This window comes from Zosterops lateralis (genome assembly GCF_965231275.1).
Source record: "Zosterops lateralis genome assembly, chromosome: 5".
Lineage (NCBI taxonomy): Eukaryota > Metazoa > Chordata > Aves > Passeriformes > Zosteropidae > Zosterops > Zosterops lateralis.
The window spans coordinates 58,290,494-58,572,745 of NC_139766.1; the positions used below are offsets into that span (position 1 = coordinate 58,290,494).

General features: G+C 43.9%; 15 protein-coding genes and 1 long non-coding RNA gene across 18 annotated transcripts; 9 read left to right on the top strand and 7 right to left on the bottom strand.

The window, feature by feature from the left end:
* Positions 1-14,313: 14,313 nt before the first annotated feature.
* DMP1 (dentin matrix acidic phosphoprotein 1) lies at positions 14,314-17,471 on the top strand (the record flags this gene model as incomplete). The annotated part of the gene is made up of 5 exons (XM_083862509.1): positions 14,314-14,381; positions 15,179-15,252; positions 15,350-15,391; positions 15,866-16,105; positions 16,218-17,471. The coding sequence occupies exons 2-5, from the start codon at positions 15,199-15,201 to the stop codon at positions 17,469-17,471; spliced, it is 1,590 nt and encodes a 529-aa protein (XP_083718635.1). The 5' UTR covers positions 14,314-14,381; positions 15,179-15,198.
* Positions 17,472-26,034: 8,563 nt separating this feature from the next.
* On the top strand, positions 26,035-30,934 carry IBSP (integrin binding sialoprotein). The gene is made up of 7 exons (XM_083860804.1): positions 26,035-26,105; positions 27,239-27,303; positions 27,383-27,433; positions 27,559-27,630; positions 27,818-27,871; positions 29,786-29,887; positions 30,183-30,934. The coding sequence occupies exons 2-7, from the start codon at positions 27,250-27,252 to the stop codon at positions 30,786-30,788; spliced, it is 939 nt and encodes a 312-aa protein (XP_083716930.1). The 5' UTR covers positions 26,035-26,105; positions 27,239-27,249; the 3' UTR covers positions 30,789-30,934.
* A 2,220-nt stretch (positions 30,935-33,154) lies between these two features.
* On the top strand, positions 33,155-37,896 carry MEPE (matrix extracellular phosphoglycoprotein; the record flags this gene model as incomplete). Its single annotated transcript, XM_083862339.1, has 5 exons — positions 33,155-33,191; positions 33,908-33,979; positions 35,530-35,583; positions 35,721-35,813; positions 35,914-37,896. The coding sequence occupies exons 2-5, from the start codon at positions 33,920-33,922 to the stop codon at positions 37,894-37,896; spliced, it is 2,190 nt and encodes a 729-aa protein (XP_083718465.1). The 5' UTR covers positions 33,155-33,191; positions 33,908-33,919.
* A 32,994-nt stretch (positions 37,897-70,890) lies between these two features.
* SPP1 (secreted phosphoprotein 1) lies at positions 70,891-75,451 on the top strand. The gene is made up of 7 exons (XM_083862204.1): positions 70,891-71,119; positions 72,365-72,431; positions 72,531-72,581; positions 73,507-73,611; positions 73,759-73,803; positions 74,066-74,344; positions 74,769-75,451. Exons 2-7 carry the CDS (start codon positions 72,378-72,380, stop codon positions 75,234-75,236), a joined length of 1,002 nt encoding a protein of 333 aa, XP_083718330.1. The 5' UTR covers positions 70,891-71,119; positions 72,365-72,377; the 3' UTR covers positions 75,237-75,451.
* Positions 75,452-75,780: 329 nt separating this feature from the next.
* On the top strand, positions 75,781-96,409 carry PKD2 (polycystin 2, transient receptor potential cation channel; the record flags this gene model as incomplete). Its single annotated transcript, XM_083861049.1, has 15 exons — positions 75,781-76,171; positions 80,982-81,095; positions 83,313-83,446; positions 83,805-84,055; positions 84,331-84,555; positions 85,100-85,328; positions 86,814-86,984; positions 87,390-87,571; positions 88,512-88,632; positions 90,374-90,472; positions 90,786-90,907; positions 91,443-91,560; positions 91,818-91,981; positions 92,786-92,933; positions 93,678-96,409. The coding sequence occupies 15 exons, from the start codon at positions 75,781-75,783 to the stop codon at positions 93,897-93,899; spliced, it is 2,691 nt and encodes an 896-aa protein (XP_083717175.1). The 3' UTR covers positions 93,900-96,409.
* A 6,881-nt stretch (positions 96,410-103,290) lies between these two features.
* ABCG2 (ATP binding cassette subfamily G member 2 (JR blood group)) lies at positions 103,291-120,515 on the bottom strand. Its single transcript, XM_083862090.1, has 16 exons — positions 120,401-120,515; positions 116,897-117,109; positions 115,554-115,613; positions 114,952-115,066; positions 114,077-114,229; positions 113,490-113,647; positions 112,965-113,116; positions 112,391-112,495; positions 111,130-111,407; positions 109,386-109,468; positions 108,447-108,536; positions 107,702-107,826; positions 106,654-106,808; positions 105,692-105,781; positions 104,894-104,982; positions 103,291-104,403 (listed from the first exon to the last, which is right to left on the bottom strand). Exons 2-16 carry the CDS (start codon positions 117,100-117,102, stop codon positions 104,253-104,255), a joined length of 2,010 nt encoding a protein of 669 aa, XP_083718216.1. The 5' UTR covers positions 117,103-117,109; positions 120,401-120,515; the 3' UTR covers positions 103,291-104,252.
* Positions 120,516-120,624: 109 nt separating this feature from the next.
* On the top strand, positions 120,625-135,574 carry LOC310909843. Its single transcript, XR_014590194.1, has 4 exons — positions 120,625-120,996; positions 121,697-121,800; positions 134,335-134,434; positions 135,062-135,574. It is a non-coding gene; the product is annotated as an uncharacterized lncRNA (long non-coding RNA).
* LOC310909842 (placenta-specific gene 8 protein-like) lies at positions 129,788-133,233 on the bottom strand. The gene is made up of 5 exons (XM_083862103.1): positions 133,220-133,233; positions 130,811-130,955; positions 130,466-130,590; positions 130,052-130,155; positions 129,788-129,886 (listed from the first exon to the last, which is right to left on the bottom strand). Coding segments are annotated over exons 2-5 (336 nt in total). The 5' UTR covers positions 130,917-130,955; positions 133,220-133,233; the 3' UTR covers positions 129,788-129,885.
* Positions 134,436-137,934, bottom strand: LOC310909840 (placenta-specific gene 8 protein-like; the record flags this gene model as incomplete). 2 transcript variants are annotated; one of them, XM_083862092.1, is made up of 5 exons in its annotated part: positions 137,802-137,934; positions 135,853-135,979; positions 135,582-135,706; positions 134,855-134,958; positions 134,436-134,586 (listed from the first exon to the last, which is right to left on the bottom strand). In XM_083862092.1, coding segments are annotated over exons 2-5 (345 nt in total). In that variant the 5' UTR covers positions 135,968-135,979; positions 137,802-137,934. The 2 variants fall into 2 exon arrangements, with proteins under 2 accessions (XP_083718218.1, XP_083718217.1); XM_083862091.1 differs by lacking the exon at positions 134,436-134,586 and having other exon boundaries at positions 134,851-134,958.
* Positions 137,935-145,101: 7,167 nt separating this feature from the next.
* Positions 145,102-153,104, bottom strand: COQ2 (coenzyme Q2, polyprenyltransferase; the record flags this gene model as incomplete). Its single annotated transcript, XM_083861090.1, has 7 exons — positions 145,102-145,628; positions 148,127-148,315; positions 148,769-148,902; positions 149,819-149,904; positions 150,136-150,257; positions 152,620-152,786; positions 152,870-153,104. The coding sequence occupies 7 exons, from the start codon at positions 153,102-153,104 to the stop codon at positions 145,473-145,475; spliced, it is 1,089 nt and encodes a 362-aa protein (XP_083717216.1). The 3' UTR covers positions 145,102-145,472.
* A 1,725-nt stretch (positions 153,105-154,829) lies between these two features.
* Positions 154,830-168,506, bottom strand: HPSE (heparanase; the record flags this gene model as incomplete). Its single annotated transcript, XM_083861091.1, has 12 exons — positions 154,830-158,279; positions 158,995-159,141; positions 159,275-159,393; positions 161,026-161,140; positions 161,660-161,766; positions 162,383-162,476; positions 163,868-163,915; positions 164,408-164,579; positions 165,022-165,195; positions 165,555-165,680; positions 166,710-166,855; positions 168,319-168,506. The coding sequence occupies 12 exons, from the start codon at positions 168,504-168,506 to the stop codon at positions 158,120-158,122; spliced, it is 1,596 nt and encodes a 531-aa protein (XP_083717217.1). The 3' UTR covers positions 154,830-158,119.
* Positions 168,507-175,260: 6,754 nt separating this feature from the next.
* On the bottom strand, positions 175,261-189,096 carry HELQ (helicase, POLQ like; the record flags this gene model as incomplete). Its single annotated transcript, XM_083861179.1, has 18 exons — positions 175,261-175,560; positions 176,973-177,107; positions 178,066-178,179; positions 178,689-178,862; positions 179,137-179,235; positions 179,611-179,768; positions 180,497-180,716; positions 181,228-181,332; positions 181,627-181,768; positions 182,449-182,688; positions 183,366-183,511; positions 184,196-184,294; positions 184,867-184,964; positions 185,456-185,528; positions 186,583-186,783; positions 187,338-187,516; positions 187,825-188,563; positions 188,944-189,096. 18 exons carry the CDS (start codon positions 189,094-189,096, stop codon positions 175,474-175,476), a joined length of 3,162 nt encoding a protein of 1,053 aa, XP_083717305.1. The 3' UTR covers positions 175,261-175,473.
* Positions 189,097-189,350: 254 nt separating this feature from the next.
* On the top strand, positions 189,351-191,731 carry MRPS18C (mitochondrial ribosomal protein S18C). Its single transcript, XM_083861671.1, has 6 exons — positions 189,351-189,411; positions 189,510-189,583; positions 190,593-190,676; positions 191,094-191,151; positions 191,464-191,523; positions 191,610-191,731. Exons 1-6 carry the CDS (start codon positions 189,360-189,362, stop codon positions 191,684-191,686), a joined length of 405 nt encoding a protein of 134 aa, XP_083717797.1. The 5' UTR covers positions 189,351-189,359; the 3' UTR covers positions 191,687-191,731.
* A 122-nt stretch (positions 191,732-191,853) lies between these two features.
* ABRAXAS1 (abraxas 1, BRCA1 A complex subunit) lies at positions 191,854-198,001 on the bottom strand. Of its 2 annotated transcripts, none has more exons than XM_083861669.1 (9): positions 197,897-198,001; positions 196,689-196,779; positions 195,775-195,811; positions 195,289-195,355; positions 194,447-194,640; positions 193,935-194,054; positions 193,534-193,618; positions 192,954-193,062; positions 191,854-192,807 (listed from the first exon to the last, which is right to left on the bottom strand). In XM_083861669.1, the coding sequence occupies exons 1-9, from the start codon at positions 197,981-197,983 to the stop codon at positions 192,380-192,382; spliced, it is 1,218 nt and encodes a 405-aa protein (XP_083717795.1). In that variant the 5' UTR covers positions 197,984-198,001; the 3' UTR covers positions 191,854-192,379. The 2 variants fall into 2 exon arrangements, with proteins under 2 accessions (XP_083717795.1, XP_083717796.1); XM_083861670.1 differs by having other exon boundaries at positions 196,689-196,775; positions 197,897-197,995.
* A 7,612-nt stretch (positions 198,002-205,613) lies between these two features.
* On the top strand, positions 205,614-219,309 carry LOC310909601 (glycerol-3-phosphate acyltransferase 3-like; the record flags this gene model as incomplete). The annotated part of the gene is made up of 12 exons (XM_083861604.1): positions 205,614-205,769; positions 212,779-212,851; positions 214,356-214,626; positions 215,009-215,083; positions 215,382-215,471; positions 215,793-215,886; positions 216,174-216,289; positions 216,970-217,025; positions 217,373-217,458; positions 218,131-218,259; positions 218,684-218,763; positions 219,195-219,309. 12 exons carry the CDS (start codon positions 205,614-205,616, stop codon positions 219,307-219,309), a joined length of 1,341 nt encoding a protein of 446 aa, XP_083717730.1.
* Positions 219,310-228,613: 9,304 nt separating this feature from the next.
* On the top strand, positions 228,614-251,834 carry LOC310909408 (glycerol-3-phosphate acyltransferase 3). Its single transcript, XM_083861180.1, has 12 exons — positions 228,614-228,772; positions 238,900-238,972; positions 244,834-245,104; positions 245,557-245,631; positions 246,121-246,210; positions 246,401-246,494; positions 246,889-247,004; positions 248,105-248,160; positions 248,621-248,706; positions 249,116-249,244; positions 249,722-249,801; positions 250,687-251,834. Exons 1-12 carry the CDS (start codon positions 228,632-228,634, stop codon positions 250,811-250,813), a joined length of 1,338 nt encoding a protein of 445 aa, XP_083717306.1. The 5' UTR covers positions 228,614-228,631; the 3' UTR covers positions 250,814-251,834.
* Positions 251,835-282,252: the final 30,418 nt, after the last annotated feature.

The window sequence follows — 282,252 nt, forward strand, 5'->3', positions numbered from 1 at the left end:
TGGTGTGGGTGAGCCTGCAAAAAGGTAGAAACTCTAAATTAGGGATGTAAAACCCAGTAAATTAGGGATGTAAAACCCAGTATTGGCTGGAGGCTCTTGCATAACTCTGAGGAGTTTGCTGTTTGGAGGCTGTTGCCATGGCTGTGCTGCCTGTCTGCCATAGCGACAGCACAGAGTGAGATGGTGAGGAATGTGGAAACTTCCATGAACCTCTGCAGCAGAGGCTTTGTGGCTTCTGGCTCTGCAAGCATCCATCAGTTTGGTGTTGGTTTTTTTTTTTTTTTTTTTTTTTTTTATATCTCGTTATTCCATAAAATGCTCCACCTGAACTGGAATACTTACTGGGAGGTTATCCAGAAATAGTGGAGGGGATGCACTGATGTAAGAGCAGAGGCACTTCCAGTGATCAAAGCAGCAGACCCAGCCTCAGATTCCCCATTCAGTCAATATCCTCTCTTCCTAAGGAGGACACTTTGCATATTGTGTTGACATGACTGGAAGAGAGGTTGAAGGATAATGAAGTGTGTGAATGGTGAAAACTGTAATGCAAGTGCTGAAAGTTCAAACACTTTAGACAATATTTTGATATGGTTCTTTTTAAAGTTACAGTTTTACTGGCTTCTGTTCACCCAAAAAGGTATTAGACATTGGGTGTTGATTAGGCAAGATACAGTGAGAAATGTACAAAAATTGACCATGTTTTATGTGGCCAACTATGAAGTTTATAGTTAATTAAAAAAATAATTTAAAAAGAGCCTGAAACCAGAGCTGAGCTGTTGCTCTGTAGACCAAGCAGAAAAAAACCCCCTTTGACAAAAGCCCATGAGAAATTCTTTAAATCCTTTCCCTTTTATCTCTGCTTCTCTGTCTGGAAACTAATTCATGCCTATTGGAGTTGAAATTCTGCTTGTCTGTCAGCCAGTCAGTGTCTGAAAGGAATGGACATATTTCAGAACTTACCATTTGTTTTTTCTTTTGTTGTGCATGCTGAAAAGATGATTTGTTTTATCTATTCAAAACTTTGTTTTGTGCTGTGCTGTACCATCAGATTAGCTTTACTGAGTTATCAAAGATAAGTGGCTTTGCCATGATTTTTCAGTGTTCCAGATAGGGATGGACTCTCAGCTGGTAGAATAAAACTGTTCAGGTGGCTACCTAGAAATTAGGACCAGTACAGCAATGTTAATTTTATGGTCACTAAATATTAACTCTTTTTGTCATAAGATTTTCTGATAATGGCTATTAACCTTGCCTTGAAGTCTTTAATTCATAAAAAAGAGTGCCAGACTGTGAAGAACAGTGCAGAAGCTTGGAGCGGAAATTTGTAGGAGTTGGAGGGTTATTATTGGAAAACTGCAAATGATTTGTAGGCTTTGCCTGTTTCTGTGTTTAAACAGCTTTCTTGGGACTTACAGCACAGTGGGGAGGAAACGTTTTGGTTTTGAGGATATTGAGGGATTATACATTGTTTATCAGAGCTGTTCCCTATTTAAAAAATACTTCATTAAACAAAATTTTCTAGCTTCGCTTCTGGTGACGAAATGCTTTGGTTGAGAAGATCTCTGGTTGCTTTCTGATGTCACCAGGAGGCCTGAGCTTGTCTTGGAGCCATCAGTCCTCAGCCAGTCCCACTGTGGCAGGCAGTGTGCTTTTTGGAAACCTTTTCAGAGGTGGATTAGGGATTCTCTCACCAAAAAGAGGTGCTGTGCCACAGAGGTGAAGTGTGGGGGGAAGAGGAGAGGCAGGTAGTTGCTGAGCTAAGTGAAAGGGAGGATATGCAGCAAACATTAGGGAAAGATAAAATGTAGAAGAAAGAAGACAGATGAGTACAGGGAGGTGAAAAAATTTGTTTTATCTGTCTCACTGTGAAAGCTGCTAAACAGACACTAAACAAAGGAAGAAGAGCAAAACCTCAGAGGACTTTGATTTAGATTTATTAATATGCCTGTCTTGCACTGTGTTCTCTGGCAGCAAAGATCTGGGTCTGACTAATGGGGGGGAGATGGAGTTAGGCTCAAAAGACATCCGTTTTTATTGGAGCTGTCTGCACCTCTACATGCTCAGTCCAGCCAGAGGGTTCTTATCTCTGCCCACAAGAGAGTGGTGTTGAGCCATTGGCTTCCAGACCACGTACCAGGGTTCAACTTCCAGCTTTTTAAAATGTACAGTAAATTTCAACATCAGTGCTCATTCTGATTTACAAATAAAGTTTGGCTGTTCCATCAAATATGCTTTACCCCAAAATGCAAAGGTGTAAGCAAGTTGGAACTCAAGTGTTTCAGTGCAGATAAAGAAACTGTGCACGTCCACTGGCTATTGTATCAACTATATAATACCTGGCTATGTGTCTATGTGTTTTCTCTTTCTGCTAGAGAGGGGAAAAAAACAAGCAAAACTAACCACAAAACAACAGATAGACATGAAATAGTTTGAGTCTGATTGCAGTCAGTGCTGATGTGTGTGTGCTGTGGAGTTCCAGGTGGTGAAGGTCACAGTCTGCCAGGTGGTGTTGAGACAGCTCCAAGCACATCCCTGGTTGCCTCTTAGCCATTAATTAAGTGATCAGGAAATTTAGGAAAGTCTCGGTGTAACTTCCTTAACAAAAGGTGCATCTGGAGCCTTTCATGAGCCTGTGAAATGTTCTTCATTTAGATAACTGTATAAATTATTTAGATTCTCAAAAGATCACAGCCTGTAGCAACTCCCATTGGAAATGTTGGAAAGTGCTGCTTGTCCTTTCCTACTGGAAATAATGGACAGGGTTCATGTGGACATCCCCTACAGGCATTTCATGAGGAGTTTAGTTTTCTTGAGAAAGGTAGAAAAGCTGGTTGGAGACAGTGCTGGGGATAGGAAGGAGCTGGTGCTCTGAGCAGCTCTGTTCAGTTGTGCCACACCAAAGGAATACTGGAGGTGGGAGGCCTTCTGTGCCTTATTTTTGGGGAGGCAGGAGAAGACTGGTTTTGGCTCTTTAGGTATCCTATGACAGAGATTCTGGTCAGGAAGTTTGCCCTAGTATTTTTGCACGCATTTCTTTCTAAATTAACTTATCTACTGAAAATAAATCACTGATAATTATAGTAAATATAATATATAGATGTGAACATAGACAAATATAAGTTATAACCTCTGGACTAAGTAATATTAGTTACTTACTTGTATTACTCCTTTCTTCTTTCCTCAAAAGACAGAAAGCTTGACTTCCTTCTGGAGGCTCCTTGTGCTGAATTTGGATTGAAGTTTTTATACTCTGAAAAATGAGGTTTTGGCACAGCTTTTTTGACTCTAAATGCCGCCTTTCTCTAGGGTCTCTTTTGACTCCAAAGGCAATGCCCAGAGTCTTTTTGAGATTAGCAAGCATCTCTGGAGCACAATAATAAATACATATGAGCTGCTGATGAGTACATTGAGACTGAACCATCTCCCAAGAGTTTTTTTAGTGAAAAATCTCACAAAGTGTGGCTTAGCATTAAAAACTTTTTAAAAATCACAGAGACACTAAGTTAAAAGTCTTCCTATGTGTTCTTTTTTGGCCTGTTACTTGGTCAGTTCTGCATCTAAAAGCAGGTTCTCTTGAATACAGACTGTGTGGTTGCAGTTCATCTTTTGCTCTAATCCAGGAGCCCTCCATCATCAGTGTTTTATTCCATACAGTAGTAGTTCTGCCTACTTCCACATTATGTTTCCTTTATTTTATTACACCGAGTTTTCCAACCCTTCAGCAATCTCAGTTTGTCAAAACTCTATTGTGGCTTATTTATTTCTTGTTCTCTCTGCATCAAATGCTGTTCTGGATGCAATTCTGTCTGTGATTTTCATGATGCCTGGGAAGACAAGAGGTGCCAGGCAGAACTTCTATTGCCTGGATGTATGGAATGAGCCACGCTTCCCAGTGTGCAGGAAACGACTCCCAGTGGAGCCAAAGCTCCAGCACGGCTGCCCCTGTGCTGCTGCTGCTTCTATATCAGGCTTTGTCTGTGATGTAGTCAGGGTGTTAGAGACTCTCATCCTGTCTCCTGAGAGCTGCTGCTCTGGGCTGTGTCATGCTTGACCACACTGCCTGCATAGGTTGAAATTAAATGTTTAAAAAGGAGGGAGAGAAATAAACATCTTGCCCAGCCGGGAAACATTTCAGTCCCGTTGGGGAGGAGCTATTTTAAAGCTCAGACTGAGGGAGGGCTATTTTTGCCTTTTAGCCAGACAGACTCAGCTAATGGTCTATATTGTTCAAACCAATTTCTTGACCAAATTCTTAAAAAGAGGAATGAAAATGAGCAGGAAGAGTTCTTAAGAAAGCAAGAGGTAGACACGGCTCAAACCTGAAAAGATCTTATCTGTACCCTTCTGTTCTTTGGCACTGCAGGCATGTCCTTTATTTTTATTGTCAAAGTGTACATTTGCTTCAATAACGAGGCAAAGAGATGAAGTTCAGCGTGAGGATTTTAAGAACAATTCTGCTGGGAACATGTTGTACAAGTTGTGCAATCTCCATGTGTGTCTCAAGAGCAGGTTGTTATTTCACTTGTTCATTTCAGACACACAGCATGGCTGGAGGCTTTTGGGGAAGTATAATGCAGCAGGGACTGCTCATTGTGGCTCATCTTCCTCATTTCTGATGTTCTGCTGAGCTCTTGCCTTAAAACTGCCTGTGTAGATGGATTTAATTCTAGTGTAGGGGGAAACCAAGTTTTATATCACTCATGGGTGCCATGTGCTTGGATTTCCAACCTGACTGCCCCATGAAGTGGCTCTGCAGCTCTTTAGGAGCACCATGAAGAAAATACAAGTGGGGAAAAAAGCCAAGCCCACTTGTTATGGAGAATCTGTCAAGATTCCTGTCAAGACACACAAAGGAATTTGTCAAGTCTGTTTATTTAGTGAGTGCTGTGATCTCTGGTGATGACAGAAGGGCAATGAAGCTGGTGAAGGATCTGGAGCACAAGTATGTCGAGGAATGGCTGAGGGAGCTGGGGGTGTTTAACCTGGAAAAAAGGAGGCTCAAGGGGAAACTTCTCAGTTTCTACATCTGTCTGAAAGGAGGGTGTAGCCAGGGGGGGTCAGTCTCTTCTCCCCAGCAACCAGCACCAGGACAAGAAGATACGCCTCCAGCTGTGCCAGGGGAGGTTTAGATTGGAAATTAGGAAGAAATTTCTTCAGAAGAAAGAGTGATTGGACATTGGAATGGGCTGCCCAGGGAGGTGATGGAGTCACCATCACTGGAGCTGTTTATGGAAAGAATGGATGTGGCACTCAGTGCCATGGTCTGGTTGACATGGTGATGTTTGGTCATGGGTTGGACTTGATGATTGCTGAGGTCTTTTCCAGCCTAAGTGATTCTGTGACAAGCAGCAAAGCCTTGGTCCATAAGGAGACAAGGATTGTGAAACATTAATTAATCTGTTCCTTGTTATTTCAGGAGCAGCATGGTCAGCATGGGGTGTCACCCTCTCCTGTCATAGTTCTGGTTCTGCTGATATTCCTTATCGTGTGTGACTTGTTTCAGCTCTAATGCTGGCTCTGTCTTTCTCAGGAATCAGGAAAACCCAAGTGTGATTTTGTACACCTAAACCAGCCCATCCTGGGCCTCTCTTACCCTGCTCCCAAGTCAGCATTTCAGGGAGCTTCCCTTGCCCCTGGGAGCTTGAGGACAGCAGCTCTCAGGGTATTTTGGCTTGTCTGAGGGCAACTAGACATTTCCCTGAATCAGGCAGCTGCTTTTACGATTTTCAGGGCACAGGAGAGTTTTGGTACCCTTCTTGTGGCACTATGTCCCTACTCCCCTCTTCCCTCAGGTTTTTCCCCTTGCTGCCTGCATCCTCAACTCAGTGCAACTGCCTGTTCTTCAAATAGAAATAAATACCGAGGAGGGTGTGTTATTCGTGCCAGCAGGGAGGTCAGGCTCCTATCAAACCTGCCATCTGCCTGTGTGATGTCCCGCAGCCTCTCGCAAGACAAAGACAGGGCTGTGGGTGGGTGGGTGTAGTGTCTGTAAGGTCTGTTGTTCAGCCAGCCAGGGGTTTAAAAATACCACGTGTGAATGACCTGATGAGAGTAGTTTTAGAAGGCAATCCACACCCAGCACGTTTCAGTTTTCTGATGGGAAAGGTATTTGAAGAGGTGTTTATTTCAAAACAAAATTTACTGAGCAAGAAGGGAACAGGACACTGAGGAGAGATAAATATCCGTGGTGGGGTGGCTGGTGGCTTTCACTGCAGTCCCAATGCCTGCTTGGGGTCACTCAGGGCACTGGATTTGTACTGGGGAGAGGGGAACAAAGGGGCAATTGGATGGGTGAGCTGGGAGGGCAATAAGCAGGGTGTTCTCCTGCTTTCCAGGGGGTGACAGGAAAGGAGGAGTGAAGAGAGAGAAACGCTCTTGCCATAAGGTACCCCTCATCCCTTGCTCCCCAGCACCAGGAACTCAGAAGGCATTTACGTGGGCTCATTTCCTCTTTAGGCAAAAGTCTGGGTTTAGAGAAGGCTCAATGTAGCTGAGCTGGTTTAAAGTTTGTGTCTTATCCTCAGTGAACTCCTTGGATTTTTATAGAGATCCATCTCACCTCTTTTGTAGGGGTGCCAAATTACTTTTTGAATGAAGATTTCCTGGATGATTCCAGATGGTCATGTCTGGTTATACTCTGGTATTCAATATGCGCCTCATGTAGTAAAACTTCAATTTCTATTTATTGAATTTTCTCATTCTTTACTTTTATTTAAAGAACTTAGTGTATTTCTTTGCCATTGCAGAAACTCCTGGTAAATTACACAGTGCAGTTATAGAAGTGTTCCTATTGTCTTTTGCCTAAATCAAGTGATAGTAAAGGAGTGATAGAAAGCAGTAGATAGTAAAGTGATAGAAAGGAGCATTCTTTTGATAGGCCTTTTTTAAATATATTTTTTTTTCATTAAAAGGGCTTTTGACATCATTTGTTTAATCAAAGCCCAGTTTTCGTTTCCGAGCACCCTTCTTTAGTGCTGTAGCAACAACTTCCTGTCTGTATGAGTTATGCTAATTCCAGTGCTGAAAAATCCAAAAATAGCTGAGGAGAGAGGAATCAAATTATAGTTTTGCCATGGGATGAGGTAGTGGGAAGGAGGAGGATGCTGTACCTTCTCCCTGTGTGGGCATGGGTGCCTGTCTCCCTGTGCTCAGAAGGAAGCAGGACCCAAACTGGGAGCGAGCAAAGCACTTGTGTGGAAGTACCACCTTGCAGAGATCCCTGGCTGTTGCCTGCTTTTCCCCAGAAATTCATCTCCTGAGGTCCACAGCCATTAAAGAACAGCCTGTCAGAAGCACCCCACATGGTGTAACAGCAAGATCTCCTTGGCCACCACTTCAGGATCTAGTCATTACAGGCAAGGAAAGAAAGGATAATAGCTTGGAATATTTCTACATGTAAAATTCTCGATAATACTACATATATTTTCTAGTTTCTTTCTTATCCTCTAAAGGTAGAAGTTTCAGCCCAAGTGCTGATGAACTATGCATCACTCAGGGGTCTGCAGTGCCCAGCCCATGCCCAACTCCTGCTCCCATGTGTTGGCTCCTCTGTGCAGCATTTCCCTGTGCTGCACGACCGTGATGGAATCATGTCCATTAGCCCCTTGTTGGCTGCAGGGCTGTCCTGGTACACTACAGCAAGGGCTGGGTTTTGGATGGGAAATGGCTTCTCTGGAAAAGATCACAACCTAGGTGGGGTTTGATGATGCCTCTTTGAGTGCACTGCTTGTGTTAATGCTCAGTCAGCTCACACTGGCTTTATTTTGGGTTTTGGTATCATAGAAAGGGAAAAAAACCGGAGAAGTGCATCAAACTGAACCTTCCCTTTATTCCATTTATTTTTCAGTTGGAGGGAATGGAAAGATTTGAGCTTACCTGCTGGAGCACATTAGTCATATGAAGAGATGATGACTGTGGGCATGGGCGAGATGTGAGTGTAGGCTGGGTAGTTATGTGCTTAAGCCCACAGTGCTGAGAGGATTATGGGTGAGATGGATCAGCTTTTGTGATTCTGGCCTGATTTCTTCAGGAAGGAGTGCCAAGACCCTGCTGAAGGTAAAGGATGCCCTGGCATGACAGGGGTGATGCTTTCAGGGATCCTCCTGCTCCCGCGTGGTTGGGCAGACAAAGGAAGTCCTTTCATGGCTTTGCATTCCTGTTTGGGCTGCTCCTGGAGAGGAGCCTGGCGGAAGACAGAGGTGGTGATGCCACTTCCTCGTAGAAAGCCACAGAGTGTACCATGTAATTACATCTGGGCAGAGCAGGGCTGCTCCTGCAGCACAGTTACATACGTGACTGGAGCAGGCAGTGCCGGAACTTGCAGACATGTCAGGAGTCACAAGTACTAGAAACCTTCAATAAAGCTTTTGTCAATAACTGATGCCCTGAAGTTACTAAAAAAGAGTTGGAGGGGAGCTGTGTGCTCCTGCTCCTGCTCCTGCTGTGGGACCGTGCAGGTTTGGAACAGGCAGCATATGTTCTCGACCCTGCTTCCCCAGACAGCACCTTGCTCTCATTTATTTTCATCAGTCTTCCCTGTTTGCATATAGGTCATATTTTCACATCTTTTTCTTTGTGACTGGTTATGCAAAATCAAATTCTGTACAAGGGTCAATGCTTATTCAGTATTCATTTCTTACAAGCCTTGTTTTTAAAGATTACTGCTTCCTATCTCCTGTGCAATATTCCTTTGTGCAATCAGCATTCAGAAACAAAAAAAACCCACCAAGTAACAAGAGGGTATTCCAGCAGGAATACTGAAGAGGAACTGGACTGGGTCAAAAGGTACTGATTGGCACGTGCAATCTCATATATGCAACTGCTTTGAGGTGTACCAGTGAATTCTACTGGAAGTTTAACAGGGTGTGAATACACTTGTCCAGCAGAATAAGGCTGTTGTGTAAGAATCATCTGTAATTTATGGCTGCTCATTTAAGATGATTGGTATGAAACTACAAAGAACACCTGGGGAAGATATGGTTTTTATTTACCAGTAGATCAAACAACGTCATCACGGTGTTAAGAGTGAAGGCTGGATCCAGCCTTTCTGACTGGTATCTGAATTTGGTGAATTGATTACTGAGAGAATAAGTTGAAGATCTCACAAATGTAAGTCTTAAAAGCAGTCAGCCTCAATTCCCACTGCAGTCCCTGTGAAAGTGGAGGAGAAATGCAGATCTCTGCCTCAGGATCAGGGGTGGCTGCTGTCGGGTGCTGGGGTGATGTCCCTGAGCTGTATTTTCGGGTGCTGGCAGTCAGCTGTGCACAGCTTCCTTGGGAAGTGCACACCAGCGTTTTGGCTGCTGCCTGAGTGCTTATGGGGCTTTGTCACCAACAATACCACGTATTGTTTTCAGGAAAACAACTTCCAGTAAGCAATTCCAGTCTTTTCTTTGTTGCTCTGATATTCAGAACAAGCTTACTGCCTAAGCTTGGCCTACCCCTCCTCCCAGCATTTAACCACCCTTTTAGGAACAACGGAAAACCAAAAACATTTTCTTGATTTAATACTTGTTTCTTGCTGAAAAGCAGTTTATCATACATAAGCATGTAGATTCCAGTATAAAGTAGAGTAGCTTCTATGGGATTTTTGTTGTATAGACCTTTGTGCAATATGGAATATTGTGGAAGGTGTGGGTACAGCACTCACATAATAATAGTTAATAAAAAGTTGGATTGTGAACCAAATGAAAATCATCAGGTGTGTAATGTGGTGTGCTTTTATTTTCTGTGGTTGTATTGGTTGAGACTTCTCTGGTTTTGTGAGTTGTTTGGCATTGCTCGGGTTTTGGCAATGTTGTGGAGTTTTGTTGTTATTTTTTGCTGGGTTTTTTTTTTTGGGGGGGGGGAGGGGGTAGTTTGGGGTTTTTTGTTCCTTATTTTTTAAAAAAGTTATTAGGATTTTGAGGATTCGAATGTCCTTTGGAGGTATGAGCCAAATTGCTGATGATCTCTTGCTCAGAGCTGCACTGATGGTGTCTGTCCAATTTTTCCAGGCTCCCAGGGGGCTGTGGTAATGCTTCCTGCCCAGCTACACTGAGCAGCAATAAATTTAGCTTGAGTGAGCCATAATGACAGTACAGGAATCAGAGGAGGGCTGACCACTCTCCAGGAGGGTCTGGCACTCCATACAGCTGCCAGCCCTGGCCTCACCTCTCTGCCCACTCTGGGCAGCCTGTGCCTCTGCATTATCCGTTTGCACTCCTGCAGTGCCTGTTTCGTATAATCATTTCCATCAGTCATTTCCTTCTGACGTTTTTTCCCCTCCAACAAGAAATCAGGGTGCTGTGACTCAGGAGACAGACACACACCTGACCTGCACAAACAGCACAGCTGCCCCTATGTCACCCTGAACAGTTCACTGATGTGATCAGGGGCAAGCTATATTTCTGCTATATTTTCCTTCCTGAGAGCTCTGACACCATGCTGCTTTCCAGATCTCTGCAATTCCAGTTGGATGGGTGCAAGCACAGGGTGAAAGCTGCAGAGAGCTTTTCATATTAAGGCTGCATTATTGTTCTACTTCCAGCTTGTGATTGCCAAATACTTACTGCTCCCACCTCCCAAGGGGTTGAATTGTGAGCAGGAAGTGATTGTAAAAGATATTGTACTCTGAATGAGATGTTAGGAGCTGTAATTACCCACTAGTGCCTCTATGATTACTGCTGCCAGTGCTGAGCTATTGACAGCCCAGTGGCACTGGAGCTACCTGGTAGCTGTGGCAGCATTGTCACAACTGGTCCCTGCTGTGAGGCAGAGCTGAGCATCTGCCCCTGCCCTCATTTTGACCAAGGGCAGTAAGATGCAGTAGTGCCTGTGTGCAGGAAGATGTGTTGGATCTGACAGTGGCCAGGCAGAAATGAGGCATCCTTATCCACATCTGATGAAGTCACAGCCTTAAATAAGTGAATTCAGCCAAGCTGATGGATGAATATGGATTTATAGGACCTGATAATCCAGTCACACACATCTGGCAGGGATGGCACAAAGCACCTGTCCAGCCATGAGCTCCAGCTGCAGAGGGCATGATGTGGACAGCAGTTATTGCTTGATCCATGTGTTTTGCTTTGGCAAAAGGGGAACAGAGCAGGTACAACACCTGTGAGACTTCATCCCAACAGACCATCAGGGCGATGTGCTGGTTTTGCTGGAGGTCATTGCTCTGAGTATGATGGTAGAAAAATGCTGGAAATAGACATATGTAGGGTATGAGGCTGGCACAGGAGGTGAAATGTGAGGGATTTTGGGAGCTTGCCTTGCATAGGTTTTGGGAAATGGCATGGTGCATCTTGTGAGTAGGATAAGGTCAGCACCTCCCTTCAACAGCATCACAGAGACTTCAAACAGTCTGTGATGTCTGAAACAGGCCTGAAATAGGGAAAATGACTGGTGCCTTAAAAGTGCCTGTTTTCTCTGACTTTAGAGGAAACTCCATGGTGGACATGGAATAGTGGGTTAATGATCCTACCCTGTGCTGACAGGAGGCCAGGGGAGAGAGCTGTTGATCTTGTGCAGAGGTCTAGCATTAGCAGGTGCCCTGTGTGTGTCTGTATTTCAGGGCCCCTGGATTCAGGCTCCTGTGAGATGTTTTTTCCAGCAAGGGGAAGTAGCAAATATTAGAGGCTTAGCAGAAACCAAACCTGTACACACCTCTGTGCTGTGACAAACACACTGGTAGTTCTACATTACAGCATTTGTAGCTTTGAGGCTTGCTCCCAGAAGGAGCTGGAATATCAGTGCTGCTCTTCAAACACCTAAAATGTCACCATTGGCTACTGGGCTACATGTCATGTTAATGCAGTGAAACACAGAAAATATTTACTCAGGCAACAAAATGAAACTGTTATAACACCTGTCACCAGAAAGTGTGGGGGAAAGGAATTTGGATTTGGATCTGACCAAAAGGTCGGAGCTTGCGCTGAGTGCTTGGTTGAGTGCTGAGGACATGTGCCTTGGATCCTGCTCTCATCCCAGTCTACCCTGCTCCTGTTCATTCATCAGTCCTTTTCCTTTTGATGCTGTTGTCATCTGCTTAGGTCTACTCAGGAGAGAAGTGCACCAGCCACATTAAAATACCCTGGACTGGAAAAAAAAGAGAAAACAGTGGTTTTTTTGAACAATATTTATTTCTTGAGTTTTTGATGCTGAGCTGTCTCGATCAGTGGAGGAGAGCAGCTGTTATGTTCCTCCTCCACCATCTGGCTGTCTATAGTGCCAGCTTTTCATTTGGCTTTGGTGTCTCTTTTTCCTCCTGCTGTCTGCACTATTTCTCTCCTCTGTTCTCATGAACACCATACAGTCCAGACTGTCAAACAGAGAAGTGATATTCCTGCAACTTCTTACCAGCCCTGCCAGTCTTCTCATTTCTGACTTGGCCACATCCTCCCTGGTAGTCTGAGGGTGCTAGCTTTAGCCTGGCCAGGTTTCCCCCATCTTCCTTCCAGGGACTGAGCATGTTGGTAGGGTAGGACTTGGGGAAATGCCCAGTGGCATTTAAAACACCCAACAGACAGCTGCTGCTCCCACCCTCAATCCATTTCTCACCTCTGAGGTAACAACAATAATCCCAAATATTATTTTTTCTCTATAAGGTTTAAGGTTGCATTATGTGGGTTGGGGTTTCCTTTCCTTGCAAAACACAGGCAGATCTGCTTGGGCAATCTGGCTAGTGCTGTAGGATGATCTCTGGAAGGCATTGGGGGACAGATGTCATTGATGGACCCAGGGCTATTGGCAGTTACAGGGACGTGGGTCAGGTTGGGGTGCTGTCAGGGAGCCCTGCTGGGTGTGCTGGTGCTCTGGGTGTTTCAGGGCCACTGGAAAGGAGGGAAGTGATCTTGGGGTGGTGGCTGGTGGGACAATGGGTAACCTGTGTCATTAAAGAGCTGGGCATGCAGAGCTTGGTGTTTATCTCATTCTTGCACCACGGCACCTGGACACGAGGCAGCACCAGACCCTTGGGGGCTGAGTTAAATGCAGGTTTGACATTACAAAAAAAAAAAATATATATAAGTACAACAAAACATGGTAATTGTTGGAGGTGCCTAAAAAAGATTGGCAACATGAACTCATATCTGGCTGGAGACAGGGGTATAATTTTGACACAGGTCAAAAGGAAAATACATCCCACGGTATCTGTGACAGGGGTCAGGTGGGGAAGAAGAGGGAAAACATCTGCTGAAGGTATGGACAAGAGAGTGAGTGGCTTGATGGTGACCATCTCGAGGCCAAGGGGCTGTGGGAAAAGCAGTGGGGGCCATGGTGGCACTGGGGCCTCCCTGCATGGGGGACAGGAGGAAGTAGAAATATGATGCTCATCACATTCAGCACCTTGCAGTCCTCACGGGACAGACACACGTGGACTGTGGGCTGGTAATGAGTGGGGAGGGGAAACATTGGAAGAGTCTGAGGATGAAATTACACCCAGCAGCAGACTGACATGTCTGGTTTCACAAGAGGCTCTGTCCAGCACAAGGCATGCTATCTGGAGGCTGTTTTCTACAGCCTGAGCATATTCAGATAACCTGCAGTTTACAGAGCCCTGGCTCAGTCCTGACTCTGCCCAAGTTTCCTTCAGTCACAGTCTATTTCACAGTGCCAGCATCTCCTGTGAATGTCAGCAAAGCTGCAGCCCTGTCAGTGTCCCCATGGCACATATTGTGGCCTGAGTTTTCCAGAGCAGAGGTTTCATCCTCTCCCTGTCCAGCAGCTGGAAGGAGCACTGGAATGCTACACTTGGTGCAGAGTGTGGGATGCTCCCTGTACACCTCCATTTAGTATTTCCCTTCTTCCTGGCATGAGTGTCTGTGTGGGCATGAAAATAAGACAAGTACTCTCTTTCTAGGGTGGATTTGTGCTCCTGCCCCAAGGTACAGGACAAGGCTGAGACCTGGCAGGGAAATGGTCCCTGTGGGTTTCAGCACCCGTGGCAAACTCTGCTCCCAAGTGCACGGGTTAGGAGGATGCCATCCCCGGGATGGGGTCCAGCGCTCGGCGTGGGTGACGCCGTAGTTGTTTGCGTGTGTCACGGCGGGAAGTGTGTGAACGGGACAAATTTAGCAGTCAAAACACAGGGCCAGCACAGTCCGTCATTAACCACCGGCCCGTCTCGTCATTCTGCAACCACAAGGAGCTTTTTTAGGGCCCTCGTCCTGGCGGAGGCCAGAGGAAGCGTGGGAGGCCGGTTCCCGGTGACACCTCCAGGCACAGCAGTGCTGCCCGGCAGTGCCATTGGCTGCCCCCAGCCCGGGGCTGGCGCTGGCCAGAGGTTAAATGCCTGCCCGGCCACCCTGGGACACACAGCCTGGAGCATTCCGACACAGGCAGACACCTCATCCCATCCCTAGCACCATAGGAGACTCGAGCTTGCATCACACCTTGAGGTAAGGGTCTCGGGTTTTTTTGGTTGATCTGGAGGAAAAATGGCAACGTTTGGGAACGGGGGTTGAAGATTTCATGACAAGTTTTGGTTGAAAGCAGGAGGCTCATCAGCTGGGGTGTAGGTGCTGCTTTGTCAGGGAAGAAATCAGAAGTGTGCTCATTGCAGCGTGTTTTTGGGTGCAGGGTGATGTTCAGTGTGGTTAGTGTATCCCATAGGGATGAGGTGCTGGGCTGCTTAAAGAAAATGTTTGGAAAATGAGAGCAGAGCTGGAAGAAAGCCCCCACTGCTTTACCTGCCTGCCAGGTACCAGTGCTGCTGGGGTGCCCACCCAGAGGGCTCTGGAGATGCAGCTCTCATTGGGATGCTCCACTTTGGAATGGTGGGAGATTTTACGTGGCTGTGGGGACCACTCCAGGGGGGATGTGCAGCCCTGCAGCCCATGGTCTCTCAGTGCTGTCCATCTGAGGTGCAGGCTCCTGACACAACCACTGAGCTCAGCTGGGTGGTGACATTACTATGGGAACAGGAAACTCAGGAGAGCTTTCCTGCTCTTTAATGATGCTTGGATTAAAAAATCTGCCAGTACATGGCTGGGTATTTCAAATTCCAAACTAAAAGGAGGTTTCTGCACAGGAGGTGCCAAGAGGTGGCACAAGGACAAATCCCTGGCTTGTTTGATGACATGCCAGGCTGAGCACTGTGATTTGGGAGGGATTTGTGGGGCCAAGTTCCAGCCAGAGGCACATGCAAAGGCTTTGCTCTAGCCTGCAAATACAAATATTTCATTCCTTGTTGCAGCCACAGGGACTACGACTGACATGAGGGCTGCGTTCCTGGTGCTGCTCCTCTGGGCCGTGGCCTGTGCTCACCCTGTAAGTACTCCCTGGACTGACACTCCCACCCCAAACCCCTTGGTTTTGCCCAGCCAGGGCACACTGATCACTGATCAAATGTTTCCTGGATGTTTAGGTGCCTGGCCATGAACCTACCCACCCCAGCACCCTGCAGGAGGTAAGCTACACATGCCCCTGTCCCACAGGTAGCAGCCCCTCCAGGAGCAAGTCTGGGATGGGGAGCCAGCCCTGGGCAGGCATCCTTGGACCAGGAACCTGGGAGGAATTTGCTGTTTCTCTGGGTCTTTGAGCTTTGTCTATCTGCTCAGTCTTTTCAAGCTGGGTTGGTTTCACCCTGTTTTGACTTGCCTCCCTGAGCAAGTTCCCAGTTCACCTGACACCTTTTGCTGTGCTGGCCCTGAAAAAGGAATTTCTATGCTCTGAACTAGCCCAGCTTGGGCTTTTCTGGGCTGCCCTTTTATTGGTAGCTGCCATTTTATTTTGTATCAGCAGAAATAACTAAAGGACTGAGGTGCAAGAAATAAAAAATGTTTGAGCTCTTTGCAGGGGTGGGGTCCTGCAGCAGCAGCAGTAAATGTGCTATGGTTGGTGCTTAATAAACCAAAAGCACCATGTCATGTTTTGCCTCCAGGATACTGCAAATGAAGATTACATTGGCAAGCTGGGCAACCACCTGGATGGTGGAGATGGCAGACATCCTCCTGACAGTCCAGAGACAGGGGACAATGCCCTTGCCAGGGACCTGACGGGTGGGAATGCCCTGGATGAGGAGCTGGGTGAGCTCAGTGGCCGAGTTGGGCAGGCTCAGCACCTGAACCAGGTGGACCACGAGGACACGGGCACCCACAATGGGAATGACCTTGGTTTCCTGGTGAGTGAGCAGAGAGAAATGTTTTGTTCTGCCAGGAAAGCTCCCTTGGCCCCAAACCTGGCATTGGTCAAGGCTATGCTTGGCTTTGCATTCACATTTGTCACCTCCATAGGAGGGGGATGCACGTGACACTGATGACGGTGACAATGCAGACCACTACAGCGCTGGAGCCAACGCGTTTCCCTCCCATGGCGGCGGGTTCTTGGATGAGGAGGATGACAGTGGGGATGACACCTTCGATGCCAACGGGGAAGAGGAAAGGGGCGAAGGCCCTACCTACATAGCTGGTGCTGATAGGGCAGGGGAACATGAGCACGACGCCGGCCGTGGGGATGCTGGGGCTGGCAGGGGGCACGGCGACAGCAGCAGCAGCAGCAGCAGCGAGAGCGCCGGGGCAGACTACCGGCACTACAGGAACCATGGCTTTGGGCGTGCCTACAGGCATAGAGGGGCCAGCAGCAGCAGCCAGGAGGAGGACAGCTATGACTTCCAGGACGAAGCCATGCAGGGGGATGATCCTTCTGTCTTCGACGGCCCGGGCAGCAGCTACAGGATGCGGCACGCTGGCCCCCGTGCTCTGGGGAACAGCTGGGAGAGTGCCCAGGGGCCTGGCTCCCACTGGGAGGAGGGTGACAGCAGGTCCCCTGAGGTGGAGGATGGTGACTCTGGAGAAGACAGCCCATCTGTGGAGGACAACAGTCAGTCAGAAGAGCCTGTTGACAGCCAGTCAGAGGAAAAAAGCTCCAGCCACTCCCAGGAGGATGAGGATGGGGAGGACAGCCCCTCCAGGGAGGATGAAGACAGTGGGTCCAAGGACAGCACTGATGAGCAGTCAGATGAAGAGCCAGGGGAGATCCCAGAGGTGGTGAGAACCTTGAATGAGCACAGCAACAGCCAGACCTGGGAAGGGCAGGAGGACTGGGATTCTGCTGAGGACAAGAGTGTGCTGTCCACACCTGACAGTGAGTCCAGGGAAGAAGAGGGTGAACTGAGCAAGTCCAGGGAAGATGATGATGACCAGAGCCAGTCCACAGAGGACACCGTGGAGGAGTCAGAGGAGGATGGGAATGACTCTGTGCCAAGCACATCAGCTGAGAGCCCAGAGTCCCCAGAGGGTGACAGCAGCCCAGAGGACAACACAGGTGAGGACAGCAGGTCCACGGAGAGCGACAACAGCGAATCCCAGGAAGATGATGACGACGTGGAGAGCCACTCCCAGGAGGATGCCACCCGTGAGTCCAGCAGCCACGGGGACGACAGCTCCCTGCAGAGCCTGGAGAGCGGGGCCCGCAAGCGGCGGCCGGGCGCCCTCCGCCACAGGCCTGCTGCTGACTACGATGACAATGACTGCCAGGACGGCTACTGAGCTGTGCCTCACGGCCTCAGCGGCCTGGGGGGCCTGGGGGGAGGAGGGGTTAATTTATTTGCCATATAGCCTGGTTGACTTCTTCTCAAGAAGATGCTGTGGTTAAAATGGAGTGGGGTTCGCCGGGGCTAGGCTGGGGCACACTATACAGGGAGTGAGGGGGTTGCCAGGCACAGGGAAAACGCCGAAACGCAGCAAGAAAAGTTATTTTCTGTAGCAAACTGGAGAGCAACTGACAGCTGTGAGTGCCAGCAGAGTGGTGCTGCCTGCTTGTCCCCAGGGCACAGTGGTGGCTTGGCACTCCTGGGCATGCTGAGCAGAAAGGTCCCTGTGTTCACCCCTTGTGTTTACCTGCCACTGCCCAAAACACGTGCAGAGACTCCAACTGGAGCTTTCCATTAATTCCATGTCCAGCACATAAAAAGGAAAAGCTACAGCTGGTGTACACATGTGGTGCATGGGCACAGCAGGGTGTGAAGTACCACTTCAGAATGGGATGTATGTAATATTTTTATTCTTTTGTAAGAAATGTACAGAAAACATTATACTGTATCCTTTTTGCACTTGTATTTCAAACCTGAAATGTACCCTGTTGATTTCTTTAATCACCATTAAAACCAAACTCCAAACACCAAACTCCACTGTAGTGTGGTTTGAGGTGTTGTTTTTTTCTCCTGGCTGTGTCAAGATCTGCAATTTGGGGCTGGACCAGAAGGAGTGGGAAGCAAAGGGTAAGATATTTGTGTGGGGAGCCACAGCATGCTGGGAGGAGGGGGAAAGCAAAAGCTGAGGGTGTTCCCAGCCCCTCTATTTCCAGGTGCCCTAAAGGCCACCCCTGCCCCTTGGTAAACCTGCAGTAGAATGGAAAATCTGATTGTTGATCCCAGTGAGCTGGGCCTGGGACTTTGCTGTACTGGGGCCATCACCTCCTGCAGTGTGAGCAGGGGCTGTGCTGCTCTTCCTGAGGTGCTGGAAAGATGCCCCAGGGCATGAGGATGCATCTGGGCCACTGGCTCTGTGTGCCCATGGTGGCCCCTGGTACCAGGTTCTCTGCAGCAAAGATGCAGGTGAGCAGGGGAAAGGTGTTATCATGAGTAAAGCCTGTTTTAGTCTGTGTGACATTTGGTTGGTTTTTTCCTCCTATCAGCAAGTAAGCAACACATTCTTTAAAATCACATTATTTTAAATCCCACCCAGGCCCTTCTTCCTTGTTCACGTGTGCAGGACAAGCAGTACAATGTGGGTTTCAGTGCTGACAGGTTTCAGTGAAGCCTTGGGCTGCTGTGTCACTGTGCAGTTTTACAGCATGGAGTTGTGGCAGTGGACAGTCCCCAAGGAGTCAGAGTGAGTGAATACATCCCCTTCAGCTGTCCAGTCTCAGGGGTGTCACTGCTGAGCATTGCAGTACCAAATTCAAGAAGCAGTAAAAAATTTAAATATTTTTCTGCTACTTATAGCTACTTACTTAATTTGTAGCCTGTTTCCACCACTGTGAAGGCTGGGAGCTAAACAGCTCCTGTTTTTTATGGAAATTATGTTTTAATTTTCATCCTGTGTAACCTTTTTCTGCTTCTGTATGAGATCAGCTCTGAAACTTGTGGCTTCCCCATGCTGCTGCCTTGGGAATGAGCTCCTTTCCTGACGCTTCAGCATACTAGTCCCCACTTCACTGTGAATATCTGACCCGTGCATCAGTTGTGTGAATAGCTGGGGATGCTGTGACGGCAGTGATGCCTCTCAGGGTCACAGGCACCAAAATTCTAGAGTGCAGCCCCACCACTGGGGTGAAAGACAGCAAGCGTGGGTTTGGCTGGGCCAAAAGGGCTGGGTCACACGGCTGTCGCTGTGGTTTAAAGCTGATGCGGTGCCGTGTTTGGCGCAGCGGGGCAGGCAGGCTGTGAGCTCTGCCGTGACCAGCAAGCGGTGCTGCCGCTCCGGCAGCGGCCACATCCTGCTGCCGCCTCTGGCCCGGGGCTGGTCACATCCCTGGGGACATCGGGGGTGGTGTTTGCGAGCGACAGCTGGCGGGGTGGGGAAGGAGCAGTTTATTTCGGATCCCTCCAGGAAGAGGAGTGCGGCTCTGCAGCGAGCCCAGCCTGCGAGAAGGACGGCCGAGACCTTTCAGGGGCGGGGTGAAACCGCTTCTCGCAAATTTGTGCAGAACCCTGTGTCCATCCTCATCCTCGTGGGTGTGGTGCCGCGGTGCACAGCAGCCTGGCGTGTCCCCATCCTCCTCACTTCATGCACGGAGAGAAAAACTGGATTGCTTTGGGTTTAGTGTGAGCGGGAGGCAGGAGTGCCCTGCCGGCAGGGCCGGGGGTGTCCGGCTGGGCTGCCCCACACGTGGGTCCCCTCCACGTGCCTTCCCGGGGACGTGCTGCCACCGCACTGGTGTCCTGGCCAGCACCGCCCAGCATTGCCTCCCCCGGCTGGCTGCTCCCCAAAAGCCAGAGAGCCGGTGCCAGAGCTGACTGCTGCCTGCCGGTCCTGCCAGGACAGCTTCCCACGGGACCATCCCTCCTGGGCATTGCCCTTCTCTGGGAAAACCTCCTGCCTGGCCGCAGGGAGGGAGCTGCTCCCGTTGGGCCCATGCAGGAGTGTGCCCAGAACATCCATCTGCCAAGTTTTGGGGGACACTGGTGGCATTGGGATATCCCTATCAAATGCTGTTCATCCGTGTGTGAGCGGGGCCACCCTGCTTGACATCTGGAAGGGCTTGATGATGGGCAGGACTTCACAGGGTGAGGTTTTGGATGGACAGAGGGAGTGTGACCAAAAGATGCTCTCTGGGAGGATTTCAAGGCATTTTTAGGAGTTTATGTATTTGGGTTTTTTGCCATGTGCCTGTGCACTGTGAGCATTAGAGGGGAAAACTCCTGCTCTCTGCTGTTGGGCTGGCAGGAAAAGCAGATGGGAAGGTCAGCCACAGGCTCTTCCATCACTGGAGATGTTCCTGCCTCCAGTTTCAGGATGATTATGTGACGAAGTTGTCAGGATCAGTTTTCCCAATGGGTTAGGCAGGGATAAAAAATGCCCACATCAACGTATGCTTTTATTATCCACCCACATGACATTCTTTGTGCATTGGGGGTGGCCTCCAGAGCTGAATGCAGCGATTTACCCAGAAATCAGCATTGGGGTTTAAAGCAGGTATTTTTGGATCCATTTGGGTTTTTGAAAACATGAGTTTACATCATCTTAAAAGAAAGGTTTCTTGTGCTGGTTTTTTTTGTCCTTTCCAAGAAGAAAAAATTCTATTTTTAATAAGTAGCTGGTGTGGCTGAAGTGGTGGGAGGCAGCAGTGCTGAGCCTGGCTGTGGCAGCTGAACTTGGGGCAGCCACGGCACACATGCTGTACTTACTCAACCCCATTATTTTCCTGGATTTGGAGGGAGAAACAGAGAGACCCTTGCACTTGCAGACCACCTCTCTACCCATCAGTGGCTTTTTTGGCAGTGCAGACAAACTTCCTAAGCTTCTCATGCTGATCTGAGTTCCACAGCTGGCTGCAGGGCTTTTCCTTGGCCAGTGTTTGTCTTTAGCAAAATGGGAATATCTGTGGAAGAAACAATGATAGAATCACAGAATGGTTTTGGTTGGAAGAGATCTTAAACGCCAACTCAATCCAACCCCCCTGCCATGGGCAGGGACACTAGACCAGGTTGCTCAGAGCCCCATCCAACCTGGTCTTAAACACTTCCAGGGATGGCACCTACTACTTCTCTGGGCAACCTGTGCCAATGCCTCACCACCCTCACAGCAGATATTTTCTCCCTAGTATTGAAGCTAAACCTTTTCTCTCTCAGTTTGAAGTCATTGCCCCCTTGTCTTGTCACTACATGCCTTTGTAAGAAATTTCTCTTCCTCTTTTCTTGTAAACTCCCTTCAGGTCTGATGGGATTGTCTCTTCTGTTGCCCCTGTGATGGAATTCTGCGGTGGGAACCACTCCTCTCCAAGCACACAGTGGGGCCAGGAGAGTTTGATTGCGTTTCTCTGCCCTTTTCAATGGGGAGGAAAAACCTCTGACGGAATCACTGAGGCCATCAATCTGAACAAAAGAAATATCCCAGACGTGGGAAAACAGCGTTTGACCTCAGTGAAACCCCAAAACGTTACAAACCTTTTGAATGCTTGAAGGAAATTTTTCTTCCAGGTCCCTTTACTGCCATGCACTTTAATGGCAAATAACTTTCCCATCCCTGGCTCAGTCCTGGGAGTTTTGTGGTCCCCCCAGCACTGCCACAAGGAGCTGGGCACCACAGGATGGTACAAGTAAAGTGCAAGTGTTAGCATCCACCAGTGCGGCATCTCCCCAACTCATGAACCTTAAATCCTCTTGTACTGCACTCCCCAAACTCATGGTGGAAACCTTAAAGCTGCAGAGTGAGCAAGTGGTCTGCAGCTCGTTTTTTTCTTGTTTTCACATCCTGAAATGCAAAGCTGTTGTATTTTAGCAGAAGGCATCATGTTACTGAACACGGGCTGAACCTGCACCTGGGGGGCAGATGCAACACCTGCCCTTTCTGTCCTAGACCTGATGATGTTTCACCTGCAGAGCAAAAAATAGTTTCATGACAGTGGGAAAACTTCCAAAGCCACCTTTAAAAAAACTGAAATGAGTGCCTGAGTGTTAAGGTAGTTTTTGCAGAAGACATGTACTTCTCTATGTTTTTAGGCCAGTTGAGATTGGGCTTTAAGCAACCTGGTCTAGTGGGAGGTGTCCCTGCCCATGGCAGGGGATTGGGACTAGATGAGATTTAAGATCCCTTCCAACCCAAAGCACTCTGTGATTCTATGATATGTGGACACATATATCACTCTTCTGGAACTCATGTGTGTACACAATAACAAATAACCAGTGCAAGAGCAGCAGTTCCTGCTGACACACGCAGAACACTATGCTGCAAGTGGGACTTTTTAATGCCAGACTCAGGGGTTTTACCAAGTTAGAGCAGTGTGTGCAGTGACAAGGAGGTAGGCAGCCATCAACAGTGAAGCACAGAAACAGTGTACCTCCATGCCATCCAGATGCCTGAAAGTCCAGGGGCACTGATTTAACTTTGTTAGAGAGCTCAGTTCCTGAGCTGGGTGTGCAGGTTGTTGGTTGTTACTTCTGCAATGAACACAGGCTATCTTCCTGCTTGCCTCCTGAAAATAAAGCCTTTTACTCCTGAGGATGTGTTTGAGAGCTCTCACATGTGGATGGAGGCAGAGACAGGTGGGGGGACCAGAGCTGGTAACTTAGTCTGGCTGATGTGTTTCTTGTTCCTGAAAAAAAGAAAAACAAAGAAACTGAGGAGATCCAATATACAGATATTGCTGAAACATGTGAGGGCCTGGGTGGTGTCGAGTCTGTGATAACGCTGACCTAGCCTCAGTGATTTGCTGGTTTTTGTTCCCAGAGCTCAGGGTGCTTCAAGGTGCTCACATTACAGAGCTACTCCTGGCCCGCATTTTGCCAGGCATGTAGAGTTAATTTCCTTTTGCTGGTTTCTGCTCAGAGAAACGGAAAATCATACTATACAGTTGTAGAGTGCCAATATATAAATGTTGTGTACTGATAATGGAGGCTGATACAAGGTGCATTTTAGATATTCTCCCCTCACACTTTTATTCTAAAATTGAATGTTGGCAGAAGAATAACAAGCTGTGTGTGCAGCTCATGCTGTGTTTGTTCTCTGAGAGGCAAAGAGAGGCATTCCTTACTCATATGCTGTTGCCCCTTCTTCTTGCTCATCACTTCTCTCCCCAGCTGGTGAGCGTGGCACACACACTCCTGTCCCTGACAGCATGTGGGGAGAGGTGGAAGCCAAGGCAAGCTCTACCCCAGGTGACTCCTATACAGGTTTTGGGGGTGCCCTGGCTGCTGAACTGCATGGCGGGGGTGCCCTTTTCCCTGGCTGCAGCAGCACCTTGGTCTCTTCATCATGCTCAAAGTGTCCTTCTGATTTTGTTTTCTTTACTTATTTTTGGCCCTGAGGTTTCCTTTCAGAATAGCTCCAGGGCGTGGAAATAGGACGGTGTGGCCTCAGCCCCGCAGTGCGCCGGGCAGGACAGGAGCACTCTGCTCTGCTCATTTACCGCCCAGCAAAAATAATAACTAAATTTGGACTAGGAGCCATGTCAGCCTGAGGCAGACAGGGACACTCTGACCCTGAAGTCCCCAGGGGCTCAGGCAAGTACACCCAAACTGTACAGGGTGCCCTTGCAGGGTGCAAGCAGCAGCACAGAGCTGCGGCCAGTGCAAACCCCACCTTCCACGAGACCACATTGGTTAAAACCCCGTCCTTTGGAGGCAGATAAGCTGTTCTATGTTTTGCTTCCAGCAAGGTGAGATCATTTCATAAAGCTTTCAAAGCCTGCAACTTATTTATTTATTTATATTTAATAACAGATTCCTTTCAGACAAAGAGGTAATCCCTCCAAGCCCTGCCACCTTGGAGAGACGGAGTGCTTGCAAAAGCATTAAGAGACCAAGACCAATGCTCCAAGCCTGCCACGTGATGCTTTTTAAAGTAATAATAAAAAATAAATTTCAAATGGAAATATTTTGGATGTGCTGGCCAGTGAGGTTTCTGCTGCTGGTGGCTTGCCCGGGCAGCACCCGCTCCAGGAGCTAAACATAGGTGCTGGCTGCACAAGGCACTTGGGCACACGTTAATTATGCTGGTGCTTTTTAGGGATCTTGGGTGAAATATGTGTTTTTATAGTCAGTTTTCCATTTTTTTTTAAGCAGTTTGCAGCAGAAGCCCTTTAATTACATTAAAAATTGCCTCCCACCAGGACTCTCTGTTCCCAAGCCCTGATGAAATTTTAAGCTCAAAGCCAGGCACATGCTCACTGCCTTCCTAGGGCAGCAGGGGACAATAGGAAGCAGGGCTGTCTCTGCTCTGAATGCCCTGCATTTCCCCCAGCAGGGCAGCCCCTCCAGCTGCTCCAGCCCCATGGAGATGGGGGCACATGGGAATCCTCACAATGCTGATCTCTCTTTATCAGAGCCTGCTGTGCTGGCACCAAAAAACTGCATGGCTGGGTTTTGTTTCTTCTTCTTTTTTTTTTTTTTTTTTTTTTTTTTTTTTTTTTTTTTTTTCTTTCCCGTGTGTGGGTTTTCCTGGCACAAGGCGTCAGCTGAAAGCCACGGCCAGCTCCAGGCCTCCCTTATAATTAGGAGTCTTCACAGTGACACAAAGGACACAAAGGGCTTTGAAGCCCATGGGGCAGCTGGGCCCTGCAGCCCCAGGGGTTGCATGGTGGCCATGTGGCATGGCCTGCTGCCAGGGGTGCTGGACCCTCGGGGGATCTATGGGGAACCTCTCCCTCCCCAGAAACAAGTTATGTGCATAGTTTTCCATCAGCAGTTATCAACTTCCCATCATGTACCTGTCAATGCTGGGCTCCCTGCATGTAGGTGAGGCTGTTTATGCCCCTAGTTTTGAGAAAAAACATTCAGGTCTTTCATGGCAAGGTGGATTTTTCTGTCCTAAAAACCATAGTTTTACCATTGGCTAAGCTGACCATTACAGACCTGCCTGAAGGCACTTATTTTTCAGCATCCCTGTTCCCTCTCCTAGGGCTGTGGGGCTGAAAGCATCAAGAGGGATTTGCAGCTCTCCTTGCCACTGTGGGAAATGAGGTTGCATTTGGTGAAAGGTCATTCCCTAAACTGCTGCAGCCCAGATGTGCAAGAGCTTAGGGATCTTTGCTGAGGAGTGCAAGAAAAACCTGGGAAAGAAGGAGCAGAGGTGCACACGAGAGCTGGGTGGCTGAAATCCAAGCAGGAAATGATAAATATAGGTAAAGGAGGAAAATGTCCCTGCAGAGGTGGGCGCTGGGGGCAGCATCCGCTTGCTGTATCCTGCCACCAAGGTCCCCAGTGTGATTTGAGGGCACATGTGGTATTTTCATTTCCCCCCCACCCCCAGGCAGCTACTCTGCTTTGCTAGGGACATACACAGATTTCAGCTGAGCAATGCCTGACTTTTGAGAGCAGGGGACTGGGCTGGCCGCTGTGTGGGTCTGCATGGTTTGTGGAGCATTAGAAACAAAGCAGACATGGCAGAAACGGCTCTCAAAGGGGGACTGGTGACACCTGTATCTAAGTCCCCTTTTCTTTCCCTGCCCTTACCAAGGCCTCTGCAGGCATCCTGGAGAGGGATTTGTTTGGATTTAGCTTTTTTCTTTTGGTCTAACAGCCCTGACCAAGTGGCTGTGGAGCCAGGCCTTTGAGGTTGGTCTCTTTGTCTACTTGAAAAAACAGTGACAGAATTTCCCAAAAAGGGAGGTGGATACCCCCTAGGAACAGATTTCCAAATATTTATTTTAATTAAAACCCAGAGTGTTATTATACCCTCAGCCTCCCAGCCGCTCATCTGAGGCCAGACCCTCAATTAAGCGGCGCAATGCCAACCTCGCTGGGTTTGGCAGCGGCACGGGGCACTATGTTTGTGCACCAAATCTGCCAGCGTTGAAGTTTTGGAGGGTTTTTGGTGCATGCTGCAGGGCTGGCGTCACTCGGGGCAGGGCGGTGACTGGCCTGGGAGGGGGCAAAGCCAGACTTTAAATCCCAGCAGGGCAGCAGCGGGAGGAAATCTGTGCCGGCTGACTCCGTGGGCAGCTCTCGGTGCTGGGACAGGGTAAGCTTGCTGATGCTTTTCCCACTTGGGTTGTGCATTGATGTCTGCTTTTTGCAGGGAGATGGGGGGACTCGCTGGCAGGATGGAGTGCTGCTTTTAGTCCTTTCCTAGGTCTGTGGCTTCATGGAGCACTTGGGTGGAGGGGATGAGCATCCAGAGCCTTGCTGCAAGGTCAGAGAAGCTCGTGGCCACTTGTTTTCTAACTTGAGTTAAGCAAAAACAGGGAAACATCAAGCACAAATGAATGTAATAACAATTCCCTACAGGCACAGTTGATACTGGATTTAGGCAGAGGAAGGGTAGGAAAAAGATTAGTGTGCCTGACTGAGCTCAGGGGATTGCTGGGAGCATTGCTCCCTGGGGGAAGGCTGGGGTGCTGCTGTGAGGATTGTGTGCACTCCTTGCTCCTTGATGGAGGAGGGCAGGCTGTGTTTTGGTGTTTTGGGTGTGCAGCTCAGACCTGCTGCCGAGCCAAGCCTCCTCCAGCTATGCCTCTAGGGGGCTCTTCGCATTGGTGCCTTGCCACTGCTCTTTTTGCCAATGGCAGGCTGTAGAAGCCAATTATTTCCATTAGTTTTTTGCTTGTTTGTTTTTCCTCAGTGAGGTTAAATTCTCTGTGGTGTAATTCACAGGAGCACTGCTCCCTGGGCAGAGCCCAAGCAGGTCGTGGAGCTATGGGAGGGTGACCACAGTGGGCAGTGCTCCCAGCTGCTCCTGTTGCATGTCCAGTGGGCTTGGCCTTCTCCTCTCCCTCAAAGGCAATGGGGAAGCAGGAATCCTGCTCCATTAAAGCTTTGAGTCCACTACATGGTTAAACTCGCTTTTCTGGTATTTTGTGGCTTCTAGAAAAAAACAAAATGTATTTGTGGAAGTTGAGGCAGATCTTGTAAAAACAAAACAAAACAAACAAACAAACAAACAAACCCCAAACAAAACAAAACAAAAAACAAAAAGGAAAAAAAGAAAGAATTGGGTCTACGGAGGTGTTAGGTGACCCCACCAAGAAGTGGCTGGAGGTCAGCCTTTCCTCTCCCCACTCACCCACATGGATGGATGCAGACATGTGGCTGGTTTGGAGTGGTGTTGGTGCTTTCTAGCCGGAAAAGCGAGCCCTCGTGTTTTGGTGTTCCTAGAGACAGCAGCCATGAGGAGCGTCCTGGTGTTTGTCTGCCTGGTGGGGATAGCGTGTGCCTTCTCGGTGAGTGCCAGGCGAGGGGGGACACCCCGGCCTCCCTGGGGCTGGTCTGGGGCTGGCACCAACCCACCCTTTCCCCCAGGTCAAGAGCTGGCTGCGGAGACCCAAGGTGGATGACTCAGAGGAGAATGCGGTAGGGTCTCTCCCACCCGCATGCCCAGTCCCACGTGGGGCTGATCTTGAGGAAGAGCACATTTTGGTGGCTCCTGTACCCAAGGCCCCAGACTAATGGGATTTCCCCCCCTCCCTCTCCCATAGGTTTTCAAGAGCCGGCACCGGCATTACCTGTACAGATACATCTACGTGTATCCTCCGCAGCGACGGTACAAGGTGGGTGCCTCCGAGGGGTTGCTGCTGCTTTGCCTCCCTCCAAATGCAGAGATTTTGGCCCAAATGAGATGGGAGCACGGTCTGTGCCTTGTTGGCATGGCCTGTGGGCCTGGGCACAGAACGTTGTACTTGTGACACTGCTGGGAACCCACCCACCCGCCTCCAACTTGGTTTTCCCTCTTCTTAGGGCAGTGACTCATCCGAGGAAGAGGGGGATGGCTCGGAGGAGGAGGAAGGGGGGGTGAGTATGGCAAACCAGCAGCCTGCAAAACAAATACGGGAATTTGGGAACTTTCTTTGGTTTTGTAGTCTCTGCTCATCAGCATTTGTGGTCACTGACCGCCCCCAGACTTGCACTCTGGATACAACTGGATTTTCTACTCTGGGACTTATTATTTTTTTGTTGATTATTTCCTTTTGCTTTCCTTTTTCTTCCTGGACGGGTATTGCACTGAACAACCCTGAGACAAATTCTCTGAGTTTCCATTATCAGTGGCTCAGAAAGGAGCAGGACAGGCCAAAGAACAGAAGCAGGGAGGTTCACACCAGAAAGAAGGTGCTGTTAGGAACTCCTGTTACCTTCCTCTTTTGGGGTCTGTTGCCCCTATAGCAAATCCCTATGGAAAATCCAGTTACACTCTGCATGTGTGTCTGTGGAGTGATACAAACTGATGTTATATTAGGAAAGTCAAATTTGTACCAGTCAGGTGGTAAAGCTGCTCCAGCCTGCTGGATCTGTACAAGCTTGGGCACCTCTGTAGTTGTGAGAGCCACCCAGGTCCAAAATTAAATGTAAGGGGTTACAAAGATTTTTTCGTGTCTCATTGGGCTGGAAATGCTCATTAATTATCCAGTGGTCTCAGGCACACACGTGCTTTGAAATAAGGATCTGGTATGCTTAGAAACCTGTGTGGCAGGCCTAATCAAGTCTTCATTTTTCTTCTTTTTAAAAAAGGTATTTAATGAGAACCAGGAAATCTGGTTCTAAAACCCACTTTGGAGGCCTGCAGGGTTTGGGATATAGCATGAGCATGGAGTGACCTCTGTGCCAGCCCTGACACCTCCCAGCAATTTCCCCCTTTTACCTTTTTATCTCCCCTACCACTGCAATCTCTAGGGATAAATTTGAGTAGTGGGATGGGCAGCAAAAGGTGGCATTTCATTTCTCAGGAAGAAATTAAGCGGTATGCAGGAATATAGCTGCTCTTTAGGTCTTCCCTTTTCATGTTGAGGGCACCAGAGCAGTGGCTGTTCCCATGCAGGGATCTGCCTTCACTGACAGGGTGGTCAGCAAGAGGAATTGTGCTGAAAGGCCCCAAGGTCAGTCATAGGCATGTAAAAAGCACTGTTATATTGGCTGCTGGCTGCACTGTGCAATATGATGGCTCTCCTATTGGAGAGGAGAGCAGCCTAGATTTTCTCTGCCATCAGGTGCACCCATATTTCAAGGTCTGAGGTGGCCCAAAATGCTAGGGTGGATGTCCTTGCTCTTGGCATGCCAGCAGCAGGGATTGCCCAGGGCAGTGATGACACTGACCTCAGGTCTCCCTGCCATGGCTGGGCTCGTTTGCTGGTGGCAAGAGGCTCCTCCTCCCAGGCTGGGCACTGGGTGAACTGCCCCACCAGTTCCTCAGTTTCTGCTCCAGGCTCTGCTTGCATTTGAGCTATTCCTTACCTTTTTTAACCCCACTGAGAGCCCCTCTCTGCTGCTGATCTCTGGGGCCAAGCATTGCTGATGGTTGATCACTGGTGGGGTCTGGGCTCACGCTTGGCTTTGAGCCATCACACTCTCCCTGGCCATCCACACATGACGTGCAGTGTGTCCACATGTAGTGTGCCTGTGGCTTTCTTTGTTTACTGGAAACTGGGGGAGGTAACTTCAGAAGAAAACCTTTAGATGCTTTGCAAAGCAAAACGTGGAGCCAGAATGGGAACACCCGACTCCAGCCACCACCACTTAATTGCACAGCTCCAGCTGCCCTGCTGCAGCTTCTCCATTTCAGCCTGGAACAGGACCCGTGGGAAAGCAGGGAACTCAGAGCAATGCCCAAATGCTGTGTGTGGATGCTCTGTACCCTTGTCACTCCTGGGAGGCCTGTGCTCCACTCCAGCTGCTGACCCCCTGCCCTGTCCTGTCCTGTCCCTATCCCTGCAGGGGCCATTTTATGCTGGCACCAAGGAAGCTGGACACCCTGCTGGAGCAGCCCCTGGGGACTGCCAGAGTGCATTGGGAGAAGACATCACATCCCCCCAGCAGGTGTGGTTTGGGGAGCTGGAGGGAGCACCCATGGGGAGGGGGCTGTTCACTGCATGTTTGCTTGTGCCCTTGGGATGCCCTGCACCCTGTTTCTGTTTGGGGGGCTGCTGGGGTAATACCCATAGCTGGACCAAGCTCTGGGCATTAACTTGGGGTTGGAAGGGGTACCCCAAAATGACAGTCCTGCCATGCAAGGTGTGGGGGGATGCTCAGCTGTGCCCATACTTGCCCCTTTCCACATGGAACTGCAGCCTCCTGACATCTGAGTAATGCTATGCTGTCTTCCCTCTGCCAGGGCAAGGGCTGCCAAGGGATCCTGAAAGGGATCAGGCAGAGGACTGCTGGCAAGGGGGAAGACTCTGAAAATGAAGACAGCGATGAGAATGAGGAGGAAGAGGAAGAAGAGGAGGAAGAAGAAGTAGATGAGAACGAGAATGGTGTCAATGGCACAAGTACCAATACCACAGAGAGTATTGGACCTCATGGCAATGGCACTGTGGTGGCTGAGGAGGGCACTGGTGAAGCTGAGGAAGAGGAGGAAGAGGAGGAGGAAGAAGAAGAAGAGGAAGAGGAAGAGGAGGAGGAGGAAGAGGAGGCAGAAACTGAAGCCACCACCATCGCAAACACCACCAATGAAGACGGTCTGACCCAGGCGACCCCTGTGGATGATGGGGGACCCACAGATGCCACCACAGATGCCACCACAGCTGGGGAGCTGTGGGAGTACGATGTGACAGCCATGGACCACAGCCGGGGGGACGAAGGCACCACTGAGGGTGGGTACGAGGAACAGGACGAGTACGCACGTGGGGACACCTACCGGGCCTACGAGGATGAGTATGGCTACTACAAAGGGCACGGCTACGATGTGTACGGCCAGGATTACTACTACAACCAGTGAGCAGGGAGGACAGCCCTGGTGCTGCCCTGCCTGCCCCAGCCACTCAGGAAGGTGCATCCAAAGGCTCCCTGGAGCCACCGCACACCAGAGGCGATGCCAGGCAGCTTGCGATGTGCACTGGTTCCATCCCAGGCTTTTTGTTTTGTTTTGGGTTTTTTTTCTATCTTCCAAAGTGAAATGAAATTAAATAAAGCAACTGAACTGAGCTCGTTGGTGACAAAAAGTTTGCTGACAGATTTTCTGGGGTCAGTGGGGCAGCACAGCACTTGGTGAGGGGCTGAGGGGTTACAGGTGCCCATGATGCTTAGGGCTAAATCTTGTTATTCCAGCTCAGATGCACATGAAAGAAGGGAGGAACATCAAGGCTAACTTGGAAAGCCTCTGTAAAGTCCCCTCTGACAAACGAAATGGTGCTCTTAAGGACACTGCTATGGGACTACAGCCACATTTTATGTAAAGTTGATGTGAATTTCCATTCACATGGAAATGAATGAGCAGTGATAACTTTACCACGTCTTCCATTCCTTGGTAATGTGCCTTCCATGGCCTGACCACATACCAGGCAATGTTAATAAAGGTAAAACCACTAATTTCTCTCTCTGTGCATTACTAGCTGTAGATGCACACCCCTGTAATGCGGGCTTTGCTTCTTCATCCCTGCACCAGGCATGTCAGTATAAGGCTGGACAACTTGATTGTGTGTCTTGAACACTAGTACTGCAGCCCAAAATGTCCCTGTCACACAGCCCCATTCCAGAGCAAGAAGGTAGGGCTATCTCAGTGACAGTGGTGCATCCACTCCCCTCCTCCATCAGCAATGGGGATGCCTGGCTGGGAGTCCTCAGGATCCCTGCTCAGGGTCACTTCCTAACAGGAATGTCCCTGGCCAACTGCTGATGTGCATTAAGACAGGGATAGAACAAATTGCACTCGTTTTTAGGCAGATGCCACCATTTGAGAAAGAGCAATGGCCCTCATGCACAGTTTATGGCAGGTACCCTGCTGCTCTTGCACTCATAGGAAGGAAACCTGAGTTCAGCTCCTGATGCAGGTCCAACCGCAGAACTAGTCTATTCCTGCAGCAGCAAGTCACTGGCCATTGTGTAAAAACTTCTTCTGCATGCCAAAGCCAGGCTGCAGCTCCTGGGGCGGCAGGAGGTGCTGCCTGCAGCGTGGGCACCCTCGGGGACAAATCCCTATGGAGGCACTGGGGAGCCCTGCATGCACTCGTTGCTGGTGTGAGGACACGAGAGTTCCATCACCCACATGCCCAGGGGGTGCCCAGAGACGTCAGGGAACTGGCACGGACAAAGGGCCCTGGCACTGCCAGGGGACAGGTCCCGCTCCCACAGGGCGCGTAGCCCAGTTCTGTGTGCGTCAGCCCCCCAGGCACCTGGCAAAGGCTCTCCTCCAGGAGCCAGCACACGTGGGCTGGCTGCCCTGTGGGGTGGCATCCGATTGCCGCTCCCTGGCCAGCAGGCAAGGGTCACTTTCCTGCCAGCCCCAGGATTTGCTCCTGCTTGAGGCTGGATGCTGATGGTTTAAGAGTTTCTGTTGATAATGCAGCAGCTGTGCCAGCCCCTAGAGTTTGGGTTAGGGCAGAGTGGGGAGTGGGGTGGGAGCTGCTGTCACCTCCACCACAGTGAGTACCTGAGCCAAGGCTGGCCATGGCAGTGGGAACACTTCTTGGCTAGTGTGTAGGTGACCAGTGCCACCAAAAGTAGAGATAGGGAGAAGGAGAGCTTGGACATCATGCACACTCTTGTAGCACCTCTTTGTAACTAAGTTGGGGTCAAAGGGACCTGTGCAAGCAGTGCATGGAAAAATGTACATATTTTTTTTCTTTTTGCCACTCTTCTATTTTGCACTTGTACAGGTTTAGCTCAGAGGGGTTGAGGTTGAAACCCAAAAAGCAAGTGTCAGAAGACACAGCATGGTGGTGGCTCTCAGCTTGGCCAATGCTGCTCTTCAGTGCCAAAGGGCCAGGACCAGGCCTGGCTCTGGATATTGCCCTTCTGTTTCTGCAACCCTGCCAGCTTTCCCATGTTGGTCACAGTCAGCAAGCCAAGACCCACTGCACACCCTCTTATCAATAATCAAGCTGGACATGTGCCACACAAGATCTACGCTAATCATTGAACAATTTTGCCTTCAGAACAGATATTTATAAACTGTGCTTTCTGTTTATCCAGCCAGGTGGAACATTTGATAGCTGTCTTTTACCACAAACACATTTTTAGCTGGAAATTACTCCCCCTGGTTATCTGCGGGTGCTGCCAGAGCTGACAAATGTCCCTAGGCAGGAGCTGATTGGCTCTGCGCACCCGGGGCCAACTTTAAATTTCAGCAAAGTGGGCACAGACTCCATGGTCTGCCACTGGGACCTGCCTCTGACGGGAAAAGGTAAGCTTCTTACCTAGCTTCCTGCCCTGTCTCTCCCTAGCCCTTCAGCTCTGCTCTCCCTAAGCAGGGATTCTCCTGCTTTCACTGTGGGCAAGCCACAGTAGGGATGGGGACATCCTGATCCTTGGCTGTGCACATCTCTTGACCTTACATTGCTTTGTACTGCTGATCCTGGTGCATGAATTTCCTTCTGGGGTTTCCTGTAGCAATGCTGGTATGGCTGAAAATAGTCTCTGGGGTGGACCTGCAAGCCCAAGCAAGGGTGGTTGGGTGAAATGAGAATTATTGGCCAATAGAGCTATTGCCTCCTGCCATTTATCAGTGCTGTGAAAGCCTGCTGCTTTCCTAATTCAGATCTATGAACATCTTTGCTTGCAGCAACTTTGGGGGATCATCTATTGCAAATATCCACCCAAATTGCTTTGACGGAGGGAGTTAGGAAGTTTTAGTAGGTGCTGTCAGAGCACCCACTCAGAGCTGCTGGCTGTGCCCTAAGCACATGGTGAGAGCATTGCCCCTGTTGCAAGGAATGCAGAGAGGCGGGACAATGCCAAGGGCCACTGCAAAATCTGGGAAAAGCCAGGGTTGCTGGAAAATCCTGCTGCCATGGAAGCTTTGGGATAGTGGGAGCATTTAGGTTGCTGCTAACCAGGGTAATTGAGGACCACAAGTCCCAGGAAGAGAAACTGCAGCGATGCTTCAATTTGTGCCTTCAGGAGCAGCCCAAGATGCAAACATCCCTCATCTGCCTGTGCCTGTGCCTGCTCAGCACAGCCCTCGCCACACCTGTGAGTATGGCTTTTCCTGGGTTCCCAGCATATTGCTGGAAGCATGAGATGTACTATACCGTGCATCCTGGCATGCTTTCAGCAGTGGGAAAACGTGGGTTGTAGTTGTGTACACCACCTCTGGTGCTTGGGGAGGGGATTAAGGTGAACAGCAGAGGTGAGCCCAGAAGGAAAAATATATATTAGCACTGAGGTGGCTGAGCATGTCCCTTCAGTTTAGGAATCAGGGCATTGCACAAGCGTCTGTCTGGGTGGCTGTAACTCTTCCCCTGGATTTCTGTAGATCTGAGATCTGCCCAGTGCTTTTGGCCTGCAAACAACCTGAGCCAAGACACATGAAGGGATGTGCGGGAAGGATGCTCATCTTACCCATGTGGGGAACAGCAGACAAAGGGGCACCTGCAATTATTTTCCAGCTCTCCTAATTTGAAATTTTGAGAGGTTTAACTAAAAACAGGGCAAACTAAGATGAATTTAATAGCAGCCATTTTTGTCCTGCATGAACTGTTTTTTAGCATAATAAATAGACAGCTAGAGTGAAAGTCTGCTCGTAGAAAAGGCTTGCTTTTTTGCCAGGGTAGGGAGGAGGGAAATCCCATCTACCCTGAGGCCCCTCCCATTGTCTTTTACCTCACCCTGAGCAAGCTCTCATAACCCAGTCTGTAGCACAGCAGCCCAGGGGAAGGCAATAAATCAACACAGATTTGCTTTTCAGATAGGGACACAGAAGGGAGTTAATACTATGTGTGTAACCAGAGCTGTAATCTTTGGTACTGCTCACAAACAGTGAAACAACCTGGGAATATTCAATACTTTGGGGTGTGTTTCTGCCCCTTCAGCTGGGCTTGGGATGTTTTAGTGACTAATTTTGCTGAAATCAAAGAGGACTCCCTTCCATGGGGCTGTCTCTCACTCTGGCGCGTAGGAAATGCCTGAAATGGTTTTGTGGGGCTCACAAGAAGCCAGTAAGTCTCCCAACCCTGAGGGATGCACTAGCCAATACCCACCAAAAGATGCCAGGATAATCAGGGAGAGCTGGAAGCCTGTAAGCATGTACAGAAACCCAGCCATGAGGACACAGAGGTTGCTGCTAGGTAGCTCAGTAAATACTGGGAAGCTCCACCAGTTAACCAGCTCTGGATTCCCATCACAGGCAGATCCAAGCAGTAAGCTGGAGCATTCTTTTGTGAGCAGTGGTGCGGTGTATTAAAAATGCTCTGCAATAGAATTTTCTGCAGCAGTCTCCAGGAAAAGGTTATTTGCCGACCAACAATATCCTATGACAGGTAGCATGTAATACAATCATGCTGTAGCAAAATTGACAATACTTTTTGGAGCCTGGAAATGGGGTTTTGACCTTTCCTACTACTGCTGTCTTTAAGTCAGCACCCCAGATAGTGCCTGGGAATTTATTGGCTTATCAATGCAGTTTTCCCACCCTTCCCTGAACACTGGGCAGGGTGGGTGGCCAGCAGTGGGCATTGGCAGCTGCCTGGATGCTGGGGCAGTGTTTGATGCATCAGCTCTTGCCTGTGCTTTGCTGCCCACAGGTGCCACCGCCACTGCCTGGAAGAGCTGCTGGGAACTGTGTGGGACAGCACCGGGTCAGTATCCCTCTGCCACCTCCTGGGGCCTCAGTGGGTACTGGTGGGACCCTACTACAGTGCCAGACACAGAAAGGGAAACTCCTGATGATGCAATTAATAAGAAATTTGGTTTATGTTATTTTCTTCCCCACCAGATAATTCTGAAAGGCTGCAACGCCAAGCATGGCTTCTACATTTTCAGATATATCTACTCACTCTCATCACGGAGGAACCAGACACAGATAAAGGTGAGGAGGTGGCCAGGGGACACTGTGGGACCCTGGCCTGGCTGCAGTGCTCCCAGCAGCCATCCATCATTCTGACCTTCCCCTTGTGTGTACTGCACAGAAAGAAGAGGCTGACCACCAGAGCATCATCCCCGGCCACCGGCTGGATGAGGACAAAGCCAAGCGGGGGTCACCGGTGGCTGGGACAGCCCCAGAGCACAGTGACAACAGCAGCACTGAAGTAATCGAGTATGGGATCGTCATCAAGCCTCAAAACCGTAGCACCCCAAGCATCAGCAGGGATGGTCCCAGTCCTCGCCCTGGCACTGGCACACGAGCCCGTGGCAGTGGGGGTGGCACTGGTCCCACCCTCTCCAGCTCAGAGGGCAGTGGCGATCCGGATTTGGTAGTGGAAGTTGATGGCGATGGTCCTGTTCCTCCTCAGGGTGAACGCCCCAGTGAGGTTGTGGTGGGGAACAGGTCCAGTGTCAGGAGTGAGGACAAGGATGACGGTGCTCCCAGGGTGGTTCCAGTGGAGGGAGCCATGACTGCTGGGAGGGAGAGGGCCACTACTACCAGAGGGGCAGGGGATGTAGGCAGCAGGGAGGCCACTGTCTCTGGCCGAGGGCAGGAGGGTGTCAAGCAGGGTACAGGGACAGGAGGGATTGCTTCATCCTCTGTCACTGAGAAGACAGAGGATGTCCAGGTGGATGCTGCAGGTATGGATGAATACGCTTACGTCCCTGATTCAGGCAGTGTCACTATCACCCGTGGGAGCCTGGGCAGCACAGACAGGGCCACCAGCTTCACCCAGGTCTCCCCAGACAAGGATGACGAGGTCAACATCTTCATTGGGAGGGCCAACATCCATGTGGGGGAGCAGGAAACCACCCAGGCTGGTGCCATAGCGGGTAGCGAGGATGATGGCATCCTCTCTGTGAGAACCAGCAGCCCCCTGCCCAGGCTGGACATCACTGCAGCAGCACCCAGGGGTGGTGAGGATGACAGCATCCCTGCCCGCAGGCAGCCTGAAAGACTGGCCACCACAGCCACCCCAACCCGTGGGGACAGCGTCACCAGCAGCCTCAGGGACGGCCGTGTCACTGGAGAGGATGAGGAAGGTGCCACTGCCATTGGGGTTGATAGAGGACTGGTAACCCCTGCCCCCTGGAGAGTCACTAGTGGTGGCATTACCATCCCCACAGTGGTGGGGGGAAGCATCCATGGGAAGGATGATGATGAGGTGAGAGGAGAGGGGCAGAGGGCCAAGGGGAAGCCAGGCCGTGTGGCTACTACGACCCCCCGCCAGTGGGATGACGTGGAGGCCGCTGTCACTGTCCCAGCCGAGGGGGGCAGGATCCGCCCGGCCACTCCCGAGCGGGACCGCACCCCGCAGCCGGTGACAGCCGGCAGCCACAAGACAGGCACAGGCACCGTGCTGGGCAGGGTAGGCAGTGGGGAAGTGGGGACAGCCCCCTCCCGGCCCCCTCGTGTGGAGGCACAGCCCGGGACAGGGACGAGGGTCCGTCCAGGGGGAGCAGGGCTGGACAAGGCACCCAGGACAGATAAAGCACCATCCCCAAGCGGGAAACCCAGCAGCGGGGCCTCGAGCGGGGCCCAGACAAGTGCTGGCGGCTATGATGGCGATGCCGGGGGCAGGTCGCAGGCCACCAAAGCGGCCAGCCCCGCTCCAGGGGCAGGGCAGGACACGGGCAGCAGGGCAGCGGGCAGGGGCCGGGAGCGGGACCGAGGCGGAGAGGGCGGCACAGCAGTGCCGGGGGCCGGGGGCCGCCTGCCCGGGCAGCACGGCCGGAGGCTCGGGGCCGGGCCGCCGGGCACCGTGGCCACGCTGGGCCGCAGCCGGCAGCTGGACCAGGTGAAACGCGCCGACGAGCTCCACGTCCGAGAGCGGGCCTTCTACAGCCTCGGCGGGGCGGGCGGCGGCCCCCACGGGCCCTACCCCGGCCTCGGCAGCGCCGACAGCAGCCAGTCCTCCGAGGGGGACCGGGGCAGCCACAGCGAGAGCGGACAGACCGGACTGCAGCCCTCGGGCTGGGGAGCCGCAGGGTACCCCCAGGGCCGCTGGGTCCAGGGGCCCCTGTGAGGCTCCAGCCGTGGGGCTGCGGGCCCCACACGCCGCCATTTCCCCTCGTCATCCCCGCTGCGGGCTCTGCTCTCGCCTGGGTGAGGGGCGGGCTGCTGGGGGGCACAGGGTGCTTCACAGCCCAGGAGCCAGAAATCACTGGTTCATGCAATCTGCTGTTAACCTGGGGGAGGCCGCGCATGGCACAGCGGCAGGAATGCACGGGCCTGCTGTGCTCCGCAGCCAGGGAACAGCAGCCATGCCACATAGGGTAGCGGTGTTTGTGCACTGACGCGAAGCAAGTAAAGAAGCAGTGAGAAAAAGCCTCTGTCCTCGCGGTTTCACTTCCAGCCTACTGGAGAAATAAAGGCATCTCTGTACCTGAGGATTTGCTGTCTCTGGTGTTTGCAACGGGACTCGAGGCAGTCACTCTGGCACAAGCAGCGTGCTGGGGGTGGGCTGGTCCCTGGGCATAAAGGGGATTTCTGGCCCCACCACATCCCTGGCCCTGGCATCTCCTATGGGGCTGCAATTTGGCCAGCAAGCCCCACACATCCCTCCCTTGGGGTATCAAACCTGCCCAGGGCTCCCTGGGCTTTATAGGGAGGCCCACAGAGCATCCTCCCCCTTGGTTCATCCACCTCCCCCAGCAATAAGTGCCCTCCTGATGGTACATTTCCTAGGCCACTGTCCTTCCAGGAACACTCTAGCTGTGCCACTGCCATTCCTGCTGCTGGCCCCCACACACAGGCCAGGCTGGGCTTCGACATGCTGGAGCCGTGCTGTCAGTGGTGCCCAAAGTTAATCACTGTTTATGCAATTGCAGGTTGCTTTTTCTGTCTGAGAAGCTGCTAAAACAGGCGTGTTCAGCAGAGCACCAGAGCGAATGGCACAGTGGGAGAGGTGTTAAGCCTCAAGGGGAGAGGTGTTGCCTCAGCACATGCTGAGGGGACTCACCACCAGTGCTGTGCCAATGCAGGGAGCAGGTGGGAGCAGCCAGGAGTAGCCAAGAGCAGCCACAATGTCAGTGAAGTACTCACAGAGTGCCTGTTTCCCTGCCCTCTGCACACCTGCACGCAGGGAAGTTGCAGATCCTGCTGTAGGACACAGAATCATGGGATGGTTTGGGTTGGAAGGGACCGTAAAGATTATCTAGTTCCAGGTTGCTCAAAGCCTCATCCTTGGCCTTGAACACTTCCAGGGATGGAACATCCATGGCTTCTTGCAGCAACTTGGTAGTTAGGGTTCATACATGGTTGATTCATGCTGGAACACCAGGACAACCAGGACACTCTGTGTCTTACAGGTGCTACCAGTTACCACCAGCTCTCAGGACTTTGCTTTGCTACTGCTCATGGTCTTCAGCAGAAAAAGTCAAAAATTGCATTGTTCCCAACATGCCCCCACCACGACATCAGGCCCTGGTGTCTCTAGGGAAGCTGCTCTGTGTAGCTTGGTCCCAATGCTTCAGGGACATGGGGATTTAGGCAGCCTGTGGCAGGGATTTGCCTGCAGCTTCCCAGGCTCGGGGCAGCATGCAGAAGACCGCCAAGGGCTCACGGACCTCCTGTGCTGGCCCATCCGGCTCAGACTAAAAGTGCTGCAGGGCTGTCGCCAGTCTGGGCTGGATGACTGACCCCTAGAATTGCCACAGCACATCACACCCCCAGATTTATGGACTATGGCAATTCTCGGGGGATCTAGGGCTCAGCATGATTGCCTGGCGAATGAAGAGGATGGGTTTGGGGTCTCGCCAGTGGCAGGGTTGGAACTAAGGAGTTTGCAGCCCCAGCATAGCTCCCTCTGTGCTCGGTCCTGACCTCACCCTTGTCCAAAGGATTAAGCAACATCCTTAAACAAGGGCTGGGCACCATCTAGTGGAATAAAAAGCCTGTTGCTGGGAATGTTTTGTGCCTGTCGAGTGATACTCAGCTCTGCCTGATGCTGTTGTGGGCGCTGCTGCCGTCTTGTCCCAGTGCTTCCCTGAGATCCCGGGGAGCTCTGCCTGAATGGTGAGGTCAGGTATAAAGCTGGTTAGTTCAGGTATAAATGGCATACATTTATAAACCAGCATTATCTCCTTGCACAGTTGCTGCTAAAGCACCTGGAATTTTTGTGCTGTGACTCTGGCTCTACATCTAGGAGAACACAGTATTTTGGTATGCTCACCCTGACCCCCCTGCTCAGCACCACGATGTTGCCTGGCCCTGCTGTTTCAAAACTCACCTGCCAAATAGCACAAGTGGCCACTGAACATAAAAGTTTCAAGTTTCCCTAGGAAAGGTTTTCCCCAGAGTATTGGAGCAAAGCAGGGAGCTGGTTTTTCCTTGCTGAAGAGATTTAGGGTCTTTCATTCCATCCTATAAGTGTGTGAGCCCAAGTGAAGAGGGATATGTACTGTCAGAGGGTACAGAACAAAAAATAAATTGTCCCTAAAAATCCCAGATACTCTTATGAATCTTAATCATGGTCATGTGGCCAGACAAACATGGTTACACACTGCTGCTTCAGGCCAGCAAGGTTGCAAAGAACTGCTAAAATGCTTTTTAAAAGAAGTATAAAAACCAATGATACGCTTTGAGGAACCATCCAAACGGAGTTTTGAACTTTATGTTTTCAGCTACAGAGCTCAGTGCTGGCTGTATGGAGGGGGCAGATGGTGCTCATCACAAATAGCTCTTCTCAGATATTTTCTTGGCCGTGGGGTGGCAGAAGGCACTGCCCAGAGAGACAAGGTTTCCTTCCCCGTTGTAACACCATGGTTTTTCAGAAGAGGGCAAAAGCAGACAGCCAGAGGGAGCAGCTGAAAGCAGCGCCTTTCAAAAGAGAAAGAGAATAGCTACAGGACAATAACGATTTTCCTCCTCACCTGCTGTTACTCAGTGAGATCCATCTTCATCTCATGCCAAACACCAGGGACTGAGAGAGACGGAAATACTGTGCACACTCCCAGCAAACCCTTCCTCCCACTGCTCAGCCTTCCTGCTCCTAACCTGGCAGCCAAGGCTGGGCAACTGCAGGGGACCTGAGCACATCCAGGTTTTTGGAGGATGGAAGACACCCCAAACCCTCCATCCTCTGCCAAGAGAAGCACTTACTGCCATTGAGGAGGGTGCAAAACAGCCCCAGCAATAAGAAACTTGAGTTTTATTTCTGCAGAACAAGTCACACTGCACTGCCTATCATCAGGGGGGTTCAAAATGTTTTTACTTACACTGAACAGTCTCTAATAGACCATCCACCTGCACTTCCCTGTAAACACTTTGGGAAACGTACTCTAAAGTTACAACCATTGCTATAGTCAAGTAAAGGCACATTTTGACACATGGAGTAAAATGCAAATCTCAGTGACATTAGTAAAAAATATTATTAGCCAGTATTATAATCTGGGGCCTCTTTTGATAATCCTTGCCTATTTCCCTGCATCCTTGTGGTAGCTTTAGAGGGACTGGTCTGCAAGGTTTCTTTGGGGAGCAATTGCCTTGCAGCGAGATACTTTATCAAACAACATCATATACTACATTCACCCTTCTTAAATTACTTTGTGGGCCTTGCTCTGCTCATCAGGGTACCCACGATTTGGGAGAGTACAGAGCTGACAATCCCTGACCAGTGAATTGTGGGTTTCTTGCTTCCTGAAGTTCTCTGGAAAAAAACTTCTCCTGCCAAAAAATCCTGGCAAACTGTAACCATTGTGTGAAAATCCCCATGCTGTTCCTCCAGGTGATTAATATACCAAGCCAGTCAGTCTGCGTTCAGCTTGTGCTGTTGGCTATAATTAATCTTGTAAGTTTGGGAAGCTGGTAGATACAAACTTCTGTCATGAAATGGAATGGCAGGGGGTGTTTCAGAGATCTTACACCTTGCTTCAAAGCTGGCCTGCATGGGAGGAGATAAAATAGGTATGTGGCCTTTTCAGCTTCCCTGCAATGTGCAGAGAAGGGGTGGGAGCTTTATTTCCCTCCCAAACCAAGTGATGAATATTTTCAATAGTGGCTTTAATTAAAAAGTGTTGGTCCTTACAGTAAAGTCTCCCAGCCCCCTGCTGCCATCATTCAGCAGCAATGAGGAAAATCAAGCCTGACAGATTTCAAATGTTTGACTTACTAAAAGCTGACCCTCCTTTTCCTCAGTGCTCCCTCCTCCCTTATCCCTGTTGGCACATTCCTGCAAAAAGCCATCCAACTCCAACTCAAAATACACGTGGAGCTGAGCCCACTCAGCCAACATCAGCTGTACCTGTAGAGTGAGTGAACAGGTTCCCTGCCTTAACACATGGGATGTTTCATATGCCAGTAAATCCACTTGTGCTTCATCTTAGTTTAAACACTCCTGCTTTCCAAAAATGTTTGGTCCAAAGGGCAGAGTTTTAGATAATAAAAATCCTAAAGGAGATTTAATGCTTGAAATAAAAATGCTAAGGTGCTAGAGCAATTCCAAATACTTATTTAACATATGAATAAGTAAGTACCTCATGCCAGGCACCAAATATGAGAAATGAAGGATGTGAGTATGATGACCAAAACCAGCCTTTGCTTTAATTTTCAGACGCACGACTGAGAAAAAGGGGAAAGTCATCCCCATCCATCTTTAAACACTCAATGCTTGGCCAGTTACCTAATAGCAACAGTTGTATCAACAGAGAAATTATTTTAGGAAATTATCCTCCTCATGTAGACTGAGAGCTGAAAATATCCGTATGCTGTCCACAGCACTGGATGAATTTCCACCATCCTCCCCACACCCAAGAGCACCCATGGCACCAGGGCTGAGGAGCATCCCTCTATCCAGCAGGGCTGGGATGGGTTTGCTGCTGCTTCCAGGAGTGCCAGCCAAACCCTTTGAATGCAGGTCCAGTGGCAGACTAGCTAGAAGAAAAATTGAATTTTAATTTCACTTTTCTTGCTGTGTTGCCTTTCATAGCAGAGCAGGGCTTCAATAAGAAAGTGCAGAGCAAATCTCCAAGTCTTCTTGTGAAATGCTCAGCAGAGGAATAGTTGAACACCTGAAAAATTCAAGACTTCAGAGATTTTAAATAAGAAACCAAATTGTTAAACTTCCACCAGTTTTGGAAAAAATCTAACAAAATACCAAAAATCTCTTAATTTAATTTTAATTTCTGTTTACTAGGGATTAAAGTTAAAACTGTCTCATGAAAATTTTCAGCCACAGACTAAAGAACATGAAGGAGAAGAGAAGCTGTGGAAGGTCAGGCTCGTCAGGGTCCTGCACACCCTGATGCAGTGGATGTTGTCCCTGCCCATGGCAGGAGGTTGGAACCAGCTGATGTTCCAATGTCCCTTCCACGCCAGGGTATTCTGGGACACCAGGAGGGTGCAAAGAGGGCTTCTGCTACCGTTAATGGAATGTTGCCACGGCCAAACTGTTGCCATAAGGATTCCATCCCAGGTGACCTGAGGTCTGAGTCAGTTGATGGATCCTCTGCTGGGAAGCAGAGGCAAAGTGTCTGTCCCGTCTGTGCAGTGTCCATCTTGTCCGTCCCCGCTGGGAACAGAAGGTGATTTGCTGGCATTTATGAGGAAAACTCTTGACTGATTACACATGTAAGTTTAGATTATTTTTTAGAAATTTCTGATGCTGAGGGGCTGTTCTGGGCTTCTGGCCCAAATGCAGGTGTCTGAGGCTCCAGTACTGAACATGTACAGAAATTGCAGACTCGGGGATGGGAATCCTGGAGTCGGTGTGGTATTTAAGAGAACAGCTATTCCAGATAGGTAATTTCCTCTCTTCTTTTCTGGTAGGTTTGGAAGAACATCGTTCTCTGAGCCCTAGAAGTCAGGGTTTTGTAGCAGTGTGCTACCTAAAGGAATCTAAGAGATCAATCACTGTAGCTTCTCTGTCATTCGTTCTCTGGTGCCTGTCCTGCTTACTCTTCCAGTGATTTTAGGTCATGAAACACCATGAGCACAGTGAGTACTTTACTACTCAATGCAAATCTGATTCCTAAAACACATTCTCTGGGGTATATCCAGAAAGGATTTAAAGAGTTTGTAGCAAATGCACAGGAAAAAAAGCCTATTAAGACTTCATGTAACTTCATGTTTTAGGAGACAGAAGAGTTTTAATCTCTCTGGGTGCTAGCAATAGTTCAGAAATGCTTACAATGACCTGAAAAAATTGTGAAGTAGTCTCCTCATTTTCAAGCCTTTGGAATAGGCTTATTGGTGAGACAGCTGGTAAGAAATCAGGGGGGACTCCTTTTCTTTGATGCCATGCACTCAGGGAGGAATGATCCATAGCACCATATGATGCATATTCCAGCCTTTGCATGAGTGTTTTCTGTACCCTTGTGCTTTCATTGGTGTTGCAAAGTGGGGGCCACATTACCCTAACTCCCACAGAAAATGCTAAGGCTTTGCTCCCTTCTAGAATCAGCAAATGTGCCATGGAGAAGCAGATGATTCTGGTCAAGCTCAGAAACAGAGCAGGCTGCTGGCTCCTAGCGCAGGTGGAGCTTCAGAGGCAGAGCCATTAGACCTCGGAGAAAGTGGTGCACTTTCTTTTGAGCTTGGTAAGGACAGAAACTGCTTCTGGAGGGCTGGGGTGCAGCCAAATGTGTGCATTTGGCAGTCTCTAGGCCCTTTAGTGGGGAGGAAGGGAAACCTGGGATTTTAGGAAGCACCTCATATGGCATCTGTAAACAGCAAGGCTCCTGACAAGCCTTTGTTACTGAGCTGATATACATCTGCACTAGTGGGAGATGAACTGTGTAGCAAAGGTCCAAGTGATGCTCAAACACCTGAATATCTACTCTGAGCAGCTGGCAGTTGCCCCACACAGAGTGGCAAACTAAGTTTGGGATCTCCCAGCTGGGAAGCAGATAAGGAAAATTTGTCATTAGCTGTGCCTCGTCCCTCAAGGGAACACGTACAATATGGTACTGTAAAATCAGGATACCTGCTATGATTCCAGCTTTGGTTTGCTTTGTTGTTTTTTTGTGGGTTTTTTTTCCTATGTGATAAACATTCCCTTATATTAGATGACTCTTATGTTGGTGTGTACCTCCTGCAAGCTGCTGTCATCCAACAGAACTGTGAGGAGCTCAGCCACTCTTTCTTGCAGAGGACAGGACTGCCAGTGCTCTCCTGTGGACTGTTTAGAGCAAAGCTGGAGTGAAATGTTGGACAACATTCCTGGAAAGAAGAGACCCAGGACACAGATCAGTCCTACCTCAGCCTGTTCCTCTGGGGCTGCCCATTTCATTCCTCTGCAATTTCTGATATTGATTCTAATATTCTGGTTTTCAGCTTGTGAGGAATTCATAGACGTCACAGGTGACTCTCCTGACTCTGAAGACATCAGTCTAACTGCCAATGATTCTGGCAGTGTTGTGGTAAGTAGTGAATGACAACACTTCTCTCCATCTCACAGCCAGATCAGTTTTTTTCTTGTGCTGCCAGGCCCGTCTTCTGGTATCCAAATGTTCAGTCTGACATTCAGGGCTGAAACACATCTCTGACTTACCTGCTTTAGATAGAGCTCTCAGTCAACCCCAAATGCACCTGTGAATGCATCAGCATCTCTGAGTATCACTTGCAGAGAGTGGAATAGTAACTTAAAAAACTTTGTTGCTCCAAAACTTGGGGAGAATGTTTAGCAGTCATGGGTAATGGAATAGAAGGAGCCAATTTAAAGCTGAAGCTGCTCTAGAGATACCCAAGATGTAGGCCAGTGATTTAAAGAAAAAGGGAAGAAGAGGACAGGAGGCCTTTACATCCCAAATACGAAGTGTTTAGCTGCAACATTGGTTTGAGGTACTCCTGTCAATGAGGTACCAAGCACAGCTGTAGCTGGCTGGGGTACAAACTGTTTATTACTCCAAGAAGTATTTAAAGCTTATTAATCCAGTTCTATTTATTACTTCAAGAAGTATTTTACAAAGATCCAGCCCAGAGGATAGTTTATCCCCTCAGTTTTGGGATGCTGCTGCTGCTATGCAAAGCACAAAATGCAGTAGTGATGCTGGAAAAAACCTTGTATGGAAGAAACTGCATGACCCAGCTCAATTTCTGCAAAAATAAGAGTGAGTTTCGGGTTGGATTTTTTCTTCAGCAGCTGTTCATCTCATACAAAGACTTTATGGCTATCACAGCTGAATTTGAACATTTGTGGGAGAAAGAAGGAAAGAAATCCTTCCAGCCTAAATCCAATCAGGGAACTGAAACAGAGGAGTAGGGTGGAATGTGATTCCTAAGTTACCTCTGTTTCTAACCTGTTCTAGCAGTGGGAGCAAAACCAGCAGCATCCACTTGTTTCCAGAGCAGCAGATAACTCAGCCATGCTACTGGCAAGTGATGGTGATGTGGAACCAAGAGATAGTGATGGGTACGTGAGAGATAATGTATATCTCCAAAGTCTAATTTCTGACACAGGGTAGAAAGAGGTTTTTTCAAGTTTCTGGGTTCTGTTTAATTCTGTGTGAAAACTTCAGACATAGAATATAATATTCCCTCTGGAAGAGAACTAAGTAAAAAAAATCGTACCAAAACCCAGCAGAAACATCTCTGTTCATGAAGCCATTAATGAATGTGTCTTACATCATTACATGAGATGCAGATAAATACTTTCAGTACGTAAGAGTCTTTGGAATTTTTGTGTTGCTGGGCTAGGGTGTTGCTAAATCAGAGAAGAGGATGTTTTAATTTCTGATATTTTATGTATCAGTAACCCTTTATGCATGGTGGAATTAATGGCTGCATGTTCTTTCTGGTTGTGTTCTCTCTAGTGCATGGTCACCAGGTATTCTTAGTTCTCCAGCCTGGATGGATGAGTTCTCAGAAGTAAGGATCCATGTCTTGTCATCATTTCTGTTTTGTGGGAGGGGAATGGGGCAGAGAGCTCAGCTGGCCAGGTGGGATGCTGTGGGCAGCTGGCTTGAAGCACAGCCCTTGCTTTGAAGCTCCAAGTAGCTCATCCTTCCATGTCACTTCTTGCTGGTGTACCCTGAGGGAGGAAGTGCTGCCAAGGTGGCACTGGCAGATCTGTGGGTTCCTCATTCTTCTAGCAGCTGCTGACAGATTGCAGATATTCAAATTCTATGTCTCTGATACCCATAGAGCAGCAAACTGGAATTCTTTCCTCTTAATCCCTCTTCTGGCTTCCTTTATTCATCAGCTCTTCACCGGATACGAAATTTCTACGGCTAACACAACTTAATTTTCTTGTTTGGGAGACAAAGAGGGAAAGATTTGTCTGCAGCCTAAATCCAGATAGGGAACTGAAACGGGAGCAAGGAGGAGGGTTTAACATGTTTCTTAAGCTTTCTACCTTTCTGCCTGCAGTGGGAGCAGAACCAGGAGTACCCACTTCTCTCCACACCAGTGGATAATTCAGTTGCGCTACTGGCCAGTGATGATGATGAAGAACGGAGAGATTATGATGGGTATGTGGCTGATAAAGTGTCTCTCCAAAGTCTGATTTTTGACAGAATAGCAACAGAGATTTTGCCAAGATTTTAGGCTCTGTTTAATTCTGGGGAAAAAGTTCATACCGGGAATATAGTGGCCTGTATAGAAGAGAACTGAATAAAAAACCAAACCCCTAAAATCCATCAGAAACTTTTCTGTTCATGAAGCCATTATTGATTGTATCTTACAGTATGGTTTGGGGTATGTTAAAACGTGTGCAGTACATAAAAGTACTTAGAATCCTTGTATTGATGGACTGAGCTGCTGCTGGGCTGGGATGTTGCTAGATCAGAATAGGATATACTTAATTTCTGACATTTTATGTATCAATAACCCTTCTTGTGTGGTGAAAATAATGACTGCATATTTTTCTTGTTCTGTTCACTCTGCCACTTGGTCCCCTGAGAAGTGTGCTTTACAAGGATTGCTTCTTATGGGTAAGAATCCCCATGTCATCCTTCTTTTGTTCTCTGTGGGAGGGGAATGGGACAGAGGGAAAGCTATGGGACTCACCTGGCTAATGGGCAGCTGGCTTGAAACACAGCCCTTGCTTTGAAGCTCCAATCTGCACATTCTTCCAAGTAATTTTTTTGGTGGCGTGCATCAAGGGAGAAACCCTTATCAAGATGGCACTGCCAGATCTTTGGGTTTTTTCATTATTTAGCAGCAATTGACAGATGGAGGATACTTCAAATCTTCTTTGCCTGGTGCCCAGAGAGAGAAAAACTCGAATTCTTTATTCCCAGTCCCTGTTGTGCTTTCCTTTGTTCAGCAGCTGTTCATCTACCACCAAGTGTTTGTGGCTATCACAGCTGATTTCGCCCATTTGGGGGAGAAAGAGGGGAAGAAACCTGCATAGACCAAATCCAGTCATGGAACTGGGGGAGCAGGGTGGAGGGTATGTAGGTGGTTCCTAAACTGCCTCTGGTTTTACCCTGTTGCAGCAGCTGGAGCAAAACCAGCAGCACCCACTTTTTTCCAGAGCAGCAGATAATTCAATCCTGCTACTGGCAAGTGATGAAGAGGAAGGAAGAAACAACAGTAGGTGTGTGAGAGATAAAGTGTCTCTCTAAAGTCTAATTTCTGAATAGGGTAGAAACAGTCTTTTGACGAAGTTTGGGTTCTTCTTGATATTATGCAGAAATTTCAGACATAGAATATAGTGGCCTGTGTGGAAGAGAACTACTTTAAAAAAAAATCTTAGCAAAAACCAACAGAAATTTTTCTTTTCATGAAGCCATTAATGAATGTGTCTTACATAATGATGTAAGACATGAGATGCAGAGAAATACTTTCAGTACGTAAGAATCTTGGGAATTTTTGTGTTGCTAGGCTGGGGTTGCTAAATCAGAGGAAGGGGTGTTTTATTTTATGATATTTTATGTATCAGTAGCCCTTTATGCATGGTGAAATTAATGGCCGCATGTTCTTTCTGGTTATATTCTCTCTAGTGCATGGTCACCAGGTACTCTTAGTTCTCCAGCCTGGATGGATGAGTTCTCAGAATTAAGGATCCATGTCTTGTCATCATTTCTGTTTTGTGGGAGGGAATGGGGCAGAGAGGGAACTGCACAGCTCAGCTGTCCAGGGTGGGATGCTGTGGGCAGCTGGCTTGAAGCACAGCCCTTGCTTTGAAACTCCAAGTAGCTCATCCTTCCACGTCACTTCTCGCTGGGGTACCCTGAGGGAGGAAGTGCTGCCAAGGTGGCACTGGCAGATCTGTGGGTTCCTCATTCTTCTAGCAGCTGCTGACAGATTGCAGATGTTTGAGTCCTCTTTGCCTAGGTTGCCAATGGAGCAGCAAACTGGAATTCTTTCCTTTCAATCCCTGTTCCATTTTTTTTCTTCTTCTTTTCTTCAGTTTGTTCAATACAAAATTTCCTGTTTGTGGAAAATTGAGGGAAACACCTCAAGCAAAAATCCAGTTTGGAAACTGAAATGGGAGGAGGGAGGAAGGTTCTGAAGCTGCCTCTGTTTCTATTCTGTTCCAGCAGTGGGAAGAGAACCAGCAGCAACTTCTATTTGTTTTCAAGCCAGCAGCAATCTGGCTACTACTTTTAATGTTCTTAACCAAAATTAGAGAGCAATAGCCTAGCATTCTTCATCTGATCTGTTGTAATTGCTTGGCTGAGCTGGTGTTGGTACATAACACCAGGGCTGCACAGCAAATTCTAATTGCATTTTCTTTTTTCTCTCTTCCCATATGCACTGATGCAAGCTTCTTGAAGGTGAGTTTACATTTTAAAGTTGATAATGGAATTGTTATACATATAATCATTAGTTTTTCTGTGTCCTTTCCAACCATCTTGAGCAGCATGGATTGAAACTGCCTTTTGCAAAAGGCAATGAATAGTGCTAAAGCTTCTGGCCAGTGTCCTAAAAAATGGATCCCATCTGTGTCTCATAGCTGCTATCAAACACAGTAGAAAATCCCCACAACAGAAGTTATTGCTCAATACTTACGTAGGTGTTAATTGGTGACATTTTTCTCTTATTTCAATTGATTAGTGCTGGATTACTGTTACATGGACACAGGAGTTACAGAGATCATTGTTGCATGTGTATTCTGAGAATTAAAAAGCAAACAGCAGTTCTCACCCTTTGGGTGTTACCAGGCCATTAAAAGTTTATCTCCTTTGAACTCTATGTGTTATAATTTTCAAGTTACCTTAGCACCATAGGTGCAGAGCAGATTAGTAAGAATTGTGTGAGGGACCTTCCCTTTATAAGGCAGATTTGTTCACAAGCAGTATCACTGTGTGGAGCATATGACACTGAGACTCTCTCAGGTAACATATTTAGCTGTTTGTAGGGTTAATAGAGCAAATGTTTTGTGCTGGTCTGTAGCAGAATAGTCACAATGTGTGGAAGGGCTCAGCCTCAATATTTAAGGTAACTAATTTGTTTAAGATTGCTTTTAACCCAGCTGAATAGGGGCCATTTCAAATAGGAACCATTACAGACCATTTATAGCAACTCATTTAAAGGGTATTTCTAAGGAGAGAAGAGAGTAAATAATAGATCTAACTTACTGAAACTAAATTGCAGGATGTGAACAACAAGGAAGCCAGCTGCTGTTGGACAGCTCTGTACTGAGTGATGAAGATGAAGCAACAGATAATGATGTGTCTGTGACTGATCCAGCCTCTGAAGAAGGGGACTCATCAGAAGATGAAACTGAAAGTTCGGAGTACGTGTGCCTCATGACCTACCAGACACTGAATTTTGCCTTTTGTTTTTCACACAGACAGGACTATGTTTTACTGCTATGGCCTGGCTTAACTCTGAAACCGTCACTTACTCTGCTTATTTCCCTCTTCCAATGATGACCACACCCCATGCTGCATGATGATCAAATGATACCATTTTTACTTCAGAAGAGGAAGGCAGCCCAAGGCAGATGGAAAACTTTGCACACAACTTTAAAGATGACTTTGGGGATATACCAAGAGAGGGTGATTAGGCACAAGCCACAGCTCACCGTGCATTACATTTCTTTTTCATGCCAGACTCTAGTAGTGCCATTAGATAAGGAAATACTTTCATTGGTATTGATGGCTTGGCAGCAGCCAGACAAATCCTGTGCAGGTTTTAATAAAGCTGGTGTACTTTGGATTACGATAGGCAATGTAGGAGAAATATAGAAATACAGAAAAGGCGTAATTTTTCCCTTTGATCTCAGGCTTCTCTGTTACAGCATGTGCCTTCCTGCTCTGTTTAGGTGAGGTTGAAGAGCAGCACTTAACACTGAGTAAAGGATCCTTCTTGCCAGAGCTGTCTGCAGTGTCACTCTGTAATGTTGGGCCTTGTTCCATTCTAGAACTAATACTTTCCAGAGGACAGCTTGATGCTTTGGTTACAAAGCTGTTATTGATGACCTGTTGGACACAAATGCTGCCATACACTGACCACCCACTGCTGGAGGCTGCTGATACTTCAGATCCCAGAGCAGGGTGCCTGACTGCATCCTTCTCCCAGTGAAAACCAAGATGCTGTTTCCTTTGGAAGACCCACACTATTGTTACATACAGTGAACTGAGAGAGTTAAGGATATGCAGGGTTCTCCTACGGAAATGTGTCATGGCTGCTCAGTGCAGCTGGAGATTATATGATATTTTATGTGCCAGTGACCCTTGATGTGTGGTGACATAGACAGCCTCATGTTCTTTCTGGTTCTGTTCTCTCTAGTGCTTGGCCAGCAGGTACCGTTAGGTGCCCGATCTGCATGGATTTTTACCCACAGGTAAGGACCCACCTTATTGTCATCTTTCCAGCTTTGTGGGAGGGGAATGGGACGGAAGGGGAGCTGCACAACCCAGCTGGCTGATGTGGGATGCTGTGGGCAGCTGGTTTGAAGCACTTGCTTTGGAGCTCCAGAAGTTAATTCTTGTTGGTGTATGTAGAGGGAGAAACCCTTGCCAAGGAGGCACTGCCAGACCTACTTGTTCCTCATTATTCAGCAGTAACTGGCAGATTGCAGATACTCCAAGTCCTATTTGCCTGCTTCCAGTAAAGCAACAAACTCAAATTCCATCCTGTTGTGATTTCCTTTCTTTCAGATTGTGCAAAGTGGACGTCTGATTTTGTCAACACTGTGTGGCCATGTCTTCTGTAGTCAGTGCCTCCCTTTTGCCCTTCAGTCTGCCAGCTTTTGCCCAACCTGCAGAACAGATCTCACTCCAGGACAATACCATCCCATTTATATATAAGTACTTCTGTTTTTCAAGACAATCTCAGATGAATTTTGGGGTATAAGGAGGTATAAAGAGGGGTTTTTTTTCCTTTCTATATATAATTTTTGTTATATAAGGTTCTATTTTTTCTGAACTTAATTCTAAATAAATGTTTAATTGATTTAAATATAACCAAGTGTGTGAATCTGTTAGATTCTGCTGGTAGACAGAGATTTCTTTTAACAGGTGGAAATAAAACCCTTGCTTTGATAGTCAGAAGTGCTTGTTCTTTGCAGCACACTGTAGTCAGTGATTTTTGGGGGGAAATGCTGAAGGCATAAGCTTTGTAGGTCTTGTGATGGCGTGTGTTTTATAGGGAAAAAGAAAGAGACCCTGAGCAGGTCATCACCCTGAGGTGTGAGGACTTCTGTTTCTTAGGACAGACCCATCTGGATGTTTTGCTGAAAATGTCATTATTTCAGTGCTTTGAAGGTTGAAAGAGCAGCAGGTGGTGCACACATCCAAACACAACTATATTCTTTGAGAATAATTTGTATGTATCTGGGCAGCTTGGTTATGGCCCAAGCTGCTCCTTGTTTTGTCCCTGGTTACAATGTTCCATAGATGACTGTCAGCTGATGACAGGAGCACTGCCGGCTTCTACAAAGCTCTTCTCCTTCTAAAAAGCCTGTAAGCTTAAGGACTTTAACGTAATTGCTGCAATATAATTGGTTTATTATAACTGCTTCAATATTGCTTCAAAATTAGTGCACTATATTAGTAGTTATAGCTACCTACTGTGCTGTAAATAATTCTGATTAAGCCCTTTTTTAAAAAACATTATCATTATTGCAACCAATTTAAAGGAACCATAATTTTATTTTTATAAATATATTTGGGTTGCCATCCTCAATGGTGCTGGACAAAGCTGTATAAAGGCTCAATTACACCTGTGTAATCCTTTGGACATAAATGGTTGACAAAGTCTGGGGCCCAAGATTGGATCCCAGGACTAGGACTAGGAGTAGGCTCCTCTTTGAGGATTCAAAAAGCAAGCAGGTTCTTTCCACACCTTGTGACTTCACAGGAGGGCTTCTCTAATAAACTTTGTCTGAAGCTCCCACTCTGCTTGCGACACAGATGTCAAACCCCCACTGTTGCCTCAGGTATATCAGAGCCCACAGCAGCTGTGGACAAGCCCTTCACACCTGTGTTTCACCTCTGGGAGGATGTGCTGGAGAAGCCTGCTGGCCACAGATCCTGCAGGCATGGCTGCTTTACACACTCCTCCCACCAGAAACTTGATCCAAGGACAATTTCTGGGCATGAAAAGTACACGTTTAATGAGGGATGGCAGCCCGACTTGGCTTGCTTTGTAAATAAACACCAGGGGTGTGTAATGCAATAGCACGTATACTTGGCCCCAGCTGGACTGTTTCTCTATACTGTGTTGTTTTGGTGTTCTGGATCAGAAATCTGTAGGTTTGTTGTTGTACCAGCCACTCAACCACTAAACTGCGAAACCTTCTCCGCAGTCAGCGTCTCGGAAAAGCCAAACACAAGCAGCTCGGGCTGCATGAAAACATGAGCAGCAGACTGGCCTGAAAGCCAAAGGAAAGCTGTAATTTACTGGAAGGGAAGGTCCTCTTTAAATTTACAGAAAAGAGCATATATAGAAACCTAACAAAAGCATATAATGATTGTCTGGCGGGGACCAGGGGATGCTTCTGCGAGGAGTGGTGATGTGGATCAGCTATCAGATGTTAAACACATTTTGTCTTGGTCAGGTCGTAATCCCACATCCTTGATGAGGAGCATCTCTTCCTACTACTTAAACTGCAGAGATGCTGTTAGAAAAGCAAAAGCTCAGCTTGAATTGAAGTTGGCCAGAGATGTCAAAACTGCCAGAAAGGGTTTTTTAGATACATAAACAACAGGCAGAAACCTAAGGGTAATATTGGCCCACTGTTAAGAAGGAGAGGTGAGTTAATCACCAGCAACACTGAAAAGGCAGAGGTTCTGAACATTTCTTTACCTCTGTCTTTGCCAGCACTGCTGCTCTCCACCTTGGGAGAAATTGGATAAAATAGTTGCAGTTGACATATATGTAAGTGGAGTCTGATGGCAGTGTAGGCTGCACATGCCAGCAATAATAGGGACACCCTTAGGGAAGCTATGGAAATTCAGAGTACTGCATGAGCACCAGGATTTGTGCCACAAACAGCAGTTAACACTCTAACTTTTTTTGTGCAGATCATACCAAGCTTTAAGGCAGGGCTTGCAAAGTTGATTTCTTGGGGACAATAGATTAATTAAGGAATCAAACTCATGGAAGCAGAGTGGATGTAGGAGTATAGATGCTGCCAGACTTGTCCCAGCAGGGACCACTGCCACAGACTTGTGCAGAGGGCTGTGTGGTGCTGGGGGCACAGGGAGACCTGGGGCCATGCTCCTTCCCTCTGCTTGAGCTCTGCCTCTGACAGCTCAGCCTTACGGAGCGGACTCCACTTCATTATTTTGCTTTTTCTCCCCCTTTTCCAGCCCAGTTTCCTCAGCTATCTGTTCTCCAACCCTTCTCCCCTCCCAGCCTTCTGGCTTTTCTGCCCTATTGGCATTTTCCCCTTCAATCTTTTTTTCCCACTGCTGTTTCTCCAGCCTTGCTTTTTCTGCTATGTTTCCACCCTGGTTTTTCATTTTTTCCTGCTCTGCGCTCTGTCAGTGCTCACCTCCTCTGCTCCAACCTGAGTAAACTGGTGCTAGCTCCTTGCTCTGACTGTCCAAAATGTTCAGCCAAATGAGGTCGAGGGACTCCTTAATGAAATTCCTTGGACATCAGTTTTGTGCAACAGTCTTCTATTCATTGTATCGGGTTCTTTTGTGCTTCCAAGCTTCATTTTACACTTTTTGAAATAAGCCAGAACAGACTTGAAAGGAAGATGCTGTAAGGAAGGCTGTGGGGGAACATCAAGAGACCCGGTGCTGCCATGGCCTGGCATATCTTGGAGTCTCATTTGCTGCCTGGAAAATTTTTTTGCCTTTATTCCTGTTTATCATTAATGCATCTGAATTGAGATCATTAATGCAAAGGAATGGTTCTTGCTGTGAAATAGTCCCCTGTAGCAAACTAAATAACTGCTACACTGGTGATGATAAAGTTGATGTTGAAGACTTGTAGGCTACTTGACACAGGTCCTAACTCCACTTAGCAGGGGAAGGTTCATGGTGCAGCTAAGGAGGGACCCTTCAGGATGAGTTTGCCTGGAAAAATTCCCCGAGTTTTGCAGACAGCTCCTGTGCCCAAAGGTTAAGGTATTCTGGATGCGAATCACTAACAGACAGGGATGTTACATGTAAATCACTAACAGGCAGGGAGGGATGTTGGTCTCCAAGCTAATTGCCTGAAACTAAGTTGCTTGAGGTGAGTCACAATCAGATGATGATGATTTTGTCATCTCATCTGGACCCAGTGTCTGCTGTGGCCTCCCAGCTCTCATGGGTCACTGGAAACAGGCTCTGACACATGCCTGGGGGCAAGATGGGATTTTCTGTGCAAGAACTGGGGAACAGTTGCTGCTCTCAGCACTTCCCAGCAATGAGTAAGTGCTCTGGTAAATGAACGGGTGTCAGGAAACTCTGCCTTTCTCTGACCTCCCTGTGTGCCTTCTCCCTTAGTCACCGGCTGGGGCTGTGGGGGGTGCTAAGTGTGTTTAAGGTGAGATGCTGTGATGCACAGGGTCTAACCTGTTCTCTACCCTCTCCCAGCAGAGGAGGATGTCTCCACTCTCTGTTTCCATCCTGCACACCTCTGTAAGCCCTGTGTGCTTTCCCCTGCCTCCATCCTGTCCTGCCTGCCCTAACCAGTGTGTCCTCCTAAAGGAGCTGTGTGGAGGTGTGCTTGAGGAAGGCAGGGAAGTTTTAGCTTCCTGTTTGCAGAGCCAGGAGTAGGTTTTTAACAGGAATTATGCTATACCTTTGCTATTGCTTACTTAGTGCTGCCTGGCTCTGGGCCACTTAAAACGGAAAGCCAGACCCCAGAAAAGAGCAAAGCATCGCTATGGTCACTGGAAAAATGAATCTGTGTCCTTTCTCCATGCAGCTCAAACACTGACCAGGCCTGGGTTTTCAGAGCTACAGAAACCTCCCCCGAGTTGGGAGGTGGAGGTGTTTGTTGGGGTGTGGGCTTGTGTTTCTCCACAGGGGGATGTGGAGGGAAACTGCAGGATGTCTGTGTCATCCAGAAGGATTTTGTGGTGGGGAGAAAATTTAATTCTCTCTGCACTGACTGCTGCATCGGCTTCCGGAGGGGGAAAATCAAAAGGCTGATGCCCCAGGGACTGAGGTCTGTGGCCAGGCACTGTCCTGGGTCATGTTGTCTGGGCAGCTTGCTCTGGCACACCTGACAGGAGAGGAAGGTGCTAGTGGGTTTGGCACAGCAAGCTCTGCACCACACTTGATCCCTGAAAGCACTGCTTGTTTAAAGCCATGAATGCAGTCTGATAGTTCATGGCTAACTAGAAAATGAGATTTAGTTAACAAGGTATGCATTAGGACACCAGTTAGATTAAATCACTTGATTTTTAATGACAGCAATAAAATACTTCGGTCTCATGGTCCAAAAGCCTCAGCAGCAGCTGGTGTTAGCCTTGGTTTCTCCCCATGGTTTTAAGACCATGCTGTCAGGGACAAAGTGACCAGTACACAACTTCATGTCAGAGTCTTATCCAGGGCACTGCGGAGGGGAAGGGAAGGGGTCCCATCCCTAGGGATGCTGGGCTCAGGAGGCAGAGCTGTGCAGGGCTCTAGCACGGACTTGCTGCATCAGACTGTTTTCAAAACAGCTATTCTGTTTCTCAGGGTTGGCAGAGGAATTCCAATAACCATGAGGACCATAGGAAAGGTTTTTTAAGGGATCAGAGATATAAGAAGTGTAAGGGCACAGGTCAAAAGCTAACATTTTCAAGGGCAGATAAAGCCTTAAGGCTGTAAACAACTCAGTGTGAGACAGCTGACTGTGAACAAGTGACAGTCTAGAACTGCTACTGTGATGTGCTCTCCAGGAGGTGAAAATCAGCTGGCAAAAAAGAGGTATTTAGCTTGTTTTCTTTCTCTTTGATTCTCCACTTCTGCTAACCAATCCCTTGGTGTGACCTGTATCAGAAGGGCAGTGGGGATGTTGTTTCTGCACTTAGGATTTGTATTTCTAGAGCTTGCTGCAAGGGCCACTGACCTGTCAGCAAGCCAGGCACAAAGGGGAGGTTTTGTCAAGATGTGTGGCATGGTTCTCTCTGTTTGCCTCCCCTTCTTGCAGAAACCATACAGGAATTAATTTCCAATATACTTTCTAGAAAAGTGCTGATATAATTCAACTCAGTTCATATAAAAGCATATGGTTACCTGTGTTCTTCTGATGCTGTTGGATGTTTCATGCTTGTGTGCCTGAGAAATACTTTTACTTGGGGTTGTTCTATCTTGCAATGGCAAGCAGCCACTAGGACCCCCAGGAAGGCAAGGCTTCTACTGGAGAGATGTTCTCCAGTTCCTGGTGGGAGTTTCACCCCACTTTTTTTTTTTTTTTTTACAAGTAGAGCACTGCTCAGGCTGGAACCTGCTCTCATTTCAGTGAGCAACAGAGAGCTTTAATACTCTTTGCTGCAGGGACTGACACACCTTGCTGATGTGACAGACAGAACATGATTCATAAATCATCAGTCTGGCACTGGAAGGCTGCTGGAAAATTCCAGTTTAAAAGTTTTACATGGTACTGAAACAAAGCAGTCTGTCACACCTCTCAAGTTGCTCAGAATTCATGTGCATTTCCTTGCAGAAATTTGGAGAAAGAAGCAGAAATTTGGACCTCAGCTCCTTCTGAGAGTCAGGCTGATTGTCCAAAGCCTGCAGGTGTTTGGTCTGAGAGATGAGCACCTGCAAGAAGTTACAAGCTAACAGAGCCTGTGGATGGGGCTACATGGGGCAGAACCCTTGCACACAATGAATGTTAAATCCAAGTTGTGCCTGGCGCCCTCACCCTCCTTTGCACCTGCTTGCCTGTGTTAGCCACTTGCCCAGACAAGCAAAGGTCACCCAGACCACTGTGTGTCTAAATGAGAATTCATTTAACAAATTAATTCTCTCACAGGTTTCACAGGCAGAGTCAGAGGAGTAATCTGGTTCTAAAAGCTTGCTGCAAGGGTCAGGAGTCTGGGAAATCCTTGCAGAGCTGTAGGTGTGAATGTTATGTTGGGACAGAGTAAGTCACCAGACTGAATGGGCTGAAACATCATGAAACACCTGTGAGGGGACATTTCTTGGATTCCTGGTTTTTAGCCGGAATTTGATTCAAGATCTTCAGGTTTTGTGAAGTGGCCTTTGTACAATTACCTGGTAATCAAAATATTTAGTCATCTTTGCAACTCCCCTTCCTAACACCTTCCTGGCAGGATGGTGGTACCTTTTGATTAGATAACCAGCTATCTTCTGATATCTAGAAAATTAATTTTAAAGTATATCCTGGTTGTATATACCATTTGGGCTTAGTCATGTGTGCTCCTAAAGCCTTCTAACTCGGAATCACAGAATGGTTTGTGTGGAAAGGGACCTTAAAGTCCATCTTGTTTTAACCCCCTGCCATGGGCAGGGGCACATTTTACTAGACCAGGTTGCTCAGAGCCCCATATAGCCTGGCTTTGAACAATGACAGGAATGGGGATTCCAAAGTTTCTCTGATGAACCTGCTCCTGTGTCTCACTACCCTTACTGTAAAGATTTTTTCCCTAATATCTAATCTAAACCTGCCCTCTGTCTGTTTAAAGCCATTTCCCTTCTGTCTTTATGTATTCTTGTAAAACGTCCCTCTTCAGCTCTCTTGAAGCCCCCTTTAGGTACTGGAAGGTGCTGTAAGGTTTCCCTGGAGTCAAGTCTTCTCCAGGCTGAACAACCCCATCTCTCTCAGCCTGTCTTTATAGAGAGGTGCTCCAGTGCTCTGATCATCTTTGTGACCTCCTCTGAACTCCCTCCAACCATTCCATGTCCATCTCATGTTGGGGATCCCAGGGCTGGATGGAACACTCCAGGTGGGGTCTCAGGAGAGTGGAGTGAAGGGGTAGAATCCTTTTCTTGGCCTCCTGGCCACACTGTTTTGGATGCAGACTTTGCTCCTGGCCTTGTAGAGCTTCATAGGGTTCCACTTTTCAAGTCTGTCCAGGTCCCTCTGTATGGCATCCCTTCCCTCCAGTGTGCCTGTTGCACCACACACTTGGTGGTGTGAGCAATCTTGCTGGCTCTGCACTCAATCCTGTTGTCCATGTGTACCACAAAGGTGTTAAACAGTGCCTGTCCAAACTGAGGACACCACTCATCACTCGTGGACAATGTCCAGGTGGACAATGAGCTGTTGATTGTAACTTGGCATGCTGCCATCCAGTCATTTCTTTATCCACTGAGTGGTCTATCCATCAAAACCATACCTCTCCAGTTTAGAGATGAGGATGTTGTGCAGGACAATGTAAATACTTTGAACAAGTCCAGGTAGATTATGTCAGTCACTCTTCCTTTATCCATCAACACTGTAATCCTGTTGTGGAATTCCACCAAATCTGTCAGGCATGATTTGCCCTGAGTGAAGCCACATTTGCTGTCAGCAATCACCCTCCTTATTTTCCATGTGCTTTAGCATAGTTTCCAGGAAGTTGTGCTCCAGGATCTTTCCAGGCACCAAGGAGGGGCTGACTGGTTTGCAGTTCCTCAGAGTGCAAAGTTGTTGCCTGCTTTTCCCCAGTGATTTATTCAGCCAGGGCACCTGTGCTGCAGTGTCTTGTCTTATGGATGGAGGACAGAGTATTCACTTGTATATTCCTGCAGTGAATAAAGAAGATAACAGAGAAAGCAGCTGATTTTTTTAAGGTACACTGGCACAAAAAGATTTATAGTAATGACTGTAGGGCCCAGATCCAAACAAGTTCAGTAAGCAAATGCCTACTTCTACTAGTGAGGGTTTGTGCTGATGGAATGTAATTTTTCATTTATGTTTAATGATTGACCTGGTGTGGAGAGCAGAGGAAAGTAAACCATTTGTTATTTCAGTCCCCTGTTTCTGTCTTGGATTATACGTTTTGCATGTGGGGACACGTTGCAGGGAATTGCCCATCTGGGTGAAGTGACCTCCAGCCAGGAGGTGACTCACCCCTGCTTCCCTAGGCTGCAGACATCCAGTCCCACTGTGCCACACTCCACTGCTCTCAGCAGCTCCTGGGGCTCAGCCCTGTACAGGTTTAAGTGCTTTGCCACCTGAATAGCAAGTGCAAATGCATAGTGAATTGTGAAGATGATCCCGTGTTTGGTCAGATTCTTGTTTCAGGTAGGAAATGCTTTCACAGAGGAAAGTCTGGCTCATTTCTTCAACTTTGAAAGGATATTCCACACCTTCGTGTGAGCTGTGTGTGAGAAAGTATATAGTATCATAGAATAGTTGGGTTTGGGTTGGAAGGCACTTTGAAGGCTATCTAATTTCAATCCTCCTGCCGTTAGCAGGGACACCTTACACTAGACCAGGTTGCTCAGAGCCCCATCCAACCTGGCCTTAAACACTTGCAGGGATGGGGTTTCCACAGTTTCTCTGGTCTACCTGTGCCAGTGCTGCACCACCTTCACAGTAAAAAAAAATCCTAATAGCCAATTTAAATCTGCCCTCTGTGAGTTTAAAGCCATTCCCTCTTGCGCTATACCCTTGTCCAGTTAGTCTCCAGATTTCTTGTAGGCTTCCCTCAGGTATTGAAAGGCAGCAGGCTTGTCAGAACTGAGGCATTTTTATGTAAGTTTTAACACAACTTGAAATCAGACTGGGGGTTGCCATGTCACACAGGATCACAAAGCATGTGCATGTTCTGGCACATTTTCAGCCTTCAGAAAACTGCATTTATAGATTGGGGGAAACAAGTTTCTTTGGGTGAGCTGACCGTCATTATAGGTTACGGCAGCCCTTCCCAGACCACTGGCTTAAACAGGAAGAGAGAGAGACGTCTGCCCTGTCTTCAGTTTGACAAACCAAACTCATCACAGTATTTTTCTGCACAAAACCATCACCCAAAATAACCCTGCCCTCGTGTGTTGGTTTATATTTGCAATTATACTTTGCAACAGGAAGAAAACTATGTTAATTGCCTTTTGCAGAAGAAACATTCCTCTTGTGCTTTCCTAGAGCTCCTGTAGGGAGATGACTATGTTGAAATAAAAACCCAAACAAATAAACCAATAGCTGTTTTCATTGGAGAGCCCAATTTCCGCCTTGCTGCTTATTAGAGCAGGGCCTGTGATGCCAACAAGATTTTCTGGAGAGTAAGAACTGGAAAACCTGCACAAGAATCGCTCCTGCTGGGCACAGCCCCTGCATGATGACAAGGTGTTCTTAGGAGGTTAGGAAAAGGTTTTGCAGAGGAAAGAGCAATGAGAGTGCATTGTATTGCATTGAGAAAGGAGTGGAGAAATATCACCACTTTTAAAAGTTTTTTAGTACCCATGTGTTTCTAATCCACTTTGGATCAGTGGTTCAGCTACTTTGACATCTTGCTGTTCTTCAGAGTTGATATCGCGAGAAGAAATATTATTTCCAGAAAGCCAGGAGGTGTTCATGCAGCCAAATGGAGCTGGGGAAGCTCCTGTTTTCTGGAAGTCACAGATAGGTTTGCCATAGAGTGAAGCAGGCTTGGGCAGTAAAATCTGAAACTGGAGCAGGGTGAGAAGCCAATGCTCTGGGGGAGCAGCTGAGCATAAGGGTGCTGCTGGCAAAACCTCACCAGCACTGCCATCAGGCTTATCTCTGTTAAAATCAAAATATAATTTGTGAATACCAGGGGCTGGAATACAACTGATAATTGTGAGCCAGGCTGCTGTGTTTGTACATGGCCAAACTGTGTAAATGGCCAGAATGATCTCTTCTCTGGCTGCAAATCCAGTGGGAAATCCAAAGGCCTGTGCATAATTTAATTCTTAGTTACAAGTGGGTGGTGCTCATCAACGTGGTTGTATGGAACGTAGCTTTAACACAGAACAACCCCAGTGCAGGAGGAATAACTGCATTTGGCCAAATGCAAGCTGATAAGCTCAGTAGTATGTGAAGTTTGTCCTTCAATCTGATGTGTGCAAGGGGATAAAAGATGTAAAAGAGTAAAAGATGGCCTATTTAAGCTTTAAAATCCACAGATCTTCATCCTCGGGTTTGTATCATCTGTGCACTGTGGTAATTGATTCTTCTAGTCTGTCTGTATTACCAGTTAAGGCCTGGGGGAGTTGTTGCCTTTCCAGGAAAGATCTTTTGAGCACTGACCTGGACCCTTGGATAGTTCCTGCAGCTGTTCCTACATGGAAAAAGGGAGACCACAGGCTTGCCTTTGACCCCTTTAATTGCTAAGCAGGGAAGAAGCAGACAGGCTAATTTGTCAGCAGGCCTTCTCATGGTGAGAGGGGAGCAGTCCTGCTGTCTCAAGCTTCAATTTGCAGCATTTGTGTAGCCCATGTAATTGAAAGAGCCTGTCCCTTTCCCTGCCTCCAGTGTGCAGTCTGTGTGTGCAAACAGAGCTGCTCATCACTGAAGTCTACAGGGAAGACTTCCTGCTGGAGAAAGATGTTTAAAACCTACAGCAATGAACACAGTTACTTGGCTGGATATACCTTTTTGTTTGTTTTCTATTTTGCCTCTGTATTTTTCCTTGATATCCATGGTGATAAAGATGGGAAATCAATGTGTTAAGTGAAATGCTAGTAAAACTGGAGTTCAAAGTGAGCTTTTAGTATCTCTTAGGAATCTATGCCTCATCTCATTTGTTAACAGTATCAAGTCAGGAGATGATAAAAAAAAAAAGAGCAAATTATTTTTACATCAAGATTTAGAGTGGACTGCCTTTTAAAAATATATATTTAATAGTCTACCCAAAACCAGGACCTGATAACTGTTTGATCTCTAAGAGAAAGCTTGTGCCCACAGAGCAGCTTTGCAAGACCAGAGCCATAATTAATGTTATTTTTGCTGAAAATTATCAAAGTCACATGCTATAACATCAGTATGGGAAGGGCAAGTATGGTGGACATGAAACTAAATGAAAGACTACTTGCCATGGTAGTTTGCATTTCTTATTATTTTGATGCTACTGTTTTTTAATTATTATTGGAAAATCTACATTATTCCTATCATCTTAAAACCCCAGACAAGACACTGAGGGTGCCTTGTAACCTACCTGTGAAGCAGCAGTGTTACACACCAGCTGGCACTGCCCAAAAGAGAGTCATAGATAATATTCCCTGTACAGCCCATCTTCTATCACCTTTGCTCTGATGCTTCTATCACCCTTGGTCCTGCCTTTCCTCTTGTAAATATCTATGTCCAGTGAGACTGCAGCTGTGTCACACTGCTCTCTCTCTCAGGAGAGCAGTGACCTAGAAAATAGGTAGGATGAATGAATCAGCTGACCTGAAAGATTGGAAGGAATATATACAAATTCCCAGTGTCTCAGCCTGGCTTCTTTGCCTGGAGGAGAGGAAAAGAGACCCCCATGACCATGAATATTTGTTGAAATTAAATTAAGTCTTCCTCTTTCTGTCTTTACTTAAGCCTGAATCAAAAGACTAGGAATAATCTCACTGGGACTTGCTGTGATCCAGCACTCTCCTTTGATGTTGATTTTTTAAGAGGGGTGGAGGGGTTTGGGAGCCTGGATAATGAATATGCACTTGCCTGCACTTTTAGGGTAAGGCAGAGATAGGATGTGTCAGGGATATGGCAAACTCCTGTGGGATGTGACTGTGTCAGTGCCAATGAAGGTGCAGGTGCCAGAGTTCCTATAGTGCTCCCTTCACAGACTGGGTGCATAAAATTTGCTTTTCAGCCCTGCAGAGGGCACAGAGTTATCTGCTGACAACCTGCCCCCTGAGATCTATGTTCTCCAGCCTGGCTCAGCCCACCTGTCACTGCCCTGCTGCCTGAGGTGAGACCAACTCAGCTCCAACCAGCAGTCGAGCTTCCTCCTTTTGCCTAATCAATTGCTGAGATGAGATCTAGTCTGTGTTTCAACAGCAGCTATTTTGGGTACAGCAGATCAAGTTTCTCCATACAGAACGGATGTTGTTTCCCAAAATTGCCTGTCATCCTCTGTGTTCAGATTTTCCATGGGTGAGGAGAAGTCATTTGACTTCTTTGTGATAAACAAGACTCAGTGAGCAAAATAGCAGCGTTGGCTTGTTATTTATTGACTGGTAATATTCTTCCTAATGCATGGAGCTCTGATGCTGCATATGCACCTCAAGAGTTAGTTGCCCTGTCAGCTGCCCCTTCTTATTGTGTGCTTCAGATCCTACTGCTTAACTCTGTTTCATGGGCTTTCCTTTCCGCTAGTTAATGTATAGCTGCAGTTTGCATCCTGCCTTGCGTCCATACACCAACCACAGTTTGCCATTTATTCTGCCAAATTTATAGCTACCCACTCAACCAATAATCTGTCTAGGTAACCAGTATGAATTATGTGCAAAATGTTATTTCCTAAATCTGGATGTGATTATCTCTCAACTGTGTATTTCCAAAAGAGCAGCTCCCTTCCAAAGAGAGCTGGTAAGCAAGGAGGGAGAGCAGGGATTTGGCAAATGTGCTTGTGCTTCTGTGCTTCTGTGCTTAATGAAAAGAAACTTTTTTACTTTTTTCCAGATACTTGTATCTGAACTTTTCAGTCTATCAGTTTATCCTATTTTCTTGAAAAATTATACATTTAAGAAAACATCTCCTTTGATTTGCTAATGGTAATATCTGTCAGGTATGAGTTATTACTTCACATTTCATTAAAAAAACCCTTTCAAGTTTAAAAAAATTTAGCATGCAGAACATGAGGAGAAATTGCTGGGTCTGAGTGATGTTCTCTATTGGCACATTTATTATTTGCTGTACAAGAGGTGGCGACCCCAGTACTAATAGAAGAAGTGTACTGACATGCCAGAGGTGTTCTGGCTTTCCAGGCCAGAGCCAAAATGATTCATTGCTGCAGTGGAGAAGATGGTTCCTGCAAAGCTCCTGCCTGGATAGGCTTTGTGGGAAAACAGCCTTCTCACCTCCAGGCTTGAGCAAGCTGCGGGAAATCTCTCCATGATTCAGTCGAGACAGGAGAGGCCTTGACCTTGGCTTGCTGATTTTTGGTTCCCCCACAAAATCAAATCAGCTTCTTGGCCAAACAACTTCCTCCCCAAGCCCGGTCCCCAGCTCTTTAATTTCCCTTCACCAGGCCCACGGATAGGTTTTTCCTCCCACTGCACCAGCAGGGCCCCCCCAGCCCGGGGCTCAGTGCCTGGGACATGTTTGCTTTCACACTGACTCAGTCCTGTGCCCAGCCCACCTCAGACCACAGCAGCCCCAGGCTGGGAGTTTAGGAAAACTGCTCACAGCAGAAGCTGAAGCCACGTGAAACCTGACGGGTTTCTGATATGCGGCCAAGCCCGTGTCTGAGGTCAGGTTTATTGACAGGGTCACTACATGCAAACAGCACAAGCTTCCTCTGCTCCAGACCTTCTGCAGAAAAGATGCCTTGTGCAGATAACCACAGACATGCAGGGCGGGATCCTGGGTTGCGCAAGGCCCGGCATCTCTCCAAATTGTCTGTTTTGCACTGGCCTCTTCCAGGAGGCACTCGGAAAGTGTGGCTTGTGAAAGGTTTGTCCCTGGGATCGGTAGCAAACTTTCTTGGACTCTCTGCTCCTCGTGCTGTGATCCTTGTGTGGCTGTGTGTGGAAACATAACATGAGCTCAATATGGTAAATGTGGAATGCAAAATCAAGGCTGCTGTGTGATAAGGATTCCCGGGATGCAGTTAGGACTCTGTCATACTCATCTCAGCTATGCACAGAGGCAGCAGTTGGCCCATCATCTCCCTGTCTACCTCTTCTCTGTCCTGCTGTGCTGTGCTCTGCTCTGTTTCTCACAGCAAGGAGTGGTTCTCTGTGTTTTGCCAGCAGAGATCCATGAAGATGCAACTGGAGGGATGCAGCGTGCAGAATCCTTCCTGTTGTGCCCTGCCAAAACTCCCTGCACTTGGGAGAACAGGCATCTTGTGACTTTCCAAGTTTCACAATGCAGAATGAGAGGATGCTGTTCTTTCCATACTCATTCTGAATATTCAGATTTTTCCATTAGAGTTCTTCCTCAGCAGGAGGAGAAAATTTTGCAGTAGGATCGGAAACTGGGAACTGAGCAGGGGGGAAACAGGGAAACAACTTGTCACAAAGTTTTTGCAATGCTTGTCTGAGAAGCAATCTTCTGTATAGCTGTTTCCTACTATCAAATTCCCCTCAGCACTCAGACTGTGAGCCCTGAACTGGCAATCTGATGGCGCCTGAGCATATGAGCATATATGGGATTTAACCACACATGTTGCATGCTTTCCTTCATCCTGGAGCATTATCTCTGCAGCAGTGTTCAGGCTTTAGATTGAGCTCAGCTCCCACTGAGATGAGAAAGTCTCATCCTCCTGTTCTCAAAAAATTGCTTTTTTGAGGGTTACATAGACTAAGAAACAGCACAGTTATGAAAACATGGTGTACACCTTATATTCTTTCACTGGTCGTTCTTGTTTCTATGAGTACTTCAGACTATTATTGTGTTTGTTATTTTCCAGTTGAAACAAATGCAATTCTTCTCCTGTCAATTCAAAGCTGAAGCACAGCCACAAACCCAGCACTGAAAAGCTGGTGTTTTGCTCTTCACACTGCTAACTCTGATGACCTGAAAATAACCTAATGTTTCTGTGCTGGTTTAATTCCTGCTGCTACACAGACTTCAGTATTAAAATACATGAATTTCAACTGGAAAAAAAAAATCTGGAATTATTTTTTCTAATTGGCTGTAAAAGTCAAGGGAGGGAACATTAAGTGGGTCTCCATTTTAGGAAGTTATAGACAGCTGGACTGTATTTATGCTGTTGCAGGAGCATCCACTTGCCTCTCTGAAAGCTGGGATCAGATTGAGGCTGTCCAGCCTCCAGGATTTGTGAGACACAGTTGCATGGCAGTTTCTCAAATATTAATTTTTTTCTTCACTTTCCAAAGCTGTTCCTATAAAAAGCCATTTGAAAATGGGAACAGATAGTGACTAGTCCCAGAAGCCAGAGACAAATGAGTGGGCTCTCTTTGAGTAGAGGGAGATAAGGACAGAACAAAAGACTGTGCAATGTGTCAGACACTGGCACTTTTTAATATGCTGTCAGCCTATGGGGAGGATATTTCCCAGAAAGTCACTGTTCTGTTCCAATTTGTCACCTATTCCAGCTCTAGGTCAGTGTCATGCCCAGTTCTGCAATTCCTCAAGGAACTGATAGGGCTGACTCTGGGAAAGAGCAATTCTTTAATTGCTTCAAGTGGTACAAAGGAAAAGATACACAGCCATGCTGCAAAGCGTGTGTTATCAGGGTGCCCTGCTCACACATGTAAGGAGCAAGTCTCTGTTGCAATTTCTTTACCAAACAGATCTGACACCCATATCTCTTCTGCACACCAAATATTCTCCTGGCCCCAGACACAAACACTGTGGTGGTTTGTGGAGTCTATTTAAGAGGCAGAAGGCTTTGGTTTAAGTCTACCCACTGCTGTATGAAGCTTTTCCTCACTTTTGAAGGTTTAGTTAGGAAAATGTAATGGCTTTGGGAGGTATATTGTTGATACACTGAGTTTCCAAAGAGCATTTTATGGTAGCAATATAAGAAAGTGTTGCTTTTCATCTGTCTTTCACAGAAACCTGTCTGCTTTTTTGGGGGATATTCTAGTTGCAAAACAGTATTTGATAGCATTCTTAATGCTACCAAAGAAAATAGCCTCTCTCTTCTAGTCTTAGTCTTTGCCATCTAGTCTTTGCTCATGTTCACCTCCAGACTTGGTTTTGGGTGGACAAAACTAAACAAAAGCCAGTTGCCCTGGAAGCTGATTGATCCCTACAGGTCTTTGCAGGCAGGCTGGGATTTCCCAAGCCAGCCAGAGGTTTCCCTGGACATCACACTGATGTCCTAGCCCAGGATCTTAGGTAGGTTGCACAGGGAGGCACTGATATATCTTCTTGACAACACAAAATGACAGCCTAACCACATGTTCCCTACACAGCCCAGGGTGGAAGGAATTGTGGTCAAAAGCTTTGTTTGACAGGACAGACAAGTACAAAATGTCAGCTACATGCAACAAATTACAGTCAGAGTCATGCTCTGCACAGACCCTGACAGCTCTTGAAAGCCAGAACCATGTACCCTCCCACCTGTACAAATCCAAGCAAGCTGCTTCTGCTGTGCCACCAACAGACAAGTGTTCTCTCCAGAACTAAGGATTTTAACGTGACAAGTGAAAATGGTGAAAGTTCCCCAATTTCTGCCCTGCTTGTTCCTTATCTTTGAGACAACAAGAAGCAAAAATCCTACCAAGGCAATGGATTTCTCAGCTAGACAAAATGATTTACAGAAGGAATAACCACATAATGATAGGCATGAGACAAGTGCTAAATTTACTGCAGCTCTGTACAGGCTAATCTTGAATAAAATGAAGACATTTAGTAATAGCTATCCCTTCTCATCCTGCTTCTGGACCACTGCAAAACATCCCTGTTTTTCCTTAGTTCTAACAAAATCCACCATATAGCTTTGGCAACATACTCAAAACCACTGTCATCTCCCAGCACACTGGAAATATCAGTTGTTTGCCAGAAAGAGCTCCTGAGGGGGTCACACAGAGGCTCTGCTGGGAGACAAGAGCTCCAGGTTCTTGCAAAACATTTGCCTCGAGGTGCCACAGCAATAATTGACCTGTACAGGAATGTCTGCAACAAACTGCAGGAAGGCTCTGTTTCTAATGGCTCCAACAGCAGGACTGGTAACTGCTGCTGAACTTGGTGAAACAGGTTGTTTACATGATACATATTTTCCTGATGGTCTGATACACAGTAATACACCATCATGCAGATTGCAAGTGTTGGTTTTGGCCAGACAGCAGCTCTAGAGAATCTTTGAGCATAATGTTGTTTTTCAGTTCTGTGTCTCTTGATGAATGGTTTGTAGGGAAAGTAGGTTTTTCAGGCTTAAAATTTAATCCAGGGTGTGGACAGGGGAGCAGCACACAGCACACCCAGTCCCACATCCAGGGGTGTGAACCACTGGCTTCACTCTGTCTCCATTTTTGCTCTGTCAGATGGAAGTAGTTTTTTACTGATGGTCAGGACTGATGTTTGGGATCAAATGTGCTTGGCTACCTAAGGGCCTGGCTTGGGGTTCCCTGGAGTCAACAGCAGTGGCCTTTTGAAGCAGCCCTGGCAGCTAAGTAAGTATCAGCTACCGTGTGATGCTCAAACCAACACTTCAAAAGAGCAGCCACTTCCACCTGGAGTCCCGTATCTGCATCCAAAGCCTTCAGCAAACTGGTTTCCAGCAGCACTGAGCTGTAGATGCAATAGGAGATGGTAAATCTGTCTAAACCTGTGTAAGATCTTGATGCTGAAATCCTGGCTGCTGAAGGCTTTTTTGGTTGAAAAGTCTTTCCTGAGTTACTATATAAGAGTGGTCACATAGCTTCAAAAATAAAAGCTAGGGTAGTCATCACTGAGGTGGATTCTTACAGTCAAAACTACTAATGATATACTATCTGCCATGTTTTTATCCAGTTCTCCTGTTGGGATATTAGAACTCTCTCTTAAGTACACTAAGTCGAACTTCCAGCTGTTGCTGATCTCAGCTCAAAAATATAATCAGCCAAGTCTGTGTGATGATGTGATGGGCAGGTGCTGAGCTAACATGGGTATGTTACTCCTGATGTCTCTAAAGATGTCCCAGAAGTGTCAGTAAACACAGGATGACTGGTAACAGCAGCTGGTACAAACAGGTTGCTGTTGTCTGCTTGACTGAGGACACAGCAAACATCAGCTTGGGTGTCACAAATGAGAAGCAAGATAACCACCTTGAAACAGTTATAAATATTCTGCCTCCTGAGAGGGCTGTTTGGAATGTTTTCCTGTGTTTGAATGACATCTCACTGCTCTTTTAAAGACACAATATATGGAAGGGTGTCTGAGAATGCTCCAGCACATCCCAGCTGATGCAGAATCAGTCCAAAGCTATGGACATCCAAGAGAGACCATGATAGATCTGCCACCCATCAGCAGGCCAATGCTCCATAGCAGGCATGGAATTTCATCCAATGATGTCCTTTGCTTCCCAATGCCAGTCATGGCACCCCTCATGCTGGAGCTATATCTGCTTTTTTCTTTTACTTTTTTTTTCAACTTGAAAAATATCTGACATCTGGTCCCTGCAAAGTGTTCTGAAATGGATTTTGTACATGAGACAGCTGTAGCAGATGACTTGACCAAACCACCTGAGAAAGGAACCAGAAGGAATACAAACAAATATAAAAGGAGCAAAAATTCCTTATAATTCCTCATAAGGATGCACCAATCTTCTTTAATTCAACCACTGGCTCTTGTACATCTTTACAAAAAAGTTTCTGGATGACCACTAATTAATTATTTTTTTTTTTTACCCAGTTCACACCAAAAAATGCAAAAGGTCATATTCTGCAACATCTTTGCAATTCATGCTGCACCATGCATGCCCTGGAGAGCAAGTCTACAACTTTGTGGAAACATTAACACCTCTTTGGTGAATTTTATGTTCAGATTTATTTCTTCCAGCACTAATTAGATATTCCTACCCCCTGCAGAACAGGGCACAAAAGATTTCTGGGAAGCTGGGCTCTGGCTTTTCTCAAAAGTAGAACAGACATGCCCTGAAGCCCTCCTACACTATACCAAACACTGTGCATTCAACAAACCTGCTGGTTAATGATCTCGCCCATAAGTAATGTTTTAACCTTAGAATGGTTTATGTTTGCTTCAAAAGCCACAAAGCCAAAGAGGAAGTGTAGGAGAACAGTGGGCAGGACAGTGGCCAAGAGCCTCATGACCTCATCTTTTTCCGCCTCACGGGGATTGGTGGCTGTGCTTGGGACAGGGTTTAAATTCCCGGAGCTCAGAGATGTCAGGCAGCTGGGGACGAGGGGAGAAAGCCGGAGCTGCTGGGAGCCAACTGGCTGGAGCTGCTGCTGGGATCACTAACAGTGCTCTGCTCGTGGCTGACTTCTTCAGTGCCAGAAAAGGTAATTTTTATTTGCTGTTTACCTGACATGTACCAATCCATCTGCAGCTTTAGCCTAGGAAACACTGAGCAGATCTTTGAAAACTTCTTCACTGGGCAGGGATGCTTGATATTTCTCTGTGGAAAAAGGTGTGCTTTTATAGGAGCAAGGTTGCTTTAGCAATGCCAGGTATTACACATAAACACAATTTGAAATTTGTGTGCTGATAGGTTTTGGGAGAAGGTCACTGGAAACCCTGCCACTGAATCATGCACTAGAAACTCAGAGCTGGTGCTTGAACACAGAAAGCTTTCTTCCTCATGTAACCACTGCCTGGCAGTGTCTTTGTTTCTCCTGGCAGGCTCACAGTTTAGGCTGCACAATCCTGAGTGGATGGGACACTTCACACTTCTCTGTGAAACTGGAAATTGCAATACCTCTATTAGAGTATCCTGTCTCAGGGCCAGCCTTACTAATGCATTTTAAATGTCCCAAGCAGCTTTCTTCCCTGCTTACCAAAGTCACATACCAAAGTTTTGAATGACTCTTGTTCATCACTAAATTGGTTTAAAGTCTCAGGGATGTTCCTTATTCTGGTTAGTAAGCACTGAAATTTACTGTAGCTTTCCTAATTTCAGCAGGAATCAGTTATTTATTAAATTAGCAAAGCTGCAATGTGAGCAGCTATGGGAGCAGCTATTTCACTTAATCTCTTATTTGGAAACACAGGTTATTTTGTTCAAATTTCTGGAGGGGGAAATGCAGGTCTATCAATAAGAGCAGTTTACTTTCATATAAACTGACTTTACTCAGCAGCTCAAGTTAATAACCCTAAAAACTAGTTTTAAAATAGCTGACAAGAGAATATAAATTGTTTGCCTTTACCTCCTTCTTTTTAAAACCTATTGTGTTAAATGAATGAAGATAAACCAAAGCTGATATTTATAACAGAGCTTTTCCTTTGCCTATGCAAGTCAGTAGACACCAGGAGTGAGTTCACCTTTTCAATGTGGTATTTCTCATCACTGCTCAGCTCTTCTCAGCATTCAGTTGCAAAATTCTTGTAGCTTTTTGAGCTGCTAAGACATTACAAGGTGGATGGCAGGTGGTGATGGAGGATAGAAGAAATAAAATTAGCATGGGCAAGGTAAATCCATAGCAGGAACCTGGTCTTGGCACAGTGAAGCACACCAGGATAAAGGAAAAACTTATAGCATTTTTGTGGTATTTTACTTTATTGACTTACTGTTCCAAAATATTTTCTAGGTAAAATATCACAATGAAGGTGGCAGTTTTGTGTTTATGCCTTATCAGCATCACCTCTGCATGGCCTGTGAGTAAACCACAAACACCATCCCCAGCACTTGCATTATTTCCTTTCCACAACAGTGAGAAATACTGATAAATGTTTTTTCTCTTTTCTCCCTTCAAGGTGATTCAATCCAAGCAGCATGCAACTTCTGCCAGCTCCGAAGAAAAATATGTAAGCTCATTTTGTCTTTCTGTTATTTTTCTTTTATAATTACATTTTAAAGTTTGTTTGTTTGTTTGTTTGTTTGTTTATTTGTTTGTTTGTTTTCCTCCAAAACACATTTTCTGGTCCTTGTTCTATGATTGTAGATGCTTGCAGAACATGTCCTCACCTGGCTGTTATGAGCTAGTTTCAAAGCAGAGAGCCACTGATTTCCACAGACTTTTTCCAGTGTCATGCATCCTGGTTGTGGACTTCCATTAGTTCTATCTCTAGACCAGCACTGAAAATCTTTTTTTTTTTTTTTTAATAAAAAAATGTGTTATCTGTTAATTAAAAAGAGAAAGGGACTGCAGTATGGCAAAATTACTATAACCCATATTCATTAGTGTGGATCAGATGACAATATTTGGTGGTGGAGGAGCACCTTAATACAACATCCTATTTCTTTTTTTTTTTTTTTTTGAGTGATGTAAGCAAACTGCATTCAGTCTTGCATATAGCTCTTTAATTTATTCCCCATTGCCAGCTGTTACCCTTGTAAAATAAATTCTTGGTTCTGAGAACCAGCTACTGCATTTAGTTTAGAGTCTTCATGATGTGGGAGATAAATCACCCTCCAGAAAGGGCCTAAGAATTAGCAGAAGCAATGACTGTTAGACATAACTCCAAATTCCACTCAATAAAAACAAGCTGGACAAACTGATCTGAATTTGTGAGAGAGGCACATCTGTCTATCTTTTGAGTATCTTTTGTTCACCTGAGATCATGGCTTGTTCTGAGCCCTCTTCCTACTGCAGTGAATAGCTGAGGACACATCCCATACAGAAGGACTATGTGCTGCAGATGCCACATCTGCCTGAAAACACAGGCTGGGATGCAGCAGCTTTGCCTGCTTCTTCGAGGATTAACCCCTTCCTTTTATTTTCTCTTGAAGGACTCCAGGACCCATCACTTGCACAGATATCACAATGACCATGTGAATTCTCAGTCTCAGGAGAGTGAGCAGCACCCACAGAGTGACCTGGCATCATCTCAGCAGGTACAGACACCTAACTAGAAGAGAAAGCAGAGCATCTTTCCATGCCAAGATTTGCAAGTTATGAGTGCTTAAAGGATAGTCAACATGCTGATCAGCTCCACTGTGTTTGCCTTTGTGTACTAACATTGAGTTTTGTGTTGCTTTCAGACTCTTTACTCTTCAGAAGAAAGTGTGGATGTCCCAGACCAACTGGTAAGTGTTTTGAAGGACAACGTGTCAGTTGAGTGCTGCAGGGCAGCAGTGTGTAGCAGCTCTCATTTTTCCTCACTCAGGTGTGGTTCTTGCAGTAAGATCTCTCCCAAAATAAAACAAAGCTCCAGGCAGGGTGAGGTGAACTCAGTGCAATGCCTGCAGCTCCTCAACAGTGCCTAAGCCCTGGGTGAATGGGACAGACACCAGTCTGCACCTCTCACACTCATGTTCATTTGCCTGATGCGTAATAAATGTTTTCCAGCCCTTTCCTGATGTGTCAAGCAAGAGCCATGAAGATGTGGATGATGATGATGACGACGATGACAATGACTCCAATGACACGGATGAATCTGAGGAGGTTGTCACGAGTTTTCCCACAGAGATTCCAGTAACAGAACCATTCCCCACTTTCCCTTTCACCCGGGGAGACAATGCTGGCAGAGGTGACAGTGTGGCCTACAGGATGAGGGCAAAAGCCTCACTGTTGAGGGCCAAAGCTGCGCTGTTGAAGTCTGTCAAACTGCACAAAGCTAACAAAAAGGTAAATAGCACTGAGCAGTGGTGCCCACGCTCTTGGAAATGGGGAGTGAACTTGAAAATGGGCATGGCATTTTATGGGAGCTAGTTTTGAAAACTGGTATGGGGAAAGTAGGCCTAAGTGAAGGAATGCATTTCCTTTCCGTGGGTACCACAGATCAGGGGGCCTCGATGGCTGCCCATGGGGCAGGAGGGTGGCCTGCTGCTGCAGGCTGTGCAAAACTGCAGCTTGCACTGTCATGATATACTTGCACACGTGGAATCTGAGGCCAGGAGCAAACGAGAGTTTCTCATAACGTGAAGGGTGCATGTAACCCCATAAAACACCAGAGTATCTCCAGGCAGAGGTTCACCATGCAGCCTGAGCAGCCTGTGTTAGTGCAGTTCCTCAGGAGTGACAATGGCTCTTGTCCTGCTCTCTAACACAGCTCATCTATGATGCCACTGAGGAAGATGAGAGCTACACGGATGCAGACAGCCAGCGCTCTCTCTCCCGGGAGGATTCTGCTCCCCGCAGCTCCCTGAGGAAACCCGCCAGCAGGGCGGTGTGGTCTGAGCAGAGCCACGGCCGGGACAGCAGCGAGCACGACCTGCCTGACCGGAGCCTGGAAAACGACAGCTGGCACAAATCCGACAGCCGCGAGGCGGAGGGCGACAGCAGCAAGTCTGGTGTCAGAGGGGACAGCCAGCCGAGTGTGGAGAGCAGGGAGAGCCGGGACAGCCAGCCGAGTGTGGAGAGCAGGGAGAGCCGGGACAGCCAGCCGAGTGTGGAGAGCAGGGAGAGCCGGGACCGCCTGTCAGCTGAGCTCTCTGACGAGATCAGCAACCAAACCCTGGAAAGTGCCGAGGATTCTCAGGATCGCCACAGCATCGAGAATAACGAAGTCACCATTTAAAGGGAGACACAAAGAGTATTTCCCTTCTTTTTCAATCCCCACCTAAGGGAAGCGGGGTGTAGCTCCATTCCGGGGGACTGTTTGTTGATGTAGTTGGCGTGGTGACTTTCGGGGTTCGGGGCGGTCCATGGCCCCCGGGGTTGTGCCGGCGGAGGCTGCGGGACACGGCCGCTCCCTGTTTTGCGTAACGGGAATGAAATAAAAACCTCAACCCCCTGTACCCGCGTTATTGTTCACTGGGGCTTGGAGCGGGCGGGGGGAGCTTTATACTTCATCTTCAAATGGTGTGAAATCGCTGTTCCCCACAAATTTAACCAGAGGCGGCCGCGCACTCTGGCCGGGGATGAGCGGGCTCCGCACTCCCAGCGCCGGCCCCTCACCGCTGCGGCCGGGGCGGTCCGGGGTTGCCGTGGAGAGCGGAGGGAGGCGCGGGAGGAGGAGAAGGAGGGCGGGAAGGAGGTCCAGGGCGACTACATCTCCCTCCGTACCCCGGGCTTTCCGCCGGAGGGCGGGCGGGCGGGCGGGAAGGGGCGGCGGCGGGGCGATGGCGGGCGGCGGGCGGCGCGGGCGGGAGCAGCTGGAGCTGGAGCGGCTGGGCCCGGCGGCACGGCCCGGCTCCTGCCCGCCCTCGCCGCCGCTCTCCGCCTGCTCGCGGCAGGCCTGGAGCCGGGACAACCCGGGCTTCGAGCCGGAGGAGGACGCGGCGGCGGCGGCGGCGGCGGCGGGGCCGGCGCTGGAGATGGACGTGGAGTGGGGCAGCCGGGCCGCCTCCTCGCCGGGCAGCGCGCCGGGGGCGGCGGGCGGCGGGCGGAGGGCGCGGCGGGGCCCCGCGGGGCGCGGAGGGGCCGAGGGCACGGGCCGCCTCCCGGGGCCGCCCGACGGAGCCGCGCCCCGCAGAGCGGCCTGGGCCAAGCGCCTGGCGCGGAGACTGCGAGGTGAGAGAGCCCCGAGCCCCGGCCGCGCTCCCCGCACGGCGCACGGAGCCGCTCCCCGGCGGGGCCGCCTCCTGTCTGCAGTCCTCCTTCTCCTCCGCCCCTGTCCTATCCCATCCATCCTTGCCTGTGGCTTTGTCTCCATCCTTGCCTGTGTCCCCATCTCTTCGTGCGCATCCCTCTTCCCATCCCCGTTATATCCCCCAGCACACCCACCCGCGCTTCTCTCCTTTTCCCGCCTCTGCCTCCCGGGTCTTACTCCTGGCTGCTTTCCGTGTAAACACTCCTGTGCAGGGGAGGTTTAGGTTGGACTTTAGGAGGAATTTCTTCACAGAAGAGACGACACTGCAATGGGCTGCCCAGGGAGGTGATGGAGTCACTGTCTCCGGAGGTGTTTAAGGAGATACTGGGTGTGGTACTCGGTGCCGTGGTGGTGTTGGGTCATAGGTTGGGTGTGATGCTCTCCAGAGGTCTTTTCCAACCTTGGCTTTCTGCCCCAGCACCAGGGCTTTGGAGAGTTGGGGCAGAACGCTTGTGCTTCTCTCGTTCTCAGCATCCCCCGTTCTATAGAAGAGCTGATTAGGATGGCATGGGATACATGGAGTGGGCTGCTGGGAGGGTGTTGGAATCACTTTTTCTTTTCTGCCGTATTGTGCAGTGCCTTGGTGCTGCCCTTGACAGTCAGGAGCTGCCTGTTGTCACACAGCTGGTGACCAGGGACAGAGCTGGGAGCAAAACTGGGCACACATCAAGTGAACATTTGGGGTGTCATTAAAAGTTTACTGCATTTAACTCCCTGCTGAGCTGGCCTTGAGCAGGGTTGATTTGACAACAGCAGAGAGAATGCTGGATGGGGTGTCCTTTGGAGTTAAGGTTGTGGAAGCACATTGAAAAAACCCTCCTTTTCAGAGAAGCTCAAAATGTCAGCTTCGAACTGTTGGGATTTTAAACAAAGCATTGGTTTACGTGTCAGGCAAAGTCTTTATATTTGTAAAGCTGCAGAAAAGGCAAACCATATTTAGAAAATAAAGGTTCTTCTTCTGAAATGTGGATTTTCTGAAGTGATAGATGGTACTGTTACTGGTTGCCGTGGCATCAGTGGAACTATCAAACCAAACTTGATTTTAAGCAAGGATTTGTACCTTCTCTGATTTTCATGTGCATTCAAAGGTTGTTTGCTGTAATGATTTCTGTGGCTTCGGCTGTAATGCACCAAAAGAAATCCCTCTTGAACATTGCAATATCTTAGTGGTATGCAAGTCAGATTTGCAGAGATTATGGAATAGAGCATGTTTTCTTTTTAGCAGATTTTATTGGGACCATGTTCAATGACCCAAGTCACTTTATAACAAGAAACCAGAATGGCCAGGAAGAACTACCAGCAATAATTGCATTGTGCATGAATTGGCACTGCTATGTTTGGAGTCTCCAGTGGTGTGTTTGCTTTAGCCTGTTGCTGAGATATGTAATTGCCTGGGAAAAGAGCTGCTTCACATGGAGAAAGTTAAGTCCTTTTATAAAAGCTTTTATCTAAGTTCAGATGCCCTCTTCATCTTAGTTGTTGCCAAGAAGGAACCTCCTGTGTATGTTTTTAGCTGTGGTGAAAAGCAGCAGTGTTTGTACATGAGGCGAGAGTGAGAGTGACTTAGTGGTGACCTGGCACGTGTGGCTCCTGTTCCAGCTCTGTCATGATTTGTGATCCCTGTGCAGCACAGTGTAAAGGGCTGATTGCAAGCCTGATGTGATCATAGGGCACTTGAAGGAAAACTGAGGGTTTACCACTGGAAAGAATACTCCACAGTTTTTTTGACATACGGTAGATATCCATGAGGATCTTTGAAGACTGGAAAATGGTACATTCAGTTTTATTTCAAGGACTACAGGAAAGTTGGCATAGATTTATTTAATGAAATTCCATCTCACTAGACAGAATTCAACAGGAAGGAGTAATCCTTTGGATATCACAAATCACAGTGTCACCATGCCAAAAAAGTTGCCACTCAGTATTGAAGGACATTCAGTGATAGCTTGCACTTTACTTGCTGTGAGTTATGAAAGAAAAATGCAGAGGGGATTTAAAGTATTGGGATTTTGGTAATTGCAACTGTTGGGGAAACTAACAGGAATTACTAAGTGGATAGAAAGTCAGCTCCTTCAGACTATCAGTATTTTAGGTTCTTCTTTATGTGGATTCAGTTCAGATTCTAACATGAGTGTCTGTGAAGTGCCTTCAGTTCCTCTACTTTTACAGACCTCTTCAGCAAATATCCCAGATGCTGGGAGGAAGAAGAGGGGCTGACTATTCTATTGTGTTAAGGAGGAAGTTACCAGAAGTTTTGATGGGTAAAAACAAGGTGTGTTTCCAGAACCAGCCTGGAAAGGTAATCCTGCCCTGTAGGATTGTACTTGGTCACACAGTGCTGTCATATCCTCATGTGTGTCATCACTGGTGTGTGTTGGGCATTTCTTGAAAGGTTTTCTTAGTTATTGTTAAATAAAGGTACAAAATGCCCTTCCCAGTCACTCATTAATTGTTACTTTTGTGAAGACTGCTGCATACAGAATGGGTATGAGCAACTGTTAGTTGCAGATTTATTTGATAAAAGTACACAGATTCTGTCAAAAAGTTGGTGAATAGCAAATGTATACAAGGAAACAAAACAGTTTTGTTGCTTGCAGCAGATGTCAAATGCAGCACTGCTTACCTCTGCTATGTTTGATGCATCTAAATCAATATTTTAATAAGGGAAGCAGGGGAATAATATATGTATATGGCAAAAATGTAACAGCTAATGAAAGCTCTGAGTGAGTTGATGGACAAATTCATTGTTCATTTAGTGCAAAGATCATTGTATGATTCCTGGTGCCGTTTGGTTGGGTTTTTTCTTTGCTGTTACTTTCTGTTCTTTGCTGACTTGACTCTAACAAGAGTCTAATATGACAGAGCTTGAGTTTGGAAGCTTTCTGCTTCTGCTCACCACATTTCTTATTGGTGAGTAATGTGCTGACAGCCGGGACTTGGCTTTCTCGCCAGCTTAGCTCACTGGCTTTTCCAGCCTTTTCTTCCTCTCTTCCGTAATGTTTTCCTGCCTTTATTATGAGGGTTGCTAGTGCAACGTAGTGCTTTGCTAGAGGCTGAATTTGTTGAGTTATTATTATTATTAGTGACTCTGTAAATGTTCTTGGATTTGTGTTTTTGTCTTCAAGAATGACCTAATGGGAAGGATTTGGCTTTCAGCATAGTAAAGTTGCAGTCTTTATCTGCACATTTTCAAACTTGGCCTTAAAGAACAGCTTTGAAAAAGCTCTCTTATTTGGGGGTTGACACTAGGGAAGGCTCTAAGTTACTAATTAAGCCATGTGAACAGCGATTAATGTTAGTGCTTGCTCTGCCTATGAAAGAGTAGTTTCCAGGTTTATGTCATGACTTAAAAATGTGGTAGCTGAAAGGCTTCAAGAAACATCTAACACATTATTTTTTTCTCATTTGTGCAGGTAGAGGGAAGAACTTGCTTATTCCCATCTCTGTTAGCAAACAAAGGTCTGCAGCAGGCAGCTTAGCCCTTTGTCTTAGTCTTACAGCAGTGGTTGCAAATTGACTGAACTCATGCTTCACTGTCAGCTTTATAATGTATTTTGGCTATCCCTTGGTACTGTTCCATTTCAAATTACTGTGGTATGTTTGATGGATCCAAGATTTTTCCTAGGGAGTTTGAGGTTACTGCATTTCCATCTACTGAGAATGTAAAGGATGTTTTGAAAGGTTGGCTGTTTAAAACACCTGAAAAGGATGGAAGTTTACTGCAGTTCTGTAGGAGTGGGTTTTTAGTTTTAAATGTTTTTTCTCTCATCAGAAACTAAGGTTCAAGTGCCATGCTTTAGGTTTAAATGAAGAGAAGCTCCATGAAGGTAACAGTCTGAGCATCAGCAGCTGTTCCCAGGTTTTTTTCTGCTCTGTACTAGGCACAGGAAATAAGGATGGTGGTTGCTAGCTGCATTTTGTTTCGAGGTGATTGTTTCTTTTAGAGACTCCATTTAAAAGATCCTTTTCTGTTACCCATTTGGAAGAGATCACCAAAGTTCAATAGCTTCTCTCCCTGTCTTTTTGGGAATGTCAAGCATTGTATGAAGTGAGGAACAGGCAGAAACATTCAGCTGATGCAGTCACTCAAGTTGACACCTAGACTGGACAGCAGTTGCTCATTTAGGCTGCTACGGATGTTTAATTGACAGCTCTTTGTTGTACAGGGAAAGAACTGTGCAGAAATGCTCACCAACATCCCTGCTGTGTCCCTTGCCTATCTGGGAGGGGAAGGTTATGATTTAGTGTTTTAAAAATATGTTTGACTCAAGTATCCTCCTTTCAGTAAAAAATTAAGACTGCTCCTAAAGGCTTAATAATGAATGTGCATTTTCATTCATTGAACAAAGATTTTCATGTTTGAAGAAAAAAAACCCAAAGCACTGCACTTCCATTTCTTGAAGGATGGCTGTTTGTGCATGTCTCTGTGTCCTTGTATCTGTTTTTATGCCATGTGGTCCTAAGCAACAGCTCTTCTGCAAATCTTCCACAGATTCTGTTAGAGTTCTGCTGAGCTGTTCCTAAATTATTGTATTTCATTGGTAGCTGATGCTGCCTCAGGCCCCACTCTGTCTACCAACAAAGCTCCTCTTAAACTTAGATCAGTTTAAAATCCATGGAAGAACGTGCAGCAATGACAAAGGTTAAGCCTTCAACACCACTCAGCACTTGTGTATTTGTACCAGACATCTGTGCACATCATTATATATATTTTTTCTTTTTCCCTTTAAGGTCTGTGGGGGACAAGACTCATGGAAGAGAGCAACACCAGCAGAGAGAGGTACTTGAGAAGTGTTTTACGGGAGCTGGTCACGTACATGGTTTTCCTCGTGGTCCTGTGTGTCTGTAAGTACTGCTCAGCACCTGTGCATCAGCACCTACCTGCTTGTTCTGATTCCAGAAGGAAGGCTCTTTGATGTGGGAGAAGAATTAATGGGCAGGTGTCTAGGAAAATAGTTGGAATCAAATATTTCTCTTTTTTTTGCACATGAACTGTTGCTTGACACTGAAAATACTACAACTTTCTGCACCTTAACAAATTTAGAATCTTTAGGCAGGATGATAATATAATTTGTTTTTAGAGAGCATTTTTTTAGAGAGCATCTTTTTACTGTAGTACCACATGGCAGTGTAATACTTGTGCTACACTATTTGAAATCACGAACAGAAATGGTAAACAGGAGGAGGAGTTAGTCCTCTAGGGCAAATAATCAAACTAAATCACCACCTTCGAAGTTCATCAGCAAGGTTATGTACAGATCACAGCTGGAGACTTCTGTGGTTTGTGCCATTTGTTGTCTTGATACCATATGAAGTATCATAATACTAAAGAACACAGAACAGAGTAACATTCTGTTTACAATGCAAGAAAGAACTTCTTGTGGAGTTACAAAATATCTGCTTTATTTGTTTGCTAGGGAGAAAACCAACAAAATGTGTACATAAAGTTAGCGTATCTTTGGAAAGCCAGTATGTTTCAAGTCTCCAGTTTTTAGTGTGAGCAGTTCTGCCCAAAAGGGCTGAAATGTTAGTGACACTTGAGTTAGTATCAGCTGTAATAGAACAAGGTGATGTTTTAAATTTTTGTGAGAGGGAATCTTGGAGTGAAATAGCAGAGGTGAAACCAAAATCTGGTAGACTGCCTCTGAGAGCAAATCTGCTCTGCTTGAATGGAGCAGAATTACTAAAAAACCCAAATTTTGTACCATTGACACAACTGTTTTGATGTTGTACTGCAGGCATGTTTATCCATTAAATATCATGGGTTTTTCCTTCCTGAGTCATTTAAGAAAGCTTGGAGCAGGTTTATGGACAAAGCAGTGCAAGGCTGCTTGTGGCTGGCACACTGTACCACCAGGAGAAGTGTAGAAGTGAGGGGCCTGCCTTAAAGTGAAATTTGTTTCAGCAGGAGAAGTTTGACTATGAACAGGCTGTTAACTATTTGTTTTGCTAGCAGAATAAAGGAAAAATGTAGTGTGTTAAATATCTAGAGACATTGCTAGCTCATTAGTATTTTTTATGTAACCTTTTTATTTTCCACATAAGCAATAACTGTAGGCCAGTCTGGTCTGTGGCTTGGCATGCCCTAGGAGAGTTCTTCCCTGTGCAGGCTAAATGCTATGGGCATTTCTTGTCCTCTTGTGGTTTGGAGAGCACACATCTAGAGAGAATCCAGGTATTGCACAGTCATGTGATACATTCCATGTGCTCAGCAGCAGTCTATTAAAAATAGTTCTTGCCCTCTGGTTGTTGAGGGAAACAAAAAAATTATAAATGTTATAAAATTGCCAAAACTGACGGTGATTGTTTAGGGTAGGCCTAATCTTTCGGAATCCTCTGAGTTTTAGCCATAGAGTGGTTCAAGTATTTGCAGGTGGTAACAATACCCAAGCCAGAGACTATTTCCTCAACCCATCTTAGTTTTGTACATAGTTTTATAATTTATGCCTGTGGCCCTCAGCCATATCTTTGGCCCTGTGTGAGGAAAAGGAATAACACAGTCATTTATTTTTTGTGGGGAGTTTATCTTAAAGGCACTGCACATCTGTGCTGGAGGTTCATTGCCTAATCCATGTCATTCCCAGTGCCCTGCTGTATTCTGGTTGACTGTCATTATCTGCTCAAGCACAGCATAGTTGTCCTGAGGTCTTAGTGGCATCTGTGCCAGATCTCCATGCATGCCTTAGATAGCACAAACCGCCTAAAAAGGAACTACCTGCCTCTCTTCAGGCTGCTGGATTGTGCCTTTGTTTTCTTTGAGTTTAACTTTGGTAGAAGCGTTAATAATAGAACCAGGTGTGAGAAGGAGAAGAGAGCATTTTAAATTGATTGGTCAGTCTGCCTTCACTGCTTTTTGTATTTTAATCACAGTTGATAGATAAATGGATAAATGCTGCTTGGTATGGACTTTGTTTTGGAGCTTAATAGTTCCACTACAAAATCTGTACAAATACAACCTGATGTATTCAAAACAAATAAAGTACTTTTTTTTTTTTTTTTCTTCTTTTTTTTTTCTCTTTCCCTCATTCCTTTATCTCTCACTCCTTATCAAATCTTCTGCAGTGACTTATGGGACAGTGAGTTCCAGTATGTATTATTACACCAGGGTTATGTCACAGCTCTTCCTGGAAACACCTGTGTCAAAAACGGAGAGAACTGATTTCAAAACTTTGTCTACAATGGATGACTTCTGGAAGGTAGTCTAAACCCAAGTTTTTATATCTCTGTTGCTCTGGTTCACTAGTTCTGTCATGAATCACAAATTTAACCTGCAGGATCTTATTTCCTAACGTGGTCAGGCTTGTGCATGAAGATCTGTGTGCACAATGTCAAAGCAATGGAACAAAGTAGGCCTTTAATATGTGAAAATTAAGGACTTAAATAATGTTGGTGGGGCAGGGTAGGGCAACTTTGTGGGATGTCTTTGGAGGACAAGTAATAGTAAAGTCTTACGTCAGAAAAATTATTAACTGCAGTCCTAACACTTCTGTGGAGTGAAGATCTACAAAAACAGTGCTGGCAACATGCAAACTAAAATTCTGTCATCCTCCCCAGTTCACAGAAGGCCCTTTGCTGGATGGTCTTTACTGGGAGATGTGGTACAACAACAAAACCATGGCAGAAAACAAAAGCTTCATTTATTATGAGAACCTGCTCCTAGGGGTGCCTCGCATTCGGCAGCTGAAGGTCAGAAATGGTTCGTGCTCCATACCTGAAGATTTAAAGGATGAAATCAAAGACTGCTATGATGTCTATTCTGTAGCTAATGAAGATACTGCTCCTTTTGGACTCCGGAATGGAACTGCGTACGTAGCATTCCTGTAGATATATCCTCTTTTTTAATATACTTGTGACCCATCTTTCTATCTTCATTTTACAGTGTTAGTCAAAGGAACTTTGTAACTTCTTTCTCAGGGGTTACATCAAAGCTTTGTAGCATAAAACTTTGTTTTATGCCTTGAATTAAAGGATATTTAAGTAACTAATACATGTTTTTTGGTCAGGTTTTATTGGTGGCTGTTTTGTTAATTATCAGTTGAAGTTGGAAAGACCAATGTGCTCTCTCTCATTTCTGAACTAGCTGGACATACACCAGTGAGAAGGATTTGAATGGGAGCAGCCACTGGGGTTTGATTGCCACATACAGTGGGGCTGGCTATTACCAAGACCTCTCGAGGACCAGAGAAGTGACAGCTCTGCAGATTGCGAGCCTGAAGAAGAACCTGTGGCTGGACAGGGGGACCAGAGCAGCCTTCATTGATTTCTCTGTGTACAATGCCAACATCAACCTGTTCTGCGTGGTCAGGTATGAACAGAACCACGGCAGCATTCAGATGTGCAGTGTGAGTTGTAGACTTGGGGTTTGCTTGTGATGGCTTTGTTTTAGGAACATAGGTAAGTGTATGTTTTGTGTGAAGGGGACAAACAATGAAGTGCCATGCCTCCCTGTCAAAGAAGTGAGGCTTCTCATGGAGTCTGTCCTGGCTTTCCTGGTGCCACAATGCCTTGGGTGCAGTTTGCAGGAGACCTCTTTAGAGAGTTGGTTTATTCAAGTAAATACGTGGGTATAGAGCATCAGCCTTTGGTTTAGACAGCATGAAACAGGCACAGATGAAAACAAATCTTTCTATCTCTGTTGCCTCACTGTTCCTGAAAGGCTTTGAGTTTTAGTCAAAATTGAGTGTGGTCACTTTTACAACTTTTGTGTAGTGTCTTCTCTGAATTATATGTGGGTTTGTGTCTATTATTTAGATAATTATACAAATAAACCCAAGTGGTTTTTAGTGGTGCTTTTCATCAGTTCTGGTTAATTTTTTTTTTTCCTTCGCCTTTTTTTTTTTTTAATGCAGGTTGCTAGTGGAGTTTCCAGCCACTGGAGGCCTGGTTACATCTTGGCAGTTTCAGCCTGTGAGGCTGATTCATTACATCTCCACTTTTGATTTTTTCCTGGCAGCCTGTGAAATGTCCTTCTGTCTTTTTGTTCTGTATTATATGGTGGAAGAAGTCTTAGAAATTCGCATTCATAGGCTGCGCTACTTCAGAAGTCTTTGGAATTGCCTTGATATCCTTATCATTGTGGTAAGTAACCTTTGTAATCTGCATAAATTGCTTTCTAAGGTGCACTTTGTGGTAGACACAAATTACTTGGTGTTCCTGTTGTGGTTGTAAGGCATAGGACCGTCATTAGGAGGGATACTTACAGACTATAAGCCTATTCAGTCTGGTTAAGACAATTTTAGTCTATGTTGCAGTGTTGGTATGTTTTGCAAAGTTGGTTTTCTGTCTTCAGTGGTTTCAGCCTGATGCAAAGTTAGAGCATTTCTCCATCATGCTTTTTCAGTTTTTGTTTATACAGACTTAGCTTTTACTGGAGGTGACAAACTTGCCCTCTTTTCTACATATCTGGTACAGACTATTGCACTGGCTTTCAAGTAAGAAAATCATCTGCTTTTTAGAAGCAATTTGCATCTCAAGGAATGGAACTAGGATTTGCATATGTTTGCAAAGAACCACAAGGAGATTTATCATGGTATTAAATACTCACCAGCTAATACCAAGTTTGAAGAAGTGCCTCAGAATTATAGAGTGATAGCAGCTGTCTAGGTTAAGTGGACAGTTTTGCACACCAGTAATCTTAGTGCATCAGCAAATATGAGCTTTGGATATAAGGCTACATAATATAATTCTCTCTGGACTCAGATCAAGCTGTGCTTACCAAAAGTATACAAAGCCAGAAATGCTGAAACAGTTCCAGTCCCACACTCATTTCGTATTTTCAGGCTTGGATGAATCAAAGGTTTCAAGTCTTGAAGCCAGTGTTTGTAATCCAGGGAAATCATATTTGCATCACAGTGCTTTGTAAATGAAGGGCTGCTTAGGAGGATGTTTACATGGACTGTCTGCTGTTTTTCACACTTAATGGTTTGGCAGGGATAAGATGCTTTGCTATTACAGTCAGTGAAGAGTATTCAAATGTGGGTGTAAAATTCAGTTCACACAAGAGGTCAGAATTCTATGTTTATGCCTTGCCTGAGGGGCGTTGTTTAAATGTAGGATTATGTACTTATGACTCTCTATATGTGGTGAAGTGTTCACTTACTGTAATGAACAATACATTTGCAGAAGTCAAAGCAAGAAGCCTCTGTGGTAAAACTGCAGCTTCTCTGTTGTTGCTTGTTCTGGGCAATACTGCTCAGTCTGTGCTCTGGAGAAACTGCAGTAGGTTTTTGGCTACTGCTGTCTTTCTGCTCTGTGTTCTTTTTCACTTTTGTCTGTGTGAGTTGTCATATTCCCTTCCTTATATTCTATTCTCTGTGACAGCATCATTTCTCTAATCCTGCTAGGTGTCACTGTCATCTTGTTCTTCACCTGTGGCAAGAAAATGACTTCTAAATCTTACTCCCAGACTATTTGTCTGTAGTCCAGGATTATAATGGATTTACTGCGAAATGCATGAAGTTCCTCATATCTTAACTTTATCTTATTATGACATAAATGTCTCAAACAAGTTGTTATAAAACCCTAATCACATTTTGTGAATTTGTGTGCTTCTTTTGCCCTCAGCTGTCTGTGGTAGCTATAGGAATTAGCATCTATAGGACATCAACTGTTGATATGCTCCTGAAGAAGCTGCTGGAAGATCAGAACTCATTCCCCAATTTTGAACCCTTGGCATATTGGCAAATGCAGTTCAACAACATTGCTGCAGTCACTGTGTTTTTTGTCTGGATTAAGGTAATTCCAAGAGACATCCTTATTGTAACATTAGAATGTAAGCAGTATTCTGAGTTTCACAAGACACATTATTTGAGGTTTGCTCATGTTTCTCTTGAAGTCAGTTGTGAGAAAGTCAGAACCGTGATAACTTCTTGACGATGAAAAGTGAAGTTGTAATTTGCCACAGGTTTAGTCAGCTCTTGTTTAGGTCTAGAAGATGTAATCAGTGCTTGTGTTTTGTTAGCAGACATGTTAAGAAACATTTTTATTATTCCTCAGTTGATAAGTCAGTAATTCTTACTGGGCACTGCTTTGTCTCCAGTCATGTTCAGTAAGACATCTCATGTAAAAGAGTGGAGAGCAGTTATGTTAGGAAATTGTCTTTCTTGTCTTTTCAGCTTTTTTCTTTTTTTCTTTTAACAGCTTTTCAAGTTTGTCAACTTCAACAGAACGATGAGCCAGTTATCCACCACGATGTCTCGCTGCGTCAAAGACGTCATTGGCTTTGCCATTATGTTTTTTATTATTTTCTTAGCATATGCTCAGTTGGCCTATCTTGTCTTTGGCACTCAAATTGATGACTTCAGCACTTTCCAGGACTGCATGTAAGTACAGGTATAAAAAATGCAAAGAGGACTTTGGAGCACTGGTGAATCAGTTGCTTTATCAGAAGCAAATCCTGTGACATCCGTCTAAGCAGATAAGCTGCAGGCATACTGCTGTTGATATAACCTGGCAGCACATTTTTATAACATTTTTATCTCAGTGTTATTGCTGTGAGATTAAATAGAGCAGTGAGCTAAAAATGACTGGGTTGATGTGATATGATTTTTACAGCAGTTGGTTTCATTCCTAGACAAAGCAATGACTCCATGTTCAGTGGTTAAATGTTTACTGAAATGTTGGATGCATAATAGGCTGTGTTCCTGATAGTGATCATAGTTGCTTGACTCTGAGTCCATCTTAGCCAACCACAAAATGTATAAGTATGTGAAATCCAGGAGAGAGAGAGGACTTAATATAAGATTGCCAATCAATTTTTCCTTGGTTGATTTGGTGCAACATAACCTGGTTGTAACTGAGGCAATTAACAGGTTGTTCAGTCACTGATTTCCCCTGCTTCCTTACACTGGGGCAGTGTTACAAAGAGTTTCTTGCAGAGAAGTGAAAGAACTGGAATTATGCTGATGGTGCTGTAAATTGCCAAGCTTCTTCCAGCTTAGTGGGAGAGGGCTGGGGTTGTCTCTGTGTGAGAGAGATGGGAGTGGGTCTCAGAGGTTCACAGTAGTAATTGTTAGTTTGCTCTGCTTCCTGTTGTGACCAAATGGGAGCAGTAGCCACCATGGTTTTGTTCTGTGTCTGGCACCTGACTGAGTTTGGTTATGCCTAGAGATGTGCTTGATGAATTGGTTCTGCAGTCCCTGATAAAACAGTGCAGACCTCTCTGCAGCCCATCAGCCACACTGCTAGAATAAAATAGTTTGAGAATCCTTGCATAGCTCAGTAATATTTTCTTCAACTCCTGGATGTGTTTTGTTTTTTAAGATTTACTCAATTCCGCATCATTTTGGGAGACTTCAACTTCACAGAGGTTGAAGAAGCTAATCGAATTTTGGGACCCATTTATTTCACTACATTTGTATTCTTTATGTTCTTCATTCTTTTGGTATGTACCCTTTGTTTATGTAGGGTGGGTCAGTGGCTGGTTTTTCATCACTTGTCCTTTGATTCCTCCTGCTACTTTTGGGGCTTTTTCTTATAATGGTGAGTGTGTGGCTCATGAAGGGGCCTGACTGCTACATGGCTGGTCACTACACTCTTTCCTTTTTTCCCTCATTTAAAATTGATTTACCTTGTGTGTTTGTTGTCATTCTCATGTAGTGCTCCACATTGTGTTGATTTATTTATTTATTTATTTATTTATTATTAATTTTGTTTCCAAAATTTGAATAGTAGCTGATTGGCATACACAGCAAGGCTGTCTCTTTTGGTACTGTTCCATGCAGTTTCTTGGTTCATAAAGTGCTCTAGTGTGTGGCTGGCTGTGTTTACAAGAGCCTTGTTCTTGCACACCACACCCAGCTTTGCCTGCTGCAAGAGCGTGGCTCTAAAGCAGTCCTGTATCATCATAATATTTAATGTTATTTAGTGACCCTTATACTTAGTGCAGCATTTTATTACTGTTTGAGATGAGGAGGCATGGCATTCAGATTTTATTTGTGGGAGAAGACTTTGTCTTGGATGTTCACTAGTAAGGAAGCAGAGAATTTTAAGTGTTTTGTGAGAAATTTAAGTGTTTGGTGAGATGGGCCAGGATTCAATGGGAAAATAACCTATGTGTTGCTGTGTGCCAAAGATTCACATAAAGCAGGTTTCCTATTTGCTTCGTAGCACATCACACATTCCAGAGGAACAGTGTCCAGCAAGGGAAAGAAATACATTTTTTTAAGGGGCAACAGAAAAGCACTGGAAACTGAAGTCAGAACAGGTTATCCAAAATACTCACTGTAATTTGTATGTTTTTTACTATCTGTACAGCCTCTCATATAGCCTGAATGAAATATTGGTATAAGTCCCTTGAGACCAGTCTGAGACCTGGAAATTAAGCTAGGGAAGATGGGCAGAAAGCACCAACTCTTAAAGTTGTGCAAAATAGCAACAAAAAATAGCACAATAGTGAGTTGTCAAGTTACCTCTTACTTCTCTGGTGTTGGGCATGAATGCATAAAGATACAGCACTGAAAGATTGTTCCAAAGCACATTTTTTAAGTCCATGAGGAAACAGAGGATAACACTGCCTTTCTACAGTGAACATGCCAGTAAATTTAGTAACTCTTTTTGAATGTGAACATGCAATTTGCAATTCAGTCGTGTTTACTCCATGTCCAGCAGGAACATTTCAGTAATGACAGCATGGTTTGATTAAGTTACATGCTTGGCACGAGGTTAGTGAGACCAATATTTTCTCCTTTCTCTAAATTACACATATAATATAATAATTACAGATATAACCTGCTGCTTTTTACAGGACGAATAGTTAACTTGATTCCTCAGGGATTTTTGTTGCCAGCTGTGTTGCCTGGATTAATTCACAGTTGTTACCTGTGTAGTTTTAACCTTGCAGGGTTTACTGCCACTGCTGTGTGTAGCTGTGAACCCTCTCTGGAAAGTAATTCTCCAGTTCTGTTAATAACCAGAGATGTTGATTAAAATTTGTTATACTACAGCACATCATATTTCAATATCAAGCTCTGGATGTTGGTTTCTTTTTAAACAGACCAACATTTTCTTCTGGTCTTTTAAAAGAAAATTAATGTAAAGGTCTGCACAAGAAGGTCATAGGAGTAGTAGGGCTCAGTCTTGTCAAAATTTGAAATTTCAACATTTTTGTTTTCTCTTATGAACAGAACATGTTTTTGGCCATTATCAATGATACCTACTCTGAAGTCAAATCAGATATGGCACAACAGAAGGCAGAAATGGAATTGTCTGACCTTATCAGGAAGGTAAATGTAATGTTTTGTTTGTTTGACATCTTATTCCTCACATCTGAACTTATTTCATTAAATACTATATAAACAGTACAAAGTAAAGCTGGCAGCAGCTGGTGACAGTACACATCTCAGCTGAAATAAATTAATCTGAGCTGAGTGTAAATTAAATGAGTGAAAATTTCCCATTGCAATGTATTTCAGTCATCTGAGTCTTTGCCTTGAGTGACCACACTGAACACACTGAATGAGATTGTAGAGTATATGATTTCTGTAATCAATAGAAATCTCATTTCATGAGAAACAACAAAATCACTTTCTCTTTTAGGGCTACAACAAAGCCATGATCAAACTTAAATTGAAGAAAACTACTGTTGATGACATTTCAGAAAGTCTGAGACAAGGTGGAGGAAAACTCAATTTTGATGAACTCCGGCAGGATCTCAAAGGGTGAAGGACTTGTTACTTCTTACCTTGAATAGTATCCCCAGAGACATGTGATGTTAACTTTTTGATGTGATTTTCCTCTAGCAAGAGTATACTGATGTGGGTAAAGACACACACCAGAATATTTTTCTCTGCACTGTGGTTAGTGTTGGCATCCCACACCAGAGAAAGGTTTTGGAGCTCTGGGGCCCAGCCTCCTTGAATTTCTGTGTTTTGGGGTGAAAAAAGCAGAAATCTCTGAGGAAGCAGAGACCTAAGGCCTTTGAGTGGCTGTCAGACCACTGGAGGAGTTTGTGGACAGTCAGGAGTCCAAGGCAAGGGTACAAATCAAGGACATATGGGAGGTAGATGTGGAGGCGTTATGAATGGTGGGGAAGGACTGAGGGGTTTTTATCAGTGTTATGAATTTACAGGCAGTGCTGGGATGTCTTTGTCTTGAGGGTAAAGTCTGTCTGAAGTGAAATGTTTTCTAGTACACAGAGTTCTTTCAGCATCTGAAAAGTGGAAAGTAAGGGAACTGCTTTTACTGTCTTTTCAGGAAGGGGCACACAGATGCAGAGATTGAAGCAATATTTACCAAATATGATCAGGATGGGGACCAGGAATTGACAGAGCACGAACACCAGCAGATGAGAGATGACCTGGAGAAAGAGAGGGTGAGCTCAGCATTAGGAGTGGGATGCCACCAGTACTGTCTTTCAGTCTGCTCCCTGTGCTGGTTTCCTGCCTCAGAAGAATCCTCTTGTCTCCCTTCAGTTTTGCCATCATTCCTTCCTGTCTGAGCAGAACTGTAAAGAGGCACAGGGGATCTGATAGAAGACAGGAGCTCTTTGACTTTGACACCACCACCCCCATGTACAGGTGAGAGTTTTTACATCATCTCTCTCTCTCTCTGGCTTGTGTTTTCACAAAGGAGGACCTGGACCTGGATAGGAGCTCTCTGCCACGTCCTCTGAGCAGCCGCAGCTTCCCCCGGAGCTTGGATGACTCCGAGGAGGATGAGGATGAAGACAGTGGACACAGCTCCAGGAGGAGGGGCAGCAGCTCTAGTGGGGTTTCCTATGAAGAGTTCCAAGTGTAAGTTTATCCTTCTGAGGGGGACAAATCTGCATGTTGGGTTTTGGTTGGGTTTTATTGTTTTTTTTGGTTTTTGTTGTTATTGGTTTTCTTCTTTGGGTTATATAGCATTCTCTCCTTGATATTAGTCAAATTATTAATAAAAGCAAGTGTTACAATTTTGTTGTGCTTAAATCAATCCTTTTACTAGCTTTCAAATAGTATCTGAACTGGAAGTGCCTTAGATAGCCTCGTGGGAGTTGGTTAGAATGTAGAAAATCAGAACAAATGAAAAAAAAAAAACAGCAACAAAACCCCTGTCCTTAAAACTTTGTCACTGAAAAGTCAGAGAAAAGGGTCATGTTACAATAATGTCAGAAAAAACTTTTCTGTTTTTTTAAGTAATAAACCCTTGAGTTTATTTTAGGTTCAGTGAGAATTTCAGTGACTGTTTTTAATAAGATCAAGTTATGTGTGAGTGTCTATTTTGTCTGAAGTGGTAGATCTCCATATTAATTAATTACAGCAACACTAGATGAATAAAGAATTGTGTAACTGGAACCAGCAAATTTTCGTGATGATGCCCTATGAGAAGTGAAAGCAGAGTGCAAGATTTTTTTTTTCCCATGTGTTTTGTCCCTGTTTTACTTTTTTGCTCTGATGTACCTTGTCCCCTCCTGGACGGTAGGACTGGTTTGTGGGAAGTCAGAGGTGTGCTTGGATAGCCATGGTGTCTCATCCTCATCTGCTGTGTGTGTTGACATGCTAGAATGGTGCTGACTGGGCAATGTCCAGGTCATTGAAGCTCCCACTTGTTGCCCTCAGACTCATGCGGCGGGTGGATCGCATGGAGCATTCCATCGGCAGCATCGTCTCCAAGATCGACGCCGTCATCGTGAAGCTGGAGGCCATGGAGAGGGCCAAGCTAAAGAGGAGAGATGTGTTGGGAAGGCTGTTGGATGGAGTGACAGAAGTAAGAAACTCACTCTCTGTGGTCTGGTCACAACCTGCATGTCTTCCTTTCTGTTGGCACTTGGTCCTATGGCCTGGCTTGGCAGGATTGAAGGGGTGGTGGTAAAGAGGAGGTGGGTGCTTTGGCAGTGGGCCAGTGATTTCAGTTAGGTGTTAGGAAAACATGAAATTTAAAACATGACATTTTGAGAATGTGATTCAAAATTCAGATATGACAACATGTCTTACAGCAGATCTGTGTCACCATTTAAACCTGTGATTCTAGACAGCAGTGATGTTCAGTAGTTGCTGACACAGCTCTTCCATCCCTTGGTGTCCGTTGGGATTAATACAGTATTTTTTGTGGACTAGTCTGTTAGAGTTTGTGGGATCCAGCCCAGTCTGCTCTTATTCTCCTTTGTTGCTTCTGGGGCTGTGTGTGAGAGGTGGGAGTAGGTCACCAGGGTTACCTGACTTCTACTGCTTCCCCTTTCACTCTCTCTTTCCTGAGAGGAGTGGCCAGTGGGAGAAATGTGTTATTTCTGTAGATGCTAAAACCTATCAGGTGGAGTACAAGTTGTGCTTTCTTAGGTGGCCCCCTGGGCCTTTTATCCCTGGAAATAAAACAATTTGCTGTGGGAGCTGTTTCCCCATTGTCCTATGGAAGTACCCAAGCGGTATAAGCATTTCCTGTGCTTGTGTAGGGTTTTGCCTAGACTGCAGTCTGGAAGCTGCACTTCCAGCTTGTGTCTTTTCACATGTTTAGGATGAAAGGCTGGGCCGGGACAGCGAGATCCACCGGGAGCAGATGGAGCGGCTGGTGCGAGAGGAGCTGGAGCGCTGGGAGTCGGATGACACGGCCTCCCAAATGAGCCATCGGCTGGGAACACCGCTGGGGCCTCGCTCCAGGAGCTCCCGGCCGTCCTCCTCCCAGTCAGATGGTGTCGATGCAGGAGCAGGAAACGGGGGGAACAACATCCATGTGTAGCTTGAGCTGTGTAGGTGATCCCGAATGTTTCAGGTCAGTATTCAGCCAGCAAATACAAATATCCCAGCACCGTTCCCCAGCAAGAGGGGATTGTTCTGATCACTCAGACCTCGCTGATGTCTCATCCTCAGACCACTGAGGACATCTTTCACTGGGGGAGAAAAGTAAATATTTGGTCCATAAATCATTTTCAGGCCTGTGTAAGCCACTTGCAATGCCAGCAGTTACCCTTGGAATCAAAAATGCAGGAAGCTGAATGGATATCAGGTGGGACAAAAATCTATCAGGACAGAAATCTGATTCCATAAAAATATTGTTGGGAGCACTTGCATGAGGGCAGCAAGCTTCAGACAAAATAATGTGAGGTGGCTGGTACACTAAAATGCTGTTAATTTTCTTCTTCCTCTTCGAAAGTACAATTTTAAAAACAAGTTTTAAAATAATATGGCATCAGTTTGTTTATTATAACAGCTGACAGATAAAGCAGCACTTTTTTTAAAATACGAGTTTCTACTTGTCTTTCTGAGTTATTCTTGGTATACTAATATTCTGCTTAATTTAAAATATTCTTTTTTTCCTATTTTGAGAGGTACATTTCTTTAAGGAGAAGAAAGTGCACTTAGTTTGTACAACTGTAAATTACATAATTCTGTGGTAGAAACTGAATGCATTATAGTTAGCATTTCGGAAGAAATATTTGAGAACTGCCTCTTCACACCCAACTAACAATAATTTTCAGCTATGTTGCAAAGTGCCCGTTTTTTTAATGCTACATTTTAATGATTTAAGTGTTCCTGGGATAAACATTCCAGAGGTTCTTAGATAAATACAGCTACTTTGCATAAAATACATTATTTAAAAGCATGCAAAATTTAAAAACACTAAGTTTTCCTTGGGTGTGACAGAAAAGTTTCTGAAAGTTAGAAAAATCTGATCTTGTGCCATGTGAAGTTCTAATCACATCTTAACTATGTGGTCTGTCTTTACATTTAACTGAACTGCTTGTAAAATAATTAGATACATTTCTACATAGACTTTTCTGCTGAGGTGCAACACAGGATTCCTTTGGGAAGGTGTTTGTAGTGTAATCACTGATTTTTTAGTACTTAATTCCCTCTGCTTAGTGTCACAGAAGCTTTATTTTTGAAAGGACATGCAACATGGAAATTCTGTCAGTCTCCTACAGAGAGCACTGGGGCAGTGTCTGGAGTTTTGCCTAGCAATATGTTTCCATATGTGGAATGCTGGTTTAGGAGCAATTGTGCTTTTTTCCTGAAGATGGCAGCTGTCTGGTGTTTAAAGACTTGAGAGCTGGTGAAAAAGGAAATGGAAAGCTACATAATCAACCACATCTCAGCTATTAGTAGGGTATATAGAGGAAAAAAGGCCAGTTTAAGAAAGTTTAAGTAGTATAATATGTTGATGCCTTCTGTTTCAACAAGCAGTTGTCACCTCTTCATTCTTGTGGAAGTGCTGCTTAGGCAAAGCTTCCATGTTCCATATATTCTTGCAATGGCATTGCCCGGAATGATCAGTGGCTCAGAATGTCTTTCCTCTAACCGAGGAATTTGCTAAAACTAAATAGAATTCACACCTTTCCATGTTTAATTTTATGAGAGACCATACGCACAGAAACCTGATTAATGTAAGGTGGAGAGGGGGAAATTCAGTATTGGAATTTCAAAGTAGCTGTGTCTCGGGAACAGAATTATGTAGGAGAACAGGTTGTGGTTCTTGTGTGGGTTATTTTGTCCTGTACTGGGGAGAAATTCATACCCTTTCACAAGAGTCCTCATGAACTTGCCAAAACAATGCACAGCACAGTGGGTAGGGCATTTGTGTAGGATGAGGGCATTCAGGTTAAGCTCTCTCTTGCCTTGATTGAAGGGTTTTACACCTCAGAAACCTTTCTGAGGAAAGCTTTTCAGTGTTGAACTGCATTTCTGACTGTAAACAAACAGACCAAAAAGAAACACCAGCTGTACACATGGCCAGCTGGTGTCCAAGGAAAATAGAAAATATGATACCAAAGCAGTTTAAATATACAGAGCCTTGTCTTTATATTCATATACAAAATGTGTCTTTCAAAATGTAGATTCAGTCACTCGGTTCACCTTTCATTTGTACATATATGTTTATTATGGAAATGTTTGCATTAATAGCTGTATTTGTTGGGGTCTATTTCTGTAACGTGTCGTTACTTGATAACAAACTTCATCTTGAAGTGCAATAAGTTTCCATGGGGTACCCCTGTGTGTTGGCAGTGGGCCTTGCAGTAAGTGCATTTGCCACTTGACAAATGTTACAAACATTTTATTGAAGCATTTTTCAGTTTTAGGTTATAGTATCATTTATTGGTTATTGCAAAGGTACAGTGTTTTGCATAGTAATGTACAGTGTTTGGTCTTATTAGGAAGCTGTTAATTATGCAGGCCTTCTACAATGATCAAGAATGTATTGATCTGTAAAACTGAGCACTTTACTTCCTAATAAATCTTTTATGTAATCTACAAAGCAAACATTATGCCTACACTTGGTTTATCTATAATAGAACATGAAGAATCCTACATTTCATTTGTGTTACTTTTATCTCATACCTTATTCTCAGATTACCTAATAGAGTGGAGGGTGTGAATGAACAGAGTGCTGGGCTGATCCTACTGCTTCATTGCCCAAACAGTTCTTTTTTTAACACTTTATTTCAGATCTGTGTTTCTGCAAATGCACAGGTCTGCTTTCTGCTATTACAGGTAGCAGCTCCCACTGCTAATGGACAGCTCCCACTGTCTCTTCATCACTTGCTGTGTAATTTAAGTATTTCTTTTTCCTCAATTCCCCTTTATGTTTTTTCCTTGTTTCAGGAGGGAATACTACAGTATCTGGAAGGTTTGAATAAAGCTTGGAAAGCCCAGGCTTCCATGTAAGACCCATAGTTCCCTCTGGACAGCTGTATTAATGAAACTGTATCAATGAAAATGGAATAATTAATGTAAATACTTCTCAATCTTTAATTAAATACTACATACTGAATTTATTAAGTATATTAAGCATTTTGACAGTGCACTATACAAGTCACTGTGGGTGGAAGTAGGAACTTTATTTATTTATTTGTTTATTTAATACTGTGTGTATGCTGTAACATTGCTGATTTTGGAAGGTTTCTTCAGGAAGTGCAGTTTGAGATGCATATTTAGAGTAAGAGCTTTTTGGAGTAATTCTTCCATGTCCACAGGCATTACTTAGATGCCTTGTATATTCCAGGATTCTTCTCCAGTAAATCTAAACAAGAAGAAAAACTTGGTCAAAAAACTGAGAAAAAGGTTATGACAAAAGGTCTGCAAGCAATTCTCACTTGTATAACAAGGACTTCCAGGTTTTAAGCACCAATCATGCAAAATAGGTACAGAAAGGTGGAGTGACAGCTCAGTGGTTCAGGTGACAGACTGACATTCCAAAGAGTTGTGTTTCATTTGTGTCACCTCACACTGATGTCTTAACACACACTGAGCTGCTTCCAACTTGGACCAAAGGGCTGCTACAAACATGCTGCTTAAGCACCAGTAATGCTAAAACAGCAGTGGCATCACAAGTTTTCCTTGCACTGGGGATTCTGGCAGCTCTTCTGCTTTGCTTCTACTCCAAGGAATACTCAGGGAGGCTGAAACTGCACCCCAGAAGGCAAAGAGCAGCAAACTTGTGCCTTCTGTAACAGGCCTGGATTTGGATGAAGTGTGAGAGCAGGTTTCCTACAGCCAGCCAGGGGTTCAGGTGTTATGGAGCAGGACTACCTGCAGTGGGGTGCCAGGAAGGGAACAAGAAGGGGTTTGGGATGTGGGGAGGAGTGTACTGGGTTTGTGTGGCTCTCAAAAGGTCATTAGTAATAAATGCAATAGGATTGCCAAAGGAGCAATCATGACAGTTTGCATCAGCCACAGTGCTGCTGGTGACATTTTGACTAAAGTTGAGACCAGTAATTTCATTCATTTGCAAAGTTGTGGAAAGAGTTAAAGATTAGCAGAGACTCACAGGGGATAAAATGTTCATTAAGGAATTATTAATAAAAAACAAATCAACAATATTCAACTCTTACAGAGATAGAATTTGTCTTACCTCTTGATCAGTTTTTAAGACCTCTAGTTTTGAAAAAAAAAATTCCAGTGAGAAGAGTTAGACACTGTTTTCTGGGAAGTCACATTTGAGGTATTTTCGAAATAAAAACACTGCCAAAAATCCTGTATGTGTTGCTGAGGCTGCTGCTTTTCATTGTTGCATGGAGAGTGTTGTCATGTAAACTCTGTGAAACACTCAAAGGAGAAGAATGCTCCTTTCAGGCTAAACCTGAAATTACAATATCATTCCAAAGTCTGAGGTTAGCACACTTCTGTACTGCCATCAGCTTTTCCTGGAGCTGAGGTGGATGCTGTCAGACTGAGTTCCCCAACTCCCCAGTTTCAGATGTCTGTGTGCAGAAAGATGCAGCCACCAGAAACCTTGTGCTGCAGAAAGGCAGAGCTGGCGAGCACTGGAAAGAAATTTCCATTTCTCTCAGTGTTCCTGTGATGCCACAGCTGTGTAATAAGGGCCAGCTGTGTTTCCTGGCTTAGTTATTTGAAACACTTAAGTGAAGAAACAGGTTTGATAAGGGCTTTAACTGTCTTCAGTGGTTGTAATTTCAGGCCCAGCAAGAAGTGGAGGGAGATGTGGACTAGGAGAGGAAAAGCATTTACTCCCTTTTCTTATGGCGCAGGAAGATGAAAATAAGGTATGTCTGACAGGAGAACTAATTTTTAAAAAGGCAAAAAGTATTTAGGTTAAAAGAAGTTGTTCATGTCTGTAAGAACCATAATCACAGATTATTTAGCAAATAGACGTGTGTCACATGGAAGACCCAGGGGAGCAACTCCAGGAGTCTTTGTTGGCATTGCTGTTATTTACATTATCAGATTATACTCTCTCCTCCTGCTATGTACCTTTTGTGTAAAAAGGCACAGCTGAATGCAAAGTTAGTGCTTGCACTTCCCTGAATGCTCAAGAGGCAGCAAGCTGATGCTTATAAAAATGGCATTTGCTAGTTAATATGAGAAAACTATTAACTTTTTTTTTTTTTAATTTTCCAAATTATTATGTTCTCTTTTAGAAGACCATTTGTATAAAGTGTGCAGAAAACCTGGCAATGTAGCAAGGAATACTGAAATTTTTATATCCAGGAAATAAAACTTTGAATGCTTGTAGTGTTTATCAGCATCTCAGAGAAAATTTGCAAACTGAAATTATGTAACCACAAATCCATAACAGGGATCATTTGAGGACGTTTGACTCACCTTGGGCTGATGCTGGTGTGCATCCAGAAACAATCTCCATCAGGTTACCTGCAGTGCCTGTCTGCAGCCATACACAGCAGGGTATTGCATCCTCAGCACTTGACTCTGTGCCCACTGGGTCAGTGGAAAAACCACCAGCAGGCAGGTGGCTATTTCGGAGTGCTGGGGAGTGAGGGAGGAGTTACAGTGTAGTGTTGTGTTGTGTTCCTGAAGAAGCCAGGTGACTAAGATTTTGGCAAGGCAGCTTTCTTGAGAATGAACCAGACATGACTCAAAACCATATGGAGGCAAAGATTATTTCTCTTGAGATACAAAGGAAATCCATGAAACTGGAAAAGCAGAGTTCACTTGTTTTACCAGGCTAGGTTAGGCTGCCCTTGAGTCTATCCATCTGTTTTCACATGTAAAGAAACTGTTGTTTTGAGCTCTTAGCCTACAACTCTTTAGTCTCTGAAAACAAGAGATAGACATACATAATTTTAAAATTTTTGTGATGTTGCTATCTTAATTGTTTTCTTTCTTCTTTTTCTAATGGATATATCCATTATCATTATTGTTTATCAGCATCCAGTGTCCCCCTGACATAAATTCTTTCCGTCTTTTATGGTATTTTTTTTCACTCCTTCCTCTGTACTGGAACATCACAGAACTGCAAACCTTTTTATTGATTTATTCTCTGCTTTAGTGGGATGCTGCTCTATGAGCACATTTCTCAATGCCTCCTGTAAAACCCAAATTAAACAAATGTCTTTCCTCACAGGTGGTTAGTATACAGCCTAGGAGGCTCTTATTTTATCTACCAGCACAGAAGTCAAGAAAGATGATGACATTTTTTATGCAGCCCAAAGCATCCAGCCAGTGGTAGTGGCTTCATCAGTAAAACATGAAGGCCCGTGGTCAGCAAGCACTCAGGCACTTGTTAAATCTTTGCTTGAACAAATACAATTTATAAACCCTTGGTACACTGTGAAAAATAAGTCACAAGCTCCAAGTCAGTGTCATGGGCCTTTTACATGTGTCATTTGACAAGCCAGCAGCCTACATCGTGCAGTTGTCCAAGTATGTGTAAATATGTTACAGAATTAATTATACAACTCACTATCAGTTTTGAAAATAAGGCAGTAGTTCTGAAGATGAAATTTGTTTTCCATACTGTCCACCTTTCTGCCTTCTCATCAAAAGCCGTTCATACTACTCTGCCAGCAGGCTTACTAACCTGCTTCACATTCCACTGAAGTAATTCTTTATTCCAGAAGAATTGCTCCAACAATTGATATTATTGATTATTAAATATTTTTAGCAAGAAGAAGAAGCGAAAAGAGTAAAATTGAATAACAGTGATTTCAGTTTTGCCAATTCCCTTCTGCATATTAAAAGCTCTCAATTAATACAGGTTTACTCCTTAGGCTGTTCTTAGAATTAGGTTGCCTTTTACTTGTTTTCTTCTTAATAATAAATAAATAAATATAGAGATTTTTCAGGCTCCTCTGAATTATGGCATTTCACACCTGTATAAGTTTAAAATATTCTTCCTAGGACACTCCCAGTGGGAGGACCATTCCTACTGGGTGATGATGAAATGGTATTCAATTTTATCACATTTATAACTTGTTGAAATTATAAGGACCACCTGCAATTAGATGGGCTGTAGATTTCTATATCTTTAAATCTGGAATGATTTTCTTTTTTCCAAAGGCAAAAATTCTACTTTCATTCATAGCTATTGGCTAGCTGAATCTAGACAGTTTGCTGTCTGTTCTTGTCTTCATGAACTTTCACTACAAGAAAAAAGCATACATTCAGTTACTGGCACAGAAAATATCAAAACTTTAGTTTCTGTACTGAAAGCAATAAAATTTTAAAGTGGTATCTTATAAGATTATTATCATAAGGTTTCATTCAAACTAATATGAGTTTAATAACTCTTTAGAAAGTAACAACCCTCTGTTTGTGACTTATTTTAATTGAAGTCATTCAGATGTAAAGAAAAATCTTTAAATAGATTCAATACTCTAAAACCTAACTAAAAGTAAGTCTTTCCAAGAGTCCAAATTAAATCCCTTGCTGTCAAAGTGTAAGCAAACTAAAGAGGAATTTTCATACATGAAAACACGCTTTCAGTCGAGTTAGTGATATAATCAGAATCATTAAGTCCTGTACATCACACTTTTTAAATGCTAAATGCAAATGACAAAAAAGCTCAGGAAAACAATGGTATCAGGCAGTTCTGTCATTTTTAAGCCCGAATAATTCATGAGTCTTAACACCATAAACTACTTGATCCTGGTACTCTCTCACTAAGATCCTGCCGAAAGGAGCAAATGTCAGGGATAATTCAGCTCCTAAGCCCATTGCAGTGGAAAGCAGGGATCATTTCATGACCAATTTGGAGCAGATTAATGAAAAAAAAGGCTTAGTGAGCCATGTACCTCTAAAAGAATACTAGACAAATCCACCCGTAATGAGGGTGGGGAGATAAAAAAGATTGTGAGAAATAAGTCAGGACCATTAACCTTGGGCTATGAAGGAGGTTGTTGAGAGCCTAATTCTTGTCACAAGGTCAAGCTTTTACAAAGCAATTATTAAGGATCTCCATAGTATCAACATACAGGCACACACACGTACTCAAAGCCTTTTAACCTCGGGGATTCTGGACTCATTTCCCTTCTAATAATCTTTTCCCTCCCCTTCTTATGCTGCTTGTAAAAGTACATGTTAGAGTTATTGTGGGGGTGATGTGTCTCCTGGCTTGTGCAAGCAATGTAATTGTATTAACCTGCCCCAAACTAAAGGGGAGAACCAGATATGTCATAGAATAATAGAATTTGGGGGTTAGAAGGAACTTTAAAGATCACCTAGTTCCTAGCCCCCTGCCATATGCAGGGGCACCTTTCACTAGAATATGTATAATGCAGTGCTGGACAAAAAGAGAAAAATAAAATCTTAATTTAAAGCCTATAGTGTGACAGAGAAGTCTGATGTGACTACTACTGTAATTTCTGCCCGTGCAACTGAGGTATGGAGTTTTACAAGTTTACAGAGTTAAGTGTTGGACAGTACTGGAAGAAACATTGCTTTTATGTAAATACATTGTTATAGATGACCAGCTGCTAAAATAAGTAGTAGAAAGTAAGAAAAGTAAGGAGTTTTTTAGTAAATATTATGTGTGCAATACTGTGTCAAAACCTGTTCAAAAGGTGAGTAATTCAACTTAGTTTGATTATTTCCTTTCTCAGAAACCACTGCTATATATTGAAATTATTTTCTTTTACAACTGGAACACAGTCTGTGTGATTGCATTTATAACTTGTTGAAATTATAAGGACCAGCTGCAATTAGATGGGCTGTAGATTTCTGTATCTTAAAATCTTGGATGATTTTTCCAAAAGCAAAAATTCCACTTTTGTTTCCTTGTAGTACCAGGACCTGGAGTTCCTGTCAATTTTTTTGTAATAACCACATAACTGTTATCTCCTCAACGTTTCCTTCTGCTTGAACATGGCTAAGCTAAAGCTACAGAACACTCTCTGACAATTTTTTGTGCTCTGAAGCTTTTGTTTTCCTCAGCAGCATGACATGTTACCAACAAAGCAGTACAATAATCAGTGATCAGATCAACATGGATCCTACTGTCATAGGTACAAAGATGTTAGATTTACAACATATGTGAGCTGCCCAATAGACAGAACTACAACCATTCTCAAGGAGGTGGTGTAAGTGAAGGCAGAGAGGCCTTGAGCAAGAGGGGCAGGCAATGAGCTCGTCTCTGTGAAGACTGTGACAGGACCCATAAGGAATGGCCTGAAGCTGGGATGTTTTAGACTGGATAGCAGGAAAAGGTTCTTCACCCACAGTGTGTTTGGGCACTGGAACAGGCTTCCCAGGGAAGTGGTCAGAGCACCAAGCCAGACCAGAGTTCAAGAAGTGTTTGGGCAATGCTCTCAGGCACAGGGTGTGATTCTTGGGGATGTCCTGTGCAGGGCCAGGAGTGGGACACGATCTTTGTGGGTCCCTTCCAGTTTGGGGTGTTCTATGTTTCTAAATCTCTTACAGAAATAAGGTCTTGTAAGTTTGTTTTTTTTTATGACCTACACAAAGCGGGGAAATCATTGCAGGAGCAAGAGATCAACAGTAGCAACCCAAGAAAGAGCTATAAAGTTGTCTTCTATGCATTTTTATGCGTTTACTATGCATGGCTCTGCAGATAAAGAAGGAGATGAGCTAGCATTGCTGCACATGACCAGGGTAAAAACTGGCCTCCCAGGAAGGGAATGCTGCAATCTATGGACTCATAAAAAGGTGCTACCACCCTGTTAAGTCATGAACTTGAAACTGGTCACCATAAAAATGACTAAGAACTACTCATGATAGCAGCATGAATGGGACAGTGAAGATGACTTGCAGTTATGCAGAGGAAATACAAATTCCAGGACAAGGATTATGAGAACTGGCAGTGTAAGTAAGAATACCTTTATTTTTTTAAAAAAAGTGCTTCTATCACTTGCATGAGGTGAGAAAGACTTGATGGCATCAATAGATACATTCTAGAGCAGTAATGATTCCCAAATAGAAAAAGGCACTGAGATGGAAGGGATTTTGTCCCTGTCACATGTATTCTGTGACCATGTAAGCAGCCGAGACTGTGTTGGTCTCCTCATAAGCATCACTTTGGACTGAATTAGTTCCTGGTGAAGGTAGGTGCTAATTAAAGTATGGAACCACTATTTTTTTCAGGTTAAACCACTAAATATTAGACATAGTGTTTGACAAGTTCATAGCTAAAACATGCAGAAAGACTGAATAGTATCTTGAAGAAATGAACAACTGTACACTTTTTTTTGTGGCAAAGAGGAGTGAGCTGTGCTAGACATTTTGGCAGAATAAATTAATAGCAAGCATTTCATATGCAAGGATGGTGTTCATGTTGTTGGCTTGGGTAATAATAAAAGAAAGGTCTCTTTAAAAATAAGTGAGTTGCACAATCAGTTCAGCAAACTGCTGAACAGTGGGAATTGCATCTTTCTCTCTGGTTTTAAGAGAACTTCTTCATGAAGTGCAGCTTGAGGTAGGCGATGGTAATGAAGATGAGTATCATGCAAGCCAAAGCCAGGTGGTTCTGCCACAAGCCCCAGGGGCTCCAATCGATGCCTTGACTCTTCAGATGATCCTCTCCAGTACATATCCTGCAGACAAAACACACACATTGATAAGCTTAGTCACTTCATAAACCAGTCAGCAGGATCTAGGAAGATCTCTAGAAGTTGTAGTGTGGTTTGCATGTGTGTAGTAGGCCAGGTAAACACCAACTACGTGTCAGTGGTTAATTTTCCTTTTGTAAATTTCCTTTTCTTGTAGTTCCAGTTTCACATAAGAAGCTGAAATGGATTTTGTGAGGCTGTACAGTTGTGTGTGTCTGAATAGCTCTCACTAAATGCAGTTTGAAGAAAAGTAAGAGGCAGAATGCCAGATATTTCTAGTGTTATAAATACTAAATATGGCAACAAGCAGAATGTTCCATGCAGTCAGAATGTAAAAACCCAGTCAAAGGTTCATTTTCCATGTAAAAACCCACAGATTCTCTGGTCATCAGTGAGTATCTCTGATACTCAGACTGATGTTCTAGGACTTTTGAAGTTACTGATGGTGACATTCGTTTCATACCAAAATACTTACAACTGGCCTGTCTCTCGATATGTACTGTCACTGCTTGAATTTGTGTTGTTACAGAAGTTCAGACCAGTGAACTCATTGATCTGTAAAGCCTTTTAAAATAAAAGAAACAATGACAGCAGAAATTAGTAGGTAAAGGAGTGATACATTAACAAGATGAGATATAATGCAATTAAAATTAATTCTAAAAATGTGCTGGGATCACTATTATATTTGCCAAATCTCCATTTTTAGCAGAGTAGCAGAGCTCTTTTTTCTTTTAAGAGAGGAATGTATACAGCCTGTACAGACCTGGTAAAGCATTCACCATAACAGGCTTTACAACCTCCCCTTGGCCAGACTATTTCTGCACAGGCATAGTAAACCCCAAATTTCTCTGCAAAACATCACTCTGGCCTAAATTTTCACAAATTAGGAGAAAAGATTTAGCCTGACAAGTTTTTTTGTTTGATTTATGGAAAAGTCAAATAAAAGATTTTTACTTTTTTGGGTGGGCATAACATTGTTCTTTACTTTGAAACATTTCTGTCCACCTGAAGTCCAGTGGATGTAATAGTTATGTCTCTCATATGAGGTGTTTTCAATTTACAGAAATGAGCTCTTCTAAACAGCAGTGCGTGCTGGTTGATGAGAAGCCCTTCTTGTTTCAAGACACTGCACAACACTCTGAGGTTGTTGTACTTCATTACTTTCCTTTTGCTCATTAGGCCATCAAGTTTGAAGATTTCTTGACCATAATTAAAAACATTCCTTTCTAGCAAACCATTTCCAGGTTGGTACACAGGAAATCAGAGCACTTACTGTCATTCCATATCGAGGGATGCTGAAGTATTTGAGCCAGGAGAGCCAGGACATGACGGTTGTGAGATTGACCAGCAACCCAGAGAAAATCTAGAGGCAATAATTACAAAAAAAGCCACAACAAACAAAAAACAGATTACAAATTACATGCTTTTATCATGTGTTCTTCTCCAGCTCTCGACTTTGCTTCTTCAGATAAAAAGGAATGGGAAAGCATTCCTAGAGGAAGAAACTCTTCCAGCAGAACAAAAGGGAAGGATTTATATGTTACCAAGCTTTGGGCCATAAGCTCAAGTCCTTCCCCCAAACCAAGGAATGCTTTCCCCTGTGCAGTAAACCCACATGTTTCCTGTCTGGGGATCCCACATGGGTTCACATGAACTCTGCTGCTCCTCAGTGTGGGACTGCTCTAGGTTCTGCCTGTGTGCCCTGAGTCTGAGGCAACGTGGATTTTGGCTGTGGGTTCAGCTCTGCCTCATCTAAGGTGCCTGTCTCCTGACTGTGGCTGTGTATTGTCCAGTTTAACATGTCCAAGGTGGGCTCTGCAGCTGAGGAGGACAGCTGGGTTGGTGGTCTCAGAAAGCAGGGGGCTGCAGGTCATATTCTCAGCCAGAGACATTTGCCTTTCCCAAAGTTAAGGGAGAGAGAATGAAATGTATCCCTAAGTGGCTTGTCTACTTTCCAGGCAGTTTTTTGTCTGCCAGAGCCACAGAGAAGAAGTCAGAGGAGCCACTCTCCTCCTCACACCCAACCCTCCAGCCCCTCGCTACTACTTGTTCCTTCAAAGGACAAATCAGAATATTCCACAACATCAGGATACTCAAATCAGACAAATCAGGGTATCTTGACCCCAAACAGATTTTTTGCAGAAGTCAGCTGAAGTCTGTGCTAGTAGGATTTCTGGATTTCAGCATTTCTGGGATTTTGTGATCCAGTCTAGAGAACTGAACAGTGCTACTCACAATCATGAAAACAAATGCGACAGTCGAGAGTAGGTTTGCTACAGAGACCACGCTCTGTCCTGTTGCAATGGCAAGTGCCATGGATGTGGCTGCGTAGGACACCATCATAAGGGTGAGCATCATTATAAAGAAGGCTTCTACTGTTGGCTTCAAACCTTAAAGATCAGAAGAAGGGTTTCAGGATGATCCTGCTGAAAGCTCTGCCATAACCTGAACACTATACTGAATTTCCTAGTGCATCCTGCTTACAAATAACACCTTGTCTGCCAGCACAGGCTGTGTCACTGAGACCCAAGACTGCTGTGGTGCTTGTAACAACCCTTATGCGTCTGTCCTGACAGTGGAAGACAGGATGAATAAGTAGTCTGCCCAAAACTGCAGTAAGACTGAAGATAGTTGAATGTGTAGAAGTACTGCACTTTACACATCCAAAGTGACTGCAAGTTGTCTATCCAAGGAGAAACTTCTAGTGCATTTCCATGAGCAGCAGCTGTACAGCATTTCACTAGTTTCCAGCAGAGAGCTCTCCTAAAGAACCTAGCAGCCTTGAGGTGACTATGGATTCAGTAGCAAGGTCTGTTTCATTCCAGTTTCACAGTTTGAGAGCCTCTTGCTGATGTGGCCTTGTTTCCTATTCCTTAGGGAAAAAAACTCAGACCAAACCCAACAAACTGGTATTAATTCATACAGTATTAAGATCTTAAAACCTTTTCTTTAGGTGTTCCTGCAAGGATCATAAAAGTATCTTATAAAAGTCATCAGAAGCCAAGAAGGCCACAGATGAAAAGGAATAATTCAAAACTATGAAGTAATGGTGACAGCATCCTTCTAGGCACAGTGGAGAGGAGACATGTCACAGATTCCCTGATGAACGCTTAAATCTTTGTGTTTTTCTGCAGAAAAAACATGGAATGCTAAAAGTAAGCTCAGAAGCCACTGAGCTATATAGGCTCAGTGTGGGGCTTTAGCCATATCCCTATATGCATACATATCTATATGCCCCTGCCCATGAGGGGGTTGGGATGAGACTGTAGGAGACCATACTTGCCTAGCATGAAGTAAGTAATGCAGGTGAAGATGATGCTGGGCAGAGTCCTTACAGGTATTAAATCAGCCATTAGCTTTGCTATGAAGTATGCAGATGTTCTGTAGTACCCACTGATATATTCATGTCTGGAACACAGAGATAGGTACAGCACATTGCAAATGTAACCACTAAAACCAAGTTTGATTTTTCACCTCTTGACAAATGAATTCTAGCTCAAACTGGAAGAAAATCTTTCATGCTTAGGCTATAATGCAACTTTCCAATAAGTCTACACACTACAGAACTGGTGACATTTTCATATGCAAATGAACATGGGTATTTGTGCACATAATTTTTAGTAAATTTATGTGTCATGTCATTCAGACAGAGAGCGTAAAGTTTGAGAAATTTTCATATTTTATACAGCATAATATGTATGGCTTTAAAGAATCCAGTTAGATGATAGATGTTGCCCTCACTAGCAAGTCACAAACTTATTAATCAATGCCAAAACTGAGTATTCAAGGGGTTTTTTTTCCTACTGTTTCAATAACCTTAAACTCTGAGCCATTTGTAATCACAGGTACCTTTTGGGGAGTTTGCAGACAACTCACTAGCAGACTAACAGAGTACATTTGCAATGAGCACTATCAGTGAAATATTTGAAAACTCTGCACTAGCCATACTTAAATGACATTTTCAGCATGTCAGACAAACTCACAGTCTAACAGCAGAGCCTGGAAACCATTTTGTATGTTTTACTTACATAAATATCTTCTTTTCTACAACGAAGAGTTCAACAGCTGACACACTGCTGAAACACTGGTTGGTGGTCAGAAAGAACATTGCACCCACTCTGGAAAAACAGTGGAAAACAGCAAAACAGTGAGCTGTTATTTAAAATGGGATGCAAATGTAGTGTTTCCACAACAGAGTACATAAATCCACCTGCAGTGCCTGAAGTTTGGCAGTGTTTGACCTCCCATCCCAAAATCCATGGGAAAAGTCTTGGATACGAGTCTGAGTCTGTAACAAGCCTGACATAGATGTAGTACAGTCATTATTTGGTTTTGGCATGCAATGATAGCACATTCTCTGATACAATCAAAAGATAGAAAATCAGCTGAGGTTTTGAGGGGCTGTGGTTTGGTTTTTTTCTTAATGTAATTTCCTGACATGTTAAAGATTCTCAGACTGTGAGGCATTTGTCTGCTGCAAACTGTGAGGAACCAAACAAACAGTGTGAGAAGTAGTTTTCACCTTTCCCACAAAAATTTAAGGCACTTCCTACTCAATTTAAAACTGGGTTGTTTTTAAGCATACACTGTGAAGTGTTTCAGGATTAAGAACCCAGAGGTTTCATAGCAGCAAACTCATGCATTAGGTCAGGTACATACAGTAGTCAAAATGATACATAGCACAGCAAAATTTGAAAATCTCTTACTGCTGGTAAATTCAAGTGTGCAAATAGAAACAGTTTCAAGATTACAACTTTAGTAGCCTACCTTTATGTGGACACAAGTCTGTATATTTTAACCCTCTCTGCAGGGACCTTGCTAGAGGAAAAAAATCACATCCTCACTTCCAAGTCACATAGGCTTAGCCTTACTGATATGAGGGGAAGCATTTGCTTTTAAGAGGTATTAAGCTCCTTTAAAGAGAGCTTTATCAAATTTTGGAATATCCATTACCTAGACTGACTGACCTGTTCTGTATTCCAGCAGCGTTGTCTTCAAGTCCAAAGTAAATGGCACCTACAATCACTCCCAGAAGAGCTGTAATTAAAAGCTGAATGGGAAAAAGAGGAAACAAGAGGGAAAATATCATTCTCATTGCTTCAAAGGTTTTCCTGACTGTCAGGATAAGGATGACAGTTTCTTCTCAGGCTCCACAGTGTGCAGTTACTGGGCTCTATCATACATCTTACTCATGGGATTGTTTTTAATGAGATGCAACAACAGAGGCACAGATATATTCACAGTCCGTAACTATTTAAATAGCAGAGATAACACCTGCCTCAAGGGTGTCACTTAAAAGACTGAAGTGTGCTCATCACACTTCTTAAATGCTAAATGCAAATGACAAAAAGCTCAGGAAAACTGATGGTATCAGACAGTTCTGTCATTTTTAAGCCCGAAAAATTCATGAGTCTTAACACCATAAACTACTTGATCCTGGTACTCTCTCACTAAGATCCTGCCGAAAGGAGCAAATGTCAGGGATAATTCAGCTCCTAAGCCCATTGCAGTGGAAAGCAGGGATCATTTCATGACCAATTTGGAGCAGATTAATGAAAAAAAGGCTTAATGACCCATGTACCCTTAAAAGAATTCAGGACAAATCCACCCGTAATGAGGGTGGGGAGATAAAAAAGATTGTGAGAAATAAGTCAGGACCATTAACCTTGGGCTATGAAGGAGGTTGTTGAGAGCCTAATTCTTGTCACAAGGTCAAGCTTTTACAAAGCAATTATTAAGGATCTCCATAGTATCAACATACAGGCACACACACGTACTCAAAGCCTTTTAACCTCAGGGATTCTGGACTTGTTTTAGCTCCACACCAGCCATTTATTCCCTCATTATATAAAACATAATGAAGATAATTTATACCCCTGGCTACAGGCCAGTTTTTCTATTGGCCTCTCCAGAACTGCTGAGAATTGCAGTGGGAGTTTTGGTGGTGCTGTGGCTGCAGAGTTTGGCCCATGAATTAGGGGACTCCCAAGGATTAGCCACTCTGCAGAGGCCAGACAGACATTCTTCATTTTTGAAAGCAATGTGCACTCTGAAGGAGTCTACACTTTTGGTGTTGATCCTTCAGAAAAAGCAGGACTAACAGAGCCAGTGATTAACTTTCATGTTGGGTGTTAGATCCCCTTTTCGGACTTCATGTCACCTTATCCAGAAGACATCATCACCCATATAAACAGTCAAAGGACCGAACAGCACACACATTACGAGACTGAAAAAATATTTTTTTTGAGCCAACTGCCAGCACTTCATTTTGTGCTGAAGTTGAATTAAGTATGCAAATGCAGTCTGTTAACTTTTCCTGGGGCGGGGGGGGGGAAGAGGATTTGAGGTCAAATTCCACAGTGCCAAGCCTGGACAATTAGAACCAAATCTAAAGAATGCTCTTGAGCAAATGTGTGAAACTGCTTGGGACATAATATGCTCTTGGCTGGGAGCAGCAGAATGCCCTGCTGGGACAGGTCTTGCTTCCCAAAGTCTTTCAGTAGTCCAAAATTAATTACTGAACAGTCACACATTTGGGAGCATTCAGGACACCTTCTATCCCTAGATTCCTAGACCTTAAGCACTCTTTCTTCAGATGCTTACTGCAGTCAAAATATCAAGAGGGAAAACCATCCCAGTGACCCAACTAATAATCCAGGAGCCAAATAAATTCAATGTATACCACAAAATTATAGACACAAATAGTCTTACCTGAGCTATGGAAGCCTGAGGGTTTCTTATCAAGTTTTTAAATGTGCGCCTGGACACCCATTTCAGCTGGTGGAGGAAGGAATTGGCGTATGTGATTTGCCTGAAAAGTGCTTTGGTTTTCTTTTTATTTCCTGAAGAAATGTTCTCTAAATATGCTCTTGTTTCTCGGCAGTAGGCAGAGTCGATGTATTTTTCTGCTAATTGCTCAGCCAAGGTTTTATCATTGGCTTTATCATCTATCATCTCATAGCATTCTTCAGTGCTCTCTGGTGGAAAGACTGAAAAAACAAAAAAATTAAGATGCCCACGTAGTTCCAGTGATTCACTGCACTCGGTCCCATAGCAAACAGTTCAAAAGAGTCAGCATAAATTAGACCCAACCTCTGTGTTTGCCTGTGCAACCTGTCCCACAGGCATCAGCCTCTCAGCTCTCTGACCAGGCAAACCCTTGTCTGCCCAGGGAGTTTCAACCTGGCAGCAACATGGCTTTTAATCAAAAAGTGATTTTTACACTCCCTTTGCCCCCAAAGGTTTCTGTAAGTGATCTGTTTCACAGATCTGATGACATAATCCTGGACTTTCCAGACTTTTAGATCCAGGTAATCCTGCATGTGTCTACTTTGATCATAAATTTCAGCTGGACCCCCTTTTTTTTCTTAACTATAGTACAGTGTAATTTTCAATGACAGATAAGATGTGTGTTGCCAGTTATAATATTTGCCAGATCCTGATCAGAGCATGTTTGTAAAATGATGGCTGCTCCTTAGCTAAAGATACAGTGAAACTGTGTTTGGGCACTCAGCGTATTCATTACTTCATTTGCCTTTTCACTCCTGTGAAAAGAGACTGAGCTACTAATGAGTGGCAACAGAAAAGTATGAGAAAGCATGGCCCAAAAAATAGGTGAGAGCTGATCCGTTAGTTTGGGGATAATTTCTGCCTTACCACAACCTGGAAACACCAGGTGAGCAGTGGTCCCTATCTGTACCCCTTCCCACCCTGCTCAGAGGAAGGAAAACAGTAATTCATGAACAGAAAAACTGTTCCATTAGGTAAAATAGTCAAGTCATAACTGCATCAAATTATGTCCTCAACAGGAACAATCGTCCTGGTTTATGATCTCTGCTTCTGCAGGATTTCAGCTGGTTTGCCTTGAAGTTGAAAAAAGCTCTTTCTGTGCTCTGAGAGTTACCAAAACAGTTTCTTGAATTCCCATTCCCACTTATGCTAGGATAACTTGACTCAGCTCTGGGTTTCATACCTGTATTACTTTCATCAGCCTTGCTGATTGCCACGGCAGTGGAGTCTCCATTGATGACGTCCAGGAAAAAGTCAGCGGGGTTGTTGTAGGGCTCGCACTGGTAGCCTGTGGTGACAGGGACACTGTGGTGACACTGTTATGAGCCCTGGGTGGGGCTGTGTGACTGGCCAAGGGCTGTGCTTGGCTGTCAGGAGCACAGCCACACATTCTGCCCACAGAGCAGCCTCCACCAAAGCGGCAGCCTTTGGAAAGTCCATGCTTTCCCGAGGGATGAGTGGCACTGCTGGGCAGCACTGTCAGTGAAAGTGAGGTGACAGCTGGCTGTGTGCTCTTCCCAGCCCTAGCCTGGGTGTTTTAATTAATTAAGAAAATTTAATTAATTAATTAATTAAATTTAATTAAGATGCACCCAGGAACAGCTCACCCAAATCCACATGTGAGTCAAGAGGAGAAACGCCCTGTTAAAATGCTGGCCTTGTTTGGACATGCCGTGTCCAGTTCTGGCCCAGAGCTATTGGCATTTCACTCAAGTTGGTGCAAACCAAGGGTTGGCCCTGCTAGAAGTTGTGCTCACCAAGGGACTGGAAGTACTCAATGGCCTGCTGGGCTGGGCCATGGTACAGCATTCTCCCTGCAGCCAGCAGTGTCAGGGAGTCAAACAGTCGGAATATGGAGTACCGAGGCTGGTGGATGGAGAAGATGATTGTCTTTCCTTGTTTTGACATCCTGAATGTGAAAAATGAAAGAGATGTCAGCTTTGCAAGTTGATTGAGTGTTTAGATAAGAGCATTTGAAAGTTCAGTTAAGTCTTGATGAAGCCTGATTAGCTTGGTATACCAGAGAAGGGAGAAGAAAGGAAAAAAGAAAAAGAAAATATTTCAGTCATATTTACAGTGTCTGTGTGAGAAAAGAATTCTCACTTTGGAGAGAGAGAAATTGTACAGTTTTTTCCTACTCCATTCTCATCCTTGGCTCACTGGTAAATAATTACATGTCTGAATTCCCTTTTTGCTCTTTGGAACTGTAATTCAAGTCTAATACAACTGAAGTGTAGCAGGGTGGAGTGCTGAGAATGGGAAGCTGTTTCCAAGGCCATCACCTTTTCAGTAGCAGCAGGACAGCATTAGCAGTGCTGGCATCAAGTCCCGTGGTTGGCTCATCCAAAAACAAGATGGCAGGATCTGTGATGAGCTCCATCCCAATATTGGTCCTTTTCCGCTCTCCTCCAGACACCCCACGAGTGAACTGGGTACCAACCTGATAAAAAGCAAGAAACTTTTCTTGTTTAGCCCAAAGAGAAATCCTTGAACAAACAGCATCCTACCCACATGGCAGTATTTGGGGAGAGTTCTAAGGAATTCCAGCCCTACTCTCAGAAACAGATTCAAATATTATCTCACACAGAGCTTTGTTCTTAATGTTAATATTACTTGAGGTCTTGTCTTTTTCTCCAACCTCTAGCTTTCCCTTTCACCTTTCCCTTTTCCTTTCCTTTTCCCTGCAATGTCACATCATACAGCAGCATCAGCCCAATGTGTACAGGTTTCCATACAGAAACATCACTAATTATTGTATTAGTGAAACAGCCTGTAGAAGTTTACTTTTTTTTTAATCTGCCATGATGAGCCATTTGGTTAATCAATAAACCACTTACTACCGTTTAAGTACCATGTTTACAGGCCTTACCTTGGAATCTGCCACTTTGCTCAAACCCAGTTCCTTGATGATCTGATTCACTCGTTCATTTTTTTCCCGTTCCTTCACTGACTTTGGCAAGCGGAGTGCTGCTGAGAAGTTCAGATTTTCCCTTACAGTCAGGGTTCCCATCACCACATCATCCTTTATTAAAAAAAAAAAAGGTAGATACTTGGTGGTTGCTCAGCAGTTTCTATTTATTCCCCTGAGAACCGTATCTACCTATGTTTTATGCTGTCCTTGCATGCAGAGGGACAGTAGCAGCAGCCAGAACATGCAGTAAGGTGCACCTTCAATGCCTGTGTCATAGCAGAGTGTGGATTTCATGCACATAATTATATTTGCATTAATTCATAAAGCAGTGCTGTATAGGAACAGCCTCCATCATGCATGATATCAAAATTGTATGAACAGCAAGTATTAAAAAGTGTTCCTTATATATTCTTACCTTATTCAGGTTTTTTTGGAGGTGTTGAGCGAGAGACTGAAGGGACCTGAGGAGCAGCTACAGCTCAGGTCATTATCACAGTGTATTTGCCAGTGCAGCCTCAGCCCACCACATGAGAGAGCAGGGAGAAAAGAAGGAAGGTGAAGAGAGGTTGGGTCCATGTGGGTTAGAGTGGAGGTGTTCCCAACTTGTTTTGCCAAAGGAGGAAAGAAGGGAGGTTTTTAGATACCATATGCTTGTCTTTTGCAAAGAGAATCTGTCAGATGTGGGAAGTTGAGATTTACATGTGCTTTGAGAGACCACCTTTCTGTAATATATAATTTTAAGGAGCTTTCCTAGGTTCTTGGATCAAGGCAAGGCATTTGCAACACAGCAGCAACTCCTTACAATAGAATCCAGAGTGATAAAAATTACTTACCTGCACTACGTACCCGGAGGTACATTTAAAGTTGGCAGGCTGAGGAGCTCCATTGATCAAAATGTCACCAGAGAGCCCATGGGGATCCTTCCTTGCAGCCAGAATGTCTAGTAGCCTAAAGGAAAACTGGTTACTTTGTGAGATGAACATGCAGGAGGCAAAGCTCTCTGAACCACAGCCCAGCTCATGGAACAAACAGCTACATAAAAGCAGATCACATAAAAAAATTTCAATCTAGAAAAAACCCCAGCAACTTTCATGGACTGAGTCTCTTTTGTCCTGGTTTCCTAAGGAAATGAGATCTGTGCAGGTCCATTTGGATTTTTTCAATATTTTGAGTTTAACCTCAAGTTAGTTACACATTACCAGAATGGTGTGTAAGGAGCAACCGTCAGCAAAGTGTGTATTAAAAATTCATTTCACCCCTCTCATATAAACTGATTGTCTTTTGAATTCAAGTATTTCTCAGAAAACAGTGAGACTTGCACAAACCCAAGTAAAAACTCAATCTTTCTCTGAAGGAGAAGTCCATTACTGATTAATGTGTACAGTTTCATTTTCCCCATGGTGTAATTTCTGTGGAGGGCGAAGGGGGCACTTACGAAGATTTACCACTACCAGTGGGTCCCAAAATTGCATTCAGTCCTGGCTTCATGATGCCACTGTAAGACAAAACAGATAAGTTTTACAAAATAGTTAGGGTGGGGTTATTTCTTTGCCTGTTTCAACTGGTAGGCCAGTGTAACTTATCTGTGCAACTACTTTCTGCATCCCATTAATTTTGGAATTAATGAAGCTGCCTAATCACAAGCAATATTTATGATCAGACTTCACCTTAACTTTTATTTCTAATTCAAGAAAAAGTAACAGAACATAAACATGATGAAAATGTAGAAAAACCTGTACATGTATTTTTACCACATGGATGTCTACAAGAGAAGCACACATTTGCTTTAACCATACTCAGTTCTAAAGGTATTAATCTCCCAACAGAAAAAATAATAGTCCCTGTAGGCAGAATAAACTAGGGATTTGTCTGCACTTAAAATGCAGTTGATAAAATGCAGTTCTCTGTATCTGACATTAAAGCCCCATGAAACTCAAAAGCCACATGGTAAATGTCACAAATGACCCATGTGAGTCAACAGAGGTACCACAACAAATGGCTTTTGAGGAAAGCAACAAAGCCTTTAAGAGTTCATGTTTAGCAGGTGTGGAAATTTCCTGGGCAAAGGGCATGATAGACAGAGCTACACAAAAGGGTGAATATTTATGATAGAAATTGGAGTTAGGGAGCTGTAAGTCATGGATGACTTGGAATGGCGTATTTTATGATCCCTTGCTACTGAGTTTAACTACTGAACTGTGAATGGGCAAGTTTTATTCTCTGATTATTGAACAAAGGCCATAATGACATGACTGTTTTACTGCAGTAGTGCTCACTGCTGGGGAAAAAAACCCCACAAAACAACTCAACAAAAAACTGCCAAAACTCCAGAAACCTTTACATCTCTTAAAAGTTAACCTAACCCTCACTTATATTAATGTGTTAAACATTTTAAATTAAAGTCCCCCATAAAACTAACCTTTCCCAAGGCTGCCTGAGAGAAGGATAGGGAGGACAAGCCGTTGGTATCTCAGCTAAACACCCCGGCTCAGTGGGAGGATTGCCAGGGAGTGTAGAGCGAGCAGAGCTGGCTGGTGTGCCCTGTGCTGATAGCAGCCAGGAAGGCTGCACCCCCAGGGCCAAGGGAGGTGAGCTCTCTGGCATACAGGCTCAGCCCAGGGACTGAGGACAGCAAACACGAACCAACCACACATACAAATGATTTTTCTAAATCTTGATCTGCATCTTGTACTGAGTGGCCCAGTGACACGAGTGAAGTCAGTTCTCCAGACAGAAATGAAGCTTACACATACTCTAAAGAGCTGTTTAAATACGTACTTGACATCTCTCAGAACTTCTTTCTTGGTGGTTTTTTTGAAACACAGGAACCCAGTCTTTATCTTCACACGGTAGCAGATGTTGTGGAAGGTGAGCACGCTTCCTGCCTTGCCAGCCAAGTCTGGCGAGGACTGCATTCCGCTGGGAATGCCATTTGTACCAGATTCTGACATCTGAATGCACAGGTGTGGCTGGTCCTCTGCCATCTCTCCTCTGGAAATGAAACATAGGAAAGGGAAGATTTGATTAGGTGTGAAGAGGAAAGGTGTGTCTTTTGTACACAGAGCTTGGCACAGGGCCGTCGGTGGGCCTGGAAGAGGAGTCTGTCCCATCTAGGAGTCTGTCTTTTGGACAGGAAGGTTGGGTCCTGTGGGCTCAGACCTGGACATGACACAAAACTGATGAGGAAATGGGTCTGCCACAGGTAGGGAGATAAAAGATTTTCCCTCCACCCTGATGGTCTGCTGGGGTGGGCTGACCTTGGGGGGCCACAGCTGCCCACCCAGCCACCCTCTGAGGTGACTATCTACTCTGGCACCTGGACTTCCTTCTCTGAGGTCTGTTTCTCCCACATTTTCTCACTCCTCTCTCACACCTGCTGAACAACATCTGCCATTTCTTACACGTCTCCAGAAGGCTCTACCAGCATCCCTGACACACTCAGCTTTGCCTCAGCAGCTGCAAGTGGCTGTGTCTGCCACAGCACAACTCCTACAGAATCCTCCCTCTCCAGCTGCCCCTCAGTAGCAGCACCTGGCCACAGGCAGCAACTGTTCTATTAATCTGAACGATTTTGCCAAGGATATAACAACAAGAAAACTGACACTGCTGCCAATAATTCTCTTCCTTTGGTTTGATTTCCACGTGAAAATTAGAAGGTAGTTGTGGAATAATTAAAGTTATCTCACCTCCCTCATCAGCCAGGCTTCTGCCTGTGAGCCATCCACCTGCACAGTGGAGCATCCCTGGCTGTCCCCATGCACTCAGACCTTTGTCCCCTTTGTGCTTCTTAAGGGTCATCTGAGTGAAAGGCAGGGTCTGGGCTCTCTAAATAATGCGTTGACTCATCAGAGTCGAATTACTTTAATTGTCACTAGAGGAAATGTTAACAATGCAATAATTCTTGGGAATCAAGAGGTTAGATGAGCAGCTGGGAGCTCTGGAGTGACCAGTCCCCTACCTCAGCATTGTTACACTGCTTACAGCAAGAAAGGAGGCAAATTATGACACAGTTTCAGACACGCTGAATGAATTTGAGAGCCATTAGTAAAAAAAACCCAAAAACTCATGTTCTTTGCTATTGTCCCTTAGGAAAGCATTAACCACCGGCAGCTGTGAGCAGAGGTTGAATTCAGGTCTCACTGGACTTCTGGTTTAACAGAGAGAAGATGAAGTGCTAACAGTAGAAATGATGCACATGTGCTAAAATCAGGCATTTTATTTGCTTTGCTTTTTTGGATGTCTCTTTTTCGGAAAGTTGTAGTGAGATAATCAGTTTGGTATTTTACAAGTCAACCTTCCCATTCTGATCCAGCAATAAACTCCACCAGAGGAACAGAGGGTCCTGCTCCTTCACAGCTAATGTAATTGTCAGCTGTTTGCAATTGCTCCTCAGAAATGGAATTTTTAAAATATTGCAGATTTTATCTGTTTAAAAATAATTCATTAAGTTTAATGTAACATACAGCCATGAAACTTTTAAAATCAGAGCTTGTGGAGGACAAAGAAACAACCAAGATGAATGTTAACAGAATAAATTTCTATTCAAATTTTAAATGAAGTTTCTCAGATTTCATTGCCAATGACTTACAAATATTTACTTTAGATCCGAAATGAGCAGGAGGTTCTACGACAACATGCCTGCTGTATTCAGAAGTATCTGTTAATCTCAATAAAGTGTTTCATATCCTTTTCATATCAGCCCTGGGGATACTACACTTTGCATCAGCAGTATAAAAAAACTATAAACACTCTGGAAATTCTGTAAATTTTGTTTGTTTTGCCAAATAGTTCAGAAATACTTTTATTGCCACTGATTTCAGCATAATTTCAGCTCAAGTCTAACAGAAAATCCTTTTTTTCAGAGATATTTAGTCTCAGAAAATTTTGTCAGGAGACAAAGTACTGGATCTAGAGATTTAACCTTTTATTAATGGCAAAATTAAGCCACTTTCTTTAAAACAACTGAGAAATCTCTTTGCCCAGTGTTTCAATGCACATAAAATGAAGATCTCAGTACAGTCACTTTCCCAAGTATTCTTCTGAGGCTTGTAAAACACAGTCTCATTTTTCCTATACACACAAGGGAAATAAACAAAACCATCAAACAACAACAAAATGTGCTACAAAGTTCAGTTGACTAAACATACTTGAACCACAACTATACCCTACCTGGAGTCTTCCAAACAATTTCAGTAAATGTATTTGTGTGCTTCAAGATACATTTACTATATAAAAAGCTAAAGAACATTTATTCCTGCAGCCCTCCTGCAAAGCTTTTGGCATCCAGAGGGATTTGCAGTTCAAATAGAAAAAAAACCACAAATACTAAAGAACAATACAATAGGAGGGGTAGTAAAATTAGAAAGAGCAAAATTCAAACCTGCATTTTTGAAAATCCAGGCAGTTACTCAATAGATTTTATCTCTATAGAGAGTAAGCATTGAAGTTACTCGAGGAGAAAGAGTTTTAGAGACAGAAGCAGCTTTCAGCATAATTTTCTAAAGGAAAATACTCTTTTAAAAAACAGTCATTTTGTTTCTTCTGGGTACTTGAACATGCCAGAGAAACCACAATTAAGTGTGCTATTAATTCTCTTCTTTTTAGTGGGTACAAAGTTAAGTCTTGCAGCCTGCACGCTGATACAGTACCGCACGTGCATTTTGGACTTTGGGTATATATAAATTCAGAAGTGCTAAGTACACCTTTTCTCCCCACTTCTTTAGCCATTTCCAGGGATGTGGACTGGCCAGAGAATGGGGATGCAAAGGGGCCAAGAGCACACATTCCTGTGTCTCAGGGACACGTGCGGGAAAGTAAAACCGTTTGAGTAAATAAGGATAAGGCGATTCAGGCAATTTGTAAGTCAATTGCCAGCTGATTTGCCGGGGGATTTGTAACCTGCCTTCCATGAAAAGAGCCCTGTGTGTTAACCGGGGGCCGAGGCATGTTAACAGGGAACACCGACAAGGGCAGCTCCCACAAAATTTACTCATTTTTCACCTTTTTACTGGCTTTAATTTATGCCTTAAAGTTTCCCACCCGCCTTTTACAAAGCACATTTTCACTGATTTCTTGCCCTCCCAACAAAATCCCCTCGAAAAGCTGGGAGAAGGCAGGCGAGCGTTTTGCTGCGGTTTCCTCGGCTGCTGGAGAAAACCAAGTGCTGAATATCCCCGCACGGCAATGGCAGGGCGAGACATTGAGGGAGGAGGAAGCAAGCCGCTACACCGAGCTAAATCTGTCTCAATAAAGGGTAGAATTGCTGCTACCGACTTCACTCACCAGCAGCAGGCCCGGGTCAGCGCTGCGGGGCTGCCGAGAGGGCGGCAGAGGCGCTGGGAGGGAGGGATGCGGGATCCAGGGAAGGGAGGAGCGCGGCGTGCAGGAGCGCAGCTCTGGCGGCTCGCTCAGCTCGCAGCGCCGGGCGGTGCCACCCGGATCATCACATCTGCCGCGGGACGGGCTGGCAGCTGGGCGCCTTATGCTTCGTCACCGCGGGCAGTCTCCACCCTCCCTCTCCCTTTGTGGGGAGGGCAGGGCCGGGACGAGCCGCTGCTTTCACGTTTTTCCCCTTTTGGCTGAGCAAGTCGTGAGCTGCCACAATCCAACCACTGGCCGTGGTGACACCGTGAGCGCAGCAGAGCTCCTCCATCCGCCCGGGGCTGGCAGGCATGGACAGGCCTGGCAAAGCTGGCAGGGTGGGGTGAGTCCCAGCATGGCGTGTCAGACAAGGCTCGCTTGGCTGTGATGAAGATGGGTACGTTTTCCTTCACTTCCAAATACCTGCAAAGGGGCAAAGGCTTTTCTGAGCCCATCAGAGCGGGGTTTTCCCAGGACAGTGTGTGGGTGTGACAGCGGTGCTGTGGAAGGAGCCAAAGGTGAGGCATCCCTTGTTATACAAAGCAGGAGCACTGGTCCCCAGCTGGGGTTACTGGGCAGCATCAGCCACAGCTTCCCAGGAGCTGTGCTGACTGGGACCAGGATCAATGTCAGGCATGCCACTGCTCCTATGTGCTCCCTGATTGTCGCGATAGGACACGAAATAAAGATGCTTACCTCCAGTCAGAAGGCACGAGAAATCAGAAGAGTTTATTTACAATTCATTCAGACTTTTTACAATGTGCCGCACTCAAAAGGCATGTTATCAGTCCACAGGGGTGACACTTCTTTTATTGGCTAAGTAACAGAAATAGCAAACAACACCTGTTGCTATGGGAAAGGAATATTGTTTACACAAGGTTGTTTTGGAAAAAAGAAAACTGTTGAAAAATTTCCCTTGGGAAGAGTTCAGCAGTTCTCAGGCTCAGAAAATATTGAGCCCACACCTGATGCAGTTTTGCTTTCCAGGACAGATGTAGCTTCCAACAACCTCAAAGATGAGGTGGGGCAAACTCTGGGGGATGCTGAAATCCTTCCATTTTCTTGGCACCATCTCATGTGAGGGCTCTGCCAGAGCTTTGACAAATACATGAGCCCATGGAGTCACAATCTTTCTCCTTGGTAAATGACACAGAAGAGCACATGTTATGGATAGTTCCCATTTAAAATCACGATATTTTTGTCATCTCTTTTTTCTAGAAAGACTCGTCACTAATTATTAAACATCAAGGCTGCCTGTAAGAGCTCTCCTGTCCAGGAGGACCACAGGGCCAGATTTTTTAGGAGGCTGTAACTTGGGATAGGTAAGTACATAATTGTTCATAAACCATGCTCCTGAGACCTTGTTCTTTCCTTTATCAATAATTTTATAATAATTAACTCTCTATTGTATTTATATGAGACCTAAAAGCATGTCAGCATCCAGTGAAAATCATGGCATAGTCACAGTGGCATTTGAGAAGGTGCACATGTGACCAAATAGGTGCAGAAATCTCTTGCTGTTATCTCGTCCGGGGAGCATATCTGCAGCCTGGGCCGGAAACCTCAGCAGGCAGATTGTAGTGTCAGATCTAGGCTATCTCCAGGTGGCTGGGATGCAGGACTCAAAGGGGTACTGAGTAATTACTACATTGGGAAGAGTTGTTAACTCCCTTGAAGGCAGAGACCCTGAAGAGAGACCTTGACAAGCTGGAGGGCTGGGAAATCACCAACCACCTGAACTTTAAACAAAGACAAGTGCTATATTTTTCACCTGGAATGGGGCAGCCCTGGCTGTGTGGACAGACTGGGAATGAGAGGCTGGAGAGCAGCGCTGGGCAAAGGGCCCTGGGGGTCCATGGAAAGCTGAATGTGAGCCAGCAGTGCCCTGGCAGCCAGGAGGGCCAACCCTGTCTTGGGGGCATCAGGGACAGCCGGGCAAGGGAGGGGATTGTCCCCTCTGCTCTGCACTGGGGTGGCCTCACCTCCAGTGCTGGGGCAGGTTTGTGCCACAATGTAAAAAAGACATGAAACCATTAGAGAGGGTCCAAAGGAGGGTCATGAGGATGGCAAAGGGCCCTGAGGGGAAGCCATACCAGGAGTGGCTGAGGGCATGTGGTCTGTTCAGCCTGGAGAAGAGGAAATTGTGGGGAGACCTCATTGCAGTTACAGCTTTGTCGTGAGGGGAAGAGGAGGGGCAGGCACTGAGCTCTTCTTCTCTGTGGTGACAGTGACAGGACCCCAAGGAATGGCCTGAAGTTGTGTCATGGGAGGTTTAGCTTGGATATTAGAAGAGAGTTTCTTCCCCCAGGGGGTGGTTGGGCATTGGAACAGGCTCCCCAGGGAAGTGGTCACAGTTCCAAGCCTGACAGAAGTCAAGAAGATTTTGGACAATACTCTTGGGTACATGGTGTGATTCCTGTAACTGTCTTATGCCGGGCCAGGAGTTGTACTTTATCATCAGTCTCCGGTCCCTTCCAACTCAGAATATTCTTCTATGAGTTAGGAAAACCCAGAGCACTTGCACAGGATGCAGAGAGAGGTGGCTGTTGCTCTCAGCATGACTGGTGCTCAGGCCTAAACCAACCAAACAACAACAACAACAAAAGGAGAAGAAAAACTGTGGTTATTTTGTTTGCACAGATATTTGCTCTATTTTTAAGAGCCAATATCAATTGGGTTTTTTTTTTAATTTTGGGCACAGGTATCCTTGAGATTATTTCCAAATGCACCAATTCACAGTTGTTCCTGTCTTCAGGCATGGAGTGGACTGTCTGAAGGAAAGCCCCAGATGATGTTTGCATTAGAGTCTGAAATGCTGAGTAAATGGAATTCAGCCTGTCTTTCTTCAGTTTTGGGAACTGGCCAGGAGCAATTTAATTTCACTGGGAAGTTTTTTCTCTTAGACACATGTATAGGACACACGTATAGACACAGTCTGAAGGGACTGTGTTATCAACTCTGATAGCTGCTGAGATATTTAGTGGTCCTGTATAAAGATAGTATAGATAGTAAAGATAGAAGAGCCATTCACATCCAAACTAGTAATAAAAGAAAGGCATTGTAAGGGCATGATTCCTCAGAGATAAGATTACAGCATTCATTGGGGAGAGACAGTGCACACTTTGGTATCTCACGGGCTTTGCTGCTGCAGGGCTCCCAAGGGGATCAAGGTTCATGTACTGCTGCAGGGCTCAAAACCCATGCCCTCAGGAGTGCAAAACTCAGTATAATTCATTCTACCCTAATAGGTTTTTTTTCTATCTTACTGTCCCCAAGGCCATGCCTGTCCCAGGTGCTTATTTGTCAGGGAAGAATGCATGACAAGTGTTCGTAAATTTTTCTTCATCTGTCTTTGGGCACCACCCATATCTTTGGTGTATCACAGGATTACTGAATGTTAGTAACTGATTAAGTGTGGAGTTCAACCTCTCACGCTTCTGTTTTGTGTTTGGTCAGATATGAGGCACACCCATAACATGCAGCTGACCTTTGGTCAGTTCACAACACATAAACCCCGAGATGTTAAACACACCGTAGGTGAGGTATCACCTTATCAGACAATCCTTCCAAGTAGCTTACATGTGCTGTTTAAATATTAAATCTGGCAGAGGGTCAGCTGCCCACTGACGAAAACAAAAGGTGAAATGTGCACAGCAGCCACACCAAGCAAGGTGACATCCTGGGATTGCCTCTTCTTTGTTTGGAGTTGAATGAATCTCTGCACTTTCACCTCAGCACAGGGAGGCAATGCCTAAAATTAAAATAAAAAAATATTACAAGGAGGAGAAGAAAACACATATTGTATGAGTAATTGCTATTGAAAGACTCGAGGTGATGAAGGAAGGGATGTAGCCATTGAATCTATTGTTGCTCAACATGTTGCTCACCAGGAATCCTCCTGAGCTGCAGATCAGGCTGGCATGGTACTGTGCAGGACTTCCAGCTTGGTGTCAAACCTCCCTGGAAATAACATGATGAAATCTCCCATGTAAGGCTTAACATTCCCACAACAAATGACTTCAATTGTGCCTCAGAAAAGTACCACTGTGTTAACAGTTAATGTTAACATCACACATTTCACTTGAATGGGAGGTTTCCTAGCAGGTTCCCTGCTGCTCAGAGTGAGCTGCCTTTCACTGATGTGTTCCAGCCTCCTGAATTTAGGCTTAGAGCTATAATCCTTCACAACCCTGATTTGTCTAACAGGTGTTCTGACTCTACCTTGCTTTGCAGGCCAAAACCTGGCTTACTTGAGAATTAACATACCTAGGGAATACCTAAGAGCTCTGTTTCCTCTCAGTGAACACAACAGTCCCTTAAGCTGCTAACACCAGATTCTTCTAACACCATTCCATGTCTGCAATCATGTTTTCCTTCCCAGCTTTCTGATTTCTTTGGGACAGCAAGTCCCAGGGAGGGAGTGGAAGCACCTCAATGGCAAGCACTGCACCCTCTGCGAAATGTCCTGAACACAAACAAAGGGCAAGGACAACCTGATAGATACCCTTAGGGGTTTTTACATCCATCCATGGCTGTTCAAATATGTCACCAGCTACTGAGGAGTTTCCTTCTCCCTGCTAAACTGCTGTCATCTTGTGCCAGAGCAGAAATGGGGGAATTGCCTGTGGACAAACAACAGCAAGAGCATTAGGGCAGTGCAGAAGAGCTGTTCCCCCTTCATGTGCTGAACTGTGCAGCAGAGAAGCAAGCGGAGCTCTCAGCATCTTTCTTCCCTTGTGCCCTCTAGTGACTGACACTGTGCTCTCCCGGCTCACGCTGCACAGGCGCCCGAGACACAAAGCTGCTGAGGGGCCAGGCCCCGGGCAAAAAGAGAAATATCATCGAGTTTGTCCATTAGTAACAGGGTGGGAAGTGAAACTTGGTGGTCTGGTTTGCTTCCCTGTATTCAAGCAGGCAGCACCAGCACTGCTCTGCACCAAAAAGCAAAAAAGCTTCTTGGAAATGTAGAGAACCCTCTGGAAAAGGAGGAAGGCTGTTTTAGGAAAGGCTTGCATTGGTTGGGCTTTTACCATCATCCACTACATCAACACTCACACTGCATTAGCCTTGAAGAGAGAAGAGCTTAAGAGAGAGTCTCATCTGATGCTCATGATCATGCCTCACTGCATCATCTCATGTCCCTATGGGATCAGTGCAGAGCTGGGGATGTTTAGGCTGGAAAAAAAAGGGGTCTCAGGAGAGACCTTATTGCTCTCTACAATTGCCTGAAAGGAGTTTATAGAGAGGTGGGGATCAATCTCTTCTCCCAGGTAAACAAGTGACAGAATGAGAGGAAATTGAAGGAAATGTCATCAAGTTGTTCCAGGGGATCTTTAGATTGGATATTAGGAGAAATTTCTTCATGGAAAGTGTGGTCAGGCATTGGAACTGGCTGCCCACAAAAGTGGTGGAATCACCAACCCTGGAAATGTTAACAAAATGTGTAGATGTGGCAGCTGGGGATGTGGTTTAGTGAAGAACACTGCAGTGTTAGGTTGATACTCAGTCTTGGAGGCCTTTCTGACCTCAACAGTGTGCTTTGTGAGACAGGCTGTCTCCCATTTCTGAGACCCCTTCAAACTGTTTGCAAACACCCCCCAGACTTAATTTCTGCCTCTGGAAACAGTAGGAGCATTTCTTCTGTGGTGAGTGCTGGAGCTGAAATAGCTCAGGGCTTCAAATAACCTGAGGTGGAACATCCATTGCCTGTAATTAGCATACCATGTCCAGGGGCTGGAATGGCCTGGAACTCAAGAGAAACTCAAGTGTCCCTAACCCAGGGTGAAATGAGGGGAGGAGGTCTGCTGGCAAGAGCATCTTGTACCTCAACAGCAGAGCAGCCAGAACCATGATCTGGAGCTGGAAGATGCAGGAGTTGAAATCACTCAGAGCATCAAATTCCTTGAGCTGTAAGCAGCTGGAGCATGCATCAGTTAGAGCTGTGAGAACCAGGAACATCTCTAATCCAAAAAGTCTGGGATGTTTATCAGCTGGAGCCAGGGTGTCTGTCACCCAGGAGCCACATGGGTTGTCCCCTGCAGGGAGCTCTATCCAGCAAGGAGCCTGGCCTCTTCCCTTGAGGATTAAATACATGGGACATGCTCTTCACTGTGTGGAGGGTCTCTCTCCTGACAGCAGAAGTGAGATGAGGGTGAGCCTGGCTCTTCTGGGCAGCCCTGCTCTGAGGGCCCACAGGCTGTGGCTGCAGCTGAGGCAGCAGCACAGGGCAGTGGAGTCTCCTCTGTACCTAAAAAAGGAGAGACACCAGTCAGTCAGAGCTCTGGGAGCACACCCCAGAGACTTTTAGGAGATGCCTGTCCCCCTCCCTATCCAGAAGAGTCACATCTCTCCCAGAAGGGCAGCCCAGGAAGGGCATTTGCTCAAAGTCTCTGTGAAGCAGGATGCACTTCACCCCCACTGTGTGCACAGGAGCTGTACCCACAAACACTGGGCTGTCCCCAGCACTACACAGAACTGCTGGCAATGGGATGCAGCTGGTCCAGACCCCAACAACTTGGTTCACCTTTCCCGAACTTCCTTCCAAGCTCTCAGTCCCCCAAACACGAGGCACAAATCTCCTGGGAGGGGCTTTGGTCTGGGGGGCTGTGACAGCTCCCCACATGGCACTGACCCCCCTCTGCCATTGTTTGTCCCCCCAGCCATATTCACACAGCACCAAGAGAGGCAGCAGGAACAGAACCAACCCAGCCAGCCCTCAGAGGGGATTGAGTGCTTATCCATCAGCCTCAGTGAGGGTTTCCTGGCTATGCTGGGCTTTTCCCATCCTGGCCAGCAGCGAGACCCCCTCGAAAGTATGGCTGGGAGTGGGGCTGTTTGGCCATCACTTCGGGCACCCACCAGGCATTCCCTGCAGCTCCTGTGTCCTCCTGTGTCCCCTCATCCATTCCTTGGATGAGGTAGGCATTTGTGCCTCTCCCCCAGGCTTGGGGCTGGCTGCTCCTGGCTCCTCGCTGCCCCTCCACAGCACAGCCTGTGCAAACAAAGCCCCGTGAGGACACAAGGGCACAGCTGTGTCAAGAAGGACCTGTCTTATCACCAGCAAGGAAAAGGATCACCACAACCATCCCGGCCTCGAGGGAGGCATCACAGGGAAACCACAACGATCCCGGCCCCAGCAAGCTGGCAGCGGCCGGATGGGAGGGGCAGAAGCACAAGGCAGGACCCCTCGAGCAGCAAAGGAAGGAAGGTTTAACATTACTGACAGAAACGCCTCGGGACCAGGAAAATATCCCTGTTCCGTAAGCGGCCGCGGGGCACGGGGACTGCCGCCAGCCCAGGGCTGACTCCGAGCGGGAATTGCTGGTGCCGAGGTGCCTCACCTGGCGGTGCTGTGGCCAGGGCCGTGTGCCTTGATATCCCTGACACACGGGTGCCATCCCGGGGGCGCCCAGCCCGAGAATCCCGGTGCTCTGGGGCAGGGCAGGTGAGGAAGTGCGGAGTCCTGGCACAGGGAGCTGGAACAGCCTGCGGGGATCTCACGGGAGGAACGGGATCCCTGCGGAAAAGCCAAGGTTGTCACGCCTCCTGGTGTCCGCCAGGAGGGAGGAACACCGGGAGCGAGTGGCTGAGCCGTGCCACAGGCAGGGACCGCCCGCTCAGGGCCGGGACACGGGCGGTGCAGCTCCGGGGTTACTGCGGGACTCGGTGGTGTGGATCACCTGCCACAAGAGGCTTTTCCCTCCTGCCAGCAGCTTGGCAAGGGTCGTGCTGCTGGCACCTCAAATAATGCACACGGGTGTGCCTACAGGTGAGACATCTTAAGTACATACTTGCTTTAGTCGTGGCCATTTGTAGTTACTTCTGATAAAGAAATTCACAGAAACAAAACTTCTGTGTCCCTGTGGCTGCTCAGCAGCTTTCTGGCTGCTTCTGGCTCACTGTGTGGCTTTGGTCCCAATGGACCAACTCCTGCATGCTCTGGAGGAGAAAGAGACCTGGGAAGGAGGTGATCAAGGATGGGCTTAGGATGCCAAGCAGGAATGACTGTCAGGGAAGCCCAAATCAACCATCACTGTGGGAGGAGAGATGGGGGCAGGGGGCCTGCAGGGCTCGCTTGCCCCTGGAAAGAGGGGACCTCAGCACTCCTGGCTGTGTACCTGTGAAGCCTTTGATCTTGTGTGCTCTCAGCACACCTCTGAGCTCCTGCAGCAGCAGGGCTGTCGCTGAACTGGCCACCTCAAACCAGGCAGCTGCCTGTGCTGTGGGCCGGGGCTCAGAGCCAGCCCCCAGCCCTGCTCTGTTGCTGGCAGGATGCACGTGGCAGGGATTTAGGAGCAGCAGCCAGGAGGGAGCAGAGATGCCTGTGGCCCCCCGTGACATCTGTCCCCACGGCAGGCACACTGCCAGCGCCCAGCTCCGGCTGACAGCACAGCACAGCCGCTCTCTCCTGCTCCTCTGTGCGCGTATCTGTGTGTGAGCACACACCTACTCAAGTCAGCAGCAGCACAGCCTCTCCCCTTCATACCGGGGGCAGCTGCTGCAGCAGTTGTGATGGTGAAAACAGGCGAGTGGAAAAGGTATTTTTGAATAAATCGCTGTCCTGCCGGACAGGTGTCAGCACAGAAACACAGACAGGACAGAGCCGCCGGCTCCCTTGCAGCCCACTGTGGGCAAAACCTCACCTCTTTCTGTTCAAAGCAGTAAACCTTGAACCAATCTGAACCAGAGCAACCCTGGTCCCAGACTTACCTGTTTGTCACCATGGTTGGCATTGGATAAACACTTGCACCCCCAAGTCCCAGCTCTTCCACCACAGCACCAGCACTCACAAGCTGCAGGGCTCTGACCCACAGAGAAGCCACTCCCATGTGATGGTGTCTTGACAATGTTTGTGTGGGAAAAGCAGAATGACTGGGAATCCCACAGCATCACCATTACTCCCCACTTGTGTTTGGTGCTGGGGACAGCCCAGGCATCCATAGGGATGGGGTTAGTGCTCTTGGGCCTCTCTGAGCAGGGGGCAGTGCTCTCACCAGCTCTGCACATGGGTGGTGTCCACAGAGAAGCTGCTCCCATATCAGATTTGGCTTTTGTTTTATCTTCTCCTCACTAAATTTTGTGGTCTGGCCTCATTCCAGTGTGGGTGTCCGAGAAAAAGCTTCCTTTACCTGACAACCTCATCATGCTTCTGGCCACAGAGCCTAGCATGTGTACAGCAGTACACACCAGTACATCAGTTCAGCACTGATTTTGATGCTGCAGAAAGACACAGAGACATAAATAACAACACACGGGAGGAAGACAATGCTTTTAATTGCTGGCTTTACCCCGCGAAGAGGGGATCGAGCCCAGCAAAGGCAAACTCCTCATGGTGCACGTCCCAGCCTCCAGGGCAGCTGCAGCTGGTGCCTGCAGTGGCTCCTCAGGGTGCACTGAAGGTGGCAGCATCTGCAACAGGATGGGAGAGCAGGGTCACCCTTTCCTCAGCCATACTGCTCCGGCACTGCAGCCACCCTTTGTCTGGAGGTGTCCGAGGAAAGGGAGACCCCGGGAAGCCACTGACTGGGTGCTGTGCAGCAGCGAGACAAAGCAGCGCCAGCACCCCCAGCTTACCAGAATGCGCCCGCCGCCTTCCTCCGGTTGATGTCTCTCTTCAGCTGGCAGACCGCACACGGGGTGCACCACATGAGGGCGCAAAAGTCTCCCATGATGGAGCCCTGTGGAGTCCGGGACATTGCATGAATAACCCCTTCCCACACCAAAGGTTTAGGCTTTCAGCCTTCCTATTTTCTATCGTCAGCACCCCATGGCTGCTCCCCTCCAGCCAGGACTGGGATGAAGCAGCGTGTGCTGGGATCACCTCCAGCTCACAGTGGTGCGGCAGATGTGTCCCTGACTCCCGGCCTGCTGGCACGCCCGTGAAACTCCCCGCATCTGCCCTTCCCCTTGGGCACCCCTTTCTCCTTCCCTGAGCCCCCAGCCCAGCACCCATCCCGTGGCTTTTGGGACCCTGAGCTGGTCACGGACCGGGATGTTGTATCGGGTGCGGTACAGGGTCCTCATGGCCACGCTGGAGCCACACAGGCAGCACTCGTTCATGTCCCCGGCCACTTGGCAGCTCAGGCAGGGTAGGCAGAACATTCCACAGAAACCTGTGGGACAGTGAGAGGTGGGATCGGCTGAGGGGTACAAAGGCAGAGGAAAGGGGGAAAAGCCAGCCGGGAGCTGGGGCTCTTGACATCAGGCAAGAGCTGCTGTGCCTCCAGTACCCACAGGAGTGGGGTTTGCAGCAGGGGCAGTGCTGCAGGAGGGGCAGGGTGAAACACCAGGAGCACACAGCGAGAGCGGGATGAGGGGCAGGTCTGTACTCACACACGCCGCAGTCGGAGCAGCAGTCCGTCAGCCCTGTGTGCCACTCCCCCCGCTGATGGGTGACTGAAAACTGGGGTGGGACCGTAATCACAGTTTGAGTGGCCATTGCCAGCACGGCGTCAGTTCCCTGCAGGCAGTTTGTGGTCTGGAAAAAAAAATCAGGGGTAGGTGCTGCAGGTGTTTCTGGAGTGGGCACCTTGCTCAGGCTGCTGCATTCAAAGAAAGAGCTCCCTGGGGAGTCCCCACTGCCAGGGTAAGGACACCCTCACCACAAAGGGGGGCACAGCTCTGCCAGAAACTGCCACTACCCACTGAAGCAAAGCCTCCCCCAAAACCAGTCTCCCCTCAAAGGCAGCAGCACATTATCCTTGCCTATGCAAGTTAAACACCTCTCTGAAAACAGAGGTCCTTCTGCTTCAGTACTGCAGTGCTTCAACACCTCAAACCCGTCTTCTCATCTCCACATCATCTTTCATCACTGTCTGTGTAAAATTGTCTGTGTTTTGGGCTAGTTTATTTGGTTTTAATTTTTTTTTTGTTCGTTTATGATCACAGTCTCCCAAAGTTACTACTGCTCAGTTCTAGCCTCCCCAAGCTCTCAGGAGTCACCTTAATTTTGCTTTGTTCTGTGGGAATCTCAGCCTACTTTCTTCCCTCTCTCCCTTTCTTCTTCACTCGCCTTCTTAGTGTGCTTCAAGGCAGTGGGTTTTCCTTGTCCCTTTCCATCAGCCTAAACCCTGCCACCAGTTCCTATCCCTCCTCCACTTGACTGTCTGTGCCAGGACATCATCCTCCTCTTCTTCAGTCCTGTTGGGTCACCATGGCCTGTGGAGTTCCTCTCCATCCCATCCTTCCTCAGCAAGGGACTTCATCCTCTGAGAGTAGGAAAGCTCCTGCTCCACAGCACCATCCCCAAAATCACCTGACCGATGTAATAACTCCACCTGCACCTGCACCTCCATCACTCTCTGCCACCCCTGCAAGGCACGGCACCAGCTTCTGCCACTCTCACTTTTTTCTAGAGCTTTAATTAAAACAAACAAATAAAGAGAGGATGCTCCCACAGGAGAAGTCCCATGCAGACACACTCCCTGCCCTGTGCCCAAGCTCTGCACCACTTTGTTGAGCGCTCTAAGAGGATTTTTTTCACATCAGAATCGCACGTTTACACAAAGTTAAGTATTAAACAACACAAGAAATGGAGTGGAAAAATTACTGTGCCCAGCACTCTGATGATGCCGTTGAGCTCATTAGGCACATCAGAGTACATTGTATTTGTACTGACTAATGCCAGCAGGTGGCAAAGGGTCGATGGCTCTGCTAGCAGCTCCTGTGACTCCCCAGCATTTTACACACACATCCCAGCTGCCAGACACAGCCTGTTGCTGTAGGGCCAGCCCTTGTTCCTGGTAGTCCCAGGAAGAGGAAAAAGATTGTTGAAATATGGTGTAAGAGGGAAGAGAGCTGGTAAAAATCTCCACATGGCTTGCTCCTGACTTTTTGCAGCTTTCTGGCTGGGCTGTCCCTACCTGAGATACCTGTGGGTGCAGCAGGGGACACTGTACCCATTGTCCCTCTGCCTTGGCCAGCTATCCCTGTTTGTTCATCCATGAGATCCCAGGTAATTCCAGCCACCTCTGCAGCCAGTGTAACACCTCCTGGCATGCCAAAACAGCAAGCCCTTCTGGAAGCCTTGGCACACCATGATTTAAGAAGCAAGAACCAGGAGGGGCAGGGGAGGAGGCAGACAGGCTATACAGTGGCAAGCCCAGCAAGGGGCTCCCATGCGGCAGCAGGGATGCCCAGCAGCAGGCAGGACCACAGAGACCACAGGGAGAACTGTGCCCAGGAGCAGCAGCAGCAGCAAGAGAAATTCTAGGGGCAGGATCCCTCCAGTCAGGCTTCCCCTTCCCCTCCCCAGGTACGAGCACACCACATCCCTGCATGGGTGGAGGCTGCAGTGCAGAGCAGACAGCAGCCTGGAGAAGCCTCTGCCACACACCCACCCCCCGAGAGATGGCCCGGGCCCAGCACACCAAATATATCACAGCTCTACAATTCACAGCCCTATGGCATCACCAGCCACGTTGGAATGACTGATGGGGACAAAAGGATCCTGAGGTGCATGCAACCACATTTCACCAACAGCCAAGGTCATAAAGCAGCACCTATAGGCACTATATGTGCACAAATGAGCAACACAGTGCAAAACCTGCTGTCCCCTATCTCTGTTCCCCACATCTGTCAAGATGTCATCAGAAGCACCCACCATGCTGTAGTTAACTCTGAAGCAGCTTTCCAGGCAGAAAACCTCACCTTTGTTTCCAGCCCTTCCCCTTGCCCAGCATCACCACTTCAGCCACAAGCAGTTTCCATACCACAACCCAAGAAAAGCCGTGCCATACATACTCTCCAAGCTGTCCTTGTCCCAGCAGCCAAGAGTCTTTTTCCTGGTTCTCATGCTTTATATGGGCTCTGGCAAATGACCTCTGCTCCCACTGACTAAGAGAGCAAATGCAGTTTAAGTGCAGCTTTGCACAATGACAGCTGCCCTGCTTCATTCCTGCTGCCCTCCCTTGCCTTTCCCCACCCAGGTGTTCTCCAGACCCAGAGCCCCAGTGGGAGAGGTTTCCAGAGAAGGGCAGTTTGCTTCCAGGCTCCTGTGCTGCCAGGCTCCATGTGCTGCTGGTGCAGCACCTTTCCTTTGTCAAACATGGGTATCTGCAAGAACCGCCTATAACTGCACTGAGTGACACGGGGGTGGTCTCTCTTAGACTAAAATGCACTTTTCTGCATTGCCAGGGATTATCCATAGGACCATCTGGGGTTTAAGCAGTGTGGAGTGCCACCAACACCCACTCACCCTGCAGCATGGATAGAGCCACTACCTGCCATTCAAAAGTTTTGTGGTGAAGGCAGAGTGGGGACAAAAACCCAAACATTTTCTCCTTAAATAATGAAGCTGGGAGATATTTGTAGGGATCAGAAGTCCTTTAGCATTTTTCTTGAGAGTGATGGAGAGAGGGTGGGTGCAACCTCCACCTTCTGGATGGGAACGCAGGGCTCACAGTTTTCTATAGTATCAGTGAAAAGCCCAGTGCAGACAGATGGGCTGTGTAATGCCATGGAGGAAAATGCCACTGTTTGTCTGTGGAGAGGACACAGATCACCCACGACCCAGCCAGGTTTTTTATTGCAGATGGGGAGGAATTCATGCTCAGGGTCCATATCTCTTCAACATCTAGGTGAGCTGGTGCCAGGCAGCCTCAAATGCCCATACCTTTCTATTCAGAGAGGTGGCACTGACCAACAGCCATGGACAGCCACCAGGGCCACCACAGCAGGGGCAATTCTGGTGGCCTGCAGAAGTCACTTGCATGCAGAAAGATCCAGCTCTGCCCTGCAGCAGTAGCCGTTTTCCCAAATTTTGCAACTTGGATGAGCAACACTCCTTCAATATATTAAGTATCCTTTCTAAAAGCTGATCCAATAACAAAATACTAGTGAAAAATCTCTCTCTGCAGCAGGCACAGGGAAATCTCAGCTACACCGGAGGCTGCTGAGATGGATGGAGCAGGAGAAGGATGGGTACTCTCAGGTAGTGCAAAAATGACATACAAAGAGGTAAGAAGACAAACTCAAAACTTTATTTCTGCAATTAATTGGGGAAAATCAAATGCAATCAGGGCAAGCCCCACATGGTGCATTTCCCAACAGTCAGGGCAGCATGACTCCTGCCTCCAGCAGCTCCAAGGATCCAGCGAGGATGGCAGCATCTGCAACAGGATGAGAGAGGAGTGTCAGAGACCGGGCTGTGCCTCACCACGCTCTGTGTGTGCCCCCAGTCCTTCCCCCTCCACCCTGCACAAGGTCCCCAGCGACATTTTGCTTCAGGACAGGTCACTCTTGTCACCTGTCGGTGGCCATTTCCCCACTGTAGCAAACTTTGTCTGGTGTCAAGATATTGGCAGGAGAGGCTCTGGGAAGCTGCCTGGCTGCATGTGACAGCAGCTTCATGGACCAGCACCAGCACCCCCAACTTACCAGAATATTCCAAGTTCCCTCCTGCGGTTGATGTCTCTCTTTATTTGGCAAACAGAGCACACAGGGCACCACAAGGTGATGCAGTAGTCAGAGCAAATGGACCCCTGTTAGGGAGAAACTGGTTAGGGACAGAGGCTTCCCAGAAGTCACGTTCCAACCAAGAAAATGTTAATCATATTCCAGATCAAGTACTCTTGTGCTTGGCAGGCTGCAGCATCCTGAGAAGAAAACACTGAAGCCCTGGGCTGGCAAACCCCAAGCACCACGAAAAGGAAGGAAGGAGCCCTTTGTGCAGGCTGCAGATAGCTACTTATCTTTTGACTTCTGAGGTTCAGACTGGGAAGAAAAATCACACAGAAACAGACAATTTGGGCAAAGTGAACTTAAGCCGCCTGGTTTGCACTCGGGATGGCAGCAACCACCTCTCCTGCAGGAAGAAACACCCTCACGTATATACTGTCTACCTTTCTCCCAAACCTGATTGTGGATCTTATTCCGTGTAATCAGCTTCACCTATTCTTTAGTCAGCCCACAGTTATCTCAAGTCTTTCCCATCTTTCGAAGCTCAAAGGAGGAAGCAGCAGTTGAGGTGGATACGAGTGGGAAAAAAGCTCGAGTAGAACCCCCTGCTGCCCTGAGCCCCTCCCTTAAGTGCAGGGAGAGGCGCCTCGGGGGCATCCCGTCTTTCAGGCTCGCAGCAGGATGAGGGGACAGGCTCAGCACTCACCGGGATGTTGTATCGGGTGCGGTACAGGGTCCTCATGGCCACGCTGGTCCCACACATGCAGCACTCGTTCATGTCCCCGGCCACTTGGCACGCCAGGCAGGGGAAGCAGAACATCCCGCAGCAGCCTGGCAGGGGAGAAACACAGCACTGGATGAGTGCGGCTCTGCCTGCCCTCCCGGAGCAGCTGGGAGAGCCAGGCTGCACGGCTGCACAGCGGCAGCACGGGGCTGAGCAGGGGGAAAGGCGAGGAACGTGTGTCCCAGGCACTCACAGACGCTACAGTCGGTGCAGCAATCCATCAGCCCTGTCTGCCATGTGCATCTCGAGACAGAGGACATGGCCCCGCCGTACTGCGGCTGGATCGTCACTACCGTGGGGGCAGCCATGGCAGGCCTCTCCTGAAAGAGAGAGGAAACCGGATAGTCAGTGACCAGTGGTTGGGACAGCCATGGCAGGTCCTCTCCTGAAACACAGAGGAAACTGAATAATCAATGACCAAGAGCTGGGACAGCCATTCCAAGTCCTCTTCTGAAAAAGAGAGGAAATCAGATAGTCAGTGACCAACAGCTGGGACAGCTATTCCAGGTCCTTTTCTGAAAGAGAAAGGAAACTGGATAGTCAGTGACAACAAAACTGGTCGGTCTGAACCTCCAACCAAAGTGGTGGCTACCTGCCTTTCGCCCAGCTCCCTAGGCTGCCACTGGAGGTGATAGAGCATAACCATATCTTGCCTGCATTTCTATCTTTTCAAGGTTTTTGCATTATCTGCCATTTCATCCAGCCTTCGAAATAGCATCAGGTCACTGGTGTTCCCCCCTCCACCCCATAAAGACTTTGTTAGTGCTTAGGCATCATTCCCCTTGTGCTGCATTGGGCTGGGCAGTGAACCCAGGCTAAGGGAGTGATTTGGGCATTTCAGTTGTTGGGCTTGGTGTATATTTTACACAAGATGGCTTTGGCATGTCCCTGAGCACGTGGGAAGCGCTTGTGTACTCAATTTCCTCATAGCAAAGCCAGTCTATGCACAGGATAGATACTACAGAAAACTCGTATCTCTGGTTTCTTGACAATTAGGGAGCCAGAAAGCCAGAAAATCAGTGTCCAAAGTCTGACACCCTCTCCTTGCCTTCCTGAGGTTAAGCAAGTAAGTAAACCTTGAAAACCAGTAAGCTTCAGGCCTAAAATAATAATAATGATGATGATGATAATAGTAAGACCAGCAACAAGAACAATTCATCTCTGTTTCTAATTCCCTAGCCAAGTAAAAAAGCCTAAAGTATTTCTAGGTAACAATTCTAAGAAAGTTTGGCTTGGGTGAGGTTGTCTGAGATAAACTGCCTGCTCACATTTGTTGAGACTTTTTTCTGTAAGTTGGGTTGGTTCATTTTATTTGTTAGAAACAGCAATTCGACAAAGGCAGACCCACCCTGCTCCTCCCACTCCTCCTCCTCCTGTTGCTTCTGAGTTCAGAAACCAGAATAGAAACTGAAATGAAGGAGTGATGCTGGGCGAGGGGGAGAAAATTCTTTCTTCATCCTTTGGAGTAACGCATGTTTCTCCAGAAATCCCACTGCAGGCTGCAGCTGGAGGTGGTATCAGGTGTGTGTCCAGAGGGAAGTGCAACGTCTCTGCCTACCCACAGCTTCCCTCTGCCTGTCCACAGCAGTGCCACCAACATATGGTGAATCTCTCTACACTTTTACAAAGGCAGTGTCCTCTACACAACTATTATTCACCTATTTGCTCCTCTCCTAGCTGGAAAAAATAATGAAGAGTTTGAAGCATAGCTGCACATGCCACTGACAGCACACCCCACTGAAGGGACAAGCAAGCACACAGGGAGACCAGGTACCAAAAGCCATCAATATATGAGCTTCTGGCAGGGCAGGTCAGTTTAAACAGAGAGTTAAATACCAGTCAGATTCCTTCAACACACTTACAAAATCGTGTTAGCATCAAAAAGCAGCTAGCAAAGGTAAACTCTCCATAATCCAGCTCCTGTAAATAGCTTTTTAAAAGCCCCTCCCCACCACTTCTCCAAGTAGGATTTACCAGATAGTTATATTGATTTATGATTTATATCTTGAGCTATATTGATAAGGATTTATACTTTGTGCTGAGCAGGAAAAAAAGAAAAAAAAAATCCCTACTTTAGCACTATTATCCCACTCTTCCCAGGCTAACAAGTTACTAATATTTCCATGCTTTTAAAGAACTAACCTGGTGAGCAGCCTTGATCAATGCAAGCTTCCTCTCCAGCTGTGACCCTGCAAAAAGAGGCTCTGGCAAAAATGAAACTCCCTCAGATATCCTTATTGGCAGCCAGCAGTAAAAAAACGTACAGTGAGTGGGAGGTAACGTGAAGGGGGAAGTTAGGAGCTGTGCCCTTAGAGTCACAGACTTCAAACATGAGTAACACAGCCATTTATTTTTTCTTTTCCCAGGATTAGTTACGCTTTATAAAAAGAATATTTGCATGTTTATTGTCTTATTCTTCTAACTTTGCCCACATGGTGTTGGTGTTTGGGAGAATGCAGTTCTGAATGATGTACTGTAATCAAGACAGACATTTAGGTTTTCATTTCTTAGAAAATACACCCCACATGGAGGCTTTACAAAAAATTAGGCTGATTCCTTAAGTACTTGTCACAAGCCATGTAGCCCAGCCACTGTAAAATTAACTGAGCACTTACCTTATTCACTGGGACAGTGCTTTTTGTTTCCCAGCAGGATGCACATAGTGTGCAGAGATCCTGGAGAGGATCTGTGTGGCTGCTTTTACAGGAGCAAGTTAAATTCAGTGCACCCCATGGGAAGTACTGATGGTGAGATTCTCTTCTCTCTTCCCCTCATGAAGAACAGGGAAAGGAGAAGTTCAGGCTAAACATCAATATGGCAACTTTGTCAACAGGCTGGGATTTAGGATGCTTTAAATGAAGCTTTTTACCAGTAGTGCTGCTGAGAAAACAGGGAGCCGTGCCTTGAAATGCTTCCCTTGGCTCCCAGCAGGTCCAAAGTTAAACCATCTCTGCCCCTGCTTTACATTAGGCTGCCTGGCCACTCCCTGGCTGGATCATACACAGCTGGTGTTTTCTGTTAAGAACATTGCAACAGGCTGTGGAAACTTAGGTTTGCAAAATAACTGTAGATGTGCAGATTCTCCCTAGAGGAGATGCCTGATGTCCCACTGGCTGGCTGGATGAGGCTCATTGCCTAGGAGTCTGCTGGGGAGGAGGGAAATAGGAAGCTGAAATGCAGTCAGGTTTTTTAGGTGGTAAGAAGAAAAGGCTCCAGAGAGAACTCAGAGCATCTCTCAGCACCTAAAAGGAGCCACAAGAGAGCTGGAGAGTGACTTTTCACAAGGGCATGGAGAGACAGTTCAAGGGGGAATTGTTTTGAACTGAAGGAGGAAAGGTTTAGATTATATTACAAAGAAATTCTTCATTGTTAGGGTGGTGAGGTACTGGAACAGGTTGCCCAGAGAAGCTGTAGATGCCCTATCTCTAGAAGTGTTCAAGGCCAGGTTGGATGGGGCTTTGAATAACATGGTCTAGTAGAAAGCATCCCTGCCCACAGCATGGGGTTTGAAAATAGATGATCTTTAAAGTCCCTTCCAAACCAAGCCACCTGATGAGTATTTCCAAGAAGACAATGGAAAAATTCCACTGAAATCAATACTCACCAATTTAACATGTGCCACAGTAAATGCAATACTGCTGAAGATTCAGGAGCACAGATTAAAAAAATATCTCTTAACACATTTTTTGCTTTCTCTGCAGAGAATAGATTATGGATTATGTAGTCTACCCTGTATTTCGTGGAGCAGTTAACAATCAGAAACCCATTTATTCCAGTTTGGGCCACTTACACGTAAATGTTCATGCCTGTTCTCTGTACCACTTAAAACAAGTCCAACCTGCAGCTTCAAACATGACCACAAATGAGCAAAGCTACCTTCCCCAGCATGCTGCCTTGTGCTACTTACACAGACTAAGGTGTCCCGAGTGCTGAGAGGTGTGCTCATTCACAGAGGGTCCATGAATCCCATTGCTGTGCAGGTCAGGGGGGCTGCCTGGCACAGGAGGGTGCCTGGGACCTCTCTCCAAAGCTCTGGTCCCACCAGTCCTTTCCAGAAACAGAGTAACAGTCTCATGATTCTGTTTCAGACATGGAGAAGGGCTTCTGAATCAGAAACTTCACCTTTTTTCTAGATGTCTCCATAGCTTCAATGAAAGAGCTCGTTACCCACAAATTTTGCTTCCTCCCCACAGCTTGAAATGGCTTAGGCAAAAGGGAATTTCCTGCAACTGTAAAAGCTGCAGGAGAATGGAGCTGAGTAAGTGCAAAGAGAAATTTTCACAGCCCTTACAAATATAGCTGAGGGTCAGGTGCACATCTCACCAAAACTGAAACCACTGCAGTTGGTAGAAGCAAAGAGCTGCTCCCATGTCTGCACATCCCCCATCTCTCCCACACCAGGGACATTGCACACAATAGAGAGGGTCTGCTTGGGAGGCCGATCAGACAGAAAATGATGCTGTGGCTGGGAGCATGGAGTGCCATCTGGGCAAGGGGCCTGAACCCCCTGTGCCACAGGCACCCAAACATAAAGTCCAGCACACAGTGTAGAGCTCACAGCCAGGGCCACGGGTACCACTAGCTTCACAGCAGCTCTTAGACACAGCTGGTCAGAGCTAAACAGAAGTAGCAGAAGTGGTTTTAAACCCCTCTACAATGGCATGCTAGTGCTGGCAATGCTTTATCACAAGGTGTTTCATACATCTTTTGTGAGAAAAACATCACGCCTCTTCTGGCTGAGCTCCTGCTTATTGTGGCTTGCTACATTTTCGTGCTTTCAGTGGTGCACTCTTTCTCCATCTCACTCAGATTTACAGGATAATGCCCTCTGGGAATCAAGATATATCTCAGGAGCTCACAAGGTAAAAAACAACTAAAGTAAAAATCAACAAATCAACCCTCTTTGAACTGAAGGAGGATAGGTTTAGATTATATTACAAAGAAATTCTTCATTGTTAGGGTGGTGAGGTTGCCACTGGAACAGGTTGCCCAGAGAAGCTGTAGTCCAGCTAATACATTTTGTACTCTGCTTCTTCGTTAACTGCCTAACTCAAAAATTCACTGAGTTTCACCTGCACACAAGCAGAAATACCAGAGGGTGCAAGTGTGGATCCTCCTGTCCCCATCCCCACCGCCAGAGAGTGGTGGGAAGCAGGAGAACCTCAGCAGTTCAGCTGCTCTTGAGTCAGCTCCAGAGGCTTTCCAGAGTAAGCTGACCCAGGGCTAATTTCCAGCTTGGACATATGCTCAGTGCCATTTCTATGGCAGTTTTATCCCAAGCTGACAGCTTCTGCCAGAACAATGCATGGGATGATGGACTTCCCTTCTGCTGGTCCAGTAGAGCACATTCATCAGATAAGGACACAACAAGGGAGGAAACCCTGTAAGTGCCAGAGTCCTGCTTAGAGTTGAGCAAGCAAAAGTTTATCACCTGTCACCGGGGGAGCAGGCATGCACTGCACACCAGACCTTCGGCCTGTCTTTTGCCCAGCCAAGAGCAACCTCAGCCCCACCAGCCCCAGGGACAATCTGCCTACACAGCCTTGGCTTTCTGTCCTGGATTTTCCTCCCAAGGAGGAGGCAGGCAGGAAACTCCCACCCTTCATCTAATGGATTCAGTCAAAGTGACGCTTTACTATGATCTGCCAAATCCTTCTTTCACTGCCTTGCTGCACCCATTGTGCATTGTCACGCATGCGGAACTATGGGGAGAAAAGGGATCATGCCAACTCTAAGCAAGTAAACTCAAGGTGCCCCAGCAAATGCTTAAAAGCACAGCAGTAATGCATGTTATGGTGTACGTGAAGTCTGTGCTTTCCTCTATTTTCCTCTCAAGTACTTTTATTTCCATTATACATATTGCCTGAAAAAGTGTTTAATAGCATGATAGAATTTGGGGAAAATAAGTTCTGATGAAGCTGAAAATCTGTTTGACAAATATTTGGCTGTGCTGCAGCATGAGAAGCAACACAAAATGCACACAGGTTTTTCTACTGAGCAGCCACCTAGCAGTGTTGAAGTTTCTCCCCAAAGCAGTCCCCTGGTGTTATGTATGTGCTGCTGCTTGTGAGGTTGAGCACTGAACATTGATAACTTGAAGATAATATTATTTCCCTTCAATATCAAATTACAGAAAAATGTTTATGTTGGAAAATACCTCTAAGGTTATTGAGTCCAACCACTAATGCAGCACTGCCATGTTCACCACCATGTCCCCAAGTGCCACAACCTCACACTTTTTGAACACTTCCAGGGATGGTGATTCCACTGCTTCCCTGGGCAGTCTGTTCCAATGTGTGACCATTTCAGCAAAGGAATTTATATCCAGTGTAAACTTCCCCTGGTGTAACTTGAGGCTATTTCCTCTCCTCCTGTCACTTGTTACGACCAACGCCCACCAGGCCACAAGGTTCTTTCAGGGAGTTGTAGAAAGTGAGGTACTTTACATTCAGAGCTGAACTCTATAAATGCTTTGACGTCAGTGCAGGAAAAAAATGTCCTGTGGAATGGGTGGGCCACTGCCTTCTCCCATTGTCCTTACAACCGGTTACAGGCTTGGTTCTGTTCTTCAAGCAGTTGATACAGCTTATTTTATATTAGGTATATTTTACTTATTTATTTTATTTTGTATTAGGTATATTTCCTTATTACTGTACCTGTCACAGATAAGAAGCTCTGCAACTTGGAAGAATTGTGTTTTGCAGGTGCAAGAATTCAGGGGTGGCTTTTTTTTGTTTTGCATTAGGGTGGGAATTTCCACCTCAGAAATTACAGTTGTATCATTAGAAGCATTGAACTTGGCATAAACACTGTTCTTCTGTTGTTGGTTTTGTTTCAGTTTCTTTTAAGTGTATCAGACCTCTTTCTGCTTTGTTTAGACAAAATCATTCCTGTACAATTGCCTGGAAGTGGTGTTTTTTGTTGTTTTTTTTTTTTTTTTTTTAAACACCATCATCCAGGAAAAGAAAAATGCTGTAAAACCAATTAAGTTTTTTGCTACTCTCTTTGTAAGTCTAGTACTGTATCTAGCACACTGTGTTAAAACTTTGTCTGGCCTTTTGCTTCCATCACAAAATGCAGGCAAGTGTTGCAGGAGAATCAAGAGGTGATTTTACCTCTTCAGTATACCAGGAGCCTTCAGCTATTACATATACTTCTCATTATCCATGGCCAGGTAAGATGCACATTTTTTCTTGGCAGTCTTCTTTTGAAGCTCAAACAGAGCCTCTCTCCTGGTATTTGCACTGTGAAGTGTTTAGAAATCAGTTAATGGCCCTCTTCTAGGTTTTGCCAAAGTGGAAATAGAAGTGTCTTTTTTTTTCCAGGTTCATGTCACCAGTGGCTGGTGGCATGCCTGACCTACTGCCCTGGTGTTGCCAGGCTCCCTGGCAGCCAGGCCAGCTGGCACGGCCACTGCGGCTGTTTGCACAGCGCAGCTCCTGCAGCATGTACTTGGGAATAGAGGGGAGGAAAACCCTGACCCTCTCCCATTAACAGCATCATATTTACCAAGAAATATTAATAGCATAAGCCAGGGCGATTTTGCCTTGGCTGACCCTCTTCTGACGAGTCTCCTCCCTGGGAAAGGGGAGCGTGAAGAGCTCCCGAGTGCCACTGTGCAAAGCAGGCTTCTAAGGCAAAGATCCAGCCCCACCCTGCAGGCTTCCAATGCCTTGGCAACCTCTCCCTTTATCCCTGCGGGAGTAGCACCCTTACTTCTATAGGGCTAATCCTGGACAAAGAGCTGGGGCTGCTTTGATACACCCTTCTAGAAAGTGCAACACACAGGCAAGGGCTGGTTCCAACAGTAAAGAGCTTTCTGTTTCACTGAGGAACTGGTACTGTTTCACTTTGCCATTGTTAGACACATTTGACCTTCCTGCTGCCGGGAAAAAAAGCATTTGTTATCTCAGCATCCTGTGGAGGAATACTTAGAAAAGGGGGTGGAGGAGAAAGGCAAGGTTTGATAGTGGAGAAGAAACTTCCAGAGGACGTTGTTTAGTTCTGCAAAAGCACACTGATAAAAAAAGCTGATGCTTAGAGACAGAAGTATTTGAAAACTTTTTAAGAAACTGTATTCAATTACAGCAGAGAGTGTCTTAGTGAAGATTTGGAATAGAATACCTTGGGAATGAAGAAAAGAGATGCACATGTATCTGCCAGCAGATCCAAACAGGAATGTTTTAGCCAGGAAGCAGCTTGGCCTTTATCTCTTTTGCACTTTAAAAATCCTTAATTTCTGTGTATTAATCATAAAATTCTCATGTAATCAACACCATCAGTAGCTTTTTCCTCTTTTGCACTTTAAAAATTATTTAATTTCCTTGTATTAATCATAATATTTTCAGGAATTCAGTATCAGTGCCTGGAACCTACATCTTTCTGTTTTTCATGCAATGAACCTAAAAATACAGCTATGTCTTACCTGTGTAAGATGAAATTAGGATGAATTTGGAAAACTCCCACAGAAAACATGAAATGATTTTCAAGTTCTGGACACGAGGACTGTTTTGAAACTTTAATTTATACTCTATTTAGCGACATCTTTTACCTCCTCTCATTTTAAGACAAACACTTGTGACAAGCAGTCATCAAAGGACACCAGAAGGTTCAAAGGCACTACAAAATGTGAGCTCTTCCCAAATCTGAGCAACTTAAAGACACTTCAGTACGTTAAAAACAGATTGATAACTTTTGCCATCTCACTAAAGTAACACTACTAGTACTGAGAAACTGATGCATACTAGTTACTTTAGAAGACTTTTTAATTACTAGTAAATGGCTAATAAACAAAGTTCAAGTTGGATGCATCAAATTCTCCCTCTACAAAATGCAGCTATGTTACAGAACTCATCAGAAGCTTACTGTTTTTAAAATGCTTTTCTTCAACTTAATACTTTCTCCACCCCAGAAATATAAATATTTAAGAACAACTTCTGTGTAAGGGCCATTTAGTTAGCCTGTGCTTGCTATTTTTACTGTTTCTAGGCATCCTCTTAGAAACAAGTTTTTTCCTGTAAGACTACAAATAAAACCGGCAGCTGTAAATCAAAACAAGCAGAACTAAAACATAAAAAATGTCAACAGTTTGCACGATGAATTTGTAGCGCAGGGTCAACCACTGCTCACACACACTTGGCAACAGCTCTGGGCTGCTCTGTTTTTGTTTTCAGTCCTTAGTCTGTGTTCAAATCACTCTTGACAAACAAGCGCAGCTCACTTTGTGCAGGCAACTTTGCAGAAGCCTGTCCTTTTCACATGGAAAGCACTGGCTGTGGCAATCATGGCTAGAGAAGAAAGTCTTCTTAAATACTTCTCTATTGACTCCTTTTTGTGCACCTCACACACTCAGAGTCCAGGAGAAAAAAAGTTATTGCAACATTTCCATGCAGGAAGCTCCAACTCAAACGGAAAACTACTGTTGTAATAAACCAGACCATCAAACATGTACAGGCAGATTTTATTTACATCCAAAAATCATTGCGTTTTTACCCGTGCTGTCACTAAGAGATACCTGCTTCATATAAAATCTTGGGTTCACAGTCTCCAGAGTTTGACAGAAGTTTGTTGCTACTCCACAGGATCAGCAGAGTGGCTTCACTTTTTGGAGCTTCTATGCAGATTGAAGTTATTCCCAGATAACCAGAACTTTCATTGTAGATTTATGTCAATTGCATGATTTCAGAAACAAGAATGTTTCCACCAGCTTTTATAAATAAACAATATAAACCAGCTATATTTATATTAAAATTGTTTTCCTTCTTACAATACTTACACTTCAGTTAGACTAAAATATCAGTATAGTGATTTCAACTATCTGTTCTCTGAAGGATCTTCTACATTTTTTAAGTCTTTTTGTTTCCACAGATTTCCAAGCACAATCCCTATGAAGAGCAGAATTCCTACAGTACGATTTGAAGCAAATTTTTTCCAGCAGTCTTCAGGCTTGTCTATGTCCAAAGTGTAAATCTGCAAAAGCACAGTATCAGTATAACGTTAGAGGATTATTTTCTACAGACTCTGACACATCACAAAATGATCTGCAACTTCAAAAAATTTCTCTTAAGCCCTAAAGTCTACCCTTACCTCCACAAGAAATCGGAATACTCCGTGCTTAAAATTTCTTTTTGGGTAACTGGCATCTGTGTTTGACAGATTTTTTCAACATACAGCAGAAAAGTCAAGGACCTCATATGAACGTGATTCCCAGACCATCTCAATGGAAGACGATATAAATGGCCCAGTCACTGGTGTGTCTGGTTTGATGTTTGAAAGTGCAAAAATATCTGGACAGGTAAATAAGTCTCTTTGAGATTTTACTCAGCATGTTGTCAGCTAATTCTTCCATGTCACTTTAAATAAAAATGAGCCCCCCCTCAACATGCACTTTTCCATCTCTGCTGCAAGGTGTTGTTCCATGTTTCAGTAGAGACAAAACACAGGAGAGCCAGCAGTGAACCAGGGTAACTGGAAAGCACAGGGAAGTGCCAGGCCCTGCCTTGCCACAAAGGGCTGGTTTCAATCAAGTTGCTCTGAACCAAGTTCATGAAATTTCCTTCCAAACAAGAACCAGGACACCTGCAATAGCAGCCAGAAGCAAGGCTTGGCTTACCCAGCATGGCAGCTCTCTCCTCTGAGTCACAACTAAAAGTAAAAAAAAAAAAAACAAACCCAAAAACCCACACCGAAAAATTCCCACAAGATTAAGCAAGAGCAAATTTACTGTAAAATAATCCCAAACCCAAAATTTGGTGCAAAAGTCTTGAGAATGATAACAAGAGGAAGTATTGAACAGAATGAGTGAAAGGATTAACAGACAAGGAACCCCTAAAACCTCAAACCTGCACAGGAGCCTTTGAAAAAGGGAAAACAGAATGTATTTGACTGAGAGAAGTGAAACCTTCCTCAGGAAGCCTGCTTCATTTGTTGTTGTAGAGAGAAATCAGGGCTGGGTCCTAGTCAAATAATCAAAAACATCCTTCACAAGCTTCTAAAATATTATATGATCCACACCCTTAAGAACCTGTCAGCTCCTCAGACACTGGTAACTTGAAACACTGAACTGACAAATTAAACTCAACAGCAGCCAAGCTATTCTTTCAGACACACAAGGAAAGTAAAAGATGTTCTTTTTCTATTGGTGCACTTCTTGAGAGGGATATAATTTGGCACCAATTTGACATCACCACCACCCAAATTCCTCAGCCTCAGGCAAAAATTCAGTGAATCAAGGACATCTTGGAAATCCTGGTCCTCAAGCATCCTACTCAGCTTTATAAACTCTGTTAAGGACATAATCAGAAATCTTGAACAAGAAGATAAGCATGAAAATGTTTAAGCAGGACTAATATTAAAATAATTTCTCAAAAAAGGAGCAATTCTGTGGTATACAGAACAGTTCTGCTCTCGTGACTTTGGCAGTCCACATAACAGTGAATTCTCCATCACTTACACTCATTAGTCTGCATCCTCACTTATAAAGATCCTAAAAAGTGGTTTCCATTCATGCCAAAACTACAGTGTAAAGGCTCTCTGACAATTCAAACTGTAAATGATCATGCAGTGGACACAGTCTTCCTTCCCCTCCTTTCCAAGCACAGTCACTACGAAAACAGTGGCTGAACGCCTGAGTACATCACCAGAAGAATTTTCTTACTCAGAGATATGTTTAATATCCATTACCTACACGACCTCCACCCATTAAAATGCAACTTATGACCAACGTGCCTTATAAAAAGTTCCATGTTACCACAGATTTAACTGCTCAGACTTGGTTTTACTACTTGCAGTACACAAACCTCTGCTGTCACTTACCTATCAAGACCAACAATTAATTTTTGAATAGGCTGACTTGTCACTTATTACAAGACTGCGTAACACAGTTGTCAGGATTCAGAAAGAATAAGGTAACAAGATCCTATCTGCACCCTTTATTGACAAAGCTAATTTCTTTCTTTCTGTTAGTCATAAAAATTTCTCAATGAATGCACCTACAAGACTGAACTGGATTATTCTCTGCTATAAAGAGAACTCGTTAGAACTGTCAAATGAAATAAAATTATGATATTAACATCTGCTATTATGTGTGCCAGACACTGCAAAAGCTGACTCAGAACAGTCAACACCACAGTATTTTGCAGCAGATTGAGGTGGATCTGGGAGCAGCTGCTGCTGGCAGTGAGGAGAAAACCCCTTCCTTGAGATAACAGCTTAATGTATGGCATTCTGTTGATTATGAACAGACTGAAACTCAGTGCTCCACTGTTTGTGGTCAGAGCTCAAGGTGTCCTCAACCAAAAGGTCTGCAAAAGGTACTTAAAAAGACCAAGCTTACTGTCAGAAGACTTTAGTTCTCTTTACAAGAACTGTTTTTCATGGGTAGCTCATGAACTGATAGAGGTTGAAAAGCCCTCTGACTTCTTAGTAAGAACTTCCACATGGAAAAAGTATAAATAAATCCATCAAACCTGGTGTGCCAGGTGAGCCCCTACGGCAGCCACAGCCGCGTAATATGGGAAGGTCTGGTTGCAATTCATCCCTGCCATGCACAAACTCAGGAGCATGGCCAGGCTGAAGCCACTGAGCCACTGCTTCGTGTCCTCCTTGAACTGCAATGCCGTTGACTTCACACCAATCATGATGTCATCCCTCTTATCCTGGAATGAAAGGATGATTTACCACATGAAAATCCATTATCCAATGCCACTTCATAAGAAGAATAAAAAGGGGGGACTAGCTTAAATTTCCAATGCTTCTTACTAGGAACCCAATTCAAGGGCAGTTGTAGGTCCCCACATTAAAACTTAAACTAGAAGGCTGGTCTTAGAGCTGCTTTAGCAGCCAAGAGTTAATATCAATGTCAGAGTTATTTACACATGGTAAAAGTGTAAGAGCACAAAGGGCATTGTACTTCCATGTTTCCACCTGATTCGTAAAACCATGGCAAACAGCAATAAAACAGTGAAGGGCTGGGACTTCTCTGGTGTTGCTTCAGCTCAGCTGAGGGTGAAGAACAGCAAGTTCTGCTGTTTGACAACAAATCTGTAAACGAAACACACAAACTTGTGTGTTTAAACACAGGTATCTGGAATGTCTCACTGTGAGCCCACCTGATGTGCATAAATGGTGTCGTACACCAGTGTCCACATGACTCCAGCAAAGTACAAGGGCAAGCACACAGACCACTCACACGACCCTCTGATGGCAGACCAGCCTAGAAGGGCTCCCCAATTAAATGTAAGTCCTAAAAGCATTAAGAGAATTAAAAAAAAAAAAAAAAAAAAAAAAAAAGTTACAAGAATGCCAGGAGCAATTAAATATGATTTATTTGAGAGTGAATCATATCAGCAGCTTTTTGTATAATACCAACATCTCTACTTTTCTACCACTTATTTTCAGGCATAAATATAAATAATTTACATTAAATACTCTAGACAAGCATGGAAAAATACATACGCCACATGTTTTTCCCTAATTTGAATTTAACTTCATTAGTGTAGGGAAACATTTGCATAGAACTGTTCCAGAATAGAAACATTTGCATAGAACTGTTCAAACAACAGGTCTGAAGGTAAAATGCTCAGATGTTAGTGTAACAAAAGATATCAGCATAACTGGCTGCAAAACAGTACACAGCATCTAGCTATAGTACTTCTAGGCTGAAAATGACAATTTTGGTAAAAAAAAACCCCAATGACACCAGGAATGTGAGAGCCAATATGTACAGGTATGTTTTAGTATCTCACCTAAAACACCAGCACCATAAGTATCTGTTCAGGAGTTATTTTAGAAGCTGAAGACTGAAATTCTGTACAGACAAATCTGAATTTAAGAAGGGTTTTTGAAATAACCACAAAACTATAGTGCATTCTCAAATGACAAAAATTTATTTTCTCCCTACTCTTCTTCCTCCTATATTTTCATCAAAACAAGGAACTGATTTCTAACAAAAAAAAACACCCCAAAACCACATATCAACTCTGATGCCTGTTATAAATTAAGAAGCGTGTGGCACAACAGAGCTTTGTCTGTAAGATATTTCTATTTTGATGTGAAGTTATAAAAAGTCAGATTGCTAAAGCTGAAGTACTAATTTGTAAAACACCCCGAAACTATAGCTGAAATGAAAAAAAAAAAGAAAAAAAAAAATTCCATCTCACCCAAAACTAGCTGTGGCCAGTATGTTATTCTCTTCATCAGAGGGTAGGTGACCACAAGGGATAAAGAGGCTGCTCCCAAAATGATACTGTAAAAAGGACCAAGAGGATTATTGCTTGCCAGGCTAAAGATCAGTAGATGTAGTGCAGCACTGCAAGATCTGTACACAGTATTGGCCTAATCATTTTCCTTTCAATTACAATTCCATGACTAATAACCTCCTCCCTCTGATCCCAACATTTTTTTATTCAAAATCTCTGTGTTTAACTCAGGACCCAGAACCAGACTTTAAAAACCAAAAGGTAACTCATACAATCACCTGTAGTAATTCAGACACAGAAGCACACAGAGTGCCAGGCTGAGCTGTCCTCCCAGAAAAACCAAGGACTGGAAAGTGGAGATATCTCCAGCTGCCAGGGGTCTGCTTGCTGTTCTTGCAACCTAAAAAATGGAAATATTATTACAGCTACATCTGTAACTGATGGGCAGCTTACAATGTTTGCTTCCTATTTTCTGAAGAGAAATAAAAAGGTCCTAGTTCTGTTGTTTACTTTTATTTCTCTCTAATGGCATTTTCAGAATCCAGTCCCATTGATGTGGAGTTTATAGCTGTGAAAAGACAATTAATTCAATCCCACTGGGATACAGTGGAGTTTAGAAAATATCTGGAACAAGAAATCACACAAGGTAAACTGAAGAAAGAAACAAAGTATCAGAAAAAAAGTTAAAATAAATGAATGGTGAGTTACTTGCCAAAAGTGACCAATGCCAAAAAAACCCCAAATGACTGAATTGCACCTTAAATGAGGAAGAACTTCTCTACACTGAGGGTGGCAGAGCCCTGGAACAGGCTGCCCATGGAGGTTGTGGACTCTCCCTCTCTGCAGACATTCCAAACCCCACCTGGATGTGTTCCTGTGTCACCTGCTCCAGGTGACCCTGCCTTGGCAGGTGTTTGGACTGGATGATCTCCAGGGGTGCCTTTCATGCCAAAATTCCATGAAATTGTGTATGTTGATGAAAACAGCGTCAAGTCTATTCAAAGAGGTTCAAAATCCAACTTTTTACAGAATATTATGTACATATAAAGTATCTTGCCTATGCTTGAATATGTGAATTTAAATAAACTCTTTTAACTTGTTCTCCCCTCTGCCATCAGGTTATGTTAACACCAAATACTGCTTCTGGAGTTTAAACATGCACTTCACATACCTGTGACCAATTCCACTGCACAATGCAACCAAAGATGGGATGTTTCACTTAAAGAAAACATGTCCCAAATAATCAGTAACACAAAATCTAAACCCCAAACCCCCATCACCTACACCAGCCAACATCCTGGCCTCTATGGCACTTGTGTTGAAGGCAGCCTTTCAAGGTACCCCAGAAAAAGCTGTGAAGGCAATTCCTAAAACTTTCCACCTGCATAAATTTAATTATTATATTGAAATTCCCTCTTACTTATCACACCCCAACATCAAATCCGTTCAGCATGTGTAATTGTTAACACCTTCCAAACCCTACACCATCCAAAGCTTCCATAAACCCCATCCTGGTTCCCTGCCTTCCCAACAGCACAAATACAAGTGCCATACTAAGAACTTCACATACTGGATTGGCTCATTATTCTGTGTCTTGCAGGGTCAAAACCCAAACCCCAAAACCACAGGAGCAATACAGGAACAAAGAACAGGAGGAACAAACAGTGACGCACCACTTTGGATGTTCCCCTCCAAACCTGCACCTGTGTGTGTTTCAAAATCTGACACTGAGCACTGCCTTTTGCTTATTTCCTTTTTCTGAACAAATGGGACATCTCCCATAAAGGAAAAATACAACATAATAGATGGGGATTAGCTCAGGGTTGGGCATGATACTATGAAGAGCCAAAATTAACAACACAAGGAAACACTGCTCTTAAAATTAAGAATAAAAAAAATGTTGTTCTTGGATAGATTGTAACTAGCAAGTGTAGCAAAAAAGCGTTTTACTTGACTTGTTCTGTCATGTAAAACAAGGTTGAGAAATAAACTTTTTCAAGAACTGCCTACAGATGACAATAAGCATGTATTTTATCTTTCACAGAGGTGAGTATTCTAGAAGACTTACTACAGTCCTGAACAGAGAAATGTTGTATGAAACAAAATACTTTCTACTATTTTTGGAGGAAATGAAGACAAATTAATTGTGTGCCTCTCAGACAGAAACGTGGAGGAATTCCTGAACCTGGAGCCTGCACTCAGCAAGGAATCACTGGTGATGTTCATGTATTTCAGTGTCTTCAGGATCCTTGGTGCTTGGCTGAGAAAAAACAGCATCTGTTAAGTGGAGTTTCCTTCTGGAGATATTCCAAACCCACTTGGATGCATTCCTGTGTAACCTGCTCTAGGTGAGTTTGCCTTGGGAAGGGGGTTGAACTGTGCAATTTCCCAAAGGTCCCTCCCAACCCTAAAACGTCTGTTGATTCTGTGATGATGGAGATGAGCGGGCATGTGCTTGGTTCACTGAATCACAGAAGGGCTTGGGTTGGAAGGGGATCTAAAAGATCACCTTGCTCCAATCCCCGTGCTGAGGGCAAGGACACTTTTCACTAGACCAGGCTACTCGCAGCCCCATCCGACACTTGCAGGGACAGGCCACCTAAAACACCTCGGGGCAACCTGTTCCAATGCCTCAGCATCCTCAGAGTGAAGAGGCTCCTTCCTAATACCTACCCTAAACCTAACTCTTTGGGTTTGAAGCCACTCCCCCTTGTTCTTCTCACTGCGCGCTGCTGCAGGCAGCCTTGTCCGGGGTTCTCTACCTGTCTGTCATAGTCGCGGTCCCACATGTCATTGATGGTGCAGCCGGCCCCTCGCATGAGCACGGCTCCCACGCCGAACAGGGACAGCATGCGCCAGTCCGGGAGGCAGCCGGGCGCGGCCGCCAGCCCGATGCTCCACGTACACGGCAGGTACAGCAGCCACGTCCCTGCGGGGAGACAAAACCCGCGGCTCAGCGGGCCCAGCGGGGAACGGGAGGCCGCGGGGCCCGGCCCTCCCCGCCGCGCTCACCGGCGGGCTGGTGCAGCCGCATCAGCCGCAGGTACGGCTGCAGCGGGGCCGGCGCGGCGCGCACCAGCTCGGCCGCCGAGAAGCTGCGCGGCCCCAGGGGTGCGGCGGGGCGGCGGAGCAGCAGTGGTGGGGCGGCAGCGGCGGCGGCGAGGGGCGGGCGGGCGGCGCGGAGCCCGGGGGTGGCCCGCAGCCCGGGGGTGCCCCGGCACAGCCGCGCCAGCAGCACCGCCGCCATCTTAGCGCCGCCCCGCTGCCGGCCCGCCGGGTCAGGCGGCACTGCGCATGCGCCGCGCCCTCGGGCGCCCCCGCCGGGGCCGGGCCGGGCCAGCGGTTGGGATTGGGATTGGGATTGGGATTGGGATTGGGATTGGGATTGGGATTGGGATTGGGATTGGGATTGGGGTGTTCTCGGTTAAATCCTCGTCCCCGGAATTTCTGAACATACAGGTCATCTCCAAGACCTTTCCTCACTGTAGGTAGTGAAAAATAAAATCAGATTTCCCATGTGGCCTTTCTGTCTCTTCTCCTGGCTCACTCAGTTGTCCCACCACCCGTGTGAGGGACTGAAATGTGAGGGTTAATGGCTCCGACAATCAGCGAGTTGCAAAAGCAGCACCGGGCGCTTGGCTGAGGCCGGGTTTGCACTCCCCGAGCCTGGGAGAGGAGGAGAGGGCTTGGGATGTGTGTCGGGAAATCTCAGGCCTGCATAAGAGTGGCCACCCGGGTGGCCACAACAAACCCACCTTCGCTTAGCGACCTGGGCATTCCCACCTAAACCAGATCGTGGATTAACCCATTGAACTTCATGTTTCAGGCTTCCCACACCCCTGATGGAGCAAGACTGTGATCAACACACATGAAAATTCAATGCATCAATGGAAGTCTTGTTGCTGGGTCCACAGGTAGTGTTATCTGTGCAGAAAAATTCACAGCACCAGAGGTTTATGTCCAAGAGAGAGAGAGAGAAGTCCTCTAACTTTATTTGAATAAAGGGAGAGGTCATGGGGCATTCCCCTGGCATCTCTCAAATTATTGGGGGACGTAGCTGCCTTTTAATCCGGTTTTCCAGGCTGCATGACCCTCTTCCTTTCCCCATTGACTGAAGTACTTGAGAGATACAGGCTGCCCAAATCACTTAATAGGTATCCCCTTCTAATACACACAACGCTTCCCCCCTCTTCTTGCTTTGTATCTCTAAGTCCAGTAATTTAACATGGCCTTGGATGAGCAAGTCTGTGTCAGTTAATAACATTCCTCTGAAATTTATGGTTACTCCCGTTGCTTCTTTCACCTACCAGTGTTTAGCTTTTCCTACAGGCAGACACACAGTTTGTTTATAAAGACACATTCTTCTCATTCCTTTCGTATCTTTTTGCTATCTTGTCCCTTCTTTTCCTTATATATTTTCTTGAATGATATCTTTATACTTTCCTATTGTTGTATTTCTATAGATAATAACCGAAACGGCTGCATACCTCCTTTTCACCATTCTAAACTAAACCTGCTATATATAAACACTGGTCATCCATGTGTCATTTCATTCTTATTCACCCCAAGAGACCCATTAACAAGAACCTCAGTTACCTCACCTTCAGGGTTGTAGCACCAATTTATGAGTTATTGACAAACCAGAGAGAAGAGGACAGAGCCATAAAACCTTTGCTTTGCATGCCATAGTTTGCATGCCCGTGTCAAAATGTCCCCAGATCTGCTGCTGAAAGATTCCTTGGGGGAGTTCATTGTCCCTGTAGAGTATAAATTTTTTTGCCTTACACAAGTCCTTCAGCTTGAACAACTCACACACTGGTAGAAAACAATGGAAACCATTTTGAACTTTGATTTCCTGAGATGCTGACTAGCAAAAGGAAGTGAAATATAAATGTGATAGAGAAGTGACTTTAATGTTTTGCCATTTATTGTTTTAATGAGCAGTACTCCACAGCAGTAAAACCATTTGTACCAGACCATAAAGAGTTGCTCAACTCTGATGAAGGGTAACTAATAATCTGGGTTCCATTTCACGTTCATAAGGTCATCATGGGCTTTATTCAGATAAAAGTGTGAATTCATATCCTGAGGTGTGTTTGAATAGTGAGTCCTGGCACTGAATCCCCACAGCCTCTCTGCCTGCCATGTCCATAGGAACATGGATGCTCTGATTGTCACCAGGTGGATGCTTCTCTACACTGCTTTGGGTTTTTATGTGTGATGTGGGGAAGAAATCCTGAACTGTCTGCAGAAAAATTTTAAGGAGCTCATGGAAGTAGAGCAGAAAAGTAAACTTTTACAAAGTAAACTTTTACAGTTACTGCCACTGTATTTGTATTCATAATAAAGTGGCCTGGCCCTTCGCTGAAAGATAATCTAGGGAACAGCTCATTTCAGACTAATAAAACCAGCTGCCTTGTTTAGCTCAAATCTGAGTTGATGGTCACAATGTACCTATCTGTAAAGAAATTGCCTTATTTTCACATACTCCAAATGATCCTCTGTACCAAAGTGTGATGCAACTTAACACCACCTTCCAGGAATTCATTTACAGCAGGTCTAGTGTGAGTAATCTGACCTCCAGAGTCAAAAGGACAAAAGTTAATTGGAATGAGAGTGAGATATGATTCTTCCTCTTCTCAAGTAAGTGTACACACACATATTCAATCCCACAAGGTTTACAACATTCAAAGAGTAAGAAAAGCCCGAGAGATAAGGGTGGAGATAGTTGGTCCTGTGAGGGTTATGTCCATCTCTGTTTCAAACCATGGCTTCCTTGGAGTGCTGGGATCCAGCATCTTTCCCATTCCTGCACTTATGTCCCTCTTGCTCTGTTTGTATACAGCTAACAGTAGCTATCAGCTTGATGTAAAGAGATTTTTGTAAAGAGATTTTGATTTACGGAGCTGTAAATCAAACCTCCCCTCCCCACCGTGAAGAGCAGGGCTCAGAGAAGGAGACATGGTTGGCAGCAGCCATCATTTGCATGTGCAAACATCCCGGGGCCCCTCCTGGCCGTTCCTGTGTGCCAGTCACCAGCACAGTTATCGATTCTGAGTCACACTGGGTGGAGGGCTTCTCAACTGGTGGGCAAAGACGATTGAAACACACCAACCTGCGTGGGACTTCTTTCATTTTTCTGTACTTGGGTACTCTCGTTGATTTAAAAAAAAAAAAACAAAAACCAACAAAAACACAAACAAACAAACAAAAAAAACAACAACAAAAAAACCAAATCCCTGCCCCCCAAAAAACAAAAAACAAACAAACAAAAAACAAACAAAAAACCAACCAACCAAACAAAAAAAAACAAAAAAAACCCCCCAAAAACCCCCAAACAAAACAACAACAAAAAAAGCATGGGTAGTTACAACCAAAAGAAAAGTACGGAGTGTCCGGGTATCTGGAGCCTTAAAAAAAAAAGAAGATTGCCAAAAGTTGGTATAAATCGCTTTAATTAGAATCTTCAAATACAAAACTCACAAGCATTGGAATTAACAAACTTTTTAGAAAAGTTCTAAAAAGAAGCTACCAGGCAAATAATAACTTTGATGTTTTAGTCTTAACTTACATCATTATCATTATCATAGTAATAATGTATTATTAACTTTATGTTGACTGTATGTAAGACTTTCTTTCTTACACTCTCTTTATTTCTGTTATGGAACTTGGACAATGTAAACTCAGCCTTCCTCATTTCTGATCCGTGTTACCCCCGATACATAACCCCTCACAGAATGCATTTGGTCCGTGGATGCAGACACTCCTTTGACACACTGAACTCAAGTATAACATTTTAGTGTGCAGGTTTTCATCACAGCTACAAAAGTACATCAGTTTTAAAAGTCCTCTCATTAAAAAAAGCTTCCCTGCCCTGCGTTAAACCCCATGTAGCTGGTAGCATCTTTTTAAAGCTTAAAAAAAGGAAGTACAGTAGTGTGGGGTTGTTGTTCCCTGCTGTGCTCATAAATATGTCATAAGGGTGTGGGTTACATACCTTCAAGAAAAGTAGGTGCAAATAAATATATGTAAAAGGCCACAGCTACTGTCTGAGGCTTTTTGTTGCCCTGGGGACCAGCAGCCCGTGTGCCACAGGGAGCTATTGCTGCCACAGCCAGCTGCAACAGGGTGTGCATGGGGAAGGCACAGCTGGGGAGAAAAGCCACCACAAACACGAATTTCTGTCCAAAATCACTGTTTTCCCAGTAGGAAGGATGTCAGCCTGGCTGGGCAGTTCTGTCCCCACAATGCTCTAAAGCCACTGATGTCCCTCTGGTGGCTGAGGGGTGAGTGGTTTACTCAACCTCTTTCCTATCCCATTTCCCCAAGGACAGAAGAGACCTGAGTGCATTAGGGAGTGTAAAGCAGAGAGAGCTTTACCTGTGCATAGGTTCAGGGAAGTCCTTTCCACCTGAGCTGCCTGCAGGGTGGTGCAGGTTGAGGAGTCAAGAGCACTCAATGTGCAGGCCCCTGAGAACAGAGGGTTATTACCAGGGCATAGTGGGCTCCTCTCCTTTTCTTGCAGGGATGAAGTGTGTGATGGCAGAGGTAGACCACCCTACAGGAACAGCCTGCATTTCCTGCATCAACTTGGCTTTGGAAAGCACAGAGCCACAGCTCCATCTTGTGACTGAACACTCCTAGCTTGAGAAAAATGTGTGTCGGTTCCCCAAATCGGATAGAGGATCTGGTTTCTCTGCAAGGCTTTCGTCCCTGCAAGCACCCTGGCCTTGGTTTGCTTTGGGTGTCCACACTTTCTACCCCAAGATACCCGCAGCAACCACAACCCCCTCTCAGCCTTCCCCACATGATGCAAAGTCACAGCTGTACAGCTCAAATAAAAGCTCTGCTCATCCTTTCTGAAGGCAAGCTTTTGAAGAAACTGCTTTAGGAGCTGTGCTTGCAGAAATGAGGGAGAGGGGAGGTTGCAGTGCCTGGGCTGGCAGAGCCCCAGGCAGTGTGAGAAGCTCACTCTCCTGGTGCGGAGAAGAGTTCCATACTCAAGCACAGTGACAGGTTGGATCAAGAGCAAAGCCAGCTCCTGCCTGGTCTTTGTTCTACCTGGATAATTCTCCTGGGAGCTTTCATGTACCAGTAACTCAGTGGGACCTTATGTCTTCCCCAGCTCAGAGTTGTACTAGTGCTGCAATATTTGCATCCCTTACCAGAATTAAATCCCGTGGTAAAAATATGGATTTTTAGGATTAGAATTCCCTACTAGCCAAATGCTTTACATTTATCCTGAGTGTGTGTGCTGACCACTTAAATACAAGCAATAGCTTTGGCATTTTTGATAACGTAAAAGCCGTAGGAGAAGGCTGGAAGGCCGAGCAGGCTGCCAGGGCCAAGGGGCTTTTCTGTAAGCTCTGGCAGTGTTTCATCATCCAGCATCCGTAGCACACGGCCATTCAGCTCAATAGACCTGGAGCGAGACAGACAGACTGTTTGGGCAGCTGTGCTCTGTTTGCCATCAAGCACAAACTGCTCTAGGCCTGAGTGTAAACAATAACTCAGCCCAAACTAAACTAAACCTCCCTTGAATGTGTGTGCACACACATGCACACAGACATCTACAGCACTCCCACTCCTTCAGAGTGGTAGCACAGGCACATTAAAAAGTACGTTTCTTTCTTTTCCAGTGAGGTCAACAGCTAAACAGGCTTTGAAAAGTAAAAATTTCAATTGCTTTTTCTCCTGAAAATATATTGATATTCTTTTATGCCCACAGAGCAGATCCTTTCCCTGTGGATGCATTAACAATGACAACAAAACAACCCCACCAAAGTACAAAGCCTGAATACATTGTTGTAAATCAGGAGCCAGCACTTGGGAAAGCAATATACCTGTGCTTGTGCAAAAAACCACCCCAAATACCCAGGACTTTAGCAGCTGGTCCAGAACACTGAAGCCTGCTAGAATAAACTTCCAGATTAACTTCAAGTAAATGTCCTTATAACTTAGCAAGCTTTCAGCAGCCTGAGTTTAGGTCATCTGATTTAACACGAGTCAGATCTTAATGAAAAAATCCCAGATGACTGAATGGCAACCTCTTCTTTCCCCTTGCAAATTGGAGTTTTAAACACCGTTTAAGCCTAGTCACAGTCTTTTCCACAGAGACTGGAGGAATTGCAGCTTACCTGGAAAGAATATTCTCTTTGCCATGAGGCAGTAAGAGGTACTGGTCCACGTGCTTGCTCGATAGGTAATCTGGTAGCTCCAAATGTTGAGTAACGTTGTAGAGGTTTAAGGCAAACAGCGTCACATCCCCTTCTCTGTATTTTGGGCTGCAAGGCAAGAGAAGGTGAAGGTAGGGATCAGAATAATGTGTGACCTTGCACTGTCCCAAATGGCATTTATTGGCCCAGGAGTGGCCGCAGTCTCAGTTTCTGAGATATTTTGCCCTTTCTGGAGGCTTACTTGTGGCTGTTTGTGCAGTGGAGGTAGACACGGAGCTTCCTCTTGTCGGCTCCTGCCAGGCCAACCTGCAGCACCTTGGTACCCACCAGCTTCTTGTAGAGCAGTGAGAGCCAGTAGTCCTGGGAGGCACAAAAACACATGGAAACATTTGTGTATGTGCCAGCTGCTCCACACAGTGCTTAATCTAATCTTCATTTCGAAGCTCAGTTCAAAGGGTTTTCCCCCATAGCTTCTAGCTTTACCAAGCTTTTCACCACATCTACTTAAATTCACACAAACACCATAGCTAAAAGGGAAGCCCTGCCTGTGAGCAGCTGTGTTTACAAGGTACCTTAGAGTCATTTTCCCCTTCATATGGAACTCTCAGAGCTCTGTCAGGGAGAGATTGTTTGCATTTCGGAAACGCCCTTCTGCAGGGTACAGAAACCTGAGGGGTTGAATGCAGGGGTGTGAGCTGCCCTTCCTGCAGGAAAGCTTGTACCTAAGGCACAGGTGCAACACCAGGAAGAAGCTCCTAAACTTTAACCCTTTTCATTAATATTGTACTTTTGAACAGGTCTCAGGATTGATTTCTGAACCTAAGTCACAAGGGCATCCTCTGACACCCCAGGATGATCCTCAAGAGTAGGACAATGCCCAGTGCACTCATTTTTCCAGGTCTTTTCAGTCTTTCAAAGAGCTTGTCCCAGCTCACCTGTTTGTCTTGGAGGTTTTCTTATGAAGAAAACGGTTGTTTCTCTTCTGACTCACTACAAGTCCAGGAAATTACTTTTCCTATCTGGCCTTCATGCTCAATCCCTCTGCAAGGAAGTGCAGCCTTTTGACACTGCTGTGCTTCCTCATTTCTGTGCTAACTACAGCACCTGGGTTTGGATTTCCCTGCCTCTGAAGCATTATTGGCTTGGTTAGTGTCTGTACTGCCTGTAGGTGAGGAACAAGGCACACAGTTTCAATCCAATGAAATGGATTAAATGAGGGAATGAAAAGTCCAAAGCCACAAGCCTGATGATGTAGCCTCTGGCATAGGAAGCAGCTGAGCAAGTAGGATGAAAAATCCCTGTATTTCTTTCGGGCTTGCTCTACGGCCACACATAAAAATCACAATTTGGAAGCAGGAAAATGAGAGGAACGCTAAAAAGGCAGATGCTGTCCTCTCACCCCAGTCTAAGTGCTCCAAGTACAAAGAAATGTGCCATGTGTGCAAGAACAGTGTATAGTTCATATAATGAAATCTCATCACAGCAAAATGTTTTTTTTCTAATAAATCAAACTCTACTAAATATATATTTCAATGTAATTATCCTTCAGCCACAACTGTAGGATGAATATGCTCACAACCTATAATTCTTGAGTCTTGACTTCATGTTGGCCTGGTTTTCACATGCAATATATCTCTTTTCACTTCTGTTTACAAAACTACTCTTCACTCAGCTGAGGAGTAGTCAAACCAAAACAGGCCATCCAGAAAAGCCTTGTCAGCTCCAGGAGCTGCTGCATACAAACCAGAGCATGGTGTCCCAGAAATCATTTTCTGCTCTGCTGAAGACTGGCTGCACCTCTGCAGCTGGAGTAAATACCTTGTGTGCATACATATATATGTAATAATACATTAACCTGTAGTGGAACACTTTAGGTGCAAGGATACCTGTGACCATCCAGGCAAAAGCAGGTGTTGCTCAAATAGCTGACTTGTCCCCCCACACCCAGTGCTGCCTGTGCAGAGGTGTATTCAGGGGGTGTTGGTCACATACCGGCAAAGGCTCAAAGTCGGCGTCCACCAGGTGGTAGGTCCCTGCCCCGAAGAAAACCTGTCTCATCACCACGTCAATCCCCTGCCTGGCTGAAAGCCCCAGTTTGTCCAGCCACCTGCCAAAAGATGAGGCAAATGTCACACGGATGAAAGTGCTGAATCAACTGTACCCTGTTGCCCCTCTCCAACCAGCTCGGGAAGCAGGAAAGCAAAAATTAGTGCGTGATGCTGACTTCCTTAAAAGCACAAAACTAATTTCAAGTCTTACATTGATTACATTAAAAAAGCATTTTAGACCACCTCTTGAAGTTGGTGGGAACAGTTGCTCCATTCCCCTGTTTGTAGGTGGTGGAAACAAGGAGTGGCAGCAGATTCTCCTGAACTGGCCAAGGGTCTGAAGGCTGAGAGAAATCATCACACCAACAACAAGTTTGCCTGTCTTTATCAGACTGTCATTATCAGACTTTGACTTGCTGGCCCACTAAGCCCTGATAAAAAGTCATCATGTCTTATAGGATGGAAAAAAACAGCCTACAGTCCCCAGGAAGCCTGAAGAAGCCACGTTCCTCCTGTGGGGCAGCCCCATTCAGCTGGCAAGATATGTAATTTCCCCACACCTGGGACACGGTACTCACATAAAGCCAGCAACATAAGTGTTAGACAATTTGGGAGCTCCTCCTCCATAGGCAGAGCTCGTCTCTCCCAGCCACACCTTCTTGTCTGGCACAGTCTGACCAACAATCTGGCCAGTGTGGCATTAGGAAAGAAGAAAAAGAGATGACAGTTAATTTTTTGGCTACTGAAATAAGCAAAGTTTCTTGCTTTAACCAAAGGCTTTCTTAAGATGTTTACATTTAAGGGATAATGCCCTGAGATGGGATGCCACAGAAATTTGGATCAAAAGGACTAGAGGTAGAATTACATCCCCCCCTGAAAATAAACAAACTTGCTACCCATGTAAAACAGAGCAAACACCACTAAAATCCAGATCCCATAATTCTTCTTGTGCTGAGTAGTGCTATATTCTAAGTTATAATGTTCTCAGGATCTCAAAATACAAAAAAAATTGCATCAGGGGATAGGGATAACCATAAATTACATCCCTGAGGAATTACTATATCAATAAATTAGAATGTTGTAGGTGTATGATGTACCTGACACCATATTTGCTGCATAGCAAACTGCTGGAGCTCATTTATTGTTAGTATCATTAATTATATATTTTTAATATGCAATGTCAGCAGAACTCAAGCTTTGAGTATTGCTGTTTATTGCTAGTAAGAAATGGTGCTTTATTTTGGATTCTCTGCTAACCCCCTGGAAACTGAACATGGGAATGACTGAACAGGACAAGGTACCTCCAGGACTTCATATATGGCTGTGGCAAAGGTATCCAGCACTTCAGGGCTCAAGAAATCCCTCCTTGTTGCACTCCGTCCATTCACATAGTAACTGAAAATGGGGGGAAGAAACATAGCCACAATTAGGGAAAAATACCACCAAAACACCACTGAAAATACTCAGTCGATTGGTACGTTTATCCACAGCATGATTTTTCTGTCCAGTGATTTTAATTTTTTGTTTCCTGAATGTGTAGGTCTGTCACTTGTATTTAAGGGACTTTCAGATATAATTACCTCAATAGAGGCAGGATAACACGTAGATTTCTACCAGCAGAAGTAATAGGTTTGTTTGCATCTACTCATTTAGAATAGGGAAATCACCAAGGGCCAGCTTCTGTAAATCTTCTCTTGTTGAGGAGTCCAACACTCCTATGTGATTTACTCTTGCTTTACTTGCTTTACTCTGTGAAGTTATATATTAAAAATATTCTGATATTTTTGGACATCTGCTGGAATATTTTGAGCACTTGGAGGGAGCTGGAATGTGAGCATCTCTGTGGGGTGAAAGTTCCCCTCCACCAGGAGCAGAAGAGCTTTTAAGTCTGGTTTGTCCAAATAAATAGGGATCTCTGTGGCTTTTGCATTTCATCCTGCTATCACTCTGTCCTACCAAAAGTAGCTGAAGGCTTCCAGCCACATGAGGAAGCTAAAACTTGATAATCCTAAATTAGTAAAGAACAGCCCAGGAAGGGGAAAGGACATGTTTCATGCCTTTCTAGCAGCTCAAAATACATAGATAATAGATGTATGTATACATATATATAAAAAAGAAGCATGTGCATCTTTTCCCTCTGTTGTCTGACTGCTGCAAGTCAGTGTCCTGCTTTTGACTCTGGAAAGAAAACTGCCTTCACATGGAAATGACTTTCAAACAAGTGGAGTTCATGGCCCTGGGGCCAGTTTACCCCACTGCCCCCGTGAGCACTTCAAATCTACAAATCAAAGTCACAGCACAGGAGCAAAGGGCCAGGTGCCAGTGCTGTTCGCACTGCGTGTGGGATCTAAGGGTGTTACCCACACAGAGCCTGAAACGACTCAGAGAACAAACTCAAGGGAGCAGGAGGAGCTGCTGGCACTTCTCCATGGACAAAGGTCATCCAGACCTGCAGGGCTTTTCCTTTATATCAACTAGACATAAATAAAGCAAACAAAATTATCATCTTGCACGTGTTGCATTCCCCGCTACTGTGGTTACATGAAAACCCAACAATGCTTTTGGGTCTGTGCACCAAATAGACCCTTTGGAGGCTTCAGCATTTCTGTAACATGCTCATCTCTTATTCTGAACAGAGAAATTTGTGGAGAGGCCCCTGAGAACTGTCAAAAGGGGCATTTCACCCCCCTTTTTTCTGTTGAGATTGAGAATTCTGTTCAAATTGACATTTTTTAAAGAAAATGAGGTGGTAATCAGAGTGACAGTGGTATCCAAGTGGTACTTACTGGTGCCATGTGACAGAATCGATCACCTTCCCTCCCGATTTCAGGAAGCTGCAACCAGAGGGAATGGTGGAGAGCAGGGGATTAACAGTACCAGTGATGGGTCATGGCCCTCCCAGCAGTGCAGCGCCATGCACAGTCTTCCCCTCTCCCCACAGCTGGCAGTACTCATGGTGAGTGCTTGGGGGCCAGGCTAGCCGTGCCTTTTAAGCAGGCTTTAGGCAGCCTGCCTGCCTCAGCAGGTTGCTGGGAGGATGAATTGACCTCTGTGTAACACATGGGTGTTTCTAGAGCTAAAAGCCCTTGTTAGCACAACCCTAGAGTTAGTGCTCAGTGGAAAAATGTGTGGACCACTGATGTACTGCCAGCAGCTGAGTTTCACCTGGCTGAGTATTCAGGCCTTGAACCAATCAAGGGAAAAAAAAAAAAAGTTCAACCACTGCCTTAAAGCCTCTTCATGCCTGCTGATCTAGGGGCAGGCAAGCCACAATTTTCCACACGTGGCCCTCCCCAGGGAGTACTGCTGGAACCTCACAGCCTTACCTTCTCAGCAGTCTCTGCGTGTGCTTCCGGGGCTGCCCAACATCAGGGCCGTAGAGCTTGGCGTGCTGGTAGAGGGCATAGTTGTTCAGCAGTTGGCGTAAGTGAATAAAATCTTGCCCCAGCTGGAAGCCATCAATGTGGATGCCGGATTTCTTCCTGAAGCTGTTGGGCTCTGTGGAAGACAGATGCACATCAACACCTCACTCTGTTTCTGGGGCACAAAATAGGGCAATTCCATCCACATGGGAAGCACCAGTCCCCTAAGGCTTGGCCTGATCTGGCATGCTGTGGGTGAGATATTTGAAGGTGTGCATGAAACCAAAAGCTCAGGGGATAAAGCTTTCTGCTCTCCAGCACTCTGTTCCAGCCATAAGTGACATCCTGCACCTTGTGGGGCATCATTCATCTTATCTCAAAGCCCTGGTAGGAGCAGCAAAATAATCTCAATTTGCTCATTCATTGTGTCTTGTAAAATGCCTCTGCAAATGAAGACCTTAATGTCTCTTAATAAAATATCACTTTGTCTTTATGTGCCATCATCCAAAACATCCAAAGTCCATACCCTCTGGTGGTACTTTTCTAAGTGACAGCTGGCCTGGCCAACAAGCACTTACCATTCCCAAGTTCCCAGGAGATGTTGTACCTCTGGGAAGCACAGTAGTCCAGCAGTGCCTGGGCATTTGAGCTGTCCCACTGCAAGCCACCTTTCCGCAGCAAGGCATTGAGTCCGAAGATCAGATGAAACCCTGAGCAGTTTGCAAAGCTGTAGAGAATATCCAGTGTATTTTCTGCACAGAGGAGAAAGGAGGGATGTTTATCTCAAAGTTAGAGCGTGCCAGTTGAGCTCTGGCTAAGCAACAATCTTTACTGCCTGTGTTTATTTAGCCTGATGCTGCAGATGTGCCAAACTCTCCCAGACAGACAGAAGGGGTCAGGCCTCACTGCACAACACCTTGCAAGATTTGAGACCCTCCCAACCCCTGCAGCTGAATACTATTAAATGTGAGGTGGCAAACAGTAGAAAAAGATTTCTCTGAATATTTTTCTAAGTGGGTGAAACGTTTCTTTTTCCGTGGTTTCAGCTCCTAACAGCCTACAGCCCTTTTACAGTGGGGTAGAGAATTGCATCCCCCTGTTTAAGTCTTACTTGTGATGGTGGTGTTTTTGTGCTTTTTCCGGTTCTGCTCAGCAAGAAGCAGCTTCTCCTGGCTGGGCCATTGGGCCAGCAGCACCTTCTCAACAGCAGCAAATGCAGGCCTCGAGCCACAAGCCTCTGTAGGGCAGAAGAAGGTTGAAAGGAATTAACTCCTCACCTCCACAGCCAGTGAGCCGTTGTTCCAGTGAGCTGACAAAGCATAGGCTGCCGTGCCTGAGGAGCAGATAAGCCCACCTGGCATGCAGTGGTGTGGTAGGGATCACGACCCACCCTGCTGAGGCAGGAACAGGGCAATGCTTCCTGCACTGCCCATCTCATGCAGGGGAAAGTGCTGACTTCCCCTGCATGGCTTGCTGGCAGGAGCCATAAGACTTTACTTCAAAGCTCATGGGGTTTTTTGACATGCAAACCAGGAACAAGCCATAAGCAGAGAGGAAGGCACGAGCCAGAGTCACAGGAAGTGGCTACTTGGGAAAGTGCTGTGAGGGGAAAAAGTACCACTTGACTTCAAAACTAATCATCGTGAGTTGTACAGTAATGTAGGATTGCACAATTGTGCTATGTGCCACAGGAATATATAGGATTTTTTTTAATCTGAAACACCTCTTGTAGAGTGTATGCACTTTTCTAAGTTCAAAGAGAAAATACCAAGCTCAAGCAGTTGACAGGGGTCCAGCAGGTTTGCACTTTCCCTGTCAAAGCCACAGGAGGGCAAGGCTGCACTAGCAGCCCAGCTCTCTGGCTTTGGGAGAGAGATTGAACACTCTATTCTCCTCGGGTTATTTCTTCCATCTGTTCCTTAATTTTCATAATGAAGCCACAGCTTCTGAGCTGAATTTGACCACCTCTCAGGCAGTGGGGGAGCTCCCAAGAGTGCTGCAGGGAGCAGAGGGCAGCAAAGGGAGAGTCTCAGCAGATGCCAGACAAGTTCCCCTACATCCTTTCTCACTCTCCCACAGCTGGCACAGCTCTTCCTACAAACCATGCTGAAAGTCCACAGATCTCCTCTCCACGGATGACAGCAGTACGGACCCTGTGGAGGGCCCCCAGTGCTGCTGCTGTGCCCTTGCAGCATCTTCAGCCTGTGTCAAACACCCTCCAAAGCCCAGGATGGTTTCAAGTCTAACACATTGATGCCCACTTTACCTTGCTGTGCCTGAAGTCCCCAGAGGATTTTTTCTTCTGAAGTTGAATCCTTGTTGGGATCAAAGATAAGAAAATCTGTCTCAGTGCCACCAAACCTCAGGAAACCTGGGGACAGGGCCGTTGCCAGGGCACGCAGTTTGGAATTGCTGAGGAGGGAATGCCGAGAAACAGAAAGCCACTATATTTATGCAGACTGTAGAGGGTAAACATGCAATCACTTTGAGGAACATGCTGTAGGAGGTGACCTGGGACTACCCAGTAGCCTCAGAGAATTCCTGATGGATTGCTGGGATCTGCATCCGAGCCCTCTGCACTGTACAAGAGGGACACTGATGGCCAAGTGAGCTAGGAGAGGGTCTAATGGGCAACAAGGAGAGAGCATGCCTGAGGGAACATGGTCATGGGCAGGGAGCCAAATCCTGGGCCAAAAGTAAGGCAAAACTTTAAAACAGTCTTGGTTTTTTTCATCCTAAACATCGTCCTCCATGAGATTTTTTGGTTTTGTTTATGCAACACCAACATAAGTGTCCTTTGAGAAGTTGGATGCAAAATTGACTTTACATCATCAGCCCCAACTTCCATTGACAACAGCCAAAGCAATTGCCTTTGTATCCAAGGGAGATTACGAGTCCCTACTGGGACAGGTGTTAACTTTATCAAAGTAGGTGTACAAAAGAACGTAACTCTGTGACTTGCTCACATCCCATGCAGGATGTGAAGCACCGACAGCCAGCCTTCTCTGGGGGAAACCACAAGGCATTGAAGGTGTTGGGCATGTTAAGGCACTATCTGCTCCGTGGTGACAAACAGCTGATTAGAGGCCACCAAGTACTTCCTGCTCCTCAGCCTGTACCTGGCGTGCAGTTGGGGCTCATTGTTGGAGACCTGAGCACTTTCCAGTAAAGCTGGTGACATCTTTCTCACCAGCTCCATGAGGAGGAAAACGTGCAAGTGGTGGAGAAGCAGGGCTGGAGGATCCACACGTTTTCTGAACACCTTCATGGTTGTTGATCCCACCATCTGCTTTCCTGTGCAGCCTGTTCCAATGCATGACTACCCTCTCAGTGAATAATCTTTTCTTAATATCCAATCTAAAGCCCCACTGGTGCAACTCGAGGCCATTTCCTCTCGTCTAGCCCCTTGTTAGCTGGATGAGGCTGACCCATACCTCACTACCACCTCCTTTCCGATACTTGTGGAGAGAGATAAGACACCCTGAAGCCTCCATTTCTCGAGGGCAAACAACCACAGTTCCCTCCGTTTATTTGTCTTTTTTTTTTTTTTTTTTTTTTTTTTTTTTTTTTTTTTCTGGCAAAGCAGCTCCTCTCCCAGGCTTATCCCCGAGCTGACTTCTCCCTGCATCCACCCAGGTCAGCCGCTCCTTTCCCGAGCACAAACGGCCGGCGCGGCTGGCACCTGCGGGAGGTACCGCCTTCTGCCCTGGGAGGACGGAATTAGTGAACCCCGAAGCAGAGGGGACCCAGCAGCCTCTCCCCGAGCCCAGTTCCAGGGGTAGGGGACTCCCCGTTCCCCCCAGCTCTCTCGGCAGTGCATTTGCCGGCATGGCCCGCTCCCCCGAGACCCTTTCTCCTTTGCTCAATGGGCTCACCTGAGCAAGGCGACATATCGCGGGTCCCGGGCGAGGCTGGCATCCAGGGTGAGGGAGAGGAAAGCCGGGCTCACCTCCCCTCGGGGGCTGTCCCGGAGCCCCAGCCGCAGCACCGCCGCCTGCTGCCCCTCGACCGGCGCCGGCAGCAGCGGCAGGAGAGGCAGGAGAGGCAGCAGCGGCAGCAGCATCCTCCGCTCCCGGCCCGCCGAGCCGCCACCGCCGCCGCCGCCGCCGGCGGCACCACCCCCGCGGAGGGCGGGCTCGGGGCCGCAGCGCTCCGCTCCCCGCCGGGAACAACCGCGCTGGCGTGAGCAGGACCTTCCCCACCCTCTGGAAGGGCTCCAACAGCATCTTCGAGCCTCAAATCAGCAGCAAGGCGCCCGAAATCCGGCGTTACCCAAACGCCTCAACCATTGCAAAATGAACCTGTGTTTCCAGCTGGTTCTTTTCCTGCTCACACCTTCGCAGCCTTGTCCTACGGTACCTCGCCCTGCCCGAGCGGCCCTGGGCATTTCCGTGTACAGCCAGCGGGCTGGAAAATGGCTACAGACTGAACGCTGCCGCTCCAGGGCTGGGATGTCAGCCTGGGACCCCGTCTGCAGCCTCCACTGCGGGAAACTGAGTCCCAGTAGCACACAGCCATGTCAGGCTGAAACCTGACTGTTGCAACAGTCCATACTGTTGGGACAAGAGTGTGTCCTGCTTGCAGAGGCATGAAACTTGGAATTGCTGTTACAAAAAAGATTCAGGCAGGCTCTGGATCTGCCCCCCAGGTGCTCCCTGCAGAGTCCAGTCTGTACCGAAACTCCTTTTTCAGCAGCAGCTGGCCTTGCTGGGGAGGCCTGTTGGGGAAGAGCCAGCTGCAGCCCTGGAGCAGGTATGGCTTAGTGTCATGGAATGGCTTGGGTTGTTCTAAACCCTACACCATGGACAGGGATGCCTCCTACTGCACCAGGCTGCTCAAAAGCTCCATCCAGCCTGGCCTTGAACACTTCCAGGAATGAGATATCCACAGCTTCTCTGGGCAACTTGTGCCAGTGCCTCATCACCCTCACAGTAAAGAATTTCTTCCTAACATCGTGCCTAAACCAACCACCCTTCAGCTTAAGGCCATTCTTCTCTTGTCCTAGCACTCCTTGCCCTTGTAAAAAGTCCTTCTCCAGCTCTGTGGTCATCCCTTCAGATACTGGAAGGTGCTCTAAGGTCACCCTGGAGCCTTCTCTCCAGGCTGAACAACCCCAGCTCTCTCAGCCTCTCTTCAAAGGAGAGTTGTACCAGTCCTTTGATCACCTTTGTGGCCTCCTAACAGGTCACGTTCTTCTTGTTTTGGGAGACCCAGGGCTGGATGCAGTACCAGATGGGATATGGATTAGAGGTAGTCAGTCACCTTCCTTGACCTACTGCCCACTCTCCCTTTGATGCAGCCCAGAACATAGTTTGCTTCCTGGACTGCAAGAATGTTTCTATGCACACAGTAGAAACATTTGCAGAGTTTTTAGACAACTACATTTAACACCACCATTACATTTCCCACCTGCACCAGTTCATCCTGAAGCATCCACTTTTCTTAGGAGGTTTGTTTTGAAAACAGGTGTCTGCTGGAACAGGCTGCGAATCTGTTACTTTATTTGGGTGCAGTGCTTCCCACACATGCTGAAGTTGGGGCATTAATCTGTGGCTCAAGTGCTCGCCTGCCTGGCCCTTCCTGTTCCTGCTTGCTTGACATTTTTGTACTATTAAGTAACTCTCCACAGGAACTAGAAGAACTTGACCAAATTAACTCTGTTTTTGATAAGCACATCCACAGCCCTGCTGAAAAGGAAACATCAGTGACGCTTCTGACTGTCTCAGTATCTTAGTCAGGGTAATGCTTCCCATTCTGGGGGTGCAGCACCAATTATATGCCTACGCCCCAGGAAGGGCTGGGGTGACTCTCTGCCAGAGGAATAACTCATCTATCAGCAGATGACTGGAGCACCAAACAAACTACTCAGCCTCATGGGTAGACTAAGGATATAAGAATGTAGTTCAGTGTGTGGAAAATCATTGCTGCAAACCTAGCTAAGGTTGTTACTACAGGTGCAGGAAAGGTCAGGAGCTGTCAGGCAAGATGCAGACTCTGCACATTATTTTGGTTTTTTTGTGTTGGAATTCCCTACTTCTGTCTTCATTTCCTCCGTGTTCTTCTTTGAGAAGAGGCACTTTGGGTCACTTGTCATTGTGCTGTATTTCTCACTGCAAAGGCACAAGGTGTGTATTTCAAATGGTCAAGGCTATGTTTTAAGATCAGTTGCTGTGTACAGATGTGTGTATGTGAAGTCTGGCACATGTTGTGTTTCTAGCAGCCTGCAAAACTGGAAAACAATGCCTTCCAACATTGGCTTAAAAGCTTGAGGTACTAAATGAGAAGTGGCAGCTTTTGCCTGGACGTTTTTCACAAGGTTTTATACACATTTTTAAATATTGCAGAATAGGGGAGCTCAGTACAGATGTATTTCAACTTACAAAAGTTAGGACAGAATTTGAGTGATGCTCTGTGAGCTACAAGGGGAGCATTTAAGAACTAGAACTAGGCTTAAGCCCACTTGAGTGTTACTTGAAGCCAGCTCCAAGCAAGCATCCCATCTCTCTTCCTCACTCCACACAAAGCCTAGCCCCTGCCTTGTGACATTCATATGCTTTGGTCTTGCAGCTTCTATCAGTCAGTTCTGCTTCTCCCAGGAATGCTATTAGACACTCTGTGATGACTAGATTTTTATAACTAGAAAGAACTAAAAATAAAACCTTCCAGGAATTTCAACTGTCCAACAGCAGCAGCACCAGGCTATTGCTAACAGGGGCACCTCTGCTGTTCCTTGGCAGACACCAAGAAGTGATATATTTATATCTATATCTATTTCTATATAATCTCTATCTATATCTAATCTATGTCACTGCTTTACCATGTGTGTATTAAGGGAATTCAGAAGGGAAGAGCTGCCTGTGCAAAAGGTAAATAATTCTTGTGACACAGGTGTTTGGGCAGATGAACAGAGCTGACCTGTGTCAGAATACTGCTGTTTCTATATAAGAAGTCTCAGGAAGATGAAACTAAGGCTAAGCTGATGCCAAGAAAGCATGTAAGCTGTAAAAATAGAGATGCCTATCCTTCCTGCCCCTTGCCTGCAGCCTGACCTTGTTTTGACACAGCACACAGCTCTCAGTACTCCCTGCTTGTTTTATTTCTGAGCTCCGCTGGTTATGGGAGTCTGAGATGGCACACTGTTTCTTTCAGAGATGGAAATGACACCTTGGGTCTATATTTTAGTAGTTCTCTTTGAAATGCACACAGAGGTGAAATGAAGCTTTAGAAGGAAGGACAAAGTGAGAACTAGGCAGGACTAATTCACGTGGAAACAGCTTTCCAGAACACAGGAACACAATAGGTCTCATTCACACAATGAAAATTAACAGCTAAACGTTACCCTAAGCCTGGCTCTCTTACCAGTCCTTCCAGGGAGACAGTTTTCAGTAAGTTATGTACAGGGGCTCCTGAAAGCATGGAATCATGACTCAGGGGAAGGAAGGGAATCACACAAACACAAGAACTGGTCTATTTGCCAAGCTGGAACGTGGAGTGAGTAGAAATAAAGACTAGGAAATATGCTCTGAGGTTTTAGGTCAGAACACTTCTCTGCACCTGAACAGACTTGCACACACAATAGCTCTGATCCAATTTACTGTGGGTTTGGAAGACATTGGCTGGAACATCCAACAGAGCATATTTTTATGGCCTACTTAGTTTTGAAGCATCCATTACATTCCATTCCATATCACATGAAAATAAGATAAATTCATCAATGTTGCTTCTTTCCCTTTAACACAGGCCTTAGGATACAAACATCCCATTGAAGCAAGTGAGAAATATTTGCTTTCCAAAATATCTTGACTCCATCCTCAGTATAAGTTTTCCCATTGCACATCCACCCATAACAGACATTTACCAAACTGATGCATACCAATTCCAACACCTGCATGTTATATATATGTATATATATATAATCAGTCCTGATGTGCTTGACACTGAGGCACTGAGCCTGAACATCATCTGGCAGCACAAAAATACCATGAGCAGCATCTGTTGTATTCCCTTTTTTCTCCTCTCCCATCCATACCCAGGGGAAAACTCAGGTAAGAAAGCTCTGTGTGAAAAGCATTTAATCACACATTAGTACATACTGCAGAAAGAAAACGTGTTATGAAATATATGTACTGCCTTGCCTGATAAGCTTGATTTCAGGAAAATAAGGCAAGTTACATATAGCAAAGTTTCAGTGCAAATTAGTGCAGCTTCATTTCACTTCTGATGCTCTCTAAGGTCAGAGAGAAAGCCTTAGGGGAATTGCACTCATCCATCCAGGCAGAGCACAGCCTGTGGTAAAGAGAACAGCAGAGACAACAAATGCCAACATCTTTTCTTTCCAGACCAGTTTATGCAGATTTAAAACCACTCTCTTGTTTCAAACCAGCTTTTTCTACCATTTTCACAGGAGCTCTGGCATTTGTAGGGAATACTTGACTTTATTCCTAGATGTGTATCTCATCACAACCTCATCTTGTAGCAGTGCTGGGTGTTATGGTCATGTATAGTGTGAGGGTACATTTAGCAAATGGCAGGAATGATAATTTCTGCTGTTCCCCTCTGCTATATAAATACATAAAATGTACATTTAATTAGCAAGCGAGTACAAATATCATGCAAAGAATTGCGACAGAGGTTACTGGCTCATTAATTATTCTGTAATAAATGTAGCAATTAATGAATTATTTCCATTACATCTGTTATTGCAGTGACTCAGTACTCAAAGTGAATATTTTTATAGTAACTTCCTGGAGTTCTTTTTCCCAGCAAAGCCACACAAAACTTTGTACCAAACTTTGGAAAAGCACCATCAAGTACCAATAAAGCTTTATTTTGGTAGCTGTTTTCTTATGTGGGTACTTCATTACTTGCTTAGATATGTATTCATAGTTATGCTGGAGTGAGCATCATCTGCCTTTTGAATGTAACACAAACTAATAGAGAGTTTAATATTATTTATCATTTGGTCAAAAATGTATCTTAATTAAAAGAGCAAGGCATTAAGAGACAGTCTTACATATAGCCTCAAGTCACAACAAATATTGTTTCTGCCCTTGACGACCAACTTCACATTTTTTCATGTTTCCAAATCTAATTGTGCCTTAGGCACTTAAATATCAGTAACAGGATTCCTCTGCAGGCACTCAGTGTACCAGTGGAAATGAATCACACTGCCTCTAAAAAAGTGCTGGTTTTAAATTCCTGACCTGGTTTAATACTGAATGCAGTCAAATATTGTATTTATCCAAACTGTGTAAGCCATTATCAAGTATCACAAGTATGGGTTTAGAGGCATGTCTATGCCAAATAAAGGCTTAAAAATAATTTGTTCAATTGCTACCTATGATTTCTCTAGTGCAACAATAAAATGAGCAGTGGAATATTAGCATTTTCATCAGTTTTTCACCACAACCACTTTCTATCTAGCATTCAACATCTAACACCCCCACTGGATTTAAAAACCTTTCTGGTTATTTCTAGAACGCCAACATAATTAACCTGACTATCAAGCCCCCAGTTTAACTAAGGTTTATCTTACTTTTCCTTTACTGAGAAGAGACCCAATTTTACACAGAAATGCCATGTTTAGGTGTGTCACTACACTGGCTACATAATTCAATACTACTTTAATGCTCTCATGAGACCCCACCTGGAACACTGCATCCAGATTTGGGGTTCTCAGCACAGGAAAGCCATGGATCCTGTTGGAGCAGGTTCAGAGGAGGCCATGGAGATGTTCAGAGAGCTGGAGCACCTCTCCTACAAACACAGGCTGAGAACTGCAGTTGTTCAGCACAGAGAAGGCACCAGGGGTTAAAACAAATGAGGGAGAGACTTTTTAGAGGGGCAGATATTGATAGAACAAGAGGGAGTGGCTTTAAACTAAAAGAAGAGGTATTTAGATTGGGTATTAGGAAAAAAATGCTTTAGTGTGAGGGTGATGAAGCACTGGCACTGGGTGCCCAAGGAAGCTGTGGATACCACATGCCTGCTGTTTAAGGCCAGGCTGGGTGAGGCTTTGAACAACTTGGCCCAGTGGAACTGTCCCTGCTCATGGCAGAGGGTTTGGAATGAGATGATCTTTAAGGGTTCTTCCAACCCAAACCAGTCTATGATTCTGTAATTTAACACGGCAGGCTGCCCCACCTTTCAAGTATGTCTCAATGTGCAGGCCATTGTCAAGTACTAAACACAAGCTTTGAAGTTTACTGTGTCACAGCTGAGGAAGGTTCAGACATCCTCAAAACTACTTTCATGAAGCCTAACTTTTGGCTGGAGCAAATCAGGTTCAGATGCCTTTAAAAATCCTAACTAGGGTGACTGACACCTGCCCATGGACTCTCAGAACTCGACAGGGCTTCTGAAATATCAGTTCTTTAAGACTTCATCTTTATTTAGTCTTCACATTTTAGCAAGAAATTAAAAAAACCCCTTTACAATAGTAAGTGTTCTGTTTGAAAGATTGCTTCAGAGGCATCTTGAAAGAATTACCTCAGGGATTAGCCAGAGGCTGAATATGAATTTGATACCTGCATTTTTAAAAAAGGCTTAAACTAGGCATCATTTACAACCTCTTGCACAATTCTGAGACAACTTCTTTGTTATGAATTCCAGCTTTTTCCATTAGCTACCCTTAGAGTACAGAGAATCCTGCAAGCAGGCATTTCTGGGTAGCTCACTCAAGTGCACCTGTCCTAAAGGGAATATCCAAAGATATTATTTAAGTCAGCTGTGAGCATAAGCTGGCAGCAGAAGCACACATGAAGCAGTCAGTCCAATTCCCAATGCACTCCTAGGGCTTTGTATGAAACCAGGAAAGAATGAAGATGATTCTGTCCTATTGCTCAAGAAGGTCACAATCCAAACCTTCAAATGAAGTCAACTTTCCAGGAAACATTCTGACTTTAGAACTCACTCAAAAGTGTGGTATACAAAAGACATTAAATATTTATTAAATTACAGCAGCTTTAAGCAGGAGAGTTAAAAACTTAAAAATATCAGAATTTTGGATTCATGACTTTTCTTCATGACAATCAGTGGGTCCCTGGAATATCTGTTGGAACTTTTAAGAGTTCTTCTACTTCTTCCTGTAAAGCCTCAGCTTTTTCACTCAGCAGCATCTACAACAAGAAAAAAACAAAGAAACAAAAATTAGAAAACAAATACAAGCTTTAGCTATAACTCTTAGACAGATAAAAAAGATCAATGTTTCTTTCCAAATGTGCACCTGGGTCTGTAAAAAACTTTTCCTGCTGCTCCCAGGACCACAACAGCTTTGCCTCAAAGGACCAGGATTTTTTTGCTGATAAGTGTACACCCATATAAAAGCAGTCACACAAAAATTCATACAGCACCCAGATGGTTTTCTGGATTCTGCCACCACGTAATACACCAAATTTACAGAACATGAACAGTTTTGTCTGGAACTGTTAAGGAACATTTTTAACCTCAGACGTTTATTTTCCATGTTGCAATAAACATTTTTAAGTTGTGTCTGCCAAGCTGGCAACTTCTTCTTTTATTTGAAATTTCTTACTACAGCATTTTACACCAGACATGCAGGACTCCTAATATCAGCAGTTGTTTAATCCTCTGCCCTGAACTGTTTGTTGCTGGCATGAAGAAGAACAGGACCCCATGCAAGCACTCTTCTAACTTCCCAGTTAGAGAAAACTCCATGAATTTAGTGTCTGAGTGTGAGAGTAGGGTAGATTGCTAGATTTGTCATTGATGTAGATAAGGAATCTGCATATATCCCTTTCTTCTGGCCCTCACAGCAGCAAAATAAAAAACCAGCAAGAAGCCTACAACAACATTATCTGAACATGAACTTTTAAGTGCACAACCCCCAAAGTTGATATGCTTACTTCCTAAGAATGTGCAACCCAAAACTTTCTAATTGCCTTATTTTTACACCAACCACCCAACCTTTTTTTTCTGGACATTCCCTTACTTCACCAAGAACTTGCTCTTTTTGTAGAATCAAAAATGAAGCCAATACCATTACAACAGCAGATGATGAATGGAGATAGAGAGAGAATACCATCCCTTGATAAAGTACTTCCTGTATTTTTTGTTTAGACAACTCAGTGTTTGTTAGAGAAACTGCATATTCAAAATGGAAAAGACAGGAAAGAATAATAGGGCATGACCAAAGCAACCTAAATAGGTGAAGTTAACCCTGCACCTCATTGGTTTCCATTTCTACAACTCTACAAATCCTTTCTTTTTGTCACAATAACCACTAGAACTTCTGTAAGGTTAGTCCTGACATATTGGCAGAACTGAGCATTTCAAGTATCAAACAAGCTGTCAAGCACTTTTGCTTTTTGCTGCCCCTCTGAAAAAAACCACCACTTGGCACTATCCTGTACACAACTAGATTGTTCCTAGTACAGATCAGCATTTGGATCACAAACATCCACTAATGCCTTTAGGAGTAAATGGAATGTCATTTTAATATCATACAAACATCCACTTTTGACATACTGGAATTCTGAAGCAGGTTTTCACAGCTTTGTTTCTAACTCACCTTTGCAGATGAAATGATTTGTTTGGCTTGACGTCGTGACAAGTGCTCAATCATCCTCACCAGAGTTTCTGGATTTGCATTAGCCAAGTGTGCTAAAGTTTTGTACCCTGCATTGTAAAGCTGTTTTGCTCGTGCCTGAAAGTACAAAATTGTGTTAGATTATCAAAACAGGAAATAACAATTACTGGTAAGTGCCAGTCTTTGTGCCAACCTCAAACATTTCATTCTGCAAATCAATCCAACTCTCTTTTTCTAACATGAATACTCACTGAGAATCTTTATAGCCCTAAAGCACAGCTTTACCACTAAGATTTACCACCCTAGCAATCTTACCCAGCTCTTAGGAACCCATATGCCTTTATTTTCTCTGAGCCTAGATGACACCAACACTGCTGTCTTCTCTTGTTATCATGTTCTCTGCATTCACTGTCATTGACAGGAATGACAGTCCCACATTCTTTGGAGGTGTCTGTCTTGTTTAGCTTCTCAGATTAAAACCTCACTGCCACTAAATTAAATGGTTTTCTAACAAACTGATTCTACAATATGCTGGACAGGCAAGTTAAATAATTTTGCAAAGAGCAGAGCTTTGGACTGAAGCCCCCAAATCGCTTTTATTTTAATAGGAGTCTTTGATTCAGAGACTGGTTAAATTTCTTACTTAAAATGCATGGTACACTGAAAGTGATTGGCAAAGCCAAAGTTCCCAACAGGACTTTGAATATTTCTGCATATTTCTTCTAACTTAAATATGTAAATTCTTATCCCGCTTTACTCCCATGATCTGAAGAATCCTTACCACAAAAGAAACCTGGACTCTGTTTTCCAACTGAGTATATAGCTAAATTATTGTCCAAATACAGTATTTTCATAGTTGCTGTAGCAGCAGCCAGAAGAAAAACATTGACTCCAGCTCCCATTTCCTCAACAGATCACTTTTCCCCCAACCTTCAGACTGTTGTGGAATATCTGCTGAATTATGCTGAATTCCCAGTAACAAATTAGCTTGGTCTTCCAGATACCCTTGAAAGGCACAGTAATACTTAGCACACAAGTTAACATTGAAAAGTTTCATGGAGCCAGGTTTACTGACCTCTAGAACCCCTGCTACCTCCATCAGAGGGATGAGTTCTGTCTTAACACAGTACGTCAACTGCTTGGTAAGTTCTGTCAGCAAGGCTTTATAAACCCAGAATTCTTCCAGTTCCTGCAGAGACAAAAATTGCTAAAAATCAGCTCTAAAGTTCTGTCTTTGGGAAATATGATTGACAAAACTCTGCTATGGAAACAAGCATATATATTTGACTTTTAGATGGGGGAAGTGCTATTATTTTTAGTCATCCTTTCAGGAGAGTTGCAGAGGTGTATTCAGCATTCTTCAGCTGAACATCCCAACGCTGGGGAAATTCTGAAGGATAAGGATGCATTATTTCAGTTATTTCACCAACAGCACTGGCAGTGATCAATGCCCTGTACAATTTGTGTATTTTCACATTCTCAGCGCATTAAGGTTGCTTTTACTATCAAAAATGTCATTGTACGAACAAACTTTGCTCAACAGAAAAAATAACATAGAACAGGAAAGGTGAAGAAACATTTTTGCACAGGAAGGGTGAAATACCACACCTGTATTCAGTTCTGAAGTAAGAAAACAAAACTCCAGATTTTGCAAAACCAAACCACAAAAAATTTCTTTACATTCTTGTGACACAGCACCTCACAGAAATGTAGAAGGCAGGATGCAAAGGAGGCAGCAGAACTGAGGAGATTTTGCACATATCCTCGGGACATGTTAAATTTCTCTGAAACACTCCATATATTGGTCTCTTTCAGTAGGGCATAGAGGACAAATGTAAGGTAGAGCCTGTTCACCACAGCATTGTCCACATTCTAGGAATAAGACAAGATAGAATTCAAAGCCAGTATCACACTGCAGATGTTCTGTTAGTACTACAAGGCAAACCTTTTCATCTCTACTCCCCTGACAGCTTTATAACATTTCTATATTACACACAAAGACATTAAAACTAACCAATGATATTAAAAGAACTTTAATAATCAGAACAGCAATAAACAGCACTAGCAGAAAAATAATATGGAATTCGTAAATAATCAAATGAAATAACTAAACTGTCATCTTAGGTATGAGAAATCTCCAACCTACCTTTCTGATGGCTTGACCAGAAGCCTTTTTTGTAATAAAGCTTTCAGGTACTCCCACAATATCTGCTACTTTTTGCTCTGCTGCACTTAGCTGGTTGAACTAAAATAAAATTTTATAAAGAATTTTCAGATATTTACTTCTCTTAACATTATAGAAAACACAAGTGTATTATTTACAGTGCAACAATGTTTTTCAGTATCTCTATAGAATCAGTAGAGTAGTACTACAGTCACCAGTCACAGGCAGCTCTGAAGCTTCTTTGCCTACTTGTTTGAATTATCTGTAACTGTCCATCTCTGAATGCCTCATTTTAACAGAATTAAATAGATTTTAGTGCTGCCCCAGCTAAAAAAAAATAGGATATTTGCCATCATATTGTTACCCCACTTCATGTGCTATGTGTGCAACCCCCCTGCACATTGAATACACAGGATTACTGAGTGCCCCGAAGAATGTTTGCTACCAATTTCTCACCTGCCTCAAGTATATCATCCAATCTGGGCTGCAGGTAGAAGTCATATCATAGGGAGTTGACAGATAGAGGAGATGAAGATTGCTCTCGAGAACCAGCCCCTCCAAACCCTTCTTTAATTCTCTGTACAGAAGATTGCAGTATGCCAGGTCTATTGAGCCTAGAACAAGCACACAGGGTAAGAATAAGCACAGTTATAAACAGGCACACAGAGTTAATGAAGTATATTTTAACATAGAATCAGTATTGTCTTTACCTTCCACAAAAGCTTGTTATGCCTTCTGAACTGGAGAGAAATATCTGAAACCTGAATAACAATTCTAATTTAACATGAGCAGTGAAGCAAAGCTGAGGAGAGGCAGTCACCTATTTTCATGTATGTTCATTCTGTGTGGTTTTGGAGTGCTTGTGAAATGCCTTGGCTTTACTGAAATCCTGCAATAATGCTGTAGATTGAAGGAACCCTTCAGACTCATCCTATTTCAGTTACATTCCATACCCCAAAATCTTTATAGTATGACAGGAAAACAGAACTTCCTGATGTATTTTTTTTAATTACAATATGTTTACATGTCATATGCTCTCTTTCCCTCTTAAGCTTTCCAAGAAATCCTTCTGTTTACAATAACCTGTTCATAACAATTAATTGTAAAACAAGGTCCCAAGGCACTTTGATTACAACCACTAGATCGAGTCTTTAAGTGGCTTTTTAGGGGTACAGTTCTGGTTTTGTTCCCAATGGGATCAGTATTAGCACATTCCATTCCCATCACATTCAGTCATGTGCTACTTCACTCCCATTTTCAGTCCACTACATCATGTAGTGAACTCTTTCTCTACAACTTATATTTCATAGCAGTTTAATAACAACAATAAAAAAAGCCTTACCTTTATATGTAGCTTTACCCAAGGGTGTGATTGTCAGGGTAGATTTGGAATTGTGGTCTTCCTGAGATATTCTTCCTTTTAGGAGTCCTTTTTCTATTAGATTCTCCAGCCCATCTTTAATTATCTCTGAGAGGCTCTTCTCTTTAGACACCAGTTGCTGCTGAACACCCAGCAGTGTACAGCACATAAAATTGTCCACTTCCTCATGGGTAACTGCTATCTGCACCAGTTTGGGAAGTCATTAGCATGTTTAAAGTTATAATTTAACATGGTTAATAAGACATAGGAAAAAATTACTGAATAAAGAAAGAATTTGTGTTTCTATAGAAATACATCCCAACAAATAGAATGACAGATACTTGGTGGTGGATCTGATGGACTGCTCTCCATCTGTTCTATTATTCTAGCTACTGCATCATGTTAACTTGTTTCTACTGTTTCTATTTGTATTTTGAATCAAGTAGCGGAAATAGAAACATTAATATTCTATTGTTTAATGGGTAGATATCATTTTTCCTTTTACACATAAGGTAATTGTGTTACATGATCACTTATTAAGTAAATTAAATTAAAAGATCTACTCAGATAAGCACAAAAACTTGATTAAAGCTGTTCTGAACTTGCAAGCCCAAGCGTTTAGGCAGTCTGTTGTTTTCTACAGAATCAACAGGTGACATTTTCTTGGCATTTCCAAGCACTTAAGTTACTCACAGAGAAGAGTTAACTGATACCTTCAGTCCAACCAAAGATAACAAAAGGCTCTGCATCCCCTTGCTCAACTCCAGCAGAAGATTGCTGTAACAATTCTCCAAAGGACTGTGAACTAAATCCTGAACCTAAAAGGGGCAAGGAATATATTAATTCAGAGGAATATTCCTGCATTAACTTTACACTTTAAAAAAAATCAAACCTGATATGCACAATTCAGTTTATAAAGAAAATAAGGGTAAAGATCGTAAGTTTACAGTTCCCATTTGAAAACAAGCCACATAAAGGTAGTTTAAAGGCATTGTTACACACTTACAACTTTAAGAGGTGAACAAAAACTAAGCTAGGCAACTTGGCTCCTCCTGTTTATTCCACTATCTTAAACCAGAAATTTAAATTACCAAGATCTTTGTAAAAATTACCAAGTGTTTGTCTTTTTCTTGCACTATGAGAATACTTTCTCCAGCACTGTCAATACCAGCTCGACCAGCTCTGCCAATCATTTGTTTATACTGGTTCTTCTTTAGGAAGTCACTGCCAACATAAGGAGCTCTGAGAATCACCCTGAAAAGAAGTCTTGAGTTAGTTAGGCTTCATATTTAAATTACTAAAGCAGTAATAAAATGTAACAAATACAAATACATTTTTTTATATGAGCCTCTTACCTCGTAACTAATAAAAATTAAATGCACCTCTTTGGACTGGTGTGTAAATCAATCACAAAGCATTAAAATATTTAAGGTGTATTAAATGTGCACACAAAAGTGGATTCTTAGCAAACAATCTTTGGTCACACAAAGTACAGCAGCCCTATCATCAGAACTTGTAAATGAAAAGATAACACATTTTTGTGTTAAAACATATTCCAACTGTAACTTCTTACAAAAGATTTATTTTACCATTTAAACACTGCTTTTAGGAGAGTATCTAAAGAAACCACTGTTCTCTCGAATAACACTACTAAAAACACTAAAGCAATTTTCAATTTATTAGAACTTCCTTAATCTACTTAGGTAAGTGCTTTTCACTGATATACTCTGAGGTACTTCGTACTGATTCACATTTCCTACATAAATACTACACAGTCTTGTGTCTCCAGTTGAACACAAAATCCCTTATACTTCCAATTTGCTGGTAAAAACACAAACACACTTTAAATACCACTGAGATTTCCAACTTATTAAAGAATTTGTTTTTTAACATAGCAAAAAATCAATGCAAAAATTAAGTATTTGGCTACTAACCTTCTAGCTGGCAGGTTGACTCCAGCAGCCAGAGTGGCTGTGCAAGCAAGCAGACACAGGACACCTGAAGAATAAGCCTCCTCTATGCTTTTTCTTTCATCATTTGTAAGGCCACTATGGTGATAGGCAATACCAAAAGGGATTGTTTGCTTCAAAACAGGACAGACACTGCCATTTCCAATACTCTTTAGGTTCTTGATGAGGTCTTGTTTTTCTTTCTCCCTGTGAGCTCTAAACTCTCTTGGAGGAGGAAAAGCATTTCTTTAGACTTTGATCAATCATTAACTAAAAAGAAAATAAAAACCAAGAGACATGCTTACTATCTACTTCTGTTCATCATCCATTCCTCTAACATCTGAGCTGGAGAAATAGTTATTTCCAGTAACTTTGAAACAGCAATACACAGGAGGCTGATTTAGTTGCAATAGAATCTTTCTTGTTTGGAAACACAGGAACAGAAGGGATCAAATACTGGCTGCTTTAGATTTTACAACTCCAATTTCCAAAGTGGGTATGAGATTTAATAGAGATATTACACTGACTACCAAAGTACATGACCAAATACCAAGATATAGAGAAAAACATTTGTTTTCTAAGCTTCCAGAAACCGGTACCAAAGGGACACAAAGTTGGATTAATTTAATATGCTTTTTCTTCTTCTCTTTAGTATTTGTCCTCTAACAATCATCTTCTTCAACTGTTTTGGTACAAAAATAAGATTTTTTTTTTTTTAATTAATAAGCCTTTTGCAGTTTGCTATCACTTATGCAGTTAGCAACTTTATATGATTCCATGTTCAAAGCATTTACTTCTAATCACCAGGGAAAGACACTTGCAAACTAGATGACAATAAACCCTAAATTGTAAGTAATTATTTCAGATATAATTAAAAAAAAATAAAAAATACAGGAACTTACTTCTTGAGGTACTTGCACACCATCGAAGCCACATTTTCACAATTCTTTTTAGTGGGACAAAAGATTAGGCAGGAATATTTAGGAATAACTTCAGTAACCAGTGCAATGATGTGGTCAGGATCTGCTTTCTCCAGATTACTAGAATACTGTAAAAAGAACAGATTGACAAATATTTAAGCTTAGGAATCAAGTCATAATCTAAATATTCAATATTTGTTGTCAACCATTGCTTGAATACTCTCATTGGATTTAATTTGATGTAATTCCAAGAAGTTGTAGGATAAGCTCTTTTCCTAATCTTCACCTGAAAGACATTTAACTTGAGGGATACATGGATACACAAATCAAAATCTTTGCTTTTTCTCTGAATACTTCATTTTCTTTTAGCAACACTTGATACTGGCAGTCTACCATTAGACATATTTTTTCTTTGTAAAGGCTGAAATGAATCCCTACAAGGCAGTAATAAGCTGGCAAAACCCCCAAAAAGTATCTTCTTTCAGTTTTGTCTGAGACTGATCAACTGTTGAGAAAATCTACACCCAAACATAAAATCTTGAGCATTTAGAATACTTTAACATGTTACTCTTCACATGCCAAAATACTGAAGAAACCTCTACCTTGAGGAGTAAAAAAGAAGTGACAGTCAAGTTAAGTGTTCAGCATTTTAAGAATTTTTCCTTCCCAAAGCCAACCACATCTTTCTCACGGAGACTACAAATGAATTATCACGTTTAAGTAATTTCTCTAGCAAAAGGTCTGTAAATAAATCAGTGTAAAACAATGCATTTCACAACAGCTCAAAGAAACTATAATCACTTTGTCCTTACCTTGAAATTAAGGAGACGTGAAAAAGCAAAGCCATTTTCTGTTTTGCTGTCAACTGCATAAATGGTGTCTCGTACCTTTATGTATTCCTTTAATTCTACCTAGCAAGATAAAAGGCACAGAGAGAAACTTTAGTTAAATTACTCAGTTTCCTCTAAAGCTATTGCTGATGTACAGCTACAGCTTTTCTCTAAGCCTCACATGTCATACACATACTTGCATATCAGGACACGCTTTAGAATTTTAAAGAGAACTTAATTGTTTTAATTATTTGCCTTGATAAAGCATGGAATCATAATGAAGAATGTCAAAATTGTATGGGCCAGGAACTATTTATAAACCATACAGTCCTGACAGTATACAAGAACCAGCAGTACAGATTCTAGTTATAGCAAATGGACAGCAATGCTTCAACACAGTAGCTGTAATTTAGGAATTGCTTAAGTTAAAATGAAACAAATGCCTTAGCAGAGCAATATCAAGGTTACTGCATTTGTGTATTTAGAAGTGCATAGTGCTATTTATTGTATTGTTAGCAATTAGAGAGCAATAGCAGGCCTTACATTACACTGTGAAATTAAGCACAAAATCTGTGCTACAATCCTTAACAGATTTACTATGATTTCAAAGGCAAATATCTTCTTTACTAGTTCCTGGTATCTTGTATACAGACCGGTCTAAAATCACTGGTGTAGTACTCCGCTTGCAGGAACTTCTGCAGGTCTCCAACATTATTTAACGTTGCACTCATGCCAATGATCTGTGTCTTTTCTGGAAAACAAGTTGAGATGAATTTATTGTCACATACTGTCAATTTTTAACACTTCTGTTCAGTATTGAAGTCATGAGACTCCTTCTTCATCATTAGTCTTTTCAAAATGCCAAAGAAGCAGGTTTGAAGGGAAAGGCCTCCACTAAAGAAATACTAACTAAGAAATAATATTAAGTTACAAAATACTAACTGAGACTCAAATGTTTTAAAAAAAGCATTTAATTAGATGCCCAAAGGGCTCCTACAAAGAAATGGAAGATTTGACAATACTCAGGATTTCACAGAGAAGTATCAAAAGAGCTTCAAAAACACCCTAACATTGTTAGAGGGTCAATTAACACTTAAATGAGTAAACACTGTTAATACATGGAGACGTGCCACGTTTTACGAAAGCAGCCAAAGCAGCACAAATCTAGAAAGTGAGTGTGACTTCTCTCAGAGAGGCCACAAGTACAAAATGTTAATGCCATTAACTGTAGCCATGACTTACTACTGGTGTAAAGAATTTTCGCCAGAGTGATTTCCAGTATTGCTCCACGACTTCCCTCCCCGAGCATATGCAGCTGTGCACAGAAGGGAAAAAGAAAAGGCAAGAATGCTGCTGAGTTGAGAGTTATTTCTAAAAAAAGCTCCAAAATATATAGACCTAAAGAAATACTACAGAGCTGTCTTTGTTAGACTTCCTCATGATACCCTTCATGTACATTTGGATTTTTAAGTTCAGATGTACAACCTCACTGAAAAAGCATTTAAAGATCAGAGGAAAACAGAATCATGGGCAAATGTAGACAACAAGGTTAACCTTCCATTTAACTAGACCACAGCTGACACAAACAGTTAACTCCTGACAGTAAACAGTCAGTGTGGAGATGCTTGTATTCACCAGCCTGAGGCAATTTTAAACAAAACGTGATTTAAGGAACACTTAAGAGTAAAAACATTCCTAGTAGCTAGCTTCCAGAACTAGAAATTAGTGCTTCAGCTACCCTCTGTTTAGAAGCTAAGTGGCCAAAGTATGGTCAGTCACCCTGAAGAATTCCACGAATTAAGATCCCAGCTAGATGTTATTTACACACGTTATTCAACCCCAGAATCAACCCTTGGTAGTGCAACAACTCAGCCCCACCACTCTAAGGAGCAATTCTCACAGCCGAATGTTACTTGTTTTCTTTTTTGTCGATGTTTCACTGGGTCATTAATACCAGACACAAAGTTGCATGTTAGTTTCACATCTAAGAGCTAAGTTCTAGCCTTCATAAAGTACATTCCATACAATTAAAATTCTTTATGCTTTTTGGCAACTCATTAGAGACTTCTAAATGACAAGTTGTTATGCAGGAATTCACCATCAACCACTACCACAGCAGATCTCTCAATATAAATCTATTACTCTGAAATAGCAATAAATGCTTCACTTAAAAAAGACCAAACACCCCCAAACCTTTCAGAGTCACAGAATTACATGCCAATTCAGAACATAGAAGATAAAAGTAATTTTCAAGATGAACACTCTAAGCAAAACCAAGCAGGCAAAGAACTGTTCCTTCCTAAATAATTGCTTATTAGAATTCTAAAAGAACTTGCATCTGATAAATTTGAGTACATCTTGTGGCCTACCTCATCAACCACAACCAGGCCGAGGTCATAGATCCTTTCTGTTTCAATTAAGGAGTTCACCAGAGCATGTCCTTTTTCTATGGTAGCAATATAAAGAGATTTTTTTACTCTCCTTTTGACTGGTGGAAATCGTCCTTTACTTCCCGCATATTCTTCAACCAGGAAACCCAATTCTATCCCAAAACTCGATAAACCCCTAACCTATAAAAGAAAATCAATTAGAGAACACACTCACACTCATTTTGGATTTCATTTTCCTTTTTTTTGGAGCTGTCTCAAGAACTCAATGTAAAGAAAACCAACCCATATCACAATCAGCTGCTTGAATTAGTGAAAACATATCAGCTAAGAACATCTATTGCAGCTACATGAAGTGTCTACACATATTATGAAGTTGTTATCTAAAACTAACTTTCCCTTTATACCAAAAAGTGTTAGTTTTCATTTCAAGATCACTTCTTTAGCAAGTTGGGCAGCACAGCTCTTATGCTTCAGAACTAAAAAAAAACCCCAAAAAGCCATTATTTCAAAATTCAGTACCCTTTACTTCACAACTCAATATCTTCACTTCAATATTTGTGTCTGTTCCATTGCAAAATTCCTGACCCTCAGAGCAGCATTTAGGAGAGGTCACTCACTTCCTACTGTATATTCATAAAAACCTTGCTGAAAACCAGGCAAGTGAGCAACTAAACAAAGCCTATCAGGAAAGATTTATAGCAAACAAAGCAGTACCAGAAATACTGTATCCAGACCTTTTCTTGGACAATGGCAACATATGGCAGGATCATCAGGACATCCTTCTGCCTGCAGAGTAATTCCTGGAGAATTATTATTTCAGCTACAAGAGTTTTTCCACCACCAGTTGGCAAGGAGTATATCAAATTCCTCCTCTGCTGTAGGGATTCTAACGTTAGGCAATCATGCTGCCACTCTGCAAAATGAAAAGGCAACTGTCAGCAAGCCCAGGGGCATGTGAGTTGACACCAAAACGCCTCAAAAAAAGCACTTAAAGCCTTCAGTGATGGTGACTTCCAAAGTATTCTGTAATCCAGATGGATACCATCCAGTCATTCCATCCATCTAAAACACCAAGACAGCCACTTCCTAAAACAGCACAACTACTTTCCAATGTGGTTTACCTTAAGAATTACCTTAACTATTTTTACAGTATAATGGGTGAAATAGACAATATTCCACTAGCAATTAGTTTTTTCCCCAACAGACCATTAGTTACACTACCATAAAGTGTTTCAATCCCTCGAAGTTGTCTGAATAAATCTTTAACCTTGCTAGGTAATCCATAAAAAGGGCCTATATCAACAGAAGAGGATTCAATGACTTTCCTAGCCACAAAAATCTCTTCAGATAAAACAGCTTCTTTGAGCTGCTTGGTCTTGGAGACCTGCAGAGTCTGGGCTCTGGCATTTCCAGTCATAGCACTTTTCAGGTGATCTTTGAGACTCTCAGTTTTAAATGAAACACACTTGGAATGTGAGGAAGAGTCAGGAGGCCTGTTCCTGTGTTCAGCACCAGCAGAAAAAGTCAATGGGTCCCTGATTTTGTCTGAGGAAGAATTCACACGTTCATCCCTCCCTTTTGAGACTGGAGATGTTCTAGAAGCAGAAAAAAGTTCATCCATTTTTTCAAAATACAGAAGTTGTGAACATGGCAAGTCATCTAAAATAGACTCAGTTAATTCTTGATTGCCACCAGCTGGGTCACTGTCACACATTTGGCAAGCACCCTCTTGGTCACTTTTAAGGACAACCACATTTTCTGGAGCAGAAGAGTTATCTTGCTCTTTCTGGTGAACTCCTGACTGGAGGTTCCCAAGTACCATCTCTGCAGCTGCTTTCGCATCCATATTATTATCCTGCAGGTATTTGTGTTCAATATCATCCACTTGAGCCACCAGTGAATCACTTCCACAAAAGCTGTCATAGTCACCAAACATATCCTCCTCGCTGTCGTTAGTGCACTGCAAAAACGAAACAGGAGTTATTAACACCCCGAGGCAGCACCACAGGAGGCAGAACAAGTCACAGAGCACAAACACCGGAGCCAAGTCACCTGAGCTTGTCCCAGCTTTACATAGAGGCATTTTGTCTGATGCCGTCTGAGGAAAACCCAGCTCGGGTTCTGAAGAAATGCCCTGACTCAGTGAAGCAGACATCCTACAGACAGGAGGATACGCGCGCACAGAGATGACAGAGATGACAGAGATGACATTTTCTTAAAGCTAAAGCCAAACGGCCTCATACCCTCTCGTACAAAGTACGGCCCTTCCCGACACACGCCACCCTCCCGGACGGAGCTCCCCCGCCCCGCCGGCGGCCCCAGGATCCCGCCATCCCCTACCGGGGCCTCCGCCGGGGCTCCCTCGCCGCCACCGCTCGGTCTCTTGCGAGCCACCGGCGAGCTGGCGGCGACGGGCTGCGCCGGGGCCCGGCTCCGCTTGCGCTCCGAGCTGGAGCGGTTCCTCCTCCGCACGGCGAGCCTGGGCTCCGCCATGGCCGGGGCTGGCGGAGGCGGCGCGGGGCCGTCAGGGCGGAGGCGGGACACGGGCAGAGGCCGCCGGGCCGCCCCGCCGAGCCACGGCTGCCATGGCGGGAGCGGGAACGGGAACTTCCGGCAACAACGCGCCGGGGGAACCACATTGGGCCGGACTGTGGCCAATCGCCTGCCCGGGTCGGGAGGGCCGCGCTGCTATTGGCCAGGGGGCGGCCGGCGGCAGTGACGCGCGGGAGGAAGCGGCGGCGCGCGGTGCGGGTGTCATGGCGGCGCGGGCCGTGGCGGCGCGGAGGTCCTGGCAGCGCCTGGTTCCTGGTGCGTCCCTCCTGCTCCCCCGCTGTCCCCGGCGGCCGTGGGCGTGTCCGGGCTGTCTCGCCGCGCCGCCGCTAACCTTGTCGCTCTCTTCTTTGCAGCGGCGCTGTGGGCGCGGCCGTGCCGCCTGCAGCATGAGGGGCAGCCGGAGCGGCAGCCGGAGCGCTCGGACCAGGTGAGGCTTCCCCGCCCCGCTGTCCCTCTGTTCCCCTCCGCAAGGCACCAGCAGTGGGCGGAAATGCTTTGCTCTGGTCGATGTGTACCTCTGGCTCCTCAGACCCCAAATCCATTGCGGGGGGCGCAGCCCAGCCCAGAGGAAAGTCATCTGGCTCTGGAAGTTACGGCCCCACGGATCTGTATTCCAATATCTTAACTAGAGCCTGTTAAAGCTGCTCTAGTTAAGTAACGCGGGTGTGGAGCCAGCGACAGGACAAGGACCAGTGCCCATGAACTAAAAATTCAAGAAGTTTCACCTTAGCGTGAGGAAGAAATTTACACTGAGGGTGGCAGAGCCCTGGAACAGCTGCACAGGGAGGTCGTGGAGTCTCCTTCTCTGGAGACATTCCAAGCCCACCTGTATATGTTCCTGTGTCACCTGCTCCAGGTGACCCTGCCTTGGCAGGGGGTTGAACTGGATGATATCCAAAGGTCCCTTCCAACCCTGACTGTTCTGTGGCTCTGTGAAAAGTGAAAAATCACCTTTCGTATCTAGTAAGATTTGGTGCTGGGTGTATTCTGAAGCTTGAGGAGGCTTTCAGTCCTTGGGAGGTATTTTTGAATCTCTCTCTTTAGAAAGTGTGTGAGCACACAGGAGCTTCTTCAGGCTATATGCTTTGAAAATATTAAAAAAAAAATAATTCGTGGGACTTATCAGACAGAACTACTTTTCTCCCAGCTTCTGTAGATTTTGACTTCAAGTAGAAGGTGTAAGCACTATGTTACTGAACGATTTAATAGCGTTGCTAGTGTCATAGTTACTAAAATATAAAAGGTTATTTATTTGTGAGAAGTCTTATAGGTTGCAAGGTACCAAGAAGTGAGTTAATAAAATTATTAGAAAATTTCAGTGGTGCAATAAATATCTCTTCTGGTTTCAAGACAAATATTCATCAGAGGATTAAAAGTAACAAATGTTCTCTATTTTGTTGTGAAGCTTACAGATGTTAATAATTCTCTGATTTCAGCCCATACAAATGGAGAACCCCTATAAAGACCCTCCAAAGAGATGTGTCTTATGTGGAATAAATGTGGACTATAAGAATGTGCAGGTGAGTTTGAAAGTTGCTGTCCTTGGATGAAGGTAAATGCTTTACTGTTTTTATATGTGTGTGTGTAGGAAATAATAATTTTTTAAATCCATTTGTATGTGTAGGGGTTTAAAACTTAAGAGTAAGAATGTGTGCAGGTTAAGGGCCAAATAATGTAGTTGTGCTAAGTTGCTTAATCTACTAATTATGTGTGACAACTTTGCTGTTTAACAGATAGATTGGTTACAGTTCAGCTGCCACAAAGCATGGAAGTTATTCCATAGAAAATACTGTCTAGCTCCAAGCTGTACTTTTTTCTTCAGGTAGAACTGAGTTTTGAAAACACAGATGAGAGAAAAAAAAAAAAAGTGCAAGTAGTAACATAAAGCTAAAAAAAAAGTTCTTAAACTGACTTTGGTTTTTCTTCATTTTAAGTAGCTTCTTTCCCAATTTGTTTCTCCATACACTGGCTCCATTTATGGCAGGCATATCACAGGTATGTGAAATACTAAATTAAATCATATATGGCTTAGTAATAATGTTTTTTGAATCTAACTAACTGTGCATGAGCAGTCTTTCTGAAATTAACTAGTCCCAACTCTATGCATTTTGTAATAGTATTCCCCTGACTTAATAGCCTTCATCAAGGAATTAAAATATCCCTTAATTGTATGTGTTTTGTATTTAACAGTATAAGTACACGTGCATTTTTCTAGAAAGACTTAATCAAAGCTAGAGGAAATTGTCAGTAGCATACCTTTCACCCTCTAATGACATGCTTAATGTTGAAAAAAATTCATCTCTTTAGGCTTGTGTGGCAAGAAACAGAAGGAAATTACAAAAGCCATTAAAAGAGCTCATGTATTTGGTAAGTATGATTTTGCTTTTGAGTTTTCTAACTCAAGGCTACTTTTCTACTAAAAACACCTCCATCTTTTTTTTTTTTTTTAACAGGATTTATGCCAGTTATGTTTAAGAACCCACAATTTCTCACAGACCCCAAGCTATGTAATATCAAGTATCCAGAGTGATATACTGTACAGAAACAAACAATAAAACTGTGTTTCATGTCTATATACTTGTTTTCTGGAAATGTGGTTTGCTGGCATCGTGTGTGGTTGACTGAGGGGTGGGTGTCACTCCTTCTTTTATTTTTCTTCATGAAATCTCTGGAAGTTATTGTCTGAAAGAAAGATTAAAGCAATAATAGAAACTGGCAGCTGTATGGACCCCTTCCTCTGCTCACCAGTCTTGCTAAAGCTCAGGTGGCTGTTGTTTCCCTTGCTGGGTTGTAAGATGGGGAGAAGTAAACAAGCACTGGTTTCCTGAGGATACATTAATGTATTTAAACTGTGGCAGTTCATGTAGACAGCTCATTCTGTCAGGTGTTCATTTGATGCTCTCTGCATCAGGAGGGCAGCACTGCTTCTTCACCAGCAGCTTGGAGTTATATCGCTTTGAGGCAGTGTGTGACATGCTTATCTGACTGATAGCATCCTGTAGCATAGTCTTTGAACCCTGAGAGAGAAAAGATAGGTGGAACTCTGGAAGGCAAAGTGAGGGAATGTCATCTCAGACTTGTCTTTATGTCAAACAGGATTCATGCACTGGGGGAAAAAACCAACCTGCAGAAATGTCCTGTTACACACATCCCTGCAGTGCAATAGATTGATACAGCACTGGAGTGCACCAGCAGAGCTTTTGGTGTGAAGTCATCTGACAGATCAGAAAGTAGGAGAGTGGGGGTATTCATTGGCATCTCTGTTCTTTTCAAACATATCCTCATCTGTTTCAGTGCTGCTCAGTGTAAGCTTCCTTTCCTGGTCACTGTCCTCTTGGTCTTGAAGTGGTTCTTGGTGAAGCTGCAGTGATCTGGATTTCTTGAATGACTTTGAAACTGTTGTGGTCCCCCTGACTTTACGTTTGTTTAGGTGCCTTGTTTCAGCATCAGTGAAGTCTCTTTCCTCTACCATGAGAGTCAGTTTGTCCATGACATTAATATGATGGTCTATGTTACAGCAGTTCTTGGATATGTGTTGGCCTTTGAAGGAAACAATGCATGTCTGAAGTCCAGAATTGGGGAAAAATGTTTGCAGTGCCTGACAAAGGAAAACATTCTCATTTGGCTCTGCTGGGTGGTTTTTGTCTTCTCCTGAGGGAAGAAAAACAAAGTCAGCATTGCAGAACCTCTTGCACCACTGCTGTTTTGGCTGCCTCAGCTTCAGAAGTGTTTTCTGCTTCTGCCCCTTGAGTCAACTTTGAAAGGGCAAGGTTTGCATCACAATTTGGTTAACTTACCTGAACGATTTTGTTGCTTTTTCCTCTTTATTTCTTCTTTTAAGTGGCTCACCTCTGCTAAGAGTTTCTCTACAGATCGTTCGCTGACTTCTACTGTAATGCATATTTTCTGCAAGAAAAAGTGTGTTGATCAGATTAATAGTATTCACAGCAGCTGACTTTAAAATTGTTGCAAAATCCTTAAAGTTGGACACAAAGATTAAGTTGGATGCAAAGTAGTAAAAAACTCAAGTAATGATCTGGAGGTGGATTTGTCAGATAACTTAAACCTTGTGTTGAATGAGGTGTAAGATGTTTTATTTGATCCCATGTAGGCAAAGGAGATCTAACAAACTACAGATAGTACTCCTTCAAGATAATCCTCTTGTGAGAGTTTATTCGTGGACTTTAATCAAGTGGGACCTTAAATCCTCAGCTTTGAGAATACAGTGTGCAGCACAGAAAATGGAACTCGCTGATCTTTCAGTTTGTCCGTGTTTTGGACGTGGCTGTGTTTTCTCATGCAGTGCAAGATGCTGTAGCCCTTAGCTGCCTTGGTTTTGTAGAACTGCTGAAGGTGAGGCAGGTGTGCCCAGCTTACCTTCAGTTCTTCCTGCAAGGTGGTATACATCTCATTTATCTTATGAACCTCTTGTAGGGACCCATCTTCAAGGAAGAATTCTGACCTGTGGACCAAAAGTAGAAATGCATAACTGCAAGTTAGTGATCCCAGTGCTTACTTAGTAGGAGCTTTAATGAGTAAAGAAGTGTTTTGAGCTTCAATGCCAGGTGCCTGTGTTGAGACAGCTCCTGGCAAAATATGGGACTGAATTAATTTCCAAGTATGCTGGAATGGTACGTGACTGTAGAAAACAGGCCAACAAGTGAGCAAGGTATGGCTATAGCATTTGCAAAAGCACTTAAAAGCTTTTATAGAAAGGTAGGTGTAGTTATGGTAGAGGGAAACTACAGCTATCAGTAAATACGATGGTTGTGTTGTACCTGTGTTGTCTCACGGCTCTCACAAAACCGGAGGATACACAGGAACCAGACACTGTTTTGTAACCTTGCTGTTCTGCCATGCCCAAGTTGGTCACCACCAAAGGGACTTTCTGGAAAAGACTTAAAAATGCAGAAGAATGAAAACATGATCTATTAATATCCAAAGGTCTCTCTTTGAAAGTTAAGTGTTCTTGACAAGTCCTGTACACAAAACAATTTTATCAGTTTTTTAATTTTTTTTTTTTTTTTTTTTTTTTTTTTTTTTTTTTTTTTTTTTTTTAATGATATGTGAATAAACTGACAGTATCTGCTTGGCGATGCTGGCACTACAGATAAAAAGGGCAGTCCCAGAATAGAATTCCAGGGTAAGCCTTCAGCTGGGCTCTGGCCCATACATAAGGAATAATCTTATTAAAAGTTTTAAGTTTAAAAGGTAAAATAAACAGTGTTACTGATTCAGTTGCAACAAAGTAGAGAAACTTTCAGCTTTTAGGACATGCTGTAGATATTACCCTTCCTGAGGCCGATGTAGAGCATGTTCCAGTCTATAAGTAGAACAACTTTCTGTCATCACACTAGAGGTTAAAAGGAGGAATACAAGCCCCTGGTTTGATAGGTGTGACTGCAGGTTTTTATGAAGAACTCTTTCCCGGAATGTCATGGTCTGGTCTGTGTTGCGTCTGAATTTGTACCATCCTATTACACTCTGCAGGCAGAAGAAAATTCACAGTTACTGTTGAATCATGGTGTCCCTTAGTATCACACTGGAGCAAGTTTCATTCAGTGCAGTCATGTCTGAATTGTTTGCTAGTAGGTGCACAGTCAAGCAGTTAGTTAACTTGAAATGCTTCAAACTTCTAAGCCTAATTCCCATCTTCTTTCCGTCAAAACCGTGTGTTGAATTGGTCTGTTTCTGAGCCTGTGTTCAAGTTGAAACTGCAAGCTATCTTCTAGTTTGTGTTTGTTTCTTTTCAGCTTCTACTTTCCCCTTGTAAAACTTCTTTCTGTGGAAAAGACTAAAGTTTTTTTCAGGGAGTAGTCCTTAAGCATTTGTGAGCTGACCTCAGCTGATCTTAAGGTAGAAATTGGTGCCATTGCTTTTAGATCCTTGAAGTGTTCACTTGAGAAATTGACAATTAAAGTTGTGACACATACATAGGCAAACCCTAGTCAAAGATAAGCTAAGCTGTTTTTTTAAAGAGGAAAAGGATGTAGCTGCCTTGACCAGCAGCATAAGGGGCTATAAAAGGTTTGAAATGAGAAAATAAAAAAACCTTGATGCAAGAAGTATCCAGAAGAGCCTCCAAAATTTGAGTGAACTCTTCAAAATGGTTTAGATTTGAAAATAAAGTACCTTCTTACAGCCTGAAAGTATTTTCTTCAGGGCAAGTTCATTCAGTTCTCCTGCAGAATTATAAAAGCTAGAAGAAAATTAGGACAATTAGAGGGGAAGAAATTGGATTGGAAACATAGTTCTAGCATGTTGGAAATATTTTTTTTTTTTTAAATTTTGAATTAATACTATTAAGGATGAGAGGTTAGAATGCATGGAATGCTTTTTTTATGTGTTGACATTGTTCTGTAGTTTATGTGGTATCATAGCTCACCAAAAGATGCAGTGTGCCTTGTCTTTATTTCTATATACATAGAAAAACACTAAAAAAGACAAAGAACCAAAATAGGAATAACATAAGGCATTTTGCATCTAATTCGAAGAAGTCGATACAGATAGTATAGTTGCAGCTGGGTGATTTTCTCAGGCAATATAAGTTTAACTCTTGAAAAGTTCAAGTTAGGGTTAATTTTAACTTTCAATATCTGTTTAACTTAAGATTCTTACCTGAACAACTGGTAGCATGGAATATGCTTCTGTATATCTGGAAAGAGAGAGGGTAATATTACTCTGGGTTCATCAGCTCAAGCTGTATATTCTTCTGTGTGCTATGATTAGCACAAAACTGATAGTAAGACCAAAAAATAATTCTATATATATTATATATATAGAATTTCTTAAAATTGAATGCATTAACGTAAGGTGGAAAAAGGAAATATTTAAAAAACATATTCTAATTAATTTTGTCAAATGCAAAGGGAACCACTTAGATAAACTGTATTTTTTGTATATTTTTCTACTTTGTCAACTGAAAAATCAAGCTCGGTACTTTATATTTTTCTCCTGTTTGCTGGGTGCAGGAGTAGTATGAAGGATTTCACTTGAGTTACTCAGTGTACATCCACTCCAATCACATCAAGAGGATAAGGAAAAATACATTTGGCATCTGCTTAGTGAAATTAAGGAGCTTGCAGCCTTCACACACAGAATTTTATAAGCTCCAAATGAGGTAATAGATGCTAATACGTTACAGTTCACATCACTGATAGACCGAGCTTTTCCCGAGCAGCTGTACCCTGGGAGAGTTTGTGATGTAGCCAAGACAAGGGTCTAAACCATCGTTATGTTTAATGTAACAAGATATTTGGCAAAGAGTAACCATTCAAGGAACTAAGGACTATTATTTCTTTTAAATTACTGGGGTTTCTGCAGTAAAATTGTAAATTTTTAGCAGTTAAAATGTTACAAAATAACCCATGTGTTTTCAGTTGTTTGGTTGGGGTTTTTTTACATCAGCAGAGCTCGTAGGATTTCAGAGCTTTTGATCTTGCCACAGAGTTTTGACTGCTGTCCCTCAAAACTGAAAGCTGTCATTTACTGCCCCAAACCAAGAAGGCTGTGAAAAATGCAGACACACTAACCGATTGTATAAACAACTTCAACGTCATCCATTTGTGAGTCTGTAATGCTGTTCTTGGCTTCGCCTTTCACATCTCCAAGGAGAAAACCTTCCTTTAGAGGGGAAGAGGAAAAAAAATTACATTAACAGTAGCATTGAACAGACACTCCTGCTCTCCTCAGTGCTGGTGTGGCCTCACCCCTGTCAGTTTTGGGTAAGAAAAATACAAAGCTATTAGAAGGTATCCAGAGAAGGGCTGTAAAGATGGTGGTGGGGGTCTAGAGGGGAAGCCACAGCAGGAGTCGATGAGGTCACTTGGTCTGTTCAGCCTGGAGGAGACTGAGGAGAGACCCCACTGCAGTCACAGCTGCCTCAAGAGCAGAAGTGGAGTGACAGACCCTCATCTCTTCCTCTGCAGACCGTGACAGGACCCGAGGGAACGGCATGAAGCTGAGTCGGAGGAGGTTTAGGCTGGATATCAGAAAAGGTTCTTCACCCAGAGGGTGTTTGGGCAGTAGAACAGGCTCCCCAGGGAAGTGGTCACAGCACCAAAGCCTGGCAGAGTTCAAGGAGCGTTTGGACAGCACCCTGAGGCACACGGTGGGATTCTTGGGGTGTCCTGTGCGGGGCCAGAAGTTGGACTGCATGATCCTTGTGGGTCCCTTCCAACTCAGCATATTCTATCATGATTTTCTCTCTAATACTAAGTGCTGCCTTCAGGAGAGGAAAACTGCTGTCAAAACGAACTATATATATATGTATATATATATATATATATATATTTTTTTTTTTTAACAGAGTGGGCTCTCACTCATTTTCCACTACTAGCCCGCAGTTAGGAAGAATAGTCCCCAGCGCGGCAGTGCCGTGTGCTGGTGGCTCTGCGGTGGCTCCCCTGCTCACCCAGCCCGAGCTGCCCGCCGAGGCTGGGGCCGGGGGCCCGGCCCGCGCCGCGCTCGGCCCGGGGGGACACGGCCCTGCAGCCGCCGCTCGCCGCGTTCGGACGCGGAACAGCCGCGTTTTTCCGCCGCTCGCACACAAAGCGATTCCCGGGCGCGGCGGGGCCGGACGGCACGGAGCCCGGGCGCTCTCCCGGCGGGGCAGGGCAGGGCAGGGCAGGGCCGGGCGAGAGAGGCCCGGCGGCAGCGCGGCCGCGGCGGGGGCGGCCCGCCCCTCCCTCCTCTCCCCCCGGCCTGGCCCGGCCCGGCCCAGCCCTCCTGCGGCACCCACCGTGTCCGAGTCGGTGCTGAGGTGCTGGAAGGCGAGGGCGCCGAACACGAAGCCCGAGAGCAGTGCCGAGGTGCTCTCGCCCTCCATGCCGGCAATGGCGGGACGGGCGGGCGGGAGGGAGGGAGGGCGCCCCCAGCGGCCGCCAGCGGCAGCGCCACATCCCGGCCCACAGCCAGCCCGGCCCCCAGCGGGCCGGCCTCTCTCCTGCGCCTGAATGCGGAGTTTGGGAAAGCCTTCTCCAGAGAGCATGTTCTCTGGTGTTTGATCTTTGTCTGCTTTCAATCCTAGTCGGCAAGAAGGAGATTTAATCCGTGAAACAGTCACAGAATCAATTCGCTTGTCAAAGACCCCTGAGATCCTCAAACCCAAGCCGTGACTGATCACCACGACCATGGCCTTGAGTACCAAGTCCAGTCTTGCCATAAACGCCTTCAGGGACAGTGACTCCACCACCTCCCCGCACATCCCATTCCGATGCCTAATCACCATTTCTGTGAATAAATTCTTCCTAATGTTCAACATAGGCCTCCCATGGTGCAGCTTAAGATAAGATAGCAGCTAACAAGCGAGCTCTGAGTGATGCCCATGTGTTAGAAAGATAAATGTCTTGTTGGTAGAATTGTCTTTTTAAGGTTTAGGGCTGCACATGCTTCAATTATCTCACCCAGGGGAGACTAACAAAGCTTGGGAAGAAGGATGCCCGTTGGTACTGGGTATAAAGAATGCAGAATTTAGGGCCAGTTCAGGGGTTTGTCCCAAGGATGAGTCAAGCTGTCCTGTCCTCAGCCATTGCTCCCGGTGCCTGCGAGCTCTGGGACGAAGAGCAGGATCTGTGCTGATGGGAGCCCCTCATTGAGCTTCACTTCAAGCTTTAGTTTGATGCTTTCACCAAAACATCAGCATTTAAACTGAGCTGCTGGGCCCATATCATCCCACTGGGAGTGTGGGTGGAGCAAGCTGTGCTCTCATCTCCGGAGTAGGAGGATTGTGTCATGCCAGCCTGCAATATGAAAAGGCATGGATGGCACTGGCTGAGCTCCTGTCCATACCAAGGCTGTGCCTTTCGAAACAGGACACGCAGTTGTGAGTATGTATGGAGGTGCACTGTGCTCTTTGTGGGGAGAAATCTTCTGAGTTAATAACCTAATAAAATGTGATAAGGATGTAATAAAATGATAATGCTAAATAATGATCTGACAGCAGTAAATTGTACCACTTATTCCTCAGGTATAGACTGCAGAATGCGTTTTGTATTTTTTGAGTTGTCACATCTTACTTCTTTTTAATACTTGTAGTAACAATTTTTTCCCTCTTCTAGCAGGTGTTCCTGACATATCAGCCAGAAAAAAACCCTAGAAAACAATTTCAGGAAGAGAGAGTTATGAGTGATGACATTCTTTGAAATGTCTAAAAGCTGCAGGAGTTTTACTCCTTTACTTCAGGAGAGCAAATGTTTGATTTCATCCCTCATGAAAGGACTATAGGTAAGCACATTCTTAGCCTTAGCCATTAATTTCCTGTCTCTTGAAATAGGATATATGGACCTGTGGTCTTTCAAGAGGTATTTCCATGCTTTTTAGGTCTTGCATATATTTTTTTTAGGTTGCATGTAAAATTAATATTTTCAGTGCAGTTTGTTTTCCCTTAATTTTTTTTTCAAGATTTAAAAGGAGAATAGTTAGTTCTGGCATATTTACTTTTAAACAAAATTCTTTAAGTGTTATTTAAAATACATGTATGATGCCAGTATTTAGAAGAGAAAAAACTGTTGTAATTCTTAACTATTGCTACAGTGGAGAGAGGGACCAGGTAAGACTTTCATTTCTCAGCACACTCGTAAATTATCTAGATCTCTGAATAAGGGGATGACAAGTCTCTGGGTGGTACAGAATGATGGACAAGGCTGATGGGAAAGTGCTAGCATGCATTTCTTGCAATGCAGACCAATGTGGTATTAAATGAGTAAAAAATACAACACATCTAAAGGGATATATTGCAAAAAATGATTCCATTATGGGCCATGCTGCTGTGGTAGAGGCAACAAGAACAGATGATATGACAAGTTTCTATAGCTGTTTGGGGAGAAAACATTGAAACTGGACAAGAAATGCTGACCCAGTTCAGGAATTCTCCCAAAGGACCCTGTGCTGTGCTTGCAGTCACTCCTAAGCCAGATCTGGGAGAAAACTGTGTGCATTTAATCAATGCAATAAGTGTTAGATGTTGACAAATTAATTTATTGCATTCAGTGTCAATGATACACAAACCATATACGGAGAATATGTGATAGAGGTATTGACAGCCACGCAATGCCTACACATTGGGTACTTACACATTGCTGAGGCAAACAAAAATGTAATCAGAACATGTAGTGGATTTCTCTGTTTTGAGACAGAAGGACTCAAGCCTGTTGTAAGCCACAGGATACAATAAATAACTTTCTGTAATCGTTGAATTTATCTTGTGTGGAAATAATGCTTCTGTGGTCAGAGCTAAATGTGCTACAGTCATCCTAATGAGTGATAAAGTAGCTAGAGATCCATCATCAGTGTTTTCATAATTCCTCTGTTGATGGCCAAAGATATGACATAACTAGCACAATCTTACTGTGGTCAGATACAAACACACTCCTGTTTGGTGGAGTAGATGGAACCTGTAGAGACCTAAAGAGCAGCAGACTAAGCTCAATTAGAGTGAGGATGCAGAGGAGCACGTATTTGTACTTGAGTGCGTGAAGACATACTTGAGTGCATGTTTTCCATGAATAAATATTGTGCCTGGCACTGCTTACCATGCAATAGGTGACCTCTAAGGTTATTCTGGCCATTTGGAGGATTTTCCACAATTAAAGCAAGAACCTCAGCCTTGATAAATATCAAAACAAAACTAGCAGAGATTATTTTGCCCTTAAGTAGCAATCAGATAAGGAGTTTGATAAATGTGGGGTTGAAACATTGAGAAGACATAAGCAAAACTAAAAAAGGGGTTTTGTTGTTGTTAATAGCTGGTTAAAGTTTAGTTGAAAAAGAGATGTTCTTAGTAGTTTTCATTTTGAGTACACTCATCAGAATTACTGGGATATAGAACGTTCTGGTCATTCCTGTTTGAAGACTTTCTTATCCTGCAAGACATAATCCTGATATCTCTGGTTGTTAAGTGATGCTGGTAAATCAGCCCATGTTTGCTGTCTGACTCTGTGTCATTGACTTACAAGCTTTTCTGAATAGATCACTCTGCTTTGTAGCATGGCAAAACTCACAGAGAAGTACCAGGGAGCCCTACAATTGGAGTCACAAGAATAATTTTAGTGATAGTAACACCTTCCCTTACCTAATGGCAATGTCAGGATGTACTTCTGTACACTGGATGCAAGCAGCTTTTGACAATGTTGCTACTCCAAACAGGTAAAAATTATACCCTGTGTATTTCCTGTAAAAAGGATCAAGTGATAGAAGGTTGACCTTGATTGACAGTCACGATCATTATTATTTGCCTCAGGTAGAAATACCTCTTCGCTAAGCCTTAGAGAGTGTGTAACATCAGCATCTGAAGCACCACCTGGCTGAAGCTGGTGTGCCAGTGCTGCTTTGGAGCAGTATCTGCTGGGGACACGTGATGTTTGGGTGGTCTGATAAGAAAGGCCTTACACGAAAGGCAGGCTGCAAACTCTCCCCTGACATCCCCTCAGAGTCACTGGAATGGTTACTGTTGGACAGGAAGGAAGCAGACCGGAAAAGAGCGGTTGCCAAAATTTCTGTGATTCCTTCTTTTTGAAGACCATGGCAAGTGTTATTTCCAGGCTGTGTTCCCCCTGTGTATCAGAGGGAAGGCAAAACCATCCATAGTGGCACTTCTTGAAAGCTGTCACCTCCCACTGCAGTTTTTTGTCTGTTCACAGTGTATATGAACCTGCTTAAAAGCTGGCTACTGTATAACCACTGCTGTGCAGGAAAGGGCTGTTTATAGCTGATTTAACCCTTCCATGTAAGGCACTGCAGATAAACACAGGTCAGTGCTGTGTTTGCCTCTTCTTGCACTGAAAAAATAAATGGGTCATAATTCCAGTTCCCTCCGACAATTGGCAGTTAGGCAATAGGCAATGTTTTGCAATATGGAATTAATAGAATGACCTCAAGGGATCTAGAAACACAGAATAGGCAGCTGATGCCTGTTTCATCTCCTTGTCATTTCCTTAGGAGACCAGGAATTGTTTCAAGTGAATTTCTTATGCTTGTGGGTATCAATTTGAGATTCATTAAATTTAAGGAAGCTTTGCTTTTGGACTACTCCTGTGTCACCCCCATCACGTTCTTTTAAGTTGGATTCCATTCTCCCAAATGGACAGAGAGTTTTGCACGTTTTCTGGTGGCTTTTCCTGACAAATAGGGTACTTAATCATAAAAAAGTTCTTGTGGTTATTTGGTGTAAATTCATCTGCTATTATTTACTGGATCTTACAAATAAGTGCTACATTCTGTTGCTGCAAGTTTATTTGAATTATTTGCAGTACCTTCCCACTTCTAGATAAAGCCTCTCTCACAGCTTCAAAGCAGATGTGATTACAGCAGGCTGGCTGTTGGTAAGAGGGATAAAAAGAGCAGAAGAATGACATGCAGAGTCTCTATTTAGTCAGTGGATGGCACAACTAATTCTGAAAGAAATTATTTTGCTAAGGAAATGTATGTAGCCACATTACTGTAGTTATTCAGCTTAGTGTTGGATGCATATTCACATTTGAATTTAACAAAAATGAAATTTCATGGCACTTCTGAAGAAATAACAGTAACAACAACAACAATAGTAAATCAATTATTGTGATGGTGTGCAAAAAGCTATGCCAAATTTCTGACTGCAAAATAGGAAGCTATGTTATGAATAGCCTGGAGAAATAAAGAATTTCCTTTCTTCTTCACATCATGAGCAAGTTCATTACCTTCATTCAGGGCAGAGATAAAATTCAAATCCATATTCACTTCTATAGCAATCTCAAGTGCTTTGGAGTTAAGACATACAGTGCTTAGACCACCATGTCTCAATTCTTTTTATGCTCATGGTCTCAAGAGCAGAAAGATTCTTGAGAAGCTTTGGCAGCCATTTTTGACAGAAATTTAATAAGATTGAACTCCTTGTTCATGATTGGACAAGTCCCTGTATTCAGGTGCATTCCTTAGTGGGTTTTGGGACAATTTTCCATTGAATTAGAAATTTTATCCCATACTGTTAATAGGCAGATGTGTAGAATCTCCTTGACTTTGGTGCTGTTCCCAGTTTGGGTGGTTAAAGTGCAGGGTTTTTTGTTTGTGTGCTTGATTGCTTCTTTTTCTCTCTAAAACACACAACATCAATGGTGACAGAATAGTAAGAACATCCAAATGGTTTTCATTATTTTGGGGGGTATAAAGCAGATAAGGCAAAGAATAAATGTAAGAAGAGCCTTGGCCATAAGGATCTTGTAGTACCTTTGGGCTGGATGGTTTGAGAGCCTCAATAGAAAAGCTACTAGAAACTCTGCAGTTCTTTCTTTATATGGTTTCACAGGATGAAAACCAACTCCCCCTTACCTAGGAGAGGAAACTTCTTCCTCCCACCCAGCTAGGGGCATCTATCTTCCCCTCTGTGCTTTTAAGAAATGATCTGTCTTGTGTGCCTCAACTTACTGCTGAGGCATCCCACCAAGTGAGTCATCACATCTTCCTGTTCCTTGCAATACTTAATTTTGCCCACCTTTCCTGCCTCAAATCAGGTCCCAGAAGTTACCTCCACCCTCCCGCCCACGGGGTTTTTAGCACCCAGACGATGTACATACCGATCCCCTGTGCCAAGGCTGATGGCAGCTATTCACAGGTGCTGCCAGGTGGATCAACACCCTCTCCTCCAGCTCTCCACGACAGGCCAAGCTAGGGAATGTGTGTTAGCTGGGTAAGCCACTTGAGGAAGAGATCAGAAAGAAGAATAAGGAATGGTAGCTAAAGAGAAATGGGTGAGCGAAGCTCTTTTACAATGGAGCATTTTTCCTAGAGAAGTGTTTTTGAGGGGCAGCTGAGAAATATTGTTAATGGTGTACCTGGCAGCAGCAGGGTGGAGAGTAGAGTTTAAGGTTGCCAATGAGAAAAAGAGCATTGGGAAGGCAGGAACATCTAAAAAAAAAAAAAAAAAAAAAAAAAAAAAAAAAAAAAAAAAAAAAAAAAGTGAGGCTTTGTAGAGGATACAGAAGGCTTGGAAGCAGCAAGGGACGAGAAGAGTAAAGAAGGTAAAGAAATTAAGTAACAAAAAGATGCAAAAGAGAAATTACATTGCTGGAAAAGATTGCAATGTAGTTTGAAAGACCTGAGGGATGTCGTGCAGCAGCAAATCTGAAGGTACAGAAAAGCTACTTGACTCACAAATGTGGCATGGATTCACATGGGCTTGCGAGTGCCGGGAGTCTGCGTGCTGGTGCCGTGGTGTAAGTTAGAGGTGGTGCAGCCCCCTCTGACAGCTGTGCTTCTCTTACTGCCTGGATAGTGTTGGGTGCACATTTTACACAGCACCTTTGGAGCTGCTTCTATTTTTAAGGAATCCAGCTGCTCCACAACAGAAACCAAACAATGGTACTTGGGGATGGGAATATTTTAAAAGGACAGCCCCAGCTTCAGACAAATGTAAGTATTAGCAAATTGTGGACTGGTATGTCACTGTTTTGGAAGTTGTGCCCTAATTGCTCATTCCACCAAGGCTGGTTAATTTATTCTGTGAGAAGGTTGAAAACAAGCAGCTGGTGGGCTCCCCTGAGGTTCTAGAGTTATTCACCTTTGTATTGTCTGTGATACACACAAAAAGGCAGGAGAGGGGTGGCTGTAAGGGGTTGAGCTGGGTATTTTCTAAAAAATACTGAATTAAATTATTGAAATTTGACAGGTTAGAAGTCAAAATAGGATTATCTATTGCATTTCTGTTCTGTAGATGAATAGGTGCAAATATAGGTTGTTGTTACTTCACCACAGTGTATTTTGTAACCCTGTAATACAGGCTTGTAGAATTTTTGGCAAATTTCTGATAGGGATAGAGTGGAGGGAGCAGGTTGATTGTCTTGTCAATCCTTACCTGCTGTAACTTGCATCTTCATTTCATATGCGTTATTAAAAAATAAAATAAAATAGAAAAAGGCTGACTTGCACCTCAAGCTTCTGTTTCATTCATTTGTTCAAAACAAAGCAGTTATCTCACCATGAAATAGAAAATTTGACTGAATAAGTCACAGATTTGTGCAAACGTCAGTTGGAGAAATGCTTCATGTGTATTAACAAGATTTAGAAGAGGAGATTTTAGGCAGTCTGAAAAACACACCCACCTAGTTCTGTATTGTAATTTATTGGCAGGACACCTTGAGAAAACCAGTTGTCACATTGACATGGTTCCTTATTGGCAGCATCTAATTATCTAACATATAATATTACTTATCATGTTTTTTCTTTCTTCTCCCCTGATGAGCAAATGCTTATCAATTACAAGGAAGTGGGTGGAGTTAGGGCGGGACAAAGGGTAGAAATTACCTTATCATTGAGAGTATCAGTAGTGGCAGTCTTCAGTGAGCAGCAGCCTTCTTCTGGAGACAGTTTTGGCTCTTAGAATGTGCAATTTTTATTTGCCTCTGTCTCTGGAAGCTTGCTAGATTCTCCACTACAGATGAGCATATATTCTCAGAAAGGCAGCTGGTTGGCATTTTGGAGGAGCAAACATGGAAGAAAATAGAGAAGGCCATGGCCTTGCAGAAGGCAAGGTTCTGTCTGTCTGGATGATCTTGTTTGTGGCGTTAGTTTTGTTGCCTTCGATGTTTCGAGTGTCACTGGGGATTTCTCATTTCTATGTGAAAACTGTAATTAAAATATTAGAGGTAAGTGAGTTCAAAAGGTATGTGTTTGCTGCAGGACACATTTAATAAAAAATAAAAATCTGTACATTTGGTAGAAATGCCATAAAAGTCAGTAGAAAAAAAAATCCATTAATCTACATGTGTTGTTTGCAGCTTTACTCTATTTGATAATCTTTTGAGGGGTGTCTTTATCTAATGTCACATATTTGGTTATGTGCTGGCTTATAATTTGCTACTGGTTTGAGGCTTTTTGGGGTTAAAGTAGAGATTCCATGATACTTTCTTCTAGTTCATGCTTGTTAGAATGCTTCATGCAAGTTGAATACTCATGACAAATCAAATATAAGAAAAAGATCTATTAGTTTGTGGGAGTTGGTAAGTAATAAAATCATGCATTTTAGATGTATATAAGTTTCAGTGGTTTTATTTGGATTATTTTAATTGCATAGAATTAATATTCCAGGTAAGAACACTGATTCTGTGGGTTTGCTTCACTCAGTTGTAAATCTGAGGGATCCAGCAGTTACAAGTTCTGCTGTACGAGACTTAAAGGAATCTTTAAGTGTGCAACCCTCTAAAACTGTAATTTTTCTAGATATAAACAGATCATGGCTAAGGTCCTGATCCTATCAGTAAAAGATTTCTGATGCTTTTTATAAGATAGAATCTCATTTAGTTTTTCAAGTTTGACTCTTGATATCCGTGATTAGCCAGAAGTAAGTGCCACGAATTCATCATATTAAACAGTGAAGTATTTTCATTTTCCAGCAGATTAACTTTGTGCTTCTGGTATAAACCTGCTTTCTGTGAGTATACTTTCTACTTGTGACAAAAAACATGTTACTATTATTGTTGCTATTATTATTAAGCCCTTGGAATAATCTGTTTTGCAGTAAAACATGTCTGTAACAGTGTGATACAGTTAATATCATGACCGTCTTACCTTGCCAATTCTGTCTTTTATTCTTCTTATGTTCTCTTTTGTTTGTTGTTATTTGGAGGGTGTTTGTTTGTGGGTTCTGATTAATAGTTCTTAGGCAGTATCTGTCTTCAGCTGTATGAACATCATTTAACATAGTGCACATGACTGCAAAATTTAGGAGTTACTTTTTTTTTCAGATACTGATGTCAGCGGGCAATGACTGCCTGAGGTGGCTGTATGTAATATTGGCCTTTATGTGTGAAATATTTATTAATCATTCAGTGGTATGCTAATTAAATTCCTATTCATACCCTTATTAAGAGCTACTCTCACATCAAACCTGCCTTTGGACAGCTTTGCTGCTGCAGTTGGTGGACATCAAAATAATTTCTGGGGTTTTTTTCCCCTGTGCATTTCCCAGCTTCAAGAGACATTTGGCCCACTTAGTGTGTGTTTTATGTAGGAAGGCTCTTTTGTAAAGCACATTAGGTATTTTTCTCTCCACAGTTTTTGTAACAGGTTATGAGCATGATAACTCCATGCTCATAATGTGGAGGATCAATGTATTGAAAAATAAATAACTTAATTGTTATGTGATCAGCTAATAGCCTTTTGTGTCTAGTTCCCTGTTGCCACAGCAGCTAATAACAGGAACAGCACAATTCCACACACTGCTGTTTAGGCTGACTCATTTTGGTTTTTAGTTCAAAGTTGTTCCCTAATTGTCCTGTAGGCAAAAAAGGAGTTTCCTCTGTTTTCATCTTACAATTAATTCCAATGGTTGTATTTCAAGTATTGTCAAGTGCTTCTCATTGTGCCACAAGAGTAGCTAAGAGCTATCTTGGTGGGAAATGGGAGGGAGGAAGGATGAAGGGGATGTTAGGTCCCCTTAGCTTGTAATGTGGCCCACTAGGCTCTTTGGAAGGAAGGGTAGGACTGGAAAATGCTGGGTTAAAAGCTTATGCATGGAATTGCTGGGCCTATTCTTGGCGTCCTGGGGCTTTTTCACCAGAATATGGCCAAAATTGCAGCATGGGATAAGTCAGCTTTAAAGCAGGCTTGTTTGAGATATGAGCAACATGACATTGAAAGCCTAGAGAGGTGTTGAGTGGTCTCTAGCTCTGGTGTTGTGTTCCTGTGATGATGCTAATGAGATAATGCACAGAGACCACCTGTGGTTCCTGTTGTTCTCTGGAATGGTGAAACAGGATGCCTTTTCAGAGAGCTGAGCTGGGAATGCTGAAGATGCTTAGTCATGTATTAGCACACTACTGACTATATTGCAGGAATATCACTGCTCTAGGAAGTGCCAAACAACTTGGGTGATGCTTCAGCAAAAATCCAACCTTGAGCACTATGGCTGGTCTCTCTCTCCATTGTGTTTAGTGCATTTGGTTTAGCCTGTTATGTAGACCAGCAAAATTAACAGAAAACTTCTCACCTGAGGAGTTTCTTTAAATCTGTTTCTTACAGCTGAGCAGAGAGAAAATATGTTTTATTTTCCTCCATGTATGGCAACTGGAGAAAAATAGAAGAGTGGAGCCTGAAATCAAGGACTTCAAAGTCAAAAATTTTTTAAAAAAGTTTTGTTTTCAAAGCCAGTGTATCTTTTGGCCTTACTGAATTTGTTGGGACCAAAAAAAGTTTTAGAATAAAACTCAAGTTTTCAGATCTATCACTAAGCAATGAGTAATGGTGGCATATGATAAGTCACTTTGATTTCTTGACTTCACTGAAGTGTTTTAGCACTGTGAATGATGATTGGAATCAATGGGAAAGATTATTTCATGTATGGAAATAATTTTTATTCTCTGCTGCTTTTCTGTCAAGGAATCTAGATACTTGTTATTTTAGAAAGAAAATAACTCATTTTATAACAGCAAGACTCAAGGTTTGAAAATTTGGGGTGACTGTTTTGTGGTTAGTTTTTTGTTTGGTGTGTTTTTATTTTGGAGGGGTTTTTGTTTTTGGAGTTTTTTTGGTTGGTTGGTTGGTTGGTTAGTTGGTTTTTTTAAGGACATATAGATAATATAATATTAAAAGATCTCCAATACAGTAATTTCTCAATTGCATATCTGTTAACCCATATTATTATTATTATTATTATTATTATTATTATTATTATTACCCTTAATTTATCCTCCAAATATTTCTGGAAATGATAAAGGTGAACATGGTTTGGGTTTCGTTGCCTAAAAAAATATAGATATACTTTCACATATGCTTGTAAATTTTTATTTGGTAATAATGTCTTTTCTCTGAGCTTTGTCTGTCCTGGGGTTTGTTGGAGATTAAAACAGTAGCAAAGCTGTGCCAGGGATGTTACTCCAGTGACTGCAAAAGAAGATGCATTTGCTAGGATGAAATCTATGCTGTGCTCTCAGAGCCCTGTGAAAAGTCAAAGAAACACATTAAACAGCTGCAGCTCTGGAGCTTTACAAGGTCTGAACTTCTGTATGAAATTGGAGTATTGTTGCTTCTTGAGAAAAAGAAATCAGCCAGCTAAAAATTGTGAGTAGTTTTTGCATTGAGAGCTCACATGGAGGCAGCTCATAGGCTGTAAACCCCTACTGGAGTATGGCAGATGTTGCAGACACTTCAGCTGGTGAAAAATTGCACTGCTGTGCTTTTAAATACATGGTTATCCTTAGCTGGCCTCTCCATCAAAACCCAAACAAATTATACCTGTGCTTTTTTCCCAGACAAACCCTTCTCAGCCCATTTCATCAGTCCTCACGGAGCAGCCAGATTTGTGAGGCCTTTTCACAGCCTGAGGGTGGACAGTCACATCCTCTCAGACACTGAGTGTAACACTCACACCATTTGATCTGGGTTCATATTTGTGATGGGCAAGCGGAAATGAGGCTGGGCAGAAACCACTGTTGGATGAAGAGGTCACCAGTTCTTGATCTTAGATGGTGATTTTAGTTTGTGCTGAAAATCTACCAACCTTCTCTTGGCCACCATAGTGGAAGACTTAACACAGAGGAATTGCCCCAAAGCCTTTTGTCACACATGAGGCAAAGAGTGAGAAAAGTTCATATAATGAGTGATTAGAAAAACTTTATGTGAGAATATGGGAGAAGATATAGTAAAATATGGGGAGAGAGGCAAAACTGAATTATTACATAGTATGGAAAAATGGAGTACTGGGCTGTACTTGAAAGGTAAAAGGGAGGAATAATCCTGCAAGAAATAAGATTTCAGGAAATGAATATTTCACATTTTATTTCATGTCATGTCCTCTGAAGACACTAATTAACATAATGAAGTATTGGGCACCCTCATTTTTTTTAGAATTTAATTACAGGAAGCTCAAACAAATGGACTGTTGAAGTTAAGCTGTCAAGTATTCAGTATTCCAGGTGGCATCAATTGTGTAGTGTTTGGACTCCTTGTGTCCTTATCACTTCAGAAATGGGAGTGAGGAAAGTGCAACACCTGAGTTCTCATTCAGTTAGCAAACGTAGGAATGAAGTTGCTACATTTAATACTTAAATTCTGTGTTAGTTGCAACATCTGTGTTTTTTTGGTAAGGTATTTAAAACATCCTTTCATTACTGTTTTGCAACAAAGACCAGCGTGACAGCTCTGTCTCAATACTGTGCAAAACAAAGGCAATCACAAAGCCTTATTTCATTTTTGAAAAGAAATTATACCTACAGATGCTACTGAGTGCAGAATAACACAGCCACTCCAGAGTTAATTAATCCAGAGTTTGACTCAGACAGATGGCTTTGACAGGTGTCAATTCAATTTGACATGGTCAATTCAATTCAATTTCAATGACTGAAAGCCAAAGGCCTGGGTGATTGTACAGCTGTATTCCCTCCTCACTGCTTGTGCTTCAGCCTCCCAAGCCAAGCCATGAGTTAGGAGAATTTTGTGTCCCATGATGGTTTGTGGAAATATATTGCCTTTTTCTTGCTCACACACTCTACCCAAAGCTTTCCCATGGTAAACCTTAGTTTTTGCAGTAGAAGAGAAAGTGGGTAACTGTTTCTTAAGCACCTGCTCTATGTCAATGCAGACTTTGTAGATGCCTATCTTAATCCATCTCAGCCAGCTCTTTTCCAAGATAATGAACCCTGTGTAACTGTTCAGCCTTTGAAAGCTCTTCCTCATCTTCTTGGACACTGCCTTTGTAGCCTTGACTATTTAGTTAAAGCCTGCCACTATTACCTCACTTTTTCTCTGTGGCAGAAGGCTAGATTTTATAATTTACTAGTAAGCTTTATAAATTTTTGTTGGTCTTGATTTGTCTTGCTCATTTAGATTAGTTAATGTGTATTTTTGGAGTCAGCTTTGTCAGTGATTGTCACCCTTTTTCTATCTGGGTATCAAAAGCCAGCCTCCTGGAGGTATTCCAGATCCTTCAGGACAGTATGAGCAAGCTCATTTCTGGCAGTGCTGGCCAGCTGACAGGTGCTTTTTTATGTAGGAGGACAATGATAGGCAAGATAAGGGTGATAGACAGGAGACAGAAAAGCAGAGACTAAGGCTTAAGGCTTTATTTGTCAGTCTCAAATATTTTATACTTTTTCCTCCCTCATGCCATGCAACTTTCCTAAAGGATGTTGGGGAAGGGATGAGGACCAGCAGTATTTTGTAAAGAGGTTAAATTTGCCACATCTGCCTTTGCTCTCTTTTGCAACGTTCCTGTACCTGTTCTGTATGTTCTTTCATTTCTCAATGTGTGGGCTGCTGTTTTCATGACATCCCCTGACTCCACCATTCTGAATGACTCTCCATGTGTTGCAAAAGATTGAGAGAGCTGATGTACTTGTTGACCTTTTCAGGAGAATAATTGGGAAGTATAGACAAGATGATGTGGGTCCATGGTGCAGGTTTTTTAAATCCTCTTTTGGGGGGTTGTCTGCTTTATGGTGTTATCAAAGATGGTTTAAAATGGAGTTTAAAATACCATATTAAAGCCTATTCTACCTTCACTTTTTTCTTTTATTTTATGGTGACTGGTAAAAAAAAAGGTCAGCTAAGGGTAACTAAAATAACCTAATTATGTCAAGGCAAAGTGTCCATTTTGTTACTGACTTGACTTTAATAGCTACAGAAGGAGCTGGTAGAGAGCATGCAAAACTTAAGGGTGGCAAAAAGCTGGCTGGTGTTTGTACACAAGATGTTGTAATGTAGTGAAGACTATTTGAGATCAGCTCTGTGGCTGCACATGTCAGCTAGAGGGAAATAGAGTGTTTAGCAAGAGTTTATATGAAGTAGATGGATTATCTTTATCTATTGTAGATGGGAACCCTTAATAGCAGGTGAAGGCATAAATGGAGTAGGTCACTGAGCTTTTGATAATGAGCAGAGCCTACACTCAAGCATCCTGTGACCTTTGTTAGGGCAGGTACCTTGACATAAATACAGCCAGATTTTAGTACTTATGAGAGCTACTATTTATATGTCTACGTATGTATGATGAAAACATTCAAAACTAGGAAAAATTAAAAAATCAGGCATACTTTTATGTTTGATTTTGCTAATGGAAAGTTTTATGATGCTCTACACAAGGAGAAGAAACAGTTTATCTCAAAAAAAATGAATACAAGGAAGGGTGAAATCTCCTTACCAAAGCTGCTATATTCTGAAATACTATTTATACCAAATATTGCCAGCTCTGTGTTCTGTCAACAGAGACCACTTGAATGCCCTCAAAATAAGGTAATCTCTTTGATTTTTTAAAATCCATTTTTTAGATCTATTTTTCTGGCATATCTCTAGTGTCAGTGATATTATTTTGTATAATCCTATTGCCTGAAGCTAGCTGGAAAAGAGTTTTGGACACATTGAATCTTACAGAGTCTCGTAGGTAGCTCAGTAACTTGTTGGACCCCCAGAAAAAAACAACTGCTTGTGTCCTGAAAAGAAGTTTGAGCCAAACAATTTTTCCTGAAAATGGCAAAAGGTAGTCCATGTAACAAATGAAACAAGAGGCGTGCAGAGCACCCTTCAGGCTGAGTTTGGAAAATGGAAATACTAGACCTGGCAGGGGTAAAAGAGGCTCAGACTATTCACCTGAGGTAACTGCAGAATGTCTGGAAATGATGAAATGAAAACCATCAACATCTACTTTTCTTGTTTTGGGAACAGTGGGCCACCCTGCAGATTGAGGAGGGAGTAAAAAAGCAGAAGGCGATGGCACTTGAAAATTTAATCTCCACTGGTAAGATCTCTGGATGAAGGGGACACAGCACTATTTATCTTGTAAAAAGGCAACTATTTAACAATCTTACTTAGAAAGGAGTTTGATGAGCAAATATCCGTTGAAGTTACAAACCTACATAAGCATGTTATAAAAAAGATAATCTCTGAGTTTTGTAAATAAAAGGAATTAGAGACTAGTATGGGTATAGAAAGACATTGTTGATAAGCATTTGGGAAGCATCCCTGTTTTCCTAAGTGTTTTTTGCTTTCTGACTCCATCAGCTTTCTCTTTACAGGACTGGGAGAAATGAGTGTTCTTTGTGCTTGACATGGCTCTGCATGGTTATCTTTTGCTTCTTGTAACTCCTAGCATGCAAAAAATCCAGGGTCTCTCAAGTAAGAAAGTTAAAGCATCCCATGGATCACAATTACAATTTGCACTCTTTTCTAGACATAAGGATTAAATCAAAATAATTTTTCCCCAACTATTTTTTCCTTTCTTCTTTGACCAAAGAGTTAAGTTCTCATAGTTATCCTTTTACTTGTAGTGCCATTTTTAGTCAGTAGTCATGTAGGATGCTTGGTTTGTCAGCTAATAATTTTCTGGTCTGATGATTTCCTGGAAGTTGAAGGTTTTACTGAAGTACAGATGAAGAAAAATTTTGTGATTCTGATCAAGGGAGGTAGGTTGATCAAGATAAATTAAGTGTATTTTTATCATGCATATTTAATGTTATTCAATACACCCCCTCAAAAAAGTAAGAAAGGGGAGGAGGCAGATAAAAAAGGCAAGTGTTAGCTGGTATGAACCAGGAGAATTTTAGTCACTGTAACCAGCCAGATAAGAATCTGGTCTCAGAGTGACCTCAGCAGATATCTGAGACTTGCTGTGTGGCTGTCCTAAGGGGTGTGATTTTACAAATAGCAGAGCAAGAATGTGTTGTCATTCTTCCTGCACAATGTGTCTGTGTAATGCTTTGTATGTCTGGGGGGGAAATCCAGGCACTTTCAACTTTATTGGTAGTGAAGTGACTCTTAATGAAGAATGGATGGGGGAAGATAGAAGGTTCCAAGAAAAAAAAACAGCACAGAGGAAGGTGTTTTTTATAGCTGGGGAACAATAAAGCTATTCAACAGCAACAAGAACAACAAACTCTGCCTGAATTTGAGTCAAGGCACCATGAGGGATCTGCTGTCTTGGCAGTGTATTGGTGACAATTCTAGGTGTTAGTGCCTATGTTATTTGGTAAATGACAATGAAGTAGGTGTTGTGCTCAAGGTTTTATTTGCAGCATGATGGGAATCCTTTTCTCCTTCTTCAGCAATTATGGGGCTTTGTATGGTATAGGATTAGAGAAGTGACTTGTGGAATGAACTGTCAGTGCATAAATGAGGCATAGCAATGCCATTATGGTGCTTGAGTAGGAGGAAAGCTGTTTCTAAAAAGCACATGTCTTCTACCCCCTTTGGAATCCATATTGTTCATTTCACCACATGGAAGGAAGGCTCATTTCCTCATGCAGGGATCATCCAGAGAGATGAGACCCCCATGGAAGAGGAGGTTGTTGGCCGGTGCCAAGGATGTTTCAGCCTTGCCGATGTCATGTACTTCTCCAAGAAAGGCTGCGAGGCAGTTGCAGAAGATGAAGTCACTCGGCGGTTCTCCTCCGAGGAGCTGCTGTCCTGGAATCTCCTCAGCAGAACCAATGCCAACCTGCACCATGCCAGCTGGAAACTGGCTGCTGTGTGGGTCACTGGCATCCTCATTCGGTATTGTCTCCTGCTGCCTTTCCGGTGAGCCAAACAGAGATTGCTGGGATCGTTTTTCGTGGCACTTTTTACAGAAGTTGTGAAATAATACACTGTTGGCTAGCAAGGAAGGAGAACCTGGCATGGCCTTTCTAAGAAGCCATCTAAACTCAAATATCCCTTAAAAAAATAAGTAATTTTTTCATGTTCCATATGTTTTATTAGTAATTAATTTGCTCTTAAAATCCAGCAAAGCTGGATTAAAGGGTTTGTGTGCTAGTTAACTAGTGGTTTGTTGCTAGTTAGATGCTATTGATTCTGGAAGGAAGCATTATGAAGTGGATCAAAAGGCCAAATAAGAATATCTTCTTGCTTACCCCTCCAGTTTTGCTTCCTGGCATTTAATTAAGATTATTTTACTTTGTAGCATCTGCTTGTCTGTTTTCAGCATCCTGTTGCTGATGTTGGCTTCTACAGTAGTAGGACAGTTTCCAAATGGCAGGTAGGTGTTTGCTGAGGGCTCTTTCAATTTCTTGTGTATTTCTTTAAGGATTTGAACTAGTAGTTGGAACACTCTGCTGGACTCCACAGGATTGATGTAGACTATTATGGGGTGACTTTTTCTCTCCTGTGAAATTGTTGTGAGAGAGTGTTACAGCAATAGCATCTGAAAGCAGACATGCAGTGTGAGCCTTAGTATGGTCTTTGTAGTAACAGCAACTGGGGATAACTCAGAGAGTTTACATTGCATGTGTGATTCCATAGAACTGGAAATGTATCTATGGCTTCCTTTCTTTTAGAGTTAAAGGCTGGCTGAGCAACCAGGTCCAGATGACATGTGCCACCTTAGGTGTCCGATGTCTGAGTGGCCTTGTTCATTTCCACAACAGGTGAGTGCTGCCACCTCACCCTTATTAGTCTGGAATTTGTTTCTTGCAGTATTTAACATCTCAAGTTTGGAGCAGGATTATATTCCATTACTGCTTGGATACTTGGTGATGGTACAACTTGATCCAAAAAGCTGTTTGGATCATCCAGACTCTCAGGATGTTCACGTGCCCTCCCGTGTTTCCTGTTGTGTATTGCCAGGGTGTGTGTAGATGATGTAGTACTGTTTTCAGACACTTAGATTTTTCAGTGCTTGCCATCTGATTGGGTCTGTAGTCTGGAGAATAAACATTAACTAATTTCTTTTATGGTTGTCATTGCAGGGAAAACAAACCACGGAAAGGAGGCATCTGTGTAGCCAACCACACATCTCCATTGGATGTACTAATCCTGGCCAGTGATGGATGTTATTCCTTGGTATGAACAAGACAGTTGGTAAATATCAGTAATGTTGAGATGTCCATAGTTGTAGCATTGGGTAAGAGGATAAACTTCCTGGTAGAAAGACTGGTATTTAACAGCATTCAAACTTGCATTCTGGACTGCAAAAAACAGATGCAGATAGGTGTGTGCACATTTGTGACCAGGGGGATTGGCATAATTTGTCAATAAACTGAGAAATTATTGCATCTGTGCTTAGAATTTAATCATTTAAGTGTGTGTGTATGTGTTTGCTTTGTGACAAGTTTCTTTTGGGCTTGCAGGTTGGCCAGGTACACGGAGGGCTTTTGGGACTTATTCAAAAATCCTGCATGCAAACCTCTCAGCATGTCTTGTTTGAACGCTCGGAAATGAAAGACCGTCACCTGGTGAGGAAAAAGTAAGGTAGTGTGGTGTTTGCTTCATTGACTGGTCAGGTGTAGTAATTTGTCATCAGTGTTGTCATTTTTTGTCATCAGTTGTCTTTTTTATTTTTGTGATGTATGGTGTTTTGAATTTGTTCTTTAATGCAGGCTTGAAGAGGAGCTCCATGCTCCTAGTGATGTAGGAAAGACAGGTGCCTTGGAAAATGACAGATTTCAGTGTCAGTAATCTGCTTAGTGGTGATGTTTGTGGTTTTAAGTGATGCAGCAAATGTAGTAAGATAGTGACCTGTCACTTAACTAAATGTGGAGAATCATTAGATACATGTAAAACTGATGTTGTGAACCTAGAAAGCATGAAAACTAGAATCTGGAATATATTTCAGTCTAAAGAAAAGTTTGACTGCATTCATAGCTGGAATCTGGGAAGTTATTTTCAAGGCTTCAAGTACACCATTCTCTGGTTAAAATGGTAAAATGGAACTTCATACTTTGTTTGAAGCTTTCTAGAAAATCTACTTTTTTAATTAGCAAGAGATACTGAGATAAAGACCTGAAACCAAAACATATTCCAGATTGGGCAAAGGGCAATTGGGCAAGGGCTTTTCTTTTTCTGTGTGAGAGGTAATGAATGTTTAGATTGTTGGACAAATATAAACATAAAGTATACACTAAAATTTTATTTTTCTCTCCACAGAATTAGAGAACACATTGCAGATAAGGCCAAGTTACCCATTTTAATTTTCCCAGAAGGTAGGAAGCAACTGTATTGATTTTATTGCTCTTCTCACTTCTTTCCATTGAGTGCAGTTTATTATGTCCAGTCTTTAGAAGCTAGGTATTTGTTTTCAGTTTGTAGAATTAATTAGCTCTTGTGAGATATTAAAAGTCAGGTTCTATTACTTTACAACAGATTTATGACAGTTTATTTACTTTAGCGTATAACATAGTGAAGACACACAAGGCTCTGGGATTATGTTCCAGAACTAAAGCTTACTTTCTCCTTTAACAACTAAGTCTCCTTAAGACAGTTTAGTATTCATTTCCTGATAGTTTTCTCAGAGTGGATTAAGCCCTTCATCTATTTTAATTCTGACCAGGTACCTGCATTAACAACACGTCAGTCATGATGTTTCAGAAGGGAAGCTTTGAGGTAGGAGGAACCATCCATCCAGTAGCGATCAAGGTACTGTAACTGCACTTTTTGCAAACATGGAAGGATTGTTTGCAAGCATCTCTCTCGTCAGAGAAGCTTTTCATGTGTAAGCCTTGAAAAGGGATATGTTTGGTGTGCATAAAGTACTGAATAAGCCCTGAGAGACAGAAACTTGTGGTTTTAAGCAGTATGGGAAACATGTAATTTCTGTCCTGGCTCTTGTGTGCTCTGAGGATAAAGGCAGTTTTCTTGGCACTTTCAAGTCTTTCTGAGTAGCTTTAGATAAGTTGCTCTAGATCTGGAAATATTAGTTACTTTTTCTGGAACTATAATGTTGCCTGATCTTATAGAAATTGTTAAAACTGATATGAGCATTGTCAAGGAAAGCTTTGTTGTCAGCATATTTTTAGATGACAAGTTTTTACATTTTAAATAAATCTTTTGCTATCGTGTTTTAACAAGTCTGTCACAGTTTGGGGTCATGCATTACTTGTAGAGGTTAACTGTTAGAAACTTGTAATAAATGTTGGAGCTTTAGTCTGGATTTACTGATGCTTTCAGGAGGTGTGATTAGATTTGCCCCTTATTTAATAAGTTGAAATGTGTCTTTGTAGCAAAAAAAAAAAAAAAAAAGAAAAAAAGAAAAAAAAAAAGCAGTTTATATGATTTAAATCAAGGCAGCTTATTCTTCTTGTCTTCCAGTATGACCCCCGCTTTGGAGATGCCTTCTGGAACAGCACAAAGCATTCTGTGATGACCTATGCTTTTAATGTGTTAACCAGCTGGGCTATTGTCTGCAATGTGTGGTACCTCCCACCCATGGTCAAAGAGGTTCTTACCCTTTTGTATGTTTTGAGAGTGCTTGTGGAATGTTGTCTGGAAGGAGGTCTGCATTACTAAACAAGGTGTTCTGAATCTTTAACTTAATGGACAAAGGCCAGGAGGCAACACTACAGTCTTAATTTTAAGTGAGCATGGATTTATGTGGGATGCATCCCCTGCCCTGGCCAGACCTGGGACCTCAGTCTGTGTGTTGTTTGAGGTTGTCTCAGAAAGCAGAGAGCCTCCCATGTAGTTCTTTGTGGCACCAAATAGTGGCAAACCAGGATCAGCTGGAACTGCCCTGCAGCTCACATTTGGCTTGTGGGTCTGACATAAACCCCATTGCCTGCTGTGTGACAAAAGCTTTCTCTTTGAGTGAGGCACAGAGAAAATGTCTATTGTCAAGCAATTAATTTTATTTTTTTTTTTTCAGGAAGAAGAAGATGCTATTCACTTTGCTGACAGAGTCAAGGCTGTCATTGCTGCTCAGGCAGGAATGTCTGTACTTCCTTGGTAAGAAGCAACACCTCTGGAATTGTTTTTAAAGCTGTTCTGTATTCTGAAACATTAGCGTGGAATCTTTTAAAACCTGCTTTGTTTGCACTGTAGTCAATCACCCTTTCTGACTTTGATTCAGAAAATGTTACTTTATTAGTTGAACAATTACATTAGAATAATATAGTAGATAGAGAGAAACAGAGCTGACAGATGGATCTAGACAGAAGGCAGTATTAGGTGAAAATTAATTGCTTGCCTGTTAAATGCTGGGTTAAAAGAAGGACATTGTGGTGTGGTAAGTCTTGGCAGTATAGATCACTTGGCATTGTCTTACAGAAGTCAACATTAAGAGTGGAAACTGCTTTGACTACATAGTCTAAATACAGTTTTTTTTCCTGCCTTGACCCTGAAGTGAGTTAAGGCTGTTTCTTTTCTGTATCTTTCAGGGATGGGGGACTGAAAAGGAAAAAGGTCAAAGAGTCTTTCAAGGAAGAGCAACAGAAAAAATATTGCCAGATAGTAATAGAAAATGGATCTGTGGGAAACAGAAATGTTTGTTAAATGCTATTTATTTTATCTCATTTTTCCATGACCTATCTCTACCAGAAAATAGACTGGTTTTATATTAAACCCAATATGTTTTCCTTCTGTCCCTGTAAGATACCTTGCATGTGACACAGCAGGGAAACCCTAAAGAGATACCCTTTTTTAAAGCAAAGTACTATAATTTTATAATTAGGAAAACATAAAATATGCTAATAAAATTCTCCCTCATGCTGAGAAGAATCTTCAGTAAAATTAATTATGTTCATTAAAATACCACTTTAAAATATTTGCAATACCTTGAGGACTTAAATGGTTACTTACAGTAAATTACTGCTGTGCTGCTACACTCTCTCAGGGACTTAGACTAGCAATATTCCTGTGAGCCACAGCAACCATGTTGCTCTAGAGATAGATCTCCTGATGTCAGAAGACATGAAGCATTTCACCAAAATATGATTTATGAATTGCATGTTGGGGAGGAAGTGTTAGATGTCAGAGGGAAAAAGCAGACGCTGAATTTCTCCTCCATGTCACAAGACCAGGGATGGCATTGTAGAAAGTTTTCTGCTGTGACAAAGAGAAGAACAGTGTCCAGGGCAGCATGTCCCTGATACCTGGGTATGTGAAACTGAGGTAAATTAATCACAGACAAGGACAGTGTCATAGAAAATATTTTGTGTTTTTAAATCATATCTTATGGTTTTGTTAGATCCCTTTTTGAGTCTGCTTGTATGCAATGCACAAATTAAAGAAAACCTATGATGTGACATCCACTGTCCTCTGTTGCTGTTATTTCTGGATAGCTGCTTGCTTGTGTTACCACTGGATGTGAAGGCTGAGGATTTGGCCTCTGGCAAGCTCATCCTCCAGGAACAGAGCAAGTGCACTTAAGATGTATCCAATGGGAGTATTTCAGTCTTCTACAGTATTTATCAGTATAAAATATTTGCTCTCCTGGTAAGTAGCTCCCATGTGGAAGGATCAGGCTTCTTTAACTATCTGAATGTTCCCAATGAAACACACACAAATAGCTGCTGTTTTGGCTCAGGTGCTCTTAAGACAGACCTTGGTAAGAACAATTAATAATGTTTATGTGACAGCAGCTCATTGACTGAAGTCTCAGAAAAGACAGAGGATCAGTCTTGGTGAGTACAAATACATTCTTCAGAGGGAGAGATGCACAGATACAACTCTGCCCAGCTCTGGAGAGTCTAGAAAAACAATATCCAGTGGAGGGGCTACCAGAAGTGATAATTGCCCTGAGGCTGCACGGTGCAGAGGTAGCACGGAACTGAGCTCTCCTCTTCTGTGGCCAGGCCTGGCATTGCTACAGGTATGTGAATCTCTTTGGTGGATCACTCAGTCTAAGTGTTGGTGTCATGGGTAAGCAGCAGGAGAATCTGCCTTTTGCACAGCTTTTAGCCCCCCAGGCTAAAAGAAAACCACAAGGCAGGAAGGAAAATTGCTTGAGGCTCTCCTGCTGTGGAACAGGTCTTCCTGCCCCCAACTATAGTAAGATGTGCTTCCATAGTTGTTTAAGCTGTTGATTTATTTTCTTAGGTATAAAAATGTGAAGAAATGTGATTTAAAAATCCTGATAACTCAAATGTTTTCAGTGTGCTAAAGTTTAAAACTGTGAGTTTTTCTTTCTGTGTGACTGATTTCTGAGAGTTGCTGACAAAGACTGCGGTAAGGCAAGTGTTGAGAGCATTCTTACCACACTACTGTGTGCTTTCTTCCTTCTCAGAGGTAAAATGGGAGACTGAATAGGCAAAAAGTGGGGCCAGACACAGGAAAATATGGGGAGATAAAGAACAACTGCTGGAAGAGAAATTTTCTGCTTCTGTATGAAATTAGGATATTGATGTGCACTTTTTTCCTGTCCTACAACACTTCTCCAGCTCATCAAGAGGAGCCTTGGAATGTGTGATCCTCATTATGGTTATGACTCCAAGTTGTGTAAAGGTAAAGCTCAGATCTCCGAGTATTATGTGTCATCTCTGAGAGGATGGATTGTCAGTATTTTCTCAGCCATTTTTGGCTGTCTTAGCAAAACAAGCTGAAAACTGTGAAGTGGGTACTTACATATAGAATGGGGAAATATAAAGCAAGTGATGAACCCACAAACTTGCCAATTACAAGTGGAGTGTGCTTTGTTAGCTGCTGGTAAAAATGCCAATCTGACTTGAAATAGAAACTACTTTGTCTTGCCCTGCTTTAAAGAAGTGTTTCTGATTTTTGGTGTTATTTTCTCTACCTACCTTCTACCTCCTCCTTTCTTTCTCTTGAAATGCATGAAATACAGAATATATCAGCAGAGGCCTTGGCAATTGCTTTCATCTGAAATTGTATATTGCCCTTAGACTGCCAAGGTTATGGAGGAATTGATTATAATCCAAAAGGTCTCCCCAGATAAGTGTGTTTTCCTCCTCCACCAGGAGGGCATGGTAACAGTAAAAAAGAACATGTTCTTATGACAACAACATGAGTGGGAAGCTGAGAAACAGGTTCTTTTTCACAATCAAGGATCTTGCACTCGTGTGACTCCCCCTCTTTACGTATCTTTCACTGATCTTGCAGGAACCAGGCTTCTAAACTATTAGAGCTCCTCTTTCTTACCATGTACCTTTGCAGAATCAAATGCAGCATGGTCTCACGCTCATTTGTGACAAATGATAGGCTAAAATGGAAACAAGTGGAGTATTTGGGTGGATCAGGCAATTAATGCCCAAAACAAAGCGAATCAAGGAAAAGACCAAAAAAATCCCAAACCCTGTCAGTGTAAGTAGTGTTTGTGCTTGTTTTATTTTTTAAAATTTATTTACTAGCTGGTAGCTGTGCAAACAACACAGACAAGATGTAACATCATCTTGGACAAGCCTGTGAGCTCTGTCTTCCTCCAGAGCACAAATTTCCTCTGTTGTTTACCATTTAATGTATTTTCCCTTAACCAAAGAACCTTGTTCTTTTAATTGACTGGATGGCCTCATCTCCAAATTAAATATAGTACAGCTAATAAATGCAGGGAAGACCTACATTCTAGGTAGCCTTGCTTTGTAATTTGGTGCTGCTGGCTGGTACCTATGCATGAAGCATATGAGGGATGCTAACTGTTGCTGTTGCACTAATGCATCAGGCAACTGCAACAAACTACAGAGGTCCAGGGTGCATGCATCCCAAATTCGAGCCTCAGGAAATGAGCCACAAGTTGAAAATTAATGTAGGTTGTAATCAATGAATTAAAATAACTCCCTCTTGCTATGTGGCTGGGACAGAGAATGCAAATAGCTGCTGCTTCTCATTCTTGAAGATACCACTGTTTTAACAGCTGTGTGGATGGAAAAACAGATATATTTTAAAAAGTCCTCCTTTAGGTCCGTAATGAAATTCAGGCAGTGTGCTCATTTTTATAGTAATCTTTCCCTGTAACATACCTGCAGTAATGATTGGTGGAGCTCAAGTCTTTTATTCCCTTGGCTCCAAATGTCTTTTTCCACTGCTGTCTTACATTTGGGAATGTTTTAAATGCTCATCTCCGACTTTGCCCGGCTGGCTGCCTGTTCAAGGTGCACCACTGAGCATCAGAAGAGATGTGCAACGGGGGCCATCTGGCGGCGTCCAGTCAGTGGTAGCAAACTTCTTGGCACAGCCTGCTCTCCCATTTCCAGGAAACCATGAAAACGTAGCAATAACGTTGTGTACCCTAAACACTACATTTTCGAACACTGGACGTGGCTTACTACTCACAAAACTTGTGCTTGCTTGAATTTCAGCAGCCTTTGCTGTGTAGGGTTTCTCTAGGCCATCTCTTCCCTGTCACAAATCAAAATCAGAACTATTTCTGTCCTTTAGTTCATTCAAAATCAGGTGAGGGTCTAACCCTTGAGCTTTTATTTTTCATATTTTAACACACAGTAGAGGTGACAAACCTGGGGTGATCCTGGAGGCAGTACAATCTTTGTCTCTGCTGGGATGAATTTCTTCAGTACTTTGATGCTGTTTGATCTTGATCTGGGGCTGGGCATGCTTTCACAATAAGTTTTCAGGATAATGAAGATGTTTGGAAATTGTTTTCTACCAGCATGCATTTCCTTGAGCTGTAGTGAGAACTAAAGACTGTTAGTGCCAAATTAACAACTGAGTTTCACTCAAACTCTTCCATGTGCAGCTTACCCTGAACAAAACAAAGAAAAGCAGCCTGGGTACCTCCTCACTCTAAGGAACATATTTTGGTTACATGTGCAGTCTGAGGCCTGATTTTGAGCAGACCAATGGAGATTGGTCACATGTGTCACAGGTGAGACCTTTGGGGTTTCTGGCCTCTTTATGGGATTTGCTTTTGGAAATGTTCCTGCTGAGATGTTGTTCAGACTCCTTTGAGCAGATTTCCCAGCTGTGGCACAGATTGTGGAGATGACCTGTGAGGAGGTTCATTTGGTGTTGGAAAAGGAGGCTTGAAAGTTGGTGGACATCCAGCACACAGAGGCCTTCCTGGCTCTCTGGTTTTTATTGTTTTGTTGCACAGACAGGCAGGACCTTGGCTTTGTAATCATTTCTCCTCTCCCCTCCTCCTCTATTTATTATTCTGTTTAAGGATGGCTCCTCAATTAGTGTACCAGACTCCTCTGTGAGCAGAGTTCATTGTGATCAATTGTCATCAAGGCTCACGTTTAGTACATCCAATCAATGCTATTCTAGGTAATGGCTGTGGTATTGACTGATTCCTAATTTTACAGTATGTTGAGCCCTGTTGAACTCTTTTAATATGATAATTGCTTTACTAATCAGTAGTCATGATTTGTGTGCAGTTGTGGATTATTGACATCAGTTGATATCCCCTGGTATTTCTATTTGACAGTATGAAAGATGCATGTGATGAAAGATGTGTAATACCTAAACTGTGGCTATTAATCAGAGTAATATTGGGAAAAGTACTATATCCTTGCATATCAAACTTTTAAGAAGTAGGTTATTAAGTAATTGGGAAAGGTGTATTTCTTTTTAAAAGGGATAGATATTAATAACTATCTTTTAAGTTTATACAGACAAGCAACCTCTTTGGTAAGCATTCATTAGTTCATATATTAAGTACTGCGTTTATCAATTATATAATAGATTTTTTTGTTTTCCTAAAATGCTCATCATTTGTGGTTATGGGCAGCCTCTTTTTCTCATATAATTTATGACTTTTAATAAGATGTATGTACATGCATTCAATGAAATAACAATTGAAGTTTCTTACACTTCAAATGACCACTCTGTCCAGTGTTTTATCAACATAATTTTCTGAAGTCCACCTATGAGGGGTTAGATGGAGAGAGATTGATATAAAAATTCCTAGAAACCTGAATTTCTAAACTATGGAAATTAAATTGTTTGAGGTGGGGCATGCCTGGGTGCTGTGTTCATGAAGCACACAGTGCTTACAAGCCCCTGGTGTTGCTGGAGATAACACAGAACGCTGCAGCTCTGTCAGCACACCCTGTCAGGCTCAAAGGCTGTGTGGCAGCCAAACTACTTCTATTTATTTTCAGTGTAATAGGTATTGGAAGTCCATGACAGCAGACAGTAAAATTCCACTTAGGATACAAAGTGAAGCTGAAAACATCTGACTCCTTGTATAAAAGGTATCAATTTTTACAGTGAGTTATAGCAAATACAGTGGTAGAGAGAAAGCATGACCTGCCTGCAGCCAGAAGACAGATGAGAGAGTGCAGAATTCCCCCGAGTGGTTTGCTGGCTACCTGCCATTCCTCAACAGCACAAGATAAAAGGGAGCACTGAGATAACCACCCTGACCCTATTTACTTGCAATAAAATACTGATATTTACATGAGATGAAATTGTTTGATATTCTGAAGCTGCCTGGCTCCAGTGACAGGAGACAAATGAAATGCTACTTTTTATTAGATCTGACCCACCAGAAGCCAATAACACACACAATGACTTAGCAAAGGGAGACTGGGACTGCCTCATGAGGTACAGGCTCTCTTTCCCAGCTTGGTTTAACAAGATTTTCCCCATCTTGAAAACCAAGCTTACAGCCATGTTCTCTACCACCAAAATTTGAGAGGTGCTGATAATTAGGGGGGATAAAATAAGTGTGCCAAACAAACAAAATAAAAATCCAACAAAAATATTTAGAAAGCATTGTGGTAAGACTGATCCTTTCCCTCTGCCTTTGATTCAATCTACCCCACATTAAAAGCATGTGTTACATCACAAAGTCATGTTTATTTGGACAATAAAGATATTCTTGCTACAGATATAAAAATACACTGTTGCTAGTATTAATAGGACAAAAATTAAGAATCTCTGAAACTTCTCACAAAGTAAAAGAAAAAAACCAACCAAACTTTTTGCATCCATTTGAAGCACCTGATTTAGGTAAACTTGAAACATATCACTTCAACCTCAGCCTTTTCGGTATGCACTGTACTTTGTGAAATAAATTGAAAAATAAGGATATATGAAAGTGTTTTCTTCCAAATATAGCAACACTGGTATATTCTCATATGGGATGTTTCTTTTTGGAAAATACTCCACTAGAAACATGACTAACTGTAGCCTTTCTACGTAAAATAGGCCTTGAAAAAATTAAAGCATGGAAATTTTTTTAAACTGGCATTCTTTCTTTATCTTCAATGGAATCATGCTATCTTGCCCATACTGAAAGTATGGTCTTAGTGCTTGAACAAAAAAAATCCTCCTCTCTTAGGAAAACAGGCTCACTGGTAAAAGTTAGGCAGAGAAATTTTATGCCCTCACAGATTACAGTGCAAACAAATAAAATGTAATTATGCAATCAATTTGAAACTAAATTGTCAGTATCTAGGTGATCAGCAGTTTATAAGAGCTTTATCTTTGAAAGGCAAAGGGCACTTGGTAAAGAGATCAAGCAGGTTTGTTGTTTTTTTTTAAATAAGTCTACAATTTTTGCAGTTAACAGCCAACTATTCTTTGATGGGAGTGCAAGATCTGTGCAAAGGCCGAACTTCAGCACAGTCATGACAGGACTTTGGCAGCAGCTCTGTCACCAGGAGACTGTTGGATGAGCAGGCGTGTCTCCTTCCTGCTGTCCCAGGCAGAGAAGGTGGTTTTTCAAGCAACTCAATAACAGAATTGACTTTTTTTCTTCCCATTTAACATTAATGGCTTTGTGAATTATTCATGCAAGCATGGAGGGGACACTTGGGCACAATAAATAAGAGTATGTGTTTATGTGCGAGTCTTGCCTCGGTCCAGGTGCTATTCAGCTCACACAGGGTGGCTGCCTGTCATGATAAGTTTTCAGTGTTTTTCCCCACTATTGTGTAGTGAGAGAAGGGGTCAACCCAGCTGCCTTCCCCTGCTGTTTAAACACAAATGTTGGTAGGGACTGCTCCCTTCCTACTCTTTGTTTATGGAGCCTGAGGACAATGCCAGCAGGTCCAATAACCAGGCTATTGCAGCAAAAAAAAAGTGCAATGCCTTAATTCCATGTGATGAACATTACAAGGAGAGGTCTCCAGAATCTTCTTTCGTTTCTCTAGGTACACTGATGGATTTCAGCCTTCTGAGACTCAGGAATTGGCCACATGCCATCAAATCTGGCATATGGTGTGCCATTTCACTAAAGCAGAGGTTAAAAAGCATGTGGACTAAGTCAAATTATTTTTAGTTTTCAAGGTTTGTTTTCTCAGCAAACCCACAAGACAACACTCTGCCTTGCACAGGATTATCTGTATTGCAATACCTGTTTCAGATGGCAATATCAGATGTTGCTGTCTGAGTGAAGGTACTGAAATGTCAGGGAGACACAAAGCTGTATGGCCCATTACTGTGAACACTGTACTGTTTTCCTCAGGATCCAGACAGCATCCACTGTTGCTGCTTGGGCTACATCTGCCCTTTGGATGAAGACTTTTGTTCCTTAACACCAGATGAAAACAAACCAGCCAAGCCTTTGGCCTCTGCCATTTGCACTCCAGATGAAAATTCACAAGCAAGTACTAAAAGTCTGTGTCACTTTCTACTTGGGAAGCAACAAAGAAAATACAAAATACAAAATTAAAATATCTTATCCATGGACACCATTTATAATACCCATGGCATTATAAATATCAGCCAGTCTGGAAAGTAATGTTCTTTTGATTTGTTTCTGTTCTGGGCTTTGGGAAAACTTGGACTTTTAATTGACTTGGATCCACACATCTTTGTAATATTAAAGTGCAGATAATAAGAACACTTTATTACTAAATGTATGGCACTGGCAGGTTATAGCCTTGATCCTAACTGGGCCTTTTGGGCATGATCATAACTAAACACTTAGGAGAACGAAGATGCTGAAGTGCTGTTTGGCAATGTCAGATCTAGATGGACAGTTATGGTTGTTGTGTCTAGAGGCTTCATCAGGGATCATCCTTCTTCTGCCTCAGAGAAATTATTTAACCACATGAGGCAGAGTCGGAGGAGAGACACCAGAGCCAACAACAGGAGCCAGAAAGCAACACTCTTGTCCATATGACTCTCCTGGAAATAGTTCTTTAGGTCTTGGACTCCACTCAGGTTTTTCACTAGATCCTAAGCACTTGGCTTTCAGATACATCTCTGATCCATCAAATATGGAGAGGCACACCAAACATCCCATTTCTATGAAACAGTTATGAAAGATGCATGCAGAAAATACGCTGACTGCCTTTTTCTCGGAAGATGATGAAGGGGAACATCCTCTTTCCCTGGGATGCTTTTTCAAGGCTGCCATCCTTCTTCAGCCTTTTTCTGCTAACACCGCCTTCTCGGTATGGCCTGTGTCACGCCAAGGGCTGTAGGACAAAGGCCGGGGCAGGCAAACCCTCATCTCGCCACAAAGTTTCATTTCTCTGGGAGCGGGCCCGATGCCGGGCTGGGGGCTGGACCCGCAGCTGGACCCTCTGCCCTGCCCCAACCACAAGAACGCACAGGCAGGCCAGTGCCGACCTTGCCCCTTTCCCTTTCTTTAGCTATTCTTGTCCTCCTGCACATTCACAGACCCAGCAGCTTTCCCCAGCTCTCACTTTTGCTCCCCCAGCTGCCCGCAGGCACCCGGAGCCGTTCTTGTCCCACACCAGGAGCCTCCCGTGCCCGCTAACCCGCTTTGGGCTGTTCCCTCCCCTCAGGCGTCCTCTCCCGAGGCGTTTCAGCCCCCGAACCCGCCCTGGCCCGGCCCTGCGGGAGCGGCCGCGGGCTCAGGGCGCTCAGGGTGCCCGGGCGGGGCGGGGCGGGCCGGGGGCGGGCCTTTAGGGCCGCGGGCCTTTAGGGCCGGCGGGAGGCGGCGCCGCCCGGTCCCCGCTGCCGGCGTCCCGCCGCCGTGCCCACCATGGAGCTCGTGTGGGCCGTGGGCCACCTGGGCGCCGCCTGGGTGGCCGTGGTGCTCGGGCTCATCGTGCTGCCCTCGGCGCTGGGTATCTCGCTGGGCATCTCCGAGGCCTATATGTGGGTGCTGGTGAAGACGCTGGAGGTAGGCGGGCGCTCCGGGGGAAGGCGGGTGTCCCTGGGGCCGTGTTCCCGGCGGGGCTGTCCCTCGCTCGCTCCCCCGGGCCAGGGGAGGCGGCGGGCCGGGCACGGCTCCCTCCGGCCGGGGCTGTGAGGGGGGGATGGCCCGAGCGGCGCCTGTGCGCTCCGGCCCCGTCCGGCTGCTCCTGGAGATGGGGCGGGTGGGTCACGTCCCGCCCGGCATCAGCCCTGCCCGCCCGCAGCTCCGGGATTGCAGCCCTCGGGCCGGACCGGAGAGCTGTGTCAATTTCTGGCTGTGTAGGCTCTGCAGTGCTCTCTCTCCCTTGAGCCCGCAGGAGAGCGGAGTGAACGCTGTCACCCAGGGCTGTACCATGGCCCGGGCGAGGCTGTGGCTGCCCGGTGTCAGCTGTGCTCCACCTGGGGAGATTGTGCCGGGCCGTGCTCGGGGGGCAAAGGTCTGCTGCCTGCCATGGCCAGTGCCAGCGCGGCTGGTGCCAGGGACGCGGGATCCTGTCCAAGCTGAGCCTGTCCAGCACCTCGGTTTGCCCTCTGCCCCTAAATTCTCGGGGATAGCCGGGTTCTCGCAGAGGAGCTGCTTTCTGCATGGGGCGTGTTTAGTACGTGTGTGAAAACCCTCCTTCTCAAGTGAGGAAGAGTGTTTTTAAATTGTTGCTGGACATGACCAGATTTAAATATTTACTACGCTTTTTTCAAGGAAGAGGGGCACCCCCGCCAAAAAAAAACCAAAACAAGCCCCAAACAAAACAAAACACCCCCCTCCCCCCCAAAAAAAAATAACCACCCAACAAAAAACCACCAAAAAACCCCAACGACAACAAAACAAAACAAAAACCACAAAAAAAAAAAAAAAAAAAAAACCCACAAAAAAAAAAAACCAACCAAACCCAAAAAACCCAAACCAAAAAAACCCCAAAAAAACCCGAAACAAAAAAACACCAACCCCCCCCCCCCCAAAACCCCCACCCAGCTGTAAGGAGGAAAAGTGAAATGACTCACAGCACAGTCAGTGGCCATGCAATATCCATCAGTATGTGACTATGGAAAGTAGGGTTTGTCTGATTTCATTTTGTTCTTCGAAGTTTTCAGGCAAGCCTTGTGGCTAAAAAAAACCCCACCTATTAAATCAGCATTTGTTAAATGCATCTTAAGTCAAAATGTTTTAAGGCTTTGGAGTAAGAATGAATCTGCTGGAAGTACTTTCTGGGACTGTGAATAATATCAGGATAGCTGTTGAGGAGAGAAGATGCAGTTGTTAGTGGAAAAAAGGGATCTGAATAGCAGAAGCTGAGGAGGTAAAGATCGCCCTGGCCTGAGGGAGCAATCCAGATGGCCTAGTGAGATAGTCTTGTTTGGATAACTTGCCTTCACCTGTGAATAACCACAATTTGCATTCCTTATTCCTAGATCATTATTCTTTTTTTTTTTTTTTTTTAGTGTCACCAAATGTTGCAACAAGAGGTGACTCAAAATGTTTTGGGCAAAATTACGGAGAAGTATCTGACAGTATATTGACGATGGTTAGTTATGAGAGCTCTCCTGTTGCCTAAGGGAGGAAATAATGACTTATCTTGCAAGTTACCATTACTTTTGCATTAAATATTTTAGAGTTGCATGCTACTCAATATTTTAAAAATTGTATTAATACATAATTATATTGGACATAGATATGATATAAAATAATGTATATATAAAAGAAAAGGCAATGAAAAACTGGGAAGTATTCTGAGAAGGGTCAGCTAAGTTGGGCTTGCTATGGGAGAGTGAAGAAGCTCAATCCACCCAGGTATTCTGCTTATCTCGACTTGGCCTTGCTTTGCCTGTGAGTTCTTTGTCCTCAGAATACTTGCATGGGGATAATCCCTCAAAGGAAGTGGTTTGCTGTGGGATGTCTCCTCTTCCTTGATTCACAGGTCTGTTTTGGTTAGCAGCCGGACAGAGGCTGATTGTTTCCATCCAGGTCCAGGAGTGCCTGCAAGAGCACCTGAAGTGTAATATCTAAACTGTGGCTATTAACCACAGTAATTTTGGGAAAAGTACTGTATCTTTGAATATCAAACTTTTAAGTAGGTTATTAAGTAATTTGGAAAGGTGTATTTCTTTTTATAAGGGATAATTTTTAATAACTATCGTGTTAACAGTGAAATGTGCTCTTAGCTAGGTGTCAGAGACTTCCTGGGATGTTGAACTGAGTGAGCACGTTTTCTCCTGAGAAGAATTTCTTGGCTCTGTGAAGTCACAGGATGCTGCACTCTCTGATGGCTGAGGCCTTTTTCAGCAGAGTCTTAACTTAACAGATTCCTTAAGCTTCCTCTTCCGCTCCCAGCCCTGATCTCCCCAGGCCTTTTCCCCTCTTTCCCAGGAGGAGGGTGGGCTCTTGCACCTGCACAGTGTCCAGTCAGGATGCTGCTGCTTTTGTTGCCTCTTTAACGGGCCAGATTACAGGAACTGTCTGCCAGTGGTGGCTGTTTGTGTATCCCAGCTGATACTCAGTTGCTCCCTGTCTTTGCCTTTTTGTATCCTGTGTCTTGGTGTCGTGGAAGGACACAGTGACTGTAGTTTGTTTCCTACATGGCCTGTGTTGTCAGGTTACAGCGTCTGCTTTATTAGAGTCAATCTATTTTATGGGTCCAAGTCTGTCCATAGTTCAGGGACAGTTCTACTGTTTGCTGTGATGCCTCTTTAGGTCACGTCAGATAGAACAGGACATCCAAAAATGAGTCTGTGGTGTTCAGCTGCTGTGTAGGCTGTGGGATGAGGCAAATTGAAGATGATGGGGGGCTTGTGCTTGAATTTTTTCCTGCCAATTAAAAAAAAAAACTTTTTTCTTCTTGTTTCAGAAGGGCAGAAGCTTGTTCCCAGTGCTGCAAGCATGATCCGAGAAAAGAGAGGGGAGAGCTCCTTTTGGGAACAAAGTGTTTTTGTACTTAGACCATCTGACATTTCTGACAAGGGCCATCAGTTGATGCACAATAGATTTTTCTTTCTGCTCAGCTGCCTCAGCAAGCACATGCTGCTAAGCAAAATGCAGCATGTACAGATGAGGATGTGCTTCTGTTGGGTTGCATTTGACCCTTAAGTACTGCACTAAGGATTGCCAGCTTTATATGGACATATTTTTTCCTATGTGTTTGTATTTTTTTTTTCCATGTGATAAGGGAAAATGTTTAGAAACTTGTGCTAAAGAAGTACATCAGGCAGAGCATTTGCTATTTGAAAGCCTGTAGGAATATCTACATCGTGTGGGTATTCCTGACAGTGCATTAACTTGCTTCTGAATTACCTTACCAAACTCAGCAAACTTTTAGAACATTGCTCATTTTTGCCTGTGGCCTTCCTTCCAGTGTTAATAGAAGGATTTCTGGCACCATGTTAGCATTTTTTTTTTTTTTTAATGCGGGAGTGCTACTGCAGAAACATCTCCAGCAGCTGTTTGCCCCTATGAGGAGCTAGTGTGGACTATTCACCTGCTGTCCTGATGCTTGTGAAGCCACTTGCCACAGAAATATTCCTTACTGCTGAAATTCTGGGGACTGTCTTTTGCAGTCATCACAGCAGGCTGCATTGCTCCCTGTTTGATTTTCAGCATCAACAGGTCACTTCCAATTTTAAATTTAGTGCATCTTTACCTCTTGGTCTCATTTTTGCTCTGTCTTAATCCACTGCCTCTTGTGAGCTCTTGATATGATTTGGGCCTGCCGAGGCCCCTGAAAACGTGCAATTGGAGCTGTCTTGCCAAGCCCCGGAGAATCCAGCCTTTCAGCAAGTCCTTTGTCTTTCATTGAGGTCCATAGAGCAGCCACTGTCTCAGAGGATCAATTTCTCTATTTCCATCAGACTGCAGAAAATCTGGAGGACTGGTTTGGACTGTGTGTCTCTATATTTGGCAGTAGCAATCTCTGCTTGATGGATTGCAGCTCACCTTGTTAAATACTTTTTTTTTTTTTTTTCCAGTCTGCTGGGGCTTTTTTGGGGGTGTGCCTTGCTGCTTGAGACAGTAGAGTTGTCAGCAGCACTTTGTGCAGATTGCCCTGCTTGCCCTTTCTAATGCGAAAAAACTCTTGTGTTTTTTAAACTGTGCAGTGCATAATACTTGTGAAATATTAAGAAACAAGAAAGCCCTAGGGAAGTGAGGTCTTTAGGTCACATTTGTGTCAGGAAACAAACAACCTGGCTATTAACTAACATCACATTATTGTCTATTTCTGGACTAATGGTTTGTTGATGACAGTGCACTCCCCTTCCCAATCTCTCGAGGCTTTGTGGGGGCTTGCCGTGAGCAGAGTGCTTCTTGTGTGGCTGGCTGTAATGCATAGCAGATGCTGCACTTGTAGGTGTTTTTTATGTCCTGTAACTGATCCATCGAGATTTAACAGCAGCCCCTTGTAACAGAAGCAATTTCTGATACCTTAATATGCTGCCTGTAGGGAATGTATTTTTGCTAGGCAAGAGTGTAGTATTATTCTGTAGCTGGAGGTTAAGCCCAGGTTCCTTGTGTTGCAGATGACCTTGGCAATATGAACGGACCTAGATGTGAGGAAAAAAGGACCTCTCAGTGCCTCTGGTCAAACTGGAGATGTGCAGGGCAGGTGGGATGGACTGTTACTCTTGTCCTAGGTATGCCAGGCTGCAGCTTCTTCCCATGAGTCGCCATCAGGATTGTGTGTGGTGCCGGTATGAGGGTGGGGAAGGGAGAAGGAGAGGACTTAAGCTGATAAACAGATGAATCATTGTGGGCTTTGACTGCTGCTTGTGTAACTCACTGGCCTCGGCAGCAAGCTTTGCTGACTAATGTCATTGCACAGAGTCAATGAAGGCCTCTGTCTGTGTAATTGGTATCCTTCAAGGACTGCTGGGCAGAGGAGAATCTGAGAGCTCTGAAAGCTGCCAGCTCAGATGGTAATGAGAAGCATGTCTTGGAGACATGCCTGATGTGAATGATGCACCCTTGCTTACAGGGCTCACACTGACTTCTGGAATCGTATTTTAGCAAATTCTGTGCAGTCTTGTAAGGAAATCCCCAGCCTGTATTATTGTAGACCCCAGTCCTTTGAAGACCTTTATGTATGTTTACCACAGATTTAAAAATCAAGAGTCCTTGCATATCAGTAAGTTTGGCAGGGCTGGGGGTTGCCCTCTGCTGTGGTTGCATCAGCAATTAATGCACCATATTCCAGATCAACAGCTCTTGTCTGAAACTGCTCTCAATTTTACAGCATGTGAACACTATTAATAAGCAAATGCTGTTAAAAAAATAACAGCAGCTGTATTCAGAGCTTGCCTTGAAGTAAGAGTTTGTGAAGCTGCTGTAAAACAAGCTGCTTGGCATTCCTTTTGGTGATGCCATTGGTGTTATCCTGTAAAGCTGGACTCTTAATTGCTCACTGGATACCTGTCCACCAGGAAGGACTTGCTATGCAACTCCTTTGTGCAGAAGAATTTGGGAAGCTCCTTGGAGGCAGTGCCAAGGGTGTCCCATCAGAATGAGAAGTGCACGGGAGATGAGAGAAGACTTCTGCCCTGACTCGGAAATGATTGCTCCTTGCGGTGATGGTGGTGTTCTCGCCTCACACAAAAAACCCCAATAACTGGCATGTAGATTTTGCTGTGTTAAACAAGGTGGCTTTGTGTGGGCTGTGCTCTGAAATCTTTCTGTTGTTATTGAGGTTTGGAGAGATTCCAAGGAGTGCTCACCTAAACTAGCACGTAAACTTTTGGCTCTGACCTGGCAGTGCCTTTAAAAGAGGAACAGCAGTGGTCTGTCTCCATGTGATTGCAGATTGCAGTCATCTCTCTCTTCCGAAAAATCATCAAACATTGTTGAGTCAGAGGTGATGTAAAGGTGGTAAATGAGGTGAAAGGCTAAGCCCCATTTCTTAGGGGAACACTCTGAGGTGTTCTAATGATTTCTCTTTTGATCCCAGCAAAGAATGTCTAGATGTGCTTTCATGAAATAACATGTCAGGCTTGGCTTTGGAGATAGTCAGACCTCAGAGGCAAAAATCACAAATTTACAAGAGGTATCAAAAGCCCTTTCTAACTCCAGATAAGACAGTTGCCAAATAGACAACTATTTTTCTCAAGTACTGCATAGGTCCTCTATGCTTAAGTGATGCATAAGTGAAATTGATCTTTTGGCCTTTTTTTTTTTTTTTTAAGGTGCTGATAAATTAGAAGCCTTTTCTAGGAGGATAAGGAAGGAGAACTTTTCAGGGGAAGGTTGATGTTTTCCTTGTCTAGTAAAGTAAATCAGATTTTGCATTGTGTAATTAAAGCGTCCAAGCTACTTTCTTGTCAGCAGTTAGGATACTAAAGTTTCAAAATCAGACTTGTGGTGATGTTTGTAGTTCTGGGATCATGCTGTTTTCTAACTTTACATTTTCAGTCCAGTGGGTAGCCCCACTATAGAACTATTCTTAATCTGTTCAAAAGCCTGGTGTTTTATGCTTTTCCCCAAAACTGCTTCAAGAATCCTTACTAAAAACACAGATCTGCATCAAGGTCCTTGAGACTGCCAGCTCAGCACCAGCTGGGAGAAGCCACTTAGATTTGTGCCAGTGTTACTGAGAGATCCAAAAGACTTGCCAGTCTGCTTTTTGCTTATTTCCTGAGTAGAAGGGAGACTATGGCTATTAATTGTTTCATGCTTTGATCTCTAATACACACACATGTTGTTTTCCCCTCTGTGGGATGGATCAGCTCACACTGTGATAGCTCTTTGTAGCATAACGTTGTCCTTCAGCAGAGGAACCAGCTGAGACAGCGATGGATGGCACATATCCCTGACTAGCAGGAAGGAAGGGGGATTACTCACGTTACTGTGGGTGGTGTCTCTTTTGTTTCCCAGCCTGGATATAAACGAGCTTTTCACTTCATCGAAGCTGAGATTCTGGCTTTGATGGTAGTGCCTGTAATTTGGGTGCCTGAGCATGTAGGAATTAGATATTAAGTAAAATTTCTCATTTCTTGCTCCTTGGTTGCTGGAACACATATAGTTTTTAGAAATATGGTGGATTGAGGTAAGAAGAAAGCTGACAGAGAACTTAAAACTTGTTTGCAGTGTCATCTGGTATATGTGGGTCCTTAGGAATGTTCAAATGCTCCTGACTAAGGTCTCATCATTGCCTATTTTACTAAGTGTGCTTAAATCCCCTGAGAGACCTGCCATGAAATGTAAAACTGTCTCAGCCACTGACTTGTGGAGCACAAGTCAGCTGTCCCCTGCAATGCTCTGTGCAACCTTTGTACACGGTGCCACGCTGGTGGCAGTGTTCGATGCCTCAGGCTCCTGGCAGCGCTCCCATCTCCTGGGAAGGCACAGCTGGAGGGCAAAGGGAACTGTCCTCTCCAGGCTTTCTCTTTGCCACCCTTCCCCCATCCCCCAGGTGCTGCTGCACCTTTCTGGAGTTAGGTGGACCTGAGGAGCAAAGGTCAGACCCCTTAGGAAGAAGGAATGTGCTTTTCTGAATAAGGCTGATAAATGCATCCCAGCAGTAGAAACTGACTTGAGTTACATGGCCTTGCAATTTCTCTGCTTTGGCAAGATTGCACTGCCTCCTTTGCATAGCAAAATGTCAAAAGATGCTGCAGTACAGGGGGGTGTTGCAAGCTTTTGGGCATTACAAAGGCCTGTCTCAATAACCTGTGTCCTCATGATTTATGCTGAGACTCAGGCTTTGACACAGTCTAGCATGAACCCGTAACTGCAGGATTCCTGTAGCAAGAGCTTTCTGAAGGGAGTGTTGCATTCTCTTTCTGAGTACCAAACAAAGTGTTCTTCCAGGTTTTGATTATGCCTTTGAGAGGATTTGAAAGATGAAAACTTATTTTTTCTGCTGGTGTGTATGGCTGAGACCATTAACCAAATGCGCTCTTGTTCTTCTGTGTGATAAGTGACTTAACTGTTGGCGGAGATTTTAATTCGATGAATGCAGTGGTTCAAGTCTGGTCAGAAATGATTGTGTAAATTTATTTGCTGGTCCTTCTACACCCAGAAATCCATTCCACAGACAAAACGTGAAATTACAGTGAACGGTCATTCCTTGAACAGTGTGTTTTGGTTTGGTATTTTCCAGAACTTTTATGGTCACAGTACTGCTAAGAATGATGTGTAGGAAGAAAGTTACTGAAAGTACTTGAGTCCTACAGAAAGAACTGAGAAATTCCTACAGTAAAAATTAATTCCTGGAAGAGCTATTGCCTTAGCAGGAGCAGAGCTGAGAAGATGAGTGACTGTATTGGCAGGGTAGGTTGTGATTCAGCAAAACCTGATACACTAAGCAGGAAGCTTACTACAGTTAGCAGTGCTGGCTCATACTGGGAGGTTATTTGGTGGAGATAATGCCATGAGTCAGGATGCTGACCTTTCTAAAGGGAACTGCATCTCCATATGTCCCACAGCTTGTTTGGAGGGGAAAGGTGGAAAATACGTAGTTTAACATGGGACTGAGTCCTTCCTGTGCAGACTGAGCATCATCTGTATGCTCTTAAAAATATGCCTTTGATACTGCTTAACTATTATGATTTGTTCTCTTGATATGAGTTCATTTCTACCAGGTCACCTGTCTGTCTTGAAAATGCCCATTATAACAGTGTTCCTAGAAGTAGAAAGGAGTCTTCTGGAGGAGGAATTGATGTGGTAATGGGGAACAACCAAATCAGCCTTTTTTGACTGAACTTTCCATCCCTCAACAAAGTTGCTCTTTGGGGGAAGGAAGGATTCAGGCCAGAAGGACTACTCTGACATCACAGACTTTGGGGTGGAAAAAGGATTTGAATTGTTAACCCAGTAAAAATGAAGCCTGAGACAGAGAGCTGTATGAAAGCTCTCTGGAACTGAGTCAGATGGAGGTCAAGGAAGCCTTCTGCCCTGAGAACAGGTTAAACTGGCTCCAGCCACATCAGGGCTGGAAATGAGACAAAGTCTCCTGACTCTGATGTGGTTCTTACAGAGGCTTTTGCAGGATCCAGGGCAGCTGGGAAGCTTTAACACTCACAGGAGAACAGAGCTTACCTTATTCGCTATTTCAATCTCATTCTCTCTGACCAGCCACAGGAAAAGAGCAGGTTAACCCCAGTGAGCTGGCAGCCCTTCCCAAGGAGAGAGGAAGGCTCTCTGTAGCTCACCCTAAAGCTGGTGAATTGACTGTTTTTTTCTGCTGCTCAGAGCTTCAAAATGAGATCTGAAAGAGTTGGGGTTGTTCAGCCTGGAGAAGGGAAGGCACCTGGAACATGTTGCCCAGAGTAGCTGTGGACTCTCCATCCCTGGAGATGTTCAAGACCTGGCTGGATGGGGCTCTGAGCAACCTGATCTGGTAGAAGGTGTTCCTGTCCATGGCAGGGAGTTGGAACTAGGTGACCTCTAAGATCTTTTCCAACCCAAACTATTCTATGATTCTGTGAAGATGCCAAGAAACAAGCAGTTGCAGAGTCAAGGGAAATGTCTGATTTGTTCAGCTTGGGAAGTTTTGGGGTATGATCCTTTTTGGGTTGAGTCTGAATTTAATTGAAACTTACCGTAACTGCAAATGCTGATTTTGGTTTTTGGTGAAATCAGCTGTGTGCAGGCTTCAGTTTCACTTAACCCAGTTAGGACTTTTTGGGTTTTTTTGCTTCAGTATGATGAAACTACTCTGAAAGAAGACAGTCTAGGTTGTGATGTGTCTGCCAGCCTTGTGAACATGTGCTCTGTGTGTCCTGTTTCCAGCTCAGCTCCTGGGGCTGTCCATGCAGCCTGGACTCAGTGGCTGTAGCAAGGCCGACAGGCCTTTCAGGCTCTTGGTGGCTGTCTGCCTGAACTGGAACTGAAACAGATGTCAAGCACTGAGTTGGCTTTCTGAAGACTGAAAGCAGAGTTGGGAAGTACTCACTAGTACACAGTGTTGTTTTGGTTTGGTTTTTTAATTATTATTAATTACTCTGAGTTTCTTCATTAGAACCGTGTATGGGTTCCAGTTTGTGGACACATCTGAGGAAGACGAATGATGATTACCTGGCAAAGATATTCTTTGAAAACCACAACATGTCTTTGACTAACTGTTGGGTTTTCTGGTGACATTTTTCCTGAAGTGAATACTGCATTTGTGAAATGAGTGTTCTCTCTCTGTTCCACAGTGGGCCACTATCCGGTTGCAGACAGGTGCCAAGAAGCCACAGCCACAGATGCCACGGACTCCTACGGCTAATGGTGAGAGCTTGGGGTAAAGTCACACTGAGGAGACTCAAGTTGTGAGGGTGGAGTACTGAGGCCTTCTCAAATGCAGCAGTTAGATGTGTGCATGAGAGAGCTGGAGAAGAGGTGGGGTGTTACGTGCTCACTGAAGGTCATGGTTTGTCCTCAGGCAGCTGCTCACTCGCTGCCCCAGTGGGATCGAGGAGAGAATCGCAAGGGTAAAAGTGAAAACCGATGGGTTGAGATAAAGACAGTTTAACAGGGAAAGCAAAAGTCATACACACAAGCAAAGCAAAATAAGGAATGAGTTCCCTGCTTTCCCATGGGCAGGCAGGAGAGCAGGGCCCCATCATGGATAACGGTGACTTGGGAAGACAGACACCATCACTCCAAATGTCCTGTTTTCCTCCTTCTTCCTTACACTTTATATCATGAGCATGATACTGTATGGTCTGGAAGATCCCTTTGGTCATTTTGGGTCACCTGTCTGGGCTGTGTCTCTTCCCACTCTCCCAAGCACCCCCAACTTCCTCACCAGCCTGGCTGTACCAAAAACAGGAAAGCTGCTGGCTCTATAAATCTTGCTTAGCAGTAACAAAAACATCTCTATATCATCAACTGTGTTCAGCACAAATCCAAAACACAGCCCCATACAAGCCACTCTGAATAAAATTCACTCTGCCTAAATGAAAGCCAGCACACTTTTAGATATAAAAGTTTAGCAATGCTACTGGCTAGCAAACAGTTCCTGCAGAATAAAATGCTGCTTTTACTGGTTTGTACTGAGTTGTTGAAAAATCAGGGGATGAGGAAATGAAGGGTATGAAACAACAGGAAATTTAACAAAACAAAGTAGAGCTTAAGATATGGAGACTGTTCTCAGTTGATAAAAATTTTTATGTTAAAATACGAGGTTAATTTCGATCTTGAAATTTGTCTTTACCCTGATGCTTGCAGGGTTGCTGGCCAGCTCAGTCCTAACAGCATTAGAGTGCACTTAAATATTCTCTGAAGAGATCTAGGTGTTTGTTGGACAGCACTTTTCTTTCCCAAGCTAGAGTTTTTTTTGTGATAGGACTGCAAGTTGAAAGGGTGTGGTGGGCTACTTGTCTTTTTTTCAATTTGCTGCTATTGACCTTTTACCCTCTGGAGTTAATATCACTGTTTGCTAAACTTCTTACACTCACTGTCTGTAGAAAGACAGCTGAAAAGTTGCTTCACCTTTCTTCCTTTAGCCTAGTTTTGAAATTAGTTCTTTAACTATATCTAACCCATACTGTGTGTGAGTTGTGGTAGACTGTAGTAGGTCAGAGTTGGCTTTAAGACTTTAGAGCCATGAGAGGAGTCTGAGTTTGCCCAGAAAATACGAGAAAGCTGAACAAGTCATTGCAGCCGGCACTTGGTTTCCTCCTGGTTCCTGAATGCTTCAGTTTTGTTATTCAACTGCTGTGTTTTGACAGCATTTGGCAGCAGTGTGAGTATTTTCTGTCTGCTCCCTCCTTAGGCTGCACAGCTGGGAGCAGGCCCAGCCTGCCAGTTAGCAGATGAGTCAGTTGTTACCTGAGCCTGTGGATTAGCTCATGGGAACATGATCCAGTAGTGGGGACTGAATTGCTGAGCCGGGTGTGTGTGTGTTTCAGCTCCAAAGGGATATCCTTATCAATACTGCAAACACTGGGATTGCACTATCTGCGGGCCAGGCATGGAGCTGGCTTCCATGGCAGCAGCTGCAACTGTCAGCATCTGTGATAATAAACTGGAGGTACTGCACAGCAGCTCTGAAAACAGATTAAAACTTGTCTTGCTTAATTGCTGACTTTCAAGTGACTGAGAAAAGGTACCTCCTATATCATTCAGTGTCCTGAAAGTTACGGGGTTTTTTTGGGAGGAAAGGGGGAAAGGCAAGGTTAGTTGCCCTTTCAGCTAATTGTCAGTAACATGTTGTCTGCTTCCCAGGTTGTCAGTCATGCAGGAAGAAATCCTTTTTCTTCCTGTGAGGCTGATGGTGCCCCATCATATCATGGGCCAGTGAGAGGGCAAGAGACCCTACTGTGCTGCTTTAGCTGCACAGGAAGAGCTGTCATCCTCCTAGGCATCTGATCATCCTTACACATAGTTATTTCTTCTCTAGTAAGGAGACCTCAAGGGAGAGAGGTCCTAGCTAATAGATTGTTCTTTGAAATATCTTAAAAAAAAAAAACAAAACAACAAAACCAAAAAAACAAACAAACTACAAGTAGGTATTTCTTCTGTGTGCAGCTGAAGGGTGTGTAGTGTTAACATGTGCTCTGGTTGAGTGCACTAGGTTGAGTGTACTCCACTGTCTGGAGGACCATTAGAGAGAGTAAAAATGGCCTGAGGTAATTAATATAGATGATTGCATGCAGGCTGCGTTCAAGCAGTCTTATGGATGGGAATACACAATCACAATGGTAGCCTGAAGCCATTTTTAGTGTCTTTTGTACATCCAAAATAAAAAGTTAAAACTTTTCCCCACTGGAGGTGACTCTTTCTGCTGGAAGCTGGAGTCTTAACTGTTCCTTACTTGAGAAAGTATGGGGAGAAGTGTGGTGCCAAGCTGTGCTCCATATCTTGCTCTTGGAAATTTTTTAAGCATAGGAGTAAATGACTTGTGATGAGGAATTCCTCGCTGTGGAAGAAAGTACTTGAGGGCCAGGGCAGGTGTAGGTCTAACAGTGCATTATGTAAGTTGTCATCCCCTGAGGTGACAGAACATGAGCAGACAGAGAGACCCAATTGCATTGCACAATATTTACTGAGGGAGGGGAAACTCCTGCTGATAATGAGTTACAGAGTAGTTGATTAAAACAGGGTAAAGGTAAATGTTTCTATGTGCGTGTGTGCACCCACAGGTAAGTGCTGAATGTGTGCATCACCTCTTACGTCTTATCCTAACCCACCTCCAGTACTAGGAGGTGCGTCAGGATAGGAGGGAGCACTGCAGGTATATGTGCAAGGGGAAGTTTTACTGTTCCCTGGCAGAGCAAAAAGGGTCCTCCCCAAACACTTTAAAATTGTGTCCCTCAGTTAAAAAAAAACAAACAACAGAACAACAACCCAACCCCCCCCCCCCAAAAAAAAAAAAAAAAAAAATCTACGTGGGCATGATTGAGGAGACACCACCTTTCTCTGCAGTATCAAATCCAGTGTGCTTTACCTCTCTTGGCAGAAGGGGCAGGCAGTGCCCCTGTGTTGGTGATGAGATAAGGAATAGTTTCAAGAGGAATGTTGACTGGTGTAGTTATGTGGGGAATTATGTTGTGCTGTCATCTCAAGATCCTTCTCTGCTAGAAGGCAGTGTGTGCTGGACCCAGTGGCAGCTTTTGGCTGAGCAGGTGCTTGGAGGGTAGGTGTCTATCTCACTGCAGCTGAATAACCAGCTCTCAGTGTTCTGTGTGGGTGCTGGCTGTACTGTCTTCAAGGTTTGTGGGTTTAAAAACGGCAAAAATGCTAATAAGAGCTTTGAAAATTACATTCAATAGAAGAAAAGCTTATGCAAATAATGTTTGTAGTATCTAGTTACTACCTAAGTAGATACTACCAAGGAGATAATTACTAAATACTACTAAGTAGATCTGCTTACTGTGTAAGCAGATAGTGTCAAATTTCAGCCTGGTATAATTGGTTGACTGGAGTATGTGAGCTTGAAGGCTTGGGGGTTGTGCTGCAATACTGAAAGAAACAATGACTATGGGGTATTTTCTGGTTGAGAGTAATGTTTGCTGTACTCCTGCGTAGTGCTGTTGTTGGCAAGCTCAGCTCTGCCCATGGCCAAGGGATTAAAGGCTGTTAAATGTGACTTGTGATTACAAGAAGGCTACGTACATCACCAGAGCAGTGTGTGTGTAATTCCGTTCATAATACCTTCACGTGCTGCTCAGATCTTGGCTTGGAGCAGCTGTCCCAAGGCTGCAGGACAGCTGGTGCATGGGGCTGTCATGTGACAATGACAGCACAGGCTGATGAGGCAAGACATTACAGCCCTGCTATCTCAGCTTGCTAGCAGTGTGATAAACTTGAACCCTGGGCAGGATTCAGCTGAGAAGCTGGAGCTAGATGGGCCAGCTGCTTGAGTGGTGCTGAATAAGGGGAAGGATAAGGGCTGGATAAGGAGGAAACATTCCTAGCTCTGGGAACTGGAGAGAAGAGTGGTACTTGTGTGATGGGTGCTGGAGCATTCCCCTAATTTCTTGCCTACAACCTATTTCCAGCAGCACAGAGCAGACAGGTCGGTCTGACTCACCTACAGGCCTGGATATTTCACAGTTTGAAGATTTTCTGAGTGCGAGAAAAATTGAATCCAAAACTAGAGCTCTGATTTGGGTTTAATGTATGACATAAGCATTTTGGTAAATGTTTGATGTGATGTATGCTTGTATAATTTAGATCCTGAAGAGCATGTGGCTTTTTGGGTGTGCCCTATTAATGGTTTATGCTTGTAGGCTATTTTTCTAGGACAATGCAGTCAGGTGGCCTGCTGGTACAACTGGAAGTCGTGACTGCCAGGCTCCAAGCTGAAGGTGTAAATAGGTTTTGTTGCAGTGTTGTTCTTCTTTAGTGTTTACTTCAGTGGTTTGTGGGACTTGTATCTTGGAGCGTCCCCTGTTATCCCATATGTATGTATGTGTGATATGAAGATTTTCTGTATCACTTGTAATTTAATTGTTACAATTATTGGCACAGGAAATATATTGAGAGGTTTTCTGCTGGCAAGGCTTCATTTGGAGGAAGATTTCCTACAAAAACACATCCTAGGAAGTGGAAAGTTCCTATAGCTTGACAAAATTGGGTGCTGTGTCCTTTCCTTTTTTTTTTTTTTTTAATCTCAGCATGGAAGCACAAAGATTATGCAATTTATCAGAGGGTGTCTGACAGAGTGGCAACCTGAACTTGGACCTCTGCAATCCAAGTTGACTGTCTCAGGGGATGGTTGTTCTGGTTAACTGTTACTCCAGATTTCTTTGGTCATCAGTTTCTGGAGCCAGACTTGCTTACCAGCAAGCAGCTACTAGATCTTTGTTTAGCTTACACAATTTGTTCTTGCCTTTAAAAGCTCTCATGAGAAATTTATGCTTATCAGACCATAAGCTTAAAAAATGAAAAGGGTGGAGGAAGGTTGTTGTTTGCACTGCAGTTTTGAACTCTCCAGGTTTCTCTCCAGGCATTATGTAGTCAGAGTTCAGCTGAAACAGCTGTTAGTGCTGAGCTAAATCAAGGATCCTCTAGGCACAACTTTCTTTCACGTAGTGTTTTGGAGGGTTTTTCTTTGTTTGATTTTAAGTAAAATAAAAAAACAGTGTGGTTTGCCTGTACTTACAGAAAATATTTGTGCTGTGAAGGCAGGGAGGTGCGTTTGGTTCGAAGCTGCTCCATGCACAGTGTTGTGGTCTGGGGCTTTGGCAGCATTGTGGCTGTGGGACACCAGAATGTCAGACAAGAGATGGGAATGGGGAAGCCGCCATCAAGGAGATTGAATGCCCCTAAATACCCAGAGCACAGAAGGGAATGGAAAGGCCAAGGTCTCACTTGATTTCTTCTGAAGACGTGAGTCCTGGATAAAGTTTGAGTTGAGAACGTGCCCCAGGGTGGGAAGGGGTTTGCCTTCTTGCTTGGTGTTCAGTAGGTGACAGAACTTGATACAGTTGCTGCTCAAGGTGTTGGTGTGGGGACGGGGAGCTGGAAGTGCCCTCCTGCGGCGTGTTCTGTGTTCAACTGCACAGCTTCTCCTCCTGCCTTAGGAGAGGCTCTGACAGAAGATTTGTCTCCTTGAGTAATGCAAAGTGACAAGTGGTCTGGAGGGTGACTGTTACATCACAGAATTATTTTCTCAGGTGGTTATCCTTTTCTTTCCCAAGGTATCATTGAAAGGGATGAAACAACTATGGAGAAAGAAATCGCCCTTCTGCATCGAGCAGACTTCGAATTCTCCCACATTTTCTACTTCTGCAGAAAAGGGTTTGAGGCCATTGTGGAAGATGAAGTCACTCAACGATTTTCCTCAGAAGAGCTACTCTCCTGGAATCTGCTCACAAGGACTAATGTCAACTTCCATTACATCAGCCTGAGGCTGACTGTTGTGTGGGTCATTGGGGTGATAGTGCGGTACTGCTTCCTGCTGCCCCTTCGGTAAGCTCTGGTGCTGAGGGGTTCTGTCAGCCCGGGAATGGGTAAAATTGTGTTTTCTTGGTAAATGTCATCTCAGCTTTCTTTAACCCAAAGCAGCATTGGCAGATATAAAATATTAACTTGCTTAAAGGCTCCTTTTATGTTAAGAAGCTGTTATTCACTGGAGAGTAGGGGAGGGCTAGTTGTTATCTTTTCCATGAATGCTTCCCCTAAGTCCATGTGTATTGGCAAAATAAATGTAAGCTCTAAAGCCCCCTGACTCCCTGTGCATGGGAGTATCTGGATCTGCTGCCTTTGCTACACCATGACTTTAAACAATAGGGCAGGGAATTGCTGAGTTAAAGAACTGCATATGTCAAGTATCTGAGGAATAATTGAATTTCTGCAAAGGGAAAAGTGTGAGCAAATGAGCAAAGCTACTTGCTTAGGTTTAATGTCTGTTTTGTCTGTAGCTTTACCCTCGCTGCCATCGGGATTACGTCAATGATTGTGGGAACGACGGCGGTGGGACAGCTGCCAAACAGCAGGTAGGTACTGTGTGTGAGGGATGAGCTCACCAAATTGCATCAGTGCAAAGAGCAGATTATTTTACCTGTAACAGACTACCATTCCACCCAGTAACAGTCCATTCCACCCACAAATTTCTGGACCTTGTTTTAGTGGCATTTTGAATTTGGACCAAGGTTGGGTTCTTGTCAGTCTTGGCACTGGGGTTGATGATTTCTGATGGGTTCCTCCTGCTGCCATGAGATGCCGAAGGGGGCATTGTAGGGCAGGTAATAGTGTTGGGATGGAAAACACCCACCAAAGAGAAGACAACTTTGTCTAATTAAGTGGCACCAAGGGTATGATGTATCTTGGCTGAGCTGCTGTAGCAAGTGAGTGGTAGAGCTGGGAACATCCCTCTGAACTCCAGAATACCAGGAAAATTTCAGCCCTAAGTTGAGTAGGCTGGAGAATATTGCATGCCTGTCTAGCTGCTTTCCAGGATGCTTCAGATGTCTCATTTTTTTCAGTGTGAAAAACTACCTGAGCGAAGTGGTTCACCTCACGTGCTCCCGCATCCTTGTCAGAGCTCTGTCTGGTACCATCCATTACCACAATAAGTGAGTGAGCTAAAGTGTGTATGTGTATATATGTGTGTGACATCCCATTGGAGATGGGCACTGCCCTCTCCTGAGCTGCAGGTTGATGTCACGCTAGAGGCTGACTTGCCTGACAGCTTCATGGAGCTATTGGGTGTGTAATGTGGTGCTTAGTGCACTAGCAGTCTAACAGAAAAATATGTAATTGCAGGGAAAACAGACCTCGGAAAGGAGGAATTTGTGTTGCCAACCACACATCACCGATAGATGCGATCATTTTGACAAATGATGGATGCTATGCAATGGTAGGGGATCTAACATAACAACAGCAGAGGGACCAGGAGAGGGAAAGGTTGTGGGGTATTGCTTGTAGACTTCAGTACTTAACTTTCACAGCAGAGAAATTTGCTTAAGCACTGGTTAGTGGGGTTGAAGTTGGTCTATATTATGTGCTGGAGAAGTTGTCCTTGGAGTGTCAATGCCAGGCTCTTCATCTGTTGAAGTACCTGAGATAGGCTTCCATGTGAGTGTCTAGATTCTCTCAAGTGAATGCGTTTTAATAGTTCATGGTCATTGCTCACTCCTGGCTTGCAGCCTCCCAGTGCATTTGAGTTTGTTGGATTTTCTTGGAGGGGTGGAGAGGAGGAAGTTCTGCCTTTCAGGTGTCTCAGATACCGATGTGCCTTGCTGGGCTTGCAGGTGGGCCAGGTTCACGGTGGGCTGATGGGCATTATCCAGCGAGCCACAGTCAAGGCCTGTCCTCACGTCTGGTTCGAGCGCTCCGAGATGAAGGACCGCCACCTAGTGACAAAAAGGTGAGGTTGTGCTGGGCTGCCTCCCCGGAGAGGCATCAGGCAGTCAAAGACCTAGATTTGGGAATGAGTTACAGGGGTGGTGTGCAGCACACTGTGTCACTCAGAATGACCTGAGTGTGCTCGTGTGGGCTTTGGCACAGTACACTGTGGTCAAAATGTCAGGTTGCCAGGTCAGCAGGGAAGGCTTGAAATGTTTATGCAGCATGTCATGGTTTAGACCAAAGGTTCTGGGAAGATTTAGATTGCAGACTGTCACAAAACATCGCAGTTGGGAAGCCATCAGCATAACAACTTGTGTCTGATGAATTCAGGCGTGTATTTTGAAAGTATGTGAAGATCCTTCAATTCTGGTACTTTCTGTTGAGGAGAAATACTGATGATAGAATTGGCTTTCTGTGACAAAGACTGTCTCAGTTTCACTGGAAATTGTGAGCCACTAGAAATAAAAAGCTTTATTTGCTCGGGTGAGAGGCAAATGTCTTGTTATAGGAATATAAGCTGTGTACAAAAGTGGTTTTCTGCTGGATATCACCAAAAGCATACCTGTGAATACTGTAGTACAGGGGTAAAAATTCTTCCCAGTTTTTAGAGAACTGGGTTAATTTTGACAGGTTCACTGGCTTATTGGCCTCTGCACAGCAGGACAGCTTTGCCAAGTTGTCCAAGTGTTATTCAAGTAGTGTGAGCTGTAGGCATTTAGAAGTCTTCTTTTTAAGAAATATGCTGTTAAGCAGCAGAGGCTGAATGGACCACTGCATCAATAAGTTTTTTTCTTATATAGGTAATGTCTCAAAGGTTGAGTTAGTCAGAGTTAGTTGGGCTGGCTTAATGGCATATAATTGTTGACCTCTCTGACAGTCAGTAGTAAAATAATTCAGAGGGAAGAAAACAGGATGTTGTTCCAATGTAATGCTCCAGGGGCCTAAAGGCTGGCACAAAGCTTCAGTTTCTGTAGAAAAGAAAAGCAAGTACAAATTAGTATCTAGTAAAATGCTTTGGTTTCATACATATGTAATACATAAAGGTATTTTTAATGCTCCTGCCTGGGGAAAGAAGAGTGGAAAGGAGCTGTGTTTTAAGCTTTCCTTCTGCTTCCACAGACTCAGGGAACATGTGGCAGATAAAAGCAAGCTCCCCATCCTAATTTTTCCAGAAGGTAAGAAGCTGAACTCCACTCACTGTAGATGTCATCCCTGTTCTCTTTTCATGGCTTCTGCTGCTCAAATCTATCTTCACTTCTGGCTTCAACTTTGTTAGGGCATTCTTGGTTTTCATCTTTAATATAAGATGAATATAGATGGAGACAACACAGTACTGTCCCTAGATTTGACTTCTGGCAGAAGCTGCAGGCAGAAGAAGGGGAAGATTGTTTGGTTTGCCCTGAGATTATTAATTTGCTGTCCTACATGTTTAACCTCAGCATTGTGCTTTTTGTCTTGCACACCTTCTGTCTTCATTCAGGGAGTCAGTCACAGGACAAAGGCTAAAAGTAAGCGGGGCAGAGATGCTTAACTCAGTGTGCAGCAAATGCAGGCCCTTTATGGGTAAGACCTGTATGGGGATGTTGTGTTGTACTGAAATGGCTGCGTGAAGCAATGACTTTCTCTTCTGGACAGGCACCTGCATAAACAATACATCTGTGATGATGTTCAAGAAGGGGAGTTTTGAAATAGGAGGGACAATCTATCCTGTTGCAATCAAAGTAAGTGGAAATAGCTGGCTGCTGAATTTCAGAGTTGGGGATGGGTTTGTGTCAGAGGGCCAGGAAGCTGTTTCAATACAGCTGCTATTGAAAGCACAGTAGCTCTGGCAATTGGGAGCATGCTACGGATGGCTTCTGGAGAATAAGTGGCTGAAATTAAAGTGAAGTCCTTTGGTCTATAGAGCCTGATGGGGTCAGCTTCTTTCTCCAGAAAGCTGGAAGAGGAGAAACCCAGCTAGTACTTCCCAGTGCTGAAGGGAAGCATCCTGCTCCCAGCAGACTTAATTCTTTTGGCTGTTCAGGCAAACAGGTGACATGTGCTGCTGGCTCTGCCATGTAATCCCAGGTCTGAGAGGCTGTGATGGTCTGGGGAAAGGCTTGATCAATTGTTTTTTATGATCCATTGCAGTATGATCCTCAGTTTGGAGATGCCTTCTGGAACAGCAGCAAGTACAACATTGTGAGCTATCTGCTGCGAATAATGACCAGCTGGGCCATCGTTTGCAATGTGTGGTACTTGCCACCAATGGTTAGAAAGGTAATCCAGCATCTGGTTGCCTTAATGCTATTTAAGACCTTGACTGTGTCTGTAAGTGCAGTTTTAGTCTTTTTTTTTTCCCCCCCAAAACCTCTACCCACCCCATGTCTCCAAATCAGCTTTATACTGAGTTTTTGTCAGTGCTGACTGATGTATGATTGGACTTGGCTTTTTCTGATGCAGTTTGGTACCATCAGCAGTGCATCAAATAGGCAAAGGTTAGCAGTAAATGCAGTGCTGTTCACAGTAGCAATAATGGTAATGTTCCATCTCCTTGAAGCAAAATTGTCTCCTAATTTCAACACTCTAGGGGAAAAATTATTTATTATCACATGGGATCATCAGATTGTGATGTTGGCATGGTAAGGAATGGATTGTGAGCTAATTTGATGAGGCAGCAGATAAAAAAATGTTATGAAAGTCTGCTTCAATTGACTTCTCTCTGCTTTGATTATGTTGAATTTATGACCTTTGAAGGAAGATGAAGATGCTGTTCAGTTTGCCAACAGAGTGAGGTCAGCCATTGCTCGCCAAGGAGGACTGACTGAACTCCCCTGGTGAGTGATGCCATCCTTGTTAGAATTCATGGACTATTTGTGGTTAGTTTGACTGATAGGTGCTTCCCTTCTTAGCTTTGTGACAGATAACATTCAACATCACTTTATTACACTCAGGGAAAACAGTGGAGTAACTCCACATTGCATGTATGTGAAAGTAAAAGATGTATAAAGTCTTCGGAGCATGTAGCATGCAGTGAGTTTCATCTAAAGGCTTGATGCTTTTGAAGTAAGTCCATTCACAGTTTCTCAGGTTGAGATTAAGTACCAAAAGTGAAGTTTCTTGGCAAATCTGATATAAAAATATCACAAAATATAAAATATATTTTATATATAAATAATATAAATATATATATAAAATATAAAACAGGTCTTGAGGCTTTCTGCTCTGCCTTTCTCATGTCCTGCCTCCGTAAGTAGCAAGATAATGCCTAGATTTCATAGGGCACAAACTTGAGAGCAAAATTCAAATGAGAATGGTCAAATAGATTCAACTATTGAGACGCAGCTCTCAATAATATAAGGCAAGACACAACTGTAGTGTTGCAGAAGATTGACTGCCTCTGCAATCTAGGGAAGTAGTATCCCAGATTATCAAAGATTTCTATTGTAGGTACAGCCTGTTACCAGCATGAATAGACTGCTATAATGGGCTGAATTAAAAATTTGAACTGCATAAGCATTGTGCCTTAAGGTAAAGGTTTTAATAAATGTGCTTAAAATTGGATATTATAGAAGTTCTGAAGAAAAGCCTTTAATGATACTACTAATAATAATTTAGATTACCTGCCTTAATCAACTGTAGAGTTTTAATGTAATGCATAGTTTGATAACAATAGCCATCACAGCCCTGATGGTTTACTGTTCCCTCTTGGTCTGTTCCAGGGATGGAGGTCTGAAACGAGCAAAAGTCAAAGATACTTTCAAAGAAGAACAGCAGAAAAACTACAGCAAGATGCTAGTGAGAAATGGATCAATAGGAAGCTTGTCTGCAGAAACTGAATCAGACTGATTGGTGGTTCTTGAAAAGTAACTTTGCACAACCAGCCTTAGCAGGAATAATGTGGGTTTTTTTAATTAAAGAAAAAAACTGACAAAAAATGGAGCAAGAAAACAACAAAATCCTTTACTGTGTGTATGCATATTCTCTGTGTGGCTGGTGCAGAGCCTGCCAAGGGCGGTTGTCTCCCTGTTTGTTCTTTCACTATCCTGCCCCTCTCCATCTTCATGTGATGATGCACTGCAGCTCCTGGTATGCCCAAGCTGAATGCCTGCAGAGTTAGAAGATGAAGAAAACACCCCAGTTTTTCTGAATTTGTAAGGATGAAGGGAAGTACACTGAACAGATGCTGTCAAGACACTGATTGTGAAGATACCTCTTGTTCATGGTACTTTAAAGGTTTAAATGTAACAAATTTTTGTCTTTTTTTTTCCCCGTGTTGCTCACAGAGTTTTTGTTGCAAATGGCTTAAATAACATGCTTTAGGATATTGTCAGAACTGTAAGATTGACTCTTTTTATTAGCTTGCACCTGGATGTGCAAGGAGGGAATGGAAGCAAGGGCTGCAGAGAACCCTGCAGGATGGGAAAGGAGCTGCCCTGCCAAAAGCACAGACCATGAACCATGAGGAATTTGGTTGCCTTTTAACATGGGTATTGCCTTTATTGAGAATTGCTGCCTGAGGGAAGATAAGGGCCAAGTCCTCAATCTCCCTGTCTATTGATGTTGTTGAAATTGCTTTCTTGAGTTCTGAAGCTGTAAAGGTAAGGTACAGTAAGGGTTGGATAATGTAGGTTATGACAGATGATTTTTTGTGGATTGTCAAGAGTGCTCATCTGCAAAAATTATTGTTAATGGCTTGAAGTTCTCAAGAGAGCCACTCCAGAAACACATTTTGTTTCCTGGGCTAGCAATAGCTATCACAACTATAAACATAGGATCCATAAGTCAGCTTTGATACGAGACATGGCATGTCCAAATCTGAAATATATTGCTGTCTGAATGTAATGAGAAATAAATTCTATATTTCTAATGGGTCTTGTGTTCCATTATTACTGTTCTCTGAATCTGTATAATTAAGGAAGTTATACTTCTGAGAACTTAACATTGGAATCATGGAAACTTCAGTCACCAACATAAAGGACCAATTGTTGTTGAGTTCTGTGGATTTCTAACCTGACTTTCTTTCCTTTTCAACCCTCTCCTTGGACTCTAAGGCACATAGATGGCTTGATGTTTATCCTTGTTTGAGTAGGAGTAATTCATCATGCAGGCTCTTTTTGAAATTACAGCATGAAGTCATATCAGGGAGACTCAATGAATCTGTAATTAACTGGGAAACAACTGAGCTTCTAAACTTTTAGCTGAGTTCATTTCTAAGTAGTCTTTTCCTTTTAGCAAAGAGAAATCAAATTTAATGCTGAAAAAAAATTTACTGTTCTATAAATCAAAATGTAAAAATCTGTTAGAACATAGTCTCCCAGAAAAAGAGTTCCTGTTTTCCATTGTGCACTTACACAATGACAAATATATAGGGAAATGTTTTCAGGTTTGGCATGGCAGGCCTTCAAGAAGGAAATTGTTTGTTAAAAGGGTTAGAGTGGGAAGACAAGTGAGACACAGCAAAGGCTTTTTGCTTAAGGTGAACCTAGTTGAACCTAGTTCAACTGTGGTCTGATGAACCATGAACTGTTAAGATGAACTCGTCATGCAAGCTTTGGGCTAATTAATGTGTTTGTCATAATTCATGGATATTAGCTGTGAGCTTGAGCTGTCCTGGATTGCACTCACAATAGGAAGCTGTAGGGACAACTTTTTAAAAACACGCCTGCCTGTTTTATATGCATACACACAAAATACATTTAGATAACATTTAAAAATCTACTCTGTATAAGTATTGGGTTGGGTTTTTTTAAAGTTTCTTATAAGGTATAGATTATGATGTATTTTTCTGTAGATGGAACAAGAATTGTTCTGGTTGAAGGTTTAAAAATATGATGCTTAAGAGAACCTTCACAGCCAGTTTATGGACCCTCTGCTTTCTTCCTGCTTTTGGAGTTGATCATCAGTAACTGAACTGCAGTAGTTTTTGGATGCTCTGTTAGGTGGATGTGTTTACAGCAACAGGATTGAGAGCTTTGACGAAAGTACCCAAGGCTGCACTTTGCTTCTTGCTTAGGGCAAAACTGAATTTTAAGGCAAAAAAGCCCTGCTAAGTTAAAATTAGCTGTATGAATGGCACTGGCCATAAGAAGAGGCATCATGTAGTCATTCCTTAATTGAGAATATGTAAGTGAATAAGCTGAGGTTTCTTGAACCTGTAGCAGCTTGTACATCTTTACTAAGCAGAAAGTCCATTGTGTTCTTTGATTCTTGGTGGTCCATCCCCAGACTTTTCACTTTAACTCTGAAAATGTATTCAGAGAGGCTGTGTGGACAGTGGTGATAGCTAATAGGTGATTTTGGACTGTGTCCCAGATTTGTTACAGATGTGAGATCCACATTCTTGGGGTGGTTTAATTTTTACTTTGGAGAAATATTTTTATAGGGCACCAATGTACACCACGATGACTAATAGCAGAGGGCCAGTGCATAGAAGGTGTGAGTTGACTCACTGCCAGTTAGGCCTCTCTCTACTGCCTTTGGAAAGCTTTTGTACATTTTTTTCCTTTTTCCCTGACAGATGTGAGAAATGTTGCAGCTGCATTGGGTTGAATGAGAAGAGATAGCTCAAGAAATCAATGGTTGAACTGGAAATTTTAGTTTCTGGTGCTGGGCACATAGATCATTGGTTCTTATTTTAGGATCTAAGTACATATTTTTGTTTAGATTTAGAGAAAGACCTTTAAGTTTAGAGAAGGGTTGGCCCCTTTCAAGCTCTGATAGAAATCTACAGGCCTTGGGACAGGTAGGTGGTTTTAAAGGTGGTGATGGAAATATTACTTTTCTGCTGCTGCAATCTGTTATTTCTACCTTGAGCACAGTGGGTATAGCCAAGGGTTCCCTTTGTATCCTGTTAAGCTGCTCTGCCTCTAATATATTAAATGTATGCAGACTGTCATTATAGACAGCTGAGACATCTAAGACAGCTTCAAGCTTCTTGACATGAAGGAGGCTAGTGAAAAAAACTCAGTTGAGAGTTCTATGAAAGTTCACCTAGGGATATTGTTTATTGAACTAGGAGAGCCAAATTTGGTTTCTTATTATAGGCAGATTTATCTGTCCAGCTACAGACCACCTGTATTGGCATAAGACAGTGCTGAGATATTTAGGAAAAGGGACAAAGAAAACCCCAAAGAGACTCAACTAAGGTGAAAGCAGAATTTAGCTCTGAAGCCTTCTCCATTAGTACTAATGGTCTGGAAGGAGGTTCCTAGCTCTGATTTTTTTGTGGATGGAGGACATAAAGTAGCTGTGGGACAAACAAAAATGTTTATCAGTACAAGCACTAAGAAAACCTGATTTTATGTGTAATTGTGCTTCAACTTAGACTGCAAGCTCTGATTGAAGCTGTGGTACAATACCGTGTTATCACAGAATGATTTGGGTTGGAAGGGACTTTAAACGCCATCCTGTCCAACCCCCCTGCAGTGAGCAGGGACATTTTCAGGTAGACCACATTGCTCAGAGCCCTGTCCAACCTGACCTCAAATGTTTCCAGGGATGGACCCTCTACCACCTCTCTGGGAAACCTGTGTCAGCATTTCACTACCTTCATTGCAGAAAAATTCATCCTTATCTCTAGTCTAATTTTACCTTTTAGTTTAAAACATTAGCCCTTGTCCTATACCCTACTAAAACCTCGCCATCTTTGATGTAAGCCTCCTGCAAATACGGAAAGTCTCCCTGGGCCCACTTCTGGAGCTTGTTCAGGTATCCTGTCCTCCAGGTGTGCCAGCAGCACCACTCAGCTTGGTGTCATCTGCAAAGGATCTCAGTGTATTATGGATAAAGTTAGTACAGGTTCTAGTATATCCCTCTGAGGGACACCACTGGACCATGATGTAGGCCAGTATGTGCTGCAGAGCAGAGCTTGACCCAGCCCTGTGTTAGGTTATGCAGTTGGACTGAGAGCTACTGGAAAGTCTTGAGGATTTTTAATATTTATTTGTGTGACAAGCTAGCTGCTCAAGCCTAGCAGTGAGGGTGAAATCTTAGATTTTGTCACAGATGTGCTTTTGGGTGCTGCTGTGCCCTGAGGAGTGTGGCCATGCAATTACCAATCCTGATTTGTTCCCATCAAAAAAGGTTTTTTGTTTCTCTGAAATGGACATAATAAAAACAGCAGAACTGTGACCTCAGGAGTCAAGATACAGACTCCAATGATTGTTCACTGTCTCCATCTTTTTATTAAATTTTTCTGAGGCTCTTTGTTGCTGCATAAAATCCATACAAATGAAATACAAGCACAGTCAGTAAATAGTAATGAAAAGGTAAATTCATTTTGCAAAGAAGTTGGTGCATATAAGACATCATCTGGAATAATGATGATATTTTTTCTCTTTTTTTTTGCACAGATCACAAAGCTATTACGGTCTTTTGAAATTAATATCTGGCTTTTAGGCTCTGTAATGGTTTGTGTGACTTCTTCTTGCCCTTTGGCTAATAAGAAAAATTGTATTGTTTTTAAATAAAAGACAGACACAAGATATGGTAATTGTATGGATAAGACTGATATTTCTGTTAAATAGCATGGAATGGGAAAGTGCTTGGCTCAGTTTTCCAAATTGTGGCCACCTTTGGGGCAGGGACGTATGAATTTGTATCTGAGCTTCAGCAGAGCTGCCCTGCAGCTTGGTGAGGAGGCACAGGGAGATCTCCCTGCCAGCTTCTCACTTCTCTTCTTAGGCCAGGCATGGTACAAGGCTGGAAACTCAGCTAGATATGGCCAGGTTGCAGTTTGTGCATCTCTTTGGTGGGAAGGGCCTGTCTTAGACCTGGCTCACTGAAATCCAGAATTTCTAGCACCCCCAGGGGCAGACTCTTGTGTCCTTGCACTATGGTAGTGTGCAGTTCACAGGCTGGACTGTATCCTGTTTTTTCTCACACACCAGATGATATTCTGTGCACACAGCATGTCTTGGAGACCTAATTTGTAGGGATTTTAATTCCAAAGAGAGCTTGAGAGCTGAATAACCTTTAACTTCTATGGAAAGACAGACAGAGTTAGCCCTGAAGGCAATCTTGCCCTTAATATATTGCAGCTGTGTTAATTACCAAAGAGTGGGAACAGCCTTGCCCTCACAGGTGTGGTAAAAGAGTGAGTTAGGTGGTAGAGGGTCAGTTGGAGTCTGATGGCTGTGCTGTGAGGAAGGAGGGACAGGAGGTCTAGTGAGGGACAGACAGGGTTAGGTGGCTGTGCTAGGGACAGGAATGAGCCAGCTGGAGCTGCAGAAGGAAGAGAGAAGGAGAGAAAGAGCCAGGGTTGTGTGGAGCTGCCCATGGGAGGCTAGATAGGAAAGGTACGAGAGACTTTTAGATAACAAGGTGCTGATGTTTGAAGCCTTCTTCGATGTCAGTTGTACCTCCTCTGTCAAACTTCTGTGAACTTCACTGTCTTGTGATGGCTTAACACCATTCCACCAGTGTAACTTGGTTCATTTTACTGGAGTCATGCCAGTTGTTAAGGAATCACAGAAGGCCTGGGTTGGAAGGGACCTTTAAGATCATATCATTCCAATCCCCCTTGCCATGGCCAGGGACACATTCCACTAGACCAGGTTGCTCAGAGCCCCATCCAGCCTAGCCCTGAACACTTCCAGATGAGGAATGGATCTCAGGAGTAAGGTTTTTAGCTACACCTTAAATACATGTCCTGTCTCAGTATTTTGAGCTTTTGATTTCGAAGTTGTCTTATGTAAAAGCAAGCTGCACAGATGTCTAAAGGAAATTTGCTTTGGAACCTTGAGGCCATCACCTGATCCAGCCACATTGCAGGAAAGAAATTTCCTTGCAAAGCAGCACCATCTGTCAGTGGATGACTGCATGAAGGTTTATTGTGTTTTGTGGTTTGGGTTTTTTTGTTGGTTTGGAGAGTGAAGAGGGCTTTTGAGAGACCTGGCACTGAGCTAGGATGAGAGCAGAGAACTTTTGCCTTTTACAGTTAAGTCTGCCTTGATGCTCTTGAAGTTTTCAAGTAAAGGGCATTCCCAGCAGAGCACTGTCCTCCTCAATGTGCGGTCCTGTGTCAGTATCAGGCCAGGCAGGCCAAAACATTCTGCCTCTGAAGGGACTTGTTGGCATAAGTCAGAGCTTTATTGGGGAGCAGCAAGTTTCTGTGAGTGTTCTGCTCATCAGGACTTTGCACCTTTCTATATTTTGTGTCATGTGTTTGTTGTAACCCGATTTTTGTTTTTTAACATTATCTGGCTGGGCAGTTCCATACCTGGTTTTAGGCAAGGTTCCTGGCTTAGGAAAGGCAGTTTTGCCACTGAGGGATGATGTCTGTATGTACTTTCAGCTTTGATTGTCTCATATTGCTTGCGGGCTCTGTCTTTCTACCTCCATTCCCACACAGCAGCAAGTCACTGTCTCCTGCAATTAGTTACAAAGAAGAACGATGAGATTGGCCCTGTGTTCTCCTCATTTCATCCTGGGATAATGGATTAGTCCAGATGCTTGACAGCATTGCATAAAGTGAGCGTGATGGAGTGTAAGCCCATGTGGGGACAGCTCTAGCACAAAACAACCCTGGCATGGCATACTCTAATTTCCTTCCTCATGCTTCATCTTGTGCAACGGTTCCACTTAATTATTGCAGTGTGGAAGTCAGCTGCCCGGGCAGGGATTAATCCTTTCCAACAATTGCAATCAAACTTCCACTTGTGCACTCGACTCCTAATGCTGGGTTCGTGCTCAGGGAAAGGGATGGGAATTCAGGAGCATGAGCTCTTGAGAGCAGAGAAATTTCCTCCTTGTCTTGTTCAATAATAACAGTGGTACTACGTTTTGGGGAAGGAGAGGAATAATGTTGTTTAGGAGGCTGTCAATTCCCAAGTTAGCCACATGAAGAAACCAGTGACCAGCTGAAGTTCCAAACACACCTGTTTAGCTGGGCTGGCCTAGGGTGAAAGTTAAACACTGAGGTTTTGAGGATGAGTTCATGAGTGAGGGAGGGTATTTAGGCTTCAGGGTTGTTAAGTGCCTGGTAGGTATTAATTAAATGCTGTTTGGAATGCCTATAAAACTTGTATCTTTAATCTTCAGGTGCCAAAAGATCTTTGGAAATTGTCCCTGATATCTTGAGATAGGTGATGCCCAAGTGTTAATCTTCAGTCTTTAAGTAGTTCAGAAGTAACACAGGCTTGGTCTAGCTCTGTGAAACTAGAGATAACACAGGAATTAAGAATAAACAACTGGGAAGGGCTGAATTTATGGCAGAAATAGCTTGCTGTCCAGAAAATGTAGTGCTGAAGCAAAACTGCATCCTCAGTTTGTAGTCACCTCAATGTCTTTTGGAGCTGTGCAGGGTGGTCTTATGACCATCTCTTCATGCACCAAAGGGGCAAAATCTTTGCTTGTATTCAAGCTTGATACATTGTCCTTGGATTTTTGAATGTGCCCTGGTCAGGATTCAGCTGTGCTCCCACTTGTGTCAGTGCAGAGTTTTTTACTGTGTTTCCAGGGGGCTTGGCCAGATCTCGGCCCTGGGGCAGGGCCAGGCCAGCCTGTTACCTGTTCCCAGGACAGAAGAAAAATAGACTTTTCCCAGGCTTGTTCGTCTTAAAATGTGAATCTCACAGAGGTGTATTCAGCTCTTTAATTGGTTTAACAGGGTCTCAAAAAATTCAAACTAGTATTCAGACTAACCACCAATTGGTTTTGTCAGGCATGGAGGAAATTGCTCTTAGAAAAGTCACTTCTGTGATTTCTATCCTCCTCACCAAATGTCAATTAATGCAAAACCAGCACAATTAGGAAGATTATTTTTTAAATGGCAAAAATGCTAATGTTTGGACTTAGCTTAGAAATCAATGTTAACTAATATGCAGGGAGAGTGAGGATCAACAGTGTTTGAAGAACTTGAACTCCCAGGTTTGGCTTCTCACATCTCTGGAAAGGTGGGTCAAGATTTAAAAATAGGAAATGGTTTGTCACATGCTTTATGTGTAGCACAATCATATTTCTTTTCAAGGTGCTTCAAAAAAACTCCTTGGCCAACACAAAAATGACAATATGACCAACATGAAAATAACAATATGAGAAAAAACAAATACAAAGTTCCCAAACACACACAGCCCAAAAGACTGGAATATGCTACAACATCAAGGTTTCCACACCAGAAAAAAAGTAGAGGCATCCTGTTCTTGCAGAAGATGTGCATTTAATTTAAAATCCTTCTGTAATTGTTGCTCTGTAGTTTACCCCAAGCCCTGGCAGCATTGCCGAGAGTGTGGCAGGAAAGTAAATATTACATCATAATTTTTAAATAGCCAGTGGAAAGATGAAGCTGTCTGTCAAAGCTGGCGCTGAGGCCAAGGGTAGAGTCCCACTGTATGGGCAGAAAGCCACTATGAGGGGGCTTTTGGCCAAAAATCTCCTTGGGCTGTAGCCAGAAAACTGGGAAGCTCAGTTCCTATGTGGCTCCTTGAAGAGAATAGTCCTGTCTGTTCTGAACAAATGATGGAGAAATTGGTCAGGATGAGCAGGACTAGGGAAGGCCAGATTTTTGTGGGTGCATGAAATTGGATCTCACAGTTGGGCAGGCACTTGCCTGGTGCCTGGATCCTGCAAGGATGCGTGTACAGTCACTGTCAGCACTCTCAGTGTTCCCATGAGGATGGGGCAGCCCTAGTAGGAATAAGAGGTTGAATTCAAAGCAGTTCATGCTACAGTAGCCTTGTGTCTCCAGACAGCTTTGGACCGTGTGTTGCATGCAGGAAAATTTTGGCAAACTTTTTCTTTGCATTTTGAATTTTCACAGGGAAGTGGAGAAAGCTTCCTGAAATGCTTTGGTTTTGGTGTTGGGAAAAAGCAAGCTCAGATTAGAGTGGTGGCAGGGTGGAGGTATACTACAGCCTTATGTTGGTAGCCAACATAATTTTCTGGAGACCCAGAGCTTTTGGCTGCCATTTCAGAGAGAGGTTTAATTGATGGCACTTGGATGAAATTTTTGCCTTGCAATTCCATTATTAATATTATAATTATGTAATTATTATATGCTTCTTCAAGTGCCTTTTCCTCTCGATGTGAGATGATGAAAGGCAGGTAGGCTCTCTGTTTCCTGCAGCTTTGAACACTCCGTTTTTGTAAATAATGCTGAATCTGCTGTCTGACATGCACTGGTGTGCTTTCCACACCTGAAATTCCAGGACAGGAGGCTGCTGAAGAACTGCTGTTTGGCACAGTTGGTCTCTGCTACGTTTGCATCGCCCTGCAAACGAGCTGTGAGGAGTTGGTGTATCACAGCACAGGCAGCTAGGTGCCAGCACCAGCTCACGTTTGGTTTGCCTGATGCTCGTTCCCCCCGCCAGTGCCCAGAGCAGGAGCAGCTCAGCTCCACGGGGCACTATTTGCATACTCTAACGAGTTGGGCTATAATTGGCCTTCATTGATTTTGTTTTCATTGAGCTAAAATAGAGTCAGAGCTTCTTAGGCAAGAAGAGCTGATTGATTTGTGGTAGGATTCAGGACTATTCAGTTGAAGGAATAATTAATTATGTTCTTATTTAGTAATTGTCAGGGTCTAAGTTTACTCTTACCTTTCAAGTAGACACTGCTAAATTTGCTCTCTGTCTCTCCTTTTAAAAGCTTGGATAAGGTGCCAACATGCAGAAGACAGTTCACAGGAAACACTCAAGTCGTTTCCTCTTCCATCCTTTCATTACCACTTCTTTTTCTCCCTGCACTGTCTCCCTGCTTATCCATATGCATGACATCCTTTTTTTCCGGGTCTTAATTGATCAGCTCCATTCTCTGGCAATTTTCTTTTAAACAATTCCAAGAAAACATCTTTTAAACCAAAAGTTGGAAAACAAAGGAAAAAATAATCACTGACTTGAGAAAATTTGAATGGTAACCTGCTGTTAAGATTGTTATGATTTTTTTTTTGGTTCAAATTCAAGCCCTTGCCCCGAAGAAATGTTTTCTTGTGTTGAACAAACACACCTGCGAAGCTCAGGAGCTGGGGGTGTTGATTGTGTGCTGTTTAACCCTCATAAATGTGAAACACTGGGAATGTGTGTGTGTGATGGTCTTGCTGAAAGTGGAAACTTGTCCTTCCTTCTGCTCTTCTTAGCAAGTATCCATTTAATTAAACATTAGCACTGTGTGAGCAGACAGTGCTCTGTGGCAGAGGCAGATTTTATGAGCTGTTTCTGCAGAGTTGAAAGCAAGGTTATGATGGCCACATACAGCAAGGTTAGCATTGGCACACATGTAACAAAGATGATGTTTAATACATTTTCTCCTCTTCTTATCTTGTGCTTGCAGCATAACGTGGAGGCAACATTTGCTGGTGGTTTTTAAGTGGTGGATCTTATTACAAATATAATGTTAAACGCTAATGAATTGAGTCCAGGCGGTTTCTGTGCTGCTGCCAGGAATGCAGTGCTCAGTAAATACCTTGCACCAAGCAAGCAAATGACAAAGGAGCTCCCTGGGCAAACAACAACCAAAGGCAAGGGATCATTCTTTGTAACAAATTAGTTCTTAAATAGAAGGGTCTTCCACCAGCTTCACCGGATGAAAACTCCTGGCTCAATGAGGGCACTCAAGTGGACACAATTGCCAATAATAAGTAGGACACAACCCCTGCGTGGCCTCAAGTCCTTTGAGGTATGTGAGTTTGCAGGGGTGGGAAAACCAGAAGAGAAAATTACTGAAGAAGTAATAGAGGAAGAGGTTGATGGCTTTAAGTAAAGGGCCACAGCACCACAACAATTTTGCCTGAAACACACATAGGCATTGTTATTCAGATAGAGAAGGTGCGTCTGTGTTCGGAGATGTTCAGAGGGGTAATTTGCCTCTGCATGAGAGCTGGTGGAAAAACTAGGGAAACTGCCATGGATGACCTGCAAAGTTAATTTTCTAATGTGCTTTCCAGGAAAGAATTGAATTTGAAGGAACTTAACAAAAATGCTTTGTAAGAAATCACTGTGTTAAGATTTTTTTTTCCTTTCTTCCCCTTTAATCTCTAAGGAAAAGCAGGAGAAACACTGATATATGCAAAAAAAGAAAAAAAAATAATCATCTTCCCAGTCATCAGTTTCCTACCAAAAAAAACCCCAAACAGTTTGGGGGTTTTGGGGTTTTTTTCCATTTTGGACAAAAGGTGGTGTTTGTTTTGTTTTGGGTTTTTTGTTTGAATGGGAGATCTCTTATTTAGAAAAGGTGTAACAGATTTCTTTGGGAAATATCATTCCTACTCATTTACTTTTCCCAGAAGTGAGCAAACTTCTTTAGTCCTACTGCCTGAAAGGAGCTCTCACAAAGAGGGAGAGAACTGGAGATGAGCTTCTTTGAAACTGATGCTTGAATGGATTTTGAATGCCATTCTGCTTCTGAAAAGTTTCCTAAACTGTGGCAAAGTCACAGCCAGGTAATAACTGCATAGGATCCAGGACATTCAGTAGCTGTGTAGGTTCACCTGGATCCTACTGGACTGAGCAGCCATCTCTGGACACCAAGTAAACCCCTTTTCCAAGCCATACTCTCTCTGCAGATGTCTGAGCTGAAATCCTCTTGTTTTCTTGCTTGCTGTCTCATTTTTTTTGTTAAATCAGCTTTTGCCACTCCTGGATTACACATACACCCCCCCCCCCCACCACTGGCCCAGCGCCAGTGCTTGCCTTGCCCTGGCATGATGGGTCCCAGAGCCTCGGGCTGTTTTGTGCAGCAATTTCCATGTTGGAAGCAGTGCTTTGACTGGGAAACAAGGTTATGTGGGAAGCTGTGGAGTTTGGGGACTGAAAGAAAAGAGGCTCAGGGGGCAAAGTGAAGCAGGACAAACAGCTGTGTGATCGTACAGTGGGAAATCAAAGTCTGTGCAGACCAGCATGTTCCTTTGAATTGGACACTCCCATTACATCTTTTAGGTTGTTCTCTTTTTGGCAGTCACTTTTCTCTAAAAACTGCTTCTTTTTATTACTCTGGATGGTCCTATTTTGAGAGCTTAAGGTCACAGACTCCACCATTTCCATAGAGTTGTTTTTTCTTTTTCCTACTGACCTGTTTTAAGGAGGAGGGAGGCATTGAATTATCTTTTTTTCCCATGCAGAATCTTCCTCTGTAAAGTTGAGATGCTTCGTCGTAAAATACCTTTTTGCTAAAAAAGACAATGGGTGCACCATAGCCCAAGACAATTAGCACCACTTTGTGTCTGAGTGCTTTCTAGTGAGGAATTAACTCACGTGTGCCTCCTGGGATTTCTGTGATTTGTGCTGCCATCTTGCTATTTGTCCTGTGTCAGAGTTCACCCATCATTTCAGAGCAAGGAAGGCAAGAGCTGGGCTGTTTTGCACATGCGCTTTCTGAGCTTTCATTTGCCAGGGGCCTGAAAGCTCCTGCCTCATTCAGTTTACTGAGAGCAGCTTTTTCCACTGCATATATATCTCTTGGATTGGATTCTTATGTATTTCTGCCTTGGGACGGAGGTAACACTTAGTGCATACCAGAGTGTTTCTAAGCATTGCCTGGTTTTGTCGAGGCTGTGAAATGAACGTGAATTCCAAATGCTCAGTACAACTTTTTCCTGTGAAAACACATGTTTAAAGGCCTTTTAAACTTCATGTAGTTAAGGTGCACCAGAGTTTCAAAGACTTGTCATTTCTACTAGACTGATTGCCTTGGAAATTGAAGAATTTTCTATGCTGATACGTTCAGGGTAATGAATGATCAGCTTAGAAGAAGATGAGTATCTTGGGGGTTGTAAGGATTATTGGACTGCCTACCCTGGAGCTCCAGCTATTGCATTGTGAAGATAATGAATGATTAATTGATCTCATACTTTGTACTTAACTTAATTGGTAGCAGCACACTGGCTGCTGTAGCATCTTAAAAGATATACCTGTTCTGAGTCAAAAATTTAAAAAAAAATAAGTGAAGGGGTATAGGACAAGGAGAAGACATTTCCACCTCACTGTCCCACATAATTGTTGTGCACCAAATAAGAGTAAATGGAAGAGCTGGGAAAGGAGACAACAGCAAGAATCCCCCCAACTGGGAAGATGTGGAAACTCCCCCTGTCCTGAGAGAAGAGCTTGCATTGCATCCTTCTTCCATGTTGGCTGACACCTATTTTTTCTCTTTTTTTTGTTCCTTTCAGAAGGATGCAGAACTATGTTAAATGCCTGAAGTTCCCTCTCACATGATGTATCTCTGTACCAGCCTCTATCTAGGAGGCTGACCCCAGATCTCTCCTGGGTACCTGCTCCTTTATAAATGAATTTATTGTAGCAAGCTGCAGCTACAAGGGCTTGTTCCTGCTGCTGTTGTGTTATTTCCTCTTCCAAGCATTCCTGCTCAGATGTTCTGCGTCCTTGGTAGATTATTAAACCCTGTACTCCTCTGTTTCAAGGGGTGAGCTACAGAAATAAGTGGCTATTAAAAGCAGCAGTTGGCCCCAGCAAGTCTGTGTTAGACATGAAGGTGTTCCTGTTATTCTTGCTTTTGTCTTTGTAACCAGTAAATCCCTATTTTCCGCCCCTGTTTGTGTGGGTATGTAAAATAACTTGCCAGGTCTAAAGGGAGCACTGGCAGCTGTGCAGCTCTAATCTTGTGTGCAGCAAGGGAGAGTCACAATCACATTTTGTCTAACAGTCTGCCAGAAACCATCACACATTCATTTCACAAAGTGGAAGGAAAAAGCTCTGCAATTCCTTACGTAAACCAGGGAACAAGCTGTAGAGCTGCATTGTCTTCCTTCCTTCCTGATGGAACAAGAAGGGATCCTATAGTGACTTGCATCAGAATAAGATGCTGGAATAGATGTTTTATGGGTTGTCCACCCATCCTGTGTCCAGGTGAAACTTCAGCTTGATGGAGATGGTAATAATAATGGTTAGAATTGTTTCTCTCATGGAAATTTCTCACTGGTTTGGAAAAAAGCTGAAGTAAAACTGGTAAAATTGCACTTGAAAATGAAAACATGGACATCACATCGTGGATAAATGGTTTGATGGGTGGAGCATGAAATTGCCAATATTTCTGCAGCAGTATTTGTGGCCAGAACACTGACTTGGGCAAACATCCTTGGAGTGAAGAAGTACATCTTTCAGCCAGATTTTGAAAAGGACAGACATCTGTCATTAGTGGCCCAGAGATGTGAAATTCTGTCAGTGGGAAAATAAGTCAGTTTTCTAATGTGCTGTTTCTGCTGCTGCAACTTAGAAATAATTGCCAGTGTAAGAGTGGAAAGAGATGGAAATGAATATGTTATGGTGTGAGCAAATTGAGGTTATGTTAATCTTGATATGAAGAACCCATGTGTGTTAATAATGATCAAATTAAATTGCTCATTAATAATCACCATAAGTAATATTGATCTCTACAGCACTTCCTACCCAGATGCTCAAAAATGTTTTATGACTCTCTGAAACTCACAGCAAGGCAAGGTGAGAAATTTTGTGTAGCATAGGCAGTGATGGTGGAGGGGTGAAGCTGAAATCTGGGGTCATAATGATTTGAAAAATTTCAGTGAACAAACTGAGTTGTCCTGAGAAGAACTAAAATTGCTTGACTTGATCTGATGCATGAAGCCCCATGTCCAGTGGCACTGCTGTTAAGTGGTCCTGCTCTGGGTTACCTGCAGTTGGAAAACTGCAGCAAAACTTGGTAGCTCTGTACACTGCTTGTGCTGCTAAGGAGCACCTCCCTCATCATACTGACTTTGACGTGTGAGATGCACTCAGAAGATAGCAAATATTGTATATTTCGTAGCAATAACGTGTGAAAAATCTTTTAGGTTGGTTTTCTAATTTGTTTCTACTTCAATTAACTTTTTAAACTGCATGTCTTGTCTCATAAAATGATGAACGCTTTCCAATTTATTGAAACAGTAGTTCCATAAAAGAACAATATGCTTCAGCAGCTTTTTGTACTGATACATCACCATCAACCTTAGTAATGAGTGGGAGAGAGATAGGGCTGGGTTTGGCTCCATTGAAAACATTTGTAGATTTAATCTGGAACAGATTTTATTAAAATTGCAACAAACTTTATACAGCCCAATATACGCTTCATTAAGGGAACATTACCTTACAATTATGATTAATTAGATTAAACTTATGAAAGTGTGTTATTTGTTCAAATCAAAAGGGTGGCAGGGAAGAATGATGGATGATGAAAGAGTGTGATAAATGAAGAAAGCAGCTGAACTAAATTGAATGTGTATTCATCCGTTTTCACTTCATAACTAATGATAAATTGAGCATGTCACATTTAACAATACATGTCTGAGCTTAAGCACAGTCCCAGCGCCTGTAGTCTAATGTCTTTTGTCAGGTAGCTGCATTCAGGGGATGTGATATTTGGTTCGGAGAAATCTACGCAGTTCATTATCTATCTGTCCCTGCAGCTAAAATCACAAATGAAGGCTCCTGCCCTCCCTTGAAACAAAATCACGGAAGTCTCAATTAGGATAGTGTTGTCTAGAAGGCAGAATCTGACTGCGAAGTGTTAATTTGACTCGAAAAGCAAGTGATGTATTGAAAATTGTGTGTTGTTGACAAGAATACATTTTGGAATAATTGCAGACTCGAACAAGCCTGTGAGGCCAGAGTCTAACTCACAGGCTCAGGCACTTGTTGTGCAGCCACGTGAGAAAGATGCCTTTCAGCACTGTCTGAAATGTCTGAATTTGGCCTGAAAGGCTCAGGGAGTTTGTATGGTCAATGACTGGCTGCCTTGGGATGGTTTGCCGCCTTTTCAAACTTGTACCTCAGTTTTTGATGGCAATGGCAATCAGCAGTTCTGCTTGTGTCCTTGGTTGAGAGAGATGCGAGTTCAGGATGTCAGGAACAGGTATGTGCTCAGGAGAGGATCTTCATTTTGTCATCATCAAAACAAAAAAGGAAAAAATTTTGATCTGGGATCAATATTTCATACCAAAAATGTAGGGTTTGGCTGGCTTTGTTGTTCCATTCCCGGTCCAAAATTATTCACATGTGTTAGGCCTAACTGAGTAATGATGGATTGAGCTGCTGAACCACACCAGGGATGAATTTTGAGCATGAGGTGTTTAGCATTTCCAGGAATAGTTCAGCTGTGATGTCGCAGATCCTTGTGTGCCATAGACCAGAGAGGGAGAAAAGGTTGTTGTATAGTTTTAAGGAATAACAGGAAGCAGCTGCAGAGAAGCTGAATGTATGAAATAATAGCTATGGTCCTCCAAAACTGAAATGGAGGAAAGTCCTGCATCTCCTAAGAACACTGGGCATAAAGGGATGTCCTGTAAACAGATGAAGAATAAAACTGGGTAGGTAAGTATGGGCATAAGTGTCATGTACAGGGATAAGGAGTAGGAAAGGGACAGTCTCTTGCATTTCTCAGGATGCTTTAATTGCTTTAGAGCAGTATCAGAGACCCCTGTTGTTCTCTGGGCTGTTCCTCAAATTCTCCTTGTCCCTGTCTTGCAATCAAGTCTCTTGACATGGTAACTACACTCCCTGTCCCTTGCTAGGAGCACTCTGTGGAGTTTCAATGATATTTTTGAGCTTCTAAGTCAGGAGTGGGCCAAACTTTGTTCCTGTACAGTACTGCCTGTTAGACTGGATATTAAATAAGTTCTGGACAATTAAGGTAGTTTAGGGTTAGTGATATTTAACTTTGCCAGCCTCTGTAAACTTAATGACAGGAGGAAAGGAGTTTGTGTGTAAAAAAACCCAAAATAGACTATGAAATAAAGGGAAGAAAACTGTAATGTTAAAATTTTCAACCAGTTTTAGTAATGACATCATTCTCCCCTAGACTGGTGCCAGTGTTTTAAGTGGCTGTAGTATTGTTCAGTCCTGGCTTCATGTGTCTGAACACTTTGTGCCTCTATCCCAGACATCACACCTGGATAGGATGGATGTGAGGGAACATCTGTAAAGTTCTCTGCTTTTCCTTTATCTCAGGAATGCTGCAAAATGTTTGTCTGTTTGACTGAGGAGTACAATTGAGCATTTCTTGGTGTGTAAAGAAGTAATTTATTTACACCTGTAGCCACCAAAGCACAACCTGATTTCATTGAACTATTGAAGCCTTATCCTTTGGGAAGGCTATGATCACACATGGCATAGCATTGGCTCTAGCAGTGAGGTTATTAGGAGTAGGATTCTGTCTAAGTGACAGAATTTATAGTGAAATTTAGTCTGCAGTTCTATTGTACACTTAGTGGCAAGAAAAATCTAAGAAATGTAATGGAATTCTTGTGAAAACTAGCAGTTTTATTTATCCCTCATGCCATGAAGCTGGCTTGGTGTTGGTTTGTTTGTTTGTTTTTTTGTTTAATGGTTTTGTTTTTTTTTTTTTTTTTTTTTTTTTTTTTTTTTTTTTTTTTTTTGTTTTTTTTTGTTTTTTTTTTTTTTTTGTGTAGTACGCACACAAAGACCTAACTTTGTGCTTATCTCTGGATGTTATTAGTAATGCTTCTCAAGCAATAATTTTTAGTTGCCACAGATATTTCTGACTCTGACCTGGCTGATTGAGGTGAATTTTTTTTTGAGAAATGGTCTGTGCTGTGAAGATGGTTAAGACCCTGTGACCTGGAGGTAAACGGACCATTTCAACTGTTTAAGCAATCTGAAGCTTCAGTCTCTCAATACCTGATTGTTATGGTGAGGCTAGATTTGGGTGAGAAAGGAGTGTGTGAGGAGCTGGGCTTCTCTTTGGAATGTTCCCACAGGCTCTTTGGGAAGTGAACAATGCACTTGAAACATCTCTGCATGGCCCCCAATGCAAGCTCCTTCCCTCTGAGCTCTGCTTATGCCCTGCATTCTTTTGTGGAAAACAGGGAGCTGACTGAGTAAGGTGAGAAGGACTCTTCTGGAGGAAAAGCTGCAGCTGGCTCAGCTCCTTCCAGGAGTTCACTCTTTCCATGTGCTCCAATTTTGGGTAGCCCAGTTGGAGCCTTCTTCAAAGGAGATGGCTCTGGGCACTTTTTGCACTTCAGATTCCTGCAAGGCTCTTCAGCATGAGCTCCTATAAAAGAGAGGAGCTGGAAGTGACTCCCTTCTTCATCTTTAAAAAGGTTTTTAGGCCACCCTTCCCCCATGGCTGAGTAGAAGGCTCAGAGGAGACAGGGGTGTAGGAATCATTAAAGTGAAATGTGAGTCATGTTCATTAAAGGCAAGCTAGCAGAATGTCTTATATTAGTGGCTGCGTAATGATTAGAGCTTCCTGTAATAATGATGATGGCGATTCTACTATATGAATTGAACATTCATTCTAAGTTAATTCACATCCTTTTAACTAATAAGTTATTTAAGGGAACAAGAAAAAAAAAAGGAACCCTTTTTAGCTCATAATTTGAATAGACTGATCAGAAGAATGCTGAAGTAGCAACTCTTCCTCTGTGCTGGGGAGATTCAAACACTAACCTTTATGTCAGTTTTGTAGTTTTATTTATTTATTCGTAATTCATTGCATCTCTGCTAAATACTAGGCCTCCCTCCCACTGGAGATTGTCTTCACTAGCAATATGTTCCTAGTCAAAATGGTGATAAAGAACTTTATTTTGGTGTGAAATTATTTGAAGAATACTTCATATTTATTTTTGTTTATTCTGAGACATGGCAGGGAGATTACTGATTTACTGTTTGCCTTTCAAAATCTCCATTTTTGAGCAAATATTTTTCATCAGGAAGAAATAAAAAGAGGAAAGAATGATTTATTGTATATAGGATATAAAAAAATCTGAATAACAAGATGAAAATTAGGTAAAAGATTTAGTTTAAATATTAACAGAAGGCTCTAATGGTGGCAGCCATGGCTTTGCAGTAGTCTCTTAATAGGGAGGAAAACTCTGGCTAAAGCTGTTTAAAGATAGCCTGGGAGATAGAATAGCATATAAAGCCCCAACAGAGTGGAAAATGGATACAAGAAGCTAACTGGTTCTTTTGTACTTGCAGCTTTGGTCATTCTGAGGATCTGGACCCACTAGCAAGTTGAGGACTTGAGAAGCTGTGTTCTATTGACATCAACTTCTGCACAGCTGCAAATTCACCTGAATAAGTTGACATCTTTGAGTTAATAACATGGGTTTTCTCATTGTTTCATTCATTATTTTTGCCTTGCAGTCAGAATAGGAATGTCCAAGATTAGTTTTGGCATGGTTAGGTATAAAGACTGTACAGAATGCCTCAGCATTTTAGTTGTGTGTTCTGCTTAGAAGTAACAACTGAATTCTTACCATGATTTCCCTCCTGATTGAGGGATTACGTTTATTAAAGTATGTCCTGTTTTACCATGTATTTTGAGATGAAACTAGTCAAAATTTCAGTTCTGTACACTATAAAAACTTGAAGGAATCCCACATTGTATACACTGAGAGGTTAAAAGTTAAATTCAGATTAGTATAATATGGATGAGCCTGGAAGATACACTCAGAACTGCAAACATGTACATTTGGAATAACTTGCCATAATTTACTCTTTAGGGCATGCTCTTGTTGCTGACACACAGTCTGATCTGAAAAGCCCTCAAAGTTATCTTTTATTCAAGTCATTGCAGGTATCTGCTTCCTTGTAAACAATTAATAATGAACATTTGGTTATTTGAGTTATAACTCCAATTGGTTTGGAGAATGCTTCTCTTTGGATGCTGTAGCAGATTCTGGAGGAGAGCAGCTGTGACAGGAATCTGGCTCTGCCTGGGAGGGCCTGGGTGGAGGGAGCTGTCCAACCATATTTTCTGTATGAATCTTGCAGGGGTGATTCTTAGTGTTTCTTTAGCTTTCCTTCAGAAGAGAGCTTTTCTCCTTGCTGCTCCAGGACTACAAGAAAATCCTTACTGCAGTCAAAGTTGCTCTGGAATACTGGTACTGAATTCCAGTCCAGATCAGGCTTAGATAATCGTTCAATAAACATCAAGTTCTAACTACCTTAGTTAAACTAGACTGAAACACCAGCACCTTACATCTGATGCTGCAGATGAACATCCTCACTTCAGGGAACGACTAACTTGAAATTATCTCCAACATACAGCCTTCTCCTCATCCATATCCCTGAGAAAAAAAAAGTCAGTTGAAATTTCTCGTAGGTATCACAGAATCATTTAGGTTGATTAAGTCATCGAGTCCAACCTTTGATCACTATCATGTCAACTAGACCACAGCACTGAGTGCCACATCCAGACTTTTCTTGAATACCTCCAGGGATGGCGATGCTATCACCTCCCTGGGCAGTCCATCCCAATGTTTAATAAGCTCTTTCTAGGAAGAAATTCCTCCTGATGTCCAGCCTGAACCTCCCCTGGTTCAGATTAAAGCTATGTCCTACTAGTTGCCTAGTGGGAAGAAGGGACTGAGCCCCACCTTGCTACTACCTCATTTTAGGGAGTTGTAGAGAGTCATAAGATTCCCCCTCAGCCTCCTTTTCTCCAGGTTAAACATCTCCACCTCTCTCAGGTGCTTGTGGTAGGACTAGTACTCCAGAACCTTGAATAAAGGTAGAAAGCAAAAAAATGTTTTCTTTGGGATTTGAAAATACACTGCTGGTCACTCGTGTGCTAATCCGGAGACAGAGGCCTTTGAAAGAGAAATATTTCTTTCCCTCTTAAAATAACTTTTTTTCAGCTGCTTCTCAAAACTAGGTTGTCCTCAGGCTCTGTCTTCTCTTTAGTTCTCCCTGTATAACATCTAACATACAGAACTAGTTCTGGTAAGGTGTTAATTTGGGTAGTTTCTGAATGTCTCTGATAATCTCAGTTGCTTGTATATGCTTGGACATGGGTGTGGAAAACATCAAATATCACACCAAAGATTCAGCATGATTATTATATTGACCTGAAATCTGCCAATCTTTTATGAATCTCTTGGTGAGTGGTGGAGTCTAAATTCTGCTGGGTGAAATACAGAGGTCTGGCAGCTCACTGTGCAGTTTTATAATTATTGGTAGGCCTAATTGTTCTGATTTCAAGCCATATTTCCTCCCTCAGAAGAGTTCATTTGCTTTCATCACCTTCACTGGTAACACTTTCCAAACAGTATAGCATGTACTATGCTATAAACATTGAAGGATGCTGGCTGTTCTAACCCAAAACATACAGGAAGTAGAACATGTGGCAAGGTCCACTGTGCCCTGTCTAGTGCTTGCATGTTGCAAAGGAATTCAGCTGGATATTAGGAAGTGAATCAATAGTCAGGATGATAATGGTAAAAAATTATGCTCACAGACAATAATTACTGATCTTCTGGCTTTATTTTTTTGCCAGCAAATATAATGTTCTGATGAAGTTATAATTTAATTAACTTCATCTTAACAGTATCCAAAAGCCTTTACTTTGCAGGAGTCAGTCATGCCCTGTCATCTGTCTACACTGATGTTACCACTGCTCTTGTTTGCTGTAATCTTCCTGTGTTGACTGTGCAAATTGCATTTGGCTTTAATATGAAATTCATGAAGATCTCTGCTTTTGAGCAACTGTCAAAACAGCTTCTTATATTTCAACCTGAACATTCATGTATTTACATTTAGCTTTGTGGAGAACCACTGGGAAAAAAAATATTTTCTCCTCCCTCTCCTCTTACTTTCCTCCTTCAACTGCCTTTCCCAGCGCTCTCCTTTACTTTCTCCTCCCTTTCATAACCTCATCTAGATACCTATTAGCTCTCTGTTTCAATAACACTGCTCTGGCTTCCACGAAAGTGCTTTTTAATGTAGGAGATGTACTTCAGCCATAACACCAGGGTCACTTTCTGAGTAACATTTTATGGGATTGATTAAACTTTAACACCATAACTGTTGACTTTATAGGCCAAGGAAGAGACACTGAGTGCTAAGCTCTGGATAATTTGTGCTTCACAATTTTTTAAAATCAGATAGAGATAAGGTTTAATGCGTTTGATGAAGCAACCCTTTATTTTTTCTACAGCGTGTCCTGTTTTAAAAGACCCACAACTTTTAACATAAAGACTTTAACACTAATGAAGCAAAGTTATAGTAAATAACCATATACGTGTAGAAAAATTATTTAGCTCCATGGGAAGAACATGAGAAGATTTAATTTGCTCTTTCCTTGGCTCCAAATGTGAACCCCTCATATTTCTTGTTATTGCTAGCAAGTGAATGAATGGTTGCTCTTGGCTGAGGTTGATGTTGCAGAAACATGTTGTTCCTTCTCAGTTCAGGTTCTCCCCTTGCAGTGACTTTGGTAGGACAGAAAACAATGGTGATTTGTAAATAAACAGAAAACCCTCAGCTCTCCTTAGATTTTCTTCTTTCAGTGTGTGCAGTGGTTGGTGCAGAGAAATTGCTGGAGAGTGGTGCCCCTCCATGTGTTCCAAGAAGGAAGAGGAGTACGAAGGAGTGCTTGATGGATAATGTGACTGCAGGTACAGTTCCCAGGCTGGTTTTAGTCTCACATCACTTTAGGCAGGCCACCCGCAATCCCCTGATCACTCCACCTGCCCAGTGGCTAACAGAGCATTTATCTACCAAGGTTTCCCTGTTTTTCTCTGCCTGTGGGAAACTCCTCTGATTGGAGCTGACACACTGCTCCTAATTACTGTTCATAATTAACGGTATGTTTGCCCATCCAAAGGGAAGAATGGTTGTACTTTCTTGTGGAGCCTGAAGAATTAATTCTGATGCATTATTGACCTCGGATGGGAGCACACAAAGGTTCAGTTTCACCCTGGCTGGGCAACTTGGATGCAGATTCCCTGGAGGCCCTGGGGACAAACCCAGGCTGCAGTTTATGGGACTGGGCCTTTCCTGAATGTTTTTACTCTGTCAGAGCAAACTAGTGCAGGGATGTTGGATAATGATCTATTATGAGCATGACCTTCCACTGGGGTTTCTGAACCTCAGATAATAAATGATAGTTAAGAGCTCATCACAAATCCCTAAAAGTATTCAGCCTGTGTTATGGTGAAACCCAGTAATTTTCAAGGTGACAGAGACCTCCCCACTTGGAAAGGATGGCTTGGTGTGGCCAGGGAGTGCAGCTATGGCCCAGCATCAGCAGATTTCCTGATGAAGTCACAGTAAGATTGCTATTTTAGAAAATCAATAACATGGTTAATTGTCTTGTCCTAGCATTTCTTGGGAAGGGTAACTGTGCAGCTAAAAAAAGAGCCAAAATTTAAAAGCCTCGTGGCTTACTATTTCAGTTGAAACATTTTTAAATTGAAACCCAAGTCACACTTGTAATGGTAAATTTCATAAAAAGATTCACATATTTGAACACCTCTTGAGACTCAAGGGAGTCATGTGGTGGGTTCTGTCTCTCTTCTGAATGCAGAAGACATTCAGCCTCCTAGAAATCCAAAGACCCCTGGAGCTGCTGGGAAAAGCTGGAGAGCTCAAGGTGGGTTATTGCCAAGGAAGGAAGGAAGGCCAGTGCCTCCACGAGCCCTTCACAGGATGCTCCTCTGCCTGCAGACCAACATCTGCCTTAGTGCCCCTCTTGGGGATGGGTGGTGTTGGGAAGGGGCAGGGGTAGCACAGAGTGAATAGATCAAAAGCACAATTACACTGCCGAGGAGGATTGGATATTACAAGTGATGTGTAAGAGGAAGAGGCAGCCTCTGATTCAGGAGATCCCTGCAACATTGATTGCTGGAAACTGGGAATAGAACCCAGGAGAACAAATGCTTTGCCTTGTTCTTAGCAGCTTCCTGGGGAGTCTGCCACTTGTGGCTGGCAGAGATAGGTCCAGTACTAAATGGTCCTTGAGTCTGTTCCTAGTGCTCATAAAACCCAATTCTTACCTTAAAAATAAAATATGGTTTGCTATTAACTTTCAGGCAGATCCATAGTACACAAAACAAAGATTGTTGCTTTTTTCCTGTGGATAGGCTAAATCTAGAAAAGTTCAGATTGCTTGTGGAAACTGAGAGGAGCCTTGGTCAGATGTCTTTTCCTTTCCACACTGATGAGTCAACCTGTATTTTCTCCTTAAGTCAAAAGTATTTATTATATGATTTCTCACTAGCTGTTACCTTCTCTCTCTCAATCCATACAAGGTTTGTTACTTGCAATTCCCCTTCAGTATTTTCTTTGCTCTTGAGTCTCGTGTCCTTCAGCATGTGCCACTTTAGCTGATCGCTGAAGTCTCAAGAGGGTCTGGCAGGCACTGTTGCTGTTTTCCAATCTTGCCAACTGTAATATTTCTTCCAGGCAAGGTCCCTCATAATTCAAGAGAGGTCAGTCAGGGCCCAGGAGCTGAACCTCTCCTTTACAATGAATCAGCAGTAGGATTGAAAGAATTTATGCAAACCATCAAAATTATTTTGTCGTTTCCCGTATTGGGGATAGGTCTGACAGCATCATTAAGTGTTTTCTGTTCTGGAGCAAACAGTAAAAAGTGTAGGATGCATTAAAGATCAGCTCAGGTCTCCTTCATCCTAGATGTGAGCCTTGAGTCAGTCCCCCTACTGCACAAGAAACAGAAGAATGGAGCTAAATGCAAGCATGTAACAATTTATCACAAACCTGTTTGTTCTTCATTGGAGTCTCTCGCCATCACTAAGGTGCTGACAGCCCTGCCTCTCACTAAGGGAATTTAATTTTTCTTTTTGACCATATTTAATTCCATTCTCAGACAAAAACAATGGATGGGGAGTTTGTCTCTTACTGTGTGTTTGGCATTTTTTAGAGACTCTCAGAAAAGAGAGGGAGGTATTTTTTCTCATAGCAAGCTGTACTTTCAGAATTAGGTAGAGTAAAAAAAAAAAAAAAAATCCATTTCCTTTCTGTTGTGTTTTATTGAAATGCAAGCTGTTCCAGACTTGGCAGATTATATTTTGGCATCACTTAACTTCTTGAAGGATTTGAGGTCTAACTCCTGGTCCAAGCCTGAATTTTTGTTTTGGGCACTCATATTGTAATGAGGTGCATCATAAGAGAGAGAAACATGAAACAGAGGGAATTTGAACCCTCAGGGAGAGCTTTTCTCCACAGAAACACTATGGGGAAAAAAAACTCAATTGAGTGGTTAAAGGTACACTGCTAAAACTGATCAGTAACATCAGTCTGTAAACAAAAAGATAAAAAGGATAAAACTTGCAATGTGTATGCTTCAGTCTGCCTGGAATCAAATCTGCTCTGGTGGGGAAGCTCCTCCCTCAGTGCTGTGTTTCATCTAGTATTTTACTGCCTATATGTCTTTGTAAAAAGTCTGTTCTTGAAGGCTGAGATATCTTCTAATTCTCATTCCAAAATACTTTTGATGTGTAGATTGTTAAATTAATATGCTTTAGAAATGGAGTCAGCACAATTTTGTTGAGAATTTCAATGTAGACATATTGAGATTTGGCTCTTCAGAGATTTTTGAAAAGTTTTCTGTACATAATATCCTACTCTAAACACAGTTTCTTTGACCCTAAAAGAAGTGACAGTAACTCAAAAATGGGAATTGAACCCACTGCAGCTTGCCTCTGCTTTTGGGCTGTGGAGCCTGTACAGTCCAGGTCCAGTTCCAAAAGATGCAGCTGTGGTCACTACTTTACCAAGGAAAAATGTCTTTTATCCATGTAAGTATCTAAATAGTCTAAAATCTGGGATGTTTGTCTTAGTTTAGGTGAAAGGCACCTCAGTTCCTGTGCAGTCTTTGACTTGTCAGTGCTGCCAGAGTGAACAATCTGATGTAGTGGCACATGAGCAATACAGAGTAAAGTGTTAAACTCACACAGTAAGTTTTTGCACACTTCTCTCCCTTGAGCACGCTGCCAAAGCAGACATTAATCAGCTTTACTCTAGGAGTTAGATTAGAAACTTGCTTGTAAATTACGACCATTACATTTCCGGCTTAAATTTCCCTACTCCTTTAAGCTAATGTTTTAAAAGACTAACCCTACCACTCTGGCAAGTGCCACGTCTTGCCTCGATATCCATTTGGCACTCTCTCTCTCTTTTTTTTTTTTTTAAGTTGAAGAATTACATTATCTCTGTGAAATAACTTTCCTTCTTTAGTTGTTCCGTTTGATTCAAGCATTTTTGATTAAGCGTTCAGGGGTTATGAATAAATAAGAACCAGCAGCCCAGTAATTGGTATATCATTACTCCCTAGTAGCACATTTAATCCTCAGCTTCACTGCACCACATAACCTTTTCCTTCAGCCCTCCTCCTCCTCAATATTGCTTACAAAAAAAAAAAAAAAAAGAGAGGGGGGGGGGAAAAAGCCATGTCACTGCAAGCTTCGCAAGTTACCATTAAAATGAATACTTTTTAATTTCTCTGGATGAGATGGAGCCCTGTGCTCTGGGACAATGCTGATGGATGACATTTTAATGCAGCTGAAATGTTATTTTTACTGAACCAGGGAAAACTATAAATTTTGCTTCATTGCCACTGATGGCTCTATGCATAAAACTATGGTGGCGCCCATTGCCCATGAATAATCACCTCAGCATGGCAGATGTTACTTCGCAGGGAAAGCAATTCTTATGCTGAAGAATTGTGGAAAGATTAATTGTCTACAGCTGTTTCATGGCCCACAGCAATCTTGATACATTTATGATAAGTTTAAGAGCTCACTAGAGGCAGCTCCTATTCCCTGTTGTGAGAGAGGGAGGAGGGGGAGCTGAATGGCTTTATTTTGACACCTGGATCCATAGAATCTGTCAGCTCCATTACAGCCTTCATAGAAAGCCGGCTGTTGGCAGGTTTGGGATGATTGTGAGTGGGCTAAGATGCAGGAATTATCTAGACATAGATAAAGAAAAGGAGACTGAGAAGAATTATTCAAATTTGTGCAAATGAATTACTTCCATTTTTCCTCCCTCTGCCAAGTGGAAATTGAACGTAACCCGCTCTGACCTTTCTCTATTAAGTGCTGCAAATTGCAGTAAATGCATAGTTCTGAGTGCCCTAATGAGACAAAGCTCTAGCAATGCCTCATTAATAAGGAAAGTTTGACCTTGCTGGTCAGCCCTTCATTCGATATTGAAAAGAAATAGGAAAAAAGAAGAGATGACCCGCTGTAAATTTTGAACAATACCTTTGATTTAGTTTGTATATACTCCCAAGCAGACACTCCACAACCTTTTTTTTCCTTCCATTTTTACTATACAAGTCAAGAAGAGGTATTTACTTACTAGTTTCCTCAGTAAATTCATGAGGGCAGTGGTGATTTGTGACTGGAATGCACACAGGTGATCTCATGAAGCTTTTTCAAATGTGTTTTTAGTATCCTTGTATTGATGAAAGAATGTTGATACCCTCCATTCTTCACAGGTTTGTTTTCCTTTTTCCCTCAGCCCCTGTCCATTACCACTGTATCTGAGTGCCAATGTGTATTCTGCCATTACTTTAAAAGAATATGGCCAGGAAATCTTATTCTATCCTCAAATACAGCTGCTGGAGCAGGAAGTGCCTCTGAGAAGGTGATGGGAGAGATTTGCTCCCCACCCTGACAGAGTAGCTCTCTCTGACAGCTGAAATAGAATCTAAAGGGCCCAACACTTTATTCATTGATAAATGCCAATAATCCAGTCTAAAGAGGTGTATTAGAAAATCCAAAATCTGTAAATGCGTTATTTAATGCATTATTTAATACATTATTAAGGAGAAAAAATATGGAACAAAGCTAAAAATTGGGAGAGAAATATGGAAGTCAATAAATAGATTTATGGAGAAGGAATGGTTATAATCTCTGGTGCTCTATGGTCAGTCTCACTTTCAGAAATCATAAGGGGGCAAATATTGCAAACATTGACAAAGTATATTTCCCTTTTTAATGACCCTGTACATGATACACCTCTGGTTTTTTCATAGTTACAGAGTCTTGCTTGATTTTTGTTTATGTTCTTTATATTCGTATATACCTATGTTGTTATATATTGACATACTTTTAGTTGTATAAACATTCTTTTTATTTATTATTAGTTATAATAATCATAATATATATAGTATTATTTAAACAATATTTTTTGTAATTAATATATTTATCTGTATCTATGTTTTGTTCTTGTTTCTTATGTTCTTTATTTGTGTTCATTATTTCAAACATTTTAAGGCACACGTTCAAGAAATTTAAATAAGGAGTGAGGCTTAATGCTTTCTCTGCTTGCTAAAACTTGCTACAAATGGTAAATGAATAGGTAAAAAGTTGAAGTCTGCTCAGAAATGGTTAATGAACAGGAATAATGTCTCTCAATTTGCTTGAGTAAGGTAAAGAATAAGTTGACCAGCTCTGTTAGATGTTTATAGTTCCTTCAGAAATTGCATTCCCTGGGATTTGTGGGTGGCAGGGGAAGTGCAGGAGCATGCCTTTAGTGGTACTGTAACAAAAGGGAGGTGGATGGAGGCTCTGCGAGGCCCACAGTGCCATTCTTAGATCAGGTATTGGAAATTAACAAAGCATTGGAAACTGGGATCAATTTTGTACATGGAGCAGCCTCTTGGAGTGAAATATGCTGCCCCACAGAAAAGAGGATGAGTACTTGCTTGGCACGTACATCAAATATTGAAATGCCAACCAAGGAATCCAGTCCTGTCTGCCCAGTTCTGAAATTACAGCTTTAGGGGTTGGGGGCTGTCAGGTCTTTGTTAATAGTCCTGTTTTCTACAGAAGGGCAACAACTGCTCCTGCCATATCCAGGCAGCTCGTGAGGCAGTGTTCATCTGGCAGTGGACAATGAGGACAGTGGGGTGTGGTTTTTTGATAGGATAATTGTTATTCCTGCCCACAGGGGCAGATATTTTTCAATTACACATTCCAGTACAGTGTGACTGTAATGGATGGTAATGTTGCAGGCTTCAGACCAGGAGCAGCATTCAGAAAACTTGGTGGTCCATGGGATCATTATAAGTGGTATTCAGACCTAGAATAACATCTATATAATCACAGATTTGTAAGCAATAGTGCTAGTGGTGAGGAAAATTCAGGGAGGTGACAGCAATCACCAGTCTAAAATGTCTGGGACTCTCTCTGGTGAAGACACATCAGTGTCTGGTGAAGCCCCATAAAGGGATTTCTCTAAAGGAATCTAGACAGGTGCTGCATACAGTAAGATTCTGTGCAATGAAATGTATGAGAATATGGAATAAGAGTATTTTTAATGGATGGAAGAGTCACTTTTTTGGCATGGTTTATATTTCTAACTTTGCTGTTGCTCTCAGATTTTACTGTCACACCTAGAATAAAAGCTTAGTAGCAAAGCACAGATCTCTGAGAGAAGAATCATAAACAACAAGTATTAAAAATATCAGCATGAGAGTTCCCCTGCATCAGCATGTGTAATGTGTAAAGGGTGTACTACACAGACAGCGGCACTCATCCCCAGCTTGCTAAGAATAATGGGATATTTTCTTTCTTTCATTAAATTATACCTATGAACAGGTAAGATTTTCTCAATGCATTCATAATTCAAAATAATTCACTGCAGATGTATCTTAAAATCAGTAATTTTTGTCAGTGGGCTCTGACTGACTTAATTTAAATATACCTAAGTCAAGACAAGCAGTATAACTTATTTGGATATGAGAATCTCACACCTCTGATTGGATGGCTGTGAAACTTTGAATCAAATTCCCACTGTGAATATTTATACTTAAGACCTAAAATGTTCATTTTACATCAATATTTTCCAACATGAAGTTAAAATGTACTGTTTCTGCAAACATTCCTCCAGAAAGAGTGATTTGTTTGGACACAGTGAAAGCATCTCAAAGAAGGTTGCCCACACAGCTGGAATAATTTTGAATAAAAATTCTTATAGATTGCATCATACTCGCTTTCCTCTCATAAAATATGCTATTTGAACCTGATAAATAAGGTTAATAATCTGTTGTCAAATTCTGAATTCTTCTGGATCAGGTTTTTCAGCAGAGCTCAAAAATTGCAAATACTTAGTAAAACATTAATTATCTAAGAAATTTTTCTAAAAGGCCTAGTGAAGAGTAGATACAAATCTTTTTTTCTTACTTGAGTGTGAAAATACAATAGTATTTATTCAGACAAGCAGAAAAAATACAGAAGCAGCTAAAATGGTCTTTTGTGGGAGCTGTCACTAAACTAAAATATGACATGATTTCAACTAGATTTTTTTTCTGCTATAATTAACTTTGTCTTTTGACAACTCCTTCTGAGGCATATATTAATTAAATATGGGATAATGAATAGAGACAACTAGATCACTAGGGTATAAATCAATTGAGGGGTTCTGATGATACCATAAACCACAAGAATGGAGTATGTGCAGTTAATAATAACATCAAAAGACTGTGATTGATTTGGAACTTAGCGATCCTTCCACATTCATTATTATTTTATATAAAGCATAAAAACGAGTGGTGTTTTATGCAAAGACAAGACAATTTTTCTCCCACGGGTTCTTTGATAATGGAGAAATTGTCATTGTTCACAGATAAAGAAAAAGGCTGTGCTTATTACGTGGAATGGGATGGCAGAAGATCCTTGTGTGGTCTCACAGAAGCCCTGGAACTAAGAACAGTTTTAGTGTAATTATTTATACACCTTCTGTGGAGAATTTGGGGCCAGGTTTTCTGTTGGTTTAAAATGCTTCTGCTACTTGCAATCCACTGAATTTTTACTAATTGATAATTTTTTATATTGTCTTTTTTTTCCCCTTAGGTTTAAAATGCTTCTGCTACTTGCAATCCACTGAATTTTTACTAATTGATAATTTTTTACATTGTCTTTTTTTTTTTTCCTTAGGTTGTGCCCATTTTCCAGATTGCATTTTATGGTGTCTAAGACCTTTTCCATGTAAGTGATCTGAGTTTTTTTTCCAGAAAAATAAAAGCATATGCTTAAATGTTTAAATGCGAATAACCTGTATGTAGTAATGGTAACAGTAAGGTCAAAGAAGTGGATTTTCCCTGCAGTTGTGCCTGTTTTGCACAGTAAATCTGGATCAAAATGCAGTCTCTGTGGTATGAAAATATTTTTTTTTTTTTTTAGAAAACTGTAGGGTGGTAAATATGCGTGTGCCTATGCAAACACACATCCACCTGTATATAGAAACTAATTTTTTGTAAAATCGTATTTGATGAGCTGTGCCACATCCACACCTTACATATTCAGTGTTTTCCATTTTAAATTTACTGGGTGTGTGGAGATGAGGTGAGATAACAAGGGATGTTTTGGTTCCTAGATCTGCATGTTCAATGAGAGGAGTCTTCAGGCAGAAGGATGAGCTTTCTCTCCTTTTAGTTATGCTGTGATGTTGTCAGAAGTGCATATGGAAAGGGTTGTAGCAGATAAAGAGGGCGTTGGTCAAATCTTGTTCCTGTCCCTTGACAAACTTTTCGAATGTGGTCAGGTGTCTCTGGGCTGAGACACTTTGTGAAACAAAGAATGAGAGGATGGCTCTGTGGCTGCATACCAGGTGCAGTGGTGGAAT

What these genes read in the sequence shown, in the direction of transcription:
- IBSP (XM_083860804.1), top strand. Translation starts at nt 27,250, where the DNA reads ATGAGGAGCGTCCTGGTGTTTGTCTGCCTGGTGGGGATAGCGTGTGCC. An exon ending in ATGACTCAGAGGAGAATGCG is followed by an intron (nt 27,434 to 27,558) that starts GTAGGGTCTCTC and finishes CCTCTCCCATAG; the next exon opens with GTTTTCAAGAGCCGGCACCG. An exon ending in CGGAGGAGGAGGAAGGGGGG is followed by an intron (nt 27,872 to 29,785) that starts GTGAGTATGGCA and finishes CTATCCCTGCAG; the next exon opens with GGGCCATTTTATGCTGGCAC.
- LOC310909842 (XM_083862103.1), bottom strand. Translation starts at nt 130,916, where the DNA reads ATGGCCACTCAAACTGTGATTACGGTCCCACCCCAGTTTTCAGTCACC. An exon ending in CTGCTCCGACTGCGGCGTGT is followed by an intron (nt 130,591 to 130,810) that starts GTGAGTACAGAC and finishes ACTGTCCCACAG; the next exon opens with GTTTCTGTGGAATGTTCTGC. An exon ending in GCACCCGATACAACATCCCG is followed by an intron (nt 130,156 to 130,465) that starts GTCCGTGACCAG and finishes CGGACTCCACAG; the next exon opens with GGCTCCATCATGGGAGACTT.
- ABRAXAS1 (XM_083861669.1), bottom strand. Translation starts at nt 197,983, where the DNA reads ATGGAGGGCGAGAGCACCTCGGCACTGCTCTCGGGCTTCGTGTTCGGC. An exon ending in CCATGCTACCAGTTGTTCAG is followed by an intron (nt 195,356 to 195,774) that starts GTAAGAATCTTA and finishes ATTTTCTTCTAG; the next exon opens with CTTTTATAATTCTGCAGGAG. An exon ending in AAAGCAACAAAATCGTTCAG is followed by an intron (nt 192,808 to 192,953) that starts GTAAGTTAACCA and finishes TTCTTCCCTCAG; the next exon opens with GAGAAGACAAAAACCACCCA.
- LOC310909408 (XM_083861180.1), top strand. Translation starts at nt 228,632, where the DNA reads ATGGAGCTCGTGTGGGCCGTGGGCCACCTGGGCGCCGCCTGGGTGGCC. An exon ending in ACGGACTCCTACGGCTAATG is followed by an intron (nt 238,973 to 244,833) that starts GTGAGAGCTTGG and finishes TTCTTTCCCAAG; the next exon opens with GTATCATTGAAAGGGATGAA. An exon ending in ACCATCCATTACCACAATAA is followed by an intron (nt 246,211 to 246,400) that starts GTGAGTGAGCTA and finishes ATGTAATTGCAG; the next exon opens with GGAAAACAGACCTCGGAAAG.
- MRPS18C (XM_083861671.1), top strand. Translation starts at nt 189,360, where the DNA reads ATGGCGGCGCGGGCCGTGGCGGCGCGGAGGTCCTGGCAGCGCCTGGTT. An exon ending in AGCCGGAGCGCTCGGACCAG is followed by an intron (nt 189,584 to 190,592) that starts GTGAGGCTTCCC and finishes CTCTGATTTCAG; the next exon opens with CCCATACAAATGGAGAACCC. An exon ending in TAAAAGAGCTCATGTATTTG is followed by an intron (nt 191,524 to 191,609) that starts GTAAGTATGATT and finishes TTTTTTTAACAG; the next exon opens with GATTTATGCCAGTTATGTTT.
- SPP1 (XM_083862204.1), top strand. Translation starts at nt 72,378, where the DNA reads ATGAAGGTGGCAGTTTTGTGTTTATGCCTTATCAGCATCACCTCTGCA. An exon ending in TGGATGTCCCAGACCAACTG is followed by an intron (nt 73,804 to 74,065) that starts GTAAGTGTTTTG and finishes AATGTTTTCCAG; the next exon opens with CCCTTTCCTGATGTGTCAAG. An exon ending in TGCACAAAGCTAACAAAAAG is followed by an intron (nt 74,345 to 74,768) that starts GTAAATAGCACT and finishes TCTCTAACACAG; the next exon opens with CTCATCTATGATGCCACTGA.
- ABCG2 (XM_083862090.1), bottom strand. Translation starts at nt 117,102, where the DNA reads ATGGCAGAGGACCAGCCACACCTGTGCATTCAGATGTCAGAATCTGGT. An exon ending in CTCAGGCTTCCATAGCTCAG is followed by an intron (nt 109,469 to 111,129) that starts GTAAGACTATTT and finishes TTTCCCATTCAG; the next exon opens with CTTTTAATTACAGCTCTTCT. An exon ending in CATTACTTACTTCATGCTAG is followed by an intron (nt 106,809 to 107,701) that starts GCAAGTATGGTC and finishes CTGATCTTTAAG; the next exon opens with GTTTGAAGCCAACAGTAGAA.